The sequence below is a fragment of the Podarcis pityusensis genome (genome assembly GCF_964106645.2).
Source record: "Podarcis pityusensis genome assembly, chromosome: 12".
Taxonomy (NCBI): domain Eukaryota; kingdom Metazoa; phylum Chordata; class Lepidosauria; order Squamata; family Lacertidae; genus Podarcis; species Podarcis pityusensis.
Genome location: NC_138037.1, coordinates 21,363,256 through 21,609,452, shown reverse-complemented (window position 1 = coordinate 21,609,452; position 246,197 = coordinate 21,363,256). Strand labels below are relative to the sequence as shown.

The window sequence follows — 246,197 nt, the reverse complement described above, 5'->3', positions numbered from 1 at the left end:
TACGAATTCATTAAATGTCATAAAATCTAATGGAGTTGTTCCGAAAGGCCTGGGATCAGATGTAGGATACCACCGAGACTCGAAGCAAATGGATGCAGAGATAAAAATTGTGGGAGCAACTCCAGAAACGAAAACAAAACAAAGAAAACCATGACTTTTCACTTTCATGGGATCATAGAATTGCAGAGTTGGAACCCAACCCCCTCCTTATCTCTGCCCTTGATAGCACTGCTAACTTAACACATCCCCCTCCCCAATTATATTTTTATATGATTGCTCTCATTTTTCTTATAAATGTATGTACTCTGTGTCTCATATTTAAGCATTCCAGTTTGTATAATGTTTGCAAATAACTTTGATATGATTATGTGACACAACACATTTATGCAATCTGCAGGTAAAATCGAATGTGTGCAATTTTGAAAGCAAAACTTGCTCTAGAAATTGGTTGATTTCTAGGACTTATGGCAAAGCTCCCACAGGCTCGTTGAAGCTATAAGAAAACACACTGGTGATTTTATTTGGCTGTTCTTTTTTTTTTCTTTTTTTTTTTTTGGTCGTGGTTTATATTGTGGGCTTATTGTTTCTCTCTGTTATTTCCGATTATGATTTGATGCTGTACGATTCAGGGTTTTTATACGAGGTACGTTCCGTCTCTTGCACTTGTCCGTTGATGATCTTTACTCGCGGAAGCCGTCACCTTAGGGAGTTGCACAGCTTGGTAAATGATCGTAATGATATTTATTGTTTCTGTAGCGCTTAGAAAGCAAGCACTGTTTAAAAATAAATCTGGGGACAATGTTTCTTAGAAAACTGGCAAAATGTTATTTATCATTCCAGAAACACTGCTTTAATAATTCTTCATCAGTATCTTGCTCTGTACTTTACATTGAGCCAGTTGAAAGAAAACGGGGAAATGTAGAAGATGTCTTCTCCAGAGTGGGAATTCTGGAATGCTGTCTGAATTCATGTTTCAGGAGAGGAATTAGGTTTGAAAGGCCTTGTTCATCATACTGTTAAACTTGAGAGAATCAGAAAGTGAGGAACCTTCCTGCCCTGCACCTATTAAGTGAATGACAGGACAAAGAAAACAGTTAGCCCCCATTTGTTAATCTCCTGCAAAGCACTTGTACAGCCAGATCCTATGCATGTTTACTCAGAAATAAGCAACGCTGAGCTCAGTGGGGTTTACTTTCCAGGTAAATGTGCAGATTATGGATTGCAGCCTTAATCTGCAAGGTGTTTTGTGATCATTAATTGTTCTATAGCACTTTTACCCAATTAGGTTATGATATCATTTCTCTCCGTGACCCACCCACCTACTGACCACGGTTGCCAGCTCCCGTCCTGGAGACCGCGATGGTTGCTTTAATGACTCCAGCTCGGTAAAACAGCATTTGGGAAGGGTACCTCCACCCCAACTTGTCCGGTTACTTGTATTTTGCTCCAGATGCAAGCAGGACTCTGATTTTGCCTTAGACTAGAGCATGTAGGGGAATTAGTTGAGTGGAGGGCTGAACACTGAGATGTATGCAAGTCCCTGCTCCTAATCACTGTCTGTCTCTGTAGCAAGGAACCTGTTTCTCTCTGGATGGAATTGGGCTCTCAGCTGCCATTGGCCTCACGCAGCATAGCTACTGGCAATGAATGCTGTGAGTTGGAATCCCACAACATCTGGAGGGCCATAGGTTTCACATCTGTACTCTGCATATTACAGACATGGCCTCCACAATTGCCCCAGCAGTGGGACGTTTTAGGGGTGGCACTGCCAGGTTTGGATGGGAGAGCATTGGGGAGTTAAGAACTTTCAAGTATATAAAGCAGAGACTCAGTAGGAGCAAGAAAGCAGTCCTACTTGGCTGCACCAGGGAGCAATGTGGGCAACTTCCACCCCCACCCAAGACTGCACTGGCACTTCCAGACAACTCTAGCTAGACATTTTTCATGTCCATCTCTCTCTGCTCTGTGTCTTCAATGCACATAGTCGTTCATCTGCCTCCTCCCTTTAGCTGGAGAAATGTCATATTCTAAAAACTCTGATGGGTATCTCATACAAATCCACAGAGGGAATTCTTTGCCTATCGGGACAGTGTGTTCTAACTATTAGCTCTCTTTGATGGAATGTGGGAAATATAATTCTGGGCTTTCATTAAAGAGCTTTCCGCCCAACAAAAGACAGGTCAGGCAGCAGGTGCTGCCACCACTCCCTATCACTTTGCTGCTGCTTCCTTGCAAGGTTCCTTGCATTGCACATGACATTGTTGCTCTTGGACACTGCCCAGCCCTGTATATCCAAGACTCAGTGACGTGAGCCAGGAATGGAGTGAAGCAATTCACAGGGTCACACATTGCATCATTATGAGGAAGGGGTGGAAAGTGACCAAGAGTTATGATGGTCAACTCTGAGTCTCTCATGTTGTCTATTTGAGTTGACGTCTAACTTGGAGCAGTTGAAGCAACCACCGCGATATCTGAGTCAGGAGATGGCTACCCTGCTCATAACATACCAAATATTGATATATATATATAGAGAGAGAGAGATCTATGCACTAGCCAATGCTGGCTTTTAAGCCGTATTTCATTCATCTTCAGTACACCAGGTGAAGTTGGTGGCATTTTTGTAAGCTGAGAGTGTGATCTGAAAGCATATGATGCAGTTCTACTGCTGAAGCTAAACAGGTCTGGTCATGGAAGCTACCTGGATGGGAGATAACCACTTGTAGGACACTCTGAGCTTTGGATGAAGAGCAGTGCATAATTATTATTTTTAAAGCAAGCACTTTTTAATCTCCTTTCTACCTTTCCCGCCCCGACCTGGCCACAGTGATCCATGCGACGGTCATCTCCAGGCTTGACTACTGTAGTTCGCTCTACGCGGGGCTGCCCTTGAAGCTGTCCCAGAAACTCCAGTGGGTACAGAATGCTGCAGCGAGGCTCCTCACAGGGTCTCTGCCATGGGAGCATATTCACCCAGTGCTTTTCAAGCTGCACTGGCTCCGGGTGGAGTACAGGGTCAGATTTAAGGTGCTTCTTTTGACCTTTAAAGCCCTTCACGGCCTAGGACCCTCGTACCTACAGGACCGCCTCTCCTGGTATGCCCCACGGAGAGCCTCAAGGTCCATAAATAAAAACACCCTAGTGGTCCCAGGCCCTAAGGAAGTTAGATTGGCTTCAACCAGAGCCAGGGCCTTTTCAACTCTGGCTCCAGCCTGGTGGAACGCTCTGCCTCATGAGACCAGGGCCCTGCAGGATCTGATTTCTTTCCGCAGGGCCTGTAAGACAGAGTTGTTCTGCCTGGCCTTTGACTTGGAGCCAATTTGATTCCCTCCCTCCCTCTCTTTCTTTTTTCTTTTCCTTCTCCTCCTGCGATGAGGCTACATTTTAATATTTTAATGTTCCATTATTTTAATGTTGTATTTTATTTTTGTTTTTAAGTTGTAATCATTCATCTTGTTTTTATTATTGCTTGTAAGCCGCTCTGAGCCCGGCCTTGGCTGGGGAGGGCGGGGTATAAATAAAATATTATTATTATTATTATTATTATTATTATTACCAGTGATGGTTGAGAGATAGTCATTCACCTAAAGCTATCATTCATTTCTAGCTGAGCAAAAATTTGAACCTAGTTTCAAGGGATCCCAAGGATGAACTATGCACTAGTCCAGCCAAGATGTGGACAATTGCTTAAGGCTGTGTCTATAACAGTCCCAGCTGAAGCCAATGGTGTCTTTGATGGGCAAAAATGAATAAATCTTTGTTAAGGATGTCATGGAATTTTGGATAACACAGAGGCTGAAGACTAAACAGTAGCAGTTCAGCCTCTTAAATATAGCCCTAGGTTATAGTCTACATCTCCACCTAGGTACCAAAATGCCCCATGAGTTTAATTTATTGGGTTAATACGCCTGCCTCCTGGTGTGTGCACCATGTATGTTCTCAAATGAACACATGGATCTCTTGCATGCACAGAGGTCTCAATATATCCCCTTTAAATGAAGCTGTCTTTCACATAAAGGCATGTGAACTCAGATCAACTCCCTTTACTGAAATGAATGGAGACCCCATTCTGGCCTGGATAACTTCATGCATGCATGAAGACATGGTGGTGACTCCTAACTCCCACCTTATTGAATCTAAAGTGGGCACACCACCTTAGAAGCCCAGATAGCATATGAAGACAATTCATCTCAACTGAGATGAGCTCTGTACTATGTAAGGATATGTGCAGTATCTTCTTCTGCACTATGTAAGGATGATGGGGACGGTGTCAGACAGGGCGCAGCTGCACACAGGATAGGCAACCAGCCACAAGTGATCTGCATCCACATTGGGTGTGTGTGTGGTTAGGATGCTTTATCTGCATGTAGTGTTGGGATGGGGAACCTTTGGGCCTCCTGAAGTTGCTGGACTCCAACTCCCATCAGGATGGCTGGTGATCAGAGACAATGGATGTTGGAGTCCAACATCTGGAGGACCACAGGCTTCCCACTCCCAGTGTAGTTAGTGGCTTTTACTGCCAAGGTACATCAATGGAGGAAAACACCTGGAATTGCCCTCCCCATCTATATTCAAATCCTTCACAGGTTTTTATGTGGGACAACAGCCAAGGATCCCATTGGGAGCCTAAGGCGGTTCCTGGACCACAGCACATATCTCAAGAAGGAAATGTTGGGCCAGGGAGAGGGGGGGAAAGAGAATTTAACAACAACGGGGATGCAATTGAACTGCCTTCAGAAGTCTGTATATTTTGTCTTTCCAAAGTCTGTCAGGAACCGTTTTCTAAAAAGCAAAAACAAATGTATTTTTCTTAATATATATATAGAATATTTACAATATATCGTATAAAAATATTTAATCATTCAGAAAAGTTAAAGCTGTAGAAGTAAAGAATTTTGACTCCCCTAAGAAAGATTCAGACTGAGAAAAAGGAAAGCTCTGGTGTGTCTTACTGGTATAGGGAAGGTGTGGGGACAAAGAAAGAAAATAAAGTTGTACAGGTTGGCATTATCCTTCTCCACCGCATAATACTCAATCTAAGGTTCAAACTCGGATATGCCCTTACATGTATGTATGTGTGTGCCTTTAATTGTCACAAAATGGCTTTCTCCAGTAGAGAACTTAAGCAGAACGATGGGAGGTTTGGGGAGGAAGAGAAGTGGTTGTTTTGTTCCCTTTTTCGGAGTGGTAATGGAAAGCAGGGACCCTCTCCACCGTGGAAGGCAAAGAGGCACTTTCTCAGTATGGGACCTACTGTGAAAAGCCATTTGAGAGTTCACAACCTCTTCCCTCAAGACCTTTTGCTAACCTGCCCCTTTGGGTGTACTGAAACAGGCTAAGCGTGGTGGTGAAAGCAAGAGGCACGTAATATCGAACACCCTTCTCTTTGTCTCTTTAAAGGAGAGGTCTTCCTCCATTCTATTCCCTTGGTGTTCTTCTGCTCATTGTATCTTATGTTCAAATTCTCCCGAGTCCTGGTTTAACTAGGATAATTTTTCAAATTCTAGGATTGGAGGATGAGCAGTTTTGCTTCAGCTTTGGCAACCTTTATTTTGTTCTCTTTCCCCTACTCATCCCGCTCCTTTCCATTACCAATGTTCACACGGTGCTTTCAGGGCTGGCCCTATCATTAGAAAGAGTGAGGCTGTTGCCTCAGGTGGCTGATTTGGGGTGTCGCAAATGGTTGGCTATGTAATTTATTGTTGTAGTTTCACTGCCAGGAAGCAGGAGAGGCACTTGTGGGATTTTCTGCCTCAGGTACCACAAAAGTTTGGCCAGCCTTGGATACACTTTGACTGTGTGTGTGTTTGTATGTATGTATGTGTCTCTCTCTGTGTGTGCATTTGCTGCTCTGCCTCAAACAGCAAAAGTTATTGGGGCCATCGCAGTGTGTGCTGATAAAAAGCTGCAAAGTGGGTGGGTGAAAATATCTTGATTATATATATATATATATATAATTGTATCAAGTTTTCTTTAGGGCCATGTAATGTATACATGTGTTTCTCCTCCGTAGGAAAAAATAATAATCACACACACAAAATGTTTGGCTCATCTGTATCTGCTAGTGTTGCCAGGTCAGGAGATCCCAGACCCTAAGATTTCAGGGCCCAAAGCAGCCCCCAGTGATATCATTAAGCATGATGGGTTAACTATTAACTTCAGTCACTCAAATTAAAAAAAAAATGAAACCTAACAAATGAGTTGGGACACTAGTTGGGTCACTAGCTGAAACCTTAGCTAAAGAGGGTTGTTCCTGTGATTGTTGTGAACTGCTCTTGTCAACAGCCAGTGTTTATGCTGCAGTTGCCAGCCACTTATATATGCATTTAATTTTCTTTCCAGTCTTCTTTAAAAAACTAACTAAAGGTGTTTTTGCTCACCTGAATATTCAAACCCTCCACCTGCCACCTGGGGGGTGGCGAGTAGGCAAACCAGGAGACTCCAACTTAGCCCTGGGGGTCTAGCAACTCTAATCTGTGCACGATCACATAAAGTTTGCTTTTTCTGGTGGCACAAAAGTAAAAACACACATTGGCAACTCCAGAGGAAAAAAAGGAATCTTGATGCATGCCCTCATCAAGACTGGGAGGAAGTCCTAGCGTATTCAAGTGTGGCCTGCTTCTGAGAATACAAATATAGGATTACACTATTAATTGCTAACTTCACTTGGATTCAACCAGCTATTCAGAGGTTGGTTCAAAGCCTGAAATCCAACCTCAGCCCAGTCTCCTGACCTGTCAATGAAGAATGGCGATTCAAAAAGATGGAGCACATGGAGCCTGCTTCCAGATAATTTGGGGGAAATGACGTTCTTTGTGGGAACAGTCTTTTGTCTAAATGTCTGCCAAAATTGATATAATTTCTGTGCTTGGAACTGACGATAGGGAACCACTCTGAAACCACCCACTGACTTTAGATGTCTGCAGGAAGCTCAGCATATTGGCATTTAACCCCTTGAAATGAAATCGGGCAAACTTTTCAGCGGTTTCAGCTTGGTCTAGCTACACTAAGATGAGTCTAGGCACGCTCATTCACAGTAGCCAAGGCTTAGGCCTTGACATGTGTATTTGTTTTCTGACACCTTGAATGTTCCTTGTGTCACTTTAAACAAAATGTTTCATAGGCTCACTTAAGCCGTGTACTGTACTGTAAGCCTGTTTAGAAACTGAGATCCGTTTGTAAATTGAAGTACTATTTCCCACGCTCATGCGGTTATGAACATTTGTGATGCAACTGTTAGTACTTACAGTTTCTTCAGCACCTTAGAGAACAAAGGAAAAACCAAACGTTACTGGACTTATTAATATTGTACAACATTATGAACCTGTTAGAGGCATTGCTATATCCTGACAAACCCGAGTTAGCCTAATTGATGTTCCATGTTTCATACATTCTTCTCCACCAGCATCTATTAGCTCGTCCCTATTCTGGAGTTCCATTGATGTCCCTCTGCCAAGAGAAATGCAACTCTAGAGTCACAGTGTTTTTAGCAGATCTGTGTAGAAGGCAGGTCATAATTTGCTTATGCTCACAAACATTTGCTACGTTGTCTTTTTCAAAATGCATGAGCAGGCTGCATCTCTCCTTTGTTTTGAAGACATGGTTTATAAAAAACGTAATAGATTTATACCAAACCATATTAGACCTGTATATTTTATGCAAGAAGTACATGCTTTAAAAATATTTTTAAAAAGTTATTTACCCATTGTCAGCTTTGGTGGCATTATGGATCTGAAAAAAACAGATAATGATTTTATATTTGCTGCACTCCTTAGGTTATTGCATGCATATGATGACAGGTAGGCCTGAGAAAACACTGCCTTTTGACTTTGAACATTTTAGCTACTAACCAGAGTTGTAGAATAAATGGAGCTGTATGTCTGTTCACTTTAGTCTGTGGTTCTTTAAGGGGAAGAAAAAACATTATCTGGCAACCAACAGCATCCACCATGAACTGTTTGATAGATTTATGTTGTAATGTATCGCAGCATGTAAATAATATAACTTCTCTGCAATAAAACACATTTATATGAAAAAATGTGATAGCCTTTTTGTGTTGCCATTATGAAAGGAGTTGCTTTCTGTAGGTGAACAACTGAACTTCTAAAAAAACCCTCTCCCACCTCCCAGTGGCAGACCTACATTTTGGGGCCCCTGAAGCTTGAACTGTTATGGGGCTCTTGTCCTAGTTCTTTCTTTCCTGAGGGATTGTGGGGTGCATTTGTTGTTTTTTGGTGGTGCATGGGTGTCCTCCCTAGATGAGCTGTTACCTGTATGGTATGGTAATGCAATATTATGCTACTGCACCTTAGAGATTGTACACATTGAGCTCCTTTAGATGACCTTTTTATTGAACATTTACCCTGTTTTGCTTGAACAAAGCCTAAGCACAGTGTCAGGGAACTGCCATTGGCTCAGGGGCGAGAGGGGGAAAGCCGGATGGATTACAGAGAGCCCCCAAAGATCGTTGGAAGCAGCACCTCCTCAGCGGAGGAGAGTAACCACGCCTCCAGTGGAGAGGAGCTGCAGGGCTCGGGGGAGGCGAGGCGGTGGCAGGACACCTTGCCTGAGCAAAGCAGGGAGAGAGAGGTCCTCCATTACCCACGCCCTCCTTGCGCAGTAGGCTTCTGCGCAGAGAGAGGAAGCGCAGACTGGGCATCAAGAAACTACTCTGCTGGGGAAGGTTTAAGGACCGCCCACTCTCAGATTCTGCCCCTGAATGAGCGAGCCACGGAATGGTGCTCTGCATGGCGAAGGTTTTTTTGGCACCAATAACAAGGCTTTATAGCTGACCAGGGAGGCATTTGCCTGATTGCTCTCGAGCAACCCCCTGATACCCTTACACACAAGTTTGATTATATCTAGACCTTATTAAGCATTTGTTCTGATTTGTTTGCAGGAAGGTTGTAAAACAACGTTTAACCAGTCTTGCTTGCGAGATGTTTATACATCTTCTCACCAGTTGTTTATTCATTCCATACTTTTCAGCGCACTTTCCCTGTCACTTTCCCAACAGCAAACACTCAATTTCTCTAGAGCGACAGAGAGTGCTTCCAGACTGTTGCTGTTTTCGGGTGGGGTTCAGTCACATACTGGCAAATTCAGGTTGCCCAATTATAGCTGATTGAAAAGTCTTGTGCGGCAAAGCCCCTTTCCCAGAAGATTGGACTTTTTGTGATAAGGAAAGTGAGGGTACAAAGGCAGGGGTTAACACTTGCATTGACACAAAGTCATCTGACCTGTGAACAAATCTGAATAAATACTCGTTAAACAATCAACATCTAATCTCCTTGCAAACAAATCAGAATGAATGCTTAATGAACAGGTAACCTAGAAGCACTCAATAGTACTTTCATTAACTTTAATTCAGCCAACCTAAATTTCCTGGAATGTTCTTGATTCCCTCCCACAAAATACTGACAACAATATTTGCCAATAACAGCAATCTTTCAGTCATTACCAAAGAATGGAGAGGTTTTCCTTTGCAAAATTTCCTTTGCTTGTCGAAATTGGACAAGGCACACAAAAAACCCCTGCCTGTTGTTTCCCAAAAAGAACACTGTGATTTCCTTTGTGTGCTTTTGTAGCTCGCTGATTACATAATGCCCTTCCCTCATCCAGAATCCTTCAAATACCACGCAAATGTCATTGGGATATCTTTGGGTATTTGGCCCTGCAGGGTTTGTGAATGAAAGTGTTGCGACTGTTTAATTTTAGCATCTTTCATTCCTGCTGGAAATGAAAAGGAGCCGAATGCAAGCCAAACATTGCCAGACCCTGTTCCTCTTTCCCCCCTATTCTTTTAAAAAAATGCTTTAGAAGAAGAAAAAAACAGTCACACACCCCAGCTGGGCAAATAGCAATTATATAAGAAACTATCTCCTAATGGTGGAAATCAGTGTTCTGTAATTGGAAAGAAAAGTGTGATCGCTTGTGAGTGCAATTCTTTTCCATTTGCTGCAAGCTGGCCTGGTATGTACTGCTGTCCCCTGTATTCCACTTGCTGCTGAACTGAAGCCCCATCTGGTTCTTATTTCTTATTTATTTACATATTTATAGGCCATACTTTTCATAAAGAGACAGCAAGGTGCTATACAAAATGGAAAGTTATAGTAGCTGGGATAAAAATACCAGTGAAAGCATCGGTAAAAACATAAAATCTGGGGGGGTTTTGAGGGGGGGGGACCTCACGTTTCAAAAGTCTTTCTGAATAGCAGAGTTTTCAAAAGATGTCTAAAAGTAGGCAGGGATGACTTCTGCTTAGCTTCCAGTAGAGGGAGTTCCACAGGGGTGGGGCAGGCCCTGGGTCTCTAGTTAAGGCCAACCAAACCCCAGGGGCATTGGGAGGCATCAGCAGTGCCCCACCAGATGATTTCAGTGATCAAAGTGGAGCATAAGGAATCAGGTGGTCCTTAAGGCATTTTGAGTCCAGGTTCTTCAGGGCTTTGTGAATGAACACAAGAAACTTGAACCTGGCATGGCAACTAACTGGCAACCACTGCAGGTCTCTCAACAGGGGTGTAATGTGTTACCAGAAGCCTGTTCCTGTGAGCAGTCTGTGAAGTGTAGGTGGGTTCCCACGAGGAAAGACACAGTGATAACAGCAAGAAGCTTTATTGAACTAACAGAACTGGACAGCAGGGGCAAAGCAACTGCTTATATATATTTCTGAAGGCCTGGGCTACTCCCACTCCAAACGTGATTGGCTGTCTAAACTTCCAAGCTGCGAATCATGACTCAGAGTTTAAGGGCCAATGGCAGAGGCCCAAATCCTGAAATGTTTTGTGATTGGATATCATGTATCGAATCAGAACAAAGGAGCTCAGAATCCTTAGTCCAGGCTCAAACTCAGGCAAACACAGACCACTGAATACATAACAGTCTGGCCCCTGCATTCTGCGCTACCTGCAGCTTCTGGATCAGAATTAAGCACATTACAATGAATGGAGCACTTAAGGATGCTTTAGGCTACCATATATCTGGATCTGAATTGTGACTGGGTGAGTGAAAATGTGGGTGCTTCCAGGTGTTTGTTTTGGAACCAGTGCTCCTATGCCTACAAGGTTGGTTTTTGCAACATACACACAACATAGTTATTGTCAAATAGCCCATACATCTTTTCCCCTTCCCAATTTAATCCTGCTTAACTTTTCCTTGGGGAAATCCAAAAAGGCAAACAACAATAAAAACTGTTGCCCACAAACTGTTTGTGATCTCTCAATGACCTGTTTACAATCTTAAGCCCCCATCTGGCTGGCAACAGTTGGGAGGTAATGTTTCTGCCTTAATAAACTATGGTTTGTTAGCCAATAACTCTGGTTTATAAAGCTGGCGAATGACTGGCAGACAGACGCACCTCATTTCCTCCAATCACGTGCCCTTTGCAGGAAGGAGAAATCATCTCCCCCGCTTTCTCCAGTGTGGTGGGTTGTGGGCATCTGGTTGGCCATTACGAGATAGAAGAATGCTGGACTAGATGGGCCTTTGGCCTGATTCAACTGGTTTTTAAGTTCTTACATGGTTCTGGATTTCATGAGTAGAACTGGACTCATAGCATCTCTGGAGCCAAACAAGTATGGACATGCATTGAAGAACTTTGCTGCTACTTGGAATGCTGCGGAGGGAAAGAATATTTGTAAGGGTTGCCATATTTCAAAAAGTAAAGGACACCCCGAAAGTTGTTGGATAAAGTGTCGCCTTCCTTCTGGAAATTCCCCCAGATGTCAATTCTGCCTTTGACGTAATGCAGCCCTAATATTTCCAGTGAAGTATCACTTCATCATATCTAATATCATCTAAAATGAAAGCTGTCAATCCATGGCACTTTGTACCATATGATAGCAAAAGGGTCAAAGTCAGCTTGTCTCCAGGTTCCAATTTGATGTTTATAAGACAAATCCTCTATGCAAGACTGCAGATTCTGCCCCCTCCCCCAGAACAGAGTTAAGGAGAGAGAGAATCCACTGTAAATTCCCCAGAACATGAAAAGACTGGCTATTAATTATGCAGAAGACAGTTAAATTCATTCTCCTGGTGCTAAAAATAAAGCAAAAGTGTAAAAATGGGTTTGTGCTGCTTGCTAGCATGCCAAGCTTTCTGCAGGTCACTGTAAAATAATCAAAATGTAAGGAACTGCCATTGTATTCAGATTCCCAGCGGCTTTATAAGTGACAGCAACCCCACAAAGTATGCTTTGTTTGGTTAATACAATAAGGGTTTTCTCTCTGTTGCTTTGCATCTGCAAGTGTGTCCTGCTGCGTATTTATTTGTTGATGAAAACATGCTAGCAGACCAACTGAAAGGAATTTGGGGTTCCAGCGAAGACATATACATGCACACCTCCTCGATCACACATCAAACCCCAAAATAGCTTCTGCTATTTCTGATGGATGGTGGGGAGAGAAAGAATTGTCTGGGGCCCCTAGATGTTACATTTTCAGTCCTCTTAAACAACCAGTCCCTGAACCAAAAAACCTTTCTAAATACGGTTTTGCATGAGAAGAGGGATAGCTCAGTTGGTAGAACATGAGATTCTTACTCTCAGGGTTGTGGGGTTCAGGCCAATGTTGGACCAAAGTTTCCTGCATTGCAAGGGGCTGGACTAGACAACCCTTCCAACTCTAGGAAGGGTCAATGGCCCTTGGCCCTACTAGCCCAGCATCCTGTTCTCACAGTGGCTAACCAGATACCTGTGGGAAGCCCACAAGTGGGTCTTGAGCACAATTGCTCTCTCCTCTCCTTATGACTGCTCTCCAGTGGTTTCCAGTGACTGCTATTCAGAAGCACTGTGGCCTCTGGACTTTGGAGGCAGAGTATGGCTAGCAAGCCCTGAAAGCCTTCTCCTCCATAAATTTGTCTTATCCTCTTGTAAAGCCATCTAGGTTGGTGCCCATCACTGCCTCTGGTGGGAGTGGAAGTCATAGTTTACTTATTGTAATAGTAGTAGTAGTAGTAGTTATTATTATTATTAATTATATAACGCCCTATACCCGGGGGTCTCAGGGCACTTCACAGAATCAAATCAAGATAAAAACCACAAAATACATTAATAACAATAATAACAACCCAATAGTCCTTCCCCCCCAAAAAAAAACACATTTTAAAAGGGCATAGGATGTAAATCAGATCAACCAAAGGCCTGGTTAAAAAGGAACATTTTTGCCTGGTGCCTAAAGGTGTATAATGAAGGCTCCAGGCGAACTTCCCTGGGGAGAGCATTCTACTTCCACAGGTAGGTTCCCACGTGCGCTCACAGACATCTTATTTGACTCCAAGGCACTGAAGATAAGAAGTGGTGCCTGGGGTGCTGTGTAAGGGTGTTGTGCTTTGCTTGTTGGTTTTAAAAACCACGCATTGCCTGGTAGTCTACTGTACATCCATTGGCTTTTTGCCTCTTTTACCTCTGACCCCACCCCTCACTGGCATATGCCTCCCTCCCCCCCAACCCGGAAGATTCCCCACCAGGGAAGATGGCCCTTGGTCTGAAAAAGGCTCCTTGTCCCTTTGTTATAGAATTGTGCTGCTATTCGAAGGCAGGTATGAGAAAATCTTGGGCCCTCCAGATGTTACTGAACTACAGCTCCCATCAGCCTCAGCAAGCAAAGCCAATAACCAGGGATGATGGGAGTTGAGTCCCTGTGTGGGGAAAAGGTGGTGTGTGTGTGTGTGTGTGTGTGTGTGTGTGTGTGTGTAAACAACAACAACAACAGTTCAGCATCATCTGGAAGGCCAGAGCATCCCCACATCTGTTTTAAAACTGGCCTTCGTTCAGTGACAAACACTTGTCTTATACTTTTCGTCTTATGCGCTCGCTCGCTCTCTTTTTCTCATTCTCTTTTTCTCCTTTTCTCTTTCCTGACAGCGCCGGCTTCAGAGTCCCTGAGCTGTGCTCTCAGCTGTCTCTCTCAATCTGAAATTTCAGGAAATGTCTTCACAACATTTCCGTCTAGCCTTTTTGGCCTCCTGCTCTGTCAGTGGCAGGCAGCTGTGCCCCCTTGGACAGCTCAGACCAGCTCACATTTAGCAGCACAGCAAGAAAGGGTGGGTGTGTCTCATTTTGAGTCTCTTGTCCATCCTTTCTTCAATAAAGCAGACACAAAAAAGCACCAGCGCCAATAGTATATAAGTAAAAACAACAACAACCCATATAAGTCTCTGCCCTCAATGCACTTACAGTCAACAGCGGGGTTGGGAAAGGCAACAGAAGAAGGATAAAGAAGGTTAATGGAATATGAATAGAAGTGTATGCTATTCCATTACGGAAAACTATTCTGATTATATGGTGTTTTGTGTGTGTTCGGCCACCCTAGCACTGCGCTACAGGCCCTAGAATAGAGGACATTATCTAAGATGTGGACACCAACTATATTTTATTAAGAATTTAAAACATTTAAAACTTGGGTGGAAGGAAAGGAGATCTATAAATGCAGGCGGGGGGGGGGGAGCGTTAAGAAGTGTGAGGGAGGGAGAGTGCCACCTGGTGTGTAATTGTACGAATTGCAAGGTACAGTGTCAAAGCAGAACATACAAGAGTTGAATGGTTCTCTTCCCCACTTCTTGATGCCATTCGGTTTCTGCAATCAGCACTTGTTAAAGCTGAGTCAAAAAAATCATGGTGGCAATGGCTGCTTTAATTTCCCACAATGCATGTCCAGCATTGATTGGAGCACCGACAGCCAGAAAGACAAAAAAAGGGAATCAAAGGCATCTCAGGGCAGGTGGCAGTGAATCTTCTCAAGGTTAAAGGACTCCTGGATGGTTAAGTCCAGTCAAAGGCGACTATGGGGTTGCGACACTCACTTTGCTTCAGGCTGAGGGAGCCGGTGTTTGCCCACAGACAGCTTTCTGGGTCATGTGGCCAGCATGACTAAACCACTTCTGGCGCAATGGAACACTGTGACGGAAGTCAGAGCGCACAGAAACACTGTTTACCTTCCTGCCACAGCGGTACCCATTTATCTACTTGCACTGGTGTGCTTTCGAACTGCCAGGTTGGCAGAAGCTGGGACAGAGCAAAGGGAGCTCACCCCATCGTGGGGATTTGAACCACCGACCTTCTGATCGGCAAGCCCAAGAGGCTCAGTGGTTTAGACCACAGCGCCACCCACATCCCGGGCAACTGCCCGAGGATGCTAGAAGTATACCAAAGCCAGGATCCAAACAGATAAAAATGTCTCCATCAGGAGGATAAAATTGTGCTCACCACACCATTCTTTGTATGGTTCTTACCAGAATCCTCACAGGAAGAAATTTAATCCAGTTGTTGTCCTGCTTGGTCTGTGATGGTCTGGGCTGTCTTGGCTCTAGCTGGGGGCAAAGAGGAGTCCCTCCTGAAAGCATCTCCCCCCCCGAATCTGGGAACCAAGATAATGACAATATCTGAGTTTTGCCTGTTTGTTTACAGCATCAATATCCTGCTTTGTAGCCCCCAAAACACTCAGAATGGCTTACAAAAACCAGTTCTCAGATGGGCTTTGTGCTCCAGCTCAAAAGACACATGAGGAAAAATGAATGGGAGGGAGGAGGGGAAAGCAAGAGCAGGCATAAGCTCTTCCAGTTGCAGCCGTTGTCGGTGACAGTTCTGGTTTTCTGGGTTTTAATAAAGTGCATCTCCCCTGAAGCCCTCTTCCTCCCCAGATCAGATCCAGGAGCAGAGCTGGCAACAGTGTCCCTGCTAGGAGGACAGGGCAGCTCCTGGCACACAAGCTGAAATCCTCTACCCGCTTACTGGGAACTGAGCCCCATTGAGCTCAATGGGGCTCACTTCTGAGCTGACACGAGCAGTTTGCACTGCTAGTATTCAAATGCAAAGAAAATGTTAAGAGGAAATTAAGGCAAACAGGGCATGACAAAGATATAAATACATTTCTAAGATGGGATCAGACAAAAAGGTTGCTGGTATATCTGGAAGAAAATTGGCTTCTACTCTGTATTTTTCGTTGTTGTCCCCCACCCCATATTGCATTGTGCTTCTACTATTTTTTGTTGGGAGCCACCCCGAATGGCTGGAGCAACCTCGTCAGATGGGTGGCATAATAATAATAAACATAATAAACATAAACAGAAGAAGAAGAAGAAGAAGAAGAAGAAGTAGAAGTTTATTTCACATGGCTTGTTTCAGCAGGTAACAAGAATAGGTGTTCTGCTGCTTAGAAACAAGACAGTTATAAATAGCTATAACTGTTGTCTGCAAGGAAAAGCAAAACACTCCTTGTAATGGAAATACAGAGAGTGGAGAAAATTACATCATTGGTTTTTGACTCTGCTTTAACAAATATTGGTTCAAATCTGGTACTACTGCGCCCCCCGGTGTTCAAAGGGGGGAACTGTGCACAAGAGGGAGGAAATGCTTTTTTTTAAACTTGATAGTTAGTGCGGATGGTTTTTAACCTTGCATGGACAAGAAAGTTATGCAAGGTGGTATCCTGAAATACGAGCTGAAACCCAGAAAAGAATAGGGTGGGTAATGGGACAGCTTGTATAGGAACCAAGGAAGCTGTGCCATACCAAGTTAGGTAATTGTGCAACATTGACTGGCAGCAGGTGTTCTGGTTTTCAAGTCTTTTACATGCCTCCCTGGAGATGCCAGAGGATAACACAGTCAGGTAATGCAAGGCAGTCTGCTCAAGTGCTGTGAAATCAACTGCTGATGGCCACACATGTGTCAACCAGAGCAACAGGTGTTGAGGGGAAGCCCATCCAATTTGCAGATGGCACCAAACTGGGAGGGATAGCCACAGAAGACAGAATCGGGATTCAAGATGACCTTAACAGACAAAACTAACAAAATGAATTTCAGTAGGGACAAATGTCAGGTTCTGCACTTAGACAGGAAGAACCAGCTGCAGAAATAGAAGATGGAGGGACACCTGGGTTGCCAGTAGCTCATGTGAAAAGGACCTCGGGGTCTTAGTAGACCACAAGCTTAACACGAGTCAACAGTGTGATGCAGCAACAAACAAAAAAACTAACTCTCTTCTAGGCTGCATCAAGAGAAGTAGAATGTCTTGATCAAGAGATGTCATAGTCAAACTTGTTCTTCCTTGGTCAGGACACACCTGGAGTACTGTGTTCAGTTCAGGGTACCACAGTTTAAGCAGGATGTTGACAAGCTATAATTGTGTGCAGAGGAGGGCAACCAAGATGATCAAGTGTCTGGAAACCAAGCCTTATGAGGAATGGTTGAAGGAGCCCGATAGGTTTAGTCTGGAAAAGAGGAGACTGAGAGAAGATAAAGAGCCATCTTTAAATATCTAAAGGGCTGTCACATGGAAGATGGAGCAAGCCTGTTTTCTCCTGCTTTTTTTCTCCAGAGGCTAGGACCCAAACCAATGGACACTGGATGTGCACTGAAGCACACAGGTCCTGCCTGCAGACTTACAATTTGAAACATGCTGTGACTTTTAGTTTAGAAGTTTAAAAGAGTGGCTAGGGAACCTGGCAGAGGCTTCTAAAATTGTGTGTAGTGTGGAGATGGATAGGGATTCCCGTCTGACTCTCCTACTACTCAAACGTAAGATCACCCAGTGAGTATTAAGGCAGAGAGGGTCTCTTTTTTTGCACCAGGCATTTCCACTGCTGAATTTCCTTACCACCCTCAATATTTCATCCAATAGACCTGAAGCTAGCAGTTATCATGGGTTTCCTTATCAATTCCTTAAGCACTGCTATATTGCCAGCTGTGATCTGCCACATGCCATCCACAAGATGGCAATATATTGTAAGTTTCCTGCTTATCCAGCTGCTGTGTGCCAACGGGGAACAACGTTGGAGCAACGTGAAATGCCCCTCCTTAATGCTGCTATGGAAAAGCCCTGTCTGGCATTGAACTCTTGAGAGTGAACAAATGTAATGCACAGAGGCAGCCAATGCTGCGTCCTCCAGATGTTGCTGAACTCCAGCATGGCCAGCAACATCTGGAGAACCACAGGTTAGCTATTCCTGGCATAGAAGCTTGTTGAAGGTGGGAGGGTCCTGTTTTTGTAAGTCTGAGTTTCAGCCACTTTGCACCATCCAGCAGAGACTGGCCTGCAAACACCTTCATCCCTTTCATCCCTAAAGGCCACTTTAAAATAATAATAATTTTGAATTGCTTAAGAAAAGAAACTGCTTGAACTAGTTTTGTTGCTACTGCAATCCTCTTCTTCCCAAGTGTGAAAGATTAAAATAGGCACAGACAGCATGGATGCCATTCCTTGTGCAATGAAAGTATAAAGATGTCTAAAACCATATGTAATTTGTAGAGAGGGAGGGTGGAAGGACCAGCAAAATCTTTTGCATGGGACAAAGGGAGAATTCAGACAACAGGTATGGTGGTGAGGTGGACATCCTCATTTGAGGTGATTGAGCGAGTGGTTGCTGAACAACTCCAGGCACGCCTGGAAGAAGTGGACCATTTGGATCCCTTCCAGTCGGGATTCAGGCCTCATCATGGGACTGAAACTGCCTTGGTCGCACTGGTCGATGATCTCCGACGAGCTAGGGACAAAGGTGAGAGCTGTTTCCTAGTTCTGCGGGATCTCTCAGTGGCTTTTGACACCATCGACCATAACATCCTTCTGGACTGTCTTGAGGGGCTGGGAGCTGGGGGCACTGTTATACAGTGGTTCCGCTCCTTCCTCCTGGGATGTGTCCAGAAAGTGGTGGTGGGGGTGAGTGTTCAGACCCCTGGGCTCTCACTTGTGGGGTGCCTCAGGGTTCTGTCCTCTCCCCCATGCTTTTCAACATCTACATGCAGCCGCTGGGAGAGATCATCAGGGGGTTTGGGCTGGGTGTTCATCAGTATGCGGATGATACCCAGCTCTACCTCTCTTTCAAATCGGAACCAGTGAAGGCGGTGAAGGTCCTGTGTGAGTGTCTGGAGGCAGTTGGAGGATGGATGGTGGCTAACAGATTGAGGTTGAATCCTGACAAGACAGAAGTACTGTTTTTGGGGGACAGGAGGTGGGTGGGTGTGGAGGACTCCCTGGGTCTTGAATGAGGTAACTGTGCCCCTGAAGGACCAGGTGCACAGCTTGGGAGTCATTCTGGACTCACAGCTGTCCATGGAGGCACAGGTCAATTCTGTGTCCAGGGCAGCTGTTTACCAGCTCCATCTGGTACACAGGCTGAGACCCTACCTGCGCGCAGACTGTCCCGCCAGAGTGGTGAATGCTCTGGTTATCTCTCGCTTGGACTACTGCAATGCGCTCTATGTGGGGCTACCTTTGAAGGTGACTCGGAAACTACAACTAATCCAGAATGCTGCAGCTAGACTGGTGACTGGGAGCGGCCACCGAGACCATATAACACCGGTCTTGAAAGACCTAAACTGGCTCCCAGTACGTTTCCGAGCACAATTCAAAGTGTGCTAAATGGCCTCGGTCCAGTATACCTGGAGCGTCTCCACCTCCATCGTTCTGCCCGGACACTGAGGTCCAGCACCGAGGGCCTTCTGGCAGTTCCCTCGCTACGAGAAGCCAAGTTACAGGAAGGGCCTTCTTGGTAGTGGCACCTGCCCTGTGGAACACCCTCCCACCAGATGTCAAAGAGAAAAATAACTACCAAACTTTTAGAAGACATCTGAAGGCAGCCCTGTTTAGGGAAGCTTTTAATGTTTAATAGACTATTGTATTTTAGTGGTTTGTTGGAAGCTGCCCAGAGTGGCTGGGGGGATGCAGCCAGATGGGCGGGGTATAAATAATAAATTATTATTATTATTATTATTGAGGGCCAGCAGCTGCCCAATAGCCTTCAGTCAGTGACTATCAGGCCTGCCCCTTTCCCCTGTTGTCTAAGAAAACCCACCAGTGTCTACATGCAACTCCTTCCCCTCTAGAGTGTTAGATTTTGCTGGCAGAACTGGTGAATAAAGGACCCCTGTGCTATTTTTGTTTACTGCTCCAAATCCAGCATATATATGACCAATTTATTCTGAATAGGGAAATCTTATACTGCACATTTAAATCCATGGTTACAACTCTATTGTTTGCAATGGAAGCCTGCAGCCACACCTGAATTTCCACCCTATCACTTCAGGGCCACAGTTCTCCCTAGCAAAAAATATTACGGCATTCATCAGCCAACAGCAAAAAACTTTGTTATACCTGGTCAGCTTGAAGCCCAACGAACAAGTCTGATGCTACTTATATTTGATGATGTCTGGCTGGCAGAGTAAGCAATAAGAAACAAATATAGAAGAGAGAGAAAATACCCCAGCAGAAAAAGATTGCTTCCTGCCAGGATTCTTTGCAGCTGGGATTGTGTGTCCTTGCTTTCTTAGTTCCTCTGTTCACAAAGAAAATTGGACTTTCTAAAGGCGTCCAGATCAGTGCTATCATTCAAAGCAGAGCTGTTGTGTTTGTTGTACTTTTAGGAAGGTTTAAAGGGTGGCTGTGGAAATGTATCATTTGTATACATGTGAATGATTTAGCAGCAGTGCTGAGGGTGGTGAAACATCAAGTAGTGACTACTGGGTTGCTATGATGCCTTTTGCTGATTTGTTGCCATTGGCTGAGTTGCTCTGATGTCACAATGCACCATACTTCTGCATGCATGAATGAAAAGTTCCCATTTTCCCTTGACTCTCCACTCTCAGTTTTAACACCAGTGTCATGGGCTGGCAAGAGTCTGTTCCTGCCACCAGTCTAGCCACAGCATTCTGCACTAGCTGAAGCTTCTAGGCCAGGGCTTGAGACAACCCCATAATAAACCTGTTTGAGTTTGAACCCCACATGGGGAGTTGTCTGTCTTGAAAACCATACCATGTGCTGGAGCAGAACACCTTACTGTTAATAGCTACGTCATAAAAACAACTTATTTCCTTAGTCTCCCTAGAGTGCCAAGGGAGTTGCACACCAAATCATTTTTAAACAGATGGGTCTGGACACAGGCCTTGATCAAACTGGGTTGTATTTTCCTTTCTCTAATGTCAATGCTGCATTTTAGAAGTATTGCAGCTGGAGCACTAATGCAGACTATCCTCATTTTATCCCCATATTAGCCTCACAAGTCATTGTCATAATCACATTAAGGGGCCTTACTCCCAGGTAAGTGAGTACATATGGAGGTGGCTTACATCTCAGTCAACAGGTATAGAATTGCACTGTAAAGCGAGAGTGTTACAGAGATGCTGGAAGCTACAAAAAATGTAGTATGAACACACATAATTGGCAAATACTGGCCCGCGAGTGCGCCAGTTGGAGAACAGCCCTTACCAAAAGTGTCATGGACTATGGAGACATTCAAACTCAGGACAAAAGGGAGAACCATGCTAAGATAAGGTTACCAGATTTTTTTTTTTCAATGAATCCAGGGACACGTTAAAAAATTACTTAATTAATTACTACACGTTCGGGATGTTGATGCTGCAGCAATGGCGGTGGCAGAGGGGCGGCTGCCACCTTAACCTCAACCACTACGTTTCCCCTTCCTTCGAGACTTCCATCTCCTTTCTCCATGAGCCTGGGCAGCCCGAGTTGTTGGTTCTTCGGTGGTGGTGGGGAAGCGGTGCGCGGTGGGTCAGGCATGGAAGGTGGAGAAGGAGGGCCGAGAGTGGCGGCAGCAGCGAGTTTCGGGCAGCACGATGCCTCCCTTCCCATCAGAGCAGCCCCAATCCCATTCCTACTTGTGTGCAAGCAGGAGGGGGTGGGGATCCCTCAGCTGGGAAGGTTGGCTTCCCGTTGCCTAACTGAGAGATCCCTGCCCCCTCCTGCTTGCACGCAAGCTCTGATAGGCAGTGTGAAGCCTCCCTTCACAGCTTACTTGCTGGGGTCAGGGAAGGTGGAGGCAGCCCAGAAGCTGCATCTTAGAGCTCCTGCACCACCATCACATGGGGACTTCCAAGCAGCTCCTGAAACCAGCCAGAACCAACTGCTCTAGGCTGCTAAGACTGCCACTGCTGTGTTTCCCGGGGACATTAGAAGAAATCCGGGGACATTCTGGGGATGGAATTTGTCCGGGGACTTATTTGCAAATCCGGGGACTGTCCCCGGGAAACGGGGACATCTGGTAACTCTATGCTAAGAGGAAGGCACATTGGGCAAACCATCACCATGATCACCTGTGTTCATGGAAGACAATTTTACTTGGCTATGAGGGATTGCCAAAGAAGAAGAAGAAGAAATCAGTGGAATTTCCTCCCTCTCCAATATCTTAAAATACTGACTTCTGATAATCCCCATTCATTTGGGATGTGTTGAAAAGCAGCAGAAGTACTGAAGAAGTCTGTATAGCAAGTGTAAAGTAAATATGATTGACTTGACTCATAATGCATATTTTACTCTTTTTTATGTGTATATATTTCAGTCCCTCTGAGATGCAAATATTAGGCAATTATTGGCATACTTTGAACAAAATCTGAGAGGTAGCAGATGTCTCATTTGAATGTTAAACAGTCTTAATGCATTTCTTGATGAATATTGGGATCTTGGGATAACTTTAAAAATGATTAAATGGCTGCAGTTAATAAAGAAATGCACTCCAAGTGAGAATTTTACATCCCTCCCCCTTGTAGACAGGAATAGCTGTTGGCCAGAAAAAATAAATTTTATTAAGATTCTCTTTTATTATAAGAACAGCCATTTGGCTGCTTTATAGCCATTTTATTGTGGAATATGATTTCTTCAACTAGAACCTACCTTGTCATATGCATAGTATTATCCTCAATCCACAGAGATATGGGTAGACTGATGTAAAAAAAGGGGGTGGGGGTTGTAAGTAGGAAGCCATGAAATGCAAGAGCGATTTTTCCACGCAGAGCCCAAATGTATATAAGCCAAGAACATAATGACCAATTCACAACAGCAGTCACTATGACATTACTGTCTTTCAAGCTGGTCATATCAATCTAATATGCATAGTGAGAAACAAACCTATATTCCTGGTTAAGTCCAAAGTACATAGAATTTATCAGCAATTTTGACTCTAACTTAGAAGTTTCAGACTGGAGTCTCCCCATGAAATGTGAAGCAAATGTTGGTGGTGGCATCTTAAGAGGTTCTGAATCAGTGTAGTTTTGAAAGGTTCAGTCTGCCATCTTGATTCAAAATGGTACCCAAATATGGACAAAAACATTCTCCTCAATCTTAGAAAGGAGAAAGAAGAAGAAGAAAGAAGATGGGAATAGTAGTAGTAGTAGTAGTAGTAATAATAATAATAATAATAATAATAATATTTTTAATGCAAACTTACCCCTAATAAATACATTCCTGCACACATTGGTTGGAGAACAGCCATTGCAAAATTCAGGAAAGTGCAAATTTGAAATGATACCTGTGTTTCAGTTCACATATTTGTTTGAGGAGTGTGAATTAGATAATTTCTTAATGCAAATGAAATCAATTTTCTGCCCCATCCCTAGAAGAGAGGGTCATTTATTTATTCAGTGTCAAGTCCCCCCACCCCCTATTCCATTTTTAAAATCTCAAAAAAAACCCCCCAAAACCCCCCACCCATCTCTCATTTTTATAAAGGTCAAATCTGCTTGAACTTTACAATTTCTAGGAAAGTCTCCTCTAACTGTTAAATCCATACCCTCTTCTTGTTTATTTATATGCCCTAACCTTAAATGCAGGTTGCCACAGAACGGAAAATAATAACAGCAAACCGGATTAAGTGTTTTATTCCTCCCTTCCAAAACCACAGCCTCCAATTATGGGCCCAGAAGGCACCTGCAAATTACAACAGGGGAAATTTAAGTATAGCTGTGTACCTCTTTTTATTGTCATTGACTTGAGGTCAGGAGGAAATCAATTTTGTTTCTGTGACATGGCGCTTGATTTACCAACTGAATGACTCACATCTAATAGGCGATTTGTTGCTATGCTGAATGGTTAATTACAAAGATAAGGCACGCACTTTGTTCAAAGATAGCACACGAGGACAAGGCGATGCCAAAATCGTCAGGACAATTAGTGAAGTTTAAATTAGCAAGTCTTGAGTTGAAAGTGGTTGTTAAACATGGCCGACTCTTCACAAGTAATCGCCAAGGCCACATCTGCAACATGCAGTTAAAGTACTCTTAGACCACGTTCAACAGTCCTGGCTTCCCCCAATGAATCCTGGGAATTGTAGTTCGCTAAGGATGCTGAGTGTTGTTAGGAGATGGTCAAAGGAGGCTGAAATTCATGTTCAAGAGCCACTGCATATTGTGTAAAAATAAACCAAGTTTCATTAAAAAAAACCCACACTCCTTAGAGGCATGTCGAGTTTTTCTGTTTCTAAATTGCCATGCTACTTTCTCCATGAGGGCAGATTGCCAAACCTTTTCACTCCAGTTTTTTGTCAAGTTCATATCCAGGGATCTCCATCTTTCAACAATAGTCCATTTTTGCAGTAGTCTGCAGAAATAAAATACAGTGGTACCTCTGGTTGCAAACTTAATTCGTTCTGGAGGTCCGTTCTTAACCTGAAACTGTTCTTAACCTGAAGCACAATTTTAGCTAATGGGGCCTCCCGCTGCCGCCACACGATTTCTGTTCTCATCCTGAGGTAAAGTTCTTAACCTGAGGTACTACTTCCAGGTTAGTGGAGTCTGTAACCCAAAGTGTTTGTAACCTGATATGTTTGTTACCAGAGGTATCACTGTACGCTTTATTTCTGATGGACAAACACTTGTATTATTCTTTTATTAGGGAAGCTTTTAATGTTTGGTGCATTACGGTATTTTAATATTTTTTTTGGAAGCTGCCCAGAGTGGCTGGGGAAGCCCAGCCAGATGAGTGGGGTATAAATAATAAGTTGTTGTTGTTGTTGTTGTTGTTGTTGTTGTTGTTGTTGTTGTGCACTGTGGATTTTACTTCTTCTGTAGTTTAGTGTTTTGTAAGTCTCTTTGAGACATTAGGCAAAACGCGATGTTCAGATATAATGAATAAAATAATGAGATGCAGCTTTCATTGCATCTCTGCTCAGTCACCATTTGACTTGTTTCCCAAAGAGCAAAGGAGATGAAAGGCTTGAGGAAATGCTTTTCTTAACTGCAGATTGATTTATTCATCTTTCCAGAAGATGGCGCTGTGCCTGAATGGAAAGCCAAAAAACAGAGATGAGCAGCAAAAACGAAAACAAAACTTCTCTTGGAAAGAAGAGGTTTGTTTTATTCATTGGGTTGAATGGCTGGCTGGAGCTTCAACTTTTTGCTGCATGTTTTGCTAGCAATTGTTCCTTCCTTCAAAATACCAAGCAGAATGCAAGTAATGTCTATTTTTTAATTATAGAAATCAATAAGTTCTTCTGTGAAACCCATTCACATACCCCTACAGGTACGCATATCACAGTTTCAGCCTGGACACTGAGGGTCCAGCTCGAAGGGCCTTCTGGCGGTTCCCTCACTGCGAGAAGTGAGGTTACAGGGAACCAGGCAGAGGGTCTTCTTGGTGGTGGCACCTGCCCTGTGGAACGCCCTCCCACCAGATGTCAAAGAGGAAAATTACTATCTGACTTTTAGAAGACATCTGAAGGCAGCCCTGTTTAGGGAAGTTTTTAATGTTTGATGTTTTATCATATTTTTAATATTCTGTTGGGAGCCGCCCAGAGTGGCTGGGGAGTCCCAGCCAGATGGGCGGGGTATAAATAATAAATTATTATTGTTGTTGTTGTTATTTTGGGAACACTGGCATAAACAAAGCAACAAAATGGGCTGAGGACATAACCAGAGCCACTCCTGCTAGTTATACAGAGGGAATTAGATAAGATCCATCATTCTAGTTATGTTCAGTGGTTTGGAACCTGATCCATCTGTTTGCAGTTCCTGAGCTCCTTTGGGAGGAAAGCGGCTTAAATAAAATAAATAAATACCTGTGTTTTCACAGAATCATCAAGCTGAGGATCATGTAGCCCAAAGTCTTGCAATGTGGGAATATGTAGCTGGGCTTGAACCTGCAACCTTGGCATTATCAGCACCACACTCTAGCCAACTGAGCTATCCAGGCCGTGCTACCATGCTGAGGCATTTGTACATAGCACCCTGCTTTCAGTGCTAGGATTTTCCTTTCTAGGGACAAGGAATTAAATTGCATACAACAGCCTTTGCCAACCTGGTGCCCTCCAGATGTTGAACTACATGGCTCTCATCGGTCCCAGCCAACACTAGCCGTGTCCAATGACAACTAGAGGGCACCAGGTTGGCAAAGGCTGGTATAGAAAATATAGTGGCTGGAGATTGGGGGAGCTGTCATTAGTCTCCTGTATGCATTAAGACCATAGTCGTGTTCAGTGAATAGCTCCCTCTTCAATCCTCCTTTATTTTTCCAAGAAGTAAAAAAAAAGAAGACTACATATTTAGTGACTCATCATTCAAAGGAGGTTTTCTAAAAGCTCCCCTGCTGTGCCTATACAAGCGTTGTCTCTGCCCCGCTGTTCAGCTTCTTCCAGGCTTGCTTTTCTTTTCTTTCTTCCCTCCACCCCTTGCAAATAGATTAGGCCACTGCCTTTTAAGCGTGCAGAGATATTACCCAGCATCCTCTAGGGCTGCGTTATCAGCTGCAGCCAGATGGAGCCTATCAGAGGCGTGTCAGTCATTCTACACCTGTTGGTTTCATACGGAAACCGAAGAATTAATTGTGCAGCAATTTTTAAAAGAAAAAGTGAGATGCTAAAAAGAAAACCCTTGCGGGGGGGGGGACAAGGGAGGCGATGATGACTCATTGCGCAAAAGATTCAAAGAAAATAAATAAAATACGAGGGGAAAGGCAGCTGCAGGGGGCACCCCCCCCCCCCGCGGTCTTATTTAGGTTGTAATGGAGCAGATTTTGTCTTCACAATGAGACTGGAAATTCAAAGAAGAGAGGGTTTAGAAGCGAAATAGTTCCGATTTGTTTTTGTTTTGTTTTATTTACAAATATTCATTATGCAGCATACTTTACATGACAAACGTTAGCCTATGTGTTTGATATGTGAAATATATGTGGGATATATATGTACACTAATGTAAAATATAGTTACAAAAAAAAACATGAATTTTTATATGGATATAAAGATGTAAATAAATATATATTGTGCACAGGTAAGTAAATAAATGAGTGGACGATTAAAATTATGACTATTCATCTCTCTGAAAAAAATGAATCTCATCCCATTCTCTTATTGATAGTTAAGTTAGCCTTTCAAATGGGAAATGAATCAAATTTTGCCCCTATCCCTTGGCACTATTTTATCTGATAACTAATGGAAAGATACCCAAATGCGGTGTGTGGGAAAAGCACCAGCCGCAAATGAAGAGTTGTCAGTGCACAGTCACAGCAGAATGGGGAGGTGGCAAGCCTAGAATTAGGTCTTTAGCTAGAAAGCAGGTTGTGTGCTTGGCAGCCTGACAAAGCAGGTTCCAAGGAATGGTGCAACAGTGACATCCAGTGGTGCTATAAGTGTATCCTGGACGGTGAAAGAAGAATCACAGCTGATCTCTGCTCCTCCTAACCCCCAACTTCACACAGATTTCCCAATAAATTTGTCTGGTTATTCCAGCAATTGGATCCTTCTTGGACCTTTAAAGCCCTAAACAGCCTCGGTCCAGTATACCTGAAGAAGCATCTCCACCCCCATCTTTCAGCCCGGACACTGAGGTTCAGTGCAGAGGGCCTTCTGGTGGTTCCCTCGCTGCGAGAAGCCAAGTTACAGGGAACCAGGCAGAGGGCCTTCTCGGTAGTGGCACCCGCCCTGTGGAACGCCCTCCCACCAGATGTCAAAGAGGAAAACAACTACCAAACTTTTAGAAGACATCTAGGGAAGCTTTTAATGTTTAATAGATGATTGTATTTTAATATTCTGTTGGAAGCCACCAGAGTGGGCGGGGTATAAATAATAAATTATTATTATTATTATTATTATTATTATTTCCGAGAATTAGAAAGGCCTCAAGCCTACAACCTCATCGCAATCTCATAGGCAGGAAACGCCAGTGCTCCCCTATAGCCTAATGGTTGAGTCTTGAAAACATTTTATTTGGCATCGGATTTAAAATTTGACGAGAGGAAGAAACAACAGCAGCAGCAGCAGCAGCAGCTGTAAGGGAATCGTCTGAATGATTAAGCCACATCTGCCATTCCAGTTTCCAAATTGACATGGCCTGCTTTCCTTACTGAGCGGGTCAAACGTGCACCTGAGTACAAATAAACACACTGCTGCGTCAAACGGGTTTTTAGGATAGGAAACGGGTGTTTCAAAAATGACTCCAAATTCCCCTAGTTGTTGCAATTAAACATTTATTTATTTTGAAGACTTGCACTCTACCTTTCAAATGGCCAGTTCTCAGGGCAGATTACAATAGACAGCAATAGTACTGGCGGGCCAGGAGCAGGGGGAATACTCAAAAGTCATGCTTATATGTACACACACAGGCTAACAGCCCTTAATCACTTGGCAGATAGATGGGGCCAGAGCACTGTGTTTCCTTTTGGTTCTGCAGTCTGAAGGACCTGACTTGGCAGAGAGTGCTCCTTCTGGTGGATGAGGGAGCAAGCTCCCCAGAATTCCTCCTCCTCTGGCCAGTGATTGGGTCCATGCTGCTCATTCCCTCCTCCTTTTGTTGATATTCATTATGGGAGGCCAAAGATGTGACCTTCTAGTTACTCATGGTGCCCTGGCTGGTGGCAGAAGCAGAAAGTGCTTCCATTCTGTTCTGTAGTTCTTGGGCAACCGGCAATGGAAGCCAAGCATACTGTTAAACATAACTTTCTGGTGGTAAGAACTGTTCAACAATGGAACAAGACTACTTGGGAAGGTGGTGAACTCTCCTTAAACAGAGCTTGGATGGTCATCTGTCAGGAATTCTTTAGCTGCCAGGGATTGAATCATAGAATTGTAGAGTTGGATGGGACGCCATGGTCATCCTGTCCAACCCCTTGCAATGCAGGAATTGTTTGCCCAAGGTGGGGCTCAAACCTCCAATCCTGAGATTAAAAGTCTCATGCTCTACTGATGGAGCTCTCACTGATTTGGGTTGACTATCATTATTTGTTTAAATCACCAGTATCCCAAATGTTACCACTGACAATTAGTACCGTATATACTGGCTGACATCACAACAGCTCTGATGTCTCTCATAGTCCTTGAGAAATATAATAATTACCAGGACCCATATTTCAAGGTCAAATGCAATTAATATGGTGAATTAGACAGCAAGACAAACTGTAACTTCATAGTTCAAAAAACAACAATATCTTCTTAGAAGACTCCTTGGGTCTATTGTTTTTTTAAATTGTCTTGGAACAGGGTTTCTTTCATCATCTGATGGTTGATTCTGACATTGATTTTTTTTCCCCTGCTGAGGAAAAAAATATGCTGAAGCAAAAGATTGTGGTGATAAGAAAGTACAGTAAATGAAAAATAAATACAGAAGTACATAGATGACACAGCCAACGTCATTTATTTTTGGGAGAGGATTCTATTTATTGTGCTGGGTATATTTTGTGAAGGGAAGACATTTTTGCAACATTTTTGGTTTAAAAGGGAATGTTAACATTGATGGGTACTGGTAAGAGACTATATTATATTTAATCCTCTACAGACACACAATAAAAATGGCTGGTGCCTGTTTTTAAAAACTCAGGGCCTACACATAAACAGCCCCAGTAACAGAGTTTAAACCCCATCAGGCAGATTAATGAAGCATAGGAATAGGCTTTTAAGCCTTCTTTTAATACATTCCAGCTGCTTGAGGCAGTTGGCCTCCGTTACCCGTCCTTCAGAGAAACAGACTACATAGTGAAGTAAGTTTAAAATACATTTTACTTACAGTTGTGCATTGTCCTTAGCAGTGAAGATAAAATTCAGGTGATTGTTAGGTTGATTTGTAGCTGGTTGACTGACCAAACGAAAGAGCTGTCACTAATGGTTCCTCATCACTCTGGGAGAGGGGGGGGGAGACAAATGGTGTGCCACAGGGTTCTGTCCTGGGCCTGTTGCTGTCCAATATATTTTTAAACCACTTGGATGAAGGAATTGAGGGAACGCTCATCAGACTTGCAGATGACACCAACCCGGGACTCATCTTTGTCTGACCAGTAATCCCCTGGCTCTGAGACAGATTAAGGGAAGACTGAGAGGAGATATGATAGCCATCTTCAAATATCTAAAGGGCTGTCACATGGAAGATGGAGCAAGTTTGTTTTCTCCTGCTCTGGAGGGTAGGACCCAAACCAATGGATTCCAGTTACAAGAAAGGAGATTCCAACTAAACATCAAGAAGAACTTTCTGACAGTAAGAGCTGTTTGACAGTGAAATGGACTCCCTTGGAAGGTGATGGACTCGCCTTCCTTGGAGGTTTTTAAGCAGAGGTTGGATGGCCACATTTGTCATGGATGCTTTAGCTGAGATTCCTGCATTGCAGGGGGTTGAACTAGATGATCCTCAGAGTCTATTACAACTCTACAATTCTATGGATCTATGAGCATTTCTTTCTGATTACATGTTCAAAATGGCTGGAAGCCAAGTCTAATGAAACAGAAGAGTTAGTGGAAAGCAGAGGGGTAAAAAGGGAGCAAAACACCCCTAAGGAAATCAGCAGCCAAGAGGTCAGCCCTCTGCCTCCTGAAGTACAAGCTAGAATAACTCATCTCTCCACACTGGTATCTTCTCTTGTAAATCAGCCCTAGCCCAATAGAAGCAAAGCAAAGTTTGTTAGAGAAATGTGGTCTGAACTTGGGGCAACCAGCTCAGACCTCACAGGTTGGGCTTCTTCAGACAGACTGAAGTACAACAATAGGCTTGATTACCTTCCTCCCAACGTGAAGGGGAGTGACCTGGCTAAGCCTGGCAGGACAGTTTACTCTATGGCATTAACCCCTCTGTGCTGGTTACCACATATGAAGTCCATTAGAAATCCTTTGAGTAAGATCAGAACTTATTCTGAATAGGATTTTTATCATGTGAAGTTACAGCAAAGAGCGACTCTGAACATGTGCAGAGTATTATTTTCTGTCACTGCTGGGTAGACTGAGCAGGCCCACTTCTTGTTGTTCAGTCATGTCTGACTCTTCGTGACCCCATGGACCAGAGCACGCCAGGCACTCCTGTCTTCCACCGCCTCCCGCAGTTTGGTCAGGCTCATGTTTGTAGCTTCGAGAACACTGTCCAACCATCTCGTCCTCTGTCGTCCCCTTCTTCTTGTGCCCTCAATCTTTCCCAACATCAGGGTCTTTTCCAGGGAGTCTTCTCTTCTCATGAGGTGGCTAAAGTATTGGAGCCTCAGCTTCAGGATCGGTCAGCTTCAGGACCTTCCAGTGAGCACTCAGGGCTGAGCAGGCCCACACACATCTGTAATTAGAAGGCTTGGCTTCCATGTGACATTGGTGCTTTCATCCTGGAATTTTGTTTGCTTTAAGAAACTGCCATGGCTGCTGACAGGAACAATGGGCCTTTGTGAGCATTGCCTCGGGTTATTCAAGGACTCCATTTTCAGGCTGATTAGGCAACTGGAGCTGAAGGGAAGGTGGTGTGTTATTAACCTAGAAGCTCATGCACCGCGTACGACTGAACTGGTAGTCAGCCAATGCAAGTGGAAGTCTGAAATGCACTCCTCCCACTGCCCAAAAGACAGGAACAAATTTGTTTAGGAGTTGCAAGTGAATGAGGGTTCAATTCTATTCTCATTTACCTTGGTGTAAGCCCCACTGGATTCAATAGGGCTTATTTCTGAGTATAGGACTGCACTGTAAGGTTACAGCCCTCAGCAGTAAACATTTGTAGAATTTTCCTTAAATCAAATCAAAACAAAACAAAGACAGACTGGATATGGCAGGCTGAATTTGTGATTAATTCCTGCAACGACACCAAAAGGAGTCCCCGTCCCCCCCCAGTAGTGAGAAACTGTGATATGTTTACAGGCATTAGCTGACACAGCCCGGGATGTAACATTGCATGTTATGCAAATACATCATCCTAAAAATGTCTGTCTCTGACGGATGGTCACATTATTTCTGTCAAGCATAGTCAAAGGCATTCTGTTTCTTTCTTACCATTCTTTGATGCTTACAGAGGGATTAAGATGCCTCTGTAAATCATATGCCCTCTGAATTCAAATAGGCTTGGCTGTGGAATTCTGGACTGTTTCCTAAAATGTAGCACAAGAAAAATACTAATTAGTAATGATATTGTAGTTTAATTTTGCTAGCAATGCTTTGGATGGCAGTTGATGATATTTCTCAGGTATAGGTTGGATGGCTTTAAAGGAAGATTGGGCAAATTTGTGGAGGATAGATAGATGATAGATAGATAGATAGATAGATAGATAGATAGATAGATAGATAGATACCAACTCTTAGGGGGCAAGAGGTCTTCAACCTCCTTCCCAATAAAACATTTTTTTGGGGGGCCAAGTTGATGGGCATTGCCATTCAAATTGTCCATGCACCACCTCATATGATCAGTTATACAGGGCATGGCATACTTGGGCTCCCCAGTCCAAGTTGGCACCCCTGGATAGAGAGATGGCTTTTCTGTGAGAATACTCACCCATACAGAGTACCAGCATCTTTTTTTTGCTGGCAGTGACCAGAGGAGGAGCAGCGCAGAGAGAAGAAACGCCATGCTGCATCTGCAGCAGCACAACCAAACACCTTCATCTGCCCCAGCTGCAAGAAAACATGTCTCTTCCATATTGGCCTCTACAGCCACAGCAGCCGCTGCAACCTGCCCACAGTTTGACTTCACCCCCAAGAAGCACTCCTCCATTGTCGCCTGAGACAGACGGATGCCAACGAAACAACATAGCAGCTGTTTTGTGCTGGCACCCACAGCACTTTTATCAATAGATGAAATAGATTATTGATGAGTACTAGCACCCCATTTTTTTTACCCCCAAAAGCAGTGTGTGTGTGTGTGTGTATCAAGTGCCAGGGGCCATGTTAGTCAATGGCTTCTTTGAAAAGTCCATTCAATAGGACACTCTTCTCCCCCCATCCCCACCCCATGGAAAGCTCTATAGAAACACAGTGAAGTGGAGCCATTTTGCCAGTCCATTTGCTGCATTCAACCGGGGTGCTCATTCCCCAATTGACTGGCTGAAACCACATGGTGAGCAGCTTGCACAAAAGGAGCTCCTCTATGGCCACCTAAACAACATTTAATGCATGCTGTTAAATTTCCAGAGACTGGAGTCGCTGGCAGGGGTCAACCGTCCTATCAGATACTCATATTTCTGTGTTCCTCCTCTCTCTCTCCAAAACTCAGCTAGACATAGCTCCCGTTTTATCTTCACATGCACTGAAAAGGCCAAATGTCCTATATTTGGGAGGGACAGGGGGAAACCTTTATCAGCAATGGGGCCTTGTCGCTGGTTTTTAGCAAGGCCTGCTGACATATTTATTGCCCATTTGTGCCAATGTTTATGTTTTCCTCTGAAACGTTTGAACTCAGGTCAAGCAGCCTACAGCACTGATGAGATACTTATCTATGGCTCTGCTGTTGTTCTTTTAGCAGGCCGGTGTCGTTTTCAAACTTGTTTTACTTGCAAATTAGGCTTTTTTTTAACAAAGGGGAGGGAGTAGGCAAGACTTGGCAGCAGTAGCAGTTGCTCTCCCTTAATACAACACTCTCAGGAAGATGAATTAGTCCCAGATCATAGACAACAGGGAATGTGGCTACAATCCAGATGGCAATCGCTGTGAGGGGCTCCTTAAATAACCTAGTAGCAGGCAGTTCCGAGAACCAAAAGACAGGGAACACCCTGCTTGCCCTAGTTATTCATCATTGAATTTGTTGTTGTTGTTTAGTCGTTTAGTCGTGTCCAACTTTTCGTGACCCCATGGACCAGAGCACGCCAGGCACTCCTGTCTTCCACTGCCTCCCGCAGTTTGGTCAAACTCATGCTGGTAGCTTCGAGAACACTGTCCAACCATCTCGTCCTCTGTCGTCCCCTTCTCCTTGTGCCCTCCATCTTTCCCAACATCAGGGTCTTTTCCAGGGAGTCTTTTCTCATGAGGTGGCCAAAGTATTGGAGCCTAAGCTTCACGATCTGTCCTTCCAGTGAGCACTCAGGGCTGATTTCCTTAAGAATGGATAGGTTTGATCTTCTTGCAGTCCATGGGACTCTCAAGAGTCTCCTCCGGCACCATAATTCAAAAGCATCAATTCTTCGGCGATCAGCCTTCTTTATGGTCCAGCTCTCACTTCCATACATCACTACTGGGAAAACCATAGCTTTTACTATACGGACCTTTGTTGGCAAGGTGATTCATCATTGAATAACTGACCCTATAAACATGGCACTCGAGGAACTGGAGAAGCTGGTAGGCAGTTCACTGTTCAGAAGGGCCATAGCTCAGTTGCAGAACAGCTGCCTTGCAGGCAGAAGGTCCCAAGTTATATCTCTAGCATCTCCAGGAAGGCTGGGTGAGACTCTTGACTAAAACTCTAGAGAGTCTCCATCAGTCCCTGTAGACAACACCAGTAGTGGTCCATGTGGCACTTACTTGATGTCCTGTCACTGAAGACATTGCACTTATGAGGAAGGAGAGGAGAGAGGTGAGGTCAGCATGGTGTAAGTGCACTGGCAGGCACACTGGACTGACTCTGCCAATGCAGCTGCCCTACACTGACCTCCCTGCCACCACTCCCCTCCCCCTCCCTGTAAACGTGGCAATGCTGGTGGCCAAAGGTCAGGTGAGCATTCCCGTCCTACCCCTTATTATTAGTAATTAATTGCCTGTCCTTCACCCCAAGGTCCCAAGTTGAGTTGCAACATTAAACACAATATTTAAAAACAGATTTTAAAAAACTTAAAATCATAGAAATAAGGTGAATAGTACTTATTAGTAGTAGTATTAACATTTTAAAGAAATTATCTCCCACCCTTCATCCTAAGGTCCCAGGGCAGGTTTACAACCATTTTAAATGCTAGGGGTTGCAGCCCCTTGCTTGCCAACCCTGCCAAGCCCCAAGCCCCCATCATGGAGGCTCAGGGCTAACAAGCCTGCAAATTTCATCCAATTCTGCAAAAAAACCCCAAAACACACACACACAACTGTATAGATGTTTCATTTAATAAATAAAAATAAAACTTCCAAGATGCCCAGCACACACAATTGTTCTTAATTTAGCAGCCTGTATCCAGTCAGGAGGATTTAATCAAAATCTGTCCAAAACAACAAACAGTATAGCTATTTTTAATTTCTCCATAATAGAACTTGCTGAAAGTGCAAAACTTCATTTTTTAATGAACTGAGATTCCGACATGAGCCATATCAGGCAGCTTCCACAGCTTTTCAGGCCAAAACAGGCTATTTTCCAGAGCAGCAAACTGTGGGGTCCAAGCTGAATGTTGTGGTTGGTGCACAACCCTAACCATGAGCTATTCTCCTCTCCTCCACACTTTTAACTAAAGTTTTACTTTGAGCAGAAGTGACAGGCAACAACAAACCAGAACTTTTGCAGAACTATGCACTATGCCAAGATGAAAGCATCTCTCTCTCTTTCTGAAAGACTGAGACACACAAAATAGGCATGATATGAGAACTGGATCGTTGCAATATTAAACTTGAGGTACATGGTTCAGAGTGAGATTAATCAAGAAGTTAAGTGTGCAATAGACTAGGACCCCTTCTGAATGGTTAATCCACTTCTTATCCAGAGTTCACTTCAAATTCCCCTACTCTGTCAGAATGGACTGTGTGTCAATTTCCATATTTGCAGATGAACAAAAGTGTTTTAATGTCAGCTCCAGATTATGAGGTGCAGCAGAAGAGATCAAACAGTCCTTAAGGTAATTTGGGCCAAAGTTATTAGTCAGATATGAAATATAGTTGCATCTTTAAAAATCAACAAACATGGGGGCACTTCCAAGTCTTGAAATCATAAAATGATACCCAAATAGCTTTGTTGCTATTTTATTGCCACTGTTGACATATTGGAAACCACCCTGAGAGGATTTGAAAGCCGGAAAGATGGCCTATAAATATGTCAAATCAATCAATATAAATAAACCTTGGAAAATATGTGCCAGATCTGAAGATCTGGAAGATCACTAACCTTTTGAGAAGTTGGAGGCTGCCCACGTGCCAGCTTTCAGCTAAAGGTTTTTCAAACACTCAGCAGGGAAAATTAGATTCAGGCGGCCTTGTGTAATCAGCAATTCTCCACAGCGGGCAAAAAGGGCAAATGGACTTAAACATCCAAACCAAACAAAAGGGAAAAATTGCAGCCATCTAGGCAGAGAAACCCCAATAAATACCGTCAACAGCCGTGGAGAGCGGAGCTACTGTGTATTATGTGTCAGCAGCAAAACAGAAGACAGCTGTGAAAAATAAATATTGCTTCTAATCTGTTTAAGAGTAAAATATCTCCTAAGCTCATCGGGCTCTGTAATAGAAGAGTATTATTTTTCATAAATGAAAATGGTGTGAGAGAAGAAAGGCCAGATATCTAGGTACAGCAGTTTGAATCGGAATAGTCTCGCTTGATATTCCAGTCACGATGTCCCAGAAGCTTATTCGGGAGTTCATTCAGAGGAGGTAATGACTAGGAAAATGACAAAGAAAACTGTTACTGGCCATTAGTGAGCAATCACTCTGTCATATTACCAAGATAATTTAGATAAATGGTTGAGCTGTCTCCCCGGGAAACAGGGTGCCAGTTCTGATAGGAGCAGCCTTTTAAGGATTTTGACATATATTATTTATTTCTTACAGACACACGTCATTCTACAGATGTTGACTCGTTCCTTCATATCCGTTTGAGGGGAATTGTAAAAATCCGTTTCAGTAATCTGAGAACAACACACACACACACAAAAGGCTGATGTTCATTCTACAAGGCAGCATCAACGTAGACTTGGCTTTGAAGCACAAGGTTGCTTCTGCTAACAAATGGGGGCATTTCATTCTCCTCCTCCTTGTGACAGACTCTCTCCATGTCACAAGACATAGCCAGGGATTGTGGAAGTTGCAGTTTACAAATCCGGTCAGCACCAAGTGGGCTATTCCTGCTGTAGGCACTCTGCTGAAAAAAGGCAGTAAAGGAGGAAGAGGAGATAACAGGTCGAGTTACCTTGATCCTTCCTTGTCTCCAGCTGTATAGCATGACAGCCATCTGTAGGATTACTACAGAAACACAGAATCATAGAGAATCACCTAAAGTAAAATGAAAAGTGAATTTAGGCTTTCCTCGCTTGGTGAGATATATGAGAAGTTAACTCAGGAAGGCAAAAGGGGTTCAATACAATTAGTAACATTTCTCTGGTAGGTTGCGTGTGTAAAGAAAAATACATTTAACACATATTGAAAAGCCTCAAGAAAATCAAAAAAGCAACCAGAAACTTATGAGATCGGGAAAGTCTTGCATCTTGCATTCTCAAATTGTATAAAAGGTCTGCACTTCCTTTCAAACAATTTTTTTTTACTACAAACACCCTGTTTTACTCATCACACACAGGTTGATTTGCTTAAGATTTGCTGTATGCTGCAATTATACACCACTCCCTTAATTTTGTCACTGAGAATTCTTTCATTAAAAAATAATAATACTATCTAGGGCAGCTTTCTCCAGTCTCGTGCTTTCCAGAACTTTGATTCCATCAGCCCCCATCCTGCCTGGTCAATTGTAAAGGATGGTGGGAGCTGTAGTCCACAGCAACATCAGCTGGGCACTAGGTATGGGGGAGAGTGATTTAGGGGGGCAAGCCAAGGGCACCTTTGTATCCTTATTTATTGCCCATTCTTCTTTTTCTTCTTTAGAAATTCATTTATTGATACCTATTCAAAAATATACACTAGTCCATACCCATTACAAAGTATCTTTTTTATAATAAACTGAAATAAAACAGCTACTTGATCTAAAAAAGAACAAAGAACAGAAAAAGAGAGACGGAAAGATAGAGAAAGCAAAAGAAAAGGAGATAAGAGATTAAAGAAAGATAAAGAATGATAAAAAGACTTCTGATTCTCTGCTCTACAGCTATTCAATCATTAAAATCCAACCAAATCCCAATGTTACAAGTTCGTTTTCTCTTTCACGCAAAAAGTGCATAAGAAGTTTCCAGTCCTGAATAAATGTTGACAATGATTTTTCCTCTAATTAAGCTTGCTAACTTTGCCATCTCATAGAATCATAGAATCATAGAGTTGGAAGAGACCACAAGGGCCATCGAGTCCAACCCCCTGCCAAGCAGGAAACACCATCAGAGCACTCCTGACATATGGTTGTCAAGCCTCTGCTTAAAGACCTCCAAAGAAGGAGACTCCACCACACTCCTTGGCAGCAAATTCCACTGTCGAATAGCTCTTACTGTCAGGAAGTTCTTCCTAATGTTTAGGTGGAATCTTCTTTCTTGTAGTTTGGATCCATTGCTCCGTGTCCGCTTCTCTGGAGCAGCAGAAAACAACCTTTCTCCCTCCTCTATGTGACATCCTTTTATATATTTGAACATGGCTATCATATCACCCCTTAACCTCCTCTTCTCCAGGCTAAACATGCCCAGCTCCCTTAGCCGTTCCTCATAAGGCATCGTTTTCAGGCCTTTGACCATTTTGGTTGCCCTCCTCTGGACACGTTCCAGTTTGTCAGTGTTCTTCTTGAACTGTGGTGCCCAGAACTGGACACAGTACTCCAGGTGAGGTCTGACCAGAGCAGAATACAATGGCACTATTACTTCCCTTGATCTAGATGCTATACTCCTATTGATGCAGCCCAGAATTGCATTGGCTTTTTTAGCTGCCGCGTCACACTGTTGGCTCATGTCAAGTTTGTGGTCAACCAAGACTCCTAGATCCTTTTCACATGTACTGCTCTCAAGCCAGGTGTCCCCCATCTTGTATTTGTGCCTCTCATTTTTTTTGCCCAAGTGCAATACTTTACATTTCTCCCTGTTAAAATTCATCTTGTTTGTTTTTGCCCAGTTCTGTAATCTGTCAAGGTCGTTTTGAAGTGTGATCCTGTCCTCTGGGGTGTTAGCCACCCCTCCCAGTTTGGTGTCATCTGCAAATTTGATCAGGATGCCCTTGAGTCCATCATCCAAGTCGTTGATAAAGATGTTGAATAAGACCGGGCCCAAGACAGAACCCTGTGGCACCCCACTAGTCACTCTTCTCCAGGATGAAGAGGAACCATTGATGAGCACCCTTTGGGTTCGGTCAGTCAGCCAGTTACAAATCCACTGAGTGGTAGCATAGTCAAGACCGCATTTTACCAGCTTCTTTACAAGAATATCATGGGGCACCTTGTCAAATGCCTTGCTGAAATCAAGGTAGGCTACATCCACTGCGTTCCCTTCATCTACCAGGCTTGTAATTCTGTCAAAAAACTAGATCAGGTTAGTCTGACATGACTTATTTTTCAGAAATCCATGCTGACTATTGGTGATCACAGCATTCCTTTCTAGGTGCTCACAGACTGTTTGCTTAATGATCTGCTCCAGAATCTTCCCTGGTATTGATGTCAGACTGACTGGGCAGTAATTATTTGGGTCCTCTCTTTTCCCCTTTTTGAAAATAGGGACAACACTTGCCCTCCTCCAGTCTGCCGGGACTTCGCCTGTTCTCCAGGAATTCTCAAAGATGACTGCCAGTGGTTCTGAGATCACATCTGCCAGTTCTTTTAATACTCTTGGATGCAGTTCATCTGGCCCTGGAGACTTGAATACATCTAAACTAGCCAAGTATTCTTGTACTATCTCCTTAGTTATTCTGGGCTGTGTTTCCTTTGCTGAATCATTTGCTCCAAATTCTTCAGGTCGGGCATTGTTTTCTTTATCGGAGAAGACTGAGGCAAAGAAGGCATTGAGGAGTTCAGCCCTTTCTGTGTCCCCTGTTTGCATTTCACCATCTTCTCCTCTGAGTGACCCCACTGTTTCTTTGTTCTTCCTTTTGCTACGAACATACCCATAAAAGCCTTTTTTGTTGCTTTTAACCTCTCTAGCAAGCCTGAGTTCATTCTGTGCTTTAGCTTTTCTGACTTTGTGTCTACACGTGCTGGCTATTTGTTTGAATTCCTCTTTGGTGGTTTCCCCCCTTTTCCATTTTTTGTACACATTCTTTTTAAATCTTAACTCAGTTAAAAGTTCTTTAGATAGCCACCCTGGCTTCTTTAGGCACCTTCCATGTTTCTGTCTCATTGGTATTGCCTGACGTTGTGCTTTTACTATCTCCCTCTTAACAAACTCCCAGCCATCATTAACTCCCTTTCCTTTTAGTATTACTGTCCATGGGATCTCACCCAGCACTTCCGTAAGTTTTATGAAGTCGGCTTTCTTAAAGTCAAGAAATTGAGTCCTAGTATGCTTGGCTGCTCCTTTCCGCTGTATAGTAAACTTCAGAAGAGCATGATCACTCGCGCCTAATGATCCTTCCACTTCTACCCCACTAACCAGGTCATCAACAGTGGTTAGGACCAGATCTAAAATGGCTGTTCCTCTTGTTGCTTCTCCCACTTTCTGGACAATGAAGTTGTCTGCAAGACCAGTGAGGAATCTCTTTGACCTTATGCTCTTGGCTGAGTTTGACATCCAACAAATATCCGGGTAATTGAAGTCCCCCATTACTACTATCTCCCTTCCTTTTGCATGCTTGGCCATCTGTTCCAGGAAGGCATCATCTATGTCCTCCGTTTGGCTTGGGGATCTACAGTAAACTCCCACAATGAGGTCACTGTTATTCTTCTCTCCCTTAATTTTGACCCAAATGCTCTCACTTTGGCTTTGAGGTTCTAAATCTTGGATCTCTTCACAGGTATACACATCCCTGACATATAACGCCACTCCTCCTCCTTTCTTGTCTGGTCTGTTTCTCTGAAATAGATTGTATCCCCCCATTATTACATTCCAATCGTGGGACTTATCCCACCAGGTTTCAGTGATCTCACCCAAGCCCAATACTCATTTATTGGCCATTCTGGATAATATTGTGAATCCTCATCTTCCTGATTCACAATTAGTTGACTCTTGACATCTGGCCAAAATTATAATTCACTGTAAGGAATCCCCCCCCCCTTCTCTCTCTCTCTCTCTCTCTCTCTCTCTCTCTCTCTCTCCCTCCCCCCCCCCATGTATGTATTAGAATTTCACAGTATAGCCTAACCTGGAGTGTGGAAAACAGCAATCAAATGCTGCTAATGTGGCTAAAAGCACTAATCTGTTTTATGAAGCACAAATTCCTTTGTAATGTTTTCCCATCAGATCCTATGCATTTTCCCATGGCTTTTTCTTGTCATTTTCCCTTCGTGATCACTTATCATTCGAAAGCAAGGCATTTCTATTTCCCAGCCTATTTTCTTCATTTTTATTACCTGCAGAGGGTCTGTTCCACTAAAACCGTAATGACACAATGATTGCCATGGCAACAGACTGGTGTCCTAAATCATGGCTGCAATTTCTTGGCAGAAATGAGCCAAGTTCTAGGCTTGGAACAGCGCAAAATCAAACATGGAGGTTTCTAAATATTAGAGACAAAGCATTTCTTAAGTAAAGACATGCCTTCCCTTTATGGAACACAGCTATAATAAGAGATAATTCAGACATAATTGTAAGAACTTGGGACGCAGACTGAATAGTCCCATTTTGGACATCTTTATTTCCTTAATCATTTCAACAAATTATATACCATTACAGTGGTACCTCGGGTTACATACGCTTCAGGTTACAGACTCCGCTAACCCAGAAATAGTACCTCGGGTTAAGAACTTTGCTTCAGGATGAGAACAGAAATAGCGCAGCAGTGGGGTGGCGGCAGCAGGAGGCCCCATTAGCTAGTGGTGCTTCAGGTTAAGAACAGTTTCAGGTTAAGAACGGACCTCCGGAACGAATTAAGTACTTAACCCGAGGTACCACTGTACATGCCATAGTCTCTGGGCAGCATACAATGAAGTCCAATCCAGTTTGCAAGGCTGGGATTGCAAGGCTGGGATATGTCTGCAAGGCTAGGATCAAAGGGTGCATGGCTGTTGCATCTTTCTCATGCCACCCTGCCAGCCTCAAGCCACTTTGGGAGGCTGGGATAACCCAGGGACTGTGCTGGCTGGCCAGGTTCCTGCACAGGTGAGTGGGCAGGTGGCACAGTGTGGCCCCACTTGGGTCTGGTGGCGGTGGGTCACTCCAACAGAGTCGGTGTTGAGGGCTGGGCTGGTGGGCTCCATTCACCCTCGGTACCCTGCTCCCACCCACCTTGGGCCATAGCAAACCAAGCTACGCCACTGGAACGCAATCCTGAGCACACTTTCTAGGAGGTAAACCCCATAAAATGCAGTGGACTGGGGCTTCCTTATGTGTAAACAGGCATAGGACAGTAGTGTTACTGCTGAATATTCCATTTAATTTTAGAGGCTTGGATCGAAGAGGAGGGATGTCCGTTGTAATAAAGCTACAGAGAACAATGATTCCAATTGTAATAAAGTGTAAGTGCAGTACAGATTAAAATGATTCTGCCAATAAGCCATATAACACCGGTCCTAAAAGTCCCACATTGGCTCCCAGTACATTTCCAAGCACAATTCAGTGTGTTGGTGCTGACCTTTAAAGCCCTAAACAGCCTCGGCCCAATATACCTCAAGGAGCATCTCCACCCCCATTGTTCAGCCTGAGGTCCAGCTCCAAGGGCTTCTGGCGGTTCCCTCACTGCGAGAAGTGAGATTACAGGGAACCAGGCAGAGGGCCTTCTCGGTAGTGGCACCCACCCTGTGGAACGCCCTCCCACCAGATGTCAAAGAGAACAACAACTACCAGACTTTTAGAAGACATCTTTGATATTTTATTGTGTTTTTAACAGAATTGTTGGGAGTCGCCCAGAATTATTTTTTATTATAAATTATTATAAAGTAGCAGGGTTTTGAAAAGATTACCTGATGAACCTCAGGGAGCCTTCTGGCCTGCGACATGTTAAAATGAACAGCCTGTCATATTGAGGGCCTATTATGTTTTTTTAAAATATCCCGCATCACTGAAATATAAGGAACCCCCCCTTTTCCTTTAGATGCTGAACGATATCATCTGGTTGAAGGCCTTTCCACGTTCTTCTAGATCATTCACCCTCACTTCCCTTCCAAGGGTACAGCCGGCCACGTCATGCTTAGCTGGTGTGACACAGTGGCATACAGTTGGCCGAGAAGTAAATCTGGCAAAATGACTTCCGTGTAGGAAGCTGTCTGCCAGTCAATCAGTCTGGGAGCAGCCTTTGAAAGGGGAAGCTGTCGCAACTCCATTAAAGAAAAACGCGTAGGATTATTGCCATGCTTAGTAACGAGTTACATTAAATTGCATAGGCTTGACTGCTGGTAAAATCAACAGCCATGAAACGTCCAAAACCACAATTAAAACCTACAGTGCTAATTTTGTACAAAATCAATAGGCATGAAATGTTTGGCAGTTACAGTTGCATTAGCCATGCCCGGGGGGGGGGGGGGCAGAATGAGGAAAACCAACTGGCCGGTTTCGTTAATTGGGGTACTTTCAATGCCATTCAACAAACGTGGGTTGCTTGTAATGTTCATAAAAGGCTAGAGGGCAGCAATGCCTTGGCATCAGTCTGGATGGCATTGATTACCATGAAAGGGGAATGGATTCTAATGATTCAGCACTAGAGATGTAATTTGATAGAGCATGCCTGTTTGTTCAGCTTTCATGCGCTCTTGAGCCCCTCCTAGTTTGCTACAGATTTGGTTTCATAATTTCTTTGTTGTCTAGCCTTCCTTGCACCCCATCCTGCAGTGTGTGTGTGTGTGTAGCTAAATATTTATGTAAATTTCAGGAGATGGTGATCTAGCGCACTGTAATCCCGCAAACGCTCATAGGATCTCATTCAAGGTAGGCTTGCTTCAAAGACAGAGCAAAATGGTACATTATGTGGTATTTAGATAGTAATATTGAAAGCTGAAAACATCATGCACATTTCTACTGAACATTTCACCAATGTTTCTAGGTCTCTTGAAGCCACAGCATATAACAGAGGGAGCTAGAGAGCACTAAAGCGCACTAGAAAGTGCAAGGGAACGCTAGAGGAGAGCTAGATTGGAGAAAGTTGTGTATATGACTCACTCCAAGGAGCTCAACAGCCTTGGGCTGAAATGCAGGCTAATGGAGCCTGTTTGTGTGTGTGAGAGAGAACTCTGTTTGTCAGCTCTAATTATAAGCTACAGTATGTTATGCCTTGGACAGGCATCTGTCTTATGGAATTATTTGGATATATCTTTGATTGTTTTCTACCTGTTTTTCAAAAAGTTCTGCTTAGTAAAGCTTTGATTAATATTTATGGGTCTGGACAATGTTTTATTCCAAGAGGAGTCCGTTTTTATGCATCCAGTTGCTTCAGGCTGCATGATATTAATATCTGCAATACACTTATCTAGGGATATCCCTGCTGCTTAAAACAGCCCCCACTTCATTTCTGGCACCAGGGCTACTCCCAGTCCACACAGTCCACATTTCATTACACCCAAACTCAATTTTTATACTTGCGACATTTATTTTATTTTTTATGATACGCCCAGGGTGACATTGATAAAGAAGTACTAAATCATTATTGTGGTCTTTCAGATTTATCTTGCACTTTTTGGTCTCTTATCATTGATAAATGATTCACAGAGACTTGTGTTTGACTGTTTTATTTCCCCATTATTTTCATATTATATGATGCACACTGTCTGGTGTGATAAAGCTTGTCAAAGTCGGGCATCTTCTGGGTTTATTTCATTGACATCAACATATTTTCCCAGCCTTTTTTGTTTGTTTGTTTGTTATTTGTTCATTCTTTGAGGTTCTGCCTTGTCGCTCTATTCCCATGAGTGTGAAGTTGATTTCTGGTTATAATTATCAGGGTTAAGTGGAAGGGGCAGGCGAGTTGCCATAAAGCAGTGTTTCCCAACCTGGTGCCCTTCACATGTTATGGAATTATGGATTATGGAAGCAGCAGGGTGATTAATGGATAGACAACCAAAGTGGATTTTGAGAGCCATTATAGTGGCTCTCGAAGCTACCAGCATGAGTTTGGCCAAACTGCGGGAGGCAGTGGAAGACAGGAGTGCCTGGCGGGCTCTGGTCCACGGGGTCACGAAGAGTCGGACACGACTAAACGACTAAACAACAACAAATAGTGGCTCAGGGACTTCTACCTTCAGCCTGGAAGGATAAATATTCACTGTCTGTCACACAGTGGTCTGAGGACCTCACTGCCCTGGCTGCATTCAAACATATTTCATATGAGCATCCATTTTGTGTGGATACCAATTTGTATATCTGGGGCGGGGGCTTATATTAAGTTACATGTTTAATTTAATATTTGTGCACTGGTGGTCACTGTATCTGCAATGTGAATTGACAGTAGTCCACTGTTAGTATTATCAGATTGCTGCTGCTGTTATTATTATTCTCTCTTCCTTAATTAGTTTCCCTGTTAATAATAATCATAATAATACTTTATTTATTTATTTATTTATACATACATACATACATACATACATACATACATACCCTGCCCATCTGGCTGGGTTTCCCCAGCCACTCTGCATGGCTTCCAACAAAATATTAAAATACAGTGGTCTGTTAAACATTAAAAGCTTCCCTAAAATAATAATTTTCTAGAAATGGAATTATGAAAGTTGTAGTCAAAAACATCTGCAGACCAGGTAGAGAAAGTCTTGCCTTAATGAAACAGCACTCGCAACTAGCCAATGAATAGTAGTGAGTGTTGTTATTGTTTTACCTCCTTGAGGACATTTGCACAGACTTGAGTTGTACTATATGGTGCATTTATTAGCCAATGAGTGGCAAGGTAAAGCTCACCCAAGGGCAGCTTTGCTGTTAAGGCAAACAACCAAGACCACTGACAGAGCAACATCCACTTTTGCAGAGAGAAAAGCCAGCTTAGGTCACCAATGCCTCTCCATCTGACCATCACTACCAACTTTGTATGTGCAGCTAGCAAATTAGTTGGAATGAGTAGTCTGATCTTATAGCCCCAAGACCCTCTACCTACACGAAGGTCACCAGGCATCCTCCTTTACAGAGAACATTCTTCTGTGCTATATGGACCATTTGACATTTTGAGTCTAACTATTAAAGTTAGACTCCTTCATGCCACACCTAGTCAATGACATCTGGGGTCATAGCATGACCAAGAAAGAACAAGCTGTTTCTTTTATTTCTGCCCGCTTTGACTTCAGAAATAAAGGCAAAAGCAGTGTGTGGCAGGCTGAAAAATCTCTCTCCACCGCCCTTTTCATTTGGCAAGAACTGTTTCAAAGCCTGTGGCTTAAATGAAAAACCAATTTTGTATAAAATGTCCTTGTCCATGTCAGCTATTAGTTTGCTGGTGTTTAACAGTAGCCTCAAGGCCAGTCCGATTGTGAGTCAGGAGTGGGATTGTCCAAATGTGAGTCTGGGAATGACTCTTGGCTGGACGATTCTGCATGTAGCGTCAAGAGGTTATATGACCCATGGCCTAACCTATTGCAGTGCAGGAAGAAAATTATATATATATATTCTTCCCCCATTCTAAATTGCACTTTATTTGTGCACTAGGGAAAAATCTTATACATGTGTCAGGCTGTTAGCGGCAAATGGTACAGGCATTCAGAAATGGATGCAGAAGGTCAAAGATGGCTGCAGAAAAACACTGTGTCAAAGATCTCAGAAGAAGACAGGGAAGTTTGTTGGGGGGGGTGAGATGGTTTGTTTGGCTTTTAAGCAAACAAAAAATGAACGCAAGAGCTCAAAGATTTCAGCAAAATGCATTGTGTCAAAGCCCTCAGAAGAAGAGAGGGAGTTTTGTGGGGGTTGAGATTACAGTGGTGCCTCGCAAGACGAAATTAATTGGTTCCGCAAGTTTTTTCTTCTTGCGAGTTTTTCGTCTTGCGAAGCACGGTTTCCCATAGGAATGCATTGAAAATCAATTAATGCGTTCCTAGGGAAACCGCTTGCCAGGCTGGCGGTGCGGAGAAGGGCTTTTCTCCCCACCGCAAGCCTTCAGGACAGGTACGGGAACAGAGGGGAAGGCGCGCAGCGCTTTCCCTCTGTTCCCGGGGCTTGCGTGGGAGGAGGGTTTTTCCTCCGCACCGCCAACATTCAGAACAGCATTCTGAATGTTGGCGGTGGGAAGGAAAACCCTCCTCCCACCCCAAGTCTTCAGGAAAGCCATCCGAAGCTGGGCGGCGGGAGAAGGTGTCCCCGCCCCCCCGCCCGGCATCGGAGCTTCGTTCCGATGCCGGGCGGCGGGAGGAGGCGTTCCCCCCCCCGCCCGGCATCGGAGCTTCGTTCCGATGCCGGGCGGGGGGAGGAGGCGTTCCACCCCCCCGCCCGGCATCGGAGCTTCGTTCCGATGCCGGGCGGGGGGAGGAGGCGTTCCACCCCCCCGCCCGGCATCGGAGCTTCGTTCCGATGCCGGGCGGGGGGAGGAGGCGTTCCACCCCCCCGCCCGGCATCGGAGCTTCGTTCCGATGCTGGGCGGCGGGAGGAGGCGTCCCCCCCCCGCCCGGCATCGGAGCTTCGTTCCGATGCCGGGCGGGGGGAGGAGGTCCGAGGACAGTGGGGAAGACGCGCTGCGCTTCCCCGCTGTCCCGGAGATTTCCCTATGGGCTGTCGTCTTGCGAAGCAAGCCCATAGGGAAATTCGTTTTGCGAAGCGCCTCCAAAACGGAAAACCCTTTCGTCTAGCGGGTTTTCCGTCTTGCGAGGTGTTCGTCTTGCGGGGTACCACTGTATTTCATGGGGCTTTTAAGCAGGCAAAAAATTGCCCTACATTCCAGCCTAGTTCAGGAGAGTGTGTGAAGCTGCCTGCCTGTAATAACTGTTGTATTCTTCTGTGAAGAAATCAGGAACTTTATTCACAGGAGGGAAATCTGAGACCATTGTAGTTCAGCAACAATGTATTTATAAATACAGTTTTTATGAGTCACCTTTCAGCCTTCAAACGCCCCCCAAGGCAATTTAAAGACTGTTAACTTGAAGACAAGATCATAACAAACTGAGCAAGATCAAGCGTGATGAGTGTGTGTATGTGAGTGTTTGTGTGTTTGTTTTTTTGTTTGTGTGTGTGTAGCAGAATTAATTACATTTAAACTCCCTCAAAAGTTATGCAGAACAAACAATATTTTAAAGGCCTGTCTGAAAACAAACAAAGATGAAGCCACTCTAACTTCTCTAACGAGATGGTGCAGCCACAGAAAAGGCCATGTCCCATGCCCCTTACCCTCTTAGCCTCTCTTGGTGGGAGGACATACAGCAGAGTCTTCAAAGTGGTACTTGAACCATGGGCAGTGTCATTTGGGTTAATTCAACATTGTCAGTATGCTAATTTAAAAGAATGGAGGCAAATAATAACAATCTGCTACATCAAACAGTTTGTTTGCTCTGCCTTCTGTCCGCTTGCCCAGTAAGACCAATTCATAGTTTTTACCCTACTGGTTTCATATTGGGAGGGGATAAGGGGAAGTCATGACATCCAGGAAGATGTTAGTTAGTTACGAGGTTTTATATCGCAGCATGTCAGATACAGTCTAGCAGCATTTTGCAATACAAAATAATGATCACATTTTAAGTTATTACAGTAATCCAGAAGGCCAAAACTTAAATCTTACTAGTTAGAAAAGCAAAGTAGGATACAAACGCCTTGAAATAAATCAAAGAACCCTATTAAATGCAAAGAATCAAACCATAAATCTTAAAAACCTGTGTTAAATCCTGTGTTTGGCTGGCCAAAAGAATGCAACCATTCTTAGCTAAAGTAGCTTGGCTGCCGTAATAATATTCACTTTCGAATATTTCTGATCTGCTGTTGAGGAGACGTGTAAGCTTTCCCACAGGCGGTAGGTATGGCTAAACTCTTTTGCTGTTGCTGTTCATGCTCTTTTAATTCCAATTTGAAACATTTTCAATAGAAACAATAGCTTGGCATCTTTTCATAGATCTATGAGTGATTTGCAGTAGGTTAGCAAAGCTTCCTGTCTCTCGGTAGTTTAATAACAGCAAATAATATTGCGAGGGGGAAAATATCTCTGCCATGCCTAGCTTTGCTCTCAACAATTATCTGGCACCCTCGGTGATCTTCACCTTTAAAATACAAGGATGGCTGCTTTTTGACTAGGTTTCTGTGAAACCCTGCTGACTAGTTTTTGAGGTTTGTTTTAGAACAGGGGAAGGGGAGGTTTACAGGTGGAAAGACTGGATCCTGACCTTCCTCAGCCCCCATGGGCTGCTTTGGCAGGTGGGTGGGGCCACAAAGCTGCCATGTGACTTCAAAGGAGCTAGCCGTCAGCTCTGACACAGAGCCTTGCTTTGTGCATTTGCAAGCAGTTTGGACCTCTGAACATTTTTACCTCCACAGACCAGCAAACCTAGTCTGAGCAGAAATGTCTATTTGCAGGTGTGGTTTAAATCCAAACCACAGGTGTGGTTTAAATCCAAACCACACCTGCAAAGGGCTTGCTATCAGTGCCAATCAGCCAAGGAAAAGCTAGGAATGTACTTCAAGCTCCCATTTGTTCCTTTGCAGTCATATTTTTACCTGCCCTTCTCATGATTTCACATATTGGGCGTGTTTGTGTGTGTGTGTGTGTGTGTGTGTGTGTGTGTGTGACAGGTGGAGAAAATGGCCTCCTAGATCAAATTCGGACCTCTGCCAGATCTAATTATGCTGTTTTAGAATCTCTGGTCTTTGGTTGTTCAGACGTAGATTTGCACTCATATATGTAGGTTATCTCAGTACATGGTTCATGGGATGCAACAGGTTATCAACTCCGCCTCCTGAGTCTCAGTTTTGCATCTGGCACTACTATAAACCCAATGCCTCTTTGGCACCTGGCTTCAGCTGGGGGACTTTGGGATACCAGTAGATCTGCCAGTCACAAGTCTTAAGCCTGCCACTGCTATGGACTTACTTTAGCTCTTTTTGAAGTCTTTTGGTATAGGCTGCCTGTGATTGCAGACAAAATAAATGATGTCTGTTTGTGTATAATTTAGTTACCCCAACTGGTCTGTATCTGGTTATTATTGTTAGCTGCCACAGGGAGTCCTAAGAAGATAAAATAGATCATTAGGGCTGGTCATCTGAAAGTGCAGAACAATTTGTGCAGTGGAGACTTCAGAAGTGGGTCATTTCTTTCCACTGGAGTAAGCAATTGTTTTTGTTTCCAGATATAAAGTTTAGGGACTTTATACCAATTCAGATCACTGGTCCATCTAACTTAGTAGTATCTACACTGACCGACAGCAGCTCTCCAAGGTTTGAGGCACAAGTTTATCCAGAGATGCTGGGGACTTAACCTGGGACCAAAACAGGGGCTCTCCCTCTGAGCTACATCCCTTCCCCTGAGTGGCAAAAAATGCTTGCGGCAGGAAAAGCTTGGTGAGATTTGCTGAGGTAAGCAAAAGACTTAGATACTCTTACCAGGCAGTTCTTCTTCCGTCTTCTTAGCTTGCAACTCTCTCAGAGACATCACCTTGCCAACAAAGGTCCGTATAGTTAAAGCCATGATTTTCCCAGTAGTGATGTATGGAAGTGAGAGCTGGACCATAAAGAAGGCTGATCGCCGAAGAATTGATGCTTTTGAATTATGGTGCTGGAGGAGACTCTTGAGAGTCCCATGGACTGCAAGAAGATCAAACGCATCCATTCTTAAGGAAATTAGCCCTGAGTGCTCACTGGAAGGAGAGATCTTGAAGCTGAGGCTCCAATATTTTGGCCACCTCATGAGAAGAGAAGACTCCCTGGAAAAGACCCTGATGTTGGGAAAGATTGAGGGCACAAGGAGAAGGGGACGACAGAAGACAAGATGGTTGGACAGTGTTCTCGAAGCTACAAACATGAGTCTGACCAAACTGTGAGAGGCGGTGGAAGACAGGAGTGCCTGGCGTGCTCTGGTCCATGGGGTCACGAAGAGTCGGACACGACTAAACGACTAAACAACAACTCTTCCCACAAGCTGTTGTCACTGCTTCTCATACTTAGCAGAGTCAGTGAGTTGTGAGCTCAAAGCCAGCCTTAATGATGGTTAGAGATGGCAGGAGTATGGCCACAATCTCTCTGCAGTAGCTAGAGACCTGTCTGAACTCCAGAGTCCTGAAAAGAGGGACCTTTCCTGGTTTAGTCCAGTTCTTCAGCCTCCTGAATGAAGGCCTGCTCTTATAAAGTGAGGAAAAAACCCACAAGCTGTTCTGTTGGTTTGAGAAATGCATTTTTCAGAGGACTTTGCAGGGGGAGAGATCTCAGTGAATGGTGCATTTACAACTAAGCCCTTTGGCAGGATTGCCCCCTACTGGGCCAAAATTATTATGGACAGTAAAACTGACCTCATCTTACATTGAGATGGTGGTGATGATGATTATTGTATTTGGGATTTTTAATTTTATTTAAAACTTTCAAAAGCACCTAAGGATTTGCTAAGCACTGTACTTATATGACACAGTACAAAAGAAAAATGAACCAGGAGGGAAGAGGAAAGCAAGCACAGGAGCAGCTGTTGTTTCACTAGTCAATGGATGGGCCCAGGTCACCTGCTTGTGACATTCTCCTTGGAAGGCAGGAGGAAGCAGCCTCCCAGTGACACGAGGTCACCTGGCTGGTGGCAAAAGCCAGAGTGTGGATCTTCAGCTCTGCGGTCCCAAGTAACTGGCAGTTTCAGCAGAGCGCTGATGATCTTCCTGGGAGACAGGAGGCGCAGCTTCCCAGTGTCTTTTGGTACCCTGGCCAGTGGTGCAGGCCAAAGTGTGCTTCCCTTCGGTTCTGAACTCCTGGGGCAACTGGTGGTTGAGGTTAGACACCAAAATTGATAATTCACATGAATCGCATCAGCTCTGGCACGGTCATTTTCTTCACTAGATTTCTTTACGTTTGATTGCTGCACACTTGGAGACTTTGCAGGGAGCTTGCAAGCTTCAGTCTGGCAGGAGCCAGCTGCAAATTATAGCATAGAAACTCAGGGCGTAGGGGCGGGGCTACCCTCCTCTCAATGAACTTCCATCTCCAGGGCCTGCCCTGTGACATCACCAGGGACTGCCTCTAGGTATCAGCTTTGGGCTCAACACTTCAGAGTCTGGGAGGTTCCTAACTCGGCAACCCTACTTAATATGTGGGTGTTTTTAAAGAACTGTTCAAGTGCAAATGGCTGGCATGCTGTGTTGTTCTGCTCTGCTCTACTTCTCTGCATTCTTTTCAGGTGGCAGGTGCTACTTTTTCACAATCTTTGCCTCGTGACAGCAAGATGCCACCATCTACTTCTTCCAGCAGCAACAGAGAGATAGTACAGTGGTACCTCTGGATACGAATGGGGTCTGTTCCGGAACCCCGTTCGCATCCAGAAGCAAACACAACTCACGTCTGTGCGTGCGTGGGTCGCGATTCACCACTTCTGCACATGCGCATGGTGTCATTTTGACCGTCTGCACATGCGCGAGTGGTGAAACCCAGAAGTAACGTGTTCCGTTACTTCTGGGTTGCCGCGGAGTGCAACCCAAAAGTGCTCAACCTGAAGCAACTTCAACCTTAGGTATGACTGTATATTACAGTGACTAACAAAACAGAGATATTGCACTCTTATCGAAAAATATTTTGGCATCCTCCCTGACCTATTTCTTTGGGGAAAAGGTTTCAGTTACTTACTGTTAGCCTTCTTATTTATTCATTTAACAATGTTGGTTATGGATGATGGCTGCCAATAAAGGCTTGCTGCAAGTCATAGACCAGAAAGGAATCCTTGTCACCCAAAGGAGGTGTCTTTAAAGACACAATCCTAACCATGCCTACTCGGAAGTAAGTCCTGTTGAATTCAATGGAGCTTACTCCCTTTTTCTGTTGGATCCCTCCAACTGGGACCTGGAGCTGTGCATAGCCTGATTTGTGTATGCATTATTCTCAGCTGTTTAATATCTGAACCTTTTTCCTTTCAAGATTCATTGTGTCTCCTGTTCTGTGGGTTTGGTTGGGCTAGGAACCTTCGCTGATCAAGATTTCAGGCTTCCTGTGTGATAATTTCCCCCAACTGCCCTAATCCAAATATAAAGAATGATGTGAATCATTTAAGCACCAATAACCTGCCGTTTTCCTCTAGCTTTCCAGATTTCCCATTATCGCCCATCATCTGTGTTTTCAATTGTCACTCTGCTGTTTCAGATAACAGTGCTCTCTGGCCTTCTGCCTGCTAGCTGTTAAGAGATTAGGGTCTTTCTCTCAGCCTAGCACTGTGATGATCCCCTGCTACTTCTACCATTTGTAAATCAGTGGAGCAAGAAATTAAACAGACATACCAAGAGCACAAGTGCTGGAATACCAATAACAAGAATGGCATAGACTTTGCTTGCGATTCTGCATGTTGAAAGCACACAACAGTCTGCATTTTTCCAAAAGAGAAAGTGACAATTATAGTTCCAATTAGTAGCACGTACTGCATAAGCTTCCTGAAATGCGAGGATTTGTTTACCTGTTTCCCCACACTGAATATTCACAAAGGCGTTTTACATCTCACAACAACAAAAACTCATTTTTTTTTTAATCTTTCCTGTTCAGGGTAAACAAAACAAAACAAAACAAAAAGATTTGCTCTGTATTCTTGTTATAAATGTCCCGAATCTTTACATTTGCAAATCACTAAATTGCTTTGAATTATTAAACCCTTGAATGTCTCCGAGATTTATGGAAACTCCCCCCCCCCCCGCGTCCACCTCTTAACAATCATGATCTGCCATACATGCAGAAATCCCTCGGGTATTAATGCAACAATAGCTCTTTAAATGGCTGGTATGCCATAGACCATTCATCAGCGATGTCATTCACCCTCATGTGACAAAGCGCAGTGATTCTATTGGGCCTGAGGGGCAAGAACCAATCAGTACAAATGAACATTAGATTCAGTGAGCTTTGGCTAAGAATGGGATGGCTTGTGCTAAATTCAGTTTGATTTCTTCCCATGTGCTACTGCCTATGTACAGGCAGGCACAATCCAAGTGCTCTTAAATGCGCAAGCATAGAATCATCTTGTCCAGTCTTGCTCAGTTTCCAGGTGCAGCTGTTTTTTGCTGGTGTGTATGTCTGGAAATGGGCATTTTTAACCATTCCAGATGGGCATTATTCTGAAGAGTTGCACACACTCAAAAAGGGCCAATATTTCATGTGTGACTTCACCCCAAAGTCATGTGTATCAGTGGTAGCCAATGTGCTGCCTTCCAGTTGTTTTTCGACTCTATCTATCTATCTATCTATCTATCTATCTATCTATCTCTATCTAGTTGTTGTTTTTATATATGTTGGAAGCTGCCCAGAGTGGCTGGGGCAGGCTTCATCAACCTTGGCCCTCCAGATGTTTTGAGACTACAATTTCCATCGTCCCTGACCACTGGTCCTGCTAGCTAGGGATCATGGGAGTTGTAGGCCAAAAACATCTGGAGGGCTGAGGTTGAGGAAGCCTGGGCTGGGGCAACCCATTCAGATGGGTGGGGTACAAATAATTATTATTATTATTATTATTATTATTATTATTATTATTATTACTACAATTCCTATAATTCCTGACCATTGGCCATGCTGGCATGGACTGATGGGAGCTTATTATTATTATTATTATTATTAATACCTCGCCTATCTGGCTGGGTTTCCCCAGCCACTCTGGGCGGCTTCCTGCTAAATATTAAAATACAATAATTCATCAAATATTAAAAACTTCCCTAAACAGGGCTGCCCTCAGATGTCTTCTAAATGTCATATGGTTGTTTATTTCTTTGACATCTGATGGGAGGGCATTCCACAGGGCAGGTGCCACTACCAAGAAGGCCCTCCGCCTGGTTCCCTGTAACTTTGCTTCTCACAGTGTGGGAACCGCCAGAAGGCCCTTGGCGCTGGACCTCAGTGTCCGGGCAGAGCAATGGGGGTGGAGATGCTCCTTCAGGTATACTGGATCGTCACCACCTCGTTAGCACCATATTGATTTTCCCTGGTGAAGATGATAAAAGGGAAAGAACTCAGGGGAACAATTTCCTTAACTGGTTGTTTTACTACCAGAAAACATTATACCTGTCTTATTTATTTCTTGCTTTAGTCCTTTCGATTATGAGAAATAAGATGCAAGAAAGGGGTAAATATTTTAACACGGTTCTTAAAACCTACCCTCTGCATTTTTTTTATGGGAATGGAAGTATATGCATCTTGTTTGATGTAGGCTCATGGACTCTATTTCCAATGCAAATATAGAAGCGCAAATGTTATTAGAAAGGAAACACAGAGGGGGAGACTTCAACAAAGTGCTACAGTTTATGCCCCTATCCCATAAGAAGAATGCCTCTTTTCAGAGAGCCATATCGGGGCGGGATTTAAGAAAGGGGAAGAGAAAAGCAACACCTTCCTTTCACCCTGAAGCCTCTTGCTGTACCATAGATGGCGAAGGTTCAGGACTGGCTTTCAGTTCCAAACATCCTCTGTTTGGAGGGCTATACTGTCTAAGTTCAGGCCCATGAACCACTGGCAGAGAAGAGCCAGGCACACAGTGACCTTCCCTACTACGGTGAGATGTTTTGTATTTCTATTTACATTTTAGTACATTTCTAAATTTGGGACGCGGGTGGCACTGTGGGTTAAACCACAGAGCCTAGGACTTGCCGATCAGAAGGTCGGCGGTTCGAATCCCCGCGACGGGGTGAGCTCCTGTTGCTCGGTCCCAGCTCCTGCCAACCTAGCAGTTCGAAAGCACGTCAAAGTGCAAGTAGATAAATAGGTACCACTCCAGTGGGAAGGTAAATGGCATTTCCGTGTGCTGCTCTGGTTCGCCAGAAGCGGCTTAGTCATGCTGGCCACATGACCCGGAAGCTGTAAGCCGGCTCCCTTGGCCAATAAAGCGAGATGAGCGCCGCAACCCCAGAGTTTCTAAATTTGCATCTATATATATGAACAAATAAGCATGTTTAAAATTTTCTTTGAAAACCTGGGCTTTCCTTTATCCTCTCTCTCTTTTTTCCCCCCCCAATCTGTATGTGCCCACCCTATCTCTCTCTCCTTCAAACTGCTACTGGGTCTTGATCTCTGTCATCACTAACCCAGGGAATGTAAGAAGACCAGAGATGGGATTCTCACTAGATGGTGCACTGAGCAAGTCAGAAGTTTGCCTGGATTTGGAAGTCCGGTGAGCTGCATTTGTTTTAGCTACACAGCGGGAATAGAAATGTGACCTTTCCATCTTCATGAATAAGGAATGTTTGACTTATTTATTACTGTGAAACTGAGAAGTTCCCAAGTGTTAGCCATGGCATACAAAGACTTGCCAGTGTGTTACCTGTTCCTACACTTATTATTAATGATGCTACAATAGGCACAGGAAGTTCAACATCAAGTTACAAAAAGCTCTTTGAAGTCATTCAGGTCAACGTCTTCCCATAAGTCAGGGGTGAGGAGGGAACCTTTTTTTGGCTCTGTAGGGCAGGTCCTTCTCAGGGGACCAAATTCAGCAGGTGGGTGGTGTTGCTCACCAATCACTTGACATCCCAATGGAGCCAGGCACAAAGAGCTTTGAAGTCCCAAAGGCAGGCCTTCAAAGCACCTGGCAAAAATGAAGTGATTTCTGCCGCCCACTCTGTATGAAGGGCTTTGCAATGGAATCCCCCACTAAAATAAAGCGTTTCACCTCCATTTTAGCAAGGGATTTCAATGCAAACTCCTTCCTGTATCAGGAAGGGGTTTGTATGGAATCCTGCTCAATTTGGCTGCACTCCCCTGTTCCTTGTTGGGAACAGGTGGTCACAGCCAATGAAGGATTTAACCTCACCCTTCCATCCATTAGCTTATGTCCCGAGTGGGGAAACGGTCTCATGGGCCGACTTGCACTTGCACTAACCCCCCCCCCAAACCCTCAGGCAGCCCGTCCTTGAAGTTGAATAGTAATTCTAATATTGACCAGCTGGACCAGAAACAGTTCAGAGAGATAAGGGCTCATCCATACTTCTGGTTTCCCCATCGCTTTTCCATGAGGAAACCTGTGGCTTAGCGCTGAATAAGAACCAATGTCAATCAGGTTTTTCACGGATTGCCATTTGTTCCAATTTTGTGCTAAAGAGTGGGTTTTCCAGGGGAACGTGGAATGGCAAAAGGAAGATCCTTCAACCTGTGCCTAGACAGTAGAAAACTGCTTGGACCTGTATTTTCTAGGCATGGGACAAGTGGAAGTTTGGACAAGCCCCAGGAACCAATGGAATCTCGTCTTTCTCAGGAGAGCCAATGGAGCAGCTTCCCATCTCTCCCTCTATTGTAAGCTAGTGCAATGGCTCAGGTTGCTGCCAGGTAACCATTGAAGGAGGAGGCCAACAGGCTGGTCATTGAATCTCGGCAGAGCAGATGGAATGGTCCCGCTCCCCATCTCTCCTTCTGCTGTAGCTTTGTGTCGTTTTAGGGTGACTATTGTGAAAGCGAAGTTGCCCTTTTTTATAGCAATGGACCAAGAGGGCTGGAATTTGTGGAACGTGTGAAAATGACTCAAAATGTGGCAGTTCAGAGTGAACGGCATATATGAACAGCAATGTCAAAAATCTCTGAAATCCCACTCCTGGGAATCTTTCCCCCCCACTATGCCTGCTGGAAAGTTTGTGTTGCCTTTACTTTGGTGCTCAGGAGCAATTCTTCATGGCAGTTTATCTAGGCAGTGGAAGCTCTGTGGATTTCTAAAATATCAGCCTGCATGCTGATGAAGTTATTTTTAGACTCCCTCGGCAGCCATTGTTCAATAAATTAAAAGAAAGGAATCCAAGACATGTTATCATGTCCCTCTTAATACCTCGCAAATTAACTGGCAAATGGCTCTCTCCTGCATAGCAGGTGCAAAACACATTTCTGCCCTAATCCTCTTGACCAGATAGAAGATAGGTAAAGGACCCCTGACCATTAGGTCCAGTCGTGGCCGACTCTGGGGTTGCGGCACTCTTCTCACTTTATTGGCCGAGGGAGACGGCGTACAGCTTCCGGGTCATGTGGCCAGCATGACTAAGCCGCTTCAGGAGAACCAGAGCAACGCACGGAAACGCCGTTTACCTTCCTGCCGGAGTGGTACCTGTTTATCTACTTGCACTTTGACATGCTTTTGAACTGCTAGGTTGGCAGGAGCAGGGACTGAACAACGGGAGCTCACCCCGTCACGGGGATTCGAACCGCCAACCTTCCGATCAGCAAGTCCTAGGCTCTATGGTTTAACCCACAGCACCACCCACGTCCCTAGATAGAAGATAGTGGTAGGCAATTGCTTAGCTGCCTGTCTTTAGAATAAGTTCTAAAATCCCACTCCTGGGGCCTTTGCCTCTTGTACTACTGCCAGATGCCCATTCAGTGGGTGAGCAAGGCAGAGCGGGGGGAGAGAAAGGGACTTTAGGGGGAAGGATAGGACTCTAGGGACAGATGTCTAGGGGCCCTGACAAGAGGGCTGTTTGTTGCAACAAAGCTGGCTTAATACTTTGAAGTAAGTGATATGATACTCATTGCTATCTAAAGGGCCCCACCATTAAGTCCAGAGTCCAAAATTACTGAATTCAGGGATGGGGAACCTTAAGCCTTCCAGAACCTTTAACAACTCCTATCATCCTTGAGCATTGGGCACATTGCCTGAGGATGATGGGAGTTGTAGTCTGACAAATTCTGAGGAGAATGACAGTGCTACATTGGAAGTCAAACGGAATCCGTTCCGGAAGTCCGTTCAACTTCCAAAACAGTTTGGAAACCAAGGCACGGCTTCCCATTGGCTGCAGGAAGCTTCTGCAGCCAATCGGAAGCCACAGACGTTTGGGTTCCAAAGAACGTTCGCAAACCAGAACAATCACTTCTGGGTTTGCGACGTTCAGGACCCAAAAAGTTTGTCTTGCAAGTCATTTGAGATCCAAGGTACGACTGTAAATATAGGCCCAGTTGAAACCTAAATCATTTCAGTGGTGCTTTCAGTATACTTCTTCCTTAATTGGTTTTTAGCCATTTATATGTTTTGTTCCCCTTAACTGTTTGAATAAAATATTCAAATGGTTAGAGGTATACTGAAAGGCGGGGCAGAAATGGAAGGAATAAATACAAAGAATATAGAAATATGAATGCTCTTATTATGATGGTGTATCATGATATGGGATATGACTTCAATCCCTACAAGAGCACAGATCTGGTGTTCCTAAGGTCGCTTAGAGAAACAGCTACATGTTACAGTGCCAATGCATGAACTGAACCAATCCGGCACTTCAGCTGCCTGCATTGGCACCACAAAAACCTCCCTGTTGCCTTGCCCCCCTCCCTCTCTATCTAAGCAATTGTGACCCACCAGCTGGCAAGCTAGTCTAGTGGCTCTGCCCCACCCTGTGATCCTGCTTCTGGCAGGGCCTTCCATATTATGTTTTCCCCATGAAATAAATGTGCATTTATAAGGTAGGACCTTTTTGCCTTGAATAGAAGTTTTGTCCTGTGTTTGCATGGATCGAGGCTAGGCCCAAGAAATGCAAAAACACTGTGGCTTCTGATCCACAAACAATGCACAAGATGATACAAGTGTACATATGCCTCACTTCAACTAATTAAGCAGAACTATTAGTACTGTAATTAAAGCTCATTAGTCATGTCTGCAACCGAAGAGTTATTCCTCCTTGACATGATTTTAAGTAAGTGGGATTTTGTTTGAAATATGAAATGGCTTATGCCCAGGGATAGGGAACCTGTGGCCCTCCAGACATTTTTTGGACTACAATCCCCATCATTCTGGATCACTGGTCATGCTGCCTGGGGCTGATGGGAGTTGGAGTCCAACAATATCTGATGGCCCACTTATCTTCATCTCTATCTTCATACTCTCCATCTATTGCCTTCCATGTGTTCAGTTTTGGGAGAGAAAAAGGTTTGGGTTTTCTTGATGCTCTGTTAAGCTCCATGTATATCCCTGTTGCAAGTCTGGCAAACAAACAAGCACACATCACCTTTCAACAGCAAAATGTCAGAGAAATTACTAACACTAATGTATTGGGAAGCTACTTTCTTTCTTTTCTTTTAAAAGGTTACCCTCTGAAACCAAAAGGGCACCATGATACAGCACCCACTTTGCCATTACACTAATAAATGTTTTAAGAAACAGTCATGCATTAGTTTACTTCCAGTTTCCCAAGGTGCATTGACACAAACAGAACAAGATTTTGCATCAAGCCAATTGCTACTAAGGTACTGCATTAGGAAAATCTTGAGGATTCCAATTTTCTAAACTGTTATTTTGGTTCTAGAGTACAGAAGATTCTTTCCTCTCCATTTAAACTTGTTCCATTTAGGGAGAACAGATGCAAAAGTGAATAGGAGTCCTGCACCCTTAAAAGTTGGGTAGGAAATCATTTTTGTTGTTTAATTTATATACTAACTTTCCTCCCCTAGGATCCCAGTGTGGTAAACAGATACACAAATTTTAAAAAGCAATAACTTTCTAAAGCAGTTAAGATGTTCTAAAAACAACTGTAATTAAAAGCAGTTAAAGATGTAAACATTATTGTTGTTGTTGTTGTTTAGTCGTTTAGTCGTGTCCGACTCTTCGTAACCCCATGGACCAGAGCACGCCAGGCGCTTCTGTCTTCCACTGCCTCCCGCAGTTTGGTCAGACTCATGTTTGTAGCTTCGAGAACACTGTCTAACCATCTCATCCTCTATCGTCCCCTTCTTCTTGTGACCTCCATCTTTCCCAACATCAGGGTCTTTTCCAGGGAGTCTTCTCTTCTCATGAGGTGGCCAAAGTATTGGAGCCTCAGCTTCACGATCTGTCCTTCCAGTGAGCACTCAGGGCTGATTTCCTTAAGAATGGATATGTTTGATCTTCTTGCAGTCCATGGGACTCTCAAGAGTCTCCTCCAGCACCATAATTCAAAAGCATCAATTCTTCGGTGATCAGCCTTCTTTATGGTCCAGCTCTCCCTTCCATACATCACTACTGGGGAAAAAGTGATCCCCCTTCATGGATCACTGCCTTGTCGTGGCAAAGGGGCTTGAATAACTCAGAGAAGCTATGAGCTATGCCGTGCAGGGCCACCCAAGATGGACAGGTCATAGTGGAGAGTTTTGACCAAACGTGATCCACCTGGAGCAGGAACCGGCAAGCCACTCCAGTATCCCTGCCAAGAAAACTCCATGGACAAAGACAACAGGCATATAAAAGCCTTATTGTACCCAATGATATTTGGGTTGCCAGGAAAAGCCACCAAATGCCTGGGTTAAGAGGAGCCACTACAGAAAAGGCCCTGTCAGGGGGGACCCCCGCTCACCAATGGCATGAGATTTCTAGAAGTTTGATGTGGAAAGTTGGCCCTTGGATTGAAAAAGATTCCTCATCTGTATCTTAAAGCTGCCCTCTCAGTGGCTGGATCTGGCAACCTTAGGAATGAGCTATGAAAGGACTGGTTAGTAAAACAAGCTGGCAGAGCTGACAAGACTTTTACTCTCTTGTCACAGTTATCCTTTTAGGCCTAGAATCCTCCAGAAAATATAAAGTTGTTTGTGCCACTGTTTGCTGCTCTCCCTAATTGGATAGAAAAGATGACAAATCCAAATCTCCAGATGGCTATCTTTGGAACATCCCCTAGAGATTAGTGAAAGACCTAGGGATATTTATGGATGAACCTATAGACTGGCAGCTAAAAGCATCGGATTTGTGAGATGGCAGGATGGCAACATGGAAACCTAGTCCATTGTGCAGTTAATCATAATTGAGTCCACTACAATTGTTAGAGTGAACAGATCTTATATATTGCCAGCTTTTTCACTTGCATGCAGGAACACCTCTGCCTTTAAACACCTGCCATGACAAAAAGAAATTCAGCTGTCAAAATTGTCTGTCTGTTCTTCCACACAAAAGCGCCCTAAGGTAATGTTTCCAAACTTTCAGGGAATGTGAGACACCTGCACTGCAAAGTCAGCATAGTTTCCTGTTAGTTTCCAGTTGTAGCTTGTGTGACCCATTAAGGCTTCTATGGTTTAGAGCCAAGTTTCCATAGGAACCACCTCTTAGTCTGCTGTCAGAGGGAAATCCATTTAGGTGCTCAGGGCAGCCTATTTTGGTATGTGGAGCACATCGAACAGCAATACTCAGGCATCATACACACTCTCCCTCCTAATTCTGTTCCTCGGTTTGTTGATCTTCAAAGCAAGCTGTAACCAACATCCAGCGTTAAACACAAGAGTTCATGCTTGTTCTGGACTGACAGCCATTTTTATTTCTCCTCGGGGCTGAATTCCTCTGTTTCTCACTATCTAGAGTGGCCTGGTGAAAAAGGCAACAGGGGGCTACTGCACTTTTAACAACTCCAGAGAAGAAGGAAATCCACAGAAAAATATTTCACGAGATTCTGAAAGGTGCATGTGCTCCTTCAAAACAAAACAAAACAAAACAAAACAAAACCTGACCACCCCTAGGTGGTCTTACTAGTTGTCTGGTCCATTTTAATTCAATGCCTTTCTGCCCAGAAAGACTTGAGGGCAACTATTCACCAGCCGTTCAGTAAGCCTGTCTTCTGCTGGGTGCTGAAGAATAGCTCCATTTTGGAAGGAGTTGAGCGGCATGCCCTAGATACGAAAGACTATGTGTCCTATTAACATGCTGCCTTTTAAAATGGGTTTATACAGACCACACAAGCGTTTCTTCAGTCATCTGTGGTTAAGATTTTGGCAGATCCAGATCCATAAGTTGAATTCTACTCTTGCTTGACATTTTTTCAAGAGTAGAGACTGCTGTAGCAGGCCAAATGCAAAAGAGGAGAGGGTTCCTGTATTTTTAACAACTTTACAGAAGACAGAATTTATTTATTAATTGCCTTCCATGTACGTAATTTGTCACTCAAACTAAAACGCCTGTGACTAATCTGCAGGTAGAGTTAAAAACAGAGGAGGTGGCACCATCCTTTTATTTGCTAAAAATGTATACCATTTAGTACAGGGATGAGAAAGTTCTGGCCTGCCTGCAGACTACATTTGACCCATGATGCAAAACTCACTCACCTGCTGCACACCTGACACCAGGTGTGAGGCAAGCAAAGATGTGGCTGCCCTGCTGAAAGCAGGATTAAACCTCTTGCACATCAGCTGATGTGTGTGTGGGAGGGAGTTCAGTCCTTCTTAATTGCTATCTCCCTACCCCTTTAGGTAATTTTGACAGGTGGGTGGAATAACCCACCTGTCAAAATTAGCTCCCTAGCTTATAATATTAATAACAATGATAATTCCTCTCAGCAGTTTACATAAAATTCCCTTCCTTTTAAATATGAAACAGGTGCCCCAAATATATTGCGTGTTATGTTCGCTGAAAACATTTATTTCAGTAAGCCCACTTATTTCATTGTGTACACTTGCTTTTAAATTTTTGCAGATTTTACCTGTGTTTTTATTGAAAATAACTAAGACTGTTTTTGTACTACAGCTTAGGTTTTTTTAAAACGCACTGTTTTCCAAGCATTTCTAAATAAATAAAAGCAATAACAGTGCAACAATATTTCAATAACATTTCCTAAAAACAAAAGTGAACCATACATCAAATAAAACTGAAAGTGTACAGAACAGAAAATTTTAAAAAATTAGGAGCCAGAATCTAGCAAAACCTGGGTAAACATGTAGGTTTTTAAGAGATGTCTGGAAATCCCCACTGTCTCCGTCTCATGAATTATCTGAGAGAGAGCATTCCAGAGGATAGGTGCTGGTGAAATGACCCCAGCAGGGTCTCATCAGAAGATATCAATCATCAGCTTGGTCAGTACCATGGAAAATATGCCAGCAGATATATCTTCTAGGTGTGCCGCTCCCAATTTGTTTAGGGCTTTAAATGTCAAACACAAAACCTTGAACTTGACTGAGTGGCTAATAGGCAGCAAGCACAGATTTTTCAGCACTGGTGTAATGTCTGTAAAGTGAGTTAATGGGAACTTACTCTATGGTGTGGTTTGAGAGACCTGCCAGAGAGTCCAGTTTGGCCCAGAGGCCATTTTCCCCAAACCACACTGACCTGTCGAACAGCTGGCATCACTGGGTGACATCAGCTGATGGGCAGGGTTCAGTTCTCCTGGGTGCAGCTTCACCAGCCCTTTCCTTGTGCCAGTGAAGCAGACACCTTTCCCCACCTCTGTGGGTCAACTTTGACAGGTGGGCAGGATCACCCACCTATAGTGACATCAGGTGAGTGACCCCCACTCCCGCCTCTCAAAGTTGGCCCAAGGATGTGGGGTGTGGCCGGGCCAGGCCAAAAATATTCCGCGCCCCTTCTCTGTTTCCTAGGCCAGTCAGTGTGTAGTGGTTAGAATATCTGACTAAGAAGATCAGAGTTCGAATCCTTGTGTTGCCCTGAAGTATAGTGGGTGACCCTGGGGCAGTGGCCGTCTCTCAAGCGAACCTTCCTCACAGGGTTTGTTAGGGGGACAAACCGTGGCATGCAGGTGTGCGCCGTCTGCAGCTTTCCAGAGTGAAGGTAAGATATGAAGAAATAGTTTGCTTAGGGTTTCAGCCTTCAGAGCCCCTTCCCAGAGTCCTGGCTTTCTGCTTCGGGTTATCAAAATATATGGACATCCTTCTTTAGCCCGGTTGCAGACAGCAGTAGCAGCAGCACCTGCCGTTCACGTCCACAACGAGGAAGAAAAAGGACTATCCACACGGGGAGGGGCTGATCTGCTGCTACTAATGCAAAGCTTATTGCTTGTCTCTCCTAACGCCAGGTGGCTGCTATCCAGGCCACCAGGAGGAGGAGGGCAGGCGGCGGATTTTTTATTTTACTTTTTTTTTTTTAAGGCGAAGAACAATCTGTTGCATGTCTCATCGGAAAGAGTGCGAGGGGGCGCGCGGTGGTGGGGACTGAGATGGGTGTCTCCCTTATGGATGCCTGGAAAATAGGAGGAGGGCGAGACCCTGCTCGCGTGGCCTTCTGTTGACCCCCGAGGTAAAGCATCCGCTGCAGGGCAGGCGAAGGGTCAGGATCCGACGGGCGGAACCCCTGGACAGCTGCCTGCTCTGCCGGAGCAACCTGATCTGGCCATCTGGAGCGAGGAGAGCTGAGCGCCGCTGGCGCCGGGATCTCTGCTTTCCCGCCCTGATTCTCTGCGGGCGCCGCTGGATGGGCCGAGCTACCCGCGGGCAGGGCGAGCTGGTGGCCGCGCAGGACTCGAACCCGCGCCCGAGCCGCTCTCCAGCGGGGCAGGAAGAGTCGCGTGGGGCTCCCGTCTCCGCCCTGCACCACCAGGCAAGGTAAGCCCCCTCGCTCCCCAGGGTGGTGTCGAGAAGATAGGGAAGGTTGGGTCGGAGGAGCAGCTGAGCGCGCGCGATGGGGAGGAAGATCGCCCTTGCAGGGAGCGTGTAGGATTCCGCGCAAGGAGCGCGCGTTTACCAGAACGGCGAGCTGTGTGCCTTGCTGCTCGTGGAGGCAGCAAGGGATCTGCTGCGTGTTATCTCCCCACCATAGGTGCCGACGCCCTGGGTGCTCGGGCACCCACAGAATTCCCCTCGAAGGGGCCGGGCACCCACAAATTTCGGCGCCAGGGCCACGTACGCTGCATGGCACCCACTGCCCCGGGCACCCACGGTCGTGGGGCCAAACTGGCACTCCTGCTCCCAACCACCGCCAATCCCCGGTTATCAGACTGAACAAAAACTTATGGCGCGTGTTTGCTGGGGAACAAGCTGCATAGGATCGGGCTGCGCGCCTAGGCAGCAATCCTAAACCGATTGTCGTGGGAGTAAAGTAAGATAAATGGACTTCAGTGGGGTTTGTGCAAATGAGTCTTGCGGGTGTTCGGTCCCCTTTGTTCTATGGGGCTGCCTCCCTAGTAAAGGAAAGAGTTGCAGCTATACAGCTGCACATAAAACGTTTTAAATGTGTTGTAAGATGAAAGTAAGTGAGTTTGTTCACTGGCTGCTAATGCTCATGTTCGGAAACTTGGCAGTAGTCTCGGTTTGGTATCAGTGCTATGAACCCTAGTGACATCATAGTAATAGCAAAATATTAATTTTAAAAGCATGAGTAGTTAACGCATGTGTTGGTTTGTCATATGTACATGTGGACTACACATGACAAGAAGCAGGATCCAATTGCAGATGCAATTTCTCTCTTGCCCTGTGTGCAAACACAGACCCCGGACTCTTACAAGCTGTAATGAGATATGGTCAGCTGCTGCATAGAAGGGAACCTGTTGCATAGGATGTGGCCTTGAGTCCCATCGATTTCAATGAAATGTGCTTCCAAGTCAGTGTGCTGAGTGTCACAGGTGTGGCGCCTTCAGCTTCTGCACTTTTCACACCTCTGCGCATCGCAACTTTGTCTAGTCTAGAGGTCCATGAGTGGTTTGACCATGAGAACATGTAGTATGCCGTAGGCAACGTTACAAATATATATTGACAACTGCCATTATTCTAACTTTATATTGTTTACCTTTTTCTAGCTGGCTAAACTCACTGCCCGTATTGGTTTTGTCATAAGGAAGCACAGCTCTCGTGTTAATCTAGCCTGTTCTAGAGGGTCTATAGATGCCTTGTTCTTAACTGGCTTTGGGAGAACTAATGATGTTATGTACCGGTATGTGCAGTTGGATGTGTAACTGTTTTAATGCCCGGAGCCTTTCCTTTCCTTGACCAGGTTATCTGATACTCTTCCTTAATTTCTAACTTGGATATCAGTACTCAGATAAAGCAAGCAATTCTTGGGTTACGGGTGACCCAGTTCTTTGGCCACCGATGCTTTGTTGTTGTCAGCTTTGACAAATAGACTTGAGCAAAGGTATTGATTTTTATGACACTTGTAAATGTTCATTGGCTTGTAATAGGAAAATTAAAAGGTGCTTAGACTTGGGGATCTGGCTTGCTCTTCAGAAATGTTCATTGGGCATCCACTTGTTGAAAAATCACTTTGGGTTTTCGTTTTGTTTTGCTGCATTTCTTAAATTGAGTGCTGCTAAGAGGAAAGTAAACGTGAGTTTGTTCATGGACTACTGATGCCTAACCCCTGCTTAGCCATGCACAAAGCATGGGCAACATACAGAATGGTAGCAGCTGCATCTCCTGTATCAGTGCTTCCCAACCTTTGGTCCCCAGCTGTTTTGGGACTACAATTCCCATCATCCATGACCACTGGGCTTGCTAGGTAGGGATGATGGGAGTTGTAGTCCAAAAAACAGCTGGAGACCCAAGGCAGGGGAACACTTTCCAATTTACAAATCCTTAGTTCTTGGAGTAGGGAGAGGGGAATCTTTTTTTCTTACCATTGCCCTCATTCCCTGGGGGGAAACAGTTGAGAGCCACATACCACTCAGCCCTGAGCCAAAAAAGGTGAGGCCGCTCCCTCCCCTCTGTTGGCTTTTTGCAGTTTAGTAGCGCTGCAGAGAGCTGGCTGGGGAGACCATGCATTAAAAAGGGACTCAAAAATAACTTAAACAAGGTTTTAATTACAAAAACAAAAACTCCTTTTACACTAAATACATTAACAAACAAACATGACCCAACCACCAACCCATCCCCCAGGGTAATGGGAGAGCTAGGTGCTGCTCCTTATATACTACACCCAATTGCCAACACAGCTTAATCAATACAACTCAGCAGCACCTGCTATGTTTCACAGCTGTAAAGCTGGGTCTCATTATCTTGCTCTGGCCCTTGCTCTGGCCCCTTAAAGACATACACATCGGGTGGAACAGTGATGAACCTTTACATTTAAAGAAACCATTCAACACCCTCACCCAATTTATTTATTGAATATCTGCAGGCCGCTCCCCATCTGTGTGGGGGTTGCGTTCTGGGTCATTGCGCATGCCAGCGGTTGTTTGTAAGGCTGTCCCACCCCTGTCCCGTCCCTTTCCAGTGCCAAAAACAAAGCAGGTGCCAGCGGTCATGCATCAATTGTCAGACTTGTGCAATATGGCCGCCGCTTGTATCCCAACCTCCCTCCAAAGGAGCCCAAGGTGGCAAACCTGTCACTACTAAAACAATACAATTAAAACTTAAAAACAGTAAAAAAACAACCTCACCAACCTTCTCGGGAAAAAAATTATTCTTTTTTAATTAAATTTGTGTACTGCCCTTCATCTGAAGATATCAGGGCAGTTTGCAGCCTAAAAATACAAGATAAGAATGCAAAATACATAATAAAAACAAGGACAAAACAAAACTATAACTTTACTCCCCCCCCAAAAAACCACACACATCTAAAATAAGGTTACCAGACATCCCCGTTTCCTGGGGACAGTCCCCAGATTTACAAATCAGTCCCCATACAAAATCCATTGAAGCTGAAAAGTGTCCCCAGAATCATTGAAAAAAATCTGGTGACCTTAATCTAAAAGGATAAAGGTAAAGGTAAAGGTAGCCCTGCCCGTATGGGCCAGTCGTGTCCGACTCTAGGGTTGTGCGCTCATCTCACTTAAGAGGCCGGGAGCCAGCGCTGTCCGAAGTCACTTCCGGGTCACGTGGCCAGCGTGACGAAGCTGCTCTGGTGAGCCAGCACCAGCGCAGCACACGGAAACGCCGTTTACCTTCCCGCTATAAAGTGGTACCTATTTATCTACTTGCACTTAGGAGTGCTTTCGAACTGCTAGGTGGGCAGGAGCTGGGACCGAAAGACGGGAGCTCACCCTGCCGCGGGGATTCGAACCACCGACCATATGATCGGCAAGTCCTAGGCACTGAGGTTTTACCCACAGCGCCACCCGCGTCCCTGTATCTAAAAGGATATAAGATGTTAAATAGCCAAAGGCCTGATTAAAGAGGAATGTTTTTGCCTGGGGGAAAAGGAAGACCCAGGTAATTATAGACTGGTGAGCTTGACATTGATACCAGGAAAGGTCCTAGAACAGATAATTCAATAGTCGGTCTGTGAGCATTTAGAAAAGGATGCTGCGATTACTAAGACCCAACATGGGTTTCTCAAAAATAAATCATCCCAGGCCAATCTGATTTCTTTTTATTTTATTTTATTTTTTGAAATTACAAACTTGGTGGATCAGGGAAATGCTGTGGACACAGTGTATCTTGATTTCAGTAAGGCTTTTGACAAAGGCCCCCATGATATTTTTGCGAGGAAGCTGGTAAAATGTGGGTTGAATGAGGTAACTGTTAGGTGGATTTGACTGACCGAACTCAAAGAGATTAAAGGTTCCTTGTCAAGTGGCAAGTGGGTTGCTGCAAGGTTCTGCCCTGGGCCCGTTGTTGTTCAACGTCTTTGTAAATGACTTGGGTGAAGGAACTGAGAGGATGCTCATCAAATTTGCAGATGACACCAAACTGGGAGAGGTAGCCAATGCTGCAGAAGACAGAATCAGAATTCAAAATGACCTTAATGTATTGGAGAACTGGGCGCAAGCTAACAAAATGAATTTCAATAGGGACAAATGTAAGGTTCTGCACCTAGACATAAGAACCAGATGCACAAATATAGGATGGGCGACACCTGGCTTACTGGCAGTACATTTGAAAAGGATCTAGGGGTATCGGTAGACCACAAGCTTAACATGACTCAACAGTGTGATGCAGCAGCAGCAAAAAAAAGCTAATGCTATTCTAGGCTGCATCAACCGAAGTCTTGTGTCCAGATCAAGGGAAGTAATAGTACCACTCAATTCTGCCTTAGTCAGACCACAATTTTGAATACTGTGTCCAGTTCTGGGCACCACAGTTCAAGAAGGATGTTGACAAGCTGGAACATGTGCAGAGGAGGACAAGCTGGAACATGTGCAGAGGAGGGCAACCAAGATGATCAAGGGAAGTAACCAAGACCACCAGGAAAGTAATCCTTATGAGGAGCACTTGAAAGAGCTGGGTATGTTTAGCCTGAAAAAGAGGAGACTGAGAGGAGATATGATAACCATTTTCAAATATCTTAAGGGCTGTCACATGTAAGAGCATGCTTGTTTTCTCCTGCTCTGGAGGGTAGGACTCAAACCAATGGCTTCAAGTCACAAGAAAGGAGATTCCGACTAAAATTCCGGAAAAACTTTCTGACAGTAAGAGCTGTTCGGCAGTGGAACAGACTCCCACAAGAGGTGGTGGACTCTCCTTCCTTGGAGGTTTTTAAGTTGGATGGCCATCTGCCATGGATGCTTTAGGGAAGTTTTTAATGTCTGATGCTGTACTGTTTTTAATATTCAGTTGGAAGCCGCCCGGAGTGGCTGGGGAAACCTAGCCAGATGGGCGGGGTATAAATAATAAATAATAATAATAATTATTATTAGCTGAGATTCCTACATTACGGGGGGGGGGGGTTGGACTAGATAACCCATGGGTCCCTTCTAACTCAAAGATTCTATGATTGCAGAAATGTCCCGTTCTTGTGTTGCCACCCTCTGTACCTCTCATGGAGGAGGCACATGGCGAAAGCTTTAGAAACTCCTGGAATAAATAATTTACTCTCAAAACTAATCATTTCAGGGTTGCCAGGGACAGGTACTTCAGCCATCACATGTCTGGGCAAACAGATGTTTTTAAATTCCTCTGAAAAGTTAATAGCGAGGGAGGCTGACACATCTCACCAAGGGAGGGCATTTCAGAAACAGGGAATCTGCCAACTGCTTTTGGCTCGTCAGAGGCCTCTGTTGAAATCAGAGAAGAGGCAAGATTTGAACTGACTACCTAGCTGACCTCTAAGCCACTATACCAGAAGTGGCCATTGTGGTGCCCTCCAAGCTCCCATCATTCCCAGCCAGTATATGATTGTGAAGGTTGTAGTCCAACCATATCCAGAAGAAAACACAATGGCTACCTCTGTACTATGTGGTTCTAGTGTTGTCTTGGCACTATGACGTGAATTTTGCCCCAAATAGCTGAGATTTTAAAATTATGTCTCTTACTCTTTTGAAACTTTTTTTATTACAAATATTTGTTGGTAAAAATTAATTTTGAAACATAGTGAAATGAATAAATGCATTTCTGTTCAGCTCCCTCTGTAACTGGGATGACTGTTCTCAGTGATGGTTTCAATGCAGAATTCTTTTTTCCCACCAGGAGTTGCTGTTTGAGATGCTGCCCTTAACTGGCAAAACGATCATATTTGACAGCTTTCCTGATCCTTCAGACACCTGGGAAATAGTTGAGACGATTGGCAAAGGAACATATGGCAAGGTTTTCAAGGTGTTCAACAAGAAAAATGGGAGCAAAGCTGCAGTCAAAATCTTGGATCCAGTTCACGTAAGTTTACTTTTAGAATTGAGGCACAGCAGAGACTGTTGTAGCTTTAAGAGCTATGTTTTATTCACATATTTACACTTCAGTCTGCATGGAGGGAGTCCAGATCTTACAGCATGATCATTTCAAGAGGGTATTGTTCCCCACAGCAGTGCAGCACTGGCGTCAAAGTCATCTCCCCCAGCTAGCCTTCAGCCAGCCTGCCCAAGATGGAGCCCACTGTTGGTTCTCCCCCGTCATCTTCCCAGCACACCTTGCTAAAGATTCTTTTCCTGTCACCCTACACCCAGTTACCCTGGCAACCTTCTATCTGCCCAGGCCCAAGATTCCTCCTAAATGGGCCACCAACACCTTTTGACATGTTAATGGATCTTTGTAAGAAAGCTTAGCCTGTATTTTTCCACTGGCCTCCAGTCTTCCCTTCAATACAGCAAATAATCAAAATCCTACCATTTATTAATTTATAGTGTTTAGGTGGGTGTCTCCCATCTATAACAATATATTCATTGCCTTTATTGGCTAGCTTATTCTTCCTCTGTTGTTTCATAAATTTGCCACAAAGCCCTTATGTTCTTGAAATGCTGGCTGCTGTTTGAGAAAGGTGGGGTTTCAGGTGCCAACTGGTCCATAGTTTCTGCTTCATGGACTGTGAATGTAATGCCCTCATCTGTGGAAGTTTGACCGCATAGATTATATCGCTTCCTTAAACTGAAGGAATCCTGAGTGTCTGAAGAGGGAGCCATTGCAATAAACAAGGTGCTTGAAAATTTCCATCTTTCTTTGAGAACACTGCACTGGATTGAACTGAAGAAATGAAATAACTAACTAAAAAAAAAAAAAAAACGCCAAGCAACTGCTATCAATTTACCTTTTTTTCTGACTTAACTCATTTGTAGGTTTGTTTTTTCTTTTTCTAAATGCTTCTTATGATTTTTACCACAGTTTTAAGATATGTGAAATATAAAGAGAAGACACTCTTAGCAAAACTAAGAATATGTGAGTTGGAACTCAAGGAGACCCCCTTTTTGTAGCTTGCAACGTAGAAAAACAAGAATAATGCTATCAGTAACCCACTATTGATATCCAATTGTTTTATAGGCTGCAGTTTCTATAAAAATCTCCACCCTGGCTTCTAAAGGGACTTTGCAGCAAATGCACTAAGCCTTACTTCCTAGGATCAGAAAGCTGGTGCCCTCCACGTGTCATAAGACTACAACTCCCAGAATCCCTACCAATTGGCCAAGCTGGCCTGGGGCTGATGGGAGTTGGGTACAGTATTCAGAGGGCCACAGGTCTCCCATCCCAGCTATATACACACTTAACGAGGAAATAAGTCTCATTGAACTCAGTGGGGCTTACTTAGAGTAGATGTGTCTAGGATTGCACTGGAGAAAAGTCCCTAGAAGTGTTGAGTTCAGGTTATACTTTTTCTCAGACTTCAGACACTTATGGCTAGAAACCTTTCCCCCAATTTCTCTTTTAATCTTTCAGTATTTTCTCAAAAGACCAACTTGTTTTCAGATTCTATGCAGTGCAAAACCTTTTGACTGTACATCCAGAAGTATACCTCATAAGTATATTATTATATGTTGTCCGTAAAACATGTTCACAAGGTGTTCCATTAATTCACTGTTTCTTTTGCTTTTCATCCATGTTACCAGGACATTGATGAGGAAATTGAAGCAGAGTACAACATTTTGAAAGCTCTTTCTGACCATCCAAATGTAGTCAAGTTCTATGGACTGTACTACAAGAAAGATGTGAAGGATGGAGACCAGCTGTGGCTGGTTCTAGAGGTAGGTGTTTTGCTTATTGGTTGGTTTTTGTTCTCCTTCTGGTTTTTAAGTGACCACTCCAACAGGATCTTGAATGAGAAAGCTCAATGTCATTACTAGAGAGTTTTGAGAGTCACAGGATATTATTCTAATTGCACTTACAGTGGACGCTTGGGTTGCGAACGTGATCCATGTGGGAGGCACATTCGCAACCCACAGCATTCGCAACCCGCAGCGCCGCGTCTTCGCATGCGCGGGTTGCAGTTCAGCGCTTCTGCGCATGCGCAGACGCCAAAACCTGGAAGTAACCTGTTTCGGTACTTCTGGGTTCGGCGTGGTGCACAACCCAAAAACGCACTACCCAAAGCATCTGTAACCCGAGGTATGACTGTACTAGATACAGCAGAGGTAGACAGTGTAGCACCTTTCAAATGTCATTGGATTACCACTCCCATCAGTCCTAGACAGTGTAGCCAATAATCAGGGAGGATGGGAGTTGTAGTCCAAAACATCTGGAAGATGCCATGTTGTTTACACCTGAGATACTACATCCAATTGACTTTCAGGACCCATCATATCCCAATAGCCTAAGGCATGCCTTAGGAGTCTCTGGTACCACTCCCTGTGTGATCATTTGTGTTTATGATGGCTTTTAGGTAGTTTTATGTGCAGATATGTGCTGCTTATAGCCAGAGCCAGCTCTCAGACAAGGTGTGGTGAAACAGTCACCTCAGGCGGTAGAAATACAAGAGACAGCATCCTGTCCATCCTACCACTTCTGTTGCCATAGAAACTCTGCTTTGCCACTGGTCTCCCCTGCACCCCTAAGTGGCAAAGCTCTCTAGAATGCCTCCCCTCTCTCACCAAGTCGGCTTTGCCACCTGGTGGGACGGGAGATTCAGCCAGGGTTTCTCCTTAAGGAGAGGCCCTTGCTAAATCTTGCTTCCTACCGCCTTATGGCAAGGCTTTGCAAGGGCTTTTCCTTGGAGGAAAGTCTTTGCAGAGCCTCACCTTTCTTTTTTCTTTTTTAATGACAGCAAAGAAGCTGTGAGAAGAAAGCAGCAGATCAATGCAGCCCTGTAAGCTCAGGGCAAGCCCAGTGTCTTCTTGAGAAGCACTCTGGGGAGGGCCAACAGACTTGAGGAAAATATTCTGGCCTGTTCCAGGCATCGGCTGATCTCATGTGAGATAAAGATTAAGTGACTGGGCACCTCAGATCTTGGGGGGAGAACCTAGAAATGCCAGAGTTTGCCGGCAGCTCTGCTTGTCATCTTCATGCCTCGCTATTGCAGTACAGCCAAGGAAAGACTGTTTCTGCTTTGTTTTGAGCACCTAAGCTGCTATTTAATATGACAGTAGTAGTGTCTTGATTTGGCCCCGCAAGTCAGCTGTTAATCTGCAGCAGCATCTATAGACATCTTCCTGCAGAAAACCCCATTTTCAATGAATGAGAGTTATAAAGTAGCTCCATTGACGGGCGGGGGCAGGGGCAGGGTGGGGGAGGATCAGCTCCCCCCCCCCAAATCAAGTAAATAAATAAAAATACTTAACTAACTGACCAACTGTGTCACAAATAATTTGGTTCTGCCCCCCCCCCAATAATAACCTCCCTTCTGATAAATCCTGGCTATGCCCATGTTGACTTTGGAAAACAATTGCTAGACATTTAGGGAAGTCTCTGAAGGGTGGGCGTATTAACTCCCACAATTTTACTTACTACATTATTGTTGGGAAGCAAGTGAGGCCAGAAGCAAAATGTTGCGCTTCGGTTTTAGATGCCGGCCATGCCCTTTACCCAGGTATTCCATTCCATTCTCCCTCCTCCCCCATTTTCTGTCACACACACACCTGCAAAAGTCAGCATTCCAGGGCCACTGAGCATGCTCAGTCCCCACTAGGATGTTTTGAGGAGAGTTCCCCCTCCCCCTTAGGGTTTATTCCCCCTGATTTTTTATTTTATTTTTTCCAAATGATTTCTACAAAGCTTTGGCTTCCTGTAAGCTTTTTTGCTGCTTCCCTCTCGTTCATGGATGGAGCTGTTTTGGCTGCGTTGACACTCATAGCCTGAACCCTGAGAATGGGGAGCATGAAATACGATGACTCATCTTTGTAGTTCAGCTGCAGGCCTGCCCTGATAAGTGTTGCTTTATGAATTCTTCCTTGCAGCAGTCCTTGAAGTTAATTAATAATGCTAACCACACACACTACTAATCCCAAAGAATAATTATCATGGAGGATTATTGTGATCCAGTTGGCAGCAGTGTTTGCTAATTTAAAGCCCTGCCTGAAGTGATACTAAGTTATATTATTCGGCTTTGATCTCTCCCCCCCGCTCTCTTTTAAGAGTTAACATCAAGCGTTTGCATTTTGTTCCCATTTAATTCCGCAGAAGAGATGTATAAATATTTAAATTTAACTGTAAAATCCTCAGTAGGCCTGTACTTTATCAGTTGTGAGTTTGGTTTTTATCAAAATAAATGGAACAAATGTTCTGTGAGGAATTAACAATGGGCTACAGGGATGTTTGAACACTATTTGATATGCAGAGACATCTAAATATTTGCATAGCTGAAACTGTGCTTCAGATCTCACAAGCCAGTTTATGGAGGCCACAGAGTGTTCCTGCCTTGCGATTTTTTAGAATATGTGTGTGGAGTCAGAATTGATTTAGATTAGAGGAAGAATCATGCAAACCGCCTTGGTTCTTATTATGTGGACAACATCACTGTGTAAACTGGTGTGCTTTATTTGGAGCAGTGAATAATCCCTGGTTATATAAGGATGTTTTTCCACCAAGTTCTGTGACTCGCTTCCTACCCATCCAGCAAGTTTTCTACTCCAGACTTCCCCAACCTGATCATGGATGATAGGAGTTGTGGTTCAAAATATCTGGAGCACACTTGGTTGGAGAATGCAGTTATAGTCTTTTCCCCTTGAACTTGGTAACTAAAACCTTCGGCTACCTATAAAACAGAACAGTGATAAGTGGTCCTTCTCAGAATAGAAACCCCCAATTCATAATCTCCCACAGTTTTCTGTAAAATAAATTGGTTAAGAAGGGTTTCTCCGAAGCGTGTCCCAGTCGACTTTTTGAATATTAATTGCAGAAGTGATTTTACTGCTTTTATAGTATGTATTCTACCTCATTATATGCTGCTTCGATAGCTGCTGGCTGTGAAGCAGTTTATACATCTGCAAAATAAATAAATGGTGGCACTCACAGCCTGTGGCAAGCCAGGCGTGGAAGTATAGGAAGATCCCATTGGCCCATCTAGCTCTGTATTTTCTGACTGGAGCTCTCCAGGATTTCATTCTCTGTTCTCTCCTAGCCCTGCCTGGAGATTGATCCCAAGACCTTCTGCCTGAAAAGCAGGTGCTTTGCCCCTGAGCTATTCCCCTTCCCCAAGATGTCTATGTCTATGTATATGTATATGTATGAGGGAGCCATCACATGTTGCTTCTGTTCAATCTCAACCCTGTTTGGGATAGTGTGCAAAACAGTCCAGATCTATGAAGACCAAAGGTAGCAGCAGCCTGCTTCAACTATTATAGAGAAAGGTAAAGGGACCCCTGACCATTAGGTCCAGTCGTGACCGACTCTGGGGTTGCGGCGCTCATCTCACTTTATTGGCCGAGGGAGCCGGCGTACAGCTTCCAGGTCATGTGGCCAGCATGACTAAGCCACTTCTGGCGAACCAGAGCAGCGCATGGAAATGCCGTTTACCTTCCCGCCGGAGCGGTACCTATTTATCTACTTGCACTTTGATGTGCTTTTGAACTGCTAGGTTGGCAGGAGCAGGGACCAAGCAGCGGGAGCTCACCCCATCACGGTGATTCGAACCACCGACCTTCTGATCAGCAAGTCCTAGGCTCTGTGGTTTAACCCACAGCGCCACCCGCATCCCATGACTATTATAAGTTTCTCAATTCATGAGACTTGCCAGAGAGCAGAAGCTGGTATATGTCATACAGAAAGCAGCCTCAGTTTTTCCCAACTGCTTCATATTATCAAGTCCCCCTAATGGAAACAGGTGACTTTGCTGTAAGTAAGTAAGTAAGTAAGTAAGTAAGTAAGTCTTTTACTTAAAATCAAGAGTTCTGCCCACCCCACCCCTTTTTGTATTTCTTACAAATGCTTGCTTGCATTTCCTTCTGTCCTCCTCTATCTACTACATTTCCTTGTACATCTCCTTCCTTGGCCTAATCAGCTGTGCTACCGCCTGTGTGGAAACAGTAGCCCAATAACAATGTGTACAAAAAGCAGGTTACTTGAACCCGCTTTATCGATAATGATGAAATGGTTCACTAAGGAACCCTTATGCCTGCTCACTGCAATAGCGCTGAAAATAGCGCTGCTTTGCTTTTGGCTGCGTGCTCTAATTATACTACATAATATATTGTCTTTCAAAAGAAGCCGTGTATGGGAAATAAATGTGCAAGCCAATATAAGAGAGCCTTTTCCTACTCTTCAGACCTGGGTATTTTTCCATGCTGCCCTGTATAATTGCTCCTTTCAATCCAGCTCTGCCTTCTTTGATCCATTACGGCTCTAAACTAGCCTTGATTTAGCCATTTCTAATAATGAGCCACGTAATGCCTCTTTTTTTTACTTCCCAATTACAGTAATTCCGCTCTTTTAAAATTATGTCCCCCTTTCTCTGCAAGATCAAAGATTTGTGACTACAAGTAGGCTTTAGAATACTGAGGTCTGGTAAATACTCGTAATTTTCTGGGGGAAATTACATATTACAATCCCTTGCTTGAGCAGACTGAGGGCATAAATTGTTGCCTACCCTGGGGTACAGAATAAAGGCCGGCTTTCCTAACACTTTGTTTTCATCATCATGTAGAAAAGCAAAAAGGCAGATGAAAGTTTAGGTACGAGTTCTTGGGTATCTGCACTACTAGTGTCAAGATTTGATTTATGCCCAGAGTCAGCTCTTTGAGAATCAGTCTTCTTCGTCCCAAAGAACTCTGGGTTCAGCCAGGTTTGATCTTGTGTCTGGATCTGAATCCACTGAGTGAAAAAGGAAGCTCCATTCTCTCTTCCCCTCATCACTTATTATGGGGAGTCAAAATAGCTCTAGCCTTCCCCCTTCCTTTTGGGCAGAAGTGGATTAAATGTGCAGGCATGGTCGTACATTCTGAGGGAGGTGGTGAAGTCTGCCAAATTTCAGAGTGATAGCTCACTAGTGCAGACTTTACAGTTTTGGGTTAGAATAGAAATAGAAATAATTTGACCTCCCCTAATACTATGTGGGGGACGCAGGTGGCACTGTGGGTTAAACCACAGAGCCTAGGACTTGTCGATCAGAAGGTCGGCGGTTCGAATCCCCATGATGGGGTGAGCTCCCGTTGCTCGGTCCCTGCTCCTGCCAACCTAGCAGTTCAAAAGCACGTCAAAGTGCAAATAGATAAATAGGTACCGCTCTGGCGGGAAGGCAAATGGCGTTTCTGTGCGCAGCTCTGGTTTGCCAGAAGTGGCTTAGTCATGCTGGCCACCTGACCCGGAAGCTGTACGTCGGCTCCCTCGGCCAATAAAGCGAGATGAGCGCCGCAACCCCAGTCGGTCACGACTGGACCTAATGGTCAGGGGTCCCTTTACCTTTAATACTATGTGGGCTATTGATCTGAAAGATTTGAGAGAGGTAAGAAAACTGGCAGATCAGACCTATTTGTCTGCATACGTTTTTGTGTCAGGAGTTCTTAAAATATACAGAGGGGACTTTTTTGGCTCCATGGCCCAGATTCATATCAGCATCAGCCAAATTTGGTAGGTGGGTGGGTCACATGAAGTGACAATGACATCATATGCAAGATGCTGCTAAACAGGATCCCCCCTATCATTTTAGCACTATCGAACGGTATCCCTTGCTAAAGCAATGAGGGAGAGGCTCTCTTTTAGCAGTTGAGCCTCATGCACACTCCTTCCAGATTCAGGGAGGAGTGTGCATGACATTCCCAGCTAAAGCGAAGGCAAAATTTTAGCAGGGGAATTTCCATGGAATTTCCTGCTAAAATGATGGAGAAAGGTCTCTGTTTTAGAAGGCGACTGCAGTGCGTCAGGAAAGGGTTTGCAAGGTAATATCAATACTAAAGCTGTTTTAATATTTGTAGATGCAGAGAAAGCGTTTGACAATATTTCTTGGAGTTTTATGAAGAAAAATTTGCAGGGGATGGGGGTAGGTCAAAGTTTCGAAAATGGTATAAGTGCAATATATTCGGAACAAAAAGCTAAGCTTATTGTGAACAATGTAGTTACAGAAGAATTTAAGATAGAGAAAGGAACAAGACAGGGTTGCCCAATCTCCCCATTGCTTTTTATATTGGTCCTCGAGGTTTTGCTCAATATGATTAGAAAAGACCAATTGGTCAAAGGTATACAACTCGGAGCTAAACAGTATAAATTGAAAGCTTTTGCCGATGATTTAGTTTTGACACTACAGGAGCCAGAAGCTAGTACAAAAAGAGTGTTACAATTAATCCATGAATTTGGTCAAGTAGCAGGTTTTAAATTAAACAAGATGAAAACCAAGGTATTAGAGAAGAATCTTACAGAGATAGAGAAGGAGAGGTTTCTGAAAGAGACAGGATTAACAATTGTTAATAAAGTGAAATATCTAGGGGTAAATATGACTGCCAAAAATGTGAATCTGTTTAAAGATAATTATGAAAAATGTTGGTCAGAGGTGAAGAAGGATTTAGAAGTATGGTCAAAATTGAAGTTATCATTGTTAGGCCGAACTGCAGCGATAAAGATGAATGTATTGCCAAGAATGTTGTTTTTGTTTCAAACATTACAAATTGTGGACAAAATGGACTGTTTCAAGAGGTGGCAAAGAGATATTTCCAAATTTATCTGGCAGGGCAAAAAACCTAGAATAAAATTTAAGATATTAACAGATGCGAAGGAAAGAGGGGGATTTGCCCTGCCAGACCTTAAACTTTACTATGAATCAGCCGCTTTTTGCTGGCTGAAAGATTGGCTACTTCTTGAAAATGTGGACATTTTGGATCTAGAAGGTTTTGATAATGTGTTTGGATGGCATGCATATCTATGGTATGACAAAGTTAAAGCGCATAAGGCCTTTAAGAACCATATTGTCAGGAAAGCATTGTTTAATGTTTGGGTGAGATATAAGGATTTGTTGGAAAGCAAAACACCAAGGTGGCTGTCACCAATGGAGGCAAAGGCATTAAAAAAAACTAATATGGAGACAAACTGGCCAAAATATTGTGAAATTTTAGAACAAGTTGGAGATAAACTAAAATTGCAGAGCTTTGACAAATTAAAAACTAAAGTTCGAGATTGGCTGCATTATTATCAAATAAGGGAGGTTTTCAACTTAGACAAAAAGATTGGTTTCCAGGAGGAAAAATCTAAACTGGAAACGGAGTTGTTAGAACCTAAAACTAAAAATCTGTCAAGAATGTATAATCTGCTGTTGAAATGGAATACACAGGATGAAATGGTTAAATCTGCTATGATCAAATGGGCGCAAGATGTTGGGCATAATATTATGTTTGCTGACTGGGAACGGTTATGGACCACAGGTATGAAATTTACGGCCTGTAACGCCTTAAGAGAAAATATAATGAAAATGATTTACAGGTGGTACTTAACCCCAGTAAAGCTAGCAAAAATTTATCATTTGCCTGATAATAAATGTTGGAAATGTAAAGAAAATGAAGGTACTTTTTTCCACCTTTGGTGGACGTGCCCAAAGATCAAGGCCTTCTGGGAAATGATATATAATGAACTAAAAAAGGTATTGAAATATACTTTCTTGAAGAAACCAGAGGCCTTCCTCTTGGGCATGGTCGGTCAATTGGTGCGAAGGGAAGACAGGAATTTTTTTATGTATGCAACAGCAGCAGCAAGAATACTCATTGGGAAATACTGGAAGACACAAGAATTGCCTACCCGAGAAGAATGGCAGAGAAAAGTCATAGACTATATGGAACTGGCTGAGATGACTGGCAGAATTCGAGATCAAGAAGAAGGGTCGATCGAAGAAGATTGGAAAAAATTTAAAATATATCTTCAGAAATATTGTAATATAAAAGAATGTTAGAAAAGGTTGGAGAAGAATATTAGACCGTATTGGCAGACAGAGTATAATGGAATAAGTAAATATGAAGTGTAAAATAAAAGATAGAGGAGAATTAAATATTTTCGAATGTCAAAATAAGCAAATGAAAAGAAGGTTAGAAGGATTTGCTGGAGATACGATCTGAATTAGAATACAAAGCAGAGAAGTGAGAGGAAGTCACGGAAATAAGTAAATGAGAAAACGGTTTTAATGGTTTAAGTTGAATTTTTCTTTTGTTATTTTTTTTATTGTGATTTTTTGTCTTGTGTAATTTTTTTTGTATTGTGTGTTTTTTTTTGTAGGATGTATGTGATTTGTAGGATGTATGGGATTTGTTTTTCTTTTTTTACTTTTTTCTTTTTCTGTAACCTTAAAATTTGAATAAATATTTTATTAAAAAAAAAAAAAAAGGAAAGGGTTTGCAAGGAATCTTGCAGTTCTGAGCTTGCCATCAGCTGATTGCTGGGGCTTAAAATCCCTGCTCAGTTTGGCTGAGCTCCTCCGTTCCATGCTGGGAACAGGGGGCTGCAGTCAACACACGATTTAGCCCTGCCCTCACACCCTTCAGATGACATCACGGATGACATCAGCTAGTGGGTTGGGGTGGGCTTGGGTTGTGGAAAATGGCCACAATCAAAACCTGACAGCTGCAGTGGACTAATTTTCTCACTTGACCAAAAGTTCTAGATGGAGGGTGATCAGTTGTAATTCAGTTGTGATCACTAATCTGCAAACTATAGAGAGACCTGGTCTTTATAGAGATATTGGATTCCTGTCTCATTACATATGCTAATCATCTGCATGCTATCCCTTGCTTTTTCCTGTAGGATTAATTGCAGTCGTTAACAGTCCTCAACAGGTTTGCCATACCCATTGAGTCAATGACCCATCTCCTACTACCCTCCTGAGAAATACCCCACCCCACCGTCCCACCATATATAAGGGTCTGGTGACTTCTGTTTCAGTGTATCTGAAGAAATGTGCATGCACACGAAAGCCTATACCAAGAACAAACTTAGCTGGTCTCTAAGGTGCTACTCGACAATTTTTTAAATATATTTTGACCAAAAGTATTTCCCATAAGCTTGATTTCGCTTTTCACAAAAGACGGAAAAGACTGATTACTTATTTATTTTATTTTATTTTATTTATTTATTATTATTTTTTATTTATTATTGGTGTATGGGTTGAGAGAACAGCACAAGGCATTTTTTGGTGGGGTGTCTGCTTCAACATGGGGGGAAACTTTTAGGGAGCTCCTCTCAGGTAAGCCCCGAAACACTATCAGCAGCAATATTTGAATCAGTGTGTTGATGAGTTGCTAATTCAGTGTTATATTTTTATTGCTTGTGTTCTGGTGTTTATATATGTTTGTTGTGCATTACACTGAACTCCTTTGGAAAAAGGATAATTTATAAATATCTTAAATAAATAAAATTCAACATGTTCTGAATTTATATGTACATATAAATGTATACGGGACGCAGGTGGTGCTGTGGGTAAAACCTCAGCGCCTAGGACTTGCCGATCGCATGGTCGGTGGTTCGAATCCCCGCGGCGGGGTGCGCTCCCGTCGTTCGGTCCCAGCGCCTGCCAACCTAGCAGTTCGAAAGCACCCCCGGGTGCAAGTAGATAAATAGGGACCGCTTACCAGCGGGAAGGTAAACGGCGTTCCGTGTGCTGCGCTGGCTCGCCAGATGCAGCTTGTCACGCTGGCCACGTGACCCGGAAGTGTCTGCGGACAGTGCTGGCTCCCGGCCTATAGAGTGAGATGAGCGCACAACCCTAGAGTCTGGCAAGACTGGCCCGTACGGGCAGGGGTACCTTTACCTTTACCTTATAAATGTATACATTAATGCTACAGTGAGAGATGAGATGATGAGCAACACATTTAAAAAGAGCCCTTTGCTGAAAATGTTGTAAGGAGTGGTCAGACTAAATTTGCATATTTTCATGTGCTAATACAAATGCAAATTCTAATGGTGGCCACGAGAAGATTGGACTTTTTAAAAAAAAATGTCTTGGCAAATGTATGCAAGGTCTATGATGTAGTTCAGCCTAGAATCCTTGAATCATCTTTCAAAGTTACAACTTGAGCTACACAAGATGACTGGTCTCTTTTTCTTTAATTCAGTCCTTGGATACGGCCTCTAACTACTTCTCAGTGGGAACTTCTGGAAGGATTGAACAGCTGAATAGAGATCCAAACAGCATACATTTGATCCAGTTCTTACATTTAAAGCACATGACTTTTCCAACAAAGAAGAGTTTGAGGGTGCTGGGAACATTAGGTAGAAATCAACATCAAGCTATGACAAATGTTATGTCTGGGCAAGCATTTCAACTTGCCAGATGGAATGACACACACCCACCCCGCCTCTCACCCCCCAGGTGCTGATCCATGGGTTCTCCTGACCCCCTGAGCTAATTTTGGGGAGTTTGTGTGGAGGGGGGAACCCCTTTGAGCCACATCTGGAGGGCTATAGCCATCCTACAGGTTACAAGCTGGAGAACTCTGGCAACTATAAAGCTCACATTGGTTTTGATATGGGCAGCTTGTTTATAAGCCAAGCTTGGGAGAACATCCCCACCGCTTCTAGTGTGAGAAATTGTGACTTGGTAAGTGGCTGTCAGTTTTCAGCCATCTGCTTTGCACACAGAAGGTCACAGGTTCAATCTGCAACATCTGTAGAAAGGGCTAGGAGAGGCTTCTGCCTGAAATCCTATAGAGCAGCTCTCAGCATGAACAATATAAGCTAGATGGGTGAATAGTCTGATTTGGCATAAGGCAGTTTCCGGTGTTCTTATGTCTGATCCTCAGTACTTGTTCCTCTTCCCACGTCCCTCCAATATCAAGAAAAATTATTGCTTTATGGGTCTCATCTTCCTTGCCTGTCTAGCATAGCTCAGTGATGGGCTAATTGAGAAGCAAGTGAACAAATGATTTTTTTTTTATTTTTTTGAACGACCAAATTTATAATGGAGCACTTGCTTCCAGTGCTTCCAAGTGTCATTTTAAATTGCAACCCCATCATTGAAATCATCCAGCTCATCTTGCAGTTTTAACTCATCATTCATCTGTAACACAGGCGGCACATTTCTATTAGCAGAGCACATGGCCTCTTCTCACCCCAGGTAACCAATGACTCAACACGGGCATTAGGAAGCTGCTGTGCCTGTAGATTCAAGGATCATTAGCCCCAGTGCTAAGGAGTTCACATGTGGCAGAGGATGGAAGAGAGGCAGAACCAGGTACCCATACGTTAGCCGAAGGTGAAAAAGAGCCTAGACCCAGTCAAAAACAGGAGACCAGCATCTCCCAGTCCTTCCAGACTTCCTCTTGCCCTGCTGTCCCCACCCCCACCCCAGGAAAACCCAATCTTTACCACTGAATAAGGGCAAACATCCATCAGGTTTTCCTGGGGAAAATGGTGGGACAAACAGAAAATCGCTTGGACATGTGCTTTCTAGACATGGGTCAAGAAGAAGTGTGGATGAGCCCATAAACCTTCAGTTGAACACAGGGGCTTGGGTAAGTGGACCCAGACCTGTTGCCTGTTCCTCCACATATCAGACGAATATGAATATGGCTTTGCTTGTGCTCCTGCCAATGCGTCCACCCAGTGCCAACCTCTGCCTTCCACTAAGTGGCAGTGGCCCTGAGCCTGGTACTGGGAGCGGCTAGGTGCGTGACCACACCCCTCTCTGCTGCTAACTGTTACTGGGAATATGTGATTTAAAAACCATTGCAGGTGGTTGTGTTAACATCTGGTTCAGTGAGCGTCAGATTAGCATTGTGACACATGTTCGTAGTTATATAGAAGTCTGCTGGCTCAGAGTGAGAGTTCCATTGTGCTCTTCCCCACTGCCCTCCCCAAATGCAATTCAAAGGTGATTCATAAGCATAGCAGAATATTTTAGGCAAATGGGGGTGAATTCTGTTGTTTTCATCTCCTTCTGCTCCCCAATCATATTTTCATGGATATTGTTGCTAAACTGCTGTATTTTCAGCTGCACCAATTTAGACAGTTGACTGTGTTGTGTTGTGTGTTTGTAAAGACCTAACCTTTGATCTGTGCCTACAAAGACAGTCATGGTGTCTTGACACAATTAGTAAAAATAGACATAGGAACAGAAAAAATAAATTGGAGGGGACACTTTGCCCATGAGGTTTTCCCTGGGCTGTGGAGAAAATAGAACAAGGCTTATATTAAGTCGGGGAACGTGGAGTCCTGCTTGCCCAGTTCAAAAAAGGACATGGAGGACTATGCTTCCAAATATTCCTTCTCCATTATGTATTGAAATATCCCCCTTTTGAATTTCACTACAAATAAATGTGCTGGATGCTGTGCAAAAAATCATCTTTGCATACATTTGTTCCTGCGTGTGCTGAAGAGTGCTTTGGCTTCTTCCTTTGAGGATCACAGTGATTTTAACTTCGCCTGACAACTGCTTTTCAATGCCTTCATTTTATGCACCTCCCAAAGTGCCAGTTTATAGGAAGATCAAATTTAAAAAGTATCAGATACTAAGAAAGGGAGTTATGTGAAAGGCATGTTTATTTTGTATGGTTAACAGGTTTCTTGGTGTGCCGACCTTTAATTTAGGATCAGTGTTAAAAAGGTGAGGGCACAGCTCAGCGGTAGAGCATGAAGAAGGTGCCAGCTTCAATCTCCAGGCAGGCCTGGGAGAGACCCTTATCTAAAATCCTGGAGAGCCACTGGCAGCCAGTGAAGGCAGTACTGAGCTAGATGGGCCAACATTCTGTCTTGGTGTATAGCTGCTTCCTATGTTCATATGTAAACCTAAGATGGCTGGCATCCATCTGTCTCGGGAGAGAATGGAGGACTGCGCCTTTGGAGGTGGTCAAGCTGTTGGATGTTTGCAGCGCCTGTTGTGGCTGTAGAGATCAATGTGGGAGAGACATGTTTTGTTGCAGCTGGGGCAGATGAAGGTGTCCAGTTATGCTCCTGCAGGTGCACCATGACATTTCTTCTCTCTGCACTCCTCCCAGTGGTCATTTCTCAGTGGTCACAGCTATGAATACACGACTTGACTGTCTGTCTCCAGGTACTGTGGTTGCCTGCAAGAGATTCTCACATGTCAGGGTTGATGATGCTGCCAGCCTTTGCAGATTTTTGGGGTTCGTTATCTTGGGTGGCACACCATAACACAGTTTCTTCAGGTCCACAATCTCATGTGGTGACCCAAAACACACATTTTGGGGTACCATGCCTGAAAAACATCAACATTTTTCCAGGGCTTGGGATCTCGCATGGGTCATGTGATTCATGTGGGAATGCAGACCCAGAAGATGGCGTCCCAGATTTGGACTGTGTCATGTTAAGGGTATGTGTTTGAAGGGTATGTGTCTTCAGTCAGAAGAGAAAGAGGCCCATCAGTGAGGAGCAATTGTGTGGATGGGAGATTGCATGTGTGCTTGTTCTGGAAACGCACCACTTCTGATCCCTCACCTGAATTGAGTGTTCATTGTGGCTCATGAAAGGGCCAGGCCTTCTGCAAATATTTAAACTGATGAGAAGCCCTGTCCTTGGATGGCTTATGCCCAACAGAGTCTCACTGAAGAGCCCAGAGCTAACCTCAGCATATTATTTTGACAAATGGGCAGTCGATACGCCACAGATTCCCACAGGACTGCAAAACTTCCATTGAGTTTCAGTTTGTTTATTGGATTCACCATCAATTGTTTGACAAGATAAACATGGACAATTAATGAAGCATTCAGCTGTCCTTAAAACAGACTGCCACATGAGAATCTAGGTAAATAAGTCAAGTATTTCTGTGGAAAGGGCAAATAGAGTCACTTTTTCTAATGATTGCCTATATATATTTGTGTGCAAGGCCTCAAGTTTCCTGCTACCTGCTACCAAAGGTCAAAACAAATGAGTGAGCTGACTGAAAAACATAGCTCTTACTTCCTTCTGGATGGGCCATTGCAATACATAAGTAGGAATACCTTACACAGTGGCCTAAACTACAAGCACAATGTCTTAAATCATAAGGGATCTCCTCAGGTTCTCCTCAAAAACAGCATAGGGTATTTTGTTAAAATTATGTGAAAGCTCCCAGTTTTTGAGGTGTGATATATAGTTCATCTTGGAGAAGGAATGTCCCTCAGCGGTAGAGGACATGCTCTGCGTACAAAAGGTCCCAAGTTCAATTCCTGGCATCTCCATCTAAAGCTGGGGAAAGGATCCCATCTCTGATCCCATTCATCATGGAAAAGACGTGGGCAGAAGGTTGGCCTTCTTTTTTGTGACAGTATTCTGGTATGGAGTATCAGCTTCTTTTCCTTCACAGCCTGTAGCAGCCATTTTGTACTGGCATCCACAGCACACACCCACACCCCAATATATGAGTACTGACACCTCATTTTCTACCCAAAAAGCACCGGAGAAAAAATTATAGGAATTTGATAAAGGAGTTCTGGGTAATTTGCAGCAGGATTTTAGAATCCTGGTCATTTAATAATAGCAATAACAAGCTATTCCCACTCCAGGCTAAGACTGCTGATCTAACAAAATCTTGCTGTAACCAGGGACAATTTTTGTGCTTGTGTAGAACAGGCATGGCCAAACCTGGTCCTCCAGATGTTTTGGGACTACAATTCCCACCATCCCTGACCACTGGTCCTGTTAGCCAGGGATGATGGGAGTTGTAGTCCCAAAACATCTGGAGGTCCAAGTTTGGCCATGCCTGGTGTATAATGACTGTGGACTCATCTACACCTGTCAGTTAAAACATAAAAAATGTGTTATAAAAATGTGGCACCAGAGGGCACTGTAAAGCAGTGGTCTGTTATCAATGGAAAATTGCATTGAGAGTTCTATTACATGGGTTTTTTTAAAGTGTTTTTACAGATCAGTGTCAATCCAGTCTGCAACCTCTGTTCAGCTCTAGAACCAAAAGCAGAACCCTGTGCTCAGCAGTTGCTCTTAAGTGCTAGGTTCTTTAATGTTCTGAAGAGAGCCAGTGTACTGGTTAGAGTGTTGGACTAGGACCTGGGAAACCAGGGTTCAACACCTGTGTACCATTCACTTGGTGTCCTTGAGCCAGTTGTTGTCTCTCAGCTGAATCTATGTTGCAGAGTTGTTGTGATGATAAAATGGAAAGAAGGGAGAACCATGTAGGTAGGCCTCCTTGAGATCATTGGAGGAAAAGTGGGATATAAATGTGGTAGTAATATTATGGCGATGTGTCTTGCGCCTTGCTCCAGCTGGTGGATTTTGAGGTTGTAGTAAAACACCAAGTAGCTCTTATGAGGCTGAACTGTACTCACGAGACCAGAAGTCTGCCTATTGTGTAAAGTAGATGCTTAGGTAGACAGACCAATTATCTTAGCTGGGAATAAATAAGAAAGCTCCCTATGGTCTTAAGGCGACCTATTTTGAGGGAGAGCTTTCAGTCCTACATGGTTTACTTTTTGATCCATCCCTAATCCATGGGAGAAAGTTAGACTATAAATATACAGTGGTACCTCAGGTTAAGTACTTAATTCGTTCCGGAGGTCCGTTCTTAACCTGAAACTGTTCTTAACCTGAAGCACCACTTTAGCTAATGGGCCTCCTGCTGCTGCCACGCTGCCGGAGCACGATTTCTGTTCTCATCCTGAAGCAAAGTTCTTAACCCGAGGTACTATTTCTGGGTTAGCAGAGTCTGTAACCTGAAGTGTATCTAACCTGAAGCATATGTAACCCAAGGTACCACTGTACTTTTAAATGAATGAATAGCAACTGGGTTAACAAGCCTAATAAAAAACGAAACAAAAAATGTAATCATTACTTTTTTCTTTTCTTTTCTTTTCTTTTCTTTTCTTTTCTTTTCTTTTCTTTTCTTTTCTTTTCTTTTCTTTTCTTTCTTTTCTACCGAATAGCTGTGTAATGGAGGATCTGTGACTGACCTTGTAAAAGGATTTCTGAAGCGAGGAGAAAGAATGAGTGAAGTTATTATTGCTTTCATTTTACATGAAGCCCTGATGGTAAGTAAGGAAATGCATTAACAGTTCAAATATTGGCTCTTGATTTTGGTGGAGAATTAATTTTGGTACAGAGTTAAGCACTGGAAGGGAAATGGGACACGGCCCCACCAACCTCAGTCTGCCCTCAGCCAGTCCTTACCTAGTCCTCACCTGCTTTCCTTCTTCCTTACTACCAGTCCAGTGGGTAGCACTGCCTAACAGGTTCTAGCAGCCTTGCATGCTGTTATATATGAAATGGAGATCATGGTACAATAGAAACTCTACATGGTTAAACAAGCCTGTTTCGTAAACCATGGTTTGAAGTTGACTTGTTTAGAAACTGCTCAGAGTTGTAAAGTTGCAAGTAAGAGCTGCCACGTCTATCTCATGGCTGCATGAAAGAAGGGGAAGGGAGTGCATGAGTCCAAGGCTTTTACACGTAGCACTAAACCATGGTTTAGGGTTACATACAAACACTGAATTTTGTTACATATTGCTGGTATAGCAGTTCCTTCACCCCCATCTTCCTAACTATAGACACAGCAAATCTCAGGACAACACTGTAAGTTTGTAAGATTCATTGGCTTGGGAAATGTATGAGTTTTATTCATTAAGGATTTCCCCCCCCCCCATGCAGATGTTTACCATGAGAGATAATTTAAACTGTAATGGTTCACCGTGTGAACTATGGTGGATTTGTACTATAGGTATATCCCTGAATTAAAAATACATTAAATGGAATACTTACTAAGTTTACCAATATTTTGACAATTTCGTATTTTCTTTATTGCAGATAAATTCATTTAAAAACCATAAACTCTCTTTTCAGGGGCTTCAGCATTTGCATGAAAACAAAACTATCCACCGTGATATCAAGGGAAATAACATCCTTCTAACCACTGAAGGAGGTGTTAAACTTGTGGATTTTGGTAAGTTGCACTGTCCTTTAACCCTTGAGATGTCATGTTGCACTTGTCTGTCAAAAGCAGCCAACTTAGGGTCTGGACAAACAAGACCCAATGTGAGGTGGAACGAGCCTTGGGCTTCAATATACTCACGCCCTGCCTTCTCCTCAGGTAGAAGAATGTTACACCTGTTCTGACCAAATACTGCACTGATTTTCACTTTGGGATCTGCCTAAAAGTAGTTCATGATGCAGTATCCTCGATTTCAAAAAGAAAGAGCAAAGTATATTTCCAGTTGGTGTAAAACTTTGGCTTAACCCAGGGGTGACTGGTGTCTCCCCTAAAAAGTGGGATTCTATAAGTTATTGCTAAGTCATTTCCAAAAGGGACGCAGGTGGCGCTATGGGTTAAACTACAGAGCCTTGGGCTTGCCGATTGGAAGGTTGGTGGTTTGAGTCCTCGCAATGGGGTGAGCTCCCATTGTTCGGTCCCAACTCCTGCCAACCTAGCAGTTCAAAAGCACATCAAAGTGCAAGTAGATAAATAGGTACCACTCCGGCGGGAAGGTAAACAGCATTTCCGTGCGCTGCTCTGGTTTGCCACATGACCCGGAAGCTGTACGCCAGCTCCCTCAGCCAATAAAGCGAAATGAACACCGCAACCTCAGAGTCGGCCACGACTGGACCTAATGGTCAGGGGTCCCTTTACCTTTACCCTTACCTGTAAGTCATTTCCACCTATCCATGACACAAGCCATTTGTCCCACGCCCCTCCCATCAGACATTATAGTTGAATTGTGTTTTGGAGGTTCCTGCCATGCAGATTAATTCCATGTGGTGAGGTGACAGACTTTTGCATAGACTGTTGCATCCCTTTTTTATCTGGTGTTGTTATTGCCAGTGCTGCAATTATATGACTTGTCTCCAAGAGTTGATCTTGGTTGTTTATAAAGTTACTTTTTGTGTGCAGGCTGATTTTTATTACTCACCCCTTTGGAGTTTTGCTTAACCGTTTAAACTTGGATATAAATATTTGAAATAAATAATGTAGGATCATGATGTATATACACTGACATAAGGCTAAATGTATGGGAGTCTTGCGGCTAAGAGACCAGTGGCACAATCCTATACATGTCTATTCAGAAGTTAGCCCCATTGACTTCAGTGGGGCTTACCTCCAGAAAACTGGGCACAGGATTGTGGCCAACATGTCAAATCAGCAAGGCCTCAGTTCAAACCTCACCTGTGACGTGAATGCATGTTTTGGCCTTAGGGAAGCCGCTCTCAGCTCAAGATCTGTAAAATGGGAGTAATATTACTAACTTACCTTTCATAGTTATAATAATAATAATAATAATAATAATAATAATAATAATAATAATTTATTATTTATACCCCGCCCATCTGGCTGGGTCCCCCCAGCCACTCTGGGTGGCTTCCAACAAAACACTAAAATACAATAACCTATTAAACATTAAAAGCTTCCCTAAACAGGGCTGCCTTTAGATGTCTTCTAAAAGTTTGGTAGTTATTTTTCTCTTTGACATCTGGTGGGAGGGCGTTCCACAGGGCGGGTGCCACTACCGAGAAGGCCCTCTGCCTGATTCCTTGTAACTTGGCTTCTCGCAGCGAGGGAACTGCCAGAAGACCCTCGGCACTGGACCTCAGTGTCCGGGCAGAACGATGGAGGTGGAGATGCTCCTTCAGGTATACTGGACCGCGGCCGTTTAGGGCTTTAAAGGTCAGCACCAACACTTTGAATTGTGCTCGGAAACGTACTGGGAGCCAGTGTAGGTCTTTCAAGACCGGTATTATATGGTCTGGGCGGCCGCTCCCAGTCACCAGTCTAACTGCCGCATTCTGGATTAATTGTAGTTTCCGGGTCACCTCCAAAGGTAGCCCCACATAGAGCGCATTGCAGTAGTCCAAGCGAGAGATAACCAGAGCATGCACCACTCCGGCGAGACAGTCTGCGGGCAGGTAGGGTTTCAGCCTGCATACCAGATGGAGCTGGTAAACAGCTGCCCTGGACACAGAATTGACCTGCGCCTCCATGCACAGCTGTGAGTCCAGAATGACTCCCAGGCTGCACACCTGGTCCTTCCCTGGTCCTGAATGGGGCACAGTTACCCCATTCAGGACCAGGGAGTCCTCCACACCCGCCCGCCTCCTGTCCCCCAAAAACAGTATTTCTGTCTTGTCAGGATTCAACCTCAATCTGTTAGCCGCCATCCATCCTCCAACCATTATAAGGATAACAAGCTCTTTCTCTGTGTTTCTATCTAATATATGATCACTCTGAACATTCAAAAGTGCTGTAGAAATGCTAAATATGATTATTAAAAACACTAATCATGGGTGTGCTGGGAAGTCCTGATTGCTGTAAGGTTTGGAAAAATATTCTCTTGCCTCTCAAGATACTGTGCCTACTCATGCAGCCTTGATGTTAATGAGGTTAGCCATATCGCTCAGTACTAATTAGGTCAAGCCCTGTGTGATAGTGTCCCATTCACAACAGAAAGGGAACACCTCATTCAACTGTAAAATGAATTAAGAACAAAGACTAAAGCTGATTGGTCAGAAGCACCCATGTTGACCATGAATAGGAGGCTGTAAATTTTTGAGATAAATTTCCAGGAGTAAGAGGCTTGAAGTCTTAAAATCTTGCTTTTGGCGTGGCTATTGGCTTATCTTAAATTAAAATCAGATTCTTATTTCATGTAGTGTTTGGAATGAGTTTGGTTCTTTAGAATCTTAGTCTAGTTACTGGATCTAGAGCTACTTTTCCATTCACTTCAGTATTCTAGCCAAACCTATGGAGATTTTCAATAAATATTTACCCATAGGTTAAGGTAATGGTACCCCGACATTTAAGTCCAGTCGCGAACAACTCTAGGGTTGCGGCGCTCATCTCGCTTTACTGGCTGAGGGAGCCTACGTTTGTCTGCTTGGCTATTGCAAAACATGGAGAGACACTATCTCACCAGTCCTACCAGTTGGGATGAATATGGATATTTTACAGTTAGGGAATTAATGTTGAATGAGAGGGACTTACCTTAGGACAGGGATGGCCAATGTGCTGCCCTCCAGGTGTTCTCTGGCTCCCAGCCAGCCCTAGCCAGCTTGACCATCATTCAGGAATAATGGGAGTTGGGTATGATGGATATTCCAATAACATTTTAAGGGCATCACAGCAGCTATCCCTGCCTTAGAATATATCCAAGGTTAATTTTACATCACTTGTGCTTGGAAACATCTCCCTCAGGAGCCTTGACAGAGCTCAACACCTGTAGTAGCTGTTAAAAGGAAAGAGACATTCTTACTTATACAGATGTTTTTAAAAGAAAATGTGATTTTTCTGACCTTGTTGTCCACCCTAGGATTGACATGATTGGTTGTGGTTTTACTTGTTTCACATTACTGTAATTCTTTCGACGTTTGGTGGTTTGAGCTGATATAAGATCGTTAGGGAATATATTTCAATTAAATAAATACGAGCAAAGTTAAACGCTCGTAAATTTCACTGCATTTCAGTGGACAAGATCTAAGAACAGCCTTGATTCTGTTCAAATCCGTCAAACTCAAAATGTGCTTCCCTTTCGCTGGTTGTGCCTTTAAGAACTAGCCTCCCAGTATATCTGTGGCTAGTTTGGGATTTTATCTCCCAGGTCAAAGTTCAGCTGTTTTTCCACTGGACTTTTGCTGGTTCTTTTTCTGTTGTTGCAACTAGTCGGTTTGTACTCTGCCAGCTTGACATCACATATGACAGCTGCTGTCAATAATAGGCAGGTTAATGGACCTTTGATAACGGAACTGGCTTTTTCTTCCCTTTGTGGCTTGTGAACTTCTGAATTGTGGGACATAATATTTTCCTGTTCTGCTAAGCCAATTTATTTTGCACAGCAGTGATGCTAGCCTTTGTGAACGGCCTGCACCTTTTGTACATTTCTTTCTTGGCTGTCATGTTATTTCACCCCCCAGCAGTCATTCCAGACACTGTTGGATTAGTACAGCCATTACAGACAATGGCGCCACAGTAGTAAAGATCCAGATTTCAGCCACTCTACTTATTCCCACTTACACTGCATGCCCCATTTTTGCTGCAGGCTCTCAGGCACACATTTTCTGTAATGTGCGAGTCCAGTCCTTTTTTTCTGGGGACACGCAGCGGTATGCATGCTCCTAAACATTTTGTGATTCTAACGTGAGAAGAAACTAAAAATTTTAAATTTTTTAGTTTCTTCTCTAGCATGGTGAATCATCAGTTCTGTTGCTACCCCCGATGGCAGCCTCATTTCCTGTCACGGTGTTTCCTGAGTCTCAGACAGAAGTGAGCGTTTAATGTGTGAAGTAGGAGTTGGAATCTAGCACAGTGATTGGTCAGTTTTGTTGTTACCACCTCTGATGGCGGCTTCCTTTCCTATCCTGGTGTTTCCCGAGTCTCAGACGGAAGTGAGCATTTAATGTGTGAAACAGTGTGGAATGTGGATGTGTGGTGTTTACTGATGAAAGTTTGGCCTGATTGAGGGGCAGTATTTCAATATGAGTAGGAAAATTACTATTTTTCATCATCATGAGGTAATGCATGTTCTTTGTGCTTTTGTACTTTGTACTCTTGTATTTATTTTCCCCGATTTGAATTATAAAATGGTTATTTTCTTGAGTCAAAATGAGAGTACCCATAAACATTTTTTTAGAAAAAAGCACTGTGTGAGTCCCATATTTAGGAGCCTGCTGTAGTCTTTCAGTCATCCTCATGCTTCTCTGTCATGGCCCGGTCAGGATATGCCCTCACGTTCCACCCTGAAGCATTCCCAGGCACATCCCTGTGAGATAACTCATGACATCACATGTGTGTTATGGGGTTTACATGATGTGATGCCCACTTCCCCACCTCACAAACTGAGGCAAACTTTGCATAATTTGACCTCACATTGTGTTCATCCATTTAAACCTTGTTGATTAATTTACTATGACGTAGTTTACTTTGGTGTTATTTAAGGCGTGGCATGTGGCATGTAAACAGCACTAGTCACAAATAATTAGATTTGAGGTTTTTTTAATTAGCTTGATTTGACTGGGTTGTTTCATTTAGTTTCATGTTGTGTCATGTGTAATGTACTTTAGGTCTGCAATTTACAGGAAAGAGTTAACGTATGTAGGGAACGGAAATAACTAATTGCTAATTAAGTTCAAATAGTGAGCTATAAATAGATAGGTAACTGTGGTGACCCTACTTGGAATATGAAGTTGACAGCCGCAAAAAAATGAATTTGAATGCTTATGCTAATTTTAGGTGATTTGAAATGCAAGAATTGTTTCATAGAGATTGTAACGACTGCTGGAGGACTTTTCAGAATGACTAGTGAATATTTTTTATTGCAACACATTTTATTGAAATCAAAAGTTATCTCTACATATTTAGGCACCTGGATCTTTGAATGGGACAATAACCTAAAATTCTTTCCTTGTGTTGATATATTTTCAGCTCATATTTAATCTGTTAGGTCTGTGGCTTGACAAGTTATTAGCAGTTACCCACACTGGGGATGCTCAAGATAATGATTCTACAAATGTTATATCCCATATTGTTGCAGTGTCCCCCAAACCTCAGTTTAGATAGCATGTGAGGAGCTACAGTGGATGGCGGGAGGATCAGTGAAGTACAATGTGCCATTCTGTGTGAGCGAATGTGCTTTCCATCCATGATGACCCGTCATTGTATTTAACCCGAAGTGTATTTACTACATGAGCAAATTTACTGCAGTACTATACCTTGCAGTAATATCTAGGATGATCACCGTATTTTTCGCTCTATAAGACGCACCAGACCATAAGACGCATCTAGTTTTTGGAAGAGGAAAACAAGAAAAAAAATATATTCTGAATCCCAGAAGCCAGGACAGCAAGCAGGATCGCTGTACAGTGATCCCGCTTGCTGTTCTGGCTTATGGGATAGCTGCGTGCAGGCTCTCCCGGGCAAGGGGAGCCTTCATCCCCTGCCCAGGAGAGGCTGCGCACAGCTAAGGCTCCCCAAAGAGCCGCGCTCCCTTCTCCATTCTCAGGGGAAAGCCCCCAAGAGCCCCGCGGAGCGTGTGTGCAGCTCTTGGGGGCTTTTCCCGCCTGCCTCCCACCTGCATTCGCTCCATAAGATGCACACACATTCCCCCTTACTTTTTAAGAGGGAAAAAGTGCGTCTTATGGAGCGAAAAATACGGTGAATCTACTGGAAGGCAAGGCTCCTGAGCCTTCTCTTTGTTGAGTCGAAAAAGAAATTCCAGCAGGTGTAACTTCCCCACCTCTGTATGAGAAGTTGAATCTGTCAGAATTCCTTCGTTTGAATAAACCTTATAGGAGTTTCATGAGACAGCCGTGCTAATAACATCAGGTGCCAGCAATACTTGCTCTGTCTCTCATCTAGTGCCAGATTGTAGCTAAAGTAGGTTTGAACCAGTAGCACATGTGGCTTTTGAAGAAACATTGCCTGCTCTTTTCTTTAACAACAAGCTTAACTTGACCTTTCATCTCTTTCTCTTAAAAAAATAAAATAAAATCCTGGTTGTATGTAGTTGATTGTATGTAAGTCACTCAGGGAGTCTTTTTTGACTAAAGAGCAGGGTATTTTATTCATTCATTCATTCAATTTATATGCCATTTGATAGTAAAGAAACAAACTCTTAGAAAACATGAAACAGTAAAATCAAGGAAAAAATGCAACCTTGCTTTAAAACATACAAAAGTTAAAATACTAATACATGTTAAAATTTAGATGCTCTAAATAATTAAATAAAACAGTTGTCCATCCAAGCCAGGTAGTGCAAAAGGAAACTTGAAAGTGCCATGGGAAGAGAAGAAAATATGAGCTTGAGGCACCATCACGGTGGTGGCCAAACCGTGGTTTGCCTGTAACTCAGTTGAGTTGTCACTGAAATGAAAGGGTTGAGATAAGACCCAGGTAAACCAAACAGGAAACAATTACAGTAATCCAATGAGGTAAAGTTGAGGGTATGAATTAAAGAATGAACCAAATCAAAAGAACAGAAATGGACAGCTTTGCTTGGAGCATCAAGCAGCATGACTAAACCAGAGGCTCAGACTCCACTATGAATCATCTCTGAGAAGCTGAGGGAAGATAATTGGCTTTTTATTTAGAATATTTGACATTGGTGTGTCGCAAGTACCAGGGGAATGCTGAACTGAAACAATTTTTCTAAGCTGCTTGTGGAACTTGGAGCCAATCTAGATGTTATGGCAGCAAAGCGGTGTGTAAGAGTCAGGTCCTACCTGGTCCTACCATTAGGCAGAATGAGGCAGCAGCCTCAGGCAGTAGATGCTGGACGTGGGTGGGCAGCAGCAGCAGTGGGTGTCCTTTGTGGGCTAAGCTGCCCCTCTAAGCTAGCCTGCTGCTGTCAGGTATGGTGGAATACGCTGTCCTTGTCACCAGTGCTGAAATAAGATTCAGTTACCAGACCAGTTGACTTCAGTACATAGAACAGGCAAGGGAACATCTCAGGTAGCAAAAAGTCTTAGGCAAGCCCTGTGGGTTACTGACAAATTCATATAAAGCTGGAGACTCATATAAAGGTGGAGCTCAACTGAACATGCCCATCTTCTTTCTTCTCTCCCACCTCTTGGGGGCCCAGATGTAAGGAAGGAGAGAGGACAATGGTTGCTAGTAAAAGGACAATGTCAGTGCTTAAAAACACCTAAAATTCCAGGCCCTCCCATTTCCGCCTAACATCTCCAGAGTGAGAGGGAAAGTATCCCAGCTCTGGGACCAATGGGAGGTGAAATGCCACCCTTCCTCCAAAAGCAATAGGCTGACAGAAGAAGAAAATAATGGAGAAATATCCTCTCCACCAACATGAGTCCAGCAGAGCTTTGGATTTGGTCATTCCTCCTGCTTGGAATCTCTCTCCCCTGCCTCCAGGTGGGATTCCTCTGCTCAAAGGCCTGGGGAAACATTCAGGTGGACTGGTGTCCTCTCTGGAAGCATGGCTCAGTGGGCAAGGAGTTGCTTTTACACCCCTTGTCTATTTGAACCATCACCTCTAAGGGTGTGACTATTCTTTCAACTCCAGATGATTCATGAGCATGTGGTTTGTTCATCTTCCCATGTGACATATGCCATAAGTCGCTTGCTTCACCTATCCTGATTTGTTTTATTGTCCCAATGCCTCACTCTGTCCTCTGGGTATATCTGGAGCATTGCTGACATGACTCCATGGAAAACTATCGTGCAGATAATGCAGATGTATTCAGCTGTTTGTGCTGGTGCAGACCTGCAGATTGGTTTTTTAAGTCAGACGCTTGCCTCGGTATAAATTCTGGGATCTGCAACATGCTGCAGGCCAGTTGTATGTCAGATGCATACCAATGTGCACCCTGCCCAGCAAATGGGCAGAGTCACTTGTATGCTTACTGTGTCGGTCATCTCAGAAGCGTTCTTGATGCTAGGTCATTCCCTCACTTGCTGTATTGGATTTGTGGTTTTTGACAGGGGTGTGGATGTGCGTAAGGTGTTGGTGGGGGAACTTAAATAAATTGAGATGCCCTTCTGTCAGGAGTCCAGGTTCCCAGCTTGATAACATGCTTGGTTGTTGTTTAGTCGTGTCCGACTCTTCGTGACCCCATGGACCAGAGCACGCTAGGCACTCCTATCTTCCACTGCCTCCCGCAGTTTGGTCAAACTCATGCTGGTAGCTTTGAGAACACTGTCCAACAATCTCATCCTCTGTCGTCTCCTTCTCGTGCTTTCCATCTTTCCCAACATCAGGGTCTTTTCCAGGGACTCTTCTCTTCTCATGAGGTGACCAAAGTATTGGAGCCTAAGCTTCACGATCTGTCCTTCCAGTGAGCACTCAGGGCTGATTTCCTTAAGAATGGATAGGTTTGATCTTCTTGCAGTCCATGGGACTCTCAAGAGTCTCCTCCAACACCATAATTCAAAAGCATCAATTCTTCAGTGATCAGCCTTCTTTATGGTCCAGCTCTCACTTCCATACATCACTACCGGGAAAACCATAGCTTTTACTATACGGACCTTTGTTGGCAAGGTGATGTCTCTGCTTTTTAAGATGCTGTCTAGGTTTGTCATTGCTTTTCTCCCAAGAAGCAGGCGTCTTTTAATTTCGTGGCTGCTGTCACCATCTGCAGTGATCATGGAGCCCAAGAAAGTATAATCTCTCACTGCCTCCATTTCTTCCCCTTCTATTTGCCAGGAGGTGATGGGACCAGTGGCTATGATCTTCATTTTTTTGATGTTGAGCTTCAGACCATATTTTGCGCTCTCCTCTTTCACCCTCATTAAAAGGTTCTTTAATTCCTCCTCACTTTCTGCCATCAAGGTTGTGTCATCTGCATGCTAAGCATAGGTAATTAAAAAGGAGGATTTATTGCAAAAACAAACAGATAGCTCTGGACAGCTCTAGCCAAGCCGCCAGCATTATCACTCAAGATGACTCTTCTGAAGACTCCTACCAGTGTCGACAGAAGATACTGAACTTCCGACCCTTTCGTCTCTTATTTTGCTTCCTGTCTAGCAGCCCTGCTATTCACTGCCGCCTTGGACTTATTGTGTCAGCTACAGCCTCTTCCTGTTCTGATAAACTGTCTCTGTGGCTGTTCGCACCTTTTTGAGCTTCCTGAGAGCTTTGGCTGTGTTCCAGCCCGCTCTCAGTTGTTCCTGTGTGCGCTGCCCAACCAGCGTCGACTCCAAACCTCTCTGTTCCTGACTGTATTCAGCAGCTGGATACAAAGTTACACTTGGAGCTGGCTCATTCCTGACACCTTCTATGCCACATTTTAGTTTTGGGAAATCCTTCGGGTTTCTTCTTCTTCAATTATTAGATGTGCACATTCCATGCCTCTAATGTCTGCAAACCCTAATTTTCATCCCCTCACAAAAGAATCTGATCGCCCAGCAAAAGGAGAGTTTAGCAGAGCCAGTATAGACTGTGCTGTCTGCATGACCCAGGGTGAGGTGTCCCAGCCAAGTCCTACCATGGACCCCCATCAGGCCTACACTTCTTTAAACAACTGCTTTCAAGCATGTTATTGGAGGAGAGGGGTTCTAATGCAAATGTGCTCTCCATGACAGGGGCAGGAGACCTTTATTTGAGTCCAGGGTCATGTTCCCTTATGGGGGCACCTTCTGGGAGCTGTGTGGCAGTGACTGGTAGGCCCAGTGGCAAAAGAGAGTAAACCAATGGATGTGACTCTTCCTTTATGCAGTAGGCTACAGTGCAGCCATCTCCTGTCAACCTAGCAGTTCGAAAGCACGTCAAAGTGCAAGTAGATAAATAGGTACCACTCTGGCGGGAAGGTAAATGGCGTTTCCGTGTGCTGTTCTGGTTCGCCAGAAGTGGCTTAGTCATGCTGGCCACATGACCCGAAAGCTGTACGCCAGCTCCCTCGGCCAATAAAGCAAGATGAGCGCCGCAACCCCAGAGTCGGCCACGACTGGACCTAATGGTCAGGGGTCCCTTTACCTTTACCTACAGTGCAGCCATGCAAAAATGAGACACATCACACATCTCGACCCTGCATCCCGGCAAGCAAGAGGCATTATCAGAGTCCAAGGACACACTCCAGCCAAGCAAAAACACCCAAGGGTGTGGAACAGGACTGCCAAGAGGCATGGTCTGTGGAGAGGAACAGGCCTAGGGAGACTCTCAAGGGCACCCCTGCTCTATAATTCTGATTTCCTGTAATCTCTGCTATGAATCTTCCATCCAGTGTCACGTTATTCTTGCCTATAGTGACATTCAGAAAGCTTTCCAATGGTTTGACAGAGCCTCTGTTGTCTTGAAGCAATGCGTTGGCATCCTTTTGTACTCAGAACGCTGTTGGCTTTCACTATCTGTAAACTTTGTGTGAATCATTCTGCAAGGCGTAACCATTAGTTAAAGCAATTTCACTTGAAATTGTTCCAAAAGAAAAAGACGTTTCTCTGTGCCCCCTAGCTGATGTTTAGGCATGAGTCAGAGAAGGGCTTTGCGATTACTTTTAGTCATGGTCTCATGTATCAGTAAATAAAACTGCCTGCCTCGCTGATTCCAATCAGGGATCATTGTGTAGTTGTTGCGCCACACCAGATAATTTGTCCATCGCGTGTGGCATGGCAATTCTGGACAAGTTTGCTTTGGAATAATAAAAACTTTTTAAAAGACTGCGCTTCACATATCCAATAGTGAAGATGGGTAGCAATGCCTCACACAACCCACCTGAAGGGAGCCACCTGAGTCTGTCATCTCAAAGATAATAAGGGTGAAACAAGGTTAGCTCCCCTAGTTCCCCAGCTTTGGTGCCATCACAGAGAGGGCCTTGTTGCACATTGTTTGGCTGCCCGCTTTTATATACACTCTATACAGCTCTATACGCTCTATACAGCCCCCAAATACCCCAGTAATAAGATCATTAAGTTTGCAGATGATACAACGGTGGTTGGTTTAATCACGGCTGGAGAGGGGGAGGCGGCCTATAGGAAGGAAGTTGAGCAGTTGGGGGAGTGGTGCAGCAAAAACAACTTACTCTTACAGGGTTGTAAAGACTGCAGAGAGAATAACTGGGTGCACTCTTCCCACCTTAGATCAAATCTATGCTGCCAGGTGCCATAAGAAAGCGGCAGTGATAGCGCAGGATAGTACGCACCCCGGAAATGATCTCTTTCAGATTCTGCCTTCTGGAAGAAGGTATAGGGTTATAAAGGCCAGGACTAGCCGCCTGAGAAACAGTTTCTACGCAAATGCAATTCTGGTTCTAAACGCAGCATAAGGGGTCTCTATAGTATAGTGTATTTTTTAGTATAGTGTATTCTATAGTATAGTATAGTGTATTTTAAAATGGGGTTTCAGAGTTTTTAGGGGTTTTTATAGTATAGTATAGTGTATTTTAAAATGGGGCTTCAGAGTTTTTAGGGGTTTTTGAATGTTTTATGTAGTTTTTCAATTTCATTGTTCTGTATGGGACAATGACAATAAAGATATCGTATATCGTATATCGTTCATGCAATAAAACCGCTAACACCTTTACAAAGCTAAGCAGGGTCCAGTACGGTTTCAAATTGGATGGGTGACCACATATTGAGATTCCTGCATTGCAGAGGGTTGGACTGGATGTCCCTTGGCTTCCCTTCCAGCTCTACAATTCTATGACTCTAGAAAATCTAATTTTAATGAAAGCTGCCCTGTATCTTCAGGAGAATCCAAGGATGCTGTGTGGTAATACCAGGCATCAGTGTTACCCATTTTCCCAAACAACACACAACTGCAGGAGTGATGGCTCTGTTCTCAGTCAAGCTCACAACCCAAAGCACCTCCTTGGTTTTATCTGGATTAAGTTTCTGTTGCTCAGTCTGGCATAACTGTCTAGCTCTGGGAAACCTTTCATCTGCAAAAGATTTGCACTGTGGTTTTGATCCATATGCTTCTCTGCTGTATTTTTAGATTTCTTCCAAAAATAATGTCGACCTCTCTTCCCCGCCTTCCCCTCAGAAAAGCTGCTGTTAGAAAACTTGCAAGCCTGGCCTCATTCTTGACTGGCTGACAAGGTGCTGAAAGAGAGTACAGCCAAGTGTGGCATAACATCACGATCCTTTTGCAAGAGGCAAGCGCTTAAGGAAATATTGTTCAGCAGATGACACAGACTGAAATGCCAGCTTGCTGCCAAGAGCAAAAGGTTAAGAATAATGCTAATAAATTTAAAAGTCAGCTTTCAGAAAGCCACTTTTCATGATTCAGATTTAAAACATGCATCTTGTTGAATATATATATGTATATATGTATATATGAGATCCACATGCGCTGTCAGTATTTTTGGGGCACTTTAGAATAATTGAATGGGCCATGATTTCAACTGAGCATCTCTTGCAAATTAATGTTAGATTTATGTTTGCCCTTTCCTCTGCAAGGCAATTTATGGTAATCAAATTTGACAACAGAAGCATAATAAAAAATAACTCAGTTGCTTCTTGGGCATGATTGTCCATGTCTCTGCCTTTGCCAAGCCTAAGTGAATGAAATTAATTCAGGAGCACGATCTATAGCAGGCGAGGAAAAGATGGCACTTTCCCCTTTCCCAATTATGTTTATTTATCACAATCCTTTATATCCCACCTTTCGAGGCAGAAATACTGGCAAAGCAGCTTATAAGTTACACCAAAATTCATTTTAAGAATCGCAATAGATGATTGCAATATATGAAATATTATCAAGATTGCCCTGGCAGGGCAGCTGATAGTTGAAGGTCCAATGGGGAGAGGACGCGATCTAGCTGGAAGAAACCCTTGCAAAATGTGAATGACTAGCTGTGGACACACCATACTTTTGAAGCACATTATTTCCCCCAGAGAATCCTCACAGAGCTTCAATTCCCAGCACCCTTAACAAACTACAGTTCCCAGGATTCTTTTTTAAAATGCGTGGTGTGTTTGCGGCCTGATATTAGTTCAGATGGAGCACGGTCTCCAACTTCCCAATATTGTGTGACAGGGACTTTTTAGTAGTGACGCCCCATATGTGGCACTCCCTGTTCCATGACGCTATGCATCTTTCATTATGTATTTATCTGAATACTGTACATTTAAAGGGTGAGGGAATCCCATGCTTTAGCTGAAAAGGCTCCCAGAGCAGCTTTTGAAGTTCAGCACTATGAAGAAGAGGAGGAGTTTGGATTTGATATCCCGCTTTATCATTACCCGAAGGAGTCTCAAAGCGGCTCACATTCTCCTTTCCCTTCCTCCCCCACAACAAACACTCTGTGAGGTGAGTGAGGCTGAGAGGCTTCAGAAAAGTATGACTAGCCCAAGGTCACCCAGCAGCTGCATGTGGAGGAACGGGGAAGCGAACCCAGTTCACCAGATTACGAGTCCACCGCTCTTAACCACTACACCACAATGTCCTCAGGCATGTACAATCTAAAAGACACAAGCAAAAAAGGATGGGGGGAGGGGAGAAGTTGTGGCCCCAGTTTCTTAAAGTGACAGATCTTATAACAACCAGCTGGGAGGGGGGTCAGTTCAGGTAGCCTGATGGAATGGTGGCTGCACAGTGATGCCTGGATAGCTCAGTTGGTTACAGTGTGGTGCTCATAGTGCCAAGGTTGCAGGTCCAATCCCTGTATGGGACAGCTGTATATTCCTGCATTTCAAGGGGTTGGACTTAGCTGATCCTCAGGATCCCTTCCAACTCTATGGTTCTATGACTGGGGAACATCTTCTCTCCCTCTGCTTTGCAGCCTGATCTTAGGTGACATTTGAGAAGAAGCGAAAGCAGCAGCTGGTCTCCTAGCAGAGGTGTTTGAATAACTCTTGCTTGCCTTCTTTGCCACTGCTCCAACCTGGTTAGAAAACTTTTCTCTGAAGCTTAAGAATGGTAAAAATAGGAGTGTGTAGGCATGGCAGTAGCCAAGCTGGTTCTTTGACTGTTTCTGTGTCCCTCGTGACCCTTTCTGGAAAGGCGGCTGCAGCAAGAAATAGGTTTAACGGCCATGAGTAAGTTAATTGTAGCAAGCCTTTGTAGAAAGGAGATATTTTTAGCCTTGCAGGCTACTATTTTTATTTCTCTTGTTTACGCATCGGTCTCTCTCCTGTTTGGTTTTAAGCCGTTAAACTAGGTTTATTTGTGTTATTGCGTGAGAAATCAATGGGGCACAAATCCCCTGAAAGTCAAAAGTTTTAAAACCATTTGTGCAGGTTAGAGTGTAGGTCTTAACAACAGTTTGTGTTCCATGCGAGCGGATTTTCAATGGTGCACACATTTAGATGTGTTTCAACCTGTCATTGCATCCTAGCAGAAATGTGCTAGGAGTCATTGAGCAGCCTTGCTCAGTGCAGTTTTCATGCATCTTGGCTTTTCGACTAATCGTGCTTTTAGCAGAAGGATGCATGCAATTCAGATGTTTCCTGAGGATGCAATGAAATGAACAAACAAACTATTAATGTAGCTGGGGTTTGCTTTTTCTTTCACTCCTAGTGCTGGCTTTAAAAGAGTAACGCCAGTGCTTTTTTTTCTGAGGGGACGTAGGGGTACTCATACCCCTAAACATTTTGTGAATCTAAGTTTGGTTTCATTGAGTGGCAGTATTTCAATATGAGTAGGAAAATGAGAGTATCCCTAAACATTTTTTTTTTTTAGAAAAAAAAGCACTGAGTATCGCTAATGTCTTTCTTTTTCTTTTTCTAAAAGTATGCCTTAAATGAAAGAGCGAGTTTGACTCGCTCAAATGCCCGTTGTGGTTTCCTCCCACTAAGAATAGGAGACAGAAATACTGTAATCGTCGGTCTCAAAAAATGTGCAGTCAGATTGCTTGTAAAAACCCTAATTTAGAACTAAATTCAAACCCCTTTCAAGCCACTGGCAGTGAATGAAACTCAGAGTGGGTGGCGAAAGCAGGGCATGTGATATTTACCAGCCTTCTTGCTTGCTTCTTGGCGGAGAGCTGAAAAAATGCTGCTAAGCTTTTGAATGAGAAACGCCATGTTGGAACAAAATTATGAGAACAATAGATGTGATACTCTCTGCATAGAATTCATTAAGCATAGATGTGTCAATCTGCTTGTTCCCTTTAGGTGTATCAGCCCAGCTGACCAGCAGTCGTCTCCGTCGGAATACATCTGTGGGAACTCCTTTTTGGATGGCTCCTGAGGTTAGATGAAATATTATTAACTCCTACTGTGGGGTTGTGTCTGTATGTGCTTCTCTCTGTTTTTTAATCTGTCACTTTCTAAATCCTTTGCTATATCCACCCCAAGTTTCTAGCTCTCTCTGTTCTGACACTATTCCATCTTTTTTTGGGGGGGGGGGATTGCATTTGATCTGTGTTAAGACTATTAAAACAGACTGCAGCCAAGTTCATGTTTTGGCATTATTTATTTGGGTCCATTCAAATAAATCCCTGGCAGTGAAGTTAACTTCGTTCATGTTTAGATTGGTGTTGATAGGTTTATTGCAGAAATCTATATAATCCTGTCTGGTTTCATATAAGTATTGAGATTGCATACACACCACATATTTAAAACACATTAATTCCCCACCCCAAGAATCCTAGAAGTTTTGGTGGACCTCTCACAGAGCTACAGATCCAAGCACCCTTAACAAACTACAGTTCCCATGTTTCTTTGGGGGAAGTAATGAACATTAAATGTATGGTGTGTGCCTGCAGCCTTATTAATATGTTCAGTTGCCTCTTCAGCTCACTTGATACATGACATCTTCTCTGCATAAATTTCCTCGAGGAAAAATTAAATAAGACCTGGAAAACCAAATGTATTCTTTCCCTCTCCCAATATTCAGCCACCAAACCAAATGTTTAACTGAGTATCCCAGGGGATTTCAGAGAAGGGCAATGTGTGATGAAAGAGACAACAAACCAACACTCTGTTCATTTCTCTTGCTCATTCTTTGTTGGGGCTGAAACTCAGGCGCAGGGGGGAATGCAGAGGTTTGTTAGTTTCTGCTGTCCGACTGGTACTCGGGTTGAAATAATAACACATTTCATGAAATTGGGCTCCTTTATGGATCACAATGGAATGTCAACAAAAGGACTGCCGCTCTGGGGACGTCTGCACAACATGACCTACCAAGAAAAGACTGTAAGAGCAGGCCAAAGCTCTATCTAGTCCTCCATCTTGTTCTCACAGGGCCTATGCAGATGCCTATGAGAAATTTGCATGGAGAACCTGAACACAACATCACTCTCCCCAGTTGTGATTCCCAGCAACTAGCATTCAGAGGTATACTTCCTCTGACAGTAGAGGGAGAACAGTCTCTGGGCTAGTAGCTATTGGCAGCCAGTGGTACTAGGTTGCCCCCAAGATTGAGGGGGCCCAGCACATGTCACATGCACATGTGACATCACATGTACCCATTAAAGGGCTGGCTCCCTTTAAAACAAATATTGAGGGAGCTGAGGTGCCTTTGAACTGCCCCCCAGTTGGTGTGCCTGTTGATATCTTCCATAAATCTGCACAATCCTCTTTTAAAGCTAAACCACTCCTCCCCCAGCCATGTCCCATGGTCTGCCATGCGCTTGACCACCACACTCCTTCTGCAGTACCAGGCAGGTAAATACAGAACTTCTTTGAACTTTGGTGTACAGTGGTACCTCGGGTTAAGTACTTAATTCGTTCCGGAGGTCCGTACTTAACCTGAAACTGTTCTTAACCTGAAGCACCACTTTAACTAATGGGGCCTCCTGCTGCCACCGCGCCACCGGAGCACGATTTCTGTTCTCATCCTGAAGCAAAGTTCTTAACCCGAGGTAATAGTTCTGGGTTAGCAGAGTCTGTAACCTGAAGCATATGTAACCTGAAGCGTATGTAACCCGAGGTACCACTGTATTTCATTTAGAGAAACTGAAGTTGTTTAGGCCTAGTGTAGAACGAGGACTCAGAAACCTGCCCAGGGAGAGGTAACTTTTATGGAATAAGCCCGGTTGCTCCTCATCCTTCAGACATGATGAAGAGGCTATTTTGCCACGCCTAAGCTTATGAGGTCAGTGCCTTGCTAAGACCTCCTCAGTTATTTGCTACAGCTGTAGTTCAAGGCAGTAGCTGTTTTTGGACCCAGTATCAAGGACTTCACCTGGTCCTGGATTTTACTAATCCATCCTAGAAGGAAGTAATATTCAATTCCCTTTTTAAAGGGGAGGCTAAGCTTGTTGCTGAGGCAGACATTTTGTTGCCACGGCGACAGCTGCAGAAACATGGATGAGCACTTCCCTCCACCCTCTGCGTATTATTGCCATACAAGAGTTACGGTCTGAGGTGCTTCGGCCTCACAACTGTCATTCTCTGGCAGGCAGTGTGGAAGGCCAAAAAGCAGCTTAAATACTTGCCTCCTTAGAATACGTCCACATCATAGGGCAAAAAGCCTTTACTTATGACCTGTTCTCATAGCTCTGCTGAAAAGGCTTAGGAACGTGTTTGAGATGCAAGCAAGATGGTTGTGAAATTCCTGTCTGGCAGCACCTCCGGTTCAGATGCTGTTATTTAATTTTATATCTTAACAGGTAATTGCATGTGAGCAGCAGCTGGATAGTTCCTATGATGCCAGATGTGACGCCTGGTCACTTGGGATCACCGCTATAGAGTTAGGCGATGGAGATCCACCACTGGCTGATTTGCATCCTATGAGAGCTCTGTTCAAAATACCAAGGTATCGTCTTATTGCACTTATCTTTCATTGGGCAGGCTACTTGACCACAATGGGGCGGTGGGGAAGGAATAGCAGTTCTGTATAACGTATTCAGTGATTTCATCCATGCAATGGCAGGCTCTTATGGTAGCGTTGTCTACTTCTTCCCTCAAATTTAGTTGGAGAAAGAAAACTGAGCTCAGTGGGTCCTGCATGGAACTTTCTAGCCAAGAGATGTTAGACTCTAGAACTTAACCTGTTTTGGGAAGGCATGTATAAATACTTACTTTGGCAGCAAGTAGATATATGCGTAAATATAGTGCTGGGTGCCATTTTAACCATTTAAACTAGCAGCAGCCAGTGTGGTAGGACCAACATGGCTACTAGTCAGGGATGATGGGAGTTGAAGTCCATGTACATCTAGCCCAGCAGAGGCAGGCCCATGTGGTGATACCAGACATGTACCTGTTTCTTAGATGTTAAAGAATTCTTCATGGGTCATGCAATTGACCAATAGGTATATTATGATCCTAATGGAATTAGAAGTAATCCTGACAATATTTTTTTATGTGTACCCCCATTAATGAGAGCTTTCACAGAGTCCCTGTATGTACCCTGAGTTGGTTTCCTAGGAATGAACGTCACTGGAGTCTTACGACATTTTTGTGATTTTATTTACACATATATTCAGGCTGAGCATAAGATCAAAGATTCACAACATCAACTCTCCAACAGATCCCACTTCCCCATTAAGCTTCTCTGTGCCCCCCACCCCACCCTGTGATATTACACTGGATTCTCACAGAGAGCAGATCAGCCTCTCTGTGTCTCTTTCAGACCCGGTTCCATGACTGCCAGTCTGTTCTCTCTCAAACACATATAGACACTATGATAGCATCACTCCAGCCAGGGGAGGATGATAGAAAACACATGGACTCTTTTGTTCACCTTCCAGAATTGTCTCCAACCATTTAGTTTCTGTGGCAACACTCTGGCCCTGGCTTACATAACAAAGAAGACACTTGACAGACCCATTCCCTTAACAAAATTAACTTGTTCAACCATTTCAGCCTCTTGTCATTGGCTGGAGTGAACTCCAAGAGGATATGTAATCCAAATGAATTTCATGACAGTGTTAGCAAACCAAAGAATTGTAAAGCCTACTGCTTTTAGGACTGCAGGGGACTTGCCACGACACATAAATAATGATGAATAGGTCATTAGTTGTATCATTTTGTTTGAATGCTAGAAAATTACTGCAGTTCTTCAAGTATTTGATAGAGATTTTAAATCCCCCTTTTCCAAAGACTTATAACATTAAGACAATCAGTGGTGCATTATACGTTTCTAAACAATGCTCCTTTTAAGCTAGAGGAAATCTGTGTATTTTTTAATGACTCTTCCAGAAATCCATTACTCAGCTTGACTTCTCTCACTCTATTTGGTTGAAAATTTATTCGAGCTTATTGTAATTCTACATGTAAACCTATTTTAATGTCATCTTCCACAGAAATCCGCCTCCTACATTGCGGCAGCCAGAGATATGGTCATCTGAATTCAATGACTTTATCAGCAAGTGAGTGACAATGGAGCCATTTAAAAATAAATCAATGTATAAAGGCGCACCATGCAGTTAAAAATAATGTAGCCACGTTTATTCAGATAGCATCCAAAATATTCAGATAGCCAATAGAGTTGGAAGGATCCATGAGGGTCATCTAGTTCAATCCCCTACAATACAGTTCCCCATCCAATTTGAAACCAGGTAGGACCCTGCTTAGCTTTGCAAATGGACTAGCAATTTTATTGCTGCTGCACCATTAATGCTTAGGTAAACCATTGTAATTTTTACACAGGATCTACTATTCAGAAAACGCAGAGCAATTTCCATTATACAGAAACTATGAATTTTAAAGCAATGTCTTTGTAGCATAGGTTTCATTCTTTATTATTTTTATTTAGGATGTTTATATCCCACCTTTCTTCCATCATGGAACTGAAGACATCACAGAGGTTCCATAATGGGCTTCATAGGTGGTCTCCTACCCAGGCAGACATAGACCTGATTTACATTAGCAAGGTGGCTCCATCTTGGGCCCTCAGACCATGCTCTTGTTTTTACTATATCTGGGAGTACATAATGCTCTTTAGAGCCATAACAGTGGCTTCACCATGGGCAGAGGCAAAGATCTGAGGAGGGGCTGTAGCTCTGTGGTAGAACACATGCTTTGCATCCCAAAGTTCCCAGACTCCATCCCATCTCTAGGAAGGGCTGGGGAAATCCCTGGTTTGAACTCCTGGAGAGCTGCTGCAAATTGTTGTGGATGATACTGAACTGGATGGGCCACTGGTCCTACTTGGCATAATGTGGCTTCCTATGCTCTGTGTATGTTGGTCCATTGGCTAGAGACTAATTCCCAGGGAATTGGTGGGTTACACCACCTTTTTTTGGGCCACGTCCACCTTAAAGCACTCCTAACCATCATGGTGATTCCTGGAAATTATAGTTTAAGAGAGCTGGCAGTTGTAGCTCTGTGAGGTCAGCACCCTTAGCAAACTTCTGTTGTGGATGAGACAGAGAGAATACAAAGCCCACACCTAGAAACTGCCAAAAAAGGGCATGAAGAGACAGGTACTAGGTAAATCATGTTATTCCAGTAACATATTCCTCCTTTAAAAAAAAAAGGTTTGCCCATTGAACTTATGAATATTGCTCTCTGAGCATTGTATAAAAGGAGAGCAATATTGTTGTGCACACTCCAATTTCTGAATGGCAAGAGAGTCAGGGGTGCCTGCGCTTGCCCAAAATTTTGTTTCCTTGGAATGTAGGTTAGCGGAGACTACAGCCATACCTTGGTTCTTGAACGCCTTGGTACTCGGACGTTTTTGCTCCCAAACGCCGAAAAGCTGGAAGTAAGTGTTCCGGTTTTTGAACGTTTTTTGGAAGCTGGATGTCCGGTGTGGCTTCCAACTGAGTGCAGGAAGCTCCTGCAGCCAATTGGAAGCTGCACCTTGGTTTCTGAACAATTTTGGGAGTCAATCGGACTCCCGGAATGGATTAAGTTTGAGAACCAAGGTATGACTGTATTGTGTCTTTAGGGTGGTTTCATTTAAATGTATGCGCAACCTGATCATAGGATGGAGGTGGCTGTCAACTCAACAAATCTTGCTGGTTTCATCATATACATTTTACCTTCCCCTACACTGGATCACAAGTTCGTAAGGGACACCCATGAGTTCCATCCAGACTGACCACCCCAAAACCTATAGCAAGATTAAAACAGACAAGAAACACAAAAATCCAGCAACATTATAAAAGCACCAATTAAAAGGGGAGCTGAAGACATAAAAAGCTGCCTGGAGTCAACATCACTAAGCCACAGTTCCCCTGCCCCTCACCCTGCCATGTTCCCATGCTGGTGAACATGGTGCTGCCAGGAGGGGAGGTCACTAAAGGTAAAGGTAAAGGACCCCTGGACAAGTGAGTCCAGTAAAAGGCGACTATGGGGTGCGGTGCTCATTTCGCTTTTCAGGCCAAGGGAGCCGGTATTTGTCCACAGACAGCTTTCTGAGTCATGTGGCCAGCATGACTAAACCACTTCTGGTGTAATGGAACACCGTGATGCATACCAGAGCGCATGGAAATGCCATTTACCTTCCTGCCACAGCGGTACCTATTTATCCACTTGCACTGGTGCGCTTTCAAACTGCTAGGTTGGCAGGAGCTGGGACAGAGCAATGGGAGCTCACCCCGTCATGCGGATTCGAACTGCTGACCTTCCGATCAGCAAGCCCAAGAGGCTCAGTGGTTTAGACCACAGTGCCACCCACTCCCATAGGGGAGGTCAATACACCCACAGGACTATTCCATGCCCCACTGCTTGAAATCAGGCTTCCTCCCTGTCTTTTTATTACATAACTGCATTTCCTAAAATCTGTGCTTTTTCCAATGGTGCAGATGTTTGACCAAAGATTATGAGAAACGCCCAACAGTGTCTGACCTGCTGCAGCATGACTTTGTGAAGCAAGTGGAGGGCAAAGAGACTGTCTTGCAGATGCAGCTGATGGAATTCATTGATGTTCACCAGCAAATGGGAATCACAGAAAAAGCAAGGTACTTTGGGGGGGGGGGAGGGTCTGTCTGCATGTAACAAAATGTGGTCTTGAAGACCATTTATTTAAATTATTCTTCAATTTTTTATTTTAGGCATCTTCCTCATTTTTATGAATGCAACCCGTTTAAGTAGCAAGCATCTCTGTAAACCAGTGAGGAAGCTGGAATTTGAACTAAGACTTGAACAGATTATGTAATATTAGATAAGCATAATATTTGACTTAACCAAACTGAATACAACCCACTGCTCATGTGTGGCTGTTTGCTAGGTGTTGGGAACTTCCTGCTCTTACAATCCCAGTCAGGTAATCCTTAGTGGTCCACCATACATATCTGCTCAGCTGTGGAATACGCTCTTTGTGACGTCTGTTAACTGTTCTCACAGGTTTGAGGCCACTGAAGCTCTTCCACATGAATAACTGTGGCCAAAATATCCCCCTCTATGGAGTTGCATTATTTCTGGCAAAACATTTCCTTCACGTGCAAAGGGAAGGAAATGTGTTGCCAGAAATAATGCCACTTTTCGACGGGGATATTTTCATCCTTGTTCCAACAGTATTTAGCAAAGTAATTATGCATTATGAAGCATTCATAATCTTCGAGCCTTGTATGAAGTTGCCCAAAGTGTTTTGGCTCTGTTTCAGAAATTCTGAAACAAGTTCATCAAAGTAATGTTCTGTATATGAGACTTAGTCATTGGTGAATATTGATATATTTCTACTCTGCTTCAAGGTAACAGATAATAGGTTTTTTTGAGGGGGATCAAATAGCACATAGAACATAAAAGCCGGTGCTATTTTAACAGTCTCAATTGTTAATGTCTCCTTTTTCCCACATCAAATGAGCTGTATAGAGAAATCTGATTAAGATCAGCTGAATTTCTTCTTATTGATATTTTTGGTGGCTTAATTTTGTTTGTTTGTGTTTTATTTTGTTTTTGCAATCTTCCAGTGAGATCTGAGGATTTATTTTGTTCTTTTTATAGCCTGCAATTTATCTTAAAAGGCTGTATTCCCCCCCCGCCCCCCCCCGCAAATGAATATAATTACCCTTAGCATTTTGAAAAACTCTTTTAACCAAGAAGTGACAAGCTCTTGCAGGAATAAAGTCCCAATGACCAAGAAAAAATCCAATGCATGGTACTAAAGAGAGAGCCTGAACTTCAAAGCCAAGAAATCAAATTAGATATATGAGTTGATGCAAGCTACAAACCTAAATACTGAAATTGTAACACTGTACAGAACACAGTTGCTTAAGTGTTGCTATTTAATGTTGCCAGTGACAAAATGGGGGATAATCAAAATAATCTTCCCTCCTCTTCTCAGTTTGATCATGCAAGGCTGGCTTGTGTAGAGTCAAACCCTTGGTCCATCAGTATTATCCATCTTTTATCTAGCTCTTGATGTGAAGGTTTTAAGTGGGGGTTTTTTCTAGTCCCACATGGAGAATATAAAGGACTGAATCAGGGATCTTTTGCCTGCAAATCATGCACTTCAAGGTCCCTCCTCCAAGCAGCTACCTTCTGCCCCAGTTCTGACTGACAAGCCAGCTAGCCAATAACTTCATGGCAGCCTTTCCTTCATTTTCTCCTCCTACAGCATTCCAGTTCAGATAAAGTGGTCACTTGTCCCTTTAAAAAACATACAAGTAGTAAACACTGAATGTGTATTTCAAATGCAAACTGCTCTGAATGAAATACAAAGGTATAGGTGCCCAAAATGAAAGCCCAAAATGAGAGCCATTGTGGTGTAGTAGAAGTTAGAGTGTCAGACTAGGACCCGGGAGACCAGGGTTCAAAACTCAGCCATGATGCAATTCTGCCATTCAGAATATGCAATTGGGTAAATCTCCAGGACCGGATGGACTGACTTCTAGATACTACAGATCCTTAAAAGAATGGCTAGTACAACCTTTGAAAGAGGTCTGTAATGAAATAATGGAGGGGAAAAGGGCACCAGAGTCGTGGAAAGAAGCATATATCACACTTGTACCGAAAATAGAGACTGAAAAGACGCAGCTTAAGAACTATCGCCCCATATCATTGCTTAATGTGGATTAAGTTTTAAGTTTTAAGGTTTTTTATAGTAAGATAAGGTTAAAATAGATTAAGGTAATTTAATGACAGAATATTATGAAAAATGGAAAAGATTTGCTGTGATAATTAACAACTAGAATACAAAAAAGGGAGGATTGAGGAGGTCGATGAAATAAGGTAATGACAGTTAAGGATTTGGGAATATTGGATTTGTTTTTAAATTTTTGTGGTTTATTTTTGCTTTTTGATTGTGATGTGTTATGTGTTTTGTTGTTGTTTTTGATTTTGATTTTTACTAATTTGTATTGTTTGATTGCTGTTTCTTTTTCTTTTGTTTTTTCCTTCTTTTTCTCTTTGTTTTTCCTGTAATTTTAAAATTCTTAATAAATATCATTTTTTTAAAAAAAAATTCCACCTTTGAAATCCCGGTAATGTCTGGGGAACTGGCAGCCCTACTCTAAGGTGCTTTGTGTGGTCCACTCACTTTTAAAGTGCACTTATTGTGGTCGAAGACTGTTCCAGTGCATGGAATCAGATTTCATTTTGACTTCACCCCTCTCCTGTATTTGATCTGAGGGCATAATAATCCATGGGATGTTCCTTGATCACATTCACATCAGTGTTCACAATCAGCGATCTTCTGACACTTTCAACATGTTTGCAAAAGGCTACCCTCAGCTTTTACAACACACTTTTTCCCCACTCCTCCTCCACAGTTCACCCATATAAAGCAGCCTTGCTCATCCTAACATGCTCCAGTGCATAGCAATTAGATGACTAAAAGTGACACTCAAACAAGGTTATTCCATCAAGCATTATCTGGCAAGATCAGCTTGTCTTCTGTTGTCTCATCTGCCCATTTTGTGTTTGCCAGTCCAAGAAGGATTGTAGTGATGCTTCTGCTTTGGGGTTTTTTGTTGTTGTTTTTGTAGCTGATCCAATTAGGTTTCACTACAAAAGATTTTTCACACACACATAAACCAGCCCTGCAAGCATTTGGACAGGATTTACAGGGAGAACTTTAGAGAAAAGATCTAGAAAGCATGTTGCTTGTTGATGTGTTAAAGGAGCTGGGTGTGAACGATAGATGTTGGGAAATATGTGTTGAGAGAAGACTACCGTGTACATGTGACTTTTTATTCCAGAATCAATGGAGGCTGAGTGCTTGTTTTTTCTATGTAGTCCACACACCATCTAGATCTGTTGCATATCTCCCCCCCCCAAGCTCCCACAAAAAGTGCTTATGGAGGACCAGGTTTCATTCTGAAAATAAAAGCTTGTTGCAAATGGATTCTGCATCATCCCACAGTGTGTCCATATGAAAGAGATGTAGGTAGTTGTATCCACACCTGCCCAATGATTTGGGTGGGCTTATACCAAGATTTCAGTCACCACTGGAATAGGAGGAAGAAGAAGACTTTGAGACCTTTTGTAGGATTCCAGGGCAGTGTGTGTGCAAATGACCAAAGCAAAACAGTATGATGCTTAACCGTGGATGTTGGTAACCTATGTCACAGTTAAACTATGCCTTAGATTACTCTGGCTGCCATCGTTTCACTTGTTAAAGCAATAAACCATGGTGAACACCACCCACAGTTAAGCATCATACTGTTGTTTGGTTTTGGTCATTTGCACACTGCCCTGGGATCTGATGGGATAAATGTCAGCCTAATTACTTTACAAATGGCAACAAATTGCCAAGGATTTGGCATTTTCCACGCTATTTTTGGAGCCATCAAAGATCACTTTTATTCATTCTGACAATTGAAACTGAAAGAGCTCCAGTGGCCTCGTTTTGCTTTGATTGAAAGGCAGGGATGAAGTGGGGGTGGCGGCAGGGAGGAGAGAAACTGAGCAGAAACAATAACTGTCTTGAGTCATTCTGTTGTCGATACAGCCTTGATGAATCAGCCTGTCAGGTCTTTGGAAGTGCCTTTAGAACAGAACGTCTGTGGCAAACACAAGGAATAAAATTCCACAGATTAAGATGGGGAAACGAGTGATATTTTTGTTTACAGTGCCTGTGAGCAGGATGGGGGGAGGTTGGAAATCCATCCGCCAACGTCAGATGGGAGAATTATTTTTATCAACTCTTTGGGGGCAAATGAAGAGAAGCGGCATCATTCACACCCCTCGAGGGATCCATGCCCTTTCACATTAGAGCAGGCAAAACATTGTGTTCTCATATCTGTCTCTTCTGTATACGTTGCATGATGAAGCTGGTTTCTAAAGCTAGTCATAAAAGAATCAGTAAGGAAGAACTCCCTCTGAAACTATGCTGCAAAGCTGAATATATGAGCAGCATCAGTGAACGTGAAGCGGGTGGAATGAAATTGGCGTTCTTAGAGGAAAGCCCAGGTAGAAGGAAAATGCAAGAGGAGGAACAGAAGATTCCCCTTGCGTCTTGGCTTATTTCTGTTTCTCCCCAGCTTACAGCCATTGCTAAACCCTGTGGGCTGAATGTGATATACCACATTGGCAATTATTCTAGCAACACTTCTATGTATTTGCCAGCATGGTTCCATTTTTTTTAATAATAAAAAAAATCACAGTATGTAATGGTTGACACTAGGAATGGGAAATGACAAGTTGACTCAAGGTCTACAACCTTTCCTGATGTGGGGGGGAGGGGAATAGAATAGAATGGGAAAGATAAGCTGTCACTTCCTGCATCTATCGTTTGTGGGCAGCTGCTTGATCAAAGTTACCCTGCTGACAGGACAGGCGTTGGAAAGGAGATGACCTTCATGTACAGCATTGCTGAGCAAATGGATTCAGAAATTACAGATTTGTGTGAAAGCCAAACATCACTTGCCCATGTTGAAATGCCTGCAGCCTCAACATAATACTTTCCCCCGCCTGCAGTTCCTTAGGATGTACATGTAACGTACCATGACCTTTCATTTGAACAGCAGGGCGTTATCAAAAGACGTTTTTGTGCCCGCGGCTCATGTCACCTTTGAGCTTTTCTCGTGTTCTTTGTGAGAATGTGCATAAGATCTTGTTCTGGGAATCCAAGGTCAGGGCCAGGGGAAGATGTGTGTGCACATGCTGGGAATTGTGGCTCTGTGAAGGGTAAACTATAATTCCTAGGAGTCTTTCAGGGGCAGAGATGCTTTGAATGTGCTTTAAATGTATGGTGTGCATAAGCTCCGCCCACTGTCACCATTACTGTCACCCTCCTCAAGTTAGAGAGGAAGCATCTGAAGTAGAGAGCTTCCTATGGTGGAAGATCAGGGATCTGAATGGCAAAAAGAGTCTTGACAAATACAGGAGAGCCAGTTTGGTGTAGTGGTTAAGAGCAGTGGACTCGTAATCTGGTGAACCGGGTTCGCATCCCCGCTCCTCCACATGCAGCTTCTGGGTGAGCTTGGGCTAGTCACACTTCTTTGAAGTCTCTCAGCCCCACTCACCTCACAGAGTGTTTGTTGTGGGGGAGGAAGGGAAAGGAGAATGTTAGCAGCTTTGAGACTCCTTCAGGTAGTGATAAAGCGGGATATAAAATCCAAACTCTTCTTCTTCTTCAGTAGGGCCCCTGTTTCACACCCTTCAGCCTGTAAAGAGAGATGGCGATGGGGACAAAGCTTAGCAACATTACCCCTATTCCCCTCAACTCATTGGGTTGGTTCTAAACATGAGTAGAAGGTGTGAACAGGGTTACTGCTAATGTCACAACTGTTCTTCCTGCATTTTTCTTTGCAAGTAGAAGCATCCTTCCATGTTTTTGTTTTCTTGAACAGATTTGAGCGTATTCATACTAAGAAAGGGAATTACAGTAGGTCTCCAGTTACCAACCAGGAAGATGTAGATGATCTGGCAACCTTGGAAGTACTAGATGAGGTAAGACATTTTTTTATAAAGAAAAAAATGCTAGGGGATTTTGTAGATTGGGAAAGCTGCATGCTGAGAACAGGCACCCACCCTGGGTAATAGTCTTCTGTGATAGGACAATCTGTGGTTTAAATTTCTGGATGGGGTTGTATTTCCCTCATGGGGGTCAGTGGACTATAGGACCAGGTGTTATTGGGCTATAGTTCCCGATGTTCCTGACCATTGGGCATGCTGGTTGGGGTTAATAGGATCTGGAGTACAACAACATTTGGAGAGCCTTAAAGAATCAATCCTACCACCTGGAAATGCTGTTAGCCTCTAATTTTGATACTCACCAAGCCAGTGGTTCATCATTATTAGTCGATTTCTAGAGTGTTTTATACTTTTGAAACAGCTTTGCCAACATTAGCCAATTAATGGCACAGGAGCTGAGCTAATGGATGCAATTAATCTAAGGTGTTAGGTTCTCATCCAAACATTTATTTGCACTATGATGAGCCATATGCTAAGAAGTTGTTTTTTTGCCAAAAGGCAAAAGTCATTAAATGTGATAGCATGTGTAGCTAATGAGAGAAAGAAGTAGCAAAATTCTCCTCTCCTCTCCGGTCTTGTGTGAATTTTGCAAGGCAGGTATAAAAACATGGTGGATGATGAGAGTGAAGGTAAAATCATGGGCAACACAAGGCCAACACAAGTGCTGTATATCCACGAACTATGTTAGGGTCTCCTGCATAATGTTACCTGAAGTGGCTAAATTAGATTAGAGTCAATCTGTTACTTCTTACTTGGGGCAAATGACAAAATAAGGCAACTAAGGGAATGATAGAGATCCCCAAGTGCGTATTCTATATGAGAGTGAGTAGACTCAGTGGAAGGAGCCATAGCTCAGTGGTAGAATACACGCCTCACACACCAAAAGTTCCAGGTTCAATCCTTGGTGTCACCATTTAATTTTAAATAGATCTCAGGCAGCAGATTAGGAGAATCTTAGAAAGTTAATGGTGGTGAGAGTTGACAAGTTAGATAGAGCAATAGTCAGACACAGTTAGGATGGGCCATAACTCAGTGACAGAGCACATACTTTGCATGCTTTAAAGGCCCTAGATTCAACCCACAGGTAGGGCTGAGTGAGTCAGAAACCCTGGAGAAATGCTACCAGTCATTCCAGACAATACTGAACTGGATGGACTCACTGTGAGACATAGTAGGAGGTCTCCTGTGGCTCTAATACACTTTTGTGCTACTAATCACTAATGCAGATGCACAGAACTGAAGGTAAATGAGCACATAGTAAGGGAACACACAATTATGCATGTTGGCAATATGGCTCAAGACACCAAAATGTTTCTGATGTCTGTGTAGTATCAAGATGCCCCAAAGTCCCGATTCTTAATTCCTTTGGATAAATTTTCAAAACCAGACATCAATAGACATGTCCTTCTCTCCCCCCCCCCCCAACAGAATACAGTAACAGAGCAACTGCAAAAGAGCTACGCCAAGAATCAGATCTACACCTACGTGGGGGACATTCTCATTGCAGTCAATCCTTTTCGGAACTTAGACCTTTACGCTACACAGGTAGGAAAATAAAATCTTGGAATTTTGAGTGATTTCACACACACACACAAACACCCACACCCACACACCCCTTGGTAATGTCACTGGGCTTGGCCACATGTCCCTGGAGCTTTCAAAGTCCTCTCTGGAGCTGTTTGCTTAGATCTGTCAGAGAAGTGATTGATGTCCGACGCTTGGACTAAAGACAGGTCACAAGGGAAGAAGTTGTACAAAGTCTCATTTCTCACTCTGAGTTGGAAGAAAACATTGAGTGGAATATTGCCTCTGAGCATTCTGAGCTAGGCAAATGAGTATTGCAAACCAGGTAATTATAAATTTTGGCAACATCACTGCTCATAACTGGTCGGTCTCATGAGGCCAGTGACACAAGATGATAGTCTAAAACAGAAAATAGCATTTCTCTTTTAACTTTTCAGCATTCCAAACTGTACATTGGGGCCAAACGGACTGCCAACCCTCCTCACATCTTTGCTGTGGCTGATATTGCATACCAGTCCATGGTCACATTCAGCTCTGATCAGGTAGTGGTAATGGTGGGCCGGGTTTGATATACTTCTCTGGGTTGTGAAGATAGCTGGTTATAGCATGTGCTCTTCCACTCTTGCCTTCAGTGTATTGTCATATCTGGAGAAAGTGGAGCAGGGAAGACACAAAGTGCCCATCTTCTGGTTCAGCAGTTGACTGTCCTTGGAAGGGTAAGACATATCCTAGACCTCTTTATTTATGTCTTTGCCAGGCACAGGCAAACTCCGGCCCTCTAGATGTTTTGGAACTACAGTTCCCATCACTCCTAGCTAACAGGGCCAGTGGTCAGGGATGATGGGAATTGTAGTCTCAAAACATCTGGAGGGCCAGAGTTTGCCTATGCCTGGTCTTTGCCTTCTGCCATCCTGCACCATGCCAGCTCAGCCACCAACTTGTAAATAAAGCCTTGCCACATCTTTCTTTTGCACCCTTAGACATGATCAAATCCCCAACAGAATGGAGAGCAGTTCAAATAAATATTTTCCCCTAGTTAAGGAACTAACAGGTGAACTAGCCCTTACTTTCTGCTAGTTATTGATGGTGAACATCCCCAGATAAGGAGGATTCCAACAACCCCACAGAGGAAAGGAGTACTATTCCATCACTACTCTGAAAAATTACGTTTGTGTTTTAAAATTCTGTGCATTTTCCTTATTGTCATTGTTGTTATTTTGGAATGCGTATCTAGGCTAATAACAGGACACTTCAAGAAAAAATTCTCCAAGTCAACAATCTGCTGGAGGCTTTTGGAAATGCAGGCACTATTATTAATGATAATTCCAGCAGATTTGGGAAATACCTAGAAATGAAGTTCACTTCCAGTGGAACTGTTGTAAGTGCTCTGATTTCAGAATACCTCCTAGAAAAATCAAGAGTCATACATCAAGCTGTGTAAGTAAAAGGAAAACAAAGGGGGTGCTTTTCTGGCTGTGAGGAAGAGAGAGGGAGGCTTGGTTCAAACAAACTCTAAGGGTGGTACAGCCTACATGTCATTGGGGTGGGACTCCATCTGCCTAGGCCAGGCACTGTAAAGTCTATCAGGCATAGGCAAACTCGGCCCTCCAGATGTTTTGGGACTACAATTCCTGCCATCCCTGACCACTGGTCCTGTTAGGTAGGGATGATGGGAGTTGTAGTCCCAAAACAGCTGGAGGGCCGAGTTTGGGGGTGCCTGGACTAGCCCAATCAGACACCTTGGATGTAGCCTCTGAAACTGCATTGTGCATAACCTGAACTGTGTAATGTTTATTATTATTATTATTATTATTATTATTATTATTATTTACATTTTATGTAGGCTAATGCCCATGTAGCTTCGGCCTGTACATCTAAGCCAGGTTTCCTCAAACTCGGTCAGGGATGATGGGAATTGTAGTTTCAAAACATCTGGAAGGCCGAGTTTGAGGAAGCCTGATCTAAGTTCTGTGTAAACGTTATGATGACCAACACATTGATATATTTGGGTTAAGCATTAACAGTGGACTGGGAATCATGATGTTGCAGTCCCCTGAGTTGGGCTAAGCTAGTTCTATGATTACTATTACCATTTATTGCATTTGTTAGCTGTTGCAATTCTACTTTAAGCTGTCTTAGGAGGGCTTGTTGCCCTGAAAGGCAGTGAGAAAAAATTTCAAATAAAATAAATTTTATAATAGTAGAAGACAATCAGAAATTAGACGTTACTGGTTCAATGTTGATTGTGTTTCAATAATTGCCATATTGAGGTGTGTGGTGTTGTGTTTTTTTTTCCATTTCAGAGGAGAGAAGAATTTTCATATTTTCTATTACATCTATGCTGGTTTGGCTGAGAAGAAAAAACTAGCTCATTACAAATTGCCAGAAAATAAACCTCCCAGGTATAACATTCCATTTGTATTCTTTAGGATAAATGCATAAGTGGGCAGCCTTTGCTAGAGTGAGCCTTTTGAAATATAGAGTGGGTTCACAATTTCTCATACTCTTTTCCCTGTCCCCATCATCCCTCTAGGTATCTACAAAACGAACATCTCAGAACTGTACAAGATTTCATGAACAATAGCTTCTACAAATCCCAGTTTGAATTAATTGAGCAGTGCTTCAAGGTGATTGGGTTTACGATGGAGGTGAGTGTCAGTGATATTTTAACTTGTGCACCTTAGAGAGAGAAGTAGGCCTTGATTGACAGTATGAAGGTTGCCAATAATTTCTAGAGTAGTGGGTGTCTCACTCCCAGTTCAGGGGCCTGATTAAACCCCCATACTAATTTCTCCCCCCAAGATGCCACTAATTTTGGAGGCAGTGGCAAAAAGAAGGGGAATACATTTGACACAGTGCTAGAGTGGCTGAAACCCATTGCCCTGATGGGAATGCAAATCACCTCCTCTCCAGTCATCAGATCAGCTGTTTGATGAGCAGAGAGAGGGAAATAACACCAGACTGTCTCTATTTTCCTGAGATGTCCCTGATTTAGAGAAGCCATCCCGGTTTCTGATTTGATTCTGCAATGTCCTGCTTTCCATAGGATGTCCCTATTTTCACTGGAGAAAGGTTGGAGGGTATGGTAGGATGTCCCTATTTTCATTTGAGAAATGTGGGAAGGTATGTATAGGGAAGCTTTTAAAATGTTTAATATTTTATTACATTTTTACATACGTTGGAAGCCACCCAGAGTAGCTAGGGCAACCCAGCAAGATGTGTGGGGTATAAATAGTAAAATTACCAGTAGGGAATGGGATGTCTCTATTTTCACTGGAGAAATGTTGGAGGATATGTAACACCCCCTTCTCAGCTGATCTGCATGGATTAGCTGAGAAGGAGGGTCTGTATGTCTAAGATTCTAGCCCTCAGTTTCTAGCCAAAGAATGAGCTGTTGGTCCAGAAAAGGTTGACCACCCCATTCTAGAGTACTTCCCCAAAGGTGGCAGCTGGTGGTGGCTTTAAGTTGTCAGTCTGCACTCCAACGAACCATAATCAGTTGACTATGGAGCACGGTTGCTTGGTAGCAAAACAAACTACAATTCCTAGCTCATATTACTATGAGTTGGGGGGGGGCACACAGATAGGCTGTATGTCAGAGCTTCCCTTCTAATTCCTGGATCCAGCACGGATTCAATTGCTGGAATACCCAAGCCAGCCTGGTAATGCCCACTAAGTATGGTTTGTTAAGGGAACAAAGAGAGTGACTCTGTGCCAGAGGCCAAATGGGTAGGCCTCCCTCCCTCAGCTGTCTGTTGTTTGGAAAGACAAAACAGAGAGTTGAGTGATATGAGCTAGAAAGTGGATGCAATAGAAGTCTGGAAAGGCAGAGAGAGTGCCAGGCCTGATTTCTGCTAGAATCCAAGGCTGTGGCTATGGGAAGAAACAAGACCCTCTTTTGGTGTTGATGCTGTGAACCCCTCCATCAAAAGCTCAGGTTGTATATGTGTGTAAATAAACCTTATATCATAAAGACACCACAGTCTCTGCTTTGCCTCATTCCCAAAAGGAAACACAAACCCTTCGTAAGCATCTGGAACCCCCGGAATCTTGCACTGCTCAGAGTTTGGGGTGGCGTGCAGCAATATGTGCAGCTAATCTAGGGATTTGTGGTTTCTTTTGTCCCGGCGTGAGTAGGAGGAGCAACTCCTGTCCAATTTGCTTGTGCATAGTTAATGCCTTACTGTGATTTGTGAACACTGCCATGAAATCGTGTTCAATGTCAGCTTTGGCTTTTTCGGACCAGCTAGTACAAAAGACTGTAATTTCAACAAGCTTTTCATCAGGCAAAATTAGCGCTTAAAGCACACACAAGTGGGATGAGCTATAATGTCTTCTTTCTAGGTTTCAGTGTACCCTGTTTCCAAACAGAAGAGGCTGGTTTGTCTAATTTGTGCTCCCTTAGGAGGGAATTTGAGCTATAGCCACACACACAGCAGGTTTTGCCTCTCCATTGACAGCATTCTGCTTTTCTGGGTGCACAGGATGGGGGGAAATTACATGGGAGTGCGTGAAAAAGTGAAGCCCCCAGAAATGTCTTCTTTTGACTTCTGTTTCCTCCAGATTCTATGTTTAGAAAGGCTCTGGGGCAGAACTTGATTGCAGTATGGTCAAAACAACCCCCTAAGCATTTCAGAAAATCTCTCCCTTTTTAACAGAGTGGCAGGTCCCTGTGCTGTAAACACATAGCCTATATATTCCTTTGCTCCTTTAAAATCAAACTGAAGGTTACATGGCAACACACACACACACACACACACACACACACACACACGATGCAGGAAAAGGGCTGTTGGGAATAAAAGTAATCACGCCTTACAAGAAATCAGGAAAGGGTACAAAAGATGTTAGCTGCAATACATGTAACACAGTGTAATGACAGAAGTCGGTATAATCAGTAGTCAATATAATCATTTTATTCCATTTATCAGAATAATTTACAAATAGACATAGTGGGTGATTATTTCTTCAAAAGAAAAAGAATCAAAACTCAAGTCTATGGGTAGTAGGTCTTTTGTTTGTTTGTTTGTTTGTTTCCTTAACCCTAAGATTTTAAGAATCAGAAAAATGTTTAGAAGAAAAGACCTAGAGGGGGAAGATCCAGAAAAACATACCCATTGAGTATTTAATAGAACTATTCTTACTCTTTTAGCGATTATAACCTCCATGCCATACCTTTTTTAAAAAGAAACATTCAAGCTGCACTGTAAAGTTAAAGCAAATTGAAGAGGGTGCAGCCCCTGGTAAAACGCTGGTTCTCTAAATGCAAGTTGGATATGAAAATGAAGAAATGAAATGCTGTGAAGGTTGCCTGGGGTGTCAATTATAAGGCTATGAATTGGAATGTTTTTGTGCATCTGTCTTTCAGGAACTAGGGAGCGTATACAGCATCCTTGCTGCCATTTTAAACGTGGGCAACATCGAATTCTCTTCCGTAGTAACCGAGTACATGATTGACAAGAGCATCATTTCCAATCCAACGCCTCTGGAGAACTGTGAGTTTTCATTCCTTTTTATAATAATTAAATGCCTTTTGCGAACTGTCTCCATAATTATGAGCTCCAGACTTATCTGCATATTGCAGAAATCTTACCTCATTGCTTGCAAAGCTCTACACAGCCTGGGCCCAGGCTCTTAACAAACATCACATGTTTTTAAAGCAGCTAGTGGGGCTGGGATGGCCTGTTTTTTCATAGAATCATAAAATTGTAGAGTTGGAAGGGACCGTGAGTGTCATCTAGTCTAACCCCCTGCAATACATAAATCTTTTGTCCAACATGGGGCTTGAACCCATGAGCCTGAGATTAAGAGTCTTATGCTCTACCAACTGAGCTAAGCTCAGTGTCTCCCACAACAGGCCACATGAATTTTTAGAAAGCCTAGACCAGTGTTTCCCAAACTTGGGTCTCCAGCTGTTTTTGGCCTACAACTCCCACCATCCCTAGCTAAGCAGGACCAATGGTCAGGGATTATAGGAACTGAAGTCCAAAAACAGCTGGAGACCCAAGTTTGGGAAACACTGGTCTAGAGTTTGAGTAGGGACTTTCCTCCTGTGACCCTCAACCTTGAGATTATTTCCTGAGATGAATAGCTGTAGCACTGGGGGACTGGAGAAGATCTTTCCTGAGGCTAAGTACCTGAGCATCTGGGTGATTAGTTTTTTGCTTTGGGGACAGCTGAGGTCCCTGGTAAGTGTGGTAAGGAATGGGACCCCCTACCTGGTCCATAGTCCAGAGAGAAGCTGCACTCAATCTTGCAGCCTCTTGCACCAGCCCCTTGCTGGGTCAGGGAGCATAGAAGCCCTGCTGGCAGAGCCTACACAACAGGGGTGACCCATAGAGTTTCATCTCTTCAGGAGTCCCAACAGTGAGAACACTACCCCCTTCTATTCCCCCCCCCACGAACCTGGAGGAGGTTAGATAGTGGGAGGGCCTAAGGTGCATGTCTGGTTTCCTGCACAGGGTGAGAGCCTGTACAACAAAGAAAGACACCAGATGCCTTCAGAGTGAGAGTCTGTAACTGACAGAAGGCTGGTCCTCCCTTGGTGTGAGACAGTGGGGGAGTAGATGTGCTCTGTCATGATAGTAACTTGGTGAGCTCTGTGGACTTTAGTAACATGGTTCCCAGTTCTGTCAGGTGCCTTCTGGGATGATGCCATTAGGTCCAGTAGCGGACAACTCTGGGGTTGCGCGCTCATCTCGCTCTATAGGCTGAGGGAGCCGGCATTTATCCAGGTCGTGTGTCCAGCATGACTAAGCTGCTTCTTGCGAACCAGAGCAGCACATGGAAATGCCTATACCTTCCTGCCAGAGCGGTACCTATTTATCTACTTGCACTTGACGTGCTTTTGAACTGCTAGGTTGGCAGGAGCTGGGACTGAACAATGGGAGCTCACCCCATCACAGGGATTTGAACTGCCAACCTTCCAATCGGCAAACCCTAGGCTCAGTGGTTTAGACCACAGCACCACCCATGTCCCTCTGGGATGATTAGTTGGGGCTGATTTTGTCGTGTGCTGTTGTTGTTTGCACAATGTGTTTGGGAAGCATTTGGGGAAGGAGGGACATGGGTCAGGCCACCCCAGTTTCAGTGATCATGGATAAAGGGAGATATAGCCATTGGGAAGTGATATCATGAGGACAAGGCTATAAAACTGGCAGGGACCCTCTACAGCACCCTTTATCAGCCCAGATCGCATGAAGCCAAAAGAACTCAACAGCCCTTACAGAAGAATGCAAATAATGAAAAGCACAGGTGAAATCAAGCCCTGCCTTATTTAAAGCCTCAAACAGCCAAATGCAATTGCATCATGAAAATTAAAAATACGCAGTTGCAAAACGCAAAGACTCTTTATGTATATTTGTAAGGAACACACGTCTACCTCTTTGCTGGTGTATCCCCCCCCCCCCCCCCCCCCGTTTTGATCTTCTTGCAGAGCAAGGAGCTGCAGTCTTCATACTTTGCACAACATCAAAGCCCTTTTCCTTCTCAGCTACTTCCCACTGTACAGTTGATGGGCAGAAGGGGACCCAGGGTGCTTAATGAAATGCATGTGATATCCAGTCTGTGGTCCAGGGGTCCTCCTCACCTGTTGTAAGGAGCTTTTACATATAAAATTAAGAAATGTTTGATACATTATGGACGTGACACCATTCCTCCGTTTTCCAGCCGCATCTTTGCTGTGTATACAGGCAGATGAACTGCAAGAAGCTCTGACCTCTCATTGTGTGGTGGCCCGAGGGGAAACTATTATACGGCCCAACACGATGGAAAAAGCTTTCGATGTAAGAGACGCCACAGCCAAAGCCTTGTATGGGCGTCTCTTTAGTTGGATAGTCAACCGCATCAATGCACTGCTCAAGCCAGGTACATTTTTAAGGTAAGGGTTTTTTATCTCTCGTAAGAAACAGAACCTTGTTTCAATGTGAAATGCATAGTATCTGGAATGTCCTGAGACCCCAGTCATCCAGACCAGAAATTTCAAATGGAATACAATACCAATTTCACTAGCTATTCCCAAACCCAACTTTTAAGATATTCTATTCTAAGCCCTTGCAAACAAAGCAAGAACAAGACTAGAGTAAACAGTTTATTTGTAGTTGTGCTTCTCAGCAACACAAACATGTCTCTCTTAGCCACATCCCTTGCCTCATTCCTCCCTTAGGTTTAAATTCACAGTTTGGGCTCACTAGACCACTCCATGCATATAGAAGCCTCGCCTCTTTCTTTCTGCATTCCAGTATGCAAGCAGAAGGTCTGATTTACGCATTGCAAGGAGCCTGTGATACGCACTGGCCATGGCTTCTGTGTGTGGTAGCTTATGCCTGCAGCAGGGTGAAAAGAAGAGCTCATCATGTGGATTGGCTGTCAGCTGGTGTTTCTGGCAGCTGCTGCCAAAGGTGTGAAAACTGACAGTGTGATCAGAGTGATCCATGCAGTGCTATTTTGTGTGTTGCAGCGGCAGCAGTGAAAGCAGTTTCAATTTGCCTTCATGTGCCATTCATGACAAACCTGCCCTGAGAATTCACTACAGGTTGCTATCTTAGGTTCAGACATTTGCCTGGGTAGTGATAACATTTGCATAGTGCACAAACAGATGTGCTCCTTCCTCTCCACCTTGCAGAAAATGGACCAAACCAATGTAATGTAACAGCAGACCCTGGACTAGTTTTCACCTTTCAGCAGGTCTTGACCTATAATGGCTAATAAAAAGGCTTCTGGGCTTTTAACAAAGGTTATTTTAAACATCTTTTTCATTTCATTATATATCATTTCCCAATATTTCTTGATTATTTTACAATTCCACCACACATGTAAAAACATACCCTCTTTTTCTTTACACTTCCAACATTTTTTAGAGCCTGTTTTATACATTTTTGCCATTGTTACAGGTGTAGTATACCATCTATACATCATCTTCATATAATTATCTTTTAGCAATATGCAATCAGTAAATTTTAAATTAGATTTCCATAATTTTTCCCAATCTCCCATTTGTATATTGTGTCCCAGGTCTTGTGCCCACTTTATCATCACACTTTTGACTTCCTTGTCTTTAGTTTCCCACTCTAATAGTAACTTATATGCTTTCCTTAGGAATTTTGTATTATCTTCAATGACTTCACTTTGGAATCTAGATAAAGTATAGCTGAATCCTTTTTTTACCTTCTTTAAATACCTCATTTAATTGTAAGTGTTGCAGCCAATCTCTTACATGTATTTTAAGCAAGGGGCTTTTGTCCTGATTCAGCCAGGATACATTGCTGTAGAGCAAGATGCCTTTGTAAATTCAGATTTGCAATGCAAATTAACCCACGGGATATGCAAATACTTGTGCCTTGTATGAACACTTTTTGCCCAGGAGCAAGGACTGGCTGATCTTGTGGCCACTCTTACATTCAGAAATAAAGGGCTTGTAGTTAGACATTTGGTCTCCAGCTGACTCTCCTTGGCACGCAGCACATTAGACTCTGTCAGAATCTCAAACTAGAGGAGACCCTGCCCGGTTGCTGACTCCCAACTGTGTTAAACCAGACATGTAATAGTTATGTTTTTGAAGTAGCTGCAGGGTTGAAGCTGATGTGAAATAACCCAACGGCGCTGGAGAATCTAATGTGCAAATTCTGTACATTTCAGCGGAAATGACGAAGGGCTGAACATTGGGATTCTTGACATCTTTGGTTTTGAAAACTTCAAAAAGAATTCGTTTGAACAGCTCTGCATCAACATTGCCAATGAGCAGATCCAGTTCTACTTCAACCAACATGTCTTTGCGTGGGAGCAGGTGGGTGCTATAATTTGTGTGTCTGTGTTGTGTTTGTTTATTTTAAGTGTTTTATGCTGCTTAAAAAAAAACAAACCAGCTCAAAGCATTGTACAAAACCAAAAGAGTTGGTCAGTTTTTAAAATCGCACAAAGACAACACTGAAATGACAGCATCAAATTGCCTATTGAATTACTGGGCCACGCAAAAAACCAGGAGAAAAAAAGATGCTTTCGCTAAAGGCAAACACAGAGGTAGGACTCTCAGTCAGCTTATGTTTTACTCAGAGTTCACCCATCAAAATCGGTGGACATAACTATGTTAGGTCCATTAACTTCACTAGGTCTAACTTCGAGTAAAACTAGTTGAATGCCACCTTAAGTTTTCGAACCAACACCTTTTGCACACTGACAGGGAGAGCGCCTCTCAGCTAATGCATCCCTCAGCCCCATGCTTAATGAGCGTACTAATCTATGTGCCTAGGACCCCTTCTCACACATTCTGAATGTAGGGCAAGCCCAAGGAATATGGTGGAGGCTAGGCATGCCAACTCCTAGAGGCGGAGGTGTCTTTGACCCCCCTCCATATTGGCTGGCAGAGGCCCAGGCCCCCTCAGTGTTGAGGTGGCGGAGGAGGCTGAGTGCAGAGCCAAGAGAGGTGCAGTTCAGTGGCTGGCTTCTCCTGAGCGCAAGAGAGGAAGCCGCACTGCACTCGGCCTCCTCCTGACGATTCAACAGCACATGTGCAACACGTGTCAGGCCCCCCAAGGTGCAAGACCCTCTGGTGGAAGCAGGGCTGACAAGTGTGACCAAGCAGACCTTTTCAGTCTCTTTACCTCCCCTGCTTGGGAGGTGTTTAAGGACATAGGTAAAGGTAAAGGGACCCCTGACCATTAGGTCCAGTCGTGGCTGACTCTGGGGTTGCGGCGCTCATCTCGCTTTATTGGCCGAGGGAGCCGGCGTACAGCTTCCGGGTCATGTGGCCAGAATGACTAAGCCGCTTCTGGCAAACCAGAGCAGTGCACGGAAACACCGTTTACCCTCCTGCCGGAGCGGTACCTATTTATCTACTTGCACTTTGATGTGCTTTCAAACTGCTAGGTTGGCAGGAGCAGGGACCGAGCAACGGGAGCTCACCCCGTCACGGGGATTCGAACCACCGACCTTCTGATCGGCAAGTCCTAGGCTCTGTGGTTTAACCCACAGCACCACCTGAGTCCCGTTTAAGGACATAAGAATGAAATGCCTCTCTTTTACCCAGCATCCTCTTCTCACAGTGGCCAACCAGATGCTCATGGGTAGCCCCAGACCAGAAACCAAGGGCAGCTCCTCTCTCTCCACCTGTGATTCCCAACAGCGGGTACTCACAGGCTTGCAACCTCCAGCAATAGAAGCATGAGGAAGCCATTGGGGCCCCTAACTATGGATAGCTTTACCGTAACCAAATTTGTCTAATCCTCTTTCAAAGCCACCCAAGTTGGTGGCCACCGCTACTTCTGAGAGTGAATTTCATTGTTTAACTATTTGCGTGTTCAGACCCAGAAACCTCCCCCCTAAATAAATTCACACTTGACTCAAAATTTTGGTTTTGGTTTTTGGCAGAATTTAGGCCACAACTTTATTGATTACAGAAAGTGACTGGTTGCATAGGCTCTGGTTCGACTAGCTCCCTGCCATGCAGGTAGCGCTGACCCAGGGTTCCAGCATAGGTCAGCCAAGGGTGAACACCTGGATAAGCAGAAAGCTGGGAACGGGCTAACCACAACACCCAAATGTCCCCCTGGACTCAGGCACGGGCACAACCCCCTCTCAGGGGTTGACCAAACCATCGAGTCCCTGGATTCCTTTAACAGAATACCCTTCACATAGGGATGGCGAGAGCGTTCTGCCATCCCTATCACCTGAACCAGAGCCTATCCTCAACCTTACAAGTTGTGACGATTTGCTACGCGGCAGGCGAAACCCAAATGGCAAGAGCCAATCAGCCAAGTGGGGAAAATTCCTGCCGTGTCCCTGTCCCAATGACAGATGACACGACGGCATAGCAAGGTCAAGCGCAAAGCCCTAAAAGTAGGGAGAGGTGGGCGGGTGATCCGAATGCACACACCGAAAGAGGAAGCTCTGGGTCACGTGCATGGGCATAAATAGGTCCCTCGAACCGTTTGGACTGCGTCCCATTGGCCAGATTGTACCCAGCTTCGAGGGACCTACCAATCGGGTGTTGTGGCTGACCAATCGTACCCACCCACCACACAGGGTGTCGGTTTTCCAGGTCTCACTGCAATACGTGCCCTCTTTAAGGGAGGACCCGATTTGGTGCATGAAGTACTTTCTTTTGTCTATCCCGCAAATTTTTAAGGATAAGTTCATTCTCCATGTAAAAAGAGCATTTAACGCAAAGGCTAAAAGGTTGTGGGTGGGCCTGGTGAAAGTGAGCTTGGTAATTTTGAACCCATACCCAATTTTATCTAGGAAAAGTTACCTACAGCTTCTGTTGGAGAGGCAACGAACAACCAAAGACTGTAAAATGCTTTGTTTATAATACATTCTATGCAGAACTGTATGATTGCTTTCTGCAATTTAAATGTCCATCTAAAACTACATTAGGCTTCCCATTTACAGTATCCAGGCAACAGAACACAGTGATAATAGGTTTGGTGCAAATGCTATGTTGTTTTCATGAGGAATAAGGTGTACTGTGTAATTTATGGTTCAGCAGCAGAATTTTTTTTTTTAAGTGAATATCATACAGAGCAGCTCTTTAAAAACCTGGAACTTTTATAATCATTTGCCAACAAGCATATTAACCATGAATATTCTGTGGGGGAGGGAAATGACAATTTGCTTTTATTTCAGTTTTGAAATTTATTGCAATTCAAAAGGTGGGGGGGGGGTTAGTCTGACTGTACAGTTTAATCTGATTTTTTAAGGCGGATGCCAAATGAGATAGTGCAATTACCAAAATGCTAATGAACTTGAAGGGTCAGTGAACAGACTTCAGGAGCTTATTAAAAGGGTGAAAAATGAATATTTAACAGTTTAAAATGGCAGTGGGGTATTTGTTTAGAAAAAGATTTCCCAGTCAAGGAAAAGAGCAAATGTTACAGAAACTGCTGACTATAAGCCTCGATCTAGTAAACTCCTTTTTTTATTATGCTGCCCCCCAGACTGTCAGTATTTTGTGGGAGGGATTCAAGAGCATATTGGGACAAGCTGGGTTTGTGCCACTGAAGTGGATTAAAGCACTCTGTTGCTGCAGCACAACAAATCCGCTTTTGCAAAGAAATTGACTTTTTTGCAGTTAGGAAAATGGCAGTGGAATGCACTGGAATATGTAGGGTGAACAAATGAGAAGATCCTCAAGCAAATCAGGATGGGTGCTTGTCATGGAACAGTTGCTATATGGCGAGCATCTCAGTTGTTGAGCTCTGGTCCTGCTTACATTCTTCCCGCAAGCTTTGTGCAAGCAAACCAGGATGAATGCTGTAAAAGGGTCATCTGGAAGAACCCTAAGTTTAGATATCCCCAAACTCTTAATATGAGCTCTTAGCAGCCTGAATCAGGAGACCTGGAGAGCATGGGGGGAGGGTTTGTGGAGGAAGAAGAGGAAGGAAAGGACCTCTTTACTGCCTACCTGAAAATTTCCTCCACTGTGCTGTAGATTTGGAGCTTGCTCTCTGCTCTGAACCAAAGTGCAGCTTCAATGCCATATAGAGGGTACCTTTTCTACTCTCCAAAAGTCTCCCTTTATAGTGGAAGAAGGAGAGATGTTTTTCCTTCTTTCCCCCACTTCATAGCATGCATCCTGCCATTTCAAGGGTGGCTTAGTAAAAACTCTTCCCAGTTTCATACCACAAGAATAAGTGAGGAAAAAACAGCTCTCACCTGGAAGAGTAGGCTTTTACAGTGCCAAGTAAGGTAATAAATAGGCTTGTCCCTTTGGAATATGCTATAATCTAAAATAACTCTTCTAACTGCACTTTGAATAAGTGGTTTCCAGATGGCTACTCTGCTGCTTAATGTGTCTTTTGCTTTAGAGGCAGAATATATTTATATTTGTAAAATGCACTTAACCCACGTAACGCATATCATTATAACCAAGAGAAGGGGACTATTAACCTGAATGGCTCGGATACAAGCTATTTGCTGTAGCTGCTTTTGCACTGGTCACTTAATGTAACAACTCCTATGCGTGTAATGCTAACTGGACAAATCATAGTGGCTATGACAACCTATCACATATTTGCATTTATATATATAAAGAGGTGGAGATACCACCCATAGTTCAGTCGGAAAAGCAGGAGACTCTTAATCTGAGTCATACGTTCAAGCCCCACGCTGGGCAAAAGATTCCTGCATTGCAGAGGGTTGAACTAGATGATCCTAGCAGTCCCTTTCAACTCTACAATTCTAATTAACCACTCACTCTTCAGCAAAGTTTCCAAAGAGGTTTACAAAAAAAAAAAAACCCCAACAAGATGGAATATATTGCTAAAATATAATGAAAATTGACACTTATCCTGCTAATTGGAGCAAAAACGCCAATTTCAGCCCATTGAGAAAACACTGGGGAATCACCAGCCACCACAAATCACATAAACCAGCTCCCACTCAATGCACTCCTCTATAGCTTAACTCTAAGAGGCAGGTATTAACCTTACCCACACCTTTAGCGCTCACTGATGCTGCTTTTGGTAATCTTGATGGAGAAGCTAGAGACTTAATGAAGATGGGAGGTTATTGCGTGGTGGCAATTTCCTGTCAGTATGTCACATCAGCGGGGAGACTGTGCTTTTGTCATACAAAAGCTGACTGGGAATTCATAAATAGTGGTTTAATATCCCCCCCCCCCAGACACACACCTGCATTTTCAACCCTGTCAACCTGTCTACTTTTCACAAGAATGGACTGTTTTAGGAACACCTTTTATCAGCACGACACAGAAGTGTTTGTTCTGGTGCATGTGAGGATCATGGCGATGTTTTAGCCATCTTATACTCAGAATCATGTCTGTAGGTTTAAAAATACTTAGTGTGGAGATTTGGGGTCATAAAAATGCCTTTGACGGGAAACAGAGGTTTTAGTTTTCCCCAAACCAGAGCAGAGGATGAAAGATTTGCTGAAGAACAGATTTATTTCCAGGGATGGTGTGTGTGTGTGGGGGGGGTTTTGACAGCTAACCTAAAAGCACCGACTCCCTTCTGTGTTCTTCATTTACATGAAGCACTTTGCGGTGTTGCTCAGCAAAGCACATTTTGTCCTCTGTTGCAGAATGAATACCTGTACGAAGGCGTTGATGCACGAGTTATTGAGTATGAAGACAACAGGCCCCTGTTAGATATGTTCCTGCAAAAACCGATGGGGTTATTGTCCTTGCTTGATGAGGAAAGCCGGTTTCCTCGCGCCACTGATCAGACGCTTGTGGGTAAGCTGTTTGCAGCTTGTTCTTAAAGGTGCACTGGTATTAAGAGTCCAAGTTAAAGGGCATTTCCTTGTGTTTACATATTCCGTTATCAAAGGGTTGCAGGTTCAATCCCTGCTATCTCTAATTAGTGGTAGGGAAAACTTCAGCCTCAACCTCTGGACAAAGGGTGCCAGTGGCAATCCTGTGTCTCATTTATTTATTTATTTTAATGGAACCCCTTATATGGGATTTGTATATAAATTTTCCCTCACTGGGAAAAATCCATGTAGCGCAAGCATGGATAGTTGGCCCCGGAGAATATTTGACATTTTCTCCCCTTATGGCTTTGATCTATAGGCTACCACTAAAACGAGGCTGCATTTTAAACTGTATTCTAACTTATGTTTTAATCAACTGTGTGTGTGTGTGTGTGTGTGTGTGTGTTTTGGGGGTTTTTTGTTTGTGTTTGTGTTTTTAATGTTTTTACAGTATTTCTATTCAGTGTTAGCCACCCTGATCCCAGTCTCTGCCTGGGAGGGCAGGGTATAAATAAAAATGTATTATTATTCATTATTATTATTATTGTGTCTTTGGGAAGAGCGAGCATAGGAAGCTGCCTTTTACTGAAAGACACCTTCAGACAAACTAGCTCAGTGTTGTCTACAGCAGGGGTGAGTTACATGCAGTGGCGCAGCCAGGTAATTTTAGACCCTGCAGTTAATGGTCTTATGCCTGCCACCACTAGTTGGTCATTTGTATTACATCAATTGAGAAGAAACCACCAAAATGGCATTAGAAGTTTTTATGGAAGCATCTGCACATGCCTACTCATTTGCAGATGGAGAAGGACTAGGTGGTGGAAAGCAACCATGGGCATAAGTGCATTTATGTTATTCCCTTAGAAGAAAACCTGTGTGTTTCCCTTACAGAGAAATTTGAAGACAACCTGAAATCAAAATATTTCTGGAGACCAAAAAGAATAGACTTGACATTTGGGATTTACCATTATGCAGGGAAGGTAAAATTATTTGTTTGGTTTATGAAAATAATTTTTAGGCTACTTATCAAAGCAGAATTCTTCCAAAGCAGGTTATAGAACACTATCAAATTGCATAATTTCAATAATATATAATGATACTTGTTTACTTTCTGGCACATGAGACTTCAGATAATTAAAAATAATTGGTTCAGAATAATCATTTATATTCTTCCCAATAAATGGAAAAAAGTTTTGCTGGGAGAGAAATCCTCCAGTATCACAGCCCAAAAACAAACAGCCATGGCATCCTTTTTGCTGTTTAAGGCATGCATACGCAATGCAACTGTAAAAACAAAGGAATGGAATACAAATTTGGAAACTACCTGAAGCAGTGCCTCACTCACTAACAGCTCCATTGTAGGCATGTTAGGGTTTTTTGGATCAGAAGAATGCTGATGATCACTTGGTGGGGGAGGTAGCAAGTGATTCAGCTTTCTGATTACAGCCTGAGGCCCAGTTCATATGTCACCAGTAGCCAAGCATGTGGTGAGGCAGACGTGCCCTCCTAACACCAGCATCACTGCAGCATACCCAAGCAGCACTGGGATGAGGCAGGCCGGTGTGAATGTCAGAGGCACATGAGCACATTGGCAGGAGTGTTGGGTGGGTGGTAGAGGTCCAGTTTTGACCATGCCACCCTCCTGTTCACAGCCCCATACTGGTAAGCAGCAAGGACGGTGTCAGGAGAACAGCTCAGCATCTCCACACTACCACCACTGCTGTAGATTGTTACCACTTTGTAGCTTTTAATGAATGGTTTGATACTGGAACCACTAGGCCTAATGCATGGAAGTATTGGTCAACATAAGGAAATTTGCTATATAACTTTTGCTGTCCTGTTTTTTTTAAATAAAAAAAAATAGGTTCTATATAACGCAAGTGGATTCTTGAACAAAAACCGAGACACCTTACCAGCTGACATTGTACTGCTCTTGCGATCCTCGGAAAACTATTTGACTCGGCAGCTGGTAATCCACCCTCTTACAAAAACAGGTAATGTGTCTTACAGTACTAATGCTACCCTTTGACAGGTCCAGTGTTAGGTGCTGCCTGCCTTTTTGTTCACAACTGGGCTAGCATCTTCCACCTTACCATGGAAGGAAGCAGGCATTTGCCATGTTACTGAGCGCCACAGGAAAGGAGCAGCAGAATGAAGGCTAGGAAGCGGATGTGTTGCCCTCATCCAGGAAACATTCCCTACAAGCCGTCCTTCCACATGTCCTACCCTCTGGGAACTCTTTCCACACAGTTCGGTCTGCTGCAGAACCCCTGTGCCTCAGCTGTTGCACTTCCATGGGTTTCAGAGACTAGGAACCAAGAAAGCTTCCTTACACTGAGTCAGATAATTGGTCCATATAGCTTGCTATTGTCTACACTGACTGGCAGCCACTCTTCAGGGTTTATCGAAGGTGTCTCTGGCATACCTGCTTAGAGATGTGAAGAGATCAGCCTTTGACCTCTTGTGGGCAAAGCAGCTGAGCTGAAAAGTCATGGGGGAACAATTTATTTGCTTAACGTCCAGTAAAAAAAATGTAAGGTGCAACTCTATGCCCCTACTCTTGTGTAGCAGTATGTTGCAGGGGAAATTGGCTGTAGTATAATGAAGGAAGGACGCAAAAGAAAAAATATGAACTCTTCATTTGACATCCTTTTATTTTATTAATATATTTTTTCCATTTTGCAATATTCAACAATGAATATAAATCTACACAAATCAAAAATATTTTCTGCGACTTCCCTCCCTCCCCTTCTGCAATTTCTTGTTTTTCTGTCATTTTCTTACTGCATATTCAAATTTATCCTTCATAATTCCTATAAATTTCTTACTGCTCTTGTTTATATCAATCCTGCTAATGTTTTTAATTGTTTCCAATTTGTTTCCATGTATTCAATTTCCCCCATTCTGTTACAAAAAGTCTATTGTCTTGATCTCATAATCTTCCAGTAGGTTTCGCCATCTCTGCGAATTCCATCAGTTTTAATTGCCAATGGTCTTTTTGGGGGGCCAAATCCTCCTTCCAGTTTTAGGCATATATCATTTGGGCAGCCGTGGTTGGATACATAAATAGTTTATTCTGGTCTTTCGGCACCTCTTCTCCAAGTATACCTAGAAGAAAAGCTTCTAATTTTTTAAAACAAAGGTTATTTTCAACATGATTTTCAATTCATTATGGATCATTTCCCAGAAGACTTTTGCAGTCTTACAGGACCATATGTGCTACCACATATGAAAAAAGATACCTTCTTTCTCTTTACATTTGACATTCTCTCAGGCTCCAGTTGCACCCTCTGCCCCCCAAGGATGCATAGTGCTTGGTCCATGTTTATTATCTACCAACCACCTATACAAGTAAACCAGCAGTAACCACTCACCAGTCATGACATGGGCAGCTTTTGTGACCCAGCACTGGCCCTGGACCCTGGGCCGTCCCCATAGGCTGTGGGTCATCCAGGTGACCTTCACCACCAGCCAATCGGCTGTGGCCCCGGGGGCGGAGCTGAGACCAGAAAAGGAAGCTGCCGGCAATGCTGGTCAGCCATTCTGGTCATATTTGTCACTGCTCACCTCAAATATGGCATGAGAATATGAAAAATGCAAATTATGCTTATGCACTATTTGTCAATTATTTCAGCAGCCAGCACATAATTAGTTTTCCCACAAGTGTATATGGTGGTGTTTTTTTCCCAAGTACCCAACTGCAAGATTAATTTATATTTAAATTCTGCATAATTGAAGCCACTTCTGGAATTGTAATGAGGAAGTCGCTTTATGGAAGGCATTTGGGGTTAGAATTTTTTTATAGTCAAGGGTTTTAAAAATTCTTGGTGCAAATGCTCTAAACTGGGTGCATCAAGTCCCCACAAATCACATAGTAAGCACACTAGGCCCTGCTAGTCTGCATTGCCCTATCTGAATTGCAGGCTACCATAGTCCACACAAAGAAGAAAATTTAGCAAAAGCCTGCTCCAGCTGTCCGTCAGAAGGCAGGCAACGGCGCAGCTGGGGTTTGGCTCTGGGACCAGGTAGGGGCCTGTCAATAGAGTTGCAGGGGACGGAGGCAGTTGTGGTGTAGTGGTTTGAATATCAGACTAAGATCTGGGAGACTAGGTTTTCAAATCCCCACTCAGCCATGAAGCTCACTGCGTGATCTTGGGCCGACCGTTGTCTTTCAGCCTTACCTACCTCACAGGGTTATCGTGAGGATTAACCAAGGAGGGGGAAAGAACCATGTATCCCTTCTCCAGCTCCTTGGAGAAAAAAGTTGGATATAAATGCAAAGCATAAAAATAAACACTTTATAAGGGCATTTAAAATGCTCATTAATATAGCCTCCCTCTTCCTGCACCAGCGTGGGCAATGCACTCTAAGACTTGTTCCTTGTTTATATTAGAGTTTGGTAGGCCATCATAAAATTGTACGATATGCTTCAAAATGATGTAGAACACAGCAGTCACTTCTCTAAGGTAGTGCTGTTCCACAAAAGGCGAGGGTGATAAGGGGGGCTCTGGTGTCTGTAATCACATCAATAAGATTTGGAGAATAAATGTAAATGCCAAGTATTCATTATCTTCTCTCTTCGCAAGCAAAAGGGAAACGAGGAATGTGCTTGTGGCTCATTGAAAGCTACATGTATTTTGTTTTTTAAAATAAATTTTATTTTTGTATTTTCTATTTTATATAAATAAGTGAATTAAAAAATAAATAAACATATACGGTAGTCCCCTTTGACTTCCCTCCCCCCATTGTGGATCTTAATATAATGATTTTCACCTCTGCATCTCTTTCGTAACTATTCTGATAAATCCTTTTTCATTCCGTAGTTCAAATTTTTGATACAAGTTTTCTGTCAGTCTTACCAATGTGTGTAATTGTTTGCAATAGATTTTCAAATAAATTATAAACTTTTCCCATTCTTTATTAAAGACCTCCTCTTCCTGGTTTCTTCTTCTTCCTGTAAGTTTTGCCATCTCAGCATAGTTCCATTTCTGGACTAACAGAATCCGCACAGCCGTGCTTGCATACATAAAAAGTTTCATCTGGTCTATAAATTTGTTGACAATAATCATACATGGAGGGCAGACTTCAATCTTAGGGAATCTACTGTGTTATTGTCAGTGCTTTTTTCTGGGGGGGACACATACCCCTAAACATTTTGTGAATGTAAGTTTGGCCTCATTGAGGGGCAGTATTTCAATATGAGTAGGAAAATGAGAATACCCCAAACATTTTTTAGGGGGGGGGGAGCACTGGTTGTTGTTGTTTTTTACTAGAGCCCTGAGAGGCAAAATACATTCACTTGGAACTAAAGAAGATGGTGCTGCTTAAGCAGGTGCTGAGCACAGGGGTTTCTTCTGAGTACCAGAACTGAGCTGAACATACTCTTGTTCCACATAGAAAGCTATTCCTGGTTGCTCCAAACTCAGAAGCAGCTTGCCCAGTTGGATGGAACCACAATGCTAACTTCCTGGGAGCAGTGTCACTGCTGTTTATCAGAGGGAGAGGTGGCAAGGAGGTTTGCACAGTGCGGGTACACCAATGGAAACAATTTGTCACTCCTGCAGGTGCACCCGCACACTCCTGAGCTCCCTACTCCCTCAGCCCTTTCCCTCCAGTAAACAGCAAGCAACACCACTGCTGGGAAGGGAGTGTTGAGGCTCTGACCTCCTGAGTTTGCGACCTCTGCCGAAGCTTTCTCCACTTCATCAGTCATAGGGAGAGGTAGTCGTTCTGCCACTGCTATTGTCAAACAGTTGGGAGTCAGAAATCTTTCGGATCAATTGCAAGTCTCCCAGAGTTATCCCAGTAAATCAACCTTCTGCTCATCCCTGGACTAATATCTAGAGGGGTGGACATCTTGAGTAAGGTACCTTCTTTCTTCTCTTAGGTAACTTGGCACATACGAAAACCAAGAGTGCGATAAACTACCAGACATGGACGCCACAGAAATCAATCAGCCAAACTAAGGTAAGGAAACCACATGGGCAGCCGCCTGGACCCATATATTGAAGTCGAGAGGGGCAATGTTGTTGTTGCTACTAAAACAAAAACAAAAAAAGTAAGCAAGTAACCCCTTCCTTGGTTTCTCTCCCTCTCTCTTTATCTCTCCTGTTTTCTTTTCTGTTTAGCTGGATTTCTTTGTGTTGTGCAATTCGTATTCCTTCCGTGAGGTAAAAAAACCTACATTTCCCTTCTTTCTGACTATAGTTTTATAACTACTTCAGGGAAAGCTAAATTAATTCTCTGCTGTCACTGTCCTTAGCACTCATCCCTAAGCCTGCTTCCTTGCAAGTATGTTTCCTGGATTACACTGAAGTATTAATTCCAAGTAAATGTGTTCCTGATTGGTACAGTATGTTTATTTAAAATGAGAGCATACCAAGGTTCTGGCTGTGGGGTTAATCAGGCTCTGTTGAAAACAACCATTGTGACAAGGGTACAGAATTATTATTTGCAGGATGTTAACAGTCCTAATCTTTAAAAAAAAAGAAAGAGAGAAATCTAGACAAACCATTTTTCCTTCAAATGCCATTTGCAGCAGATATCTATCTGTATGTTCAGTTATCAAACTGTGTTCAGTATATGTGTGTGTTTCTGCATGTGTGTACAGTGTGATAAAGTATTGTAATGTTTTTAGTGTAATAACCTCTGACTTTCCTAGTGATTACTCAGTAGCATCTGCAGCTTAGGATGACTATTTTTTATTATTAATAGTGTTCTTTAAGAGGACACTTTGTTGAACTGGTGCAATAAGCTTCAGACACTGTATAGATAAGAGGTGCTATTTTCTTTCTTGATACATATAGAGTGAGCCGGAGGATTCCACGCATCATCCGAGGGAAACAACCAATATGAAAACGCAGACAGTTGCTTCATATTTCAGAGTAAGCTTTAGCTGTTATTCTTCCTCTTAATATATATGATTTATGCAGCAGCCAGCCTGCTGATTTCTGGGCCCTTCTCTATAGATACAATAGTTCTATTTCTCCTTAGGGATAAGATAATTCACTTGGAACTTGAAAGCTTCTAGACTAGCATTAGAATATCCAAAGCAGGGGTGGAAAACCTGTCCCTTTCCAGATGTTGTTGGACTCTAACTCCCATCAGGCCACGCCAGCATGACCAGTATGTAGTGGGGGGGGTGTGAATCTGGAGGGCCACAGGTTCTCCTCTGAGGAAAAACACTTCAGGGCACCCTGGTTCACTCAAACTGATACCCTGCCATTTTCCAGATGTTTACATTTCAAGACATCTCTTCCGGCTCTTTGATATATATTTTTTCATCTCCCGTGTGACCTTGAGGGGGAGACTAGGTGCTGGCCAAATGTTTCTCTGGTGCACCCGCAAGTTAGCTTAGCAGGGGGTGTGATGACAGGGCCATCTCACCTGGCTCTTGTTTTCTCAGTAGTTTTTTTTTTTAGTAGAAGGGTACCCTTATTAGATGGGACGCAGGTGGCGCTGTGGGTTAAACCACAGAGCCTAGGACTTGCTGATCAGAATGTCGGCAGTTCGAATCCCCGTGACGGGGTGAGCTCCCATTGCTCGGTCCCTGCTGCTGCCAACCTAGCAGTTCGAAAGCACGTCAAAGTGCAAGTAGATAAATAGGTACCGCTTTATAGCGCGAAGGTAAACGGCGTTTCCGTGTGCTGCTCTGGTTCGCCAGAAGCGGCTTAGTCATGCTGGCCACATGACCTGGAAGCTGTATGCTGGCTCCCTCGGCCAATAAAGCGAGATGAGCGCCACAACCCCAGAGTCGGCCATGACTTGACCTAATGGTCAGGGGTCCTTACCCGTATTAGCCACAGTTGATCCTCCAAGTCTCATGGTCCCTGGCATTTTCCTGCCCATGCCATTTGCTGATTCCAGCCATGTGAACAAAAGGATCTGCCGTGTAAGTCAGACTATCAGCCCATCTAACCTAGCATCGTCTCCACTGATGGGCAGCACTTGGTTCCCCGAGGTTTCAGGCACAGATCTTTCCTGGCTTTGGTCCCTGAGCCTTTTTAACTGGAGATGCCCAAGACTGAACCTGGGAACTTCTGCCAGGCCCCTCTGAGCTAAGGTTCCTCTCTCTATTGTAGAGAGGTTGAACGGTTTCTGTGTTTGAACTGCTAAATAATAATAATAATAATAATAATAATAATAATAATAATAATTTATTTATATCCCGCCCTCCCCAGCCGAAGCTGGGCTCAGAGCGGCTAACAAGAATAAAAGTAACACAGCATTCTAAAATCAATTCATTCTAAAATCAATTCAGAATCAAATTAATGGCAACCATTGGGCTAGAGTTCTATGAGGATTACCAAAGGAGGGGGTCAGACTGTGCCTTGGCCTAAGGCCTGGTGGAACAGCTCTGTCTTGCAGGCCCTGCGGAAAGATGTCAAGTCCCTCAGGGCCCTAGTCTCTTGTGACAGACCGTTCCACCGTATCGGGGCCACAGCCGAAAAAGCCCTGGCTCTGGTTGAGGCCAGCCTAACCTCCCTGTGGCCTGGGACCTCCAATATGTTTTTGTTTGAAGACTGTGAGGTCCTCCATGGGACATACCAGGAGAGGCGGTCCTTCTAGTCAAGGAGAAAACCACAGGAAGGTTTGTTTTATCTCTTTTTTCCATGGCTACCATGGATTTCAATCCCAGTCAAACTGACAACTTTCCTTTCCTCACATAGAAATGACAAAAAACGTTTAGATCCCAGGAAAGCTGAACCTGTTATGCTTCTATAGCAGCTTAGCCAATTGGGAGACAGAAGCTTCACTGCCCTAAGCAAAATACAATATAGTTGATATTATTGGTTGAACAGGCCCTATTTTATATGAGAGGCTGAAATCCACAGGGACAGAATGACAGTCAGAAAAAGAATCTGGCTGTAGTTTGTTAGCATGTTTAATGTTCATAAACAGCACTTAAATGTGTCACTGCCAAACATTTTAACAGTCGCTTTGTCCATGTTGGCTGGCCTTCATTATTATGTCACTGATAATATTATAATTCTATGGTACACATCCAAATTGGTACTCTACAGTACACAACCAAAGGAGAACGTAATGCACTTTTTGAATTTACATTTGAATAATGCGCTATTCCATTATTGCTGTTATTTTCCTTTGAGTCAACCTGATGCACAATTAGCTCCTTGGTTTTGCATAAGAATCTGCATTGGAAACACTCTCCAGAACACCTGTCAGAACATCATTTTATGCCATAACTGCCATTAACAATTTCTTGTCAACAGGCAATTACATCGCCCATCTGCTCATAAAGGCTGCAGAATAGACAGGGGGCCACAGACCCCTTTTTCAATGTTTTGTTTTAAGCCACGAGCCACAACAAAATAGGATTAATAATTCTGAGCACTAAAGGTCATACTGAGATTTCTTACATGACTTTGAGCATAGAAGTATGCAACCAAGAAGTAGTGCTTCAAAGTGACAATGTGCATTTCAGCCAGAAGATGACACAAGCATCCCTGGGAAATGTAAATTATAAGCTGCAGGCACTGCTTTTCAAGCCTTTATTAGGGAAATCTACATAGCAATTTACAACACTAACTTTTGCAAATTTCATTGTTGTTTTAGAAACCAGTTCAGTACAGTACATAAAACAACCCCACGATTTACTTACCTGTTGGAAAAGTCAAGGCAATGAATGTTCTCAGTTTCTTTGGAACAATCAAAAGCGCATATGCAACCTATTTGAAAAAGTATTATTTATTTAATAAATTTAATAAATGTATATCCCACACCTTCAACCACTAGGGCAGCAAACCTTGCTTTTGGAGTCTAGAATTTGCCATAAAAGTACAGTTTAGGGCAGTAATAAATTGTGAAATTATGTGCCTGTGATAGGATATAGGTGTTTTCAGCATGGGAACAGTGCAACTGTACTAGTTCCTACTATAGGTGAATTCTCTGCACGCATGTTATACCAGATGCATTACAGGGGTACCGCAAATACAGTGTACTGTATAATTGCCTACATAAAACGTGGGCAGGCCCATAATCTTCTTAATCTGGTGCAAGGAAAATTCAAACAGATTTCAAAGAATACAAGTTTTGCAAAGCTTTTGAGCACTCACAAGAAAGGCACTGTATGGAAGGGCTTCCAAAGGCTTCTCCCTGTATTTCCTTTTCAGTATTCGCTCATGGATTTGCTATCTAAAATGGTGGTTGGCCAACCTCACTTTGTGCGCTGCATTAAGCCGAACAATGATCGACAGGCAAACAAATATGACAGAGAAAAGGTATTGGTACAGCTGCGCTACACAGGAATTCTGGAAACGGCACGGATCAGGCGACAGGGTTATTCTCACCGTATTCTCTTTGCTAACTTCATAGAGCGGTAAGTCCTTTACAAATGTTGTTTTGGTAGACTGTGTCCAGAAATGACATTTTAGTACCAAACCAGATTCTGGTTCACTCAGGCTTTTCTACACTGGATTGCTGCACATGGGCCAACTGCCAGTTAAAGGTGGGAAATGTCACCACTGAAAAGTCTTGCCCTTTCAGTGATGCAAGGTAATACAGACATTTTGTCTGCAGTATTATATCTCCAGCTATCTGTAGAAAGGTAAAGGTAAAGGGACCCCTGACCATTACGTCCAGTCGTGGCCGACTCTGGGGTTGCGGTGCTCCTCTCGCTTTACTGGCCGAGGAAGCCGGCGTACAGCTTCCGGGTCATGTGGCCCGCATGATTAAGCCACTTCTGGTGAACAGCACACGGAAACGCCATTTACCTTCCCACTGGAGTGGTACCTATTTATCTACTTGCACTTTGACGTGCTTTCGAACTGCTAGGTGGACAGGAACAGGGACTGAGCAATGGGAGCTCACCCCGTCGATTTGAACCGCCAACCTTCTGATCGGCAAGTCCTAGGCTCTGTGGTTTAACCCACAGCGCCACCCGCATCCCTCCAGCTATCTGTTCACACATGCAAATCATCGCTTGCCGTTAAAGTCAACCAGCATTGACAAGCATGTGTGAATCATCCCTTGATGCTGGGAAAGCTTCTGAAAAAGTGGGGGTGAAATGTGCTTGGAGAACAGGCATTGCATTTTGATTCAGGAATGCCGCACAGATTAAACATCCTGTGCTGTAGTTCTGTCTACAAAGAAGCAGCTTTCCGGATACAGTAAAATTCAGCTTAAACAATTCCTTCACAATAAATTAGGAGCAGTGAAAACAATAAATACAACCAACCAACAATACACTGAAGAACAGTTATGCTATTCCAGGGGTAGGCAACCTTAAGGCCTGGGGGCTGGATGTGGCCCAATCACCTTCTCAATCCGGCCCATGGACGGTCCGGGAATCGGTGTGTTTTTACATGAGTAGAATGTGTGCTTTTATTTAAAATGCATCTCTGACATATTTGTGGGGCAAAGGAATTCGTTCATTCCCCCCCCCCCCAAAAAAAATATAGTCCAGCCCACCACATGGTCTGAGGGACGGTGGACCGGCCCATGGCTGAAAAAGGTTGCTGACCCCTGTGCTATTCTATTGTGTGTGCGAGTGGTGAAGGTTAGCTCTAAAGAGTCATTTGACTCAGAAGCAAGTTGGGAGCATTGTAAGTTGGAGTGAAGCCTACATCTATATATTCAGAAAAACGCTTGCTCTCAGCCTGCACCGCATCAGAAGGCAGCTGGGGAAACATATGACGGAATGCTCTCCCATTCAGAAAACCTGCTTGCTGTGCAAAACTTGTGTTTGTCAGGAAGAAGACTTGTTGTTTAGCCCTTCTCTCTGGTATATTTGATATCTGGTATATACACTTCTTTCGTTTTTATGTTGGAGACCATTCAGACTTGCCATTCGCCACTGACATGTTAACGTGGCACCGTACTGGGGGCTGTACCACATGGTTTTTCTGAATGTGCTGATCAGTTCAAATGTGGACTGTTATGCATCTAAGTTCACAGTTTGTATGAATGAAATAAAAGTTAACTGATTGGCGCTGAATGTCTTTTGCAAATGCAATACTAAAGGATTTGGGTTTATCTCTCTCTGTCTTAGATACTATCTCCTTTGTTACAAATCAAGTGACAAACCCCCTGTAAGCCCTGAAACGTGTGCTGCCATCTTGGAAAAAGCCCAGCTTGATAACTGGATACTTGGGAAAACTAAGGTAGTATCTTTGCTCATTAGATGCAGCCCCCGTTGAAATAAATGGAATAAATGACTATATTGATGGATTTGAAAAGAGTTGCTTCTGCTAATACAAGTTGGAATGAGGCTACATCTTGCTGTGGCTGGGGATCTAAGGGCAACATGGTCCCAAAAGCTCCTTGTCCATCTCACAGATCCATCCATGCCCTACTCACAAAACTACCCAATGTACCACCTACTGTACATTGGGTACAGTAAGTCTTTCCCTACTGTAATCTTATGGACTGCAGAGAAGACAGGAAAAATGAAGACAGATCCCTTGTAATTCTGCTTTGGGGCTTTTTAAAAAACAAGCAGTATATACATTTTATGAAATAAATAAATTCCACTGGGGCCTTTTAAGGTGTGTCATCCAGTCTCTTGTTGAGGATTACAGATTCACTAACACTAGATATATTGCTCTTATCAATCATGTGTGCATTGCACCTCATAAAACATCACCTTACATTCTCATTCTTTTCTTTGGGCAGGTGGGTGAGTAAAAGGTAGATAAACTAAAAGTTGTCCAGTCTAAATTCACACATCATGTTGGAGCTGAAGCAGTAACTGAGCCCAGTTCCTTTGATCTCAGCTCCACCTGTATAACTGGGTGCAGCTAAATGCCTTCCTAAAGGAGACTGTCCCATATTCTCTGCCTGCTCCACCACTACAGTCAGATCCAAGGAGAGGGAAAGTGTGTTGGATAAGTACATTATGTTTTGTTATGATACGGTATGCAAGTTCACATGCATTTCACCCAGGTTGGAATTAAAAGTTATTGTGTTTGTCAGTAGTTCCCCTGTTCTAAGGAGTCCAGGATTGGCAGAGTGATAGAGAAATATATTCCTCAAGAACAAACAGCCATTATTAAGGCAGATCTACAACTGCTTATTTTAAACTCTGGAGAGTCCAACACTGGGGGTGCCATTTATGGATGGAAGGAGTCGTCAGCCTTCTATGTAGTTCTTTCTTGTCTTTTTACCTCCTACAGGTATTTCTCAAATACTATCATGTAGAGCAGCTGAACTTAATGCGAAAGGAGACAATTAACAGGATTGTTTTGATTCAAGCGTATGTCAGAGGGTGGCTTGGTTCAAAGAGATACAAAAAGATAAAGGAGAAAAGGGAAGAAAGTGCAATTAAAATACAAGCAGGTAATGGTTCAATGTAACAAACATAATTATGTGCAAGTATTTGTTCATATAGATGTGAAATAAGAAATTCGGTGTAAAACAGCAGGTGCTCTTTTTGTTGCGGTTGACTGGTTGTTGGATAATATTTTATCTTGTTTTGTTACCTTTATGCTGTTGTTAGTCATCTTGAGTGGCAAATTTTATATTTTAACATATATAATTTTATATATATATTGCATGGTGATGTCAAGAGTCAAGCTCACAGCACCTTGAACTGGTGGCCTGGGGAATATCTGGTGAAGGTTCAGTTGTAGCTGGGGTGGGGTTAATGGGTACACACACACCCCAGAGTTGTGTTCCCACTCCGCGTGGACTATTTTCCAGAAAAATGTATTTTTAATGGCATATAATGGCAGGCCCCATTTAAAGAATGACATGTTATTTTAAGAACAGGAACAATCTAAGCGTAAGACCATCTGAAAATTTCATTGAATTAGACAAGGCAAGTACATCGCGTACCTGGACTTAGAAAAAGCTTTTGACAAAGTACTTCACCAAAGACTTCTGAGTAAGCTTAGCAGTCAAGGAAAAGGGGGTGATGTCCTCTAGAGGATCAGGAATTGGTTAAGTTGCAGCAAGCACAGAGTAGGAATAAATGGACAGTTCTCTGAATGGAGTGAAATAGAAAGTGGAGTTCCTCAAGGATCAGTATTGGGACCTATTTTCTACAGGCACCGGGTTTGCCACTGTGAGAACAGGCTGCGGGCCTAGATGGGCCTTTGGTCTGATCTAGTAAGTGGTTCTTATGATTTTATTGTATTAACCGCAAACGGAACTTTTATCACAACATATGGAGAATCTGCCCTTTTGATGGTTAATGCTTTCATACTTTTAATGTGATGGGTGGAACTTTGATCTATTCACCACACTTAAGATTTGTTCCCTATTAAAACTGAATGGGCTTTTGTGTCAAGAGAATAATACCAATAGTGTGGTCCTGAACTTGGAGCACCCTTCCTCAACCTGGTGCTCTCATCAGCCCCAGCTAGTATGTACAGTGGCCACGGTTGGTGAGAGTTGTTGTCCAACAATTTCTAGAGGGTACCAATTTGGGGGAAGGCTGATTTTGAGTATAGAAAACTGTGTTTATATTGATCCAAATGTGCTTTCTTATCATGATCTTGGAATCTGCGTAACATCTCATCTATATACCTGGTTCCGAATGTATTTCTTCTCTGTTTCTACTCTGAGCATGCATCAGTAGTTCAGTGAAAATAATTGCGTCTGCTTAAAAAAGCGTTCACTATCTCTCTTTAGCTTACCGGGGATATGTTACTCGCAAGCAGTATTCAAATGCAAAGGCAGCATACAAAATCGAAATGTGCATTACCAAGCTACAGGCTGGCAAGTAATTTTTTATAATTTGTAAATAATTCTTGTTGGTTTCGAAAAATAAAAATAAAAACAGCTTAGAGTAAACATACATGACAGTATCTACCGTTGCTGCAGAATGCCTTATACAAAGATCACAGCAAATGATTAAATTATCCAAAAAGAGTTGTTACCAGTATTGTGTGTTTATTATGCATGAATATCTCCCCTCCAAAGCAAGATGTGGGTATTTGGAGGGTCTAAGAGTTGTTTTGAGTGCTCAACGTGGTGCCTTCTAGGTGTTTTGGACTACAACTCCCATCATCCCTGGCCTTTGGCCATGCTAGCTTGGGCTGATGGGAGGTGTAGTCCAACAACATCTGGAGAGCAGCAGGTTGGGGGAGGCTGCAGTATATGAATAGCTCAAATGAATAAACAAATTATTGAGTTATGTTCCTCTTGTAATTTACATCAGCTGCAAGAGGATATTTAATCAGGAGGAAAATTAAGGAAGAAAAGGAAGCAAATTCTAAAGCAGCAACGACAATTCAGAGTCATTACAGGGGATACAGGGAGCGAAGGAGCTTCAAAAGGAAAAGGTACTGTTTGCTTTCTCGTTGTGATTGTTCTGTTAAATGCCGTCTCCTTCTGCAATAAAATATAGTCAGAAAGTAGCAATATATCCTAGACCATGATGAACTGCATTCTTCCGCGCAGACAAGGTGAGATATATCTCATTATATTGCGTTTTGTTTTCAGTAGACGTGTCAAAGAAGGGCATGTGATTTCCATTAAAAACACTGGATGCAAATAAATGATATTTGACTGCTAACATTTTATCCACATCTGATTTGTAAAAGGTCTGGTAGCTCTAAGTCTGAATATTGGATTCCTGGCTCCATTTGCTTTAAAACAAGAAAAGGCCTTTCAGCCAGATATTGAGAGCTCAACACAGGCGGTGGCAGAGGGAAGCATGAACAAGAAAATATTGTTGAATAATCTCCTTCCCTAACACTCAAACTAGGGTACAATTAACTGCAACAAATGTTTCTATTCCTTAAAACAGATTCAGGAGCAAAACAGATTCAGGAGCAGATTCCCTGATCAGTTGCATACATAACATATGCATTAATTTAAAACAATTGACAAAACACAGTAGAACAAAAAAAAAAACACAACCAAAGGCATTAAGCCGCAATAATTTATTTACCCCCAAATCCTGGAAGAATTAAAAAAAAGTTTTGGCTTACTGGTGGAAATGCCATCTGTATCTCCAGGGGGAAGGAGTAACCACAGTTTGTGGTAGGGAGGAAGGGGGAATGGTTTCAGTTCACATCAAAAAGGGAACTTACTTAAGTCATGTTTTTTGAACTGATAGGTGGACCAAAACTTAGTTTATCCTTTGAAATTTGTACTTCTCCAAATTTTGAGGTTCAGTTCTCCAGTCAAGTCATGTATACGGAAATGTGTGTACTAGGGCAGGGTTGGGGAACCTCTTTGTGAATGATGCCAATTATCTTTTAAACAATCTGAAATGGCTGGTTTTTTGATGAGCGCCACAACCCCAGAGTCGTTCATGACTGGACCTAACGGTCAGGGGTCCCTTTACCTTTTTACTTTGAGTAGGGAGTATTCTTCATTGTTTCCCCCCCTAACGCTCTTTCTTCTTGTAAGCAACAACAAAAAAAGGACCCCCAACATTTTCTGTATTGCTATATTGTGTTTAACACTCAATTGGAAGCTGCCCAGAATGGCTGGGGAAACTCAGCCAGATGGGAGGGGTATAAATAATAAATTATTTTATTTTTATTTTATTTTTATTATTTTTATTTTTATTATTTTTATTATTTTTATTTTTATTATTATTATTATTATTATATTATATTGTTCTCATTTTTAAAATTGCACATATCATATTAACCTTTTAATGCATACATATTGTATCAAGGTCACAATATCTCCTAAATATAATATGTTTCTGTCAGGGAGTCACTTCTTAGGAAGGAACAGGCTGAAAGGGCAGCTACCCCAAGTAAAAAGGAAGAAGAAGATGTACAAATTACAGAGATCGAGAGTAACACGACCATTGGACACAACAAGTCTCCTCCCCGAAGTGAAGAGGAGGCCGCTGTCATCCTTCAGAGCAACTACCGTGGTTACAGAGAAAGGAAGAAGGTGAAGGAGCAGGGCTTCAAGAATGTGGCCGGGCAGGAACCATCTCAAGAGGAGAACCTCAAACCAGCACCAGATGCCGAAGCTGGTATGGACCATTGTAAGAAAATGGGAGATGCAGATGAAATGCAAAGCTCTCCTGTAGAGGTTGAGGTCAACGCAACTGTTGAGCTCAAGCCACCGCCTCACACAGAAGAGGAGGCGGCTGTTATCCTCCAGAGTAACTACAGAGGTTACAGAGAACGGAAGAAGTTTAAGGATGAGCAGTGTAAGAAACTGGGAAGTACAGATAAGGGGCAGACCTCACCCCCAGAGGTCCACGTCAGTGCAGCTGCTGTGCCCAAGTCACCACCTCAGACTGAAGAAGATGTACAAATTACAGAGATTGAGAGTAACACAACTGTTGGACACAACAAGTCTCCTCCCCGAAGTGAAGAGGAGGCTGCTGTCATCCTTCAGAGTAATTACCGCGGTTACAGAGAACGGAAGATGTTCAAGGAGCAGGGCGGCAAGAACGTGGCAGGGCCAGAACCGCCTTCAGAGCAGAACCTCAAACCAGCGCAAGAAGCAGAAGCTGGTGTCGACCAAAAAGCTGCAGCTTCTGTTGTGACTCAGAGCATCTCTGACTTAGATCTGAAGGCACCAGAGGAGAAGGAAGAAGTACTTCCCAGGAAACGGCAGTCTTCTGTGAAACAAAAGCTCCCGGAGGAAGGTGAGAAAAAGGCCATTTCCGACGGCTTGCCTAAGAAAGCATCTATCAGAAAGGCAAGTGAATCGAGCCAGCCAACTCTGCATGGAAGAAGGGGCTCAGAGGTGCAAAGGCCCATTGTTCCCCATGGCAGTCACCTGGAAAGAGGTTCTTTGAAACACGGCCAGCCGCCTCCCTTTGAAAATAAAGCAAGTGTAAGGAAAAGCTCTGCGAGAGGCTCTCAGAAACATATTGAAGCCAGCAAGCAAACCTCGGGAGACAAAGAGAAGGCAGCCTTAGTCATTCAGAGTAATTATCGAGGATACCGAAGGCGAGGACAGCTCAGGAAAGAAGGGAAATTGCCGGGTGGGAACCAAGAGAGAGCACACCATGAGGGGAATGGTGGAGGGAGCAGTCAAAATCCCGGTCCCAAGGCAACAATAGCGAGGCAGAGATCCAGCGCTGAGGCTGAGGGATCAAATGATGTTCCAGAAGATGGCCCAGAGAAGGACAAGTCTGATCTGGCGGCATTTTCCAGGCAGGTGAGGAGATTAGAGCTGGGGAACTTTTCCCAATCTGGGGGTTATATTCCATTCTGGGCAGCCTTCTGAGGGCCACATGCCAGTGGCAGGTAGGGCCAGAGGAAAAAGTGGGTAGAGCAATGAATGAGATTTTTACCTTTGTAATGTAGATTTTCTATATCCTCCCACATCCAGAGGTGTATTTAAGGGTTGGTGAAATCAGCTCCTGTTCTGAATTTTAAAAATATGCTTGCTAATAACAATAGTAATGCCTTTGAAAATAGTATGAGTTCAGCAGTAAGGGTTGTTGAGGTTGTCAAGATACCTATCTACAAAAGCAAAATTCTCTCTCTCTCTCTCCATCATTGCTTCTCCTGCTCCCATTGCCCAGCATTGATTTGCATTAAAGCTTGGTGTTTTTATTTCCTAGATATCAAAATTATCGGAAGACTATTTGGTGCTGCAGCAGAAGCTGAACGAAATGATTCTGTCCCATCAGCTGAGGCCTGTGATGCTCTCCAAAGACAAGCAAACAAATGGCCACCTCTCTCCTCGTGTGTGCCAGCCTGGTAAAAAATAAATAAATAAACAATCACTCTCAGCATTGAAAGGCAATATTAATCTGACTCAATGGAATATACTCTGCAACTACAGGGATGGGGAACCTGTAGCCCTACAACTCTCTTCATTCCTGATGCGTCTCCAAGAAATTCTGGAGGGCCACAGGTTCCCTATGCCTGGCTTTAGATTACATGTATGGCTCTCCATGGGACGCGGGTGGCACTGTGGGTTAAACCACAGAGCCTAGGACTTGCCGATCAGAAGGTCAGTGGTTCGAATCCCCACGACGGGGTGAGCTCCTGTTCCTCAGTCCCTGCTTCTGCCCACCTAGCAGTTCGAAAACATGTCAAAGTGTAAGTAGATAAATAGGTACCGCTCCGGTGGGAAGGTAAACAGCGTTTCCATGCGCTGCTCTGGTTCGCCAGAAGCGGCTTAGTCATGCTGGCCACATGACCCGGAAGCTGTCCGCCGGCTCCCTCGGCCAATATAGCGAGATAAGTGCCCCAACCCCAGAGTTGTCCGTGACTGGACCTAATGGTCAGGGGTCCCTTTACCTTTACCTTTACCTATGGTTCTCCAAGGTGTCAGACATGTGCAGTTCACCTGCCCTCTCCTTCTGCACAGCCAGGAGCAGTTTAGTCTGCCTAGTTCAGTTCCATTTTCAGACTTTCTTAGCTTAGCATTACATACAACCCAGCTTCATAATTCATGGATGGAAGTTGATTTGTTTAGCATCAGACCAAAGTCTGCATTGGTTCGTACATGAGAGTAAGCTCAAATTGTCTGAAAGTGCAGCAAAACTTGACAGAAGTTTTCCTCCTGGCCTCAGTGTGCAGAAGGAAATGAAAAGGAAGTGGGGAGGGTGAGAGTCTCTCCGTTTGCTCAGGCCCAAAGAGGCTCCTCTGTTTCCAGTTATCCTATGGTCCGCATTACATGTGGACAAAGCTATGGTGAGGAACAAATACGTGTACAGTTTTGCTGCCACTTAGCAATGCCTTTACATAATGAAAAGATCCAGTGCCGATGGAAATTGAAGTTTGCATTTTGGTTATCTTAATTACTCTTAGTTTCTGAAACCCATGAGAGCAAAAAGTGAATCGAAAGCTTCTCTTCGTTATTTTGGCAGGACCTTTCACCTTCATCATATTCTATTTGCCGATGACTTTAAGCTTTAAGCCGAATTCTAGGATTAAATTTAAAGTGAGGCCTGACAGCATGAGTAATCATTCCCAGCTAATATGGATTAAATGTTCAAAATAATATTTTGGAAAAGTAGCAAATGCCACTTTTCACAGAACACACATGAGAGGGATGAGAGAATGCATAGCTAAAACTGCCTTTCCTCTCCTGTCCGTTCACACATGGCAGAAAAGGAAAGAAGGGACTCAAGGTGTTTAATACCTTGAAAACTTGGTGGTGAGAGTTGTGGTCCAAAACCAGTCTGGGAAAGGCTGAATTAGACAGCAGGTCCTACTGAACTCAGTGAGAATCGCATGCGTAGGATTGAACCATTGAGCAGGTACTAAACCAAATTAAATTGCCTGTCTGCTTTCCAGCCTTAGATTAAAGCTACTTAAAAGTGAATATTTTGGTCCAAGTAGCCTTTGGATAGCAATTTTGGATACCCAGTTCATAATGCATGTTCATGAAATCTAAGTCTATTATAATACCCCCAAAAAATTCTCCTACACACAAAATTTACCTTTCTTCGTAATATGCATTGAATGTATTATTTACCCATCCCTTACCTCATACTTTCTTTTCTTACCCACAATATAGCAAATGAAAATTGTTCTCCTTATCCTTTCAAAACTGCATATAAATAATAATGGGACAAATGTTTCTGAACTGAGCAGCAATTTGATTGGACTCAGGGACAATATGGCCTTCACTGAATAAATGCTCTTGTGAGCAATTTGCTTTTTTAAAAAAGGTCTAGATGTCCTTTTAAAAATATTGTTTTAAATGAGGCTCTCTTTTTTTGCATTTTTAACCTTCTAAAATGCTACTTTTTCATTTTCTTTATGTACCTGCGGGGTAGTTAGTCATCTTTTCAGCAATAATTTGATTGAGAAGCCTGATATCAAAAGCAATGGTATCTTTTTAAATATTTTTTTTTTTTAAAGTTGTCTTTCATTGCTTTTCTTTGCCCAGCAAAGGCATGGTTTAATTGCTTTTTGGAGTGGAATTGGGAGCAATAATAGCACCTTTCAAGCATTCAATTATTGGCAAAAACAGTATAGGAGCCCCAGAGGCACAAAATCATAAGCATTATGTCTCACGTTCTGTTGCCCTTTGGAAAGGCATTGATGTTCTGAAAGAAGTTTAAATGGCCCATTTTTGGTGTGGTGGGTTAAAACAAATGCATTCAGTGCAGGCCTTTGTGGGAGAAAGGGGTAATGAAGTCCTCTGTGAGCACTTCATAGGAACATCCAAAACTGCCTTATACTGGTAGCCAGACCAAAGGACCATCTAGTCTCCCCTGACTTCCAGCAATTCTCTAGGATTTCAGGCAGGGGGAATTCCTAGTCCTTACCTGGAGATGCCAGGGATTGACCCTGGGACCTTCTGCATGCAAAGCAGGTCTCCAGCACTGAGCTATGGCCTTGAGGGCAAACTTGTCATTATGTTGGGATGGGATTCAATCGCACCTTGACACATCCAGGTTGCTCATTTGATTTGGAGCTCTTGTGTGTCCTTAAAAGGTCTGGCTTTGGGCGATAAGGACAAGAGCAGGAAAAAGATGCACTGTAAAGTGTGAGATAAAGCTTGCTTTGATACAGCAGCATCCAGAGGTGCTAGAACTCACTATAAACACCTCCCTTGTTTTCTTATAATGGAAATGGAACCCACCTGAGAGGTGCTGGGACTGAGATGAAAATAATAACACAAGGTGTGACCGGAAAGTTCGGTGAGTGGTCACAGAAATCGGACAGTAAGAAATATTCAAACATACATACCTTACAGGCTTTCAAAGTAGGCCCCCTCGGATACAATACACCGTTGACAACGTTCGTGGAACTGTTGGAAACTTCTGGAGAAGTCCTCTTTTCGTACTGCTTTCAGTTCCTTCGTCACAGCAGCTCGGACATGTGAAATGTTGGAAAATCAGTGCCATTTCAGTGCAGATTTCAGTTTTGGAAAAAGAAGGAAATCTGGTGGGGCCAGATCGGGAGAATATGGAGGGTGGGACAACTCAGTAACATTAGTAACGATTTCACACGGAATATGCAATTCTTCCGCCACCATTTGGATGGACAAACGGCGATCCCACATCAATAACTCACCAACTCTGTTGACATTTGCCGCCATTCTGCTCGTCGATGGTCTGCCAGGCTGAGGGTCATCTTCAGTGGTTTGCCACCCTTCACAGAAACACTTAAACCACTCATACGCTGTCTTTTGAGTTACAGCTTCATCTCCATACACATTTGTGAGCATTTTGTGGGTTTCCGATGCCGATTGCATGTTCAAATATTTCTCGCTATCTGATTTCTGTGACCATTCATCGAACTTTCCAGTCACACCTTGTAATAAATTTTATTGTTCATACCCCACCCATCTGGCTAGGTTTCCCCAGCCACTCTGGGTGGCTTCCAGCAGAATATAACAGCATAATAAAACGTCAGAGGTTAAAAACTTCCCGATACAGGGCTGCCTTCAGATGTCTTCTAAAAGTTGTGTAGTTCTTAATCTCCTTGACATCTGATGGGAGGGCACTCCACAGGCCGGGCGCCGCTGCCGAGAAGTTCCAATGAATTATGGCTGGAAAAAAGCCCTGGCGGCCTCTAACCTTCCCATATCCAACTCCGAATGAATTGCCATTGACTAGTCAGGGTTGTCTAATTGCGCTCCAAGCAAATCAGGATGAATGCTCAATAAACAGCTCACCTGGAAGTGACTTGAGCCCATCCTTTAAGGCCTGACAACTGGGGGCAGCCAGAGTTCCATTCTGCCTCCCAGGTAACAGCAGAGACTTGTTGAGGAGCTGGAAAAACAAGACCTAACTAGCTTAGCTACCCAACTACCTGCTTCAGAATTCCTGAAGACACCGGCAGGGCGCCTTCCCATAATCGTCATTTAAATGCACAAATAGGAAATGTTATTGCAGCTAAAAAGTGAGGGTGGGGACAAGGTTGGGAAGAAGGGGGAAGCTGGGGTAGGGGAGGGTGACTAACGAAATCCATTGTTCTATTGTAATGATGTGAAAACCCTCATAAACTATTGGATTTTTTTTTTTAAAAAATGAAAGCACCTTTATCTTAGATTTCTCTGTCATCAGCCCTGAAAATCTGGCTGTGAAGGTGGCAGAATGCATGCTGGGCTCACAGTTGCTCCCTTTGGTTGTTTGAATAAGTGGAGAGATTGAAGTGGACTGTAGGCATCCAGTGCGTGTCATGAGTGCATCAGCCCCAGCCTCCATCACCATCCCACAAATAAATGCTACATAGCTATGTTCTTAAGCAGTACTGAGTGCCATTAGCTTGGGGTTAGTCCTATACTCAACCCAAAAGTAAGCAGCTGTTCTGGAGTGTTTTCCACATGTCCCTGAACACAACCAGTAAACATGCAGGTAGTGTGGGATGCGGGTGGCACTGTGGTCTAAACCACTGAGCCTCTTGGGCTTGCCGATCGGAAGATTGGCGGTTTGAATCCCCGTGACAGAGTGAGCCTCCGTTGCTCTGTCCCAGCTCCTGCCAACCTAGCAGTTCAAAAGCATGCCAGTGCAAGTAGTTAAGTAGGTACCGCTATGGCAGGAAGGTAAGTGGCATTTCCGTGTGCTCTGGCATTCGTCACGGTCTTCCATGTGCCAATAGCGGTTTAGTCATGTTGGCCACATGACACAGAAAGCGGCTTGTGGACAAACGCCGGCTCCCTTGGCCTGAAAGCAAGATGAGCACTGCACCCCATAGTTGCCTTTGACTGGACTTAACCACCCGGGGGTCCTTTACCTTTACCTTTTACAGTAGTTCCAGCACAAGCTGTGTATTCCAACTGATCATCTAGGATGGGGTCAACTGTACAAGTGGAGAAACGATACCAGTCTGCTTTTTTGTTCTGTCTAAACAATATAGTGTGCATTATAACAGTTCCAAAAAGTCACAAATTTGAGCTCTTATTTCATTGCACAGTTGTATTTCCATGTCCCTTCTTTAGTACATTATATATGTATGTACAGAAGAGAGGGCCTTCTTTGCAGTGGCCTCCTGATGGAAGCATGCCTGATGCTGGCATTGTTGTCTTCTCAATGCAAGGTTAAAATAAAACCTTTTTATTTACCCGCACATATTAGTTTAAGAAAGTTTGAGCATGCTAAATGGATTTATTCCTCTTAACCATATTGTGTTTCTGTAGTTTTAAATTTCTTGGTATACTGCCCTGGAATCAGTGGTGGGCAGTTTATATTTTTTTTAAATAATAGCAATACATTCTTTTTTTATTATTAGTGTCCTGTAATATAGAGATTATGATCTATTATGGATTTTAAAAAATATACTGTAATGGGGGGGATGAAGTAATATGTTAGGTGATAACTAGAAACATTGATTATACAATAAATAAAATGGGTATCCTGACCTTTTCTTCATTAATAAAATAAAAATATTTGCCCCCCACAGCAATGATTTTGCTTTTTCAGCTGGTCCATCTATCAGAGACAAAGACCTGCCTCTAAGTGGAGTATGAATTAAAACCAACACATCTTCTTTCCTACCCTTTAGAAAGCAAATACTTTCTTCAAGAATATTTCCTGCTGAATAGCATCCTTGTGGAACCCGTTTCTGATAAAGGCATTAATCAGCAAACGGCAACAACTGCTAATCTTTTGTTTTCCTTTAAATCAGTTGGCATTTCAATTTCCATAATTACGGTAATAGTTCAAGTGATAATTGTACATGTTTCCTTCAACTTCACTTGTTCTGTATGTCATCTTACAGCTGTGATATGTGAATCCAAAAATAGTACTTTGTATGCCAAACAGGAATGCTTGTCTGCCTCTAGCTATGAATAGGAGCACATTACTCATCTTTGACAACCCACGATGGCTATTGTGTTAACTTTTGATTTTAGCTATATTTCCTGTAGATTATTTTTGTTGGCCACCCAAGGTGAAAGGGTAGCAGGGAAACAAGCTGATGTGTTATGGCTGAGAATTTAATGTTTTTAAATAGCCACTTTAAGGAAGAGGAGGTTTCGGAGCATTGTTGTCCTGTGCTTGGCTGCACAGGAGCACATTTATCAGCACATGGAATTGGTATGACGAATATTAACATAATATTAACTCTCATAATTTTCCTAGGTCACCATAATCAGTTTAGACCCTGGTGTCTGAAACTTCCATTCATGGTTTGGAACAAAACACAGTTTCCTGTTTCGTCTGAATACAGGGAACCGTGGCTTAAACAAATGTAGTTAACAAGCCAGGATCTCAAACCATTATTTGATATTCCAGTTTGTTAACTGCCTGTGGTTTTCCATAATATATGAAATGGGAAATGGCGGTTTGATTCCAAAGATTAAGAGAACCTTCACATTTTCACCTCCCAGGTACAAAGGAGATGGAAAGGAAAATTTGAGGATGTGGGCCCTGGGGCTCACTACAGCATATTCACATTGCTACTAACCATGATTTGTTGTGATATCTGAATGTGGCCTTAGTCATTACACTGCAACAGCACAAGTTTGTGTGTGTGTGTGTGTCCCAATGAAAGAGTTTTAAGTGAGATTCTAATCTAGCACTGACTATCTACTTTAAATTAAAGACTCTGGCTCATATTTGCTTTCAGTGTAGTAAAATTAATTAATTGCATTGAAATTTCATTGTCTAAGGTAAATTGACTACACCTTGGTTTAGAAAAGCGCCATTGTTCTTCAAAAGGCAAAATGTTAAGAGATAATTGTCCATTCATTAAATTAGGCACCGTCTGCATTCCAGATAAGAAGCTAGAACAATAAATGTAATCATTACTCAACTACGTTGTAAATTAACATTATTCCTTCTGGTCCTCCAATATATCAGTGACCTTTCCAAGGCTGCATTTATCACACATAACAAAGAAAAAGTTATACAGCTAATTTTGCTGGTGCTTACACTGATGTATTGCTGATCATTTTGATTATAAATGCTTGTGCCACTTTCTTAATTAAAATGGTATTATGGTGGTGGGTGAATAGCATTTTCCTTACCACCAGGGATGAAAGCTTCTGTGAAGCATAAGAGAGCAAATACTTCCTTTTCCTATCCATATAGGTCAAACCAAGGTGAACGCAGCAAAGAGCTTGGGTGCCATTCATATGAGCATGTCGCATTAAGATGGTGTAACTTCAGTTGGGCAAAGGGGGCGATTGTCCCAGGCACAATCCAGACTGAAGATTGGGTCCAACACTAGTTATGCTCACAGCAGAGCCGTTGAAATTAATGGACATGACTACCTTAGGTCCATGAATTTCAGTGGGTCTACTTTGAGTAGAACATAGCTGACTACAACCCAATATTGCAACATTAAAGTAGCGGAGGACCTTTGGGTCTGAAATTTCAGCGGCGCCCTTTGCAATGCTAAATTTTGGCACCACCACAACCACCTCTTGCCTTCCATTCTACATCATAGTTGCACACACACCCCAAGACTCCACACCCAGTGTGGTCAAACCTGTTGCGCTCCCCTAAATGTGTCTCTGCTTGAAGGTCTTGTAACTGTGTCCTAGTCATTGGAGGTTTCTGTCCCTCTCTTATACATTAATGCTAAAACTCAGGGTCATGCCATAAAGCTGAATGACAGAAAACAAATAAAAGTATTTACTTACACAGTGCACAGTTAAACATTTTCTCCCACAGGGTATAGCGATGGCATACCCCACAGGTGTCCCTGGAAAACCAGGACATCCTGTTTTTTATTGCGAGAGAACGGCAGCCATTATGGTTGTTGTGATCTCGAGCGATTTCCTCCCCAAGAAAAACACTTTTTTGGGGGGGAGCACAACTCCAGTGTCCCAAAATGCACAGATGAGAATGACAAGATGGGCAAACAGAGAGACACTCACATCCTGCTTGCACACTTCCCAAAGATATCTGTTTGGCCACTGTAAGAAGAGAACGTGATTCGTTGGGCCTTTGGCCTTAATCCAGCCTGCCTCTTACGTTCCTAGGTGATAAAACTCTGTTTGGGCAATACCAGTTCAGTCTGCGGATGTGGAGGGAGGTGTCACATGAATGCAACATCTCCGTAGAAGAAGAAAATCCCCTCTGCATAAAACAAACTAGACACCAAAGAGCAATGCATTATCTGAGCCTTGTCCCTGATATGCTGCTTTCCTATGTGTATAGATGTCTTGGAGATTGTTCCAGTGTAAATACCAACACCTGTGGCCTGAAGTGACATGTCCCAGACACAGGCTTGCCACCTCTAAAAGAATTAGGTTTATGTTTGCAATTATAAATAAATGCTAAACTCTGCAATATTTCCTTTTCAGATCTGAATGTATATTTCCAGGTGTAAATGAAAAGCTAAATATCAGTCTCTGAGAGGCTTAGCTTGGGCAAGACCAGGCAGAATAGCAGTCTGGGAGGTTACCAGCTATTGAAAACTGCTTGAAGTATATGAGTGGAAAATTGGAGTGTATGGCTGTAGCTGATTGGAAAGGAACAGTGCCCAGGTCTTACTCCTTTGCACTGAGATATTATAATGTTGAGCTATAAATGCGAATGCACACCACCTTTTTGTTTTTATGGAAACTCATCAGATTTTAAAATATGCATTAATTCAGTTTTCTGCTTTATTAACTTTTTTAACCACTGTATTAAAGAGAGGGAGAAAATGCTCTCTGAAGGCAAGAGTCCCTTCTGAATACACACTCTAAATGTCGTACTTTGGGGTTGAAGAACTGTATCAGCAAATTCAGAGAATTCTGAAGGATAGCTGTGTTTTGGTTTGTGTACTATTTCAGGAAGAGTGAATTAAGTAAGGTCACATTAAAACACAGACCAATTTCTTACCCTTTCCTAACCTTGAGGTGTCTGGCTAGCTGCTTCCAGCTTCTGTCCCTGTTTGTCTTGAGGGCATAAGTCAAGTGACTGGTTATTTGTGGCTTTGCTGAACATGTAGAACCCCTAAACATAAACTGAGATAGTTGTTGCAGCGTGTGCACATGACTGAGTTTGCTCCAGAAGCAGTATAAGAACTTATAAGAATTTTCCACCTGTGCCATCTTTTTTATTCTTTTAATGTCGTAATAGCAGCCATGGGAAACAATGGCAGCCATCTTCTATAGGTCTGGATAGTGTTAGCAGATCTTGAAAATATGCACTGCCGTTCTTTAAAGGGCTTGATGTATCTCAAAGTATTTCATAGAATCGTAGGACTGTAGATTTGGAAGGGACCCTGAGGATCATCTAGTCCAAACCCCTTCAATGCAGGAATCCTGCCCACATTTCTCTTGTGTAAAATAAAGGTATTTTCCTCTCTTGCAGTTGCTTCCAAATCAGAGGATGCTCACTCTGTGCAAAGGAGCCCAAGGAGGCCCCAGAAACCAAAGACACTAAACAACCCCGAAGACTCGACATATTACACTCTCATACATGTAAGCATTACTGTCAAACGATATGGCTAAAAACTGCCCCTTTAGCTTGTAGTTGAATTAACAGCTCTAATTCAAGACTAATATTGGTGAGTTGAATGTTGGTGTGATGTATGTTCTTCCAAGGTCAGTCCCCAAAACTCTGGCCTTCAAAGGCTTAGATATGTACCCCGAAACCAGAATGTTCATTGCAATTCCACATTTTGGAATCCCACTGTTTCAGAGCATCTGCACCAAGGCAGCGTCGTAGTGCTGCAACTTATTTTCTCAAAGTGAAAGGTAATCGCAAAAGGGGAGGACTGAGGTCAACTATCTGCCACAGCTTTCCAAATCTGACCCTTCTGCTGCTTAAAAGGGGAAAGGGGAGGGGGGACGGTGATCAGATATGTCAGAAGGAAATGGAAAAAGCTGTTTTGTATGTTCCTCTTAAGAGCAATTAAGCCCACTTGCTAGAGGCACATGCATACTATTGACCTACTTAGCAGCAGGTGACAGAATACATTTGCTTAGTCAGGCTGCCGCTATTGCTGGCACTCAAAAGTACAGCAGAGGAATTGGAAGAAGAGGAGAGCAAAACAAGGGTGGAACTAGACGTTCTGGAGCAGCCACTGTTTCACGTATCTTTGCTCCCTCTTTCTCACCCATCTGTGATGATAAATGCATGATGCTGTGACGTCCTTGCCCTGTTTGTTTCTCCTCCACACCACTGGGAGACAATGATGTAAGCCAAGGGCATGAGATGAAAGGCACAGTGATGTATCCTGTGGCATCACATCCTGTGACATAATAGGGAGAGAGAGAGAGAGAGAGAGAGAGAGAGAGAGAGAGAGAGAGAGGTGGACATGCTCCATGTCTGTTACAATGGCATGGTTTGTGTGTCATGTTAAGCCCAAACCATGGCTTAGCATGCTGCTCCTGGACAAGACATCACAGCTGCTTCACTCCTCCCAAAGCATTTTGCCTCTACCCCGCACTGAGCTAAGCCATGGTTTGGCTTAGCATGGCATCCAAAGCCAGACTCTTCAGCATACAGTGGTTAAGAAATATATTGCATAAAAGTAATAATGACGATGGTTTAAAAGCTTTTGAGGATAAGAGGACATTACAATTGTCCAAGAATTGATGTTTCACCAGGTACATCTTCTCAAATGCCACTGCGTTTGCATGCTTCAGTATTTCACCATAGCGGTTAGTGTGGCTTACAAAAAAAATTGTGACATCTCTGAAATATAGACAGTGGGGTTGGGCTGGAGGGTTAGGTCAAGCCATCTGTGAATCTTAAATCAGGTTTTTTTAAAAAAATGAAATCACAGAGAATTCCCTCAAGTTTCAGGAGTGGCATGGAAGAGTCTGTAACCTGAAGGAGTGGGTGGCAGAGGGGAGGGGATGAGACCATGATGCACATCTTTGGGTCACAGAAAAGGACCATAAATTAACATTTGTACAGACTATATGATCATAGTTATAACCACTCCAAAATTTGTGTTTTCAGAAATCAGTCCAGGATGAAAAGCGGAAACCAAGAAAAAACAGGTAGCTTTTCTTGTTGCTTCAGAAAGGCACAATTGTATGTTGGTGTGACAACAAGGGGGAATTGTTCATTGATATTTAAGGAAAGGAATGTTGTTACGTGATCATTGCTGAAGACAAACATTTGCAGGGTCGAATTCTTGCCTTTTGATTAGGACAAAATTTGTTACTGAATTCTGAACATTGGTTTATTTATGCATCCCATCTACTTGCCCCAGGGAGACTGTGAAAGACGTGAACAGGAAACCAATTTTTTTAAAAAATAAAAATAAATTGTGGGGGATAAGGGTAGACAAGCATAATCTAGTCATGGCCAAGATGCAGGCCTTTGGGAAAGCCTTAACGACTCATTTGTTCTCTGTTGCGTTTGCTTAAACAATTTTTATTGGGTTTCTGAATTGAATTGGTTTTAGCTGTAATATTTAATGGAGTTTAGTATTTTACTGAGGTGAATGTTTCTCAGTGCCATGGCTGATTCCATTAGTGGTTATCACAGTTTTGAGGTGGGGGGTTCTTTTGATGTTGCTGTTACCAATGTTAATATATTCTATGGAACACCCGCCCCCCTTGAGAGTGTTTTGACACACAAAGGTGGCCTATCAGTGTTTAAAATAAATAAAATTAAATCACAGCTTCACTGTGGCATCACACACCTATCTGTAAATTAGGTTAGTTTTTTTTAAAAAAATCAAAGAAAATGCTTAACAAACAAAAATATTGATGATCCTTAAATGTTCATATTTTCATTTACAATCTTTATACGTGTTACATTTTCTCCTCTAAGGCTAACAGCATTTGAGGGGGCAGGGGATTTGACCCACAACGAAGGCACAGGGGGGAACATTGGGGCTTTGCCTCCTCGCCCCACTGCCATCAGCCATACTCCTCATGGCTGCCTTTGAAGAAGCATGTTACGTTAGGGATTCCTGTCAGGAAACTCCAGTGTTTAGCAGTGTTGGAGGCTGTATGCCTCTGAATACCTGTTGCTGAGAATCACAATCTATTCTTGCAGTCATGTCCTGCTTACAAGCTTCCCACTATGAGAACAAGATGTTCAAGTAGACAGACCTTTGGCTTCATCCAAGAGGGCTTTTTAATATTCTTACGCAGACCCTCCAAGTGTCCCTATTTTCCAGGGACAGACCCAGTTTTACAGAAGCCGTCCTGGTTTCTGATTTGATCCCAGAACATCCCACTTTTCCTTAAGGTAAAGGTAAAGGGACCCCTGACCATTAGGTCCAGTTGCAGACGACTCTGGGGTTGCAGTCCTCATCTCGCTTTATTGGCTGAGAGAGCCAGCGTACAGCTTCCGGGTCATGTGGCCAGTATGACTAAGCTGCTTCTGGCGAACCAGAGCAGTGCACAGAAACGCCGTTTACCTTCCCACTGGAGTGGTACCTATTTATCTACTTGCACTTTGATGTGCTTTTGAACTGCTAGGTTGGCAGGAGCAGGGACCGAGCAACGGGAGCTCATCCCATCGCAGGGATTCGAAATGCCGACCTTCCGATCAGCAAGCCCTAGGCGCTGTGGTTTAGACCACAGCGCCACCCACGTCCACTTTTCCTTAGGGCATCTTTATTTTCATTGGAGAAATGTTGCAGGGTATGTAACATGTAGTGTGGTCTCTTTGCCGTCAGACTGACTGAAGCCCTCATCACCCTCTTGCAGCCAGTTGAAGGGTTCCTCTAACTGTGCAAACACCAGCACGCCTTTCACTTTGCTGTGGTCTCCAGTACCGTCCACCAAGATCTACCAATAATTTACAGAAAATAAAATAAAAATCAGTGGCATGGATTGTGGCAGGAGGTGCTGTACATGAATCGAATCCTTTTATTTTATAAGCGCTCTCCAGCCCTGGGCTGAAACAGTTAAACATATAGATGGTGATTATCTCTGTGCTCCTTATTGATCAGCCTAAGGCATTCATTCATTTCTGAGCCTGACTTGCCTCTGATAATGTCACATTTTCACTGATACCGCAAAATGCTGAATTTCAATGCCTTGCAGCCTTGGCTTAGCAGAAGCCTTGCCTACGAAATTGCAAAGTGGAGTGCATTTTGGTGTTAAATGCATAAATCCTTAGAAATAGGGGCTTATAAAGGGAGTTCTAATACAGCCCTAATTGTATCAGTAAGAGTAGCATTGCGGAAAATTGCCCAATAATTGTAGAGCCTTTCAGTCCTGGTACAGCGCTGAAGTACACCCAGCGCAGATTTTCTGTATACCTTCCAAAAGACCCCATCTCTGGCAACAGCAGTGGGTGTTTTAAATGACCAGTGTTTTGCTTTTCTATCCTGCAGTAAGACTTGGGGGAGCAATTTTTTATTCAGAATTCTGAGGATTCCCATTGCATCTGTCTGGAACTCAAGGACTACATTCTTTAGGCACAATATAATTTATGGAGTGCTTTCTAATAACTGTCCTTAAGCCTAGCAGTGCACAAAGACTGAATAACAACCTCAGGTCCATTTCCCACAGATACTAATTTCTATGTGTGTATGTCCCAGAAAAGTGTTACATACAGAATGAGTAAAATAATGTGAGATGTTTTTATTGGATCAGACCTTCTGCAGGATGTAGAAGTTTGCCCAGCCTTTCAGCGTTGTTAGAAGATGGTTATTAAAAAATATCTGGTAGAAAAACGTATTTCCATCATAAGGATGTTTGACTGTTCAATGCAGAGATGACAGACAGATCGCTCCAAGTCTTGTTCCTGCCCATTTTCGCTTTGGACACAAAGGGATCCATTTCCTCATTAATAGTAGATTCTGCTGCCCCCTCCCAAATTCAAATCTGTATGGATATAATTAAAAGTAGATGCTCACAAACGGGCTTTCAAAGCCTTTTAAAAACACGATGCCCCTGCCCCCATTATCAATAAACATGCATATTATCCCACTGCCGATTTTTGAATGAATACTTTGTAGACCATATAAGGTATGTGATGTGGCTCTTTAAGTAGCTGATAAAAAACAATGACTGCAGCTTTACATACTTTTATATTGAAAAGCATTTTTCTAGCTGTCTTTTGTTGTACTCCGCTGTTGCTTTGCAGATCTATTCCAACCAAGGTATGACATTTCCATTGTATTCTTATCATAATAATTTCTTCTCTTTTCCATATAGAAAGTTATATTTGTTGCTTAACAATTATATTATATTCCAATTCCACAAAACTAGTGACTTCCTGCTCACCTGACATCGAAGTTCATAACCCAAATTACATACAATTGCACCTTAAGGTTCTGTCTTATCTAATTTCATCCTCTCTAACATGTTTCTTAATATATTCTGCTATTTTCTTACACTTCAAACCCCGTTGTGGTCTTCACATATGGGAAATAACTTTTTATATAGACTAGAAAGGGTTTCCAGCCTTCTTTAAAAGATTCTAAATGTGTATCTTTTCTCAGTGCCATCAATTTTACCATCTCTGAATATTCCAAGATATGACATCTCCATTGCGGAATGTCTTTTGACTGTATAAAATGACACAGAATAGGAATTTACCATATTGTTTGTTTGTTTGTTTTAGTCTGGGCAAGATACTAGATGTAGAAGATCCCTATTACCAAGAATTTTCATCCACTGATTTAATCTCAAATGCAAGTAATACCTGCACACGAGAAAAGACACCGCCAACAGAGCCCAGAACTGAAACATTAAGCGTTAGTGAAGGGTAAGTTATACCAAACAATTGTCAAACACTTTAAAATTCCACTGAATTAAATGGGACCTATCCTCAAGTCTTCCAGTGAAATCAGTAGTTTAGCTGCTTAGCTAAAACTGGATCATGCAGATTATCCAGAAGAAGGAACTATAGACAGCTTAATTTGCAAACGTGTATATTGTATTTTATCTAAACTATTTCCATCCTGTTTTTCTGAGGTACACACAAGTTAGCTCATCACAATGTTATTCAAAGACACTTATAGATATGGATTGTATACTGAGTTCACATTAGCATCAGGAGGCTTCAGGCCAAGACTAAACTGTTCCCTTTATTTCAGTGAGGTCTAAGCTCTGCTTAACTGGTCTCGAACTATACTTTATACAGCAAAAATCAATATTAAAAGGTAGACCCAGGCTGCAGTCCTTTGCACCTTTGTACATTCGTGTCTTGCATCCATGTAAACAGACTGCATGACTGAAAGCAGGGATGTAAGAAAGCATTGTTTTCCATTCTGTCCTAAATTCATAGCATGCAGCGCTGTTTCTCTTCCATTGCAGTTCATCTTATGCCAAAAGCTGAATTATTCATCTTGCTCTCTGCTGTGGCAGAATTATATAACTTTTGTAATTCATCACATTATTCCACCCCAATCATTTCCATGCAAAGGAATCACAATGCAAAGGGGGAAATAAAAGTAATAGATTACGTATCGTTTGTGAACTGAAAGCAACAGCGAATACCAATTGCATTCACTGGATTGATTTCCATTCTGGCCATGGAACGAATAAGCTAACATTGGCCTTTTCCATTCCTGTTTTCATCAGAGTTCTCTGACATCCCTAATCAAAAGTCACAGTGGCACAAGCCACGAGCCATGTTCACAGCAGGAGCCAGGCCTTTCTAGTGCTCTCTTTCAGCCTGTCCAAAGGCCTTCGTGAACCAAGAAGCCTTAGGCGCTTGAACTGGAACTCAGAGGTGAAGAAAAATAAATGCATGTCCATAGGACAGTCACTTGAAAAGGCCCCATTCACATTGAAAGAGAGAGAAAGAAGGAAGGAAGGGAGGGAGGGAGGGAGGGAGGGAGGGGAGAAAGAAAAGAAAAAGGATCTAGAGTATGGTGCTCCAGTCATCATTGGGTGTGGATACTGCTGAATGGGTCCCAGCTATGGGCAACCCTCTAAAGCTCCACCCACCTTGATGCCCTCCCATACAAAGCAAGCCAAAAGTGAGAGGTTAGGGCATGGGTAGGCAAACTAAGGCCCGGGGGCTGGATCTGGCCCAATCACCTTCTAAATCCGGCCTACGGATGGTCCAGGAATCAGCATGTTTTTACATGAGTAGAATGTGTCCTTTTATTAAAAATGCATATCTGGGTTATTTGTGGGGCATAGGAATTTGTTCTTTCTTTCTTTTTTCTAAATATAGTCCAGCCCCCCACAAGGTCTGAGGGACAGTGAACCAGCCCCCTGCTGAAAACGTTTGCTGACCCCTGGGTTAGGGTGATGTCATCAGTATCCAGGGTCCCTCTTCTATGTGAGGTTTTGTGGATGAATTGTGAGTCTGGGCCCTGAGTGAGAGCCAGAGTGGATGGGTTGAGTCCTGACTGAGTGCCAGAAGGCCGAGAAGGGAAGTGTATCAGAAAGAGAATGAATTGATACTGGTCTATATTTATTAGAAATGTGTGTGGATGTAAATGTGTTTCTTGTTGTTTAACTTGTCTTTTGTTGATTTACATTTCTGCACCCTGCTTAGAGATATTTTTTATATATTAAGCAGTACAGAAATGGTCTAATTAAAATAAAGAAAAAGAAATATATGGTGAGAGGTGCTCTCTAATATCTTGGTTTCCTCCAAGAGCACCTGGATCTGGTCCATAAAGTCTTACATTTCTTATGGTTTAGCATAGTTGGGGCTAAGAAGACAGATAACACAGCTGCTGAATCGTACCAAGAGGATCATTCCCTGCCAATTCAACATTTTCACTGCACCCTGCTTTAGTTCCCAGCTTTTATGTGATGTCTCTCTCACTGCATACATTGTGCAGTTTCCACCTGCTGCAAAAGGGGGCTGGGAGGGAGAGGGAGAGTGAAATAGCTGCAGGGAGAAGAGGGCTGAGGGTTTGGTTTTTGTTTTATTGCCAAAGGTCAAGGTTAAGTAGTTGATTAACAAAGTTTTCCAAAGTAAATGTGTTGATTTCTTATTGCAAAAGCACTTTTGTTTCCCTTCTTCCTAGGCCAAGGGTCACAGAGACTCCAGTGGAAGAGAACAAAAGCAAGGATAATCCTTATGACTATCAAAAATTGTTACGGAAGACCTCTCAGCGCCGGCGCCTTATCCAGCAGTATTAGCTGCTGCTGCTGCTGCTGCTGCTGCTGCTGCTGCTTTTTGGTTTTCATCAGCATAAGCTTCTCCTCCTTTTTTTTTTGTATGGTTTTATACTGTGTCCTTTTCTTTTTAATCTCTCCCCCCGCCCCGCAATTCTCTCTGGCATTTTAAATCAACTGTGTGCTTACGTTTGTGGACACACAAGATTGTAGCGCCTTACAGGGAAAGATGTCAGGGTTTACAGAGTACTGTAATTTGTTAGGTGGGTTTTTTTTAAAAAAAGAAAATGTAAATGTGTGAAAAAATATTTTATTAGTATGCTGTAACTTATTAAAAGTCTAGATAACTGAAAAAGCAAATCATTGTTCTCTTCTCTTTTTCTCCCCTATCATTTATCTACAGTGAAAACTCAAATGTGGGTCTTCCTTTAGACTAGGTTTGTCTGCTGACCGTGGAAACTCTCAGGCACATTATATCTTGTTAAAATGGAGCTATTTCAATTCACACAAACACATAAACAAAAAGCAAACCATAAACATCTGGTACAATTTAACAAGGAACCAACTTGGACCAGCTTTCAGCATACTGAGTGCCCGTTCGTAGCCCAAAAAAACAGGAAATGCAAAGTGTGTTTGATAGCAAAATTCTACCAGAAGGATTCCGTGGGAAAAAGGCAAAACACCATTCAGTTTGTTAGGGGTTGTAAGTAGACAAGTGTTCCTGCTTTTTCTCGCTTCTACTCCATTTGGTATAGATCCAGATTCTCCAGAAAACCATTAGTCTTTGTTGGGATTCACAACGGTTAGGGAAATATGAATTGGTTTATTTCCTGCTGGTTACTTTGGGCAGAAGAGAGAGAAATGGATTCTTCAATAATTTCACCTATTTTGAAACAAATGGAAATATTGAATGCTGCTAGCATTCCAGTTTCTGCACCAGTGATTTATACCGGTAATTGACTGGTAGGTTCTCTGCACAGAGGGGAAGAGACAGTGACTCCCATTTTCAGACCAGGTGTTTTCTCAGAAGCTACTTAAGGTGTGTGCTGCCAGAAAGCCCTTCTACCACTCTTTAGGCACACACACAACCATTTTAAAAGCAGCTCTTCACTCTCCATTCCATTGGTATGCGTGTGAGTGGGTGCTTTTTCTTTCTTTTACAGTGTGCATTTGAAAGTTGCTGGAAGGAGGGGTGTTCAATTGCTGAAACTGAAAATCCCCTTTAAAATGTAGATTCTGCTTTCATTAGCATACTTCTACAAAAAAGGGGGGAGGAAGCAAGACCAAAGGGGGCGACTGAGCCACAGTCAACCAGAGACAAACTCAGGAGATGACTTTTAGGAAGCTACGATCTCCCTTTGCTCCTGTTCCCTATCTGTCAACTGGGGAATATTAATGACCTAGATCAGCCTTGGCCAGTCTGGCCCCCTCCAGATGTTTTGGACTTTGACTCCTATCAGCCCCTGCCAGCATGTGATGGAGGATGCTAGGTTGCCAAAGGCTGGCCTACATTGCAGGACTGCTGTGGCAATGAGTGCACCTTGCATACTGGAAGTCGGAATATGTTTTATTTGCAGTTTTTTATGTTTGTATTGATGTCTTTTATTCCTGTATGACTAGTTCAGTCATGCCCGTTAGTATTTTTTTTAGAATTGCTAAATAAACACAAATATAAAAATGACCGTTTAAAGTGGGAACCTCAGTCCAAGCAACGTTTGGTTTACTTCCAGTGAAAGATAAATCTATTGGGGGAGGAGAATGTACATGATTCTCTTGCACTGAAGCCCATGTTCCTCTTTTACTTTTATGTGCTTGTCAACTGGAAGCTTGAAACAAACTCAAGCCAGACCTGCCCTTTCATAAACACGAGTCTTGTTTCCCCGTCCAGGCAGTTTTAAAAGGAAACCAAGAGACTGCCTGCTTCACTGAACACAAGACTTACACTAGCTTCAGGATACAGGAAGGTGGAATGTGTGCTATTGATGCCCTGCAAATCCAGCATTGCCTGAGCTCTGCAAGTGTGGCTTTCTCCCGATTGAAGTGCAGAGTGTTTGAGGACCGGGACATTCGCAGGGAAACCAAAATGCTTGTTTACAAAGCTATTGTACTACCATCCTTACTGTATGCTTGTGAAACATGGACCACTTACAAACACCATCTCCAACTTCTCGAAAGATTCCATCAATGGTGTCTCTAAAAAATCTTACACATCACTTGGGAAGACAGGCAAACTAATATCAGTGTACTGGATGAAGCAAAGATCACCATTGTTGAAGCAATGATTCTTCAACATCAGCTTTGTTGGACTGGTCATGTTGCGTGGATGCCTGATTATCGTCTTCCAAAGCAACTACTCTATTCCGAACTTAAAAATGAAAAGCGTAATGCTGGTGGTCAATAAAAGAGGTTTAAAGACTGTCTCAAAAATGTAGTATAAACACCGACAACTGGGAAACACTGGCCTGCGAGCGCTCCAGTTGGAGAACAGCCTTTACCAAAGGTGTCATGGGCTTTGAAGACACTCAAACTCAGGACGCAAGGGAGAAACATGCTAAGAGGAAGGCACGCTTGGCAAATCCACACCATGATCAGTTCCCACCCGGGAACCATTTTCCCCACTGTGGAAGGACTTGTGGGTCCAGAATTGGCCTCCACAGTCACTTACAGACTCATTGTTAAAACCGTGTTTATGGAAGACAATCTTACTCGGCTAAGAGTGATCACCAAAGAAAGAAGAAGAAGAAGAAGAATTCAGAGAACAAAGGAAGAGAGACTGCTGGCAGCTTTAATATCTGCCTTCCCCAAGAGGTGTCTCCATGGGGGGGAGCGTTGTCCCCTAACTTCAAATATTCAGATAACTCAACCAACAGCATGTTAGCATCCACACTGTCTGGAGCCTGCACCCTTATTTCATGTGCATTCTTAACTTTTTGCAGCTCCTGAAATCATCTGTTGTATTGCACTGCCAATCTCCATGAACCTGGCATGGTTCATAAATGAAAGGACCCTCTGCTTTGAGGCTGCTGATTAGTCTTACTGTTAAACTGGAGAACTGAGCAATAGCTTCAAGAGGCCCTTGATTTTGAGGGAATGTGCTCATGCTTTCTATATTCACAAGTTTTGCAGAACATTACAGGGCATTGTCAAACAGATCCCCCCCGATTCCACAGTGACTCCTATTTCCAGCTCAAAACAAGAGCCCAAAATAAATGCGTATGTTTTGGAAACTGATACCCTGAAACAGGGACCTGGTGTGTTTGCCATGTGTACTTCGCTGGCTTGCAGTCACCCCAGAGATGGTCCTTAATGCCTCCAGCATATCTTGCTGGAGAGACTAATACATTTGTCTCTGCAGTTCATTAACTCACAAATGTGTTCTTCAGTCAGCCAGCTGAGGTCCCTCTTCGTACCACCTGTTTAGTGACATGCTGAGCCAAAAGCTACTTTGGGAGAATAAGGGCAGGCAGGAGGCAAGAAAGAAAGGTTCTCCATTTCTCTCTTTCTCATTCTCTTTCTTACAAAGAGGCCTCAGCGGTGCTAGACTATATGGAGAGCACACTTGACTATATCTGTGTTATGGTCCTACTGTTGATTTCACAGTGCCCATACAAATGCACAGTCCTGACCCCACACTGTCTGGGGCCTTGTGCCATAAGGCTCCCAACTTCCACTGCCAGCCAGATTCATCAGCTCTCTCTGAATTCTGTGATCCAACAACCCACCAGTGGGGCATCTTTCAGTAACAAAGCCCAATGGTCCAGAAACAAAGCCCAATGGAGCTAAGATGTATTGTGCCTTTTGTTTCTCTTTTCACATACTTCCACATTTTTCTAGAGCAGGTGCGGCCTAACAGATGTCATTGGGTTACAGCTCTCATCATCCATGGCCATTGGCCATGGTGGCAGAGCTGATGGGCACTGTATTCCAGCAACATCTGCAGGGCCACAGGTTAGCCATTCCTGCTCTGGAATGTTCATAGTACCACATTTTTCCTCCCATTATTTGGGGTGTATTCAGTTCCAGCTCATCTGTAAAGGTTACAGGGGTACCAGAACCTGACGTGGAATTGAAGAAAATGAATATAATTCATGGGAAGCCTTAGTAGTTCAGTGCACTTTTGCCCATCTGCCAGACAAGATGTTGGGGCTGAAGGAGCTCAGGAGCAGTCACCATGGTAAGAGGGGACAGAGAGAGAAAGGGAAGGTGAACCAGGGGTCTAGCCATGGTTTAGGAGATGGGGACCTAAGAGCTAGTCTTACATGGTACAACCAGCCATATGGGTGTTGTTTTGAACCAGGGTTGGGGAACCTTTTTCAGCCTGAGGGCACATTCCCTGAACCTGCAGCTTCCTGGGGACCCAGTAGCAAAGAGTAGCAGGGGCTAGAGGCAGAAGTGGAGGACACAAAAGATGCGACTCTCATATCTGTACAGTAGGCTGCATTCCAGCCATGCAAAAGTCAGAGGTTGATGCACACCCAGGCAGTATCACAGATCAAGGATGTGTTCCAACCAGGCTTGAACCATCCAACTTTTTGCTTCCAGTGCAAGCTGACTTTTCTCAGTTTCTCTCTAGCTGGGCACAGCTGTGGTGGGATGGTGTTAAACATTTCAGGAACCAGAAATGTTCAGAGAGTTGCTTTACTCATTGTCCCCAAAGGTCTGTGGTAGGAGAGTCACAGCCCAAAGGCTGCTCAAATATGACTGCTACTTACACCTCCCCTAGCTTCTTCCTAGCTGTCCCTGCTTTGTGGATTGTTCTGGTGGGTTGCTGAGTATTTGCAGGCAGAGACTAGTGGTGACACTCTGAAGGTTATGGTTCACCACGGAATCTTTAATAACTGGGGCATATGTGATGTGTGAGTGAGTTTGTTTCCTGGCACCTCCTTTTGTTGGGAGACGGCTCTGCCACAGTCTCCATCCCCATCACGATGACGCAGAAGACTTGAAGAATCCATTTCCAGAGGAGCAGCAGGTTGCAGCAAAAACAACAGAGTCTTGTGCACACCTTAAAGACTGACAAATCCATTACGGCATCAGCTTTTGCGACTCAAGCCCACTTCATCAGATGCTAGTCCGTTGTGGCATCTACACTGCTGCGGCAGGCAGGGTGGAATCCAAAGTGTTTTCCCCAATAGGCAAGGTCACTTCCAGACAGAGCAGCCTGAAATCCGAACGCGATCAGAGGATCCCTCTCACTTTTCGAGGCTGATCCTGAAGCAGCATCTCGAATGTCTTCCCTTCCGAATGTCTGAATTCCCTGTCTGAGCGCACGAGCCGGAGTCCTCGGCCACCACGTCTCCCACACCTCTGCGCTGTCCCTGCGAGGCAGTTCTTTCCGCGAGGGGTCAGCGTGTTTGTCACCAGAGCCCGAGTCGGCCAGCGCTGCCCTTTCCGCCGCCTGGAAGGGAGTCGTGATCAGACGCACAGGCAGCGCGTCCCTTCGCCATCCGCGCCACAAGTCCCGGGGCTAAAGAGGCGATCATCTGGCGGAGCGCAAATAAATGCACCCCGCCGCCTGCCCGCCTCCTCTGTCCGCTTGGCTGTGAAAGCGAAGGGCGAGCGGATCAGCACCATGGAGAGCACCTAGCGCAGCCGCTCGCTCGTCTCCCGCCCACCCAGCCAGCCAGCCAGCCAGCGCCGGTGTCTGTCTGGAGCGCACAGCCAGAGCGCCACGCTCAGCTGCTTCTCCCGGCGCCGTCGTCGCCGCCATCGCCACCCGCCTTGCCCGGCCCTCTCGCCCAGCCACAACCCCGCCACACGCTCATTCACACACACACACGCTCCCTCCCTCCCCCGCCCTCCCCGCGTCTCTCTGTCTTTCGCACACACAGCCCAGGCGCGCTCGCTGCACTTCACCGGCTCCTCGCAAGCTCCGCAGATGGCAACTCCCGGCGCGGGTTTTTGGTCCTTCGGGTCTGAAGATGGATCTGGAGACCCTGAGAACCCCGGTCCAGGTAGGAGCCCCCACTCACTCACTCAGTCACCCCCCCCCCCCGGAAGACCACGACGCATCTTTCAGCGCCTGCCTCCTGCGCAAAGTTGCCAGCCCAGATCCTGGAAGGCTTGGCTTGACCCTGACCTGACTTTTTTTTCCATCCCCCACCGCTGCCACCGTCGTCTGGTTTTATAATCGTTCGTGCCTTTGGCCGCCTTGAGAAGATCGAGGGGGCCGCCCGTCCCTGCCTGGAGAAGGCGCCCCTCTAAGAAGGGATTCATTTGGAGGGGCCAAAATACCAGGACTTAAAGAAGACGCAGCGGGCCGCCTCACCTGCGCGCAGCGAGGGACCCGGAGCGCCCCTGGCCGGCTCGGAGAAAAGCAGCTCAGTGGAATATCTCTCAGGATGCTGCTACCCGGCTGGGACTCACCCAAACACAACTGGCCCTCAATAAAGGGAAGGAGCGGGGTGGGCAGAAGGGTGGACACAGGTTGCGTCGCTGAGAGGGGACGGGAGCGCTTTTCGCTTAGAAAGTGTCCTGGATTGCTGAAGGATCCATATGCTTGCATCGCCAAGACTGCTTACGCGCATTTGTCCGCTTGCTTCATTCTAACGCGCCTCTTCCCATATGTAGGGCTTGGGGGCAGCTAGCAATACGTGCGCAGCTCAATCCTAAGCATCTTCTTACTCAGAAGTAAGGACCCTCTGATTTCATTGGGGCTTTCTCCCGTCTAAGTATGTGCAGGATTGCAGCCCTTACATTACCCATAACATAACCCATATACCATGCGCTAAATCCTAAGCAAACCCCCGGCGAGGGGGAAGCATCGTGTCTGGTCTGCAGTGACCCTGTTATGTGTGCTTGCGTGGGGGGCCATCTTCCTCATCGAACCCACACGAAACGACCCGTCTGATCCTATATTCTTGTTTCTCCCCCCTCAGCAAAAGCTTGGTGTCAAGCTGCCCAGAAGTTTACAGGAGGCATTTCAACCAAACTCTGTGGTAAGCGATGAGAAGGAAATGGGGGAACCAAATCGCAGGAAGACGCTTTAATAAAATAGGGCGGGGGAGGAGACGTTTTACATAGGAAACAAAACAAAACAAAACAAAAATACATTCCCTCTCCCACCCCACCCCGCGCGCGCACCCTCCCTTTTCCAAAGGATCCGAGGAGGACTTCCCAGAGTAAGTTGAAGACTCGGTGATGGGTCTATGGAGCCGCCTTGAACGAACCGTACTGGGTCCCCCACTCCGTGCTTTTGAGTCTCCGCTGTGCCATTTAGGCTTCGCCCTTTGTGTCTTTGTTAGCTTTGCTGTACGGAGATGGGGAGAAGCCCATGGAAACGGGGGCTGCTAAGGAGGACCCGAGCTCGGCCGCCAGGAAGGCCCCTTGCACCTGCAATAAAAAGCCCTGCGGTTGCCAGAAAGAGGATGTCAATTATGCGTTTTTACACGCATCAGGTAACCATCTCCTAACTGGGGTGGGGGGGGGTGTCAGAATGGGGTCAGCCGGACTGGATGCTTTGGAAGCCACTCATCAGCTGGTATATGTTCCAAAGGAGGAAGCCTTTTGGTGGGAAGCATTATAATCCTGGTTCATTAAATCCAATGGGAACTTTGCCATTGACAGAGGCTTGGTAAACATCTCTGTGCGACCACCCTGGCTTCCTCTTGCCAAGAGGATTTCGATTAGGCAGAGGCTGAGCAATGCATAAATACGTGTGTGTGTATACCAGGACACAATTGATTGTCGTTAGCATTCTAGGTTCTAAAGGCAATAAATGTCGTTATCCCACTTTAAAGCGCGTGTTCGGTGGTGATGTGTGAATGGGTGTGCGGCGAGAGGGAAATCCAGCAGTTGGAATCAGGTTGTTAATTCTAGAAACTCTTGCCAAAAAGCTTATTGACAGGATATGAATCTTTCTGCTTCATCAAATCCCTCCGAAACCTTCTACGCCGAGTGGCAATGAATTAAACCGATAAATGGCCTTCCTCGGAATCACAGGCGCTGGTTCGACATTCTCAATTAGTCAGCGCCTGAAAATATTGGAGACTGATACCGTAGATTCTTTTCCTAACTACCTTATGGTGGTTTCAGCATCACTTGGAGGGACAGCGACTAAGAACAATTTAAGCCTTAACGGCGGGGTGAGGCATATTGGTAATTGACGACATAAATGTCAGAATTAAGGAGAAATTAGTGGTGGGAACTCATTACAAAACATGGCATGCACGAAATACAAAGATGTTTACTATTTTGAAAGTGAGGCAATTGCACCTTGATTTCTGAATTTTTCTTTTTCATTTAATCTGCTTTTTGGTAGATGACTCTTATTTTTATTTTATTTTGTTGTTAAAAAAAAAATCTCAAATATCCAGTACAAGTAGAAACATGAGTAGGAGCAATGAGATCTTTAACGGACCCATTTTCAAGTAATAAATCAACTTCTAAGTACGGGGTTTTGTTTACTAACAGAGACATAAAAGTACAGTATTTATATTATCAGGAAATGAACATTTGTAAAATAAAGCTTCAGTGGTTTTTGTAGTCGTCTGTACCTCTGAATAATATTTAACATAAAAGAGACCAATTTCGATGGTCCACCGTAAGTAGAAAAAGTGTCCAAAACCTAACAATGAAATCAATGTCGTATCTCACCTCTTTTCATCCTTCCAGATCTTCTGCCAGCCTCGGACGGAGAATTAGCTACTTTGTCTTTCCTACAAGATGTTATGGACATTTTGCTCCAGTACTTGGTGACAAATTTCGACAGATCAACCAAAGTTATTGATTTCCATTACCCAAACGAGCTACTTCAGGAATATAATTGGGATTTGGCAGATCAACCCCAGACTTTGGAAGAAATTCTGTCGAACTGCAGGATCGCGCTAAAATATGCCATTAAAACAGGTAACAGCTACCTTCGGGTGTTATAATGTAAAATGATTCTAGGTTAAAGTCACAGGCGCCCCCACCCCCACCCTCCGTCTCTTTGTGCTTTTGGAATCTGGTGAGAAACCTGGCCGGTTTTTAGTATTTATTGTCTTGCGCTGAGGAGCAATGTCTGACGTTTGGAACAAACAAGCAGTAATTCCTGCGCTGAAAGAGGGTAGAGAGGGGAGCTCTGTCTATTCGGTGCAGATCACTCATAGCTTCTTGGCTGAAAAGATACTCCTAGCTGGTTTTGTTTTATGAGATCATGTAGCGATGGCTTGTGGTGGTGACAACAGGTTCTTGAATTAAAGATACACATTTTTGGCGTAGTGTAAATTACAGATTTCCTTATGACTGAGAGTAAAAGCCATCTCAGAATTGTACAGTCGCTTCTTTTAGACGTCCTCATCCATTTTTTTTAGCCAGCAAGGGAAAAATAGTTTCTTCTTTTTTATTATTATACCATCACTAAACATACCCAGGTCCATAAATGAGGTCCCGATCCTTCTTTCTTTCACGTTTAAAATCCTAGTAGGGACTTCCAGAGCGCAAATCTGGAGGCAAACCGGATTTACTCTACTACGGCCCTACTTGCTTACGTTGGAGTAAGCTACATTGAAAATGGAGAGGCTTACTTCTGAGCAGACATGTATAGGGTTGCGGTGTTATGCCACTTAACGGAAGGAGCTCCTCTAAAAGAAGGGTTCAGTCAGACTTCCTGAAGAAAGGAATTCGCCCAGAAGGGCATCGGGAGCATTCTGGGCTGTTTGGGAAAAACCAACTGGGCAAGAAACAGCGGGTAAATTGAGCTCTGGCGCCTGGAGCAAAGTCCTGACCCCTGATGGCAAGTCTGGGCATCCTGAGCTGCACGGAACTGATTCATTCTCCTAAATGGACGGCGGCCCAATAAACAAGGTGAATTAAATGCCAAATGGCCTTTTAAGCTCCACTTTGTCGCCCGGTTCAAAAAGAGGTTGGAACCTGATTGCTGGAAATATGAGCTAATAATCCATATTGTGTCGAGGAGATTTCTCTCCTCTCCCCCTCCCTTCTCTCTCTCTCTCACACACACACATACACACGCGTAAGAGGGTGGACAGCCATGGAGATACAAGCTTTGGGCTGCAATTCTACCCACGCTTACCTGGCTGGGACTAAGCCCACCTTGGAACCTAGTAGGACATTTCTGAATAAACAGGACCCAGATGATTCTCTCGCAGTTGATTTTCCCCCACTCCACCCTCCTCCTATATATATATACTCAGAAGTAAATCCTATGGTATTCAACGGACCTTACTTCCAAGTAAGTGTCCATAGGGTTGCAGCCTTTGACTACCCTACAGAATCAACAAACACAGAGTGTGAGGTTTGTATTGATTTTGCTTTGAGTTTCTTTTCTTTTCTATTATGGCATATTTCTGATGGGCTGGTTTCATGTGTGCTTTTCATTGTGAATGATGGTTTTTGCCCTGTATTCTTTCCCTCCCTCCCTGTACCTTTTAGGGCTTGATCGTGTTTTTTAATAATAATAATAATAATAATAATAATAATAATAATACTCCCTGTCAAGAAAACTCAGACCCAGACGTCACGATTGGTTGCATTAGCGTTTGACGTGCTGATTTACGACCTTGCCATCTATCAGCGGAGATGAGATTATTTCATGCCTTAAAGTGCCTCGTTTTGGATGCAATCCATAACACCAGTTAAAGGCGGCGCCTTAAAACGTGCCATTGGTTTCAGGGTGGTGTGGGCTGGCCTTTCGCAGTCGGATCCCAAACATAGCCTCATGGAAGTAAGGCCCGTTTGTTTCAGAGGGATTCATCCTCAAGCGTGTATCTGACCGGAGCCTTAACTTAATAACAAATCAAGAAACGTGACGGAGGAAGGGACGGCTAAGACAGCAATCTTATACTGTACCTGAGAATAAACCCTACCGAACTCAATGCTTGCTTCCGAATAGACATATCTAGAACCTTGGGGGGTAAGCCTCTTTGAAACCAGTGGGGCTTATTTCTGAGAAGACACGCGTTGAGCCTTATGTCTGCATGCGTGTATTTATAGGCATCGCTGTAAACACATTGGAAATTAAAGGGTTAGGCGATACAGACGTGGGGGGTGGGTTTTCTAGTGTCGGCCACACACACGCACACATACACACATTTACGTATAAGGCGTGGGTACAGAGAGGGGGAAAGCGTAAATAGTGCGCGCGTGTAGTCAAAACGCCGCGCAATCCAAGAGGCAGGATGCGACAGGGCGCGGCTTTTACGGAGTCGGGCTCTCGCGACCCCCCCCCCCCAAAGGAAAGTGACATTAAAGGCGATGGGACGTTGGCGAAAGCATTGAAAGCAGCGAAGCCGGCAGAGTCTCGTCTGCTCATTCTGACCGATGTTCCCAAAGAAACGCGAGCAGATAATCCGTCGGAGCACGTCCAGAACATCATTTAACTGCCAGGTGGATGTACCGGGAGCTGAGCTCTCCCCCCGCCCACCGGGTGTGGAGGATGTAACCAGAGAAGCGCTTCACAACGTCTTGGAGATGACAACCTCCCAATCAAAATGATTTGTTAGCCATTATCGATCATTTCCATCGCGCGCTCCTTATTATATTATTTCGATTCCTTCAACGGGTGTAAATTCTTCCAAACGAGGTTCCTACCAGAGCGCCCGCCCTTTCCCGGGATACCTAGAGAGAAGCGTGGCCGATTAAAAACCAGCAATTAGGAGTGTTATGTTGTCAATTGACTGAAAAACCGAGCCGCGTATAAATTAAATGTAGGACCCGCACACTACATATATAGGTATTATTACCTAACTCCAATTTAATCATTTTAATACAGTGTCTATTCCATCTCCCTCTCATAGATATAGATATAGATATAGATGATTTTCCTTAGGAGCAGTTTTGGAAAAAATGATTTAAATATTTTAAATTTAATTTTAGTAGTCCTTCTTGCTTGTGTCCCCTTCCTAATTGTTTTATTGAAAAGAAAGTGCACCTGTGAGTTTGTGTTTATTTCGAGCGACTGTGTTCTTAGGAAGGAACCATCTTTCGGTTCATTCAGTGCCCAAAACCGTCAACTTTACGGCCCTGAGGCTGAGCCATGTTTGTTTCGACCCGATTCGTTTATTGACTTCGGCTGAAATCCTAAACACGGTCCCTAAGGAGTCCTTTCCATTCAACTCAGGAGCACTTAGTTCTGCGTAAACATGAATATTAAAAATACAGGGGGAAACGTCAACAAGACGAGGAGGTTGGGGGGTGATATGATAGCCATGTTCAGATATATAAAAGGATGTCACATGGAGGAGGGAGAAAGGTTGTTTTCTGCTGCTCCAGAGAAGCGGACACGGAGCAATGGATCCAAACTACAAGAAAGAAGATTCCACCTAAACATTAGGAAGAACTTCCTGACAGTAAGAGCTGTTCGACAGTGGAATTTGCTGCCAAGGAGTGTGGTGGAGTCTCCTTCTTTGGAGGTCTTTAAGCAGAGGCTTGACAACCATATGTCAGGAGTGCTCTGATGGTGTTTCCTGCTTGGCAGGGGGTTGGACTCGATGGCCCTTGTGGTCTCTTCCAACTCTATAATTCTATGATTCTATGATTCTATAAGATTAACAGACCCAAGATTTGCGGCAATCAAATAGCAAATTCTGTTTTGCGTATGACATTTGTATTTCTGTCCACAAATCGGCCAAACCACCAGTAAACAACCCTGAACATTCTTTTGTAAGCGTCTTCTTTGAAAGAAAGGAGAGTCACTTCGGAATAAGTAAATATCCGACGGCTGTAAGGCTATAGAGCCGAGTTTCTTGGAAGGAAGCGCGGTTGAAATCAGTTTGAATGTCTTCCCAGTGACTCCGAATGATTCTGTGTTGTGCGCAAGCAGGAAGAGGTCAAGTGTATCTACGAAAGCGCAGCTCTCATTTGTAGTCAGTCGCTCTGGGATCGTACGGGCGATCGAGGATTGCGTCGATTGAGAGGGTGGGGCTGGGGTTGGTGGTCTTTTGTTCTCTCCCCATCTGGGTCTCTCTAATCCCACGGCTGCCAACCTGGCTACTCCGGTTTAAGCGTTTTGTGGATCGCAATCACGGTTGCGCGTATTAACAGCCGAGCCTAAAGAAAGATGTATTAATTTGGAGTGGCGGGGGGGGGGGGGCTTTTGCCACTGGGTATTGAATCTGATGCGCACAACTGGATCTGTCGGATGTCCCGTGTACTTTAAGGCTGCGTTATAAAGCGAGTAGGTTCTGAAGGGTCACGATCCGCGATTGGCGCCTCTCCAAACGCTCCGAAATGAGAGCAGTTACCCGAGCGGCGATCGTCACATCCCATTTGCACGTTTCCCTTTCTCAACGCGTTTCCTAACGATCGCCTGTCCCGGAGGGGATTTTATTCATTAGAGCGCCTGGAACAAGATGGAGCGGGCGGGCAGCCACTACCTGCCTGCTTGCGCCTCCCGGGAGCCTTTTCAGAAGGAACCTGTTATACTGAGGATCGCGGTGCGCGGATATGGCAGGCGGGCCCGCCCGCGCGTGTTTTGGGGGAGGAGGGAGCTGGCGAGGAAGAGAAATGAGCCAAGTAGGACGCTCGCAACGAGGGCTGGAAAAGGCAGCGAGACACTTTCTGGCAGGACTCTTCGCATTTCTTGCTGCGAGCCAAGCAGCTTGTGGTGAGTCACCGAGCGACACTGCACGTGGGAATGAAGGACTCCATCCTAGGAGGAGGATGGACAGGTGCGTTAGCAGAGGTACAAGGAGTCTGTTATATCGAGGAAGGACTGTGATCATATGTGTAAGTGTACACACAACATCTTAAAAAGCAGAGACATCACCTTGCCAACAAAGGTCCGTATAGTTAAAGCGATGGTTTTCCCAGTAGTGATGTATGGAAGTGAGAGCTGGACCATAAAGAAGACTGATCGCCGAATAATTGATGCTTTTGAATTATGGTGCTGGAGGAGACTCTTGAGAGTCCCATGGACTGCAAGAAGATCAAACCTCTCCATTCTGAAGGAAATCAGCCCTGACTGCTCACTGGAAGGACAGATCGTGAAGCTGAGGCTCCAATACTTTGGCCACCTCATGAGAAGAGAAGACTCCCTGGAAAAGACCCTGATGTTGGGAAAGATGGAGGGCACAAGGAGAAGGGGACGATAGAGGACGAGATGGTTGGATAGTGTTCTCGAAGCTACCAGCATGAGTTTGACCAAACTGCGAGAGGCAGTGGAAGACAGGAGTGCCTGGCGTGCTCTGGTCCAGGGGGTCACGAAGACTCGGACACGACTAAACAACAACACACACAAGGGGATGCACCGACGTGGCTGGCTCAGAGAGAGCGAAAAGACCCCTAAATGAGCGCAGCAGGGAGGGGATTGCACCAAGTCCATCTCTCCGATGTGCCACCTAGAAGGTTTGTTCGATTCTGTAGCAGAGAACGAGAGAAACACTCGAAAATACGATCCCCTGCGATATTAACATGGTTCAGTCGGTAGCGCAGGAGACTCTTAATCTATGATTCGACTCCACCCGCTTCTGGAAGGATCATTAAAGACCAAAAGCCTGGTTATGAGAGGAAAGTTTTTGCCTGGCGCCTAATGGCTTGGGAGGAAACTCCATAGAATTCAATGAGATTTATGCGCAGGATCACATTGCCAAGCGCTCCAACCCGCTCCATCAGATGCATGAAGAGCCTGAAAATTCAATATCAGAGGGATTGGCTTTCGAGAAATCAGGCTGGTGGCAGCTCAGTTACTCCGGAGTAAGGCCCTCTGAGTTTTCAATAGGATTCGTCCCACCGCTGGTCTCAACTGGATTTAACTCGATCAAGATGTATTTCAGAGATTTACGTTGTTGTCCCACAAGCCCCATAAACTTAACCTACTTCTTGCCCTTCGGTTGCGCTCTTCTTTGTTTAATCGGAAGTCAGGTGAGCTGAGTTCGATGGGGTTTTCTCCCTGGTAAGGGATGCCAGTTTTGTACTGCGCTCTGTTTGCAACCCTGAATTCGAAACTTGGGGAGGAAATACAAAAGCGACATGACTCAATTGTGTAGGAAGCGATTGTAAATCGCCCCATCCATATATATATATATATATATATATATATATATATATATCTCCATACATATAATTTACCGCAAATGGCAGACTATATATATATATATCGTCTGCCATTTGCGGTAAATTATGCCAATCAAAATGCTAGACTGGATTAGGAAAGGAATTGGCTGCTTGGCTGTAATTGGCCAGTGAAATCACGTGGACTGTCATTTCAGTTTCGCTAGGGGACAAAACCGGGTTTGCGCCCGATGCCCTTCACCAGATGAATTTTAGAGGAGTGTATGCGCGGCTGGACTCCAACTCCCATCAGCCCTAGCCAATGTGACCGCAGGGCAGGGAGGACGGAATGTGTAGTTCATGGAAATGCAGCTACTCCCGATTTATAAAAGCCCTGAGTGGTTGTGTGAAGTAGAGTGGCTTCTTCATCCGGGTCTGTCTCTGGTTTGGCGGGGGATGGCTGTGAGCAGAGTTCGTACTACAGTAAATGCATTATAAAGAGCAATCAATCCGATTTAAACCATGTATTGCGGGCTTTTGCTGTCAAAGGGAAGGAAGGTGGGGGAGAAAAGCGGCAACATAAGCGGCAGATGCAGTGGGGGACGAGCAAGAACCAGAACAAAGGCCTAGCACAGCGTGTGAACGGGCCTGCTGCACGTCCTTGGCAAATTGGACTCGCTTCGGAGTAAAGCACGTGTAGAATTGCTCCGTGGAATCGGTGTCTGTCAAAAGCAGGAGATAAACATCACGCCGCCAGGGGGCGCTGCTGTGAGCTTGGCTTTCTGAAGTCGTTCTTTCGAGCTGCAAATTCCAAGCCGGATTCGAACCAAACATTCCGCTCGAGAAGGCCTGGCGTTGTCAGTCTGCCTGGTTCCCGCTTTCCAAGCAATGAAATTCCCCATCCAAAGCTGTGAGGATGGTGGCTGCGTTTGATGCTGAAAAGTAATAGCCAAAAATGATAGCCCTACTACACGATGGGAGGTGTCTTGCTTCTGGTTCTGCAGAGCATGTTGGCTGAACTATGTTGTCCTTTGGCCTGATCCAGGAAGGCAGTTTTTGTGGAAGAGGAATAGCCAGTTCTGGTGATTTTATCCCTTCCCCCCTACATCAAGAATGGGGAACTTGTGGTCCTCCAGACAATGCTGGACTACAGCTCCCATGACCACTGGCCATTGGCCATGCTGACTGGGGTGGATGGGAGTTGGAGTCCCAACAGCATATGGCGGACCACTGATTCTCAGCCATGGTAAGATCACAGCCCCTCCTGGAGTTCATTTGAGTTGGAAACTGCTGAGCTGCTCCCATATAATCCTATTTTTTCTTTCTCCTGCTTTATGGCTTCTGTTGCAGTACAGTGGTATCTCGGGTTACATACGCTTCAGGTTACAGACTCCACTGACCCAGAAATAATACCTCGGGTTAAGAACTTTGCTTCAGGATGAGAACAGAAATTGTGCTTCAGCGGTGCAGCAGCAGCGGGAGGCCCCATTAGCTAAAGTGGTGCTTCAGGTTAAGAACAGTTTCAGGTTAAGAATGGACCTCCGGAACGAATTAAGTATTTAACCCGAGATACCACTGTCTTTCCACCTTTTGCCTTTCTGTTGTCTTCTTCTTCTTCCTGTATGTTTGAACTCTTCTAAAGATTTCCCTCCAATGAAAATCAACAAATAGATAGATAGATAGATAGATAGATAGATAGATATAGGTAATGGTCCTCAAACTTGGTACTGGATTTTAACCTGGAATCTAAAAAGAATGCATGTGAAAGTGATACTAATTTCCCATCTCCTGCTGTTCCAATGTTGTCGCAGGGTCATTGTTGGCTAGGTGAAGTAAGGGCAAGTGAGGGCCCATAGCAGGGGTGGGGAAACTGTGGCCCTCCAGATATTGTTGGAGCCAGCTCCCAGCGTGCTCGGTGTTCAGAGATCATGGAAGCTGTAGTCCATCATCTGGAAGATGACGTGTTCCTCACCCCCTCATTACTGCCTCTGAAATAGATTATACTGGAAAATACACTTGCAGCACAGTTCTATCCATTTTTACGCCAATGGTTTCTATTGTGGTCTTCTGTTAAACGGCTGCCTGCTGTTCTCACTGCCAGAAGAAGAAGAAGAGTTTGGATTTGATATCCCACTTTATCACTACCCTAAGGAGTCTCAAAGCTGCTAACATTCTCCTTTTCCTTCCTCCCCCACAACAAACACTCTGTGAGGTGAGTGGGGCTGAGAGACTTCAAAGAAGTGTGACTGGCCCAAGGTCACCCAGCAGCTGCAGGTGGAGGAGCAGAGACATGAACCCAGTTCACCAGATTACGAGTCTACCGCTCTTAACCACTACACCACACTGGCTCTCCACAGGGGGATCAGGCCAGTGACTCATCTAGCCTGGCCCTCTGTTCTCACAGTGGACAACCAGAATCCTGGGGGAATTCCTCCAGGAGGGCATGAGCGCAACAGCTCTCTAGCTACCTTTGATTCCCAACAACTGATATTCAGTGGGTTTTGGCTTTGATTGCGCTAGGAAGGGAAGAGGTCAGCCTGACCTTCCTGTGTGTGCAACCTTCCCTGTGCACAGTTATTAACGAAGGGAAAACGTGCAGGCTGCCTATCAAGCAAATATCTAGCTGGCCTGGGTTCCATGTCATGTAGGAGCACACCCTGTCGGACTGGGACCAGGGAGACCCACGGGGTCTCTCTCACTCTAATCTTCCTCACAGGGTCATTGGGTGGTTGCCAAACCATCTAGGCCACCTTGAACTTAAGGGCCAGTATGGTGTAGTGGTTAGTGTATCAAAATAGGACCTGGAAGATGAGAGTCCAAATCTCTTAATCACGAAGCTCACGGGTGACCTTGAGCCAGTCACTGCCTCTCAGCCTAACCTGCCTCATGGGGTTGCTACAAGGATAAACACATCACCTCAAGCTCCTTGGATAAATGGTAGGACATAACTGTAATAACATAAAGCAAAATTTCTTAGTAGCCGACATGTGCCTTCCGCCTGGCATAGCATGGCCAAGGGCTAGGAAGGATGGGAGGATTTCACGTTGCCTACCCCTGCCTTGGTGGAAGGAGACATATTGCTATTATTATATTTAAAAAACATAACAAAGAAAAAGGCCAAATAGCAGAGCCAGTGCTCTTTTGCAGCTGCTAGGCGCTTCTATCCAGTCAACATCATTTAAGCGAAAGTAGCTGCCTCAGAAGGGTGAGGCAGAGACTCCATTTATAAGAGAATAATGAGTTTTGCTGCTGCTTCCCCCACCCCTAATTTCCCTCCTTTTGCTTCACCCACACAACCTGATTTCTGAGCCTTTGTGTGCCCGTACCATGGATGATGGACAGGGCTGAATTATTTGTGTGGAGTGTGTGCCTGACTGATACAAGACTGCTGGAGACTGATAATTTCCCTCTTAGGTTTTTGTATGCCTTTCTTTAATAGCTCCTCTGTATCTCCCACCTCACAGGCAGGCAGGCAGGCAGGCCGCGATGTTCTTTTTGCCTGGGTTGGAACAGGTATTCCTGGCCTGCTTTCGTAATCATCCAATGCTATTGAAGCGCCTCTTAATCTTTCTCTCTCTCTTTGCTGGTATTGAAACCTAGATAGGGCTTTATTTTGGATGTAGCCAGGCAAGGGTGTTCCGTGGCCCTACTGAGCTTCGGGAACATTTCCTTTATGTTTCAAAACCTCTCCGAAAGGGCCGCGAAAGATCTGCAAATCGAAACAACGAGAAGCCCTGTAAATGGACTTATCAGGCCACTGACTATTTTCTCATGCATCATTCTGACACATTGAAGACGTTGACTTGAATTATTTTACTTTATTTGTTTATTTGTTTATTTGTTGTTGTTTCTTTGTTTTTGTTTTTAAAATCACAATTACCAGGAGATTCAGGGCTTCATAACTGTGTGTTCTGACAAGGGAGAAATGATCTGTATTTTCTGGTGTCTGAGCAATCTGCATGCCATCCTCAGCCCCTTCACTCACGGCGCAAAGCAGTCGGCAGAGAGTTCCATTTGCTCATTTTGCCCTGTCTCTTGTAATCATTAGAGGTTATTACAAGCCGCAGCAAGCTCCTCAGCTCATAGGCCTGCTTCCGCCTCTGAAATATAGCGTTCATTGACAACATGTGGCATGTGAGCAAAGGTCTTCCAAAGGGCTGTTGCTACAAGGTACCGTGAAGTTGACTTTAAAGAGGAGAAGGAAATGCAAACCTCAGCTTATCATTTCAAGCTTTTCTTGAGCTGGTGTTAGATAGAAAACTGGTTCCAGAAATCCATTTTTGTGCTCAGGTCCAGATTAAACATTTTGATAAGTATTTCGTAGAACAGGATAAGTATTTTGTAGAGCAGGATCATAGCCCAGTTGCGCTCCCTGGTTTGCTCCTGGCAGTATGCACATTTTTTTACACTGTGTGCTGAGAGTATCTAGAGACATCTCCAAACCATTCACCTTGGCTTATGTCAGATCTCTGCAGTAGTCAATGGAGGCTGGTGCACTGGGGCTAATGGGCCACTGTCCTACTAACCTCAGCCAGCTCCCACCTGCCCATCGTCCTACTTACATGCAGTCCAGAGGCTGGCCCTGCCTGTCAACTTCCTGTTCCTCCATCTCAGTGTTTCCCCTTGAAGAACTTAGCAGGGAAGTGGATGGGGACAAAACTGGAAAGAGTTGGCTCCGCCCATCACTGGCTCTGGCTCCACCTACCGTGCAGGTTCCCTTCCTACCAGTCCCAAGGATACCACCCCTGAGAATAGCTTTGCAAATATCCACACTTTCCTGAGTAATAGGATACGAAGGTCAGCCTTGAAAGGGGCTCTTTGTAGTGGAAGAGAAAGCACTACAGACTTGGTTGGCATCTGTCTGTCTTGGAAGACATTTGAGGAGTGTGCCTTTGTGGGTGAGGTCAAGCTGTTGGAAGGTTGCAGGCAGCGCCTGCTGTGGCTGTAGAGACTGATATGGGAGAGACAAGTTTTGTTGCAGCTGGGGCAAATGAAGGTGTCCAGTTGTGCTGCTGCAGATGCACCATGGCGTTTCTTCTCGTAGGCAGAGAAGATTAGTCTAGCTTAAGTCTCATAGATATTAATTGGATATGATTGGATACAATAATTGGATACAATAGGCATGCATGGGGTTGCCACTAGGTCACTAGCTTCCTCTGGATTGGGGCATAAGGTCTTTGCGGCAACCTGCCTATTCATAACAGCACAGGCATTACAGCTTCAATGTAATGCCTGTGTGCTGGTCCCGTGGGTTAACCGTGAGGTGAGGTCCGAGTCCAGTCCGAGGTCGAAGGTGCAGTATGGAGGCAGTCCGTCAAAGCTTTAGCTGGGTTTAGGGCAGGGAGTCGGGTGAGGTCAGGCACTCTGGCAGGAAAGCAGGACAGGGTTCAGTCAGGAACTGGCTACCAACAATGTTGCTCCCGCAACTTGGGGCTGGGGCTGGCTGGCTTTTATCTGCCCCGAGGCATAGGGCAGCCTCGGTCCACAGGTGACTTGCCTCTCCTGGCATGGAGGCGAGCACTCCTCCTGCGGGAACTTAGTTCCCTCCGCCTCTCTGCCCTGAGCCTCTGCAGCTCAGGAGAGGCTGGAGGGTTACCGGACCCAGAGGCAACCTCAGCTTCCTATGATGGGGCTGAGAGTGGAGCACCTGCAGGCAATGGGTCCTCTATCACCTCAGGAGCCAGAGAAGACTCAGCTGGTGCCTGCACCTGAGGATCGAGCACAGGTGAGGACCCTTCAGGCTCATGCCCCAGCACCAGTTCAGCTGGTTCTGGAGGCGGGGAATCCTGTGCAGGCTGGGATTCCTCAGGTTCAGCATCCGAGTCCAAATCCCAGGTCATCACAGCCTGTTTACTTCTGCGCCACCTGCCACTTACCTACCAAGACCTGGATTACTCATTTTCAGTTCTCTTTTCACACTCTCTCTCTGCGCTTGAGCAAACCAGTTTTAGCCTCTTGTGTTTGCATGTGTCTTAAAGAACATTCCAAGGTGACTTTGACAAAAGACCAGCCTAATTGGCCAATTAATGTTCCCCGTTAATGTTGAGGCCCAAGGGAGATCCACTTTGTGCAACGGAACAGCATGGTGCAGGAAATAATACAGTTGTACTCCACAGGTGGTCAGGGGATATTTGTCAAGCGCAAGTTCTGTACTAGCATATCGTTCTTCCAGCACTACCTGGTCAGCCATTTTCTGGCTGCCTCCTTACATATGATTTTTCAAATAGTGACAGGGAAATAGGATGGAGCAGGGCCTTCCAATGCTGTGTGTGTATGCACGCCTGCACATGCATGAACTACCCCTTGCATTTTGGGAGGAATACTTGCATGCTGGGGAATACAAGGAAAGTAGGCTGACTACATATCCTGTTTTACAGAGGGCAGTCCTCTGTTTGAAGGCATCTTTTACCAGAAGGGAGAGGAGGGGGCCCCAGGGGCGTCACATGAGCTCATAGGGTGAAGGAACCCACCAGCCCAGAAACAAGCTCCCTTGGCCACGACACCTCACAGGGTCACGGCCGATGGAGCTCGTTCTTCCACGTGCTGGCAAGCAAGGAGGCAATACAGGTACAATGGACAGCTCCCAGGTTGCCCTGGCAATAGGCAATCACAGACTATAGGCGATCACATATCAACAAATTCAGGTCACACAGTTATAGTTGGTAGGTCTTGCACAACAGGTCCCCTGGAAAGTGTGGGATACCACTTGTCTTGATATAATGTTGTTTAACTTCCCTGCAAAAAAAATAAGAATTAATGCTTATTAAGTATAGTGGTACCTTGGTTTACAACCACGATCCGTTCCTGAGGTCTGCTTTCGCCAATGGGGCCTCCCAAAAAAATTTGTTCATAATCCCCCCCAAAATGGGTTGTAATCCAAAAAAAGGTTGCAAACCGGGACACGCACTTCTGGGTTTGACATGTTTGTAATCCAAAACGTGTGCAAACCAAGACGTATGCAAACCAAGGTACCACTGTAGCCAACATCATCTAATCTCCCTAAAAACAAATCTAGCGGAATACTCAATGAACAGGTTGTCTGGAAGCGCCCTGTGTCTTGCTTGCTGTTTGTGCCAAGTTCTGCCTCCTCTCCAAGGACTGTGAATTTTAAAGGGCAGGAAGCATCCTGACTGGGATGCGCCACATTGAGTAAGACAGGTCACGCTGATGGTTCCTTAGGTGTGTCTTTAGCAAGGGTTGTTGGGGGCGGGAGGTGAAGACTTGGGACAGATGGTGTGGCACTTCTCAGAGAGTTCGTGCTTGGCAGTTTAGATGATCAGTGTGTCACTGAGTTCTTGGTGGGGTTTTTTTGGTTTTTTTTAATGGTTCATATACAGCAGATTTTAAAAGCTTGGAAGCTGGAGCTGTTCAGTCCCACCACCACCCATTCTGTCTCATTCACACAAACTAGCATTACTTAAAAGAGTAAATAAAACACAAAGAGGTCTTATTGGCAAACACTTTTTTATTATTACAAAGATGTCTACAGATCCAAAGCCTACACGGCAGACTTGAGTTTCTCAGGGCTGCATTCTACAGCAGAGAGAGAGAGAGAGAGAGAGAGAGAGAGAGAGAGAGAGAGAGAGAGACAGAGAGCGCACACAAGGACAGGAAAGGGTGGAGCTTGGGAGATTGAGAGGAAGCCACAAAGTGTGTTTTCCCCTATCTGTTAGTCTCAACCCTGCCCTCTGCTGGCTGGAGGCCTGCAGGGTTGCTTACAGCCAACAGGAGTCTCATCTGTTTGGTCCTGGTCCAGGAACAATTAGGGTCTCTTCACATCAGGTCTGGTACTCAGGTTTTCTTTGGATAGAGTTATATGACTACAGGGGTTGAGTCACTGCTTAAGTCTAAGAATTTGACATCAGGCAAAACCAGTCAGTTCTCTCAGGTCGTTCGCCCTTTAAATGTCTCCTTTCTGCTTGTGGCACATTGAAGGCTAGATGGATTACATGGGTCAATGCGTGGCAGGTATATGGTGCAAATGTAGGTAGACAAGAAGTTCAGCAATGTGGCATTCGTGTCTCATGCTTTGATCGCTTTTCCAGTGCAGTGAAATATACAGTTAACGTTTCAATAAAGTGATTAAGAAAACATGATTCGCTGGAAACAAAAAAATGCCATCCACTTTTTCAATGCTATGCAGGACATCCCAGATATTTCAATCAGCTTTCAACTGGACTGGATATGGTCGGATTGGCTGCAGACTGGCTAACTTCTACGGCCAACACTAATATGTAAGTATGTGAATTTGCTGGTGCTTTTAATTATGGGGTCTGTCTAAGCTTAGTATTGAGTCCAGATATCTTTTGAAAAATTTAGTCTGGCTATTACAATCACTGCAGTCATGTTGTTTCCCATTGAAAAAAATTACAGTTTCAAAACTTAGCAACTTTCAAGAAATGCAACAGAGAATTATTTTGTGTTTTATGTGAATAAATGTATTATTATTCTGCTTCTCCGCCAATGAGCATACAGCCTGTTTCTCTTCCCTGCCCCTTTAAACCTTACAACATTCTTGTAAGGTAGGTTAGACTAAGAGATAGTGTCTGTCTCAAGGTTGCTGCATGAGCTTCATTGCTGAGTGAGGATTAGAACATGGTTTTCCCTGGGCCAAGTCAAAACCTTTATTTCCTACATCACTAAGCCTCACTAGATAGAGGTAAATCTTTTTGTTTCCTCTGGGATTGTGTGAACTGTAACTTGTAGATTTCAGTTCCTTAATCTGCCCTCTGTTTACATCTCACACTTGTATCAGTCTTGTAATGCCTGTTGTTGTTCATCACTTCTTTTTAAGCGACTTGCAACAAATACATAAATAGCACATGCATTAAAAACCAGCACAAAGCAAAGCAGAGAAAAATCTAAAACACATTCATGTTTTTAAAAGGCGGGACTAAAACATCCCATTCCACTAAAGGAGGCTATGTTATACAGTGGTACCTCGGTTTACGAACTTAATTCATTCCAGAAGTCCATTCTTACACTAAAAACGTTCTTAAACTGAGGCGTGCTTTCCCCAATGAGGCTTCCTGCCACTGGTGCCCTTCCACCAGTCGGCTTCTATTTGTCTTCCAGGGCAAAGTTCGCTAGCTGGAACACCTACTTCCGGTTTTGCGGAGTGCATTGCCCGAATTGTTTGTTAACAGGATTGTTCTTAGGCTGAGGTACAACTGTAGTTAAATCATGTGGGGGTAGGGTGTTCTGTTTATATCTTAACCAGGTCAATAAAATATGGGCACTGCTGTGTTTCAGGTTCACCTATGAAATTGCTCCAGTGTTTGTGCTTTTGGAATATGTCACCTTAAGGAAAATGAGAGAAATCATTGGTTGGCCAGGAGGTGCTGGTGATGGGATATTTTCACCTGGTGAGTGATCTTTTTTTAAACACCTATTTATGTCTGTAATGTATGATGTACTTTGTAGTCTGCAAGATTCAGAAGGGCGCTCGTTCACTCATAATCCTGAGTATCCTTTCTTGGGTACATAAAAAATGCATATTTATGGCAGTCCAGAGACATGATTATTAAAGACATTAATATCTGTCCCTGCTGAATACTTCCTTCTGCTTTGTAAACAGCCAAAGTGGGGAAATTAATCAGAAGAGACATTTGCCCGGTTCTTCTGTTACATTAAATATTTTTGAAGTGTTCTGAAATGAAAGAAAGGAATTACAGCTATTTTATTTAATATTTACTAATGAGGTAGTGGTGCTCTCTTGAGCCCTTTAGTAAATAGGAATAGAAACACAAATAACAAGGAATATGTACTCTCTCTCCTGTCCTTAAATCCAAGTTGCCCTGTAAATTTGTGTTTGGTTATTTTGCTTCTCAGGCAAAAGCAGCCTCTCAAAATAGTTTGGGGCAGCCTTCTCCAACTAGTCTGCTGGGGGAAATCCTACACTATGTGAACCCTGCAGGTTGGGACAGCCAGTGTGCATATAGATATTGTTGGACTCCAACTCCCATAAGCGCCAACCAGCGAGGCTGATGGTCAAGGATGATGGGACTTGTACTCCAACAACATCTCAAAGGAATCATGTTGGTTATCTGCCATACGGGACTTGACATTTGACCAGAAGAAAGGGGTGTCCAGACATGGAAGGAATATCTGGTCCCTCACCAGAGAAAGTCAGTTTCCCAATGGGACAGTTTCCCCCCATTCATTCCAATGGGAGAAGTACAGCTAACTAGGCTGGAATCAAACCCAGTGTATGTAGAGCCATTGGGCAAGCAGGGTATTTCCAAAATAAATATGCAGCCACAGGCACTTGAAAGTATCTAAAACAAGGGTGGGGAATCTTTCTAAGTCCAAGGGCCATGTTTCCTTGTGGGCAACTTCCTGAGGGTAGCATGGCAGTGTTGGGCAAGGAAAAGAACCCACAGATGCAACTCTTACCTTAGTATGGTAGGCTACATTCCAGCCATGCAATAATGAAAGGTTTCCATGCACACACCACATCTCTCCATTCTCTGTCTAGGGAAGCAATAGGCATAGTAAACGTGGGTGGCGCTGTGGTCTAAACCACTGAGCCTCTTGGGCTTTCCAGTCAGAAGGTCGGCGGTTCGAATCCCCACGACAGAGTGAGCTCCCATTGCTCTGTCCCAGCTCCTGCCAACCTAGCAGTTCAAAAGCATGCCAGTGCAAGTAGATAAATAGATACCGCTGCACCTGGAAGGTAAATGGCGTTTCCATGCGCTCTGGTTTCATCACAGTGTTCCATTGCATCAGAAGCGGTTTAGTCATGCTGGCCACGTGACCTGGAAAGCTGTCTGTGGACAAACGCTGGCTTCATCAGCCTGAAAGTGAGATGAGCGCTACAACCCCATAGTCGCCTTTGACTAGACTGAACCATCCAGGGATCCTTTACCTTTACCTTTTTACCTATAATCTCAGTTCAGGAACACATGGCCTGGGGGGAGTCCCAAGGGCCAGGCAGAGTGGTCTGGAGGGCTACTTTTCACTCCTGGGCCTGAGGTTCCCCATCCCTGTTCTAAAATGCAGCCCAAGGTCCAATCTGCTGTAGGCAAACTCAAGGCTCAGTGGGTTTTCTCCGTGGCGGGTGGGAAATGGAGTTCCCTTACCTAAGATCAAGCCAGGCCCTCTATATGAGAAATGTCTCTTGTTTTGAAAAAGTTGCATGACCAGTACAGTTTGTGCTTAAAGCTTTTGTGCCGTTATGAATAGAGGAAGTAACGATGTATTACTGTGGACTCCAGGTGGTGCCATATCTAACATGTATGCTATGTTGATTGCACGTTTCAAGATGTTCCCGGAAGTTAAAGAGAAAGGAATGGCAGCTATTCCAAGACTGGTTGCCTTCACATCGGAGCATGTAGGTGTTTTCTCTTTCAACCTTTTGCTAGCTTCACTTCTTTGCTGATTAAACCAGGCTCCTTCAGACGCCCTTTGGGGAAAGACATAGCCACTTTCCTACTGTTAACATGAGAGTCCTCTGTTTATTTTTTGCATACAAATGAGTCTTGAGCTATGACTCCCCTCCTTCCGAAATGTGCTGTGTCGGTTATGTTGGGAAGGTGTGTTTTTATGAAGCTGTCGAATCTCGTGGTGACCTCTTGTAGCTTCCATTTATGTCCATCTCATCCAGCCTCCCCCAACATGGCGCTATCCATGCTGACCACACTGGCTGGGACTGTTGCTGTACTCCAAAACATCTGAAAGACACCAAGTTGGGGAAGACTAGACTAATGTAACTCCTGTGGTGTCCAAGAAAAAGACAGCCATCTGAGAGCATTTAGCAACATCAGCACTTCAGAGTTCAAAGCTCTTCCACATACGTTCTGTCAGCCCTTATTAAATTGCATTCGGTGGTTGACTAAACACCTAATCACTGAAGAGTCAAGCTATAGATGTTTAAGGTCTCCACGCAGAACTTCCCATTCATTTCACCAGGGCTTGCAAACAGAGCCTCATTTGCACAGGAATAAGGGCTTGCTGGATTGTTCCCCTAGGTGCTACTTCATGATTCTTTTACAGCTGAAGAAGCGAAGCTGCTGTAAACATTGCAAAAATAACCCATGTGCTTTTTCAGAGTCATTTTTCTGTGAAGAAAGGAGCAGCAGCCTTAGGAATTGGTACTGACAGTGTGATTTTGATCAGGTGTGATGACAGGTAAGCACAGCCTTATGAATGACAGCAGGAATAGCCATTCTTTGAAAGCAGCAGAAAGAATGATATTTTTTTTAAAAAAATCAAATGGCCTGTTCATATAATATAGCCTTGCCCTGTGTTGGGCTAAGGAAGCTCTGCCACATACATGCTGGGCATTTTTCAGAGAGTTCAAAAAGTGGTTTATAGCAGGTTTGTTGAGCCAAGCTGTACCAGGGCTGTACCCCAGGGCTGTACCAGCAGAGTTATATATTTTGTGACCTGCACAATACATTTTTGGATTGCAGAAGGTCTGTCAAGCACCATATGGACATAAGTTAGTGAACTGTGAGTTCAGGAGCAAGGGCCCTTGAGTACATCAAATGTACTAAAAAACCATAACTCTGCATTCAGTCATTTGGTGTTTTCCACCCACTTCACTATGGATAAGTTGAGATTCACATAAACATTCAGATTTGCAAAAAAACAAAACAAAAGTATACATTATTATTAATAGTACCGTACTAAGAAACAGGACCTGTTTGCAAACCTCTTCAACTGACTCAAATTTAGTTAAGGGAGGCAGGTGATGGAGAGTGGAATGAATCGCTTTCCAAGTGGCTAGTTAGGTTTATAAATGTTGCGTAGAACTTTTCATAAATCACTATCTTATCTAAGTTAACTAACCTGAGTAGCGGACAGAAAGAGCTAACAGCAAAGCCATGGTATTTTGATTATTCCCCCCCCCCCTTTTCTATTGCAGAGGCAAAATGATCCCATCTGATCTTGAAAGGAGAATTGTTGAGGCAAAGCAAAAGGCAAGTAGATTTCCACCTACAGTCAGTAATCTGTAGGTGTATAGGAAAGCATACCGTTTTGGGGAGTGAGGCAAGGGAATTGCCTATGGAATTTCAATCATTGTTCTAAAAGTTGAGTTGCCTTATAAATCTGCACACAAAGATTCCTCCCCCCCCTTGAAATGTGAGTTAATGATGAGTTGGACCAATGCACTGAAAGAAACCTGTCCGAAAAATAGACTATTCCGAAATAACGTGGGCATCACAAAGTGATTCACTGAGTGTGCATGTGCAAGAATGTTGGGTCACCCCAACTCTTTTGAGCTCTCTCTATCCTCTAGTCTAGACCCTGTGATTGTAGGAGGTGCAGCCCATTGTCAGAGAGCATGCATTTTTGCATCTAGAAAGTCCCACATTCATTCTCAATGATTTAAAAAAATTTGAACTGTCTGGTTTTCAACAAACTGTTTCTTACACCGCCCAGCTGAGGCCAGAAGAGTGTAAATCACTCGTTCAACAGAGTTCAGAATTGCAAAGTAAACCTAGCCTTTCCAGATGCTCATTTTTACTCCCTGCCAGGAAAAGCCTTATACAAAAGCCGAACATCTGGACACATTTTGTCGCCTTAGCAGTTTGCTGCCACCTGCAGGCAGAAGTATCAATGACATAAGCAAATTACAGTAAAAGGATGTTGATGGGTCGCAATATTGGGCTTATCCGCACTTAACTTTTGCTCCACTCTCGCCAGGCATAGATCTGGGCTTAAAAGCTGCATGTCTGAGCATTTTGGGGGGGGTTTTGGTAGAGCTTTTTGTCCCAGAGTTTTCCCTACAAAAACCCGCTCTTTAGCACTCAGTTGGGATTTAAGCAGATTGCGCTTTGCACTGATTGAGATTTAAAGAGCAAGTTTTCACAGGGAGCGCTCTGGAGCAAAAGAAGAAGAATGAGAATGTGCTGTCAGACACATAGCTTTAAAGACCGTTCCTTGAAAGAGCGGAGGAAAGGTCAGTATGAATAAGCCCATTTGCTAAGGGTATTATAGGGCAGTGTACCAATAAAATAAAATAAATAAACGGTGTCAGTTTCAGTCCCTTCCAGCATCTCTAGATAGGACTGGGGAAATAGTCCTGCCTGAAACTCTAGAGAGCTATTGCCAGTCCGTGTAGGAAGAGGAAGCCAAGATGTGCAAGTGGCAGTCTCTTATAACATCTAAGCTTTGCTTGGCAGCATAAATCAGGCATGTTTCTTAGATGTTGAGTCTGTGATTACTGGTATGCCTCGCCTTAATGATATTGTTTCATGCCACCCCAATCTCTGCTGAGCGGTGCATGTGATTCCAAGGATCTCGGGTGCTTATCTAGGGTTTGTGTTTCCTTTTGGGAATGAGGCACAGCAGAGACTGTGGTGTCTTTAGGATATATGGTTTATTTACACACATATATACCACCTGAGCCTATGATGGAGGTGTGGATAGCATTACGCCCCAAGAGGGTCTCTTGCGTCTCCCATAGGTGCAGCAGTCTTGGGTCTCAAAGACAGAAAATCAGCCATGCTCTCTGTCTCTTTGTTACAGCCTATCACAAACAGCCCATAGGATGTTCCTGCTCTGCCCCGCCCCCCGCCTTCTTCATCCTTCTCACAGTTAACAGACCCTGGCTTATCTCCTCCAAACCAAAACCCTACACCCTTTAATCCCTTTGGTCTATGTCCACTAACACACACTGAAGGAGAGCCCCTACCCCTCCTGGTCTGGCATAGCTTCCCCCCTCTTGAAGGCTTTCCTGGTAAGTTAATGACTCGGCCATTATCAGCTTTGTTCCTCCACTGACCCACACTCTCCGGCTGGCTTGGCTTGTTAGCATTAAGTGCATCCAGCAGTGTATGGCACAGTTTAATCAAACCTTGATTAATTCTAACTTTCACTAAATCTAGGAATAACGAGGAGGATTTGGCAGCCAGGAGTTTCGGGGATCCTTGCCTTCCCCCAAAACTTATCACAGTATTAAGCCTCCATTCCACGCCACTTCCCTACAGAGCTGTTGCGACTGAAAGACGCTCAATTTCAGAAAATAGTCTCTATGTCTAAAGGAAATTTTCTCCACTGGAACATTTTCCTGTTGTTTTTGTTGTTGTTTTCTTCCTGCAGGGATTTGTTCCTTTCCTCGTGAGCGCCACAGCAGGAACTACAGTCTATGGGGCATTTGATCCACTTATAGCTATTGCAGATATCTGCAAAAAGTACAAGATCTGGATGCATGTTGATGTGAGTACAGAATTACAGTCTAAAAGGGCTGAGCTACAAAACAGTAAGCTGGCAGAGCCAAAAACCATGCTGTTTAAAGTGGAAATGCATGTCCTAGCACAGTCTCTGAAGGATGTTGAGAACCCCAGATTCTGGAAGCTGTCAGGGAGAGCAGGAAGGTGTGGGCCATCTCATTTTCTTTGTCCCTAGTTTTTGATATTCAAAGCTATATTACCTCGAGCTCTTGTGGTTAGTAGCAGGTAGTAGGCCCATCCTATAGGAATGTGACTGTTTATTTAAGAACATTAGAAAAGGTTACTAGATCTGGCCAAAGGCCCATCTAGGTCAACATCCTGCTCTCACAGTGGCCAAACCCGCAAGCCGAATCTGTGTACAACAACACTTTCCCTACCCAAAAACTGGTATTTGAAGCATACTGCCTTCAACAGTCAGAGCTGGTTCAATCTAGGTGGCTGTGTAACTTCTGCTAGGTTGCTAGGTCATGTGACCAATTTGGAAAGGGTTTGGAACAGGTGTGAGTGTGCCCCTGCCCCACTGTGCCCCCATCACTCCCTTGTTGGGGGACTTGTCTTCGCCAGGGGTGTAACATGGGGGGGGGTCTGCTGGGGCGATGGTCCCATTTTTTCTGGGGGGTGCTGGCAAGGCACTGTGAAGAGGCTGCAACAGGCATGCATGCCCCGGACACAGTGAAAACATGCTCCATCGCTGATCCTGGCCTCAGCTAAACCAGCTGCAACAGAGCTGGGCTGAAGGACTTACACCGGTGTACCTCTAACTGAGCTGGAATGTGGGATTTGAACTGGGTTTGCCCCAGCTAAGCCCAGACTCAGACAGAGATTTACCTGTTTCAAACTCCACTCAACCCAGAAGATCTTGGGTGTTGGATTGCTCCCTTGCTTTTTAAAAATAAATAAAGCTGGGAAAACAGCTTATGATTTATCGGGACTTCCTCCTCTTCCGCCCACTGCACAAACATCCACGCTCCTCCCTGACCATTGGTCCTGTTGACTAGGGCTGGCAAAGTCTAACAGCATCTGAAGGGCCACAGGTTCCCCTCTCCTGTTACAGCACGGCTTTTGTCTGCACAGAATTGACAAAATGCAAGGGGACAGTCACTTGAATTGAAGGGCTTAAGGTATTTCTTTCTTTTCTACAGCCACTTAAACCAACAGCGTCATTGCAACATGTGGTTGTAAATTTCAAATGTGCACTTGGGGAACATGTTTCATACACTTCCCCTGTTTTGAAATTTCCTCAACAATATTTTTTTGGCTGCTTCCCTGATCACACAAGGAGAACATTCAGAAGTGACTTGTGGGTTTGGATATTAGAGCCTTGAAATCCGTACGACTGAATACAATTAATGCTCTTTTCTTTTCTTTTCCAGGGAGCGTGGGGTGGTGGGCTGCTGATGTCAAGGAAACATAAATGGAAATTAAATGGTGTTGAAAGGTAGGGATTGCGGACATGTCATTAAATATCATTTATGTGCTGCAGTGACTGATGGAAATATTATTAGACACTACTCATATGCTGTCTTGACTGCCACCAGAATTCCTGCAAATTTAAAACCAGTCAATATCCTCTTGTCAAATGTAGCAGCAGAAACTATTTTTCAAGTTCCAATCATTATTGAAATAGTTGACCAAATCTTTGCAAAGCATAAGAGCTTGCTGCTGTTCCTTTTACTTTGTTGTTGTTGTTGTTGATTAAATTTGTATACCGCCCTTCATCCAGAGATCACAGGGCAGTTCACAACATAAAAAATACAAAATGAGAACTCAAATACATAATAAATACACAATAACAAATTAATAACCTTCCTCCCACAAACACATTTAAAATATTTAGCCAAAGGCCTAGTTAAAAAGAAACATTTTCACCTTGTTTCTAAAGATATGTAAAGAAGGCACCAAGCAAGCATCCCTGAGGAGAACACTTCACAAATAAGGAGCCACAACCGAAAAGGCCCATTCTCATGTTGCTACCCTCCAGACCTTTTGAGGAGGAGGCACACAAAGAAGGGCCTCAAATGATGACTGCAGGATCTAGGTCTGTTCATATGGGGAGAGGCGATCCTTAAGGTATTGCGGTCCTGAGCCATTTAAGGCTTTATAGGTCAAAACCAGCAGTTTAAATTGGGCCTGGAAACTAATTGGCAGCTAGTGCAGTTGGGCCAAGATTGGTGTAATATGCTCAAACTCTGTGGCTCCGGTGAGCAACCTGGCCGCTGAATTCTGCTGATGTTTCCCAACCATCTTCAGAGACAGCCCTGTGTATAATGTGTTGCAGTAATTGAACCTAAAGGTTACCAGATCATAGACAACAGATGTTAGGCTATTCCTGCCCAGACAAGGATGCAGCTGGGCCACCAGTCAAAGTTCTCCATGACATCGAGACACAGGGAACTGTGGTCTGTTTAGTTAGTGAAAACAAGCCAGGATACCTATTCAGGGTACCACTCTCTCATTAACCATAGTTTAAACAACTATGGACTTGTAAAAAGACATTCACTGGAAAAGTTCCAAGCTGAAAAATCTCTGTCATTTCTAAGGAACATTATCTGTGCCAATACATTTATATTAACTGTTATTGGATGTTTGTAAAAAGCCTGATTATGGCATGAAATAATGACTTTCTTTTTTAGCTGCTTGGCTTATTTTCAGCCTTACTGTTCTGGCCATACAAGAGCCGCCTTTTTATTTTGGTTTTGCTGTTTGCATTTTACGCTTCTATGAATGCAATCTGCCATTGCCGCACCTCATGTTAAAGTTTGGTTGCTGTTCCAGGGCCAATTCTGTGACATGGAACCCACACAAAATGATGGGGGTCCCGCTGCAGTGCTCCGCTCTGCTCGTTCGAGAAGAGGTATGTTTACATCCATATTGACATCTTTCGCCTGAAAAGGAATAATAATAAATCTGTAAGGTAAAGGTAAAGGTACCCCTGCCTGTACGGGCCAGTCGTGTCCGACTCTAGGGTTGTACGCTCATCTCACTTAAGAGGCCGTGAGCCAGCGCTGTCCAAAGACACTTCCGGGTCACATCGCCAGCGTGACGAAGCTGCTCTGGCGAGCCAGCACCAGCGCAGCGCACGGAAACGCCGTTACCTTCCCGCTATAAAGCGGTACCTATTTATCTACTTGCACTTAGGGGTGCTTTCAAACTGCTAGGTGGGCAGGAGCTGGGACCAAAAGACGGGAGCTCACCCCGCCGCGGGGATTCGAACCGCCGACCATACGATCGGCAAGTCCTAGGCACTGAGGTTTTACCCACAGCGCCACCCGCGCCCCCAATAAATCTGTAGTCAACCTGAAATCACAAAATAAAATTAAAAAATGGGTGCAGTGGTTGTTGCCTAGAAATCGGGATATCAGGAGGTGGAGTCAGGCTTAGGTCAGCAGTACAGTAAAACGAAAAGCACCCAATGGCAGTGAAGTTAACTCTTTATTCAGAGAAACAAAACAGCTTGGTCACAGCAACCCTTCTCAATAGTTCTTGCCCCAATGAGACAGCTGTGAGGACTGATGTTCTCCACCTTCTCCTGCTCTCCAAAGCTCCTCCTCCTGTTCCTTCCCCAGCAGCGTAAGGCTCCTTCGCCCTATCTTTCCTTCCCCAACTAGTATGGAATATTATGAGGGATGCGGGTGGCGCTTTGGGTTAAACCACAGAGCCTAGGACTTGCCAATCAGAAGGTCGGCAGTTCAAATCCCCGCAACGGGGTGAGCTCCTGTTGCTCAGTCCCTGCTCCTGCCAACCTAGCAGTCCGAAAGCACCTCAAAGTGCAAGTAGATAAATAGGTACCACTCCAGCGGGAAGGTAAACGGTGTTTCCGTGTGCTGCTCTGGTTCGCCAGAAGCAGCTTAGTCATGCCGGCCACATGACCCAGAAGCTGTATGCTGGCTCCCTCGGCCAGTAAAGTGAGATGAGCGCTGCAACCCCTGAGCCGGTCACGACTGGATCTAATGGTCAGGGGTCCCTTTACCTTTACTATGGAATATTATGAGGGATGCTGCACTGGGGGCACTATGCTACTTTAGCAGACGAGTGAATATGAGAAGCAAATGGGGTTTCCAAAAGGTTCCTAGCTTTCCTTACTGTGGATTTAAGAGCTCAACGACACACAGTTGGTTACTAGGTGCTTCCATCTTCACAGCAGCCAGGGCAGGAATAGCCATCATGGTGTCCTCCAAATGTTGTGGACTACAACTCCCATTATGCCTGACCGCTGGCTGTGCTGGCATGGGATGATAGGAGCTGGAACACAACAGTTTCTGGAGGGTGCCCCATTGGCTACCTCCAGGCTGGCGGCTGCATGGTAGGAGGTGAAGCAGAAAATAGCACATATTCAGCTGAATTGTTTATAGAGTTGGGGACGAGGGTAATAGCTATGATGGCAAGAATATATTTATGTGATGATGTTGCAAGCAAGTCTGGGCTATGTGTATGGAGCCTGGGCTGCCCTCTCGGCCTCACTGATGTGGTCACAAGGAAAGCAGAACAATGCATTTGGCACCAGCTTGGCTGCAGGAATTTCCAGAAGGAGGCGTACAAGACTTAGGGACTCCACTCCCGATTTGTGTAGAGTTTGCTTCTTAGCCTTTTCTTCTCCCAAAGGTGTCCCATAAGCATGGACGAAAATAATGCTCTTGACTTCATAATATAGTCTAAAGATACAACTGATGGCCCCCTTCTGCCAGCACTGGAGCCTGTATCCTTCCTTAGGAAACCTTAGGGAGCCAGTGTGGCGTAGTGGTTAAGAGCGGTAGTCTCGTAATCTGGGGAACCGGGTTCGATTCCCCGCTCCTCCACATGCAGCTGCTGGGTGACCTTGGGCCAGTCACACTTCTCTGAAGTCTCTCAGCCCCACTCACCCCACAGAGTGTTTGTTGTGGGGGAAGAAGGGAAAGCAGAATGTTAGCGGCTTTGAGACTCCTTCGGGTAGTGATAAAGCGGGATATCAAATCCAAACTCTTCTTCTTCTTCTTACAAGGTCAAAGTTATAAGGCCTTTACAAACACACATCAACTGTTCCTCACAGCACAGCCAAGGATGGGGGATTGTTTGCAAGCGCTTTCTTGAATCAGTAAAACTTCCATGTTATTCCACTTGCCCTTCAGAGTGTGTCTGCTTCTTTAAAGGGCCTGATGCAAAGCTGTAACCAAATGCACGCTTCCTACCTCTTTCAACAAGATAAGCACTACGACCTGTCATACGACACTGGAGACAAAGCCTTGCAATGTGGGCGCCATGTTGATGTCTTCAAGCTATGGCTGATGTGGAGGGCAAAGGTGAGTATTTACAGTGGAAGAGGGAGCAAGGGAGTCAGAAAAAGAGAGGGGAAAGTAGGTGTCTTATTTCTCTCAGAGAGGTACAATTCCCAGAGTTCCCTGGAAAGAGTGACTCACCATAATACTATCACCATCATTTATTATTATTATTAGCAATATTATTAAACTTAGTCGCTTCTTTACAACTCTCAGCACCCTTAGCAAACTACAGTTCCCAGGATTCTTTGGGGGAAGCCATGACTATTTAAAGTGGCCTGATTCTGCTTTAAATGCATGGTATGAATGGGGCCTTTACTATATAAAGTGACTGGTTGGGATTTTGTACTGAGGTGTATATATATATGAGTGTGTAATTGTGAGCATTATTGGTTGAACAGCATAATGTTATCTTAATAGGGGGTTTTTATTTCATTATAAATGCATTGTATTGCATTTGAGTTCCGTTTTGTACACCGCTTTACTATTCTTTTGAATGCAAAGCAATTAAGAATTTTGCTAAATAAGTAAATGTTGGTTGCTAGGTTGCTAGGCAACTGCGGCTGAGCATTCCTACAAGAGCTGTCTCTGGGTAAGCCACTGCTCTCCCTAACACGAGCTTTCTGTGCGTGAAATAAATAAAAAGCACAAACCTGGGAGTGAACAAATGAATAATAATTGCCAATTCACCTTTCAGCCATGAGGAATTGAGTGCTGCTTTCAAGCTTCGAGCCTGTGACATCATGGAGCAGTTGCTGCACCTCAACTCCAGCCAATTTGGCAACCTAACAATTCTGTTTTAGCGTAATCAGGCTAAAAGCTTTTGAGAACGACAAGAGGATTTTGTTGTATGAATTCTTAAAACTAGACATGGCAAAACTGTGACTAGAACACCTGCTTCCATTTTATGCAGCAATTAGGAACGGGCGTAATATTGATGTGAGGAAACCAATTATAAATCTGTTGTTTTCTAGGGGCATATTTGTAAAGACTCTCCGAGGACCAGCTTATTTTGCAGTTTGGAAATATTGCCAAATATAATGCTTCCTGCTGAGTGGTTTCAGATTCCTCCCTCAAGATTTCCTTTAAGATGAACAAATTCATTTACTACAATGGCCTGCAGGAAACACACATTTCATGCAGCTGTAGATGTTTTTGCCACCCATTGTTGGCATCATCTTATAGCTAACCTTAACCAGGTTGCCACTGCTTTAAGTTAGGTGTGCATCATTTTTGATCCAACAAGGAAATGCACACCATGTCCCAGTTATAGAGGCCTTACAGCTGCTCCATAAAGCTCCTGGTTTCTCTGTATGTGGATGCAAAAAGAGGAAATGAAGGGAATGATCCAGGACCTAGCAGCACCACAACACATAATTGGTGGGTCACAAGTTATGTAGACCCAACAGACTGAATGAAATCAAGGTGATTTAACTCATTGATTTTATCCACTCAGGAAAAGAAGAGGATGGTTTAAATCAAGTTTCACCCTGACTACATTCATATACCGTATTTTTCGCCCTATAAGACACACTTTTTCCCCTCCAAAAAGTAAGGGGAAATGTGTGTGCGTCTTATGGAGCGAATGCAGGCTCCTTGGCTTCAGTGATAGCAACGCGAAGCCTCCAAAGCGCAGAGGGAGTGCTCCCACCGCGCTCCGGAGGCTTCGCGTTCCTTTCGCTGAAGGGTAGGTGCCCCTTCAGCTAAGGCGCAGCGTCCCTTCAGCTAAGCGGGAGCAGAAATGGAAGGGGCTCTGTTTCTCCTGCCGCTTCGCTGAAGGGGTGCTGCACAGAGAGGGGGAGATTTTTTTTTCTTGTTCTCCCCCTCTAAAACAAGGTGCGTCCTATGGTCGGGTGTGTCCTATAGAGCGAAAAATACAGTATTTCTCGAATTGTGAAATTAAGGGTTTATGTCCTGTGATCTCTGTACATAAGTAAGAACACAAAAGGATGCATTCTAACTATGCCTACTCAGAAGGAAGCCCTACTGGATTCAATAGGAAAACTTTGCCCAGAACTTTCCAGGAGCTTGAGCAATAATAAATACAATATGCAGCATGCTGCTTTTGCTACTTTTTAAGGAGGACCTTGAGCGAGGCCTCCTGTAAGTGAGCAGAGAGAGTTTCAAGGTGGGAAGTGGTCAGATACCCTCCCATTTTTTATCTTCAATTAGGTAGCCTATTTCTGATTCCCATACAATTCAGAGACCTCCAGCATCTCCTGCTAATAGATTGCTGTATATTAGAGAAGCAGCACCCTTCAGGTCATATGCTGATCTGCTGCATAAGGATTTGAACAAGGCAAGTGTTAGTTTCATCTTAAAACAGTGCCTGCTGAGATGCTTTTTTTTTTTAGTGCATCCTCCAAAATCAGAAAAAATAATAATATTTTGTTCTCTTCTGATTGTAAATTTCTTCAGGGGTTCTTGTAGCCAAGCGATATATACAATTAACAAACCTAACCCTCCGTTCCTGTCTCTTTCTTCCTTTGTTCCAAAGGGCACTGTAGGATTTGAAGCACACATTGACAAATGCCTGGAACTTGCAGAATACCTGTACAACAAAATAAAGAACAGAGAAGGCTTTGAGCTGGTGATTGAGGGAAAGGTGTGTGTGTTTATTTTAACATAGCTTTGAAAAGCAAATCCCTCCACACTTACTTAAGAGTAAGCATCTCCAATCACAGAAAGGCAGACTTCCAAGTAAAAGTGCACTGGGATTGCACTGCTCCAGAACATCTATTACTATACTGTTTTATAGATTGGGGATTTTATTAATTAAAAAGTCTGTCCTGTACTTGCTAATCATAGAGATCAGACTGTTACCAAGGGACTGTTTGTCAAGTAATCTTCCCGCCCAGTGTGCTAGAAGGAATCGACGTAAGCAGAATGATTACCATGCTGATTTATGAATCAGTTGCAAGATCAGTGTAAGGAGCCCAGAGAGCAACTGAATTGGCCAGAACATCAATCAGCCTCCGTGCCTAGCAGGAAGACAAGAGTGCAGGCTTCGCACAGGCATCTGGTTGGCACTGTGCCATTGGCCTAATCCAGCTAGCTCGTTTTATGCTCTTAGGTTGTAAATCTAACCCAGTGAATACATATGTGTATTCCCTATTACATAAAAAGGTAAAGGACCCCTGAACCGTTAAGTCCAGTCAAAGGTGACTGGGGTTGCAATGCTCATCTTGCTTTGAGGCCAAGGGATCCAGTGTGTGTCCACAGACAGATTTCCGGGTCATGTGGCCAGCATGACTAAACTGCTTCTGGTGCAACAGGACACCGTGACAGAAACCAGAACACACAGAAATGCCGTTTACCTTCCCGCCACAGCGGTACCTTTTTATCTACTTGCACTGGTGTGCTTTCGAAGTGCTAGGTTGGCAGGAGCCGGGACAGAGCAATGGGAGCTCACCCCGTTGCATGGATTCGAACTGCTGACCTTCTGAGTACAGGCATCATAAGTAATACAGTCAAACCTCAGAACTCGAACAGCTCCGTTGCCGAATGTTTCAGTTACCGGGTGCCAAAAACCCGGAAGTGGGTGTTCCGGTTTTCGAATGTTCCTCAGAACTTGAATGTCCAACGTGGCTATGCAAAAACCTAGCTCTCAGCCAATCAGAAGCCGTGCCTTGGAACTCAAACGTTTCAGAAGTCAAACGGTCTTCTGGAACAGATTACGTTCAAGTTCTGAGGTTTGACTGTAGATCTAATTGATGTCAAACTATGGACACCTAGGGAATTAAAGGAATCCATAGGAAAATCAAGTCTGCTCTTGAAACCCTAATATATCTCAGTCTCCTCTAACTGGCAGTGGCCCTCCAGGGCTCCAAGAAGAGATCTTTCCTACCCTTGCTGCCAGATCTTTTTAAGTGAAGACGCCAGGGACTGACGCTCAGACATTGTGTGTTCAAAGCATATGCTCCCATCACCTTCTCCCAGTATCTATTATCCCTGCCATATTCCTTGGAACACATTAGGTTGGATCCAACATTCTTGAGTTGCACTTAGGTCCCATTGAAATCTACAAGTTTCATAACCTGAAACTTGGAACATTTCAAAATTAAAAAGTTAGTCATGGCTATGTGAATACCCATTCATTTCAATGGGAAACAAGTTTAACTAGCATATTCTGAATCCAACCTGTTGCTACTGCTGAGTGCAGAAGGTAAGTAAATAGCACGACCCCATGCATGTTTACTGAGAAGCACTTCTCACTGGGTTTAATGGGGCTTATTCCCTAGGAATTTACACTGGAGACTGAAGCCTAAGTTTATCAGTGGAGGAGCTGAGGTTAAAAAAGGTTGAGAAACAGCACCCTACTCAAGCTTGGGGTTGTTGGTTTTTTGCTTTTGATCTAGTGTCATAGGAAGAGCTATGTGTGGGAAAGGGGAACGCATGGACCTTGTGGCAATTGAGCTGCTCGTGCAATCTAAGATGCTGTTTTCTTTCCATTAGCCTCAGCACACAAACGTTTGCTTCTGGTATGTGCCTCCCAGTTTACGAAATATGGAGGATAATGAAGAAAGAATGAACCGTCTTTCAAAGGTAAAAAGAAGAAGACAATATGCCCATTTCTATTACAGAGTGCACTTTCCCCCTTTTCAAATGAGACCAGACTAGTCCACACCTGCACATATATGCCTTTGCATATGAGCAGCAGTTTCGGTCTTTCCCATTCATACCTGTCAGCATTCTTTTCTGTGTTTGTCCCTGCTTTCTAATTTCTTGATTCAGTATCTCTGGATCAGGGAAACTCAATTTACAGGCAAAAAGCATTGAGATTGCTGTTGTTTGGGGGTAATATCATGTGGACTGCACAAATTAAATGGGAACGCCAACAGCTGCAAACACATGGTAAACTCCAGTGTGGACAATCCCTAAACGGCATTGGAGGCCAGATGTCCAACATGAACTCAGATCCCTTGCAACTGAAGAGGGTCCCTGACGCAGTTATTACACAAGGCTGCACAGTTTATGGGAGCTTGGGTTGCTTGCTGAGCCAAGTAGGACAAATGCTACACTGGTGTAAACCCAAGAAGTGGTAGCCAATGAAGGGAGAGACATAGAATGTGGCCATATATCAGAACACAGGTCAGCCAATAATGTTGAGCGGGAGGGGAGATCAACGGAATGTTGTGACATCAGAACACAGGTCAGCCAATGATGTTGCACGGGAAGGGAGAGCAACAGAATGTTGCGATACAGGTGAGTTCTGCTGGATGCTATAGGGAGAGGACCGCATGTCTAGCTTGCCCCTAAGAATATGCTCAGAAAAGAGGCAGTAGAATATTAATTTTGTTTTTCATACTGTGTCTGTGAAGGTGGCTCCAGTTATTAAAGCCCGAATGATGGAGTATGGGACCACAATGGTCAGCTATCAGCCCCTGGGAGACAAGGTCAACTTTTTCCGCATGGTGATCTCCAATCCAGCAGCGGCTCACCAAGACATTGATTTCCTGATTGAGGAAATAGAGCGCCTTGGGCAAGATTTATAATTGTGTGGTCTTCCAGACCCTTCTGAAATGTCTCTCTAGGTAGACAATTAAGTTGTCACAAACTGTGGTGAATGTATTTGTAGTTTGTTCCAAAGTGAATCTATTTCTATATTGTGCCGTCAAAGTAGAGTACAATTTAACACTTAAGAACATTGCTCCTCTTTAAAAGTATTCCTCCCCCCCCCGTTGAGTTTGTGAATATTTCCCAATTAGAAAATATAAAAAGGCTGCATTCAAACAAATCCAGAATAATGAAATGCTCATGATTCCACCCTCCAAATTTTAGTACAGTTAGTAAAAGCGATAGTTTGCATTAAACGTAGCCAAATTTGCCCCCAGACAGTCACAGAACACAGTGAGGGGCATTGTAAAGCATAAAACAAAAAATGCTTTCAAATAAAGAAATGTTGCCTTTTTTTCCTTGGTATATTAGAACAGAATTTCTAATTTACATACATTTCAGATGTATTTAACTACATATAATTTTACAAAAGAAATATATATATATATTATATATATTAAAAAAGATCCTATTTTGTAAAATATAGATTTTTATTTTCTATGGGTTATGAAGACTGCAGGGGCAAAAAATAATAATAGTAGATATTAAGATCCTTTATTTTCCTTCAGAGAAATTGCATTGAATGCTTATTTTGAGACAGAAGCCCACATAAAATTATCCAATAGAAATGTCTCTGTTCTGCTTGTCACTTTACATCTCCAGAGTTTAGTACTACGAAAACCTCAAGAGATTACTGCAGCTCTTCAACAACAAAACAAGATCAATGACAGTGAAATTATAAAATCTTTACGATGTTTCTCAAGTGGCCTATCTAAGCAGACGCACAATCATCATAGAAAGTGCTACCCACGACTTAACATGGCGTTGTATTTGGAGTCTTCTCAATAATAATAATAAAAAGGTCAAAGTTCAGATCAGTTGCTTGTGCCATCAGCATTTTAATGAGCTGCAGGTAAAGGAAGCCTAAAACTTCTTAACATAAGTAGACCAAACCATAGGGCTTGCCAGTGAGGGAGACAAATTGCTGGGTTGACAGCTATGGGGTGGGGTAAATCTTGGAATCATATGGCCAAAATTCACCAAAGCAGCCAACCAGAATTCCTTTGTGCAATCCAACCTCTATACATAGATTCAACGCGAGGTGACATAGCTGCAGAAGCCCTTATATAATTTTTGCCCTACCATTAGGCAGAGTGAAGCAGCTAGTTTCCAGTGCCATGAAAGGGCAGCAATTTGGTTTGTTATTTAATTTATTATGGTTGCATTTTTCCCCAACCAGGGAGGCAAGAGAGAATTTGGGTTTTTTTCTGCCTCAGGTACCAAAATAACTTGACCAGTCATAGGTCCTATGCACCTTGACACTAACATGGGGTTGGAGAGGCATCTGCTGCTTTGCCTCAGGCAACAAAAGATCTTGGACTGGGTTGTTGGTCCTTCAAGCCACTCCCTGCACTTATGCAGAGATGGAGGATTGCAAGATATGAAGGAAATACCTTCAAATACACATAAAGCACTTTAGCTTTACCTCTTTGCAGTTTCAGGCACTGTTCCTGCCTTCCCTAGCAAAACCCTCTTCTGATTATGAGGACCATTTTTATGGCATATTGAAGGCCCACCAAGACTTTACACTTGCAAGTTAGGCCATATTGCAAGCAGGCAGGGTGGGGGTGGGAAAGAGGGAAATTCCATCTACCTGAAGTTCACATCTTGGAGTTGTCTCTACTTATAACACTGGCCAAGTTTTGGGTTTTAGCTTTAACTAGGAACAACGTGGCCACGTGGGTTTGTAAAGCAATATTGTTTTACGCTCTCTCAAAATACTTGAAGTAAACCAGTGCGATGTCGTCACAATTGATTGAAAATACTTAAATTTTTTGGTACTGGCTCATTGTAGCATTGCAAAATATAAGAGCAAGGAGATGAAGCTGTGTCTGTAATTTGTGTTGCCTTTTAAATTATATTGATAGCAAGGTTTTATTTTATTTTTTTGTCACCTCGGACTGAGGCTGTGCACTTTAGACTTAAAACTGTACAGTGTTGCCAATCAAACATGTATCGCTGTATAAGCTTGTACAATATATTAACTGATCCGTCCTTAATTGTGTGGTAGTGGTATGGAACCTTGATATTGTAAGAACTGCATCCGTTCTAGTTTCTCTATTGCTCACCTGCTTCGGATCACAATCTCTTCCACCCTAAGCTGATTCCTGTGAAACAATGTTTAACTCTAGACATTTAATGCTTAAGAGTTGGAAAGTGAACAGCTCTGCCAATGAGATCCCTACTCAGATAACAGCAGAGACTATAGAGGCCTCTGTGCATAATGGCTTCTTCCTTCCATTCACTTCATTGGAGGAGAGCAGCCACAGGATTGGGGGGAGGGCAGCCAGAGGATCTCCATGAATCAGGGCATTTGAGGACCACCCAGCAAACTCTGCTGCTGTGTAATCTCCATTTAGTTGGTGCTACTGCGACTTCCACTGAATGAAATGGACAGTTGCATGGCAGTCAAACTTGGGATAATAGCTAGTTTGCAACACATCAGCCAAATGTTCCTGTTGCCCCAGGGGCAGGGAAGGTACAGGGAGCAATGGCAAAGAGGATTTATAGGCCTGGGTTACATCTTGCATGTGATTTTTTGCTTTGCTTAATAAAGCTAATTACGGTCCGTGTAGATATTACTTGTGTGTGCCGATCTGAGATCTTCAACTGGTGTTTTCATGTGGATAATCACCAGCAGGATTTTCTTTTCCATGTTAACTCTGTTTGTTGCATCTGGAGGGGGGGCGGGGGGCAGAACTACATGGCAACCTGTTCTTCTTGTATTTGATTAAAGTATTTTATCTGTGATGTCACTCAGAACCCAAATAAAAAGTGTAAAAATGTGGCTGACACGTCTCTGCGGGGTTTCCACACACCCCTCCCTCCCTTTTCATTGCCGACCTGGGAGATCGCAAGAAGCAGGAACATCTTTTGTGCCATCTCTCACCAAAGGTCAGGAGGACTAGGGAGCTTTATTCCAGCTGTCACCCACTGTCAGGTTGCTGCTTCAGCACATTTTCTATTAAATGTGATAAGCACAGAAATAATGGGACACTGTCACAGGCTCTTGATTCCCCTCTTATCTATATATACATAAAGTGGTTTACCTGTTTCATTATCTTATAAGGGATGTGGGATCACAAATAAAAGAAAATGTGTTTTTTGTAAAGGAGATGAAAACCTGTAGCTCATTTGGCAACATGTTTCTTTTAACAAGGAATCTCTCTCTCTCTCTCTCTCTTTCTTTCTTTCTTTCTTTCTTTTCCTTCCTTCCTTCCTTCCTTCCTTCCTTCCTTCCTTCCTTCCTTCCTTCCTCTTATTGCCTTTCTTTCTTCCACTATCGGTGGACTCATAATCCTGTGAACTGGGATCGCTTCTCCGCTCCTCCACATGCAGCTGCTGGGTGAACTTGGGCCAGTCACACTTCTCTGAAGTCTCCGCCTCACTCACCTCACAGAGTGGGGGAGGGAGGGGAAAAGGAGATTGTTAGCCGCTTTGAGACTCCTTAGGGTAGTGATAAAGCAGGATATCAAATCCAAACTCTTCTTCCTCTTCTTCTTCTTCTAGCCAGTCTCCCATTTGGTCCACAGCAATCTCCAGTAAGGTTCCATATGCCTTCAACTCATTCATTGTAATGGATCCATAGAAAACTTCTTCCCCATTTTAATGCTTGTCTGCAAGGTTGCCACTGTGTCAGGGATTGGCTGGACAAAGAGGAGTGGTGGGAGGTACCAGCCAGGGGAATACCCTAGAGAAACACCAGAGGAGGAAGGCTCAGAGCCTGGGGATTGGTGGTGGGACACTGAGGAGAAGCCAGAAGAAGAAGATTGGGAGGAGATACCTGATTCTGAAGGGGCAACAGGGTTTAGTGAGCAGGGATAACCGGTGACAGGGAGCAGTTCAGACTCTGAGGCTGAAGCAGAGGAGGGGAATCAAGAGGCTGCTGAAGAATCCAGGGAGTCCCCCTCTCCTGCTGCAACAAGCTCCCCTCCCCCCTGGTTTCCAAGAACGTGCAGGATCGTGAGGAGAGTGGAACAGAGGTCAGAGAGGCTTGGGAGATATCCTGGAGAGGAGGAGCCTTAGAATGGGTGGAAGGCAGGGACCTTAAGTCCTGGAAACTGCTCTATAGGGGCAAGACCGACTGGGACGTGTTGCTGAGTTGTATGCTGTTTCCTTGAACTTCACTGACAACTGACTCTGCTTCTATGTGCTGACCTGCATCTGACTCCAGCCCTGACACACTGCCGGCATCCCTGTTCAGTGTTCACCATGAGGGCTAGGAACGTAGGAAGTTGCCTTACACTAAGGCCATCTATCTCAGTGCTGTCTACACTGCTTGGCAGTGACTCTCCAGGGTTTCAGGCAGGGGTCTTGCTCAGTCCTATCTGGAGATGCTGGGGACTGAACGTGGGGGTCTTCTGCATGCATAGCATATCTCCTACTGCTTAGCCTTGTGGTCAGGTTTATGTGGTTGGGTGCAGAAAATCCGTGGTTCTAAAACCATATGGAAATGTGAGCTGCATGAATGCCTCTCCCATCTCCTAGCTGTAAATATCCAAATATTAAAAATGGTTGGTAAAGCAGCTGGAGCTTTCAAATATCTGAGTCGGGTTTTTGTTTTAAAGCACATGCAAAGGCTTGGATTCTGCACCCAAATTAAGCCAATTCCAATGCTATTATCCAAAGTGTGTGCACAGCCTTAATTAGCAGCCTTCAGGATAAATGGGTAGGAATCGTTACAGCTGGTTTGAAATGGCTAGGAGGAAAGAGGGAGGGGGATCCAGAAGTATATAAATGGAAACATTAGCTGAGCACTGACTCACAGCATTCAATCTTCAAAGCTCACCATCTGTTTGCTCTCCCTTCTCCCAAATTCTCCAGCTGCCAAGTACAATAAAGAGGAAGGAAAACAAAGCAATGTTGACCACCAAAAGCAAGCAGAGGGGTACTGCAGCATGTGGGACAACCTGTAGGATCTCCTTTTATCTCCATCTGCATCATCAGATCATCTTTTTAAAAATGGGTGACCAGGTATCATCAGCTCAGCCTTGCCCCTATCTAGATAGGTGTGCATACAGTATGCCTCTTAACCAGTGCTTGTTTTTAGCTGGAGAGTGCCAAGGTGCAGTTCCGGCACCTCTTAGGTTGGCACCATTGCAGGCAGGCCCTCCCCCTGCCCACTTTTTGCCCTTACGTACTTCTGAGAAGCCCAAAATGAACATTTCAAGTCAAAACTCCACCTAGCTCCTAGCTGTTCCTAGCCATGATTGGTCAAGCTATGGGCAGGGTCAACTCACATTTCCTTTTCTTCCATCCATCTCCCGTGAAGCAGGCTTTAAGCTTTCAACCATTGCATGCGTCTGTGTTTGCACAAGGGCCCTTCCAAGCTGCCCTAGCTGTTTGCCTGAAGCTGAGGCTCCAATACTTTGGCCACCTCATGAGAAGAGAAGACTCCCTGGAAAAGACCCTGATGTTGGGAAAGATGGAGGGCACAAGGAGAAGGGGACGGCAGAGGACGAGGTGGTTGGACAGTGTTCTCAAAGCTACCAGCATGAGTTTGACCAAACTGCGGGAGGCAGTGGAAGACAGGAGGGCCTGGTATGCTCTGGTCCATAGGGTCACGAAGAGTCGGACGCGACTAAACGACTAAACAACAACAACAACAAGAGAACGAGGGAGGCAGAGGTGCATTTATTTGACCTGCACCAGAACCAGGGGCTACCCCCAAACCAGCTAGGGAGACAGCTTGCCATATTTTTTAGCACCTCCATGGGCAGATAGAGGGAGGAATGGGGAATAGTAACACAGTCTATGAAAATGGTGCCATGTGGCCAGTCCTAGACCCCCTAAGCAAGTCTGACGCCCTCAGGTGCGCTGGAGGACATTGTTCCATTCCTGATGTTGAAGAAATATTCAACAAGTTTGGTTGGCATCTGTATCTGGAACTGGGGAGGTGGGTATCCTTCCCTTCAGGAAGAGAAATGTCTTGGATCAGGCCTGTGTATTGACCAGACTTTTCAATTCAACAATCTTACAGCGTCAGGTATCTGCAGACCATGGCCTGGGGCTGAGGGTGTCCCTTTCAGAGAAAGCATAAACAAATGAAACAAATCTCCCAACTTTGTAAATGTACCCTAAGGGTATATAAGCCTCCCAAACACCTTTACTAGTAAGAATCTCTAGGCCACAGAAAGTGTTGTGCACTGGCCAGAGTTCCTGATCCATCTTCACAACTGTTGCTAATAGGGTTCCCAGCAGCCAAAGACAGAAGGTTTGCAGGAGAATGGGCTATTTCTTTGGGCTATTTAATAAAATATTTAGCCTCTGTGTGTTTATTGTGCTCCTAATCCAACAAGAACCACCACACCTTTGGGCAATAGGAGGACACGGGCAGGAAAAAGACTAACAGAGAGCAACATGTCGTTGGTATTTTCTACAATAATTCTGAGCTGGAAATGCTGTGTGTGTGTGTGTGTGTGTGTGTGTGTGTGTGTTCTCTGAGAGTCTAGACCACATGATAGCTTAAACAGCCTCACAAATTATTCCCTGACAGGTAGATGATAAATCATAGCACTTACAAAAAATGGCAAGTGACTCCACGTCTCATTCTGTCCTTGTACAGAACCTCAGGCAGAGATGAATTATGAAGCTGCTGACAATATGGGTACCTTCCATGCTCTAGCTGGTATTCCTTCTCTCCAGCTTCCCTGCCGGCGACTCACACCACTTCAGAGAGGCTTGTGAGCACCCTAAAAACTTCGGCTAATATATTAATATTGTGGACATAAGATTTCAAAACACATTTAGCTTGTTGTGGAAATACCATTATTTTTTAAAATTGCCTTATTTTGTCTGTTGTTATAATTGTTTGTCTATAAGCTAAAAGAAATAAATATAAACTTTATCCTCCCAAAAAAATCTCAACAAATTTATTTTATTGATTTTATTTTATTGATAAATATTATTATCAATAATAAAAGCAATAACCTGTAAAAAAAAAAATGGAGTGCAAGTTGATGCAAACCCTTTATTTTGCACATGGTTTGTGCTTCAGATAATCCATACTTTCTTTTGAGGCTTGTTTGACCGTACTGAATTCCCCATAATACAAGGCAAGTAATTTGTGATCAGGATTTCTTCACTCTGTTAATGGCTGAACTGGCAGAAATGCAAATATTCATATGTCACAGCTAAAGGCTTCATCCTTTAGTGGATGTTTGTCACCTTTTCCCCTGACAAAGCTCCTGTAACTTTACTAGTTTATTTTTTACCTGACATGCAGCTGTTAAAGTTTCACCACCACAGCATATCCACATGCATGGCAGGAAGAGCATCACCTACTGAATTTCTGCCTGCCTTGCAGGGGTCCCTCAGACCTTGTGGGGGGCCGGAATTTATTTTTTGGGGGGTGAACGAATTCCTATGCCCCACAAATAACCCAGAGATGCATTTTAAATAAAAAGACACATTCTACTCATGTAAAAACACACCTGATTCCCGGACCGTCCGTGAGCTGGATTTAGAAGGCGATTGGGCCGGATCCGGCCCCCGGGGCCTTAGTTTGCCTACCCATGTTTATATCTCTCCCTAGTATTGTCAGGTACATTGTAGCCAATTACCACAGACCAAAGGGAGTGCCATTATTTGAAACTTGCAGCCCCATACACTAAAAATCTTCCAGAAGTTTTTCTCTCACTAGATGCATGCAAATTTGAACACCTTTCCAGGAAATTTGTTCTCTGGTCTCATGCATATGCTTTTGATGATCTTCTGTCTTATATTCTGAGTGTCATAATGATGACAAGATGATCAGTGGCAAAAAAATACCCAGCAAAGTGAGCAGGGTGTCATGTTAAGCAAACAGGTCAAACTTCCCCTCCTTTTGGAATAGTTTAGGTTTATTGAGTTGCTTCCAAAAACAAAAGTCTTGAAGTGATTGCAAGAAGAATAAAATACGTTAATAAAATCACAGGCCCATTTAATTGTTTATAGCAACAGTCCCTCCTTGTGTAAAGCTAGAGAGACTGTGGGTGATCAAGGTGTTCCCCCCAAAGGAACAATCCCATATGGTCTAAAACACGTAACAATGTCTGTGCCAGATGCTAAAAAGGCCCGGTTAGAAGCCATTTACACCTCCATCAGAGCTATTAACACTTCAGAGTGACAAAGACATTAAACAGGGTCAGGGGAGAGCTGTAAAATAATCCCTCCTGGGATTTCTGGCACTAACCAGTGTTTTACAAGTACAGTGGTACCTTGGTTCTCAAATGCCTTGGTTCCCAAATGCCGAAAACACAGAAGTAAGTGTTCCGGTTTTTGAATGTTTTTCGGAAGCCGAACATCCAATGCGGCTGTCGGCTATTGTTTCTGGGGCGCCTGCACCAATCAGAAGCTGCGCCTTGGTTTTTGAACATTTCAGAAGTCAAACGGACTTTTGGAACTGATTAAGTTTGGTGCTTTTGTTTTTGCTATTTATTTTGCGTTTTTGTTTTTGAGGCTTTTTCGCTTAATTTGTTTTTGTGACTGTGTGGAACCCAGTTCAGCTACTGATTGATTGATTATGTGACTGCGGAAATGGATAAAAGCCCCTATCCAAACAATGACTATCATCAGTGCAGGTAAGAAAAAATAATAATTTTAGTTTTCATCATCTACAATAATGTTTTCTTTATTTCATAGTACAGTGGTACCTCGAGTTAAGTACTTAATTCGTTCCGGAGGTCCGTACTTAACCTGAAACTGTTTTTAACCTGAAGCACCACTTTAGTTAATGGGGCCTCCCACTGCTGCCGCACCGCCGAAGCTCAATTTCTGTTCTTATCCTGAAGCAAAGTTCTTAACCTGAAGCACTATTTCTGGGTTAGTGGAGTGTGTAACCTGAAGCGTATGTAACCTGAAGCATATGTAACCCGAGGTACCACTGTACAGTACATTGATTATTGCTTTCATTTTATGGATCGATGGTCTCGTTAGATAATAAAATTTGTGTTAAATTTCTCTTTTAGGGGTTGTTTTTAAAAGTCTGGAACAGATTACCGTAATCCAGTTTGCATTACTTTCTATGGGAAAGCACGCCTTGGTTTTGGAACGCTTTGGTTTTGGAATGGACTTCCAGAACGAATTAAGTTTGAGAACCAAGGTACCATTGTATATCATGAAAATAAAGGAACAAGGTATACATCACACAGGACAAGTTACTTCCCCATGCAGCTCAAGAACCCAAATGAGTCCTCTATTCTGGGACTGCATTAGATTTGGCTTCCTAGGTCACCATCTTTTTGTTTGTCTCTTTCAAGGATATGTATCTTCTATGCATTTGACAACCGCCCGGCACACAAAAAATGCAGGTGAGCCTTTTGGCTGATCTATGCTGAACTTTTAAAGTGCATTTGAAGTGCATTCTTGCCCTCAGAGAATTCTGAGCGCTGTATCATAGAATTACAGAACTAGAAGGGACCCCGAGGGTCATCTAGTCCAACCCCCTGCAGTGCAGAAATCTTTTGCCCAACGTGGGACTCGAACCCGCAACCCTGAGATTAAAAGTCTCATGTTGTACTGACTGAGCTATCGGTTGCAGGGAAACTGTAACTCTGTGAGGGGTAAACTGCAGTGGCTGGAATGTGGGAAATGGGTGCAGGCCAAATTTGGAAGGTCAGAAGTTCATCATGCCAAAAAAAGAGCATGGACCCCAGGAATGAATGAGGTGGGGGGAAATGGCATCTTCCCAGCAAGGACCCTGTTACCCCAAAGGGTTTGCGGTGGGGTGGTCTTCTCAAGGCATCCTACAACTGCCCAGGGACAGAACTGTTTGACCAGTGATTTCAAGTATGTTTTCAGGTGTGTACAACATGCCATCTGGACATTAGTGTGGTGGTAGTGGTTAAATTGGGACGTGGGTGGCGCTGTGGGTTAAACCACAGAGCCTAGAACTTGCCGATCAGAAGGTCGGCGGTTCGAATCCCCGCAACGGGGTGAGCTCCCGCTGCTCAGTCCCTGCTCCTGCCAATCTAGCAGTTCAAAAGCTCGTCAAAGTGCAAGTAGATAAATAGGTACCGCTCTGGTGGGAAGGTAAACGGCGTTTCTGTGCGCTGCTCTGGTTCGCCAGAAGCGGCTTAGTCATGCTGGCCACATGACCCGGAAGCTGTACGCCGGCTCCCTCGGCCAATAAAGCAAGATGAGCACCTCAACCCCAGAGTCGGCCACAACTGGACCTAATGGTCAGGGGTCCCTTTACCTTTACCTAGTGGTTAAATTAGGACCAAAGAGACATTAAAATCTCATCAGTTCTTCATCCTGAAAATTACTTTCAATTTCACTGAAGTGGGCACAATCCTGAAATTAGGGGCCCATGTTCCCATTCTTAAATGCCTGAGAAAAGAGCCTGTGGTTCCTCATTTTTCAAGGTGCATTTCTCTCCCTCTTTGTCAATGTCACTTTAAGAGACAAAGAAAATATTCTGCAGATCTCAGCAAGCCCCAGGGCTATGCTTTGTCATTCATTCTGCAACTTGACCTCTAAAGCTGAGTTGACTGTGGTAAGGGCCATTTTAACACCCATCCCTGAGATACATAATCCACAAACGACTGCCTGTTCTACTGTGGGAAGCCTCATGCAGCAGCAGTGCTAATAAAGTTGCCATTCCAATAAGTTTAATGAGAATGAACTAATAGGCTTTTAATGCTGTCACTCCCAGTCATAAGAGGTAAGTGGGTTGCTTGCCCTCTATACTGCGTAAGTGCCTAGCTGTCCGTGGCAATCCCAAAAATGCAACTGCAGCACTAAACTTGACACAACTTCATTGTAATTGGTAAAGTGCCTGGTTTCTATCATTTGTCAACAGGGAGGGGAGCAAAAACATATGACCTACAGGGCATGCACAGAACTGAAAAGGAAAGGCTGCTGTGAAGCTGCAAACTTTTTTCAAAAATTGACAAGCAAGATTTGACACTCACTCCTGATTGATTGATTGATTGATTGATTGATTGATTGATGTACCGTATTTTTCGGACTATAGGACGCACCGGCCCATAGGACGCACCTAGTTTTCAGGGGGGGAAATCAAGGGAAAAAAATATTATTTCCCCCCCCGCAGCTCTGGGAGCAGCGGACAGGCTGCACGCAGCCTGTCCGCTACTCCAAGACCTTCTCCCTGCTTTTGCGGGAGGTGGCGGAATTCCCCCACCTCCCGCAAAAGCCCACAGGAGCCCCGCGCGACTCCTGCGGGTTTTCGACCAGGAGGGAGAAGGGACTGAAACGGCCAGTCAGTCCCTTCTCCCTCCTCGGGGAAAAGCCCCCAAGAGCGGCGCGCTCTTTAAAGGGTGTGCGGCTCCTGCAGGCTTTTCTAGGAGGTGGGGGAATTCCCCCCCTCGTAGAAAAGCCAGCAGAAGCCGCGGAGCCCCTTTAAAGAGCACGAGGCTTTTGCGGGCTTTTGCGGGAGGTGGGGGAATTCCCCCATCTCCCGCAAAAGCCCAAAGGAGGGAGAAGGGACTGACTCGGCCAGTCAGTCCCTTCTCCCTCCTTGGGGAAAAGCCCCCAAGAGCCGCTTGCTCTTTAAAGGGTGTGCGGCTCCTGCGGGCTTTTCTAGGAGGTGGGGGAATTCCCCCACCTCCTAGAAAAGCCGCGGAGCCCCTTTAAAGAGCGCACGGCTTTTGCCTGCTTTTGCGGGAGGTGGGGGAATTCCCCCATCTCCCGCAAAAGCCCAAAGGAGGGTTGGAGAGTAGCGGGAGGGCGTCGCGCGCCTTCCCGCTGCCCCCCATCCTCTGGGGCTGGCGATGGGGGAAGCGCTGCTTTCCCCACCGCCAGCCTCGAAGCCGGGTTGGAGGGTAGCGGCAAGGCGTCGCGCGCCTTCCCGCTGCCCCCCATCCTCTGGGGCTGGCGATGGGGGAAGCGCTGCTTTCCCCACCGCCAGCCTCGAAGCCGGGTTGGAGGGTAGCGGCAAGGCGTCGCGCGCCTTCTCGCTGCCCCCCATCCTCTGGGGCTGGCGATGGGGGAAGCGCTGCTTTCCCCCACCGCCAGCCTCAAAGAGCAGACTCTCCTGGCTTCAGCGGAAGCAACGCGAAGCCTCCGGAGCGCAGGCTTCGGAGGCTTCGCATTGCTATCGCTGAAGCCGAGGAGTCTGCATTCGCTCCATAGGACGCACACACATTTCCCCTTCATTTTTGGAGGGGAAAAAGTGCGTCCTATGGTCCGAAAAATACGGTATCTCATCTTCCCTCCAAGCAGTGCTGGATTTACATATAAGTGAAACAAAAGCTATAGCTTAAGGCCCCACTCTCGTGAGGGAACCCCCAAAAAAATTAAAGAAAAAACCCCTGGATGTACATTTCCAAAATATAAGACAAAAAACAAATAAAATAAAACCTACATGCAGCAACAGTGTTTTGTGTTGTGTAGGCTCCTATGATGTAAGTAATGGGCCCTGCCTGCTAGGCTGCTCCCTAAAATATCACTGGTTTGCTCATTTCCATATATAGGGTACCTACATTCTGCATGGACTGGTTGCACGGCAACATGTGCAAATGGCTTTAGATACCTATTAAGTCCATATATTACCATATAGCATATATTCAACACAAAAAACAGCAGCAATTTGTTGTTGGCAAAGGACAGCTGGACATAGAAAGGGCCCCATTACCTTCAGCTTAGGGCCTCATCAAACCTAAATCCAGCACTGGCTCCAAGAAGCCCAATGTGGCACACATAGTTCTCCTCTTTCCCATTTTATAATAATAATAAGAACAACAATATTTATTTATTTATTTTATATTTTATATTATTTTATATTTTATATTATTTATTTATACCCTACCCATCTGGCTGGGTTTCCCCAGCCACTCTGGGCGGCTTCCAGCAAAATAATAATTGCTTCCAGCAAAATAATAAAATAAAATAATAAAATAATAAAATGTCGAACATTAAAAACTTCCAACAACCCTGTGAGGTAGGTTAGACTGAGAGTGACTGGCCCAAGGTCACCCAGTGAACTTCATGACTGAGTGGGGGTTTGAATCTTAGTCCAATACTCTTATCTACTACCCTGCCCCCTCAAGGAATTATGAAGAAAAGTGAATCCCATATATATACGGAATATATATATATATTCCAATTTATAAGATACGTTCACTTCATAACACTCCACTTTATGTCCCTGGCTCTTTAGAGCCTGTCAACTTTCTTCCCTCCCACCTCATGGCTTTCAAAATTAACCTTTATGTCATTGCATTTTGTATGTTTTCTAATTCTAATTACACACATTACAAAATAGCTCAAAATTTAACTAAAAATATAGAAAGGTAGACAATTTCTCCTTAGAAGTCTTCAGACAACCCTGCTAGTGATGTTAATTACTTACAATTCAGATATTGTGTAAATTTACTCCAGTCCTTTTGGAATGCTTGATCTTGCTGGTTTCGGATTTTTCCTGTCAGCTTCGCCAGTTCTGCAAAGCCCATCATCTTCATCTGCCGCTCTTCTTTTGTTGGTGCATCTTGTTGTTTCCATTTTGGGGCTAAAAGAATTCTTGCCGCAGTTGTTGCATACATAAACAGTCTTTTATCTTCACTTGGTATCTCTTCACCCACTATACCCAATAAAAAGGCTTCTGGTAAAAGTGAATTCCTTTTACTTGCCCCTGCCCCCTAAATCCCCTGAAAATATTTGGCAGACTTAATCCACTATGGAGGGACTCCTCAGTGTGTACATTTCATCCACTTTAGCCAGAAGGAAACACTATAAGCGTTTTGAGAGTATCTGTTATCATGAACTGGGAGCACTAATCAAAGCAGAGAGAGCACAGAGGAACTCAGAAACAGATAAGAATTTCTAAAAAGCACAGATACAGATAAAAGGCATGTCTTGGAGCCTGTGCACACCAAGACAAGTCCCTTACACTTGAAATCATGCTTAGTCATTCTGCTGCCAGTCAAAGGATTTCACTGTCAAGAGGCACAGGAATTCTCAGTCCTAATAAACAGGATGACCTTGGTTAAAGACACAGCTAAACCTTTTTCAGGCATGGGACAAAAGATCCCAGAAGGAGCCAATGATAAGTAACATGATATTTGAGGAACTGACCCCAATCTCTGGGTAATGACCCGTATCTTGCACATTGCTACTACAGAAAGCTCAGGGAGACGGAGGAGGAGATTCCAGCATTGATAAAGGTAGTAAAAGTAGCCTTGCACCCGAGAAAATAAATTGGTTACTATTGATTCAGCAAAACAGAGCTTCATCAAGTCTGATTAAAAACCTGGAGGACACATAGGTGAAATTGAGAAAACTGGTGTTTTAATCTAACTAAACGTCACCTACTGTAAACAAAAGCATCTTGGAGGATACACTAAAGCAGGGATGAGAAAGCGGTGACCTCCTAGATGTTGTGGGACTACAATTCCCATGAGCTGGTGGTCAGGGATGATGGGAATGGTACTCCAACAACATCTGGAAGGCCACAAATTCCCCATCCCTGCACTAATGAAAGCATGCATTCCACGACTGGTTCCAGCTGCAAACTTGATTGGTGGCAGAAGCTAGGCTGGCAAGCTGCCATTTGAAATTTCACACAGTGCCCTGGAGCAACACTACAGATAGACACTTTTTTCTTTCTTTCTTTTTTTGCAAGCAGCTTTCCCAGTATAATGCATTTTTGTAAACATTCATTGGCAGGAGGACTGTGCTAGAAGATTCAGAGACGTGCATATTTCCAACGATAGCTATGTTTTGGTTTGCATATTAGTCAAAGGTAGCCTCCCTTGATGGGACGTGGGTGGCGCTGTGGGTTAAACCACAGAGCCTAGGACTTGTTGATCAGAAGGTCGGTGGTTCGAATCCCTGCGACCGTTGCTCGGTCCCTGCTCCTGCCAACCTAGCAGTTCAAAAGCACATCAAAGTACAAGTAGATAAATAGGTACCGCTCCGGTGGGAAGGTAAATGGCGTTTCCGTGCACTGCTCTGGTTCTGGTTCAGAATCAGCTTAGTCATGCTGGCCACATGACCCGGAAGCTGTCCGCCGGCTCCCTCGGCCAATAAAGCGAGATGAGCGCTGCAACCCTAGAGTTGGCCACGACTGGACCTAATGGTCAGGGGTCCCTTTACCTTTACTTAGCCTCCCTTGAAAATGCAAACAGTGTCAAATCTTCCTCCCAGTTCAAATTTAGGGGATAAAACTTTTTGGAGGAAGTTTCTTACAAGAGACAGTGGCCCTATCCTGTCCTACTTTACAGGGCAAGCTGGAGAAAGTGTGTTTTCTTTCACTCACCTGGCTGTTTTGTAGGGCAACAAAAGAAGGAAGTTAATATAAAACAGCCCTGTACCAGCTATTCATCCATTAGACAAGGTGATCTTATTCATCTCATTCAGGAGATGTTGCTATTGTGCCTTAAATGACAAAATATTGACATTTTTAAAAGAATTATTGGCTGCCACTGGAATGACAGCATTTCTTACATTGAGCTGTGAAGCCAGGCTGCGTTCAACTCCAAGGGTCATGAAATGCAGGACAGAATTAGCAGGCCTCAAGCATAGAGAATTGGCATCATGCACCTATTCCAGCCTCTCAAAATAATGTTTTGCTGTTTCCCCATGGAAGAAAAATCAAACCAAATGCAGTTCTTAATGCCAATGTTCTTGGCATGGCTGGAAAAGATGTGTTGAATTTGGAAACGGAGAGGTTTTTCACTATCAGATGCAAAATTCCAGGGAGACAGGAGCACATTTCCAGACTACAGCTTTTGGCGAAGAATTTGAAGCTCTTCTACCATTGGGAGGTATTCACAGATGTTAAACATCTGTATAATGCAAGGCGAAATTGCTGGCACCCAAAGTGCAGGAAGGGTAATGTTACGTTTGTGTGTAGACATTGGAAGGAACTGATGCTCTTCAAAGGAATCCAGTTTTGCCCACTCACATATCGTTTGATTCATCTTTCATCTCAACCTCAAATAACAGCCAGTTTCTTAAACTATATTCCCTCCCCCATTCTGTTCACTGATCTTCCCCCTCCAGCCCGCAATCTAGCACAACATTGCAGCCCAGCATTTTGCAGCTGAGAACAACCTACAGCAAAACTGAATGGAACATAGTGGTCTGTTTATTGATGAAGAAGTAGAATTTTTATTTCACCCAAAGTTACACCAGGAATGTAGGAAGTTGCCTTATTATACTGAGTCAGAATATTAGCCCACTTAGTCCAGTATTGCCTGCACAGGTTCATAGGTTTTCTGGAATTTCTGTTTCTCCCAGCCTTGGAAATGCCAGCAACTGAATCTGGAACTTTTCATATGCAATAAGTTTGTCCCTGTACCTGAGACTAAGTCCATCTCCTATGTCCAGGGGCCTCTAAGCAGAAGACAGTTTTCCCTGGGAAGATGTATGCAGCTGGGGGAAATGGAGTCCAAGATGCTGTCTGGTCCAGTTTTGAGTATTTGGGTGCTAATTCTCAATCTAGTAACTTTCTAAAGTTATTAGGGATCATTCAGCAAATTACCACCAAGAAAGAACCAATGAAAATAAGACATGGTTATATTCTTCTTTTATTTTATTTTATGAATGCCCCATATTAAAGAGATGCCTTTTTCTTCTTATGTCTCTGCAACAGAATTTCTTGTTGGCATCAACCTGTCTGGGGAGACCACAGAGGAGTGCACCTTTGGGGGTGAAGTCAAAATATAATTATTATTACTGCTGCTGATATTCTTGTTCTTATTCAAGGTTCTGGGCCAGCCTTTGCCAACCTGGCATCCTCCAAGCATTGTTGGACTACAACTCCCATCAGCCCCAACCAGCATGGGAGTTGTAGTCCAACCAAGGTTGGACAAGGCTGATCTGGACAGATGCATTTATGGAAGCTGGTTGAGCAATTCCAAAATACTCCACTTAACATTAGCATTCAATATGCTCCCAACTATCACCCAGTCATTCAAAGGACTCATAATCCACTTTTTGAGAACATGCTTTACATGTTAAGCTCACAGCATACATAAAAATGCAAGCATTTTATTTAGTTGAGTTGTTCCATTGTCTCCTGTGGGACTTACTGTAGAAAGACTTGAGAGAGGGCAGGAAAGGTGATGGGATCTCAGTTCACATGGAAAACGCAAAAGGATTCCTGCAATGTGTTGCTGTGTACATTTCTCCCAAGCACTATGATTATTTTAAAGACGGGGTTGGGGTGGTTTTATGTGCGTATCACATAGATGAAAGCAACACAACAGTCTAATCCTAAGGCAAAGATCACAAGGCTATCACATCCATCTGCTGGCAATAACAGATGGCAATGCTAATTGTTGTTCAAGGAATTCATATTGTTCTAATTTTCTCGAGGGCAAACTAGGGAAGCAGACGTGAGGCTTTTCCGAAAGCCACGTTTTAACGCTAGTCAGAAAAGGGTTGCAGATTATTTCCAGTTGGTGTCGACAAGCCACCATGGGAAAGAAAATCATGGCACTGGCCTAGGGGACCTGAGGCTCATGTTGTCCAACCCCAAATTTCCTTCTGACTAAAAACACATCTTCCTAGATGAAATCAGCCAGGTATGAATAATCCGAAGAAACAAGGACAGGGTCTGTCTCTAGCACAGCCCCAGGCAACCTGGTGCCCTCCATATGTTTTGCAGTCCCACTCCCATCAGCCCTAGCCAGTACAGCTGGAGGTTACCACATTAGCGAAAGCCAGTTTTGCAGCCCCATTCTGTTTCCTTTTGATACGGAAAGGGGGGGCATGCCTTCCTTCACCCTTCTACCAGCCACCAGAGGGTCCGAAGCGATGACCTCAAGGGCTCCCAACCCCACGTGGACCCCTCAGCCCCCACACCATTACACAAGCACCACACTCTACCCCAAGCCCCATAGATAGAGTGCCTTTTCCCTTTCCTACACCGATCCACTATTACGGGCGAAATAAGCCCAAATTCTTATGCCTCTTTCCCGCTTTATCTTTACTGTGGGTTGACCGTACGAAGCTGTATCCCCCATTTGCTTCAATGGCTGCGTTCTATCCAATCAGAGCCATGCATTCGCTTTGTAGAGCTAGCTCAGCGAGCTCCTGCACGCCTCATTTAACCTCTTGACGGCTCCCCGCTGGAAGAACAATGGAACCGAAACTTGTGAACTCATAAAAGTGTCAAATCTTGCTACAATGTATCTATTTTGTTTCCGACTTCAATCACTAATATAAAATGAACTAAAAATGGACTAAAATCTTTAGAAATTCGTATAAAATCAACCACAACTCTGATTTCCTTGCTTTTGGTGTCAATCGGCTCAGTCTCCTCGGGACTCCATGACACCTCCCCTGCCTCCATGATCCCCCAAGCGAGGCGTCACGTACTCAGGAAGACCCTAATCCGGTCAAATCGCTCTGCCAAGCCCTTCCTCCGGGCGATGCCAGGTGACAGACCATGCATACATGGACCATTGTCTTCCCATCACCGGCACTCAGGAAGTGCTTATCTGCGCATATCTCCAGCTCTGCATATTCCCCCCTCCCTCCTCCATATGTTAATCCGGTGTAACCCAACCTCTCCTTAATGTATTCATGATGTAATCTGTGTAACCCAACCTCTCCTTAATGTATTCATGATGTAACTGGGATGTATTTTGCACTGTATTCTGGGACATGGAGGGAAGTTTCAAAAGTTCATGTCACCCCTTTCTCGGGGTTCAATCTCGCCTTGAACCTGTTGCGCAATAAACTCGGATCTTCTGCAGTTTGCTCCTGTCTCCGGCTGAGCTCATTTTTCTTTCGCAGGGACCCGCGGACTTAGTCCGACGAGCTGGGTGGCAGAGTAGCCCCGCACCCAAATTTTACCGTAACACCTTTACCTTATTTTTCCTTCCCCCGCGACATAATTTCCCCAAGAAATAGTGAAGTCATGAAATCCTCCACCAAGCACAAAACCTCATCAAGTTTTCTCTTTTTTTGCAGCCATCGTATATACTTAGTGAACCAGACATGAGGCTTTTTAAGGGCCTCCTCCTAAAATGTATTCAAGGCCTTTCCTGCAGCCTCTCCTTGCCGTTCTTGTCTAAGCTGTTTGCATACATACAGACACACGCAATAGATATGCTGAAACATGGTCAAGGAAACAATACAGATCCCATTTAAAATGTCAGTGACTGTGCTTCCAACACTTATTCATTCTCAGATAAATTCTGACAAACCAACAAAATTAATTAAAATATATTCTATAAATCAGCCCCAGCAAGACGGGGGACTAAGTATGGAGTTATAACTAACAACTTACTTTAGCAAGTCTGTCTCCACATTTAATTTAGTTATATGTACTTCTTTCTTAATTCTGCTGATTTTATCTCATAAGTATATTACTGCTTTATGTACACCTCTTAAGAGATTTCTTCATGAAGTGGTTTATAAATTTAAAGGGTGGGTTTCTTGTTCTCAAACTGTACATACTGAGACTATACAAAATAACTAGGTAGAAGGATAAAGGTAAAGGACCCCTGGATGGTTAAGTCTAGTCAAAGGCGACTATGGGGTTGCAGCGCTCATCTTGCTTTTCAGGCTGAGGGAGCCAGCGTTTGTCCACAGACAGCTTTCTGGGTCATGTGGCCAGCATGACTAAACTGCTTCTGGCACAACGGAACACCATGACAGAAGCCAGAGCGCACAGCAACGCTGTTTACCTTCCCGCCACAGAGGTACCTATTTATCTACTTGCATTGGCATGCTTTCGAACTGCTAGGTTGGCAGGAGTTGGGGCAATGGGAGCTCACCCCGTCACGTGGGTTCGAACCACCAACCTTCTGATCAGCAAGCCCAAGAGGCTCAGTGGTTTAGACCACAGCGCCATCCATGTCCCTTTTACCTTTACAAAATAACTAGAAGAGTTTAAACTATATAGAAGCCTAGGTAAAAAGTAATCAGGCAAGTAATTGTTTAGCTGGGTAGCTAAACTGGGAAACTGTTGAAAGACTGGAAAGGAAGGAAGGGAGATTTCGAGTGAATCTTTCCATGCAATCCTATGCATGTTTACTTAGAAGGAAGTTCCACGGTATTTGGTAGGGCTTGAACCACAGTAATAGTACAGTCCTGTACACGTTTACTCAGAAGGAAGTCCCATCAAGTTCAGTGAGTTTACAAGTAAGAATCTGGGCAGAGACTTGCAGCCCAGGTGGGTTTAGTTACTGTTGCATTCCTGTACACATTTTCCTACACACACAAAACTCAATAGGGCTTGCTTCTGAGTAGACCTGTATAGATTTACAGTGCATGGAAATTATGAAACTACTCATTGACAGCCCTTGTAAATGAGTTTGTTTTTTTCCTTTTTCTCAGCTTAAAATTATTTTGTGAGCTCCAACACCTCCAACCGAAGAGGAAAAATTATAATTCCTGTCACGCAAAATATTTAATCGTTGGCAATGCATAATAAGCTGAATCCAGCGAATAAAATAAATTAACTCAGAAGTCTGAATGAAATTGCCTCCCAAGAATTTTAATGCTCTTCCAAGCATGAAAATAAAACACATTTGCTTCAGGTACTTGTAACCACTTGGCACAAGATAAATGCGTTTCCTCTCCCTCCCCGTTCTCCTTTCTTTCTTAATAAAACCAACAAAACATCTCCTTGACCAAACAAAACATTTTATAGTATATACTAAATCCTTGTCCAGTTTTGGCCTCCCAAAAGGAACGTGAGTTTTATTTGTGTCTGATGCAAAGCATCTGTAACTCTCTTCTGACGCCACCTGCTTTCCATCTATCAATATTCCCAGAAGGCTTTTTTGCTGCTCTCAGGCGAGGGCCGCAGTCATGCAATTCAGATGCGATTACCGGCTTAAATCACTAGATGGGCCCTATTTGCTTTGAAGTGATTAGATGAAAGCTCCTCTGCATACATCACAGGGGTGTCTTTAGCTAGACTAGTTTGCAGCAATGAAGCAAGCAGGTGAAAGTCACCCTTAAATAGTGGCACAGGCCGTGATGCACCTGTGTTGAGCAAATGCCATACCAGCAAGGACAGTTCCAAATATTACACAATTCCTATCCAGAAAGCATGCCTGTGGGATAATCAGCAGATAGAATGCAGGTCAAGGGACGTAGGGTCCCCTACGTCTTGTTGGGCTATAAGTACTTACAAGAACAGCAGTGATGAATCCTTTGGTTGTGATCCCATTGAGTCCAATGAGGCTCAGTTCCAGGTGAGCCTGCATAAGGTGACAGCATAATTCTGCACACTTCCATTCAGAAGAAAGTCTCCCTGTTTTACATGGAGCTTATTTCCAAGCAAACGTGTACAATACTTCCCCAACCTGGTGCCTTCCAGAAATTGTTCATCTACAACTCCCATCATCCCTACTGGCCATCCCTATTGGTCCAACAATAGGCAGGAGAACACAAGACTGGTGTATCAGGCAACTGAATAGGACCACTCTACAGACAACTTCTTCATATCAGGCCATTAGACAGTAAGTAAGTTAAAAATCTTTTATTTGAATTAAATTCCCTCAATTCAATATATATATATATATATATATATATATATATATATAAACAGATCAAGAGCTGTGCTTTTGCTTTTAGAATATTTAAAGTGATATTTGGCTATAAAAACAAACATAAATATAGTTTTCAGAACGTTCCATATTCTGCATAAATGCCCAGCACAAAGCACAAAACCAAGAAAACAACAGTCACAGTTTGCATACTTTAAATTAATATAATAGAAAAAGCCCCCATGTCGGCACACTTTAGCCAATATACAAAATTGTCTTAAAGCATAGAAAAGGTATCCCAATAAAATCTGTAAAATGTGACACAAGTAATTAGAGGATTAATATTATACCTTTTATAAAATGGCGAATGGATATAAATCAAACCTCTGTTATTTCGCATACAATTCCTGGCAGACCCTCCAAAGTCTGAGAGGAGAATTATGCAAGCAGAGCAGATTTGTGTGTGTTGATTTTTTTAATGGTCACAACTGTCCCTAGTGCAGCCTGTGTGGTTGCAGAGGGATTGCTTTGGTACGGCTAGGACCCAATAAACAACAGAAGAAATATCTTGATCATAAGAGGATTTGATAACAGGGCTAGTTACCTAGACTAGTGGTTCCCAAACAGCCCCCACAGACTACTTGAGAATTGCTGAGGGTCTTGGCAGACACCTTAACGATTTCCCTGCCTTTTGTAGTAATTGCAATGCACTGGGCTTGATCCATTGTGATTTTATAACTGCATTTTAATTGCTTCTTTTATTTCTTACATGTTGTGTTTTATTGCATCGAATTCCATAGTATACAGATTTTGAAACAATGCAATAACATAAGAAATCATAGAAGCTGGGAATCACAAGTGGGGAGAGTGCTGTTGAACTTAGGTCCTGCTTGTGGTCTTCCAGTAAGCATCTACTTTGGCCTGATCCTGCAAGTCTCTTCTTATTTCCTGCATCAAGCAAGGGGCAGAGGAGAGTTTTAGGGAGCATGACCAGTTTGGTACACTGGGTGCCGAGCCTTGGGGGCGCAACAACTATGGTGTGGAATGGAGCGTGAGGGGCACAGGTGGGGGGAACTTTGGCATCGCACAGGGTGCCACTGATATTTGAGACCGCAAGGTCCACCACTGCAAGGGGTTGGATTACATCAGGAGTAGGGAACCTGTGGAGCTTCCCAATCTGACTACAACAGATGGGAGATGGAGTCCCCAGCCTTGGACTGGACATCTACAAAGCTCTTCCTAATTCTTACATTTCTATGATTCTATGAAGCATGGCTCCCAGGGTGATTGTATGGACTTACATGCAGGGTTGGTCCAAGACAATTTGATGCCTGAGGCAGAGGAGCAAATGGTGCCTCTCTTCCTGCCCCAACTCAGAGTACAAATATCCATCCCAGCCGTCAAAATACAATAATAAAAAACTGAAGATCTAACAATTTGCTGCCTTTCATAACACTCAAAATTATGGCAAAGTAGCTTCAGCATCACTCTGTTAATGTTTGAATGGGCAACTACACATCCAAGGCATTGCTATGTCTCAGCTAGATATTAGTCCTGTTGAAAGTCAGCTGATTTAACTCCCTAGAAAAGTTTACCAACAGAGCAGAGGAAGCCAACAAACTGCCCTCTGGGTGTTCGCAGACTCCAGCTCCCATCAGCTCAGCCAACGATAAGGAACAATGGTTCCCCATCCCTGTATTCTGCGTTTTGTCTAACCTGTTCTCTTAGCGAGTTCTGTGCCATTCAACTGCAGCTGGAGAAAGGAGAAAATGCCCAACATGAGCTTACCAATCACCTTTCCCGATTCCTTCCATACTTTTTATCAACTGTCAGTTTCCTCCTGGGATAGATGAAACCCATAAAATGGACAAGCCGGTTCCATGCTGATGTGCAACGTGGTTGACCCTGCCACGCACACAGTCCAGAGAAACAGATATCATTGTACCGTTATGAACTTCAAAGGAGGAGCGAAGCGCAACGCTGGTCCAGATACTTCCTTCTGGCATTTGCCCTCCAACCTGCTGCGCAATTGAATGAGGCTGCCCATGATCACCCAGGAGCTGATTTAGAGTCACCCGGAGCACGTTACACGAGTGGATCAGCTTTATTGAAAACACAACACTGGCGACTCCCCTTTCGGTAAAGACAAAGTATTTCTGAGCAAGTTGCCCAGTAGAAACCAGACGGATCTGCTTCTCAATGGAGGAAACTTGAGTAAAATCCAGTAATTTGTTTCTGACAGCTCCTGTGGGCAGCCCCTTAACGGAGACCGAGGCTGAGAGAGCAGTGGAAACTGCAGATGGGATCCAGATGAGGCTCAGCGTACTAATTCCAGAGCTGTCTCCAAAATAACGAATGTTGCATTGTGCTGGCGAAAGGATCTCAAAGCTAATCAGATCCCCGGCTTCAACTTTGGTGGCCCCGGAGGCAGATATCGACGTGTCTCGATAATTGACGCCAGACTTGTGCACCGTCATTAGTTCTGCGTTAGTGCCGTTTCGGTTGAGATAAGACACCAGGGAAAGCCCTTCGCGGATGCAGGTGGGGCCCATGGAGTACAAGGCTTGGTGCAAAACGAACTTCACCACGCCCCTTTCCGTAAACTTGACAGCTCTGCCATCGTGGGACAAGGTTAGCATGTAAGGGTCGGAAAGGGAAACCAATCTGAAAGTTGGCCGGTAGTTCGTTTGGTAGTGCATCGCGGTGGACAGCTGCACAGTCATGGCTACCGCCCCCGTATCGTGGGATAACCAAAGCAAACTGAGGGGCGTGTTGAGGTCGTAAACGTTGAAGTCTTTACTTTGGTTGCAGAATTGATTGGGGCTCTTCAAAAACAGCCAGAGAGCTTGGCCTGGCTCTACCTCCGCAGTGCCGCTCACACTGACACTCTGGAAGATTTTGCCTTCCGGCTGCTCGATGCGGACTGCGCTCAGCTCGCAGCCTTCCTCCTCCTGGCTGCTGACTTTCAAGGCAAGCTGGAGGAAATTCCTGCAATTGTGTTTCACGGCAAAATTGAAATCGGCCCACATTAGGCCGTGCTGCTTGAAGACCAGGCTGTTCTCTTCCACCGTGACGATGTCCCACTCGTGCTTCCCCTTTATCTTCAAGGTAACGCCGGGATAAATTTGAGAAGCGCCAGAATTTGCCATGGGTAAAATGACGTTCGCAGTCCAGGACTCGGACAGCTTGTTCTCACCGGCTGTTGAGCAAACGGTGTCGCTGACAGTGGAGCAGGGGAGAACGACCGCCCTGTCTTCACACATTAAGCAAGCCTGGCACTCTTGCAGCTCTTTGTTAAAGAAATACTCTTCTCCGCACAATCCCAAGGCAGCTTCTTTTGCTGCAATTCCAAGGCATCGGAATCCTCCTGTTCACACACAGGGAAATATAGTTTCAGTCGCAGGCCCATGTTGCATTATTATTAGTCTACCATTATTATTGCTATTATTATTTGCACTTACTAGTCATGCTGTTTTTTCCCTTTTACACAAAGTAACCCAAAGCAACTTACTAAGTTTTCTGTTTTACAATTTAAGATACTCATTTTAAATCTTAAGGATATCAGTGACTTCCCTTCTTCTCTTTCAATGGTTCATTTTACATATAATAAATCCCTGCATATTTTACAGAAACATTTAGTATTCCTTCATTGCATCCATCAGAACTTATTTACACTGTTGAATTTATCTTGATGCTGCTAGCATTTCCAGCTGTACACAATTATTTCCCATATAATCCATAAACGTTTTCCAATCATCTTTAAACATATGTTTTTCTTGTTCTCTCATTCTATATGTTAAGTCTTCGAGTTGTGCATAGTCTGTCAACTTAAGTTGCCATTGGGACCTCGCTCGTTTTCCATTTTGGGGCTAACAAAACATGGGCCGCAGTAGTAGCATACAGAAATAACCTTTTTCGATACCCAAAGCAACAAACAACCAGTTGCTGAAAATATTTATATCCTGTCTGTCCATGCTCTTAAGGCACCATACAATAAAAACGTAATGTTGCAGAGGCAATATATACCCCAAGAGGGCTGTCATTTATCCCCTTCTAAATTAGATGGGGGACCGCATGTTGAGATCCCTGCATTGCAGGGGGTTGGACTAGAAGACCCAACTCTACCGCTCTATGCTTCTGTGTTGATTAAATTCCATATGTTTCTATTGAACTATTGCCATTACTTACATACAAATATAACTGATAGACCCAATTTTTAATTTGCATGCAATAATTCTGAAGCACGATGGCTGGAGCTGATGGGAGTCCAAAAATAAAAAAATAATTTAGAGGGTGTAGTGAGTCCTGTTGAAGTGGCTTGAAGGGGATGTCCAGGGAGTGGGATATATATGTAACTCAAAACTTGTGTATCATCAAATTAAATTGGGAGAGGCTCCCCAGTATATATTTCATGACTAAGTATGGCTGCCACTAAATTATTTGCAATAATTCTATAAATGCAGCACTTGTAAAGAGAACATACTGAATTGAAATAATGCATTGCAACATAAAAGTGATTTTTTTCCCCTAACAAAGAGTCCTGAAAGCTCTAATTCTTCAGCCCAACTCCACAATTTCCACTTGAAACTGCACCATGAGGGAACATTCCTGCCTTCATGAATGGCTTCATTCACAGAAATGCAGCAATTTACCTGGAGTGTTCAGGCACTTGATCCTTTCTCCACAGATGTTTGGTGATTCAATGCACTCATCTCTATCCTACGAGTAACAGATAACAAGAGTCAGGTTCAAACACGTTGCATTGCTTTGGGGCATCATGCTGCTTGGAGAACGGCCAGTGTGGCCAGGTCAGGGTCCATCAACCGAGGAGGGAGACCCAACCCAGGACACTTTGCCCAGGGGCCCATCAAACTTGGATGTGGACCTGATTGTAGAGGCTTACGGAAGTGAGATATACATTGTGTGAAGGGCCGTAGCTCAGTGGTGGAGAATCTATCTGCCTTGCATGTAGAAGGAGAGCTGCTGCTAATTGGTGTGGACAATATGGAGCTAAATGGACTCAGCATAAGGCAACTTTCTATGTTAAATGTGTAATTTGTGCTGGAGCATACAGGCAAAAGTGAAAAGACTACAGACATAATAAACGTCGTTTGCACAAAAAATAATGCAACGAAACCCAAAAGTATATAATACTGAAACATGGGTACAGTGGTACCTTGGGTTACAAACACCTCAGGTTACAAACACTTTGGGTTACAGACTCCACTAACCCGGAAGTAGTACCTCAGGTTAAGAACTTTACCTCAGGATGAGAACAGAAATCGTGTGGCAGCAGCGGGAGGCCCCATGAGCTAAAGTGGTACCTCAGGTTAAGAACGGTTTCAGGTTAAGAACGGACCTCTGGAACGAATTAAGTTCGTAACCAGAGGTAGCACTGTATTTGTACTTTAACTTTAGTTGGTCTGGCTGTGACCTTTCAGTGGGGCTGTTCCTTTTTGGGGGGAAAGGTACCATTGAGATTCCGAGCACAATGATCTTTCACCTGGCATATCCGATCAGCATTTGTCGAGCACTCAGACAGCTGGAAAAAGCCAGCAGGGCATAAGGTGCATTTTTCACACTGCGAGGGTGTCTTTTGGAAATTACAAAATTCGTCACTTTCACAAAGGCCACAGTCCATTAAAGGTTCCCCAACATCAATCACTTTGGCATCGACTTCTACTTTATGCATGGAGTAGGACTTTTGGAGATGGCTTCTGACTTGGTTCTGAAGGCCTTGGAGATTGGCTTCGAAATAATGTTGAATATCCTCTTGCAAACTCTGAAACGACATTTGCTTCACCGTGTCAAAAAGCATGCCATACTGGACCTTGATCAGATCCATTTGTTCATACATTTTCCTGTGTTGCTCTACGATTTCCCGCTGCTGAGCCACCAACATGCTCTGCTGCTCTGCAAGTTTTTGCTGTAAATCCACAATCACCGCCTGCTGGCTTTTTAGCAAGTCGACAAATTTCTCTTGTCCTTTCGTAAGCTGAAGTTGCAGCACAAGCGCATCCTCAGACGGAACCTCGTTTCCCCCTAAAATACAAACAACCTGGCATTAAAACATAAATCCTTGGTGGTATTTCTCAAAACATCATCAAACGAGGTCACCAGAATGTGTGACAGGACTTGCTGGTGCATTCAGCTTGGTGCAAGTAAATAGCATTCAAGGGCAGAAATAAAGCAAAGCCGTGTGTGTGTGTAATCCATATGGGGAAATGTCCTGCCATTAAACCAAGTTGATGTACCCTATTTTTGATACCCAGAAGTCTTCATCAGGCACTATTTGCCTGATGAAGAGTTCAGAATATTTCAAAGCTTGAATCATTTCGTTATGTATGTGTTTTTCTATTGGCCTTAGCATGTTGCTGTGCTATATTATTTGTTGCAGGCTAAGTCCAGCCTCACACCCAGAATCAGCACACAACATCCTTGGGCAGGTGGCGGAGCTTCAGCTTCAGGGCCCGGCTCCACCAGAGTGCTCAGCCTCCTTCAGAGGATGCAACGTTGCAGAAGACTGCCCCAGTTTGCGGGGTGTCAGGAAACGTGTGAGATGTCGCGCAATGCATGTCACAGACGTGCGCTGTGCGCCGGTCACTCTCAGTCTTGGGGGCAACCTGGCGCCTCTGCAGATGCCTGCGGGAAACTCACAAATGAGATTCGAGCACAACAGCACTCTCCCCTCCTGTGGTTTCTAGCAACTGGTATTCAGAAGAATTACTACGGAAGCAGAGCATAGTTATCTTGGCTAGCAGTCACTGAAACATCGGGAAAGGTGATCAGAAACACAGATCTGAACTGGCTATATATATATATATATATATATATATATATATATATATAATGTTTTACCATTTAGAATATTCATTTAAACATCCTTAAAATATCAATGACTTCCCTTCTTCTCTTTTTGCATATCATAAGTCTCTGCATATTTTACATAAACTAAACCATTCAGTATTCCATTATTACATCCATCCAAACTTATTTACACTGCTGAATTTATCTTAATGCTGCCAACGTTTTCAAGTGTACACAAGTTCCCCCCCATATATTCAATAAACATTTTCCAATCTTCTATAACCGTATGTTCTTCTTGTTCTCTTATTCTATATGTGAAGTCCGCATGCTGCACATATTCCATCAGCTTAAGTTGCCATTCCTCTTAGTTGGGACCTCGCTCGTTTTCCATTTTAGAACTGGCCTAGTTTAGACACCACACCTACCTGGTTTGACATCACAGGTCAGCTGAACGCCCAGGGCAGCACCGCCTAGTTCTGAAGCTGTGTAGGCAAGGTCTTCTCCAATGAACTGGGCTGCCCTCTCAGTTGCTCTGACCAAGGTGGGCTCTTGGCAACCTTCCCCCTGTTTTGGAGGGCATGGGATGGTCTGGGTAGCTGGCCTGGACTTCTGGCGAATGTGCAGAGGCAGCCTGCACTCAATGCCTTTGCAGTCCCGAACGGTGCCATTGGGAGCGCCAGGGCTGCAGTCTCCTCCTCCAGAGCAACTCTCTTCTGCGCCCCTCGTGGCGGCCAAGGCAGCATGTCCCAGGCTGCTGCCCCCTAGAGGCTGTTGCAGCTGCCCTTGCACAGGTGTGGTGGAGTGGGCAAAGGCACGAGAAGGGTGCCTTGCCCTTCCTGAGCAGTGGGGGCCCTGGCAGTGTTGTCTGCTGGGCTGATGTTCGCTGTCACTGCTCCGGCTGCATGGGGGGCTCCGGCAGTGTGCAGCGCCGATGCATCCTCTTTCGCCAGCCAGAAGCCACAGGCAAACCCCTAGCCAGCAACAGAAAGCCCAATGGAGCTGTCTCGCCAGCATCTCCAGCGTCACCTGCAAGAGGAAGAGAGACCTTGGCAGTCCCTGGGGCAAGAAGAAGAGGAGTTTGGATTTGATATCCCGCTTTATCACTACCCTAAGGAGTCTCAAAGCGGCTAACATTCTGCTTTCCCTTCCTCCCCCACAACAAACACTGTGAGGTGAGTGGGGCTGAGAGACTTCAGAGAAGTGTGACTAGCCCAGGGTCACCCAGCAGCTGCATGTGGAGAAGCGGAGACGCGAACCCAGTTCACCAGATTACGAGTCTATCGCTCTTAACCACTACACTGGCTCTCTTGGGCAAGGGGCAAGGAAAGCAGAGAGGCAAGGAAAGCACTGGGGCAAGGAAAGAAAGACCAAGTCTGTGCTTTTAGGGCATTGGCATACAGGTCCAATTTGCAGGTAGCACTCTGCCTTAATATGAACCAGCAAGTGTGCGGATTCCTGGAGTGAAGATCTCCAGTACTGAGTACCTTACTCAGTCCGACTGCTGCAAGTCTACTCAGGTCTAAGCCATGATTTGGTTTAGCTTTATGTTCAAACTCAGGCTTACGTTTGTCTCCCCCAGAAAAACCGCAGGTGGTAAATGAAAAGCAAACCCTGGTTATAACTTTTGGTTTTTCCCCAAAGCAATACAAACCTCAGTCATGGAAGCAGCAGGAACTGGTGAGTAATACAGCAGCTATGAACCTGCATGTTTGCTCATTCATGCTAAGGCATATTTTCGTTTAGCATTACATGCATATCGGATCAAAGAAAGAAAACAACAGTTTTTAAGAAAGATGCTGTCTATTAGAAACTAGAAAGCAGTGGTGTGTTAAGACAGAATTCTCAGTCTGGGTGGACCAAGTGCAAATCCCAGTGGGACAGGCAACCATTGTTATCTCTACTACCTCTCAGGATTATTGCAAAGGCCCGTGGGAAAAATGGTAGAAGTCACTGTGTCATAGTGGTTAGAGGGTCTTATGCCACACAAGCAGTGACGTCACAGGGTCACTGTCCAATTGAAGTGTTTGTCTAGAACAACTGCTGTTCCTACCCCACCCCAAGATGCGATAGCTATGCTTGATAGGGGCAAAACAACCATTTCTCCCATCTTAGCAGGGATTTCTGAAACAATATTAACTAGGCTGATGAGCACAGGCTGGCCAATGTTTACAGATGCCCTAAAACAAAATCCAGATTCTTAGAATAGAGGAGGGGATATTGGACATACCATATTTATCCTGAGGAGAGAAATATCCATAAACAATACTGATATTAAAAACGGAGAACAATAACAAAGCAGCAAAGCATAAAATGTTAGGAAAGCCATTGTTGTTAGTAGAAAAGGGTTCAGATAGGAACATAGGAGGCTGCCTTATACGGAGTCAGACCATTGGTCTACACTGTCAACACTAACTGGACAGCATCTCCGCATTGTTTCAACCTGGAGAACACTGGGAATTGAACCCAGAACCTTCAGCATGCAAGTCAGATGCTCTACCACTGAGCTGTGGTCTTTCCCCCAAGGATTACATCCACAATTGCAACTGACAAACTTCCTTAGAGAGGGAGCTCCACACAAGGATGCCACCACAGAGAAGGCCCTCACCCCTCAAAATCCTAACAGGAAAATCCAGAAAAGGACCTTACTCCAGGTATGGGTGACCTCTCTGTCCCTTCAGTAGTACTCAGCTCCCATCAGCCCCAGGCATCGTGGCTAATGTGGTCAGGGATGATGGGAACTGCAATTCAACAGGTTCTGTATCCCTGCCTTAGTGGATTTCACCAACAACAATCAGGTTTGGATGGAAGAAGACAGCCTTTTAAATCTTGATCCTGGAACTGAATTAATTTTAATGATGAGAAGCAGCACCTCTGTGCCCAGAAGCAAACTGTTGATCAATTGACAGTATTCCAAGGTATCCCTTCTGAAAGGCTCAAACTTCTCTTCTTGTGTTAAGGTGGGGCAGAGCTGGCGGGGGGGGGGGCGGAATCAAACATACATTTTAGTCCGTGAATGTTTAAAATTTGCATTACAGGCAGAGTGAAACATAAAACCTAAAGGGAGTCTCGCAAATGTTGGAACAAAATCAATGACCACAGCAGCGAAGGAACTTCCTCTCAGCCACCCAACCACATCCTAAACATGTTCTTTGGAAGTTAAGCCCCACTGATTACTGCAGGCCTCACATTCCTATACTTAGTAGGATATCACACGTTTCTATTCATCTGCCTTAGAAAAACCGAAAAGATCAGATGCAGCGGATCTGAGAACAGTCCATCTGCAAGAAGAATTCTAGTTAGGTTTTAATAGCAAGCAATATTTTTTTTAATCGTTGATATTTTTATTCTATTATCCTAACTACCTGTCCCATCAACCTTTCAAGAAAGCTCTAAAAGGGTTCCCTTAGCACAACTTCGTTGAATTCAGGAAAAATAACTTTATTCTGGCAGATTTATCCCCATCTGGAGAAACAAAGCTGCAGTAAAAGTCTTTCTCCTTACAATATAGACAACCCCCACTCCCGAGCTGGGTACATTCGCCTATGAACTTTTAACTGACTGTTAAAACACTCTTTAAAAAAAAGAGAGAGCATGATCCAAACCAGTCTTACGGGAGAAAACGAACTGCTTACCTTAAAAATAAAAAAAAAAGAGCAGATAGCCGAAACCAGTAGTTTTGGGGAGATCTAATGTTCTGCTCTTTGGATCTGGACAGAGATGAATCAATGATCGCGTGAAGAAGGCAAAGTTTGTTTTGCCTCCACGGCGGGAAACTGACCTCCTCCTCAGAAACCCTGGAAGGGAATGTTAAAGTGCAACAATTCTTTTAGGCATTATTAGCATCGGGTTTCCCAGGACCCTCCCTTTAACTCTTTAAATCCCGCGCTGCCGCAGAGGCAGGAAAAGGTTCAAGGAGGAGGAGGCTCCGCCGTTCAGAGGTGAGTTGCGATTGATTTAGCCTCCCTGGTTGCAGCAGCTTCAGGAGGAGGAGGCAGAGCAACACTGGGAATCTGGTTACGGAATTAACTGGGGAGCGCGCAGGTCTTGACTGCAGGGAGAGGGCGAAGAACCGCGTTTGGGCGAAGATGAAAGGCTCCTCCTGTCACCCCCGAGTCAAAACAAAAAGTGACGCCGGTATTAGCGTCAAAGCCAATCAGCATCAGGAAGGGACCCAGCCCGCCTCGGCCGGCCACTCTGACCCCTGTCTAACAATATGTGCAACCAGTGCTGAATTTACGTATTGGCTAAACAAGTTATAACTTAGGGCCCCACTCTCTTGGGGACCCCCCAAAAAAATTAAAGAGGAAAGAAACCTGGATGTGCATTTCCAAAATATAAGATAAAAAGCAAATAAAATAAAACCTGCATACAGCAACAGTGTGGCTAGCTGTGGGAAAGAATCTTCCCGGAAGTTCACAGTAATGGGCCCTGCCTGCTAGCCTGCTCCCTAAAATATCACTGGTTTGCTCATTTCCATATATAGGGTACCTACATTCTGCATGGACTGATTGGTTTGCTCATTTCCATATATAGGGTACCTACATTCTGCATGGACTGGTTGCATGGCAACCTGTGCAAATGGCTTTAGATACCTATTAGCTCCATAAATTACCATATAGCATATATTCAACACAGAAAACAGCGACAATTTGTTGTTGACAAAGGACAGCTGGACATAGAAAGGGCCCCGTTACTTTCAGTAGCTTAGGGCCTCATCAAACCTAAATCTGGCCCTGCGTGCAATGTTGCTCTGCAAGTTAAAGAACCCAGATTTAGCCATTGGTTTCTCCCTCTGAGACAGGGTTGAGAACCTGTGGCCTTCCAGCTGTTAAGCCACTTCCTTCGGTTTAAAAGAGAAGTCCACACACGCACATAATAGGAATCTATATATCAGGAACCACTTTGGATTTTTCTGTTCCCACCAGTAGGTGGTCCCTTTTGTATTTTGTTCCCTATTATGCAGATTCAGTACCAACAGGGCATGCGTGGAGACAGGTGAGTGTGCATCTTGTTTGTTTTAATTTTTAAGCTCACTGTGCAGGTAGTGTTCAAAAGGACACAGTCAGCCAATTATAAATCCTCAGCACACTTTTCAGTGTGGGTTACCTGTGCAGTTCTGCAAATCTGAGGAATCAATAGCTAGCTAGCTATGCAGGAATCTATTTATGCTCCTGCATCAGAAATACTTACCAGCACCTCTGGAAATGAAATGACATGAATTGCAAATTCTTAGCATACACTTCAGATTCATGTTGCTGCTCAATATCTAGTGCAATTTTTATATATATATATGATTTGCTGGTGCAGTTTTCTGGTTTTGTGCAAATCTGAGGGATCAAAAACATTTATGTGCTTGAGTGCCATAAATAGTTACAAGTACTACATAGTTACAAGTACTAAGGAAATGAAAGCACTGAGGATATACAGTAGTACCTCTGGTTACGAACTTAATTCGTTCTGGAGGTCTGTTCTTAACCTGAAACCGTTCTTAACCTGAGGTACCACTTTAGCACTCTATTTCTGTTCTCATCCTGAGGTAAAGTTCTTAACCCGAGGTACTACTTCCGGGTTAACGGAGTCTGTAACCCAAAGTGTTTGTAACCCGAGGTATAACTGTAAATGGAATGGTGAGGAGGAAGAGGAGGAGAAAGTAACAATTGACCCACCCACACCAAAACAAATAATCTACAAGCCCAAGTGAAGCAGTTTGGAGCCTGATTTTCCCCAGTTTGTAGAATTATCCCTATATAAGCTAACCCCAAATTTATAGTGGGAAAGCATTGAGATTGGTGTTGTTTGAAGGTGGGCTTCCTCCTATCCGCCCTCACAATTGGCTGTGTGGGCTGGGGCTGATGGGAGTTTTGAGTCCCAGCAATATCTGGAGGGCCACAGGTTTCACATCCTGCACTGAAAGATCAGGTGGCTTGGAAAGACCTTTACCTGAGACCCTGATGAGATGCTACCAGTTACAGTAGGTAAGACTGTACTAGGTTATGGTATTTGCAAAAGCATGCACGAATCTTTGCTATACTGTGATTGCTCTGTCCTCAGATATTTGCGTATTTAAATCCATGTGCCAGTGTGAAACTTAATTCCATCTTTTCAGTTTCTCTCTAGTATTTGTATATATTGGATTATTTTTTTATGTTCAAATCAATTGTACAAAAAAGTAGATGGTTCAGTACATGACAGTACATGAATAAAACAAAACAGTAGAATGCTACAACATCCAACATTCTGCCCTACTGAAGTACATAAAAGAGTACGTAATAGAAGAAGTGTGTTGCTACCATTTATAATTTAACTGAAAACGAACTTGAAAGATTCCTAGAGATAGATAGGCAGTTTTGCAATCCCGACTCCGATTTAAATCTCTGAGAGATTTGTAGTTGATCTACTGTAGGGAGCCATCTGGTCTATATTTTATTCAGCGTTTGAATCATAACACTATACTTTTATTGGCCGTGCAGAGTTAGCTCTGCAAATGCATTGTTTTATTCTCTGTCTGTTAAATGTGAAGTTGGTGTTTCATTTTTGCTAGCAAAGTGTTATATTTGAAAGCTAGACATGTTTTAGTTCTCAGCCGTTCCCCTAAAGTGGCACAAAAGCTGCTCTGGACATCGTCAGCCTCAATTTCAACAAAAGGTTTATGTTTCAATGATTTCTCTCACATTTTGCAGCTCACATTTGTATAAGTTATATATTTTTTTGTACTCATAGGGGTGATA

At 43.9% G+C, this 246,197-nt stretch overlaps 3 protein-coding genes and 2 long non-coding RNA genes across 8 annotated transcripts; 2 read left to right on the top strand and 3 right to left on the bottom strand.

The window, feature by feature from the left end:
- Positions 1 to 2,668: 2,668 nt before the first annotated feature.
- LOC308459312 lies at positions 2,669 to 174,119 on the bottom strand. The gene is made up of 4 exons (XR_013977990.1): positions 174,108 to 174,119; positions 82,320 to 82,677; positions 3,554 to 5,999; positions 2,669 to 2,799 (listed from the first exon to the last, which is right to left on the bottom strand). It is a non-coding gene; the product is annotated as an uncharacterized lncRNA (long non-coding RNA).
- On the bottom strand, positions 29,489 to 36,428 carry LOC308459726. The gene is made up of 3 exons (XR_013978297.1): positions 35,936 to 36,428; positions 31,927 to 32,021; positions 29,489 to 29,815 (listed from the first exon to the last, which is right to left on the bottom strand). It is a non-coding gene; the product is annotated as an uncharacterized lncRNA (long non-coding RNA).
- MYO3A (myosin IIIA) lies at positions 64,640 to 170,621 on the top strand. Of its 2 annotated transcripts, XM_080974375.1 has the most exons (36): positions 64,640 to 65,057; positions 70,794 to 70,976; positions 72,635 to 72,769; positions 88,736 to 88,840; positions 89,649 to 89,748; positions 105,292 to 105,368; positions 107,733 to 107,878; positions 109,368 to 109,433; positions 111,816 to 111,971; positions 117,747 to 117,846; positions 119,299 to 119,415; positions 119,832 to 119,936; positions 120,027 to 120,110; positions 120,629 to 120,831; positions 121,698 to 121,796; positions 121,928 to 122,042; positions 124,763 to 124,889; positions 127,063 to 127,273; positions 129,031 to 129,178; positions 134,428 to 134,581; positions 135,490 to 135,578; positions 136,463 to 136,592; positions 140,486 to 140,565; positions 140,727 to 140,768; positions 141,405 to 141,482; positions 144,732 to 144,937; positions 146,609 to 146,720; positions 147,732 to 147,894; positions 149,191 to 149,277; positions 149,720 to 149,843; positions 151,230 to 152,646; positions 153,056 to 153,194; positions 162,653 to 162,762; positions 164,252 to 164,292; positions 167,828 to 167,971; positions 170,199 to 170,621. In XM_080974375.1, exons 2-36 carry the CDS (start codon positions 70,809 to 70,811, stop codon positions 170,311 to 170,313), a joined length of 5,493 nt encoding a protein of 1,830 aa, XP_080830501.1. In that variant the 5' UTR covers positions 64,640 to 65,057; positions 70,794 to 70,808; the 3' UTR covers positions 170,314 to 170,621. The 2 variants fall into 2 exon arrangements, with proteins under 2 accessions (XP_080830501.1, XP_080830502.1); XM_080974376.1 differs by lacking the exon at positions 140,727 to 140,768.
- Positions 174,120 to 174,966: 847 nt separating the features above from the next.
- GAD2 (glutamate decarboxylase 2) lies at positions 174,967 to 214,055 on the top strand. Of its 3 annotated transcripts, XM_080974448.1 has the most exons (16): positions 174,968 to 176,243; positions 177,168 to 177,227; positions 177,534 to 177,686; positions 178,903 to 179,136; positions 193,364 to 193,454; positions 194,473 to 194,585; positions 196,437 to 196,552; positions 197,270 to 197,349; positions 198,089 to 198,143; positions 200,269 to 200,385; positions 201,773 to 201,837; positions 203,175 to 203,253; positions 205,526 to 205,675; positions 208,149 to 208,256; positions 210,107 to 210,196; positions 210,973 to 214,055. In XM_080974448.1, exons 1-16 carry the CDS (start codon positions 176,168 to 176,170, stop codon positions 211,144 to 211,146), a joined length of 1,761 nt encoding a protein of 586 aa, XP_080830574.1. In that variant the 5' UTR covers positions 174,968 to 176,167; the 3' UTR covers positions 211,147 to 214,055. The 3 variants fall into 3 exon arrangements, with proteins under 3 accessions (XP_080830575.1, XP_080830574.1, XP_080830576.1); XM_080974449.1 differs by lacking the exon at positions 177,168 to 177,227 and having other exon boundaries at positions 174,967 to 176,243; XM_080974450.1 differs by lacking the exons at positions 174,968 to 176,243; positions 177,168 to 177,227; positions 177,534 to 177,686 and adding an exon at positions 177,980 to 178,093.
- Positions 214,056 to 232,710: 18,655 nt separating this feature from the next.
- On the bottom strand, positions 232,711 to 243,122 carry LOC308458987 (uncharacterized protein). Its single transcript, XM_080973847.1, has 5 exons — positions 243,102 to 243,122; positions 239,895 to 240,495; positions 238,166 to 238,704; positions 237,315 to 237,381; positions 232,711 to 236,029 (listed from the first exon to the last, which is right to left on the bottom strand). The coding sequence occupies exons 2-5, from the start codon at positions 240,481 to 240,483 to the stop codon at positions 234,492 to 234,494; spliced, it is 2,733 nt and encodes a 910-aa protein (XP_080829973.1). The 5' UTR covers positions 240,484 to 240,495; positions 243,102 to 243,122; the 3' UTR covers positions 232,711 to 234,491.
- Between the last annotated feature and the right edge of the window lie 3,075 nt (positions 243,123 to 246,197).

Excerpts from the sequence above, each read along its gene's own strand:
- MYO3A (XM_080974375.1), top strand. The coding sequence starts at position 70,809 with ATGCTGCCCTTAACTGGCAAAACGATCATATTTGACAGCTTTCCTGAT. Across the intron at positions 109,434-111,815 it reads TTCAATGACTTTATCAGCAA|ATGTTTGACCAAAGATTATG; the intron begins GTGAGTGACAAT and ends CCAATGGTGCAG. Across the intron at positions 149,844-151,229 it reads AGGAGCTTCAAAAGGAAAAG|GGAGTCACTTCTTAGGAAGG; the intron begins GTACTGTTTGCT and ends TGTTTCTGTCAG.
- LOC308458987 (XM_080973847.1), bottom strand. The coding sequence starts at position 240,483 with ATGCTGGCGAGACAGCTCCATTGGGCTTTCTGTTGCTGGCTAGGGGTT. Across the intron at positions 238,705-239,894 it reads GACCTGTGATGTCAAACCAG|GGGGAAACGAGGTTCCGTCT; the intron begins GTAGGTGTGGTG and ends TTTGTATTTTAG. Across the intron at positions 236,030-237,314 it reads CAAGTGCCTGAACACTCCAG|GAGGATTCCGATGCCTTGGA; the intron begins GTAAATTGCTGC and ends GTGTGTGAACAG.
- GAD2 (XM_080974448.1), top strand. The coding sequence starts at position 176,168 with ATGGCAACTCCCGGCGCGGGTTTTTGGTCCTTCGGGTCTGAAGATGGA. Across the intron at positions 194,586-196,436 it reads TGATGGGATATTTTCACCTG|GTGGTGCCATATCTAACATG; the intron begins GTGAGTGATCTT and ends TGTGGACTCCAG. Across the intron at positions 205,676-208,148 it reads GGCTGATGTGGAGGGCAAAG|GGCACTGTAGGATTTGAAGC; the intron begins GTGAGTATTTAC and ends TTTGTTCCAAAG.